Here is a 229,743-nt window from a genome sequence, read left to right as displayed (position 1 = left end):
ATAGCAATAAAAAAAGGTGTGGTCCTAAGACCAGCAGCATTAACAAAGTAGCCTGCTTTCTCCAGGAGTTCTAACCAGAGGAGCCTGGATCATCTAAGAGTCAGCTTACAAAATACATATCATTAATGTGTGTATACTCCACAGATGAGGGTAAGCAATGGAATACCAATTCATTAGGACACAGTTAGAATTTACTAGAAATACAAATTCTTGGGCCTCAACTCATATCTCCTGAATTAGAAGCTCTAGGTTGAGGCCCAGCAACCTGTGTTTTTGCAGGCCCTCCAGGTAATTCCAGGCACCCTGAAGTTTGATAATCCTATTCTAGGGTGAATTGCCTTTCCCAACAGTGACTCCACCCTTGCAATTGAGTAAGGAGAAAATGGGCAAGAGTCTGTTTATTCATGCTCTGCATTCACACAACAAGGCATCATTTCAAACCAACACTCTCAGTAATCCAAACGACCATATCATTTCACATTTCCAACATGAACAGGGCTTACAAGGGAGAATGGAGTATGGAAAACAAATGTCAGCATCCCCTGCCACATTCCCCCTGGGGACTTTGTGTTCCAGCTCCATATGATGGAAGAGCCATGTGACCAGGCTTATCAGAATTTCTGTAGAAGGCTTGGATCTCAGATCAGTTCTACCAATTTTCTATATATGACATCTTTCAAGCTCATAGTAAGTATAAAAGAAAATTAAAGTGAATGCTAGAGAACAGTTGGGATAGCCAAAAGGGAAGATTGAAAATAATGAACCCATTAATAGAAAGAGACATTGTCACCAAACTGCATTCATTGTCCCTGTGAGAGAGGAGGTTTAATGGACTTACTGCATTCCCTTCAATCTCCAGTCTTTTTTGGCACCATCTGATCTATTACTCAATGGCTGTACAACCTTGGTCAATTTACCTAATGCCTTTAAACTTCACTTCGAACCTCGCTTCCTTCACCAATAAAACTTGGATTATAATAGCCCGTATTTATACAGCTGTTAGGATTTCATGAAATAATGCTTCCAAGTGTTTGGCAAAGTGCCTGGCGCTTAGTAAGTGGTCAGTAAATGTAAGCCATCATCATTTTTATTATCCCTTATAGTGGCACTGCCTTGGCCTGGAATCCTTCCTCCATTAGGACTTGTCTAACCTTCAGGGATGCTCTCGTAAAAGATCATCCTTTATACCCTTCTATGTAAAGCGGCATTATCTTAAAGAGCCTGCTTGATTCCAAACGGACAGCTCACCATCAAACCCCAGAACCATGTAACCTTAAACTGACACCAAAGTCCCGTACTTTACATGCTGTGCGCATCACTGAGCTATGCATTCTGAACTAATTCTCCACATGTCTTATAACTGTAGTTACAGGTAGGGACTTACAATGAGTCTTTTACTGAATAAACCTATTTGAGGAGCATCCATATTCTGCATCACTTAAAGTCAGGAATTTCACGAACATTAGGCATTTATCCCATTCTTTTGGCAGCTGGGCCAGTCAGCAGGGAGATCCATTGCCACATGAGTTGCCAGTATTTTCTCGGTGGCCTGTCTTGTTAGGCAGGCTCCTCTTTCTGCAGAATAGCATTCTATATGCTTCCATTATGAAGCTGTGTGCTTAGTTGAAAAGGACTATTCTTGCTTCCATGGGAATCATCTATCCTCTGCCCTGAGTCACAGTATCAAACATATGTTGCTTATGGAAGGGCTTATACCCTTCTAAGAATCTGGAAAAAATACCTCGAAACTTCTGGTAATGTTTTCATCTGAACTTCCTTCAGCTAGTTCTTTAAGGCCCCTTTCACTGGTAGAATAGACAAACACGTCACAGGAAGCCAGACCATTATCCTAAAAAGCTGCCTCTCAGCCACGTTTTCACAGTGGCCTCTATCGGGACACGAATGCCGATGTGTTGGATTGCTGGGCACACATTCTGGAAGCATCCTGAGAGGCTTGTGGCCTTATAAGGAAGCTACCTGCTTTTCCTAGCAGTGTCATCCATTTGGAACAGGATTATCTGGGAGTCAGCTGACAAAATTCATATTCTAAACGTGTATATTCTAAGAGGGGAAGCAATGGAATTGGAATACCAATGTTCGGTTCCTTTTTAGAATTTTTGAAAGTAGTTAATTTAGAAATATTTCTGTTGTTAAACTGTTGCTAAAAATATGTATGTTCCTCCATAAAATCTTTCTATCCATTTGGAAACATTGGAAAAGGGCTATTTTACTTTGTCTGAAAATCTCAGTAGTTTTTTTTCCTAAATGTATTTGTTAAAAATATAAAAACTAATTTCTTCTGATAAGTTTGCAAGAACAGCTGATAGACATTAGGCAAGCAGCAGTATATTTATAAACTTCTTTTCTGTGAAATTGGTAGATGGGATTTGAAATCGCGGTCATGATTTTATAAGTGTAGCCCCAAATGCACTTCTACTTAGATTCACATATCTTGGTATCTTCCTCCCCTCCCCCAGCTTTACTGACATATAATTGACATGTAATATTGTCTAAGTTTAAGGTGTACAACACACTGATTTGATACAATTATATACTGCAAAGTGATTACCACCGTAGCAGTTAGTTAACGCCTCCATCACATGACATAATTACTATTACATTTTTGTGGTGAAAACATTTGAGCTATTCTCTTAGTGACTTTCAAGTATATGATACAGTATTATTAACTATTGTAATCACCATAATAGAATGGTTGTTACCAGGGGCTGGGAAGTAGGGAAATGGGGAAAACGTTGGTCAAAGAGTGCAAACTTCCAGTTAGAAGATAAGTCCTGGGGATTGCATATCTGGATCTTTCTCATAGCAGCCTTAACACCAGGATATCTATTACATTTGTATAAAGAAAAATGTATGTATTGACCTATCCTTAAATAAAAAAGAGCATGTCCTTGGTTTTGTTGGCTCTCATGTTCATCGACGTTGAAGATCAGAGGACTTCAGGTTAAAATTATGAGCAATGAGAAGGTAAAGAGAAATATGTGATGGCATGTTAAGAGCATGAGTGGGTATTGAGTGTGTGTTTCTGTAAGGGGTTTGTAGACACACGTAAAGGATGGTGTCCAACACGGGCATTGGGAAGCTGTCAGTCCTGCTCTTACTACTCACGTGACTAGAGGCCATTCCCTGGACCCACTGGACTCCTGTAGCAGAACACCATCACTAGGCATTTAATGTGCGCAGGCAAGGTTATCCTCCAAAGTCATCATTTGGGAAGCTGTACCATGCATGTCAATGACGTTATCTTTTAGAATTGGAATTTCATCGAGTCCCTTCCATATAAAAAACTAAGTTTCACTTATACTCACAGTCTGCTTTTATATTATGCTGATATTCTTAATATAGTATTATTTTTTATTTTGTTTATATTGTCATATTAACCACTACAGTTATCTACAATATTTCTAGATTTGTATTCAAATGATATTCAATTATTTCTAAAACTCAAATCCAGACTGATAAGAGAAGTCTCCAACTTTCCAGGTAATCGAAAGGATGTGTCAAATTTTTCTAAAACAATTTCGGTGAGCTATAAATAAACACATTATTTTTACGGGCAGAATGTTTGAATAAGCGTCCATAGTTGCAAGGCAGTGATTCTGAAGGATTATGCCTTACTTATATCTTTAAGTTGTTTAAAAATCATGTTATTTTATTTTTTATTTCTCATAACTCATACGTAGCACCATTTAGTATATCTAGATGAATTAGAGCTGGGCTTTAATGATACATGGTTTCTCAAGATGAGTGGAGGTTTCTACCTTATATCAACTATCTAAAGAACAAGCATTTCTATAGGGAGCAGTGCTGTGGTCAGGATTTATTTGCTCCCTAGTTTTAAATATGGGTTTACTCTACCATTCTATTGAAATTTTCTGTTATCTTCTACTACCCTGCCCTCCACAGCTTCTGTTCAAACTCCCTCAAAATGAAATCACAACTCCTGAATGTCCTGCCCTTCCTACGTGCTCATTTCTCGGCCTCTGATGTCCTCCTTCAGGTAGCTGTTCCTCATCCAGCATGTTCTCATAGCAATTTATTATTTATACTTGATCACTGTTCAGTGTGGTTATTTGCCATGTGCTAGTCTTTCTGTGTAGATGGTGAGCTCTTGAAATTCAGAGGCTGCATCATACACATCTGTGCATCCCGGGGCCTCACACAATATCTAGCATATTGTAGCATCTCATCGGTACATGTTGAATGAATTGACATAACTAGTTATCTTGACAATTTGGGGAATTTATGATAAACTTCATTTCATAATAGTCTCAGTTGCTATTGGAGTATGCAGGGCACAACATAAGCCCTCCCCTCAATGGCTTAAGAACATGATGTTTTGGAAAATAATGCCTTCATTTCCCTAATTTGGAGGAACTCTTACGTCACCTCTTGGCATTTTCCATTTCACTTACTATGTTAAGTCCCTGAAGATTTGTATGCTCAGCAGAAAGTTAATAAGCAACTAAGATATATTTGATGTTTGAACCACTTTTGCTAGAATTGCTTCACGTACAACTTAGTAAGCTGTTAATGAAACTTGTGCTTTTTCAGTTCATTTACAGGAGAACATACAAGTGCAAATTGGGGTTCTTATTTGCCTACAGGTTTCAGAGTAGTCAGTTTCATTTATTCATTTAACATTTTTTGAGCACATATATAAGATAAACACTTTGCTAAGTTCAGAGGTTTCAATACTGAAGGTAGAAGCAGTCCCTGGCTTTATGGATATTACACACTAATTCTGAGAAGGTATTTAAGTGCAAGCTTGATATTTATACTACAGGATGACAAGCACAGGTGCAACTTAGTAGCTCTAAAGTGTACCTGATGTGCTTTTGGCAGGGTCTCTCAGGTAAGGGTATACATGAAGCCCAATATATAGATCAGCTAATGCTATTGGGAACCAGTGACTAGATAGTGCTTAAGTGTGAAAGTATAATGGAGTTTCTAGATCAATGGTGTTAATCTCATTTTACATCTTTCTGGCACACTATGTAGTTCTGTGTATTTGTCTATTTTAATGCTTTTTCAATCACAGTGGCTGCACACTACTTACCTTGGATTTGACTCACTATCTGACCTCAAACTCTAACATGTGTGGACAATCATGTACCATTTCAGGAGTATACTTATTAACTCTTGTAAGTTCTTGGTCACAATGCTCAAGTTAAAGGGCATAGTATGCAAAGAAAAATACAAATTTGAGACCTTGAAAGTCAGCCTGTGGATACCTTGTAAATTCTCATAGATATCATTTAATAAGCATTAATGAAATAGAAACTAAAAAGACCATTGAAAATATCAATGAAACTAAGAACTGGCTCTTTGAAAAGATAAATAAAATTGGCAAACCTTTAGCTAGACTCACCATGGAAAATAAAAAGAGGGCTCAAATAAAATCAGAAATTAAAGGAAAATTACAAGTGATACCACAGAAATAGAAAAGATCAAAAGAAAATACTATGAACAATTATTCACCAAAAACAATTGTAAACCTAGAAGAAATGAATGAATTCCTAAAAAATAAAAATAAAAAATAAAAAAAATAAAACTTTCCAAGACTAAAAAAGAAATAGAGAATTGGAATAGAACAATTTTTTAGTAAGGAAATTGAATCAAACAAAAACCTCCCAACAAACAAAAGTCCAGGACAAAATGGTTCTAATTGTAAATTCCAACAAAAATTCAAAGAATAATTAATACTAATTGTTCTCAATTTTTTTCAAAAAATGAGAAAACACTTTGAGACTCACTTTCTAAGGACAGCACTATCCTGACACTAGAAACATAAGGACACTCCAAGGAAAGAAAACCACAGGCCAGTACCCCTGGATGAACATAGATGAAATAATATTCAACAAAATATCAGGCAACTGAATTCAACAATACATTAAAAGGATTATACATCATGATCAAATGGAATTTATCCCAGGAATGCAAGGATGGTGCAACATTTGCAAACCAATCAATGTACACACCACAATAACAAAATGAAAAATAAAAACCATATGATCATCTCAGTAGAATTTGACAAAATTTAACATTCATTCATGATAAAAACTCTCAACTACTGAGTATAGAGGGAACATACTTCAATGTAATTAATAAAGGACATATATGACAAGCCCAAGCTAACATCATAGTAAAAAGCTGAAAGCTTTTCCTCTAAGGTCAGGAACAAAGGACGCACACTGTTGCCATTTTTCTACAACATAGTATTGGAAGTTCTAGTCACAGCAATTAATCAAGATAAAAAAATATATTCAAATAGGAAAGACAGAAAACCATTTGCAGATGATATGATAGTATATATAGAAAACTCTGAAGACTCCATCAAAAAACTCTTAGAATAAAAAAAGTTGCAGGATACGAAATCAATATACAAATTATTTCATTTCTATACACTAAAAATAAAAGCTATTAGAAACAAATTAAAAAAAGAAATATTTACAACTGCATCAACAAGAATAAAATATCTAGGAATAAATTTAACCAAGGAGGTGAAAGACCTGTACACTGAAAACCATAAGACATTAATGAGAAAAATTGAAGATGACACAAATAAATGGAAAGATATTCAATGTTCATGGATTGGAACAATATTGTTAAAATGTCTATACTACTCAAAATAATCTAAAGATTTAATCCAATCCCTATCAAAATACCAGTGGCATTTTTCACAAAAAATAGAACAAATAAGTCTAAAATTTGTATGGGACCAAAAACCTTGAGTAGTCAAAGAAATCTTAAGAAAAAGCTGAAGGTGTCATGCTCCCTGATTTCAAACTATATTACAAAGCTGTAGTAATCAAGAGTATGGTCTCAGAATAAAAACAGATATAAAGATAAGTGTATCAGAATGCTGAGCCTGAAAATAAATTCATATCTATATGGTCAATTAATTCACGACAAAGGAACCAAGAATATACAATGGGGAAATGACAATTGCAATAAATGGTGATGGGAAAACTGGACAGACACATTCAAAAGAATGAAACAGGATCACTATTTTATACCATACACAAAAATGAACTCAAAATGATTAAAGACTTGACGGTAAGACTTTAAACCATAAAACTCATGTAAGAAAACATAAGTAGTTTGCTCCTTGACATCAATCTTGGAAATGATGTTTTGGATATGACACCAAAAGCAAAGAAAACAAAACCAAAAATAAACAAGTGGGCCTACATCAAACTAAAAAGGTTTTGCACAGCAAAGAACACCATCAACAACATGAAAAGACAGCCTACTGAATGGGAGAAGATATCAAATGATAGCTGATAAGGAGTTATCCAAAATATATAAAGAACTCATACAACCCAACAGCAAAAAACAAGCAAATATAAAACAAAAACACAAACCAACAGTTCAATGACATAATGGGCATAGACTTAAACAGACATTTTTCCAAAAAAGACATATAGTTGGACAACAGACCCATGAAAAGTTCCTCAATATCACTCATCAGGGAATCGCAAATCAAAACCACAATGAGATATCACCTCACACCTGTTAGAATGGCTCCTATAAAGAACACAAAATATACCAAGTGTTGATAAGAACTTTGAGAAAAGGAAACTCTTGCACAGTGTTGATGGGAATGTAAATTGGTACAGCCATTATGGAAAACAGTATGGAGTTTCCTCAAAAAATTAAAAAATAGAACTATCATATGATCCAGCAATTCTATTTCTGGGTATTTATCTGAAGGAAACAAGAACACTAATTCAAAATGACATGTGTACCTGCATGTTTATTGCAGCATTATTTACAATAGCCAAGATACACACACACACACCACACAATGGAATGCCATTCAGCCATAAAAATAATGGAATCTTGCCACTTGCAACAACATGGATGGACCTCGAGTACATTATGCTAAATGAAATCAGAAAAAGACATATCATATGATCTCATTTATATGTGGAACCTAAAAAAAATAAAACAAGTATGGGAGAGGCAAATGGTTGAAGGGGCTCAAACTGTACAAACTTCCAGTTATAAAGTTAAAATCTCATAGTATTTAATGAACTGCATGATGAATATAGTTAAAAATACTGTATTGCATATATGAAAGTTTCTAAGACAGTAGACCTTAGACGTCCTCATCAAGAGAAAAACAGTGGTAACTATATATGTTAAGAGATATTAACTAGACTTATAGTAATAATCATTTTGTAAAATATGAATATTTTGTACACTTGAAACTAATATGTTATGTGTCAATTATACATCAATAAAAAAGTATTTTTAAAGTACCTATTGTGTACTTAAAATTGTGTTCGCCTGCAAGTAACGATACAGAAGTACATGGTTGCAGTTATTGTCCCAATGCCCTATGTGGTAAAATGTCTGACTCCATTTTTCATGTGTGACCACTGATAGCATTTAAATCCCCCCACCCTGCCTTACCCTTCTGGGCCACATGTGAGAAAGCTGATAAGAAAGCCCAGGTGCTCCCTCCATTGGTGCTGGTGGGGAGGGTCAAACCATGCCAGGAGCAGCAGCGATATTCAAACCGAGCAGGAGCCCCCACCTTGGCTGTATCCTCTAGCCACAATTACACCCAGGGCCATTTACCCTTTTTTTTTTTTCACAAGCCATTTTCAGATCTGCTTGGATACCTTCCCTGATATTCTCAGATTCGACATGTGAGTAATACATACCCTCATATTCTTTTGGTGTGTGTGGCCTCATCAGTCTCAACATCTGACCTAATTTGGGTCGAGGCTCATCCCATCTATGTGAGTGATCACAACACCCTATAACGCTACCTTTCTGCTTCACCATGATGAAAGCATGTTACCTTTCATCTTTATACCAGTTTCTTCTTGGTCCCAAGATACCTTCTCAGCTACTGTCTTTAAATTCCCATTCAAGGCCAGAAGAAGGGACAATAACAGTCTTGCAGCATCTGTCTCGTTTTAGAAGGAAAGTTATCGTTTTCCCATTGCCATTTACCAGAACTGTGTCATATCACTATACTTAGTTGTTAAAGAATCAGGGAATTCAACCATTTTATTTGAGTATATTGCCACCCCAAACAAAGTCATAACTCGATATATGGAAGTGGGCAAGACTGGATTCTGGATAAGCAAGTACCAGTGTCAGTCAGGCCGTGCTATGTGCCAGAGATGTAACAATGAGTAAAATTGCCAGTGGTCCTTCACATAACTATCCAGTGGGGACACATGGAAATTATCAAGTGTAATAAGTGCTATGAAGGAGCTTATCTTGCTCTAACAGTGTATGGCACAGAGTATGAAGAACTAAGGCGCTAAGTAGTAGAAAAGGAGGGAAAAGACCATTTCATGGGAAGGAAATACCCTGTATAAAGGCCTGTTGGAAGGTGAGGGCTTGATGCACTTGGGAAACTCATAAAAAGCTAGTGTGGCTGAAGTATGGTGAAAAAATGGAAGAATATGGGTGTGTGGACACAAGTTGATTAATAAGGAGCTTATGAATTATAATATGCAAGGAATTAGATGGGCAGCTGCTTGGGAGTATGGTTTTAGATCCTCAATCTTCTTCTACAGCCACATGCTCAGTCTTGAGACACAGAATTCACTCTCCCCATCTATATAGTCATTCAGTAAAAAAGGCAGAAATAAAAATGATTCAATTACTTAACAGGCATTAATTTTGTAATGTCATGAGATGTCATCATTCCAGTGTTTCTCAAACAACACGCAATCCCTTAAGACTAAACAAATATAAGCAAGAGAGAGGTTTATCTTTTCTCCTATTGGCTGGCTGTTAAGGAGCATTTAGAATGAGAACCACAGCTTCTTAAAAACGTTTTAAATTATCTTGAGGTTCTGGTAATGGGGGAAGGAAATAAATGGTCAGTTTCTTCCCCATTGTTGCCCATAAATTTGACATTCTAGTGTTGGTGAGGGGCTGTAGTAACTATAACAAGAGAAAACTGTCTCTTTGGATCTGGCTACTCAGATGTGAGTCAGAGGGTACAAACTGTAAAACATGTCCCATACAACAAATAGGGTTTGGTAACAAACTAGGGATGTTAATTATTTACAATTTAGCCTTCATTACACATGACTTTTTGCTGTCTCTTTTACACTGGGTAATAAACTGATGTGGAAGAATCTAAACTATGCTTAGAGAAGACTAAGGAGAAAAAAAAATCCTATAATTAATTTTACTTGACTTTGTGAAATATTTAGTAGGCTTAGCATTATTCAGGGGTCAACCTAGGAGATAGTTTGTGAGTGATTGGATCATTTTCAAAAGAAAGTGAATTCATGTATTTGAGAAGTTATGTAAGGCCTGATCTATAGAGTCTTAAGTTAGGGTTTTATGTCTTGTTTTCTAGAAACATCATTTAGGAAAATAAACTATGTCTTCAAAGTTCTTTGTGAGCCTCAAAGCACCTAAAACATAGCCCACAAACTGATGTACATTTATTTATTTGATGTTAATTTTGTCAGTATATAGGCCTTTTTCAGGAATGCAGGCATTGTTCTGGACAATAACCTATATCAGAGATTTACAAATCTACAGTTCTTTGTAGAATCATGTCAATGTGAACCAATGGCAAGTACTTAGGATGGAATAAATATGAGTTTTATTGACTCAAGGTGCTTTGCCCCAGCTGTCAGACACAGACCAGACTCCTTAGCTATTCTTCACCCTGAATTCATAAAGAATAGCATTCCCACAGGACAATTGTAATTGGAAGCATATTTTACCCCTATAATGCAAACTCAGGGTCACAACAGGTAACCTGAAAGATTGTTCTACCATATGTTATCCCCAGAAAATATATTCCTCAAATATCATGAGACACAAGGGGCGCAGATTACATAAGTCTTGAGATAAACTTCCCATCACGTCAGTTTACTATGACTGAGTGGTTGGGTTTCAAATGAAGGCAACATGCAATTTAGATTCTGGTATATACAAAGAAAATGAAAATTATGTTATCCACCTGTCTGAGTGCCTGTTACTTTTATGATAAGTTTTATAGTGTGCTTCAAGATATTCAAGGATGGACATAATATATGTTCATATAGTCTGGAAACCAGAGAAAATAAGGCTTTTTATTACAGTATAGTGTATAGTACTATTTATTTTCATAGATAGGCTTTAAAAGAAATCTATTATTAATAACATAATTTCAGTTCTCATAAGAAATATTAATTAACAAAAGCTACTTTCTACATTAAGTATATTTGATATATTTTTGAATGTTGATGTATAATTTATTAAGTATTAAATATAATTTTTAAATTTCACGAGGAAATTAAAAAATTTTAAGCCTTCAAAAATTATAAGCTTTGCCCTGGCCTGTATGCTCAGTGGTTAGAGCATTGGCCCACACACCCAAGGGGCTCGGGGTTCGATTCCCAGTCAAGGGCACCTATGTGGGTTGCAGGTTCGATCCTCAGCCCTGACTAGGGTGTGTTCAGGAAGCAACGAATCGATGTTTCTTTCTCTCTTTCTCTCCCCGCCACTCCTCCCTCCCTTCCACTCTCTAAAAATCAATGGAAAAAATATCCTCAGGTGAGGATTAAAAATTATAAGATTCAAGATATAAGTTTTCAAATCTTATAAAAATATTCCCAAGTCTCTGCTGTATAATTGTCCAAGCATGAATAGTTATCAAGACTAATGATGATGATATAGTGTAAATTAATCATAATGTCTTAATCAGTTTGGGCTGCAATAACAATGCTATAAACTGGATGGCTTATAAACAGAAATTTATTTCTTCCAGTTCTGGAGGCTTAATGTGCCAAATCAGAATGCCAGCATGGTTGGGTTCAGGTGAGACCCATTCCTGGGTTACAGACTTCTGACTTCTGCTGGTATCCTCACCTGGGTAAAAGAAACCTAGAGAGCTCTTTGGGTTCTCTTACAAAGGCACTAATCCCATTCATGGGAGCTCCACCCTCAAGACATAATCTTCCAAAGGCCTCAGCTCACCTCCTAGCATGACATAGGGGGCTAGGATATCAACATACAAATTTTGGGGACACTACAACCATTAAGTCCATAACGCAATATTAAAGTTGAAGTAATAATTGCCTACTGCTTTTCTGTCAAATTCAGGATACCAAGTAAGGAAAGTGCAAATAGGACATGCCACCAAAATGCTTTAATGCTGCCATGATTGATATTAATTTGCAAAGGTATTTGTATAATTCTATATTTAAGTCACTCCCACTTGACTTCCAGCTCCATGAGGGCAGGGCCTTTGCCACATTTCATGGCCACCACAAGAATTGGACATAATAGTGACTCAATATTTCTTGAATTAATAATCTTGCCCTCATTAAAGAAAGCACACTGGAGAACAACCATTGGAAAGCAAGAGCAACTTTGTATGCCAAAATAAATGGCAACCAGAAAACTCTAAAGCTGCCTATCCAATAACCAAGAATGGCTGTAAGGTAAAAACCACTGTGGTGATTCCTTAATTAGGAGGCCCACGACTTAACTGCAATAGTTCTATGTTCATATATAAAAGAATAGCATCTTAAAAAATATAATAGATTTTACTTTAATTCTTCCTTTGGTTTTTCTTTCACACACATATATGTTATCTTCATGCATATAATTTTTATACTTCAGAATTCTGGTTTGACTTCTTTCAGCTATCACGGTTGACCCCTCATTTTATTGGTTTTCTGCACACCTACTGAATCCTACCCCCAGGCTTCAGGCTAATTGCTACCCGTGAGAGAAGATCAGTAGGTCATTTGCAGCTACTTTGGCCCACTGGCAGTTGGTTCCTCAAACAAAGTCAGAGGAAAACTCACTATCAAATTGGGTTTTCTTAACACTGGAGTGGTAATGTGGATCTTTCAGATTCAAATTGGCTTCTTTTATTTAAATATTCATCCTCTCTCCTTACCCAAAGCAGTACAATAAACAGGAATAAAGACTAGATTCAAGGCAGAAAAACTCAGTTCCAATCCTAACTCAGTCCCTTATCAACTGTGTAACCTAGTTCAAATTTCTTAATCTTTCTAAACTTATTATTGTTCATCTATGAGATAAAAAACTTAGCACATACCAAAAAGGGCTCTGATGGGTATTAAGATATATGCCTTAGAGGAATGCTGTGCTAAGAGTAATTACTTAAACAAATGCTGTCTATTTTGATAGACTGTACTGTTATCCCCAGACATGCCCTGGCTTCTCTGGAGGAAAAGCACACCTCCCTGCATCATGGATTCAGGCAGCCATTTGACTTGTTTTGGCCAATAAAGTATAATCAGAAATGACTTGTGTTACTCCTAAATGGACGTTTTAAGACCCAACATATACTTTGTCTTAATCTTTAATTTCCCTCTGGTAATATTCCAGAGAAAAGCTGCTTTGTCTGCCTGGGCATTCCAAGGAAGGCAACAGAGCAGTCAGAGCTTACCTGCAATGAACCTACAGTGTGAGCAAGAAAACACTTTAGTTATTATAATCTGCTGACATTTTGCAGATGTTTCTTTCTATAGAATAACTCAGCCTATCCTGTTTGATGCAAGTAGTATTATAAATAAGGTAGATAATGAAGTTTAAACACAGATATTGGGGAATATAATTATTATAGAAGTGTAAAATCAAGGATACTTTATAAAGGTTAGACGCAAATAAAACAGCTTTCTAGCAGCCATATCTTAAAGGTGAACATATTTAGGTGCTAGATTCAGTGTCCATTATATAAAAATAAATCAGTTACCAGGGGGAATAAACCTACTTCTAGTTCAGAAATCTTAGAGAGCTGTGTCTCATGGACCTTAACAAAAGGGATTGTATTTGACCAGCACCTGGAATCCAATGTGGGGAAATTGCTTGATTTGGGGTCTTCCTCTCTGGTTGCCCTGTTGCAATGATAATTATAATGACTTGCAAAACATCAAGGAGACAGAAACAGCAGTGAGTTGCTACAACTACCAAAGACCGAGTTCAACAGGCCTACAAAGGCATTGTCTTAGAGGTGGTTTTATATTTGGGGTACTCCCTGCTGTATTAGGCCCTCTTGTCTTCTAACTGTAGTAGAAGTCAGATAATATAGGAAATGGGAAGACAGGGAAGCAGGGCCAGTGTGCGATGCCATTTATAGCACCGTGTTCATTTTTTCCCCTTTCTCACTTTCTCTCATCTCATTTCTTTCCTTCTTATTTCCTTTGTCCTCATGTCCTCTTTCCACTTTATTAACTGGAGCTTTTAGTTGAACCATTGTATGTAACAAGAACATAGTGGAAATCTTAAGCCATCAAAATTTGTTTTGTTTTGTTTTCCTTGAATCATGGTTCTCCACAGCTCCCAAACCAGTGAAGCAACATTATTCATTACTCCTGAGAAAGACTGGGTCCAGTCGTAGAACAAAGAAGTCATTGTTGAACTTAGGCTTAAAATTTAGTGCTTTCAAGCACATCAAGAAACAACAGCACTGAAAGCCAGGCTTTGTGTAGAGACAGTGGTGTTTTCTAAACTCTAAAAAGACTTCCTTGTACTTATGATCCAACTCTGGTGGACTTGCGTTGTAAAGCTGTACTAAAAGTTACAGTGTAAAAAATCTGGAGGGTATGCTGCAAGGAAAGCCCACGTTGGATAGGAGCTTCCAGCCTTGGAGGGATGGAGGGAAGACAGAGGCAGAGGCAAGGAGTTCAGCTTTGGTATCCTGTCCCAGCACCTTCCCAGTCACCATCTTACATCGTCCATGGTAGATCTCACTGTGGGTTTGGGACCAGGCCAGAAATGAGGAATAATACAACCATAAGAGTTTGTGAAAAATCCTAGTATAAGAGGCTTTACTTCTTTACTCTCAGCATGTAACTGTGCATTGATTGTTTTGCCAAGTCAGCATGACACTGGAACTCTGGCAGGAAGGAAGCCATGACTGAGGAGGGATTTGAAATTAGCTTCATCAAAATACTGCATATAGAACAATACAGAGAACGTAGCCGACTCTTTAGCTCCCCACAGAAATGCAGGAGGCCGATACCCTCTCTAGAGGGTCAGAAAAGGCCCAGCCTTAGAATTTAAAAACCCACCACACACTGAAGGCTCAAAATTAGAAACCATGACAAGGAACCAAGGTACCCAAAGTATCAGGGGGAACCAAGCACTGTTCACTCTGCTGCAATATAACCAGAGACCAGACAGGTCAGTCCCTCCACAGCAGAGACCAGCAAAGACGCAGAGGGCATCGTGCACACCTAAGCATGCTCTACATTCACCAATATTCTCTCTTAGGGAAGGAGAAGAGCAGAAGAGGTGAGAAGTCCTCCAATTGGAAATTCAAAGTTAAAACAGCTGATTAGTTTTCCTAAAAGACTGAATTCATCTGAATAAGCGTTTGGGTCAGATTTCTTGGCAATTTTATGATATGTTTTGCAGCATCACTGGGGTAATAGAGGCTTTGGCAACCAGACCATGAACAAAGAAACAGGTAAATATTCATTATCTTTGCATATGTACTATATTTTAAGGAAATAATCTAATGTTTTGATCCTTTACTGTTTAAGTTGCTTTGATCCTTACCGACTGGCTGAATATTTATACACAAGTATATAAATTATGTTCTAGTAGTTCTTTTTTCCTCTTGAATTATTCAAAGACCCAAATGCATACTATTTTAGGTTATGACTGGAAAGCAAGATTCTTTTCCCAACACTATTGAGATATAACTAACATGACATTGTGCAAGTTTAAGATGTACAACGAGATGATTTGATATACTTATACATTGAGAAACAATAGCCACAGTAGGTCAGTTAACACCTCCATCACTTCCATCTCTTGACAATATCTCATACCATTGAACATACCCTCTTCCACCTTGAAAACGCCTACCTCTTGCCTTGTCCTTCATCCTTCATTACTTATTAGTTACCCCTTCGCAGTGGCCTTGCTTTCTCACCTTCATCTTTCAGATCACTAAGTATTGCAGCGGCTAATGGGGTTTTTCTCAGTTCTTTTGCCATTTTTTTTGCTAAGTGATTTCTTTCATTTTCATGAGTTTAAATAACATTCATACAGTAATGATTCAGACTAGACTTTATTTGGGGACTCTTCCTTCATACAACAATTGCTGATTAAAAATCTTTGAATGTTTATAGCTGCCTCAAAGTAGAATTGAACCAAAAATTAAAAACAAAAAAAACAAAACAGACATATATTTTCCTTTGCTCCCAATCACCAAATACATTCTCAATTTACTTCAGCGGGGGAAAAAAATCCTGTGTATCTACATTGACGTCTGAATTGTCCTCATGTCCCATATCTTTTATATCAATGTGCCTCATGGGCTTTACACCCAGTATTTATATTCCACATCAGATTATGTTTCACATTCCCACTTAAACAATCCTCATCTCATCTATATTCATACCCCCCCCCCCCCATATAGAGTCAGTCTCTTAATTGGTTTGCCTGTCTCAATTTTTGCCCACTTTCAATCTCTTTTCCAAACAGCAGGCAGACTCTTCTAGAACTTAAGCGATACCATTTTCATCTTGGAAACCCTCTGAAGGATTCCCGTGGCAATTGCAACGCAATGAAGCTCCTTACACTGTTTCCTCCTGCTTAATTCTCAGGCCACGTATTCTATCACTCTCACTCTCTTCACTGTTCTGGCTCCTGAACTTTCTGGTGTTTGAACATAAAAAGCTCAGTCTCATCTTAGGGACTTTGCACTTGTTATTTTTTCCTTTCTGCTTCAAATGGTTTTCCAATGCATGGCTTCTCTCATCTCAACTTTTAGTTCTCAGCTCAAATGTGGTAAATCCTCACTTAATGTCTTTAGATTCTTGGAAACTGACTTTAAGGAAAATGATATACAATAAAACAGGTTTACCATAAGCTCATTGATATAGAAAAAAATTAAGTTCTTATGGTATATTTCTGGTCACAAATACATAACCAAACTTCTAAATAAAGACCCCCAAACACTTCTATTAAACATTGAAAGAAATGTGAGGTATACATACATTTAAGAACAGGTAAGATAAATTATTTTCCAACCTGCTTATCTCAGTTCAGGGTTGCTGGGGGGAGGGGGTGGTGCCTGTCTCAGCAGCTCAGGGTCCAAGGCTAGATCCACCCTGGACAGGACAACCTTCCATGGCAGGGCCACTCACACATGTCTCACACTCGCTCAGACTATGACAATTTAGACATCAGTTCACCTCACATATGCATCTTTGAGATGGGGGAGGAAACTGGAATCCCAGAGAAAATCCGGACACGGGAAAACATACGAATTCCACAATTGAGTTTTCTCATTTACATGATAATAAAACATTAAAATGAAACCTCTGTTATTCAAGGACCTGCTGCAGTACCACCTCCTTTTTGTAATCCTCACCAGAGGATTCCCCCTCCCTCCGCCCCGGTGATTTTTTTGAGAGAGAGTGGAGCGGAGGGAGGAGGGAGAGAGAGAGAAACATTGATGCGACAGCACCCTGATCAGGGCCAGGGATCGAACCTGCAACTGAGGTACAGGCCCTTGACCAGAATTGAACACAGGACTCTGGTCCAAGGGCCAATGCTCTAACCACTGAGCCAAACAGGCCAGGCTTTCATGACCTTCTAATCAAAAAACATTGTTGACTGGTGAACTAAGAGAAGGCATTACTATAAGCAGAACTAAATTCACCTGTGATGTCTCTTTGTCCTTGTGCCGACACCTTAGGAGGTGAGGAATGCACTTATCTTACTTTATGAGGCACTCCCCTCGCAATGCATGGTGAAAGATACTGAGATATGGAGGGCCTAAAGGGGTTGTTCCAAATGTTTCTATGGGCGGTGCCTCTTTACCGCTTTCACTGTATTCACCTTTTTGCCTGTTGCTTACTGATTTCCCCTTTCCTGAGCTTGCATCCATGTTGTCCTTCATGAAACCAGAAAAAAAAAATTTTAACTGGAAAAAAAAAAAGATGGGAAGAGATAAAAGATAAAAAAGGATACCTGTGATGAAAGACATTTACAATATTTTAAGACAATCAGATGAATGTATAAGAGATATATATCTTTTATTACCTAGTTGTGTGTTGGAAGTAAGAACTAAAGCAATGGGAAGAATACGCCATATGATTTGTACAGTAAACAATCCTTGCGCATTTCAAGGTTGGTGCCAGTGCTGCTCGGGACTGCTGGTTCTGCTCACTGCCCATCATCACTTGCTGCCCCACTGGCCTTCCATCAAGGTCCAGTACAAACCTGCTAATGCTGAATTCACCTTTTTGATCCAATCAACCATTTCACGCTGTGAAACCCCTTGAAACTTAACCCCTTAAAACTTATCTCTAAGCTCTTCCTCTATTATTAGAGACAGTAACAGATTTTGTCTTCCTGTTACATATTGTTAAAATCTAATATTTTAGCCTAATTTCTTATTATTTGCGACTAATTTTGATTAATCCAAAGAGAATAGGGCGTCTCTGAAGCTTGCTCATAACAGATATTTACTACTAATGAATTCCCTGTTTATGGGAATTTTATTTCCCATTGTTTCCTTTTATGTATTGTATCATGCTGTTAGCTTCTAAGCATTACCCTCTGTCATTGGTAGTACATCTATTTGGCATCAGGGACCGATGTTCTTTCATTGCTATCTAAGACACATTTACTCCTTCAGCCTTTCTAGAGCTACTAAGGCAGAGGTGCCCAAGCAATAGATGAGTCCCCGAAAGAGCACCTCTAGGTGGATTGCAGTTCCCAGAGAAGAGAAATGCAGGCAGTGACCCCTCCACTACCCACTGTATCCCATAACTTGACTGTTACCCAGAAACCTTCTGTCTTTTCTCCTGCCAATGAATGGCTGATCTCCACGTTCCTGGAAAAAGTTTCACTGAAAGGTAAATGTTCTTGCTGACACAAAGCAACCAGTATTGTTTTCTACTAGACAGGTTTTGTTCATTAATAAATAGGTAATAGTGATCTTGAATTGCTAGAGCTCAAGCACCTGGATAGGCTGAGAAACACTTATTAGGTTTGGGCTATTAAGTTCAAAATAGCCAAATGAAAAGTAGAACTTAAACCCAATTTGATCTGGATTATTTGTTCACGGCCAAGCCATCATTTAATTGATAAGGAAGATAATCTAGACTTTTGTAGCAGAAACTCTTGGCTGCCTTACTCAAGAGCCCTCTCCTGTTTTTCTGTGTAATAGAAATCTGATTTTATTTGGGAATGTACTCTTCTCCCAGGTGATTCAGGGTCAAATCTTAATAGAGTAAGTCGTATTTTATGAAAAGTAAGAAAAGCTTTTCAGCAATCATCCTCTTTAACCCCATTTCAATCCTCTTTATTCCCATTTCAAAACATCTATCCACAGAAAACAAAACAGTAACGTTTATGTTAAAAAGTATTAAACTGTGCATCCAAAGCCAACTTTGGGCTAACAAATAGAGATTTTACTTGAAAGATGGCTGTTTTATATTTATAGTTGTGCTTTTACCTAGGCATAAAATATTCAGAAAACTAATCTAATGATGTCCCAATTGCCACAGGTATAGATTTTGATTATATGATAATATCAAATAATCCATCACACCCAAAATGGATAGTTTTTCCATAGACAAATTAACATGATTATATGCACCAGATGGAAAAATTCCATTATTTTATGAAGCTTTATGACTTTACTATATTAAATGACACTCTTGCCAAAGAAAACTTTAAACCACCGCGTTTTGAAGGCATGTTTTCCTTGTCTTTGTAAAACCAAGTCAGCAGACACACCTGTGTTACAAGCCCCTGACTGAGAATACATTTATTGCAACTCGCTTGTCTGTAGAGGTTTTAGAAACACTCCTTTCACCAGCCTAAGTCTGAGGCGCCAGCGGGGTGGCCTGAATGGACACTGGCGTCTCAAAGGGGCACTTAGGGACCACCCCGAGAAACTCAAGTGGAGGAAGTCGCCGCAGCCCGGATGGCACTCACCCGAGTTCCAAGAGAAGCCGAGCGCGACACAGCCGGCCAGGCGGCCAGGGGCCTGCAGAAGTTGTCCTGCACCGAGGGGGAGTGCCAGCCACCCCCCCAAAGCACCAACGCCGTCACTTTGACCATCAACCCCTTAGACTTTATCCTTTGGTTGTAGAGCTCACACTGTTGACTGTTCTCACAAAATAAAAAGAAGAAATATTTCACTTACTTTTTCCGTTGTTTGCATTCGTCTACACCGCAGGCAGCCATGAAAGGGTTGCACACCGCAGAGCTCTCCAGGGGAACGTAAAAGTAGGAACAGACGCCATCTCCCTTCTGCCTTCAAGCCCTCCCAGGAGGCCTCTTTATTGCCCGCCCCGAGCTCCAGCTGGGGCCACTCAGCGCGGCCGGGTGCCCGGGGACCCCTGCGAGGCCAAGCCTCTGACCGGCCCAGCCAGGCTGCTCTGGAAGGCGCTGGCTCAATGGTTGGATTTTTCCGAGGAAAGGTCACCCTTCATCCAGTGGTTTCCCCCCAGAAATCACTGATGACCCTCTGGTGGTCAACTCACTCTCTCGTCTGGGGAGAGCACGATGGAAGGAAGATGCTGGAAAACTCGAAATGCTGCGGTTGTAGCTCAGGCCTCACTTAGCGGTGCCACAACCACATTTTCCAGCGGACTAAGAGCAGCTCTACACGGATATCCCCCTGGTGTGGGTCCAAATCTGAAATAATTACCATTAGACGCAAATGCGGATAAACTCTGAGTTATCCAAAATGCATGGCTCTAAGAATGTTTGCCTGAGGGAGTCTTCACACAGGCGTGGGGAGTTGTCGGAAAACCACAAGAGGTAATCCAGTAATTCGGGAACTCAAGACTAGCAACAGCTGAGCCATTAGGACTATCAGTCCTGAAGGAAAAGGAGAGGAAATGTCTACAGGAATCCAGAAGCAGAGCTTCGCTGGAAAAGGCCACGGACGAAACAGTGACATTCTGTTAAGGGCAACACCCAGCCCAAGGCGGGCCCTCATGGAGGGACTGAGGCGAATGTATCCCCCCATCTCCTGCCGTTTCTCACCACTGACCGAATGCACGGGAAGCCAGAGGACCGGGGAGGCTCCTGGGATGTCTAAGAGGCAGATAAAGGTGGGAAGAGATCTGAAGATGAGCGACGCTGCCTTTTTGCATTCCCAGTTCACCTCCCTCCTGTCTGAGCCAGTTTCCTAAGCAGCACCATGGTTCACTCATGGCATAAATCAGAAGCCTGTTCTTAATCCCTGCCCCTCCCCCAGTCTTTACAACATCAGTTCTCTGCAAATATGTAATCCTAAATTCCCATCTCTTCTATTTATGAAACATTTATGTTCATTCTGTTTTCTCCTATCACTACCACTTCTCTTCAAAAGACTCTACCGTCACTCCTCCTACCATTTCTTAGCAGCATCTATCATTTTTAGAAACTGCTTTCTTTTTTGTTTTTTCGAATCTGCAAGAAGACTTTATTCAGCACTCTATCTCTGGCACCTAGTGCTGGCACATGCAGTGGCGCAATAAATAAGTGTTGAGCAAGTGAATTAATGCAGGCTTTCAATACTTATATGCTAAACATCACAGTACATTTTTAGGCGGTCTCCTTGCCATCAGTTTTCGCCATCTTCAGTCCACCGTTTACATGTCTGCCAGCGTGCCTTTTCTCATTCATAAATCTGACGATGTCACTTCCTTGTTTAAAATGTTTTTTGGCACTGCTCAGTGGTAGAAGTGAAGCAATCCATTCACTGAACAATTTTTATTGAACATACCCTATGTGTAAAGGAATGGAAATCAGAGATGAGCCAACAGATTCAATCAGAGTGCTTACAATTTGCTGCGAGTAACAATAAAGAAGAATAAATTGTAGGGAAGTGTAGTAATATAAGGTGGCTCTGAGCAAGAGTGCCTGAGCTCTTGGGGGGCAGGGAAGGCTGTTAGAAAGGGGCTTGCAGAGAACAGGAGAGTAAAAGATGAGAGCCATGTCCTGCAGAGGCTCACAAGCCAGGCCTAGAGGGTCTCAACTCCTCCGCCTCATGTTTAAGGACCTTTACTGACTCAGTCCTGAGGACTGTCTTATACGTTTGTTTTACACCCCATATTATTTTAATCTGGGCTCCCTGCTCCAGAAGCAGCTGTTTCAAGTTCTCTAAATGTTTCTTGCTGACCCCTGCTTCTGCTGCCCTGCCTAGGAGACGAGGTTGTTGTGAAGGGAGGCCTGCTCCTTCATGCTCTGAACGCCTCTTCTCTCGTTCAATGCAAACATTTTTCTAAAAGCAACTTGGCTTCTTTCCTCAGTTTCCCAGAGAGGGGTTCATGTTTTCCCAGGCGTTAGCAAGCCTCAGTTTAATGGCGGTTGTGGAGATGGTGATGCCCATGTTCTCTTCACATTGAGTTTAACTGAGAGAGTTGACAGCCACTGGAATACAGTGAACTCCTTGAGGGAGATTTATGACTCACCAATTATTCCTCCTTGTTTTATAAGATAAAGGATGACTTTTTAAATTACTCTGAGTAAACGTAGTTGAATTTAACTTCAAATTTAATTTAATGTAGATAACTTGATCCGAAGTGTAGTGAACAGCAATAGATGATACCAAACAGATATAAAATGTTTGACCTTTAATTGTAAATATGTTACTAATTATTTGTACGGGTGGGTTATTGAATATTTGTGCCTCTGTGCCAGTATAGATTTAAAAAATCTCATTTATTCTCAGCAATGGGCACAACTATGATTGCAGACAGTTCAAAAGCGTATATGTATAAAAAAACTTACTAAACATCTTTTTCACAATTTCTAATCATAACTACTCTGATGTCAAATCCAGCCAAAAGTCACAATATGGAGGCAATATAGAAAGTAACAATTATGATATTACCTTGTTATTGCAGAAGTTCATAGTTAGCATAGGAAAAATTACATTCATAAATAGAATATATTATTATTGAAATATACACTAATTTTTCAGCCAGTGTAGTTGCTTTACAGCTTTATGATTAAGAAATAAAGACATAAAGATAAAAAGTAAAGTTCAACAATATTCAAATTTTAAAAATCCAAAGATATCACTTCCAATTTTTAAGACTAATCTTCTAACCAAGTATATTTAGGAATTTAAAGTCAATGCTAATAATTTAGCTAATGATTTGAAAATAGATAAACAAATAATAAATATACTAGATATTTTATTAGCATTTTTCTTTTGGCATGTTAATGGGAATTTGTAAAAACTGACCAGAAAAAAACCCCAACAAAACCCTGCTAATGTCATATTATGATGCAACTAATTACCATTTTATGGATTCAAATTTATCATGAAATAAATCATGCAGGCTGTAACTTAGGAAAACACTTTTTGTCTTCAAGGGCAATTCTGTAATTCTGTATTAGTGTCATAAAAGATACCACTGTATATTTATACTTAAATATTTTCTTAAGAAAAAATAAATTGAACACATACCATATTATTATACCTTACATTATTATACTTAATGATACGATATCATTAAATCCTTCTTAACATTTTCTTTATTGATGATGAACAGGATGGTCTGTTGACTGGCTAGAAAGACTTGCTTGAGAGGAAGTGGTTGTTAATGATCCGAGGCTCTTAATGGACCATGAGTCCTCCCTCCTGGTATTTGGATTGGTGAAGGATCTCTGGTTTGACTTGATATTCTGAAGGTTCTATATAAAAAAAAAGTAGAACTAAAAGTTAACAATATACCATTTTAAGGATTTTACAAACGTATGTGTGCTTATATTTTTGGATGAATTCTGTGCCTGGATGGGACAATTAATCAACTTCTGAATGTGAAGACCCTACAGTAGAATATTCTATGGTCTTTCTAAGAGATAGCATGCATTTAACTATGATTTCCAAGTAATCATTTTCAAAAGGAAAAGGAGTCCTTTGTTTTCTCAAGTATTTGTGTTTTAAATTATTGGTTTCTCTGCAAATTTCTTTGATGATTTAGGGCTGCTTTAATTCAGCATGAAACAAATGCAAAAGCTTTCATCTTTCCCCGAGAAAGCTGTTCAGGTGGATTAGACCTGACTACCAGGTGAGTGGCATTCAGCCTTCTTTCCTGGAGAAGGGCTTATTTATCTCCAACTGTGGGGCGATGCAGGTTTGGCGGTTAACAATGCTTTTGCTTTGCTTTATTCTTTCTTTCCATGGTGGCTTCTACTTCTATCATTGACTTAACTCTGGGTGTGGACCTTTCAGATTACAGGTAAGGATCAATCTTAAATTATATGAAAAACAATTTGTAACTAAATGTAACATACTCAACAATATGAATGATTTGCTTTAAAATACATAGTAGAGTAAATTAAGATTTTTGTCTGTAACACTCCCATTGGCATCCAGTAAAGGGATATGCCTCTTTATGCAGGGAAGGAAAGAGGTAAGGTTACAGCTGATACACAGGAGTTTTAAATGGCCATCACCTTATTTACCTGTGGAACAACAGAACAACAATAATCTGTAAAATCCCATGGGCCTGTGTGGCAGATATGCACTTGATACATTATATGTGAGGCTAAAAAAATAAAGATTGACAACACTTAAAATGAATTTTTTTGCTAGAAAACCATTTGTGCTTCTCTGAAACAATATGTCTTTGACGGGCTATCTAGGCAGGCCCAGGAACTGAACAGTGCTCTTGAATATTTTAAAGTAAATAAAGGAAAGTTGAATAAATTCCAAATGCTATTTTTCCTCTTGAAGCTGACTAATTATTTAGCCTTTAAACCTACCTTGGAATTTAAGAAATAGCCTCTCATACAAATATGACTTTTAAGGCCTTGGAAGAAAACAGTTTGTTTTGGTACTAGTATTGGTAAGCATCGAATTAAGTGTTTAGAGAAGTTGGATTAAACAAGCGGATATGTTTAGCTGGCATTGCTATTAAAAATAAATATTATTGAATGTCCGTAGGAAAAGCATACACTCTTCATGTGCCTGCCCCTTGGTATTGCCACATTCCTCCCCACTTCAGTCTTTCATTTTATCTGCCTGTTTTTTCAAGGACGTGAAGTCGAGGTTTCTGGAGGAGCAGTCTGCAGGTGCCTGGCAGTGCTCACTCTGTCTCCCTCTGGGAGACGTCCATTGCCTCTGCTGCTCTCTCGGCCTAACCTTACTGCTCCATGTATTTTGTGTTTGTATAACATATACAATGTATATGCACATATATATATATTTCTTCATTAAAATTTATGGTATTCAAATTATATACAAAGATACCCATAGATATAATGAGTTAGCAAATCAACATCACTGATTTTTAAATATGAAGTTATTTTTTTAAATTGAAGTAATCAACTGCATACCACTTTATATCTACTTGTGAATGGTAAATAAGTGGAAGATTTTTAAGCCCTAGACATTGAGAAATCTAGAGATTGCTGTGTCTCTAACCTGCGATCTCACATGCCTGCTGGGGCATTACTGCATTTGAGCCATGAAAGCAACTTCGAAAAAGGATTTGGAAAGAGAGAATTAATGTCAGGCAGAAGTCATGTCTTTCTAATGATACCCTGTGATGCCTCCAATTACACAAGCCTTAATGATTGTATATTAAACATGAATAAAATTCATTAGCATCTAAAAAATTAGAATGAAGAGGACATCTTTAGGTAAATATAAGCTGTATAAAGTACACAGCAGGTCCATTATGTAAGCTGATTAATCCTGCAAGCGAGTTGAAGAGGGAAGGCAGCAACGTTCAATTTGGATTCTGTAAGAAAACCAAGGAAAAGGTTGATAACACTTTAATTGGGGGAACAATACGTATGTGCTTGTAAAATGCAATGTAAAAAATTCCCTTATGATCACATTTCCCCTACGTATGATGACTGAGAGTAACGTTTCCATGGACCCAGCCCACATTAAAAGTTGATTTAGTAGGTCTTAACGGAGAAGCTTTCATTCTCAGGCCCTGTGTGAGCTGTGCCATTGTGAACTGTGCTTTAACAGGGCTGACTCAGCTCCAGCCCTTCCCTTCTGAACTGTATCCAGTTACCTCAGCTTGAACATAACCAAGAGAAGGATTCCACAGGTGACCGTCATGCCCATGACACCATAAATTACTTCTCCTGGAAACAAAAGATTAAAAAAAAATTACTGGATTTCTAGAGAATAAATAATAAAAAATAGTACAGAGGTTTGATTCTTAACTGACCGTTGAAGGGGGAATGAAATCCACTTAGAGTTATTTCCTTTGCATGTTTTCTTTTATGCAGCGCAATGCCTTTGACATTAGACAGAACCGAATAATCTGAAAGAAAATAATGAAAATGCGATTAAAGCCTTTAGAATTAATGCATTATTTTTATCCCATGGGTTGTAATTTGCTTTATATTATAAGGGAGCAATTTATTTCTCTGATACTATTTTAATAAAATATAATAGATAAGGGGTACATTTTTCTTAAATTGTACCAGCTTTTTTTTCACCTTTTAATCAGATAATTTCCTTATAAAAACTTTTTTTCAAAGCATGATTAGAAAAAAGAGTACATTTCATAAGATAGTTATATATACAGACTAGGGGTGAAAAGACGGTAACTTTAGGCTGCCATTGGGATATTGAAAAAGATTCCTTGTTTACGTGAGAGATTATTTCAATGTGCTTTTAATGGTATCTCATTTCCCTAAGATCCAAGGAAAGTCCTGAAACTAATCACTCTGCTCACCTCTCTAATCAGAATTTCAATATCCAGCTCTACTTATTCCCCCTATTCTGTTTCCCTTTTTTAACCCCTTCACAGTTTCTATTATTACCTATCTTTGACTCACTTAAGGGGTCCTTTTGGCCACTCTGTGACCCTAATCTTCATGACATGTTTTGCAAAACACATTTTCACCTCACTTTGCAAAACACAAGGGGAAAAGATGCAATCCTTAAAATAAATTGATAGAGCTATTTTAGGTGACTTTTATGAATAATTTTGAAGTGAAATGACCCCTAGTTTTGAATCAACTGAACATCAATATTGCCAAGCACACCAATAACCCAATAACCAAGTTCTTTGATGATGTTGATCCAGGTGAGTTTTGAGGCATTAAAAAACAACAACGCAAGATAAAGCCCTCACTTGAGGGAGGCTTTGCTGTCATCTGTTATAATTCTTCATGCATTCTGAGACCTGGAAGTCCAAGTATGAGTAGATGGTTTTTTTGCAGAAATGAGTGTATCAAGTAGCAGGACAATATGTCACATGACACCTAGTGACAGTAGGCTCAGAACAGGAGGGGAGATGAGAAAATATACCAACAGTTCCATTTAGTTCTTTCTCTACCCAGGGCTGTTGCTGTTCAGAGGCCAGCTCCTTGGAAACCAAGGTTGGAGGTCTACCTTAGGGACAATTGGTAGAAAGCCCAGGACACAGCCTATTTTAGATTAGTACCCAAACTCTCAGGATGGACCCAGGAGAAGCAGCACAATATAAGTGACAGAAAAGTAACTGAGGACTTTGTAATTAGAAAACTCATTCTCAAGGAGTATAAACTCTAATACAGTTAAGATATTTTTAGTTCAAGACTTTTTTAATCTCTAATTCACATATTGGGTTATCATGTAATATTTATAGAAGTCTGACCTGCTTAGAAATTAAAAAAATCAACCTTTTTTGAATTTAAAGTAATATAGAGCTTGTAAAAATTTTTTCGCTTTTGTGGGTTTAAAATATTGTTATTCACTATAAAGTTGAAATGGAGAAATTGAGCTATTTCAAATCATATCACTTTTATAATGGTGGTACTTTCTGGAAGAATTAATTTTATTCAAATTTTGTATACAGATTTTTAGTGAAATAAGTGATTATAATAAAATATTATATTGAAACCAATTTTGAATGTGAAGGATAAATTATGCTGCTTCTTTTTAATTCAGTGCCATTTTGTGACATTTCAGACAGATTCATGGCCTAAAGGTTAATGTATATAATGTACATTGATTATTCAAATGATGCTACAGTGTTGTTGTTTTTTTTGAAATTCTCTAAGTACATTTGGTCTAGTTTGGTATCATGATTTACCTTTGCATAAGAAAAAAGGTATTATTTTGACAAATTAGACTATCCTTTAGGTGTATAACTGCCTAAAGTAATTATTAAACATTCACCTAGCAAAGTTTAGAAAGAATCATCTCATTCACTAAATTTCACTCACATGGAACTCATTAACAAGCTTATAATAGATCAATGACAGAAATGCTAGCTAATGATCCCAGTGAAAATTTTAAAGTGTCTAGCAATCACTCCACAATCTTCAATATTGCACCCTAGGAGGGTACCGAATATCAGTTAGGGAGATTAATGTTACAGAGGGTTTCTTGGCTACTGAAGCCCATTGGAGATTCTTCCCTGGCCTTTTATAAACAGTGAGGTTTACAGTGTTTTATAACCATGAAATTAAAGTCGGCAGAGTTAATAACCAACCTCAGTCCCACACCATCTGCTATATTTATAGATAAACACTGTCAGTGACTTGTTTATCTTAACTTACTCCCAAGAGGAATTAAACACTATTCTGAACTATACTGTAAAATCCCTGTACATTTGACGGGAAATCAAGATTAATTTCAGCCGTACATTAAGAACAAATTTAAATAGTATTCTCCCCAAATGAGCTACAGAGATGTGATTATTTCTATTCTTTTCTTCCAAAATCCTTGTGCAGGAGTGGCTGATGGAGACTAAAACTCTACTTTGTATAACTTATATGAAATGGCAAATGCAATGTAAACAATGTGGTGGATCACATATAAAATAATGACTTAAAAATAAATGTCAGAATACTTGAAGCAGAAATTAGACATATCATAAACTGCAAATTTGTAAACCTTCAATTAAAATTTTAATTAAAACATAACCTAGAAGGGTCTGCTTAGAAATATTTGATAAAATAAAAATTTTCATGGGATAATTTAAAATTATATATTGTAGCTGGTTTTTGAATTATTGTTGCATCAAGTGACATTGTTAATTTTTTTCTTTCTTTTCATGGTTAAATAAAAGAACGAATACCATGGCAATATCTTGGTGAGAATGAAAATTCAAGGATGACCTCCTTGCATATCCAAGGGTTGGTGCTATTTATTAGCCTTAATATATGAAATTTCTAACTTGGTCAATATTATCTTATCTGAAGGTACACACATTCCCAAATAGAAAATGAGTTTTGAATTATTTCATCTAATAATCAGGAGTGAAAATTTATATATCATGGACTCTTGATCATTGCTGTCTGAAAGCCCCCTTCTAAAATGGATCTCAGAAGCATTGGTATTGGAAAGAAAGAAAATATATAAGCATCTTTAAATTTGAAAAATATGATACATTAGTATTATGATAAACCAAGATATAAGCACAAAGAATGATATAATACCATTGCTTCTAAAACGTATGTTGTAAAACTAAACCCAACTCGATCATACGGTTGCCCTAAACAATCATGATCTGCATCAGTCAGGCATGTTCATTTATTTAGTTCACAAGCTTTGAAGGAAATAAAACCATGTCTTAGGTTTGTTTTCTAGACTATGGCTGAAGGCATGGAAGCACAAAGTTTCAGTTGTGCAAGATGAAGTCCTGGGGGTGGACTGGACACTGTAGCGCCTGTTGTTAGCAGTACTGAACTGTACACTTAAAAACTGGCTGAGAGGGCAGATCTCATGTTCAGTGTTCTTCTCACACACACACAGTAAATAAAGAGGATGGGAGGAAACTTTCGGAGGTGATAAATATGGTTGTGGTCTAGATTACGGTGACGGTTTCATTGTGCATGCTTATCTTCAAACTCATCAAGCTGCGCACAGCAAGTATGTACAGCTTTCTATATGTTAACAAAAACCAAAACCCATGAATGAATAAGTATGCCCTCCAGATCATTTGTCTTGACCTTTTGACCCGAGCCAAAATGCTCAGGGTTAGTAAAGGACTGTCCAGAGGGTCCTGGCTTATGATGGTTTGCCTTAAAATGTTTTGACTTTACGAATGTGCAAAAGTGATCCGTGTTTAGTAGAAACTGAACTCTGAATTTTGATCTTTTCCTGGCCCAGCAACACGCAGTATGATATGCTCCTGACCTGGGCAGTGGCGGCGAGGTTGTTTTGCCCAGTGCTCTGAGCACACTTAAGGTAGGCGGGGCTAAGCTATGATGTTTGGTAGGTTAGGTGTATTAAATGCATTTCCAACTTATGATACTTTCACTTTATGGTGGGTTTGTTGGGACATAACCCCGTCCTAAGTCTAGGAGCATCTATTGGCAAGCCTGGCAACTGCTCTTGACTCTTGGCCGAATGACAGTGTTGGTCACATGTCTAGTAGATTTGTTTGGTGATTATATATAAGCATATATATAACTGCACTAATACAATCTCCCAAATGTTCTACCTTCTCCTTAATAGTTGCTGCAAATAAAGAAATAGTCACTGAATAGCAATGGGGATGCAAATTATGCTATTTCTGATAAAACTAACACTAGATTAGATCAATAAAGTATTATGGTTTTAGAAGGAAATCATTTAAAATCTTTGAATTTAAAAAAACACCACCTGTCACCTATAGCTTTAGGCTCATACAAAACAGATCTAAAGATATTGATAGAAAGTAGGAATAGAAGAATTCCGGTTAGAGTATATATCTATAAATACACAAGTGTATCTTCATAGTAGAGTTACAAAATTGGCAGGCATTTCTTAGATTATCTAATTCAAAATTTCATTGTAATGATCCATTCTGCCTCATTCTTGACAAATAGTCATTGCCATTCCAGGAATGAGCCATTCAATAATACCTTCTACCTTTCTACTAGGACTGATGGTCAGTTCTAGCTAAAATAGAAAATATTTTTCTAGATTAGTCTTTTATGGACTGAAAATGATAAATCTCCTTTCTTGTTTGGTATCACTGCCTAGCTCTCTGGTTGCTTCATGTATGTGTGTGTTGTGGAGAGAGAGGGAGATGGAGAAGGGGGGGAAATCATACTATAACTATACCACATAACACAATGATTTCTAATTATAATATGAATTTTGTTTATCTTAAAATGCCAATTTTGACTCAGTAGGGCTGGGATGAAGTGGGTGATGCTGATGCTGCTGGAAAAATATATATTTGTATATATGTATATTTGTACAATTATATACTTGTACAGATATTTGTATGTATGTCCATAAAATGGAAGAGAGAGATGCATGTACATACTCATATAACACACACAGTGCTTTACTTCTATATATATGGTGGTTAATGCTTTACAAGACACTTTGACAAACACTGTTTAATTTTAGAACTAGCCAAATAGGAGGAATTATTAGCTCAACTTAATAAAGAATCTGAGACTCAGAAGAGTTGTTTTGTCCAAGATCACAGAGTTGATAAGAAGTGGAGCTGTGATCCGCAGCACATTCTCCTCCTATCAATGATATATAAAATATCGCCTAGAAACCACACACAAAAAGCAAAATACGTTTAGCTTTTTTCAATGTGGCAGACAACTAGATTAGAAACTGCACTTGAAAAATAATAGGAACAGGTTGTATTCAATAGTGTTGCACAACAAGAAACACTTAATAGTGGTATCTGATTGCAAATGTTCATGATTATATATGTTTCTGTTGCTGAAATTCACAGTAGAAGAGGTGACATAAAACCTAATTAAGCATCTGAAATGCCTCACATACACTTGCAGGATATTTCAACTTGCACACACCTCTGAAATATGTTCATCATTTTCAATGTAATCAAACAACTAAGCCACTTTAACTTTGAGATTTAACAGAAATATAAGACATGAATGCTGCACTCTTTAAGGTGGGTCATCTTACACTATGATGTCAAAATGAGCATTTTCTCCTCTTACAGATGTAGAGTTAGGAACATATGTAAATCTTTCCAGAGTATTCATCAGGCAAAGGGCAAACAAAGAATAATTCACAAAAGATCAGTGTTACTGTTTAAAAACAGACTTGGCTATATCTTTGGTTACTGTAATCTGTGTCTACATTGGTACAACCTGAGTATTAAATAAAAATAACCCCACTGTTTAAAACTGCCTATGTCTGGAATGAGTTTAATAGAAAAAAATGTATTCCCAAAACTGAAGTCATTTTTACCTTGAATTATATTTTGCAAGCACTTGGAGAGCTGGGAATAAGATAAATGTAAGATAAAAATTGGAATATTTTACACCATATTTTATCAATTTCATAAGTTTATGTTTTCATATATGAAGGTTTTTTAACATAGAATTTTTCCGAAAAAGCATATGTGACAATAACATTAATTGTCTAGATAGCTTTCTGATGTCTCCATTTGGAATGGAATGATTTACTATTGTCTACCCTTTTGGAAATGTGTAAGACTTTAACCCGGCTGGCTTACACAGTTTTTTCAAGGGTGATTAAAAACACCAGGGAAAGGAGAGAGAAATAAAATAAAGGGATACATTTTGGAAAGCCTTCATAGTCACTTGGAATGATAAGACACTTCAGAAACTCTCTTTCTTGTACGTAAATTTGCAAATATTCAGGAAAAAAGCTGAACATGAAAGTATGATATATGTAGTTAATTCTCCTTACAAAGCAACCTTCTTGAGAATTGACACCACATCTATTTAATTTACAGCATAATACGGCTACTGCAATGCCTTGCCCATGCAATTATCTAATGGCCGAAAAGTACATATTAGCAACTTTCACACTTGAAATAGCACATCTGGAACTGTATAGTGACATACACTGTGTAATATATATTATTTACTGGCCTTTCTCATCTTTGGCATCAATGGTTGTCACATCAATTACATAATTTTCACATATTATCACCATTTCTTAAAATATAAATTCAGTGTCTCAGCAGCAATGCACATAGTTTCCCAATCCACACACACAAAAAAAATGTTAAGAGACTTTTTTTCCTGGTCATTAATTCTAAGAGTCTCGTTTGTTTACTGATGGGCAAAGAGTAAGCATCTTCATCATTGGATTAGGAGATATCTAAATGGACACAGTAAATTCAAAGTTTGTTAAAAGAGGCAAAATTTTCTAAACTGTGTCCCATAAAATACTGGTTCTATGGAATTCTTTTAAGTGTTAGACAAATAAAAGATCCCATAAGTGAATGATTTTTAAAATTCTACATTAAACAAAATAAGTTACATACATTTTCTTGCTGCAAGAGTTTTCTAGTTTCTTGTTTTGTTTAGTTTATATATTTTTTTACTCTGATAGAGGGGCATGCTTTACCTAAATTTATTTTCTCCAGGTAATATATCTGGGAATCCATTAAAAAAAATCTTAGAAAACAGGGGTATATGTGGTTGATAGACAAATATTTATATATTTTGGGTGAGCATAAGATATTTATTGAGGATTCTCACCTTAATCAACAGAAAGTCAGAAAATACGATACATGTAGGCATTAATCTGTAACACTTTCCTTTACTAAGCACACATATTCACAAGAACCTGACTACAATTTTTCTTGTTCTCTGTTCCTGGGAGTCAAATTTTTCACCCTGTGGTTTGGGAGATTGCTAACTTCACAAATGCTACTCCTATTGCCCCTTGGGGAGGCTGGCGTGATGCAACATTAATTCTTCGTTTGCTGCCAGTTAATCTTCCATTCTTCAATGTCTTAACTTGTCCTCACGGGATATTGTGAACTTAGAATTTTCCCTCTACTTTGGTGACCTATTCTAGCAGAACTAGAAGGAGTTCATGGATCATTTATACCTAGTCACCTATAAATGTCTCCAGGACCATGCGGCAGAAACCACCCTACTTGGACCCAAATACAGATGTTCCAGTTAAGTAATTACTTCCCACCTCAAAGGTAGCACTATGACAACCAACATGGGGTATATTTGTAGGATAATACATGACCCTGCTCTCATGAAGTTCTCAATTGAGTTTCGGATAAGGGGCCTAATGTGAGTAAAGTGAGGTGGGAATAAATGAGGGAGAACTAGGGAAAAGGGACACATTTGAGGAATGGTGGGAAATAAGGCTGATATTCTGGGTGTCTTGGAAATCAGGTGAAGGAGCTGAGATGTGAGAAGGAGGAAAGCAGGATCCAAGGGGAGCGAGAGCTATCTTTTGCACACAGAAATAACTTGATGAAGGCGCAGCTCGAGAATTAGCCTAGTCATGGTAGACAGGCTGGTTCAGTGGGGAGCTCGAACTAGAAGCTACAGTAAGCAGTTTAGGTGTGAGAAGATGAAAACAAAAATAGGTAGTGGACGCTGGGGCAGAGGACAGAGCAAGTGTAAGGATATATTTAAAACAGAGAGGCTTTTGTTGGACAGCAGAATGGTACAGGCATGTGAATCAAAAATGGATTAAAACTGGCTCTGCCTCACTCCAGCTCTGGCATTTTAGGCCACTCACTGAGACTCTGTTCCCTTATCTTTAAAATGGGATAATGCCTACCAGAAAATGTTAAAAATGAAATACAAATGACAATATAAAAAGAGATTTTGGAACGATGTTTGGCACCAAATAAGTGCTCAATAAATTATGTCATTAATAAATATTATATAGAATTTTATTTGATATTGAATATGCAGAGTTAAAGATAAGTCAGGTTCTTGAGGAAACATGATGTTTTAGAATAGCTTTGGCATGAAAGATGAAAGACTAATAGAGGAGAGAACCACAACGTCCTCCCCCCTTCTCAACCTGTCTTTAGAATCAGAAAGAACTCCACCAGGATCTTAGCTTTGTCATTCATTAGCCTTGGACAAGCTAGTTCAACCTCTGGGTCTCATGGTTCTCATATGGAGAAGGGGAATTAAGATTGATTGCATGATTTTGCACAAGGATTCACTCTTCTTTCACTGTAACGATTATATACCCACCGCCTGATGCCATATGACCTAAAGCACCAATTTTTGTGGGAGTAGTATGTTTACTGCCCCACTGACATCAGGCTTGAACTTGCCTTGAGTTATCAAAAATGTGATCAGCAATGATCTATGTTATGTTCAAGCAAAAGCTTAAGAACAATTTTATTGCATTTTTAAAACTCTCTCCCATAAAAATGGCATATTCCCAATAGTGGTGATGTCTTTAGCCTGAGTCTAGAAATAGGTTGCAGCCCGGCCGGGAGTGGCTCTGTGGTTGAGCTTTGACCTGGGATCCAGGCGATCGGGGTTCAATTCCCGGTCAGGGCACATGCCCGGGTTGCGGGCTCGATCAATGACTCTATCGTCATTGATGTTTCTCTCTCTCTCTCTCCCTCTCCTTTCCTTTCTCTGAAATCAATAAAGATATATTTTTTAAAAAAAGTAGAAATGGGTTGCAGAACCTTAGCCATGTCTAGAAGTGGGTCACCCCTCAGCTGCCTAAAAGGCCCCTGACCTAGAAATCAAGCCTGAAGCTTGGAGAGTGTGGAACTGGGTAACTCAGCAGCAGCAGCCTAACTCAGAGATAATAATGTACCACAAAGGAAAACTGCTGACATACGATAAGTGCTTAATATATATTAGCTCTCTTTCCTTTTCTCTCTTATTTATGTCAACTGAATTGTAGGTAGAGGCCAAGAAGAAAAAAGTGAAAGAAAGTTAAAGGTGAGAAAGTCTCTCTCTTTGGGGAAAGGTGATAGCAATGCTCTCCCCCTTTTGAGGAAAATACTGGGCAGTGGGATACACATTCATTGCTGTCTCTCCTTATAACTGTTAGCTTTAATTCACTTTATTATCAAAAGTAAGTATGAGATGCAACATCATTTTTTCTACTGGGATTTAATTATACCCAATCAATTAGGGCCACATTACTTTTATTCATAAACACCTTTAGGTTGCTTTACAATACAATATATTAGGCCATTGTAAATATGAATTTTCCATGCGTTTTGTCACTTTAAATAAACCCATGAAGGCATAATGAGGATTAGAAACAAAACCTTTAACAGAACAAGTCTTCTGTACCCGAGTTTTCCATTATATTAAACGATGATAATAAATTTTATTGGCTCAATGTGAGGATTAAATGAGACAAAACATAAAATATCTTGTAGAAGATAAACATGCAATAGAAGCTATATTTTTTTTAAGCTAGAAAAGTATATTTGATTGTGGTTGCATGTCAGTATTTTACTATGCAGCATTAAAAATGGAACATTCCTAGGACTTACCCCTATAGGTTTTGATTTAATAGGTCAAGGGATAAGTGGGGGTAAAGTACTGGACATTCATAATTTCACAAAGCTGTCTAGACACTTTCAATGCCTGGGTGTGATGGAGAACCATTGGTAGAGTGTGGAAAATTCATGATGTTGGAGGCGAAAGAGAGAGAAACCAGATTTGAAACCACATTAAAGGCTAATGGAATACAAGTTCTTAATGAGAAAGAGAGAAGAAGAGGTCAGGGACTTCTGTTTAATAGATAAAGGCTTTTGAAAAAAAAAATCAGCAACTGGTAGAGAATAACCAGATGTAGGGATAGTGACTCTTGAGCCAGTTTTACCAATTAGAGAAAAATTTATTTGGATCAGTAAGAGATCTTTCCACTTCAAAATTTTCCTTTCAGCTACCTGGCAGTATTAAAAGAACAAAAACAATTAAAAGCAACAATATTTCCATTGTAGAGGAGGGGTGCTGGAATGGAAGTTTGGGCCAAAGAACAGTGAGGGGAATGGACTGGGTCGAAGCAGCCGTGTAGAAGTGTTGGAAGGCACAATTAGGGTTGTAGACATATGCTTAGTGTACATTTTCAATGTAATAACTACCATATGTACTTTAGACAAAATGCCATTGTAGGTTGCAGGCTGTCTGTTACACCAGGAAGAGGGAGTGAATAGAGATGCAGGTAGTGACTCATGGCTGGCATGGAAACTTAAAACATCAACAGCAGCATCTTCCTACACAGACCCCAGTGACACACAGCAGTATATCACTAAGATAAGTTGCCCTTTGAAGAAAGCCCTGAAATCTGATTTCTATGGTTTCCCACCTTTCATATTGCCTTGACTCTCAACTGAAATGGACATACAATCATGAGCTAGTGAGTTCCGGCCTTTCTGCAGTTGAGTTGTTTTGAAAGTCCCTGTTTTGTACTGACAGTGGCTGTCTGGCCACCTAATGCAGGGGCTAACATAATAATGTACCATCAGTCCCAGAGTTCTGGCAAATGCAAAGCATACTGGGAATTGGGAATTCTGAGTTTCCAGCCTCAGTGGCAACCAAAGGAAGCCTTTCCACTCTAAGCTGGACGCTGGAGGAAGAGAGAGAATGAGGCATCATCTCTGTCACAGAGACACAGTTTCAAAACATCATCAAGCACTCCCTCTACCCCACAGAGCACCCGCTCTGGGCTCTTTTATCTAATTTGAAAACAAATTTCTTTACTGTGATTGGTACCACGGGGGCCAAGTAAATGCTTTCCATAGAGTAATAGGTGAGAAGAATAAAAATTAGGTTGTGCCCATTCTTACGCTTTACTAGATAGCCACGTGATATTAGATCATTCTTAAAACTTTGAGATTGAGAGACTATTTACTGATGTTTGCAACACTGTAAAGCGTTTCCTTGAACCCATGCAAAGAACTCTAGAAGATGGTTTGAGACAATCTGATACTATTGGGAGATAAACAACTGACATTATCAGTGGGTTCTTAACAAACCTCTAATCCTTGTTCACTATCTCATTTTATTTTCTAAGTACCAAATGTTATTTTTTTTTCTAAGGAGTCCCCCCTTTAAAATGATATCCCAGCATGTAGGTGCCAGAGCAATAACTATTAAGTGCCCACATATGGTGTTTTATGGGAATACATCTGATGCTATTATATTGTTGTCACAAGAATACTTGGCTCTTTAAGCCAGGAATACACATGCTCATAATAAATGATTTTTATGACTTCACATACACAATCATGATGCACAGAAAGTATAAAGGGAAGGCTGCTTATTTTATGCAGCTTTGGCACCAACTCCAGCCCCAATTATAGGCAACAAGGGGATTGTATGAAGCCAGTGAAAGCATAAGGGTGGAAAATGGAAAAGATAACACTATGCTTTCACAGACTGAAGCCTATTATTGTTCGAATTGTAACAGTATTGTTTTGTTGTTTTATTTCCTTCCATGATCTTAAATGCTCCTTCCTTCTTTAGTGATTCCAAAATGTGAGTTGTCTCACTCATCAATGGCAAGTCTTTAATCTTTTCTTTTTGGCTCAGAGCGAACAACAAAGGTAGTCATGGATGATTCATACCATCTTTCATGCTCAGTGGCAGACTCTTTCCCCTCCCTTAACAACACCTAAGCCTTTAAGGGTAGAGTTGGGAGAAAGTGAAGGTAGGAGACAGCTGTTCTCCTGTTGTTTCTATTGAGGGTTTGTACATTGCAGTATTTCCAGATTACAGTCGTGTGAAGCATTTTCTGCAAAATAGGAAGCCAAGCCAAATTTGCTGGGTTTCAGGTCTGCAGACAAAATTTAAACCAGCTGGATTTTATTGGGAACTTTTGTGCACAAGTAAACCTAGTGGTGAAACTAAAGCCAGCGTTTGTCTCCATTGGAATGGGCTGCGTCTTTAGGGGATATTCCCCCTCCCCCATGTCTCTTCCCTTGAGGGAGTGTTGAATTTTGAAATGTCCTGGAGAAACCTGCCAGGTTATCCCTTAGAGGGTCTGATTGGAATCTAAGCCAGTGAAGGTGGATGGTGCGACCAGATCAGGTGCCACTCTTCAGAGAGGTAAGAGGAAGCTGGGTTTCTCCCTGAAATCTGATTTAAAATTAACCAAGTTAAAACAGCTAATGATTCCTTATACACAAGTACTTATAAAAACAAAAGCCAACAGACAAAAATATTCACTGAAACTCTTTCACACACACACAGAATAGTGCCTGCTCAAAGTGGCAAATAATGGCCAACTTATTGGTTTTGTATATAGCAAAAGTTCCACATCATATTTTGAGTATGCCTTAAGTGGAAATTTTCATGTCCCTTACTTAAAAATATGCCATTTTATAGATTTAAACATGTAAGTGGTAGAAGCAAAGACACATGCCCTACTATGATTATTTAGTGAGTCTGGGACATGTTACTTATAAAACTATTTAGAATTTGAAAAACAAAGCAATAAAAGGTAATCCAGCAACAGAGAAAAGCCTCTTACCCTCAATCTCAGTTTAGATTTCTGAAAGAATGAATATTTTTCCAAGGGCAATGAAAGAACTGATATAGGCCTTCTTAAAATTTTGGTATAATCATATGAAGGAAAAGTTCTTGGCAGACTACTGGTCTTTTGGCATGAAAAAAAAAAAAATCTACTCCAGAGCTGGCCCTATACACAGTCAGTGTGGAGGTTTGTTGAAAATGTACTGGCCTCGAGTGTATCTTTAGCCACCTAATCTCGTGCCTAATCTCGTGCCAAGCATATTAGGGCACAACTAACATTACAGATAGCCTATTTTTGTTAAATTATTACCAAAATTTAACATGCAAAAAACCTGTGTTCTAGGGTCTAGGGTAGGGGTAACTGATTTCCTATGTACCACCTAGTGTATTTAGAGATCAAACTCATTTCCTAGGCTCTTGCATATCACCCCAGGATATGTTCTTATTGATTTTTTGAGAGAGAGGGGGAGAGAGAAAGACAGCCATTGACTGGTTGCCTCCCTCACTTGCCCCATCTGAGGATGGAACCTGAAACCTAGGTATGTGCCCTGATCGGGAATTGAACCCACAACCTTTTGATGTACGGGGCGATGCTTCAACCTACTGGGCAACCTGACCAGGGCAGGTTTTGTTTTTTTATATTACAACATGTTGTCTTCTGTCAAACACATATTTTCAAGGATTCTTTTATTATACACATACATATTCCCTGGAAGATGTAACATTTAAAATAAATTGGCAATTATAAATTTCAAATCATTAGATGAGAGGAGTACATTATCGTTGTTAAAAATCACAGCTTCTGGTGCCCCAAACTGCCTTGTTTAAATTCTGCATCTATTGCCTTCTGTGTGACCTTGGACAAGTTACTAACTTCTAAGTGTTCCAGTTCCCTCTTTAGGGGGCGGGGGGAGCACCTACTTCATATTCACATATTGCTTGTGAAAATGAAATTAATCAAAACATATAAAATCAATATAATAGTGTTGAACATGTAGCATTCAAGTAAGTCACAGGACTCTGAGTCAACAAAAGACAAGTAAGCTAGCATTCATAGCCAGGGTATAACTCTAAACTGGCAAACAATATCTTTATGTTTTTATTAAACCTTCAATTGAAGGATATGATATCTTATATAGCTTCAGTTTCTTCCATGTTATTATTTTGCAATGTTGAGATGAGTTTGCAAGCAAATCCATTAAAACCTTTCTTGCAGTTTTTCAAATGGTAGGATTATTTTCAGGAATCTGTCCTACTCTTGATACCATTAATATGAATCTGTGTTTTAAAGATCTGCTTCTGGCTTTTAGTCATTCATTCTTTCTGAAGGGTCTCTGAGACAGGTGCTAATATGCTCAAAGAGTCCTAACACCTGATAGTCACTGCTTTCCAAAAGAAGTAGTTTCAAACAAAAGCTAAATGCCCTGAAGAACATCTACAGACTGTGCCTCTCTCTTCTAAAGACTGGTGACTTCCAGGATAGCCCCAACTATACCACCAGAGAGGTTAGACCATTCCTTGTAGTCTAATCTGGTAAGGGAATCTGACTGCTGTCCTTGGGAGGTTAGGCAAACATGGAGGGGGGGGGAATTTAGGGGTTCTGAGATTTTCCTATGTGTGAAGTTCTGATGAGATGCCAACTGCCAAGACAAAATGTTCTTTAAAGTTGCAAAAGTTAGCATGAAAAATAAGATTTGCTCCAATACATTCAGGTTTCATTTCAGAGGTTCAAACAAGTAACCTTATCTAGCTGACCCCCCCCCCCCCCCGCCCTTTGGTTGTCTTTTACCTCTGAGCCTCATTTCAGTTGGTATGGAGCACCCGTTCTGCACTTCTAGCTGGATACTGTGTGTTGCATGATGAAGCTCCAGTGATGACACTGTTTTGTTTTCTGACACCTGACTTTTATCCATCAGATCACTGATTATCCATGTGGACAGTAAAATTGTGGGGACAACTAGAGTTCTCCCAGTGATCCATTTTACTTTTTTCATGTTTATAACATGACAACCTTGGTACTAATGCATCTGGGATATATTAATAATTTATTTATACTTAACAGAAAGCAGACATCACCTCACTATTCTTTAATCAAAACCAGGACCTCTCTTTCTGTTGATTCTGGGGATGTTTTATTGTGTGGGGATAAAGGGGAGGTGATGAGATCTTTTGCTCCACTGACATGGTAAGCAAATTGAAACACATTTAAGAATCATGATTCTGGGGATGGTATCTCTTTTGGTGTTCTGAGACCAATTCCAATGTGTGTGTGTGGGGAGAGGGGGTTCCCCCATAACAAACAATTTTAGAGATACCACCTGGTGTCCTACAATTCAATTCAATCCTGACACTACATACCCAGAGGTAACACCATATTCCACAGGTTAAGGGTTCAGTCCTACAAGACTGCTTCCCCCACACCCCCCAAAACCCCAGTCGCAATGTCAGGTTGTTACTTGTACTTCTGACCAGCTGGCTATAAATCAGTGTTTCCAACAACCCTTCCAACTCAGGATGCCAATTGCATGTCCAAGTTATCTGTACTTCTGACCGACTGGCTATAAATTAGAGGTTTTCATGAACTTCTTCTTGAGTTTGATTAATTTGTTACAATGGCTCACAGAACTCAAAAAAGCATTTTACTTACCAGATCACCAGCTTATTATGAAAGGATATAACTCATGAACAGCCGGACTGAAGAGATGTATAGGGCAAGGTAAGTGAAAAGGGCAAGGAGCTTCTATGTTTTCTCCACGCAAGCCACTCTCCTAGCACCTCCACCTGTTCACCTACCAGAAAGTTCTCTGAACGTATTCGTTTTGGGTTTTTATGGAGGCTTATTACATAGGGATGGTTGATTAAATCATTGCCCATTGATTCAAACTCCAGGCACTCCTCATCCCTGGAGGTTGAGGGGTGGGTACTGAAAATTCCCTCTAATCACTTAGTGGGTCCCCTGGCAACCAACCTCCATTCTTAGGTTACCCAAGAGCTTTCCAAAGGTCACCTAAGAGGTTTCCAAAGAAACCCTTATTCCGGGAAATATAGAAACTCTGTGCCAGAAATAGGGTGGAAAACCAAATATATTTTTCTTTTATAAATCACAATATCTCAAAACAACCAATGTTGAAACTTCTTCAATGAGGCACAGAAGTAGGTGCTTGTAAGAGAACTTTACTAAACTCAGGCTGATTTCAGGAAAGAATCAATGAGTTCTCTAAGCTAGTGGTTCTCAAAGTATGGTATCTGGAAAAACAGTATTTGCAACACCTGGGAACTTGTTAGAAATGCAAATGCCCAAGTTTCACTTCAGACCTGCTCTAAGCCACTATCTCAAGGAGAGCTTTAGGAAATTACAAGAACAAACTTGAACTCTTTTATGACACCAAGACACCTGGTGCCCATAAAAACAGGTTACTAGATTGACACCATGCATCAGATTGATTAGGTAGTTTGATTTCTCAGTAGCAGACAGATATATAAATTATTTGATACATCTTAAAAGGACTTAAGAGGTTATCTAGGGTCTACACTATTCAAAGTGTGATTCCTGGACCAACAGCATTAGCATCACCTGGGAACTCATTAGAAATGCAAATCTCAGGCCCCATTCCATAACCACTATGTCAGAATCTGCATTATTACTGGGAACTACTTTATTATGAAACACATTAAAGTCTAAAACCAGTTGTCCAAGTTCATCTACCCTAACATCATTCAAAAATATATTTAAGAGTCACTCATCCTGAGAAAATATGACACCTTGTGTGTTTCAGAAATGAGTCTGTCTCCGACACTACCTGTATGATATCATAATTATGCAAAAATTAATTTGCATGCTTTTCCAAAATCCCTAAAAACCTCTAGTAATAGTTTCTATTTACTGAATATTACTATGTTCTAGCTATTTCTTTACATAAATTAACTGATATAATCTTTGTACCAGCATTCTGGGTTAAGACTGATTATTATATTTTCTCTTTCAAAAACACAAAATTGAGGCAAAGAGAGTGAGTCACTTGTTTAGTTACTTATGTTGTAGAAGAGAAGAAATTATTTGAATCCAGACATGCTGGTGCCATATTTCGTCCCTAGGGCTTTGATCTCTAATAAAATCTATTAACACTTTCAAACATGGCATCTGATTATTAGAGTAATTGTTGCTGATCATAGTTTTTACCAAATTCGGGAGTGAAGCTGAAGAAGAAGGGAGGAGGAAGAGGCCCTGTTTATATTTTAGGTTTGAAAGCAAATAAAGGTCAAACACATTAATTTATCCCCAAGGCCCAAACCCAAAGAAATATCCAGATCCCTAAGTCTATAAATTAAATAACATAAAAGCAAAAAGTTACAGAATTTACCATGGATCTGAATTTTTACATTGGGTGGTAACTAAATCATTCTAAAGAAATGCATTTTTATTATTATTATTATTCTCTGTATTGCTAACTTATAACACACATGCTTATTCTTTAAAGAATTCAAAAGAGTTTTCGAATAATGAAAAACAAGATCCTAAAGGAATAATCACTAATTTCTAAAAGGAAAAACATACATTTATAAGTGAGTGTCTATGAATTTGATGAACTACAAATTCACCATGGAGCCACTTTAATTCAGAAAATACAGAATGCTGGACTATTTAGAGGCTATGTTATAAATATGAGTACAGAGCAGAGAAATTCTGTTGACTGTTCCTTGGAAAATCAAGAGACTTTTTTAGCACCTGGACTGAATTTGAAGAATACTGGACTTGAATTAAAGTTTTGTGTAGAAACCAAGAAAAAGTCAGTGGTTTTGGCTAGATGAAGTGATTTATTTAAAGTCAAAATTTAACACAAAGCTCCTGGAATACTAACCTGTATGAATTGGCTATAAGGGAAGGTGGCATATGTGTGTGTGTGTGTGTGTGTGTGTGTGTGTGTGTGTGTGTGAGAGAGAGAGAGAGAGAGAGAGAGAGAGAGAGAGAGAGAGAGAGAGAGATATTTTTGCAATGGAAAAGTCTTTTACAATTCACTTAGCTGTTTTATTTATAGTCTATAATCTTCCTTTCTCAGACAGCCAGTGATCAGGTAACAATAAAAATTAAAACAAGAATTTACAAAAGTGAGTTTGAGCCTTTATTAATAAATTTTTGCACAATCTTTAAATTATTTTGCTAAAAATAAGTTAAAATTTTTATGTAGTTTAGAAAAAAATGTATAAAACTATATACTATGCACCTCCATATATATAGATGTATTTAAAGAGCTTTCTCTAAAAATATTCACTAATGGAATGTTATTTTTAAATCAAGACCTTCACTGGGAATAGACATATGAAATGTTGCAAGGGAAGATGAAATGCGGCCAAATAATCTATCCATTGAATGCGGACAAGATAAATAAAACAGTCTTACTAGTAGTCCTGATATCTAAGGTGAGGCCTTAATAAAGAGATGGGAGAGAAATATGGCTATAAAAAGAAATTAAGTGATAGAAATAGGTACTAACCACAAGGGCTCTTTTCTTAAGCTTCTTAAAAGACTATATACATCTTTAGAAATTTTTATATTAACATTTCACAAGAGTAAACTAGTTTTGCAAATCTTTTGGGGACAATCTTCTTTCATCCTTATTATTAACAGATAGAGCTGGCCATATTTTATAGTTTGTTAAGGATATATACACATTTAAGAGCAAATATACATTAGGATCAATTACTTATTTATGTATTGATACCACCCAAGGACCAACTATAAAAGTTTCCTACTACTCAGACTTTTTGAAAGTTGATCTATAAAGAGGAAAATTGTTAGAAAATATAAGGGGCTTGAAATGTTTTTATTAAAGTAGGCAGTAGCAGCTTGGTCTTGTTAATTCCTGATTCCTTTGCTCAAATATTTGAATTGAGAATTCCAGCCTAAGTGGAAACACAAATGAGTGAGGCTCTTAATAGGGAAGTTGTATTATTAGGAAAGTTCTAATAAAGGAAAGAAAAACAATGGTGTTCAGAAGACAGTACTGCTATCAAGATATAATAGACATTGGGGATGCTGGTTCATTCGTTCATTCATTCACTATTTATTGAGTGGCTAATGTGTACCAACTGTTTTTAGGCACTGGGGTAAAGCAGGCCACCTTGAGAGCTGTACAGTATTAACCTTGCCTTTCTCAGCACACACGTTTTTCATTCCCTGAGAGGTGTGAGTGAAAAGAGGCTCTGGGACCTCGGGCCAGTGACTGGGTGTTTCCCACATGTGGATTAGAGCAATGGTTCCCAAGCTTGGTTGAAATCAGAACCACCTGGGGTGGTGTGTGTGTGTGTCTGTGTTTTAATATAGAGTTCTGAGCTCCACGTAGGCCCACTGAATTACAATAACTGAGGTAAGGGCCAAATATATATGTTTTAAACAAACTCTCTAGATATTTCTGAGTGTGAACAGGTTTGAGAACCAAAAATTTAATGTCCATCTTCTCAATATTTTGGGGTTGTCTTTGTGCTCATCAGGTTCTTAATTAAGAATGAAATGATTTTTTCTAATAGAGTTATGGAACCAGCTGGCTTAGTGAGACATTAGAAAAAGAAACCCAAAGGTCTGGTCCTCACTCCAGAACCCAAAACAACTATTTATAAAGACAGGCAATTAAAATGTATAGAACATTTGCTATGTAACAGGCACTTTATATACTTAATCTCATTCACACTCTCTGGATGAATGAGGAGTCTCTGTCATGCTCATATAGGAGAGTTATATCTCAGGCTCCTCGAATTCTGGAACAGGGCTATGCCATCTGCAGTAGAGGACCATTTGCCATTTGGAATATAACTCCTAACATGCTACTGGATATCATCAAATCCACTAAGTCATTGGTTCCCAGAAAAGTGAATAGACTGTATCAGTGCTAACTGTAAATGGGCAGCTGCCACAGAACAAATCCATGGGAGGTGGCTTTAGAGGACAATGGTGAAGGGAAATCCTCCCCACAAGCAGAGCATGAGTAGTACTCTGTTTTTTTTTTAATCCTCAGCTGAGGATATTTTCTTTATTGATAGAAAAAAATATCCCAACTGGGTATCGAATCCACAACCAGGTATGTGCCCTGACTGGGAACAAACCTGCAAACTTTTGGTGTAAGGGACAGGACAGCAATCCAACTAGCTGAGCTACTTGGCCAGAGCTGAGCAGTCAATTGTTCACTTTGTGGGGAAAGAAGAGGATAGAAGTTAAGACTGATGGACAGTAGTAAAGAGAGATGCAAGGAGTAAACTTAGAGGATTGTAGACAAGGGAATCATGTGAAGAAGCATGTGAAAGGAGTCATAGTAATGGCACAAAATAGGCAGATATTTATATTAATGTTAATGCCTAGTTGAGAGTACCCACCAGAGTAGGCCCTTAACAATTAAGTAGATTCGTGATCTACCCAGTGGAGGCCAACCATGCTATGCCATGAGCATGAAGAGAGTAACTATGGTGAAAGGATGGCTCAATGCATGGGTGCCACAGAATGGACTCCCTCTCCCTACAGCTATCCATCAAAGTTCTGCCAATACGGAACGCCACACCTCCCAGCAATAGCAGAGACCTATACTGAACCCTCAATTTGGCAGGTTATGGCAACTGATGATTTCATAATCCTTCCACCCTGAAGAAGGCGATGATGCATTCCCACTGGAATTTATCCCTACTCTGGATGTGAATTTGCCTTTGTTCTGTACCATCAAAATGCGTCCTCAAACGCCTGTTCTATCTTTGTGCAGATGCAAGGTGACAGTGCTTCCCTCTATACCTCCTTCTTCCCTCCCCAGTGCTTCTCTGCCACTGTGGCTGAAATGTACGTTGGGCTCCACTCAGTATTTATGAATACACTATACACAATTTCTAGAGAATCAAGGCTCATGAGGCCACTCCTGAGAGGTGAGAGACAAGATCCAAAGGATAAATGCTTTCCCCTTTCTTCTGCTATGAAGATGGTTCTATGGTGCATTTCTCAAAGCATCTTGGAAGTTCCCAAAAGAGCAAGACAACCCAAAAAGAGCTAGAGTGATAGTCTGAGTCGATTATTCTTGACTGCATGGTGTAGAGTTTTACAATAAAGATATGAGCTCAGGTAGAAACTGGCTGGTTTTCAAGTAGAGATCAAAGAGGTTAAAATGAGGACTCTATAGCCCGGCAGGGTGTGGCTCAGCAGTTGAGCATTGACCTAGGATCCAGGAGATCAAGGTTCAATTCCTGGTCAGGGCACATGCCCAGGTTGCTGGCCTGGGGGCGTGTGGGAGGCAGCTGATCAATGACTCTCTCATCATTGATGTTTCTGTCTCTCTCTCTCCCCCACTTCCTCTCTCTGAAATCAATAAAGATATATATTTTTCAAAAAGCAAGGACTCCATAACACTGAAAATTGACTGCTTCTACATCCCAAATAGTAAGAGACAAGACTGGGTAAGATCTCCAGTTATCAAAGGCCAAGTGTTTCTGAGTTAAACAAATTGACTCAACTATGCAGCAGAAATGAGATTAAGAGTACAACATTTTCACTCAAGTCTATTGTTTAGATTAGTTTAAATCATTAAATTAGAGAGCAGGGTATGGGGGAAATAAGGCAGACTTGGGAAATAAGGCAGATTTGGGAACTAAGTCAAGAAAACACCTTTTTATATGGGTACTTGCAAGTGCAACTGACTAAAAGCAAATAGATTAGAAACCTAACACATTTAAAAAAGATTATATTGCCAAAGAAGCCACCAGTCTGCTTGCAGAAAATGTGTGACTGCTAAACTTCAAAACAACTTTCAATCCCTCAAACTATAAGAGCATCATGTTCCCAAGGAGGGCACACTCCCCCAGGCCCAATTTAGATACGGCTATAAAGGAAGATGGATAGGGGAGAACTCCCAGAGGGAAAATCAGAGCCACAGAAGATGGTCCTTTCCAGTTAGCCAAGAAAATCCACACTGCTAGAGAGGCTTCACAATGCCCGTCAAGCAGCACCTCATTCCTGTGTGCTCTAACTTTCCCACATTTCCTTATTTTGAATGGGAGTTTTTATTGAGGTTATGCTGTCCCTGTTACAATATATAATGTGTGTGTCGGGGGACTGATGTTTGGGGCAGATGGCAGGGAATAACTAATCTCTATAGTTAGTAGGTTGCCTTTTTGCTGCTATATCATCCAAAATCTAATTACAGTCCAGGGACCAAAATGTTTCCAAAAGCCAAAAGAAAATATCAAATAGGTGGGCAGATAACTGTGTCTGAAGCCTAGAAAAGAGGTCTGCCCTAAAGATTGTAAGTGAAAATAAGGGGTAATGATGTTATAGCCATGGCTGATATCTCCTAGGGGCAGCTTATAGAGTTACACTAGTAGAGAGCCTACAGCAGTACCTTAAGCAACACAAATATTAATTGTCCAAATGGATAAGCCTACAAGATAGGTGTAGAAGAAGAAATACGTATAGTATTATTACAAATATGTGTGTATGTGTGTGTCCAGGTGAGGGAGGCTCTGGTTTGTGTGTATATAAGTTATTCAAGGTATGTATGTATTTTTAAAGGTTCAAAGTTAAAAAAAAAAAAAAATGCATATCAACCTTCTGAACATTGACTCTCTAGAGAATGGGATGGGGAAGACTTAATTTATGTTTCTTTCTGTACTCTTTAAAACTTTCAGCTTGTATCTGTCATAATTGTATTGTCATGTCTTCCATTCCCTGTAGGATTTAATTGAGATAGGTAGTCTCTTTTTATTTTTAAAAACAAGTCCTCAAAAAAAAAAAAAAAAAAAGAACTGAATCTTTGTGGGCAGAATGGGGATATTTCCAAATCTCTTTTAGATGACTAGAGTTGGCATTAAAAAGACAGTTCTAAGCAATGTGACTAGAGCACATTCTGGTCAATAAGCTGTGCATCTACCCCTGTGTGCTGAATCCCTGTGTAACAGAGCAACACAGTGGTCATTCTTCAGTTTTTCCATCTCTGTGGCCCTCTCTGTAGTAACCAATGATTCACTCTTCCATTTCTTTCATCTCTCTATCAGCTCTGCCTGCCACAGGCTGGCTCTCTGCTGTAAGACACTGGAAGAAAGTAAGTCTTTGTGGATCCAGAGATTAGTAGTTAAGGGGCAGTTGGTGACTGAATAAACACACTTTGTTCAGGAGGCTCCTTTGACTAAGTCTTGTCCTACAGGGGAGGTGGGCTCTTTGGTGCACTTTCACAGCTTAATTATGCGGCCAGAAGTAAGAGGCAATGCCTGAGAGGGCTTTGGAGCACACTGGGGGGGGGGGGGGGCAGGCTTGCTGTCTACCGTTTCACAGGCAAGACGACATAGTGGGCTACCAGTCAGCCAGCCAGGGTTTAGGATCCTGAGTCTACTGCGCTCTGGGTGTAGAACCCTGAGCAAGACATCTAACCTCTTAGTCTCCTTTATCTCATGTGTAAAACAAAGACAGTAATAGCCTCTAGTTCATGGAATTGTTAAGATTAAGTAAGAAAATGTGACCAGAATTAAGTACTCAAACTTTATAATTATAATTATTAAAAGACTGATTTGGTTACATCCATGTAGATTATTTCCAGATGAATTCAGGCTCCAAGCAAGTGTTCTTCAAACTTCTGAGAGAAACACATTAGTGAGTTATAAAATCCATTTAGTGGGTAGTAGTCAACATTGAAAAGGATTAATGGAATAGAATAACAATAAGTTTTGTTTTTTTAAAAAACGGAAGACATTACATATAAAAAGCTAATGGAAAATTCATTGCTTACTGTGGTCTGAGGTTAAATGAGTTTGAAAAATAATGCTTTAAGCCAAAGAAATGTGCAAACAGAAACCCTTCCCCAATTGTCTTCTCAATTCTGCTTCTTTCAAGTAAAGTGAGCAAAAGCTAAAGGGCTTTGGAAACAGGCCGTAATGACAGATCTTTTTGATAATGCGGGAGCGTGCTGGGGCGATGTGAGAAGTCGGGGGCACTGGTGAGAGAGCCAGTTCGCGCAAACGTGCTGTTGCTGCTTCCCAAGCATATGGGGCAGGGGATAAAGATTTTTAGAACTAGCCAGGCCTCAGGATTTGGTTCTTGTTTTTGTTTGAAACTTTTCCTCTTAATTCAAGTATGGAGACTGTGATGGAAGGCCTTTAAGGTTCCTTTAAGTCTATAAAACTGTCACTTAAAATTCCTGCTTTTAGTAGGTAATGTTTGAGGAGCAAATCTCATAAAGTTTAGTGAGTGAAGAAAGTGAAGTAGTTTTGGATTTTTTCGTTGTTCATACTACTTCAATGTTTATGGATTTTTAAATTCCATTTCTACTGTTTCTCTACAAATAATTTTTGCTCTGTACAGGTTTTAGTATCTAAACGCAATGGAACTAAAATATAACAATAATTAAAAATACAAGAAAGAAAAGCTGGATTAGAGCTAGAATTAGGCTGCTGGGACTGGCATTTGTAGGGAACTTATGCCCAGGAACAGAGTTATCACTAACCTGTAGGATCTACTTCTTTTTTTTTTCCTGACTACCATTTAATATGGAGAAACCACATGTAAATAACCATGATAATGTAATTGTATATATTATTGGTTTACATTATTTTATTTGCTCTTTCCTTCTGTAATGTTATGAGCCATTCATTATAAATCCCTTTAGTTCCAACAGAATTAGCCACCTAATATTAATCAGAGAGCATGATTTTTTAGAAAATATGACTCCTTATATATCATGCTGCGTTTTTCTTCTTTGAATCATGTTTTGATTGAAATATGTCTATAGTGCTAATTATAAAAATTATAGAAATTCCACAGAGAACTCTGTTGGAATCAAAACAATATATTCTGAATTGTATGTCTATTACCTAATATACAACAAATCACAATTTTAATCACATTAGTATCTGTAAAGAAAAATAGAAAAAAAAAATGTGTGTATCTGTAGTTAACTAGATAAATGTATAGGTACAGATGTAGATACATACTTTGCTGTATCTCTCAAATATGTTTCATAAATATAAAGATTTGGTTTGCGATGAAACATCTATTATTTCCTCCCAGGAATGGTGTTGGCAGGTTTGATGTTTCAACTAGGGGCCTAGGGGCCTGAGGATGTTTTGAAATTTGGATGGATGCATGGACTAACTCTTAAGATGGACAATGGTGAGGTCTTGAGTTAGTATATGATCATTTCCTTCAGTACTTTCTCCAAGACTCATAGACAAATCCCTCTCAACCACTTGCTCACTTTAAGACTCTGGACAAATTATTTAAATTCCTAACTCTCAGCTTTCTTCTTTCTAAAACTGATAAATAATAATTTTAGAAAATCCTTTTTCCATCCCATCATTACAGCTAGATTAGCAAACATATTAAAGACCAAGGGGAGAGAAACTAAATGGAAGAGTCAATATGTTATACATAGGTTGGGGCAGCCAGATTATTAAATTAATGATCCCTTGATGAATCCAACTTTGGTATATATATCCTTGTATAGCCTTGTGTAGTGACTCTGACCTTGGCCATGTGACTTGCTTGTCAAATGAGACATGTCTAATGTGACAGAAGCAAACACTTAATAAGTACTTGCCCATTAGGGCTTAGCTTCTGGGAATGCTGCCTTCATTATGAAAGAGTCACAGGGACTACTGCTGAAGAGGTCATGGGGAGAAGAACCATGAGCATTAGCCAACAATGCTTGCTAAACACCATCTTGCACTGTCCAGACTCAGTTGAGCCACCAGATGACTGTAGCTACACGATGACCACAGGTAAGGCCGATCATCGGAAGAGCCACCCAACTGAGCCAAGCCAAGTGTGCAGAACTGTGAGCAAATATATGGTTATTTCAAGTCCCTCAGTTTTTTTGGGAGGGGGTTGTTACTTACAATAAATACATGATACATTCAGTTGTCTAATAGGATAAACCTTTTATGCTGTTGATATTGAAATCAATAAATAATATATAGGAATGACCAATCATATAAGTTAAAAACATGTACCATTTGCAGACAAATGAATAAAGTACCAAATGCACAAAACATAGAAAGCAGATTTTAAAATGGAATCACAAACAAAGTTATCTTTGTGAACAAGTTTTCTGTGCTAGATTACTTCTTTGTTCTGTATAGATAAAAGCAAGAAATATATCTTCTATATAATTTACTGAATATGTATAACTTACTGAAACATGATCTTCTATGAAGCATATGCTGGAAAACCTTACACAAAGGTTCTTCACTTTGTGTAATGCTCCTACAGGTGCACTGCGCTTGAAGGACCGTCCCAAGGGTACCAATGTAGGCTGCTTTGCAGTCATCGCTGCCTGAGCAGGTGAGGTCCCGCTTGCTCAAGGCACTGATGCAAGTCTCATCTTCATGGCACTTTCTAGTCACAGGCTGCCAGCATTTTGACTGAAATGTTCTATAGCGCCTCCTAGAAGGAGTCAAGAAATGGAATTAATCTCTGAATAATATTATTTCTCATTAGCATGAGGTTTTTCCTCATGTAATGAAAGACTGACATAAAACAAAACGCTTCCTAGATGCCAGTAGATACCTGAAAACTAAGTTTGTACGTTTAAACATCCCAACAGAGAATGTGGGAGAAAAAGTAGAGAAACCTTGTGAATTACTTTCCTCTTGTGATGAAAGACAGAGGCTAAGTTTACGATCCCCTGGATGAATTTTCCTTCATTACTAATTTTGTTTCAATGGCTGATGATTTGCAGTCTGAACTACTTGGGAGATTTATTAGCAGTGTTTTTGAAGCAGAATATGGTTTTAGTTGACTAGCAGTTGGCCACTGTTTCACACAAAGTGAGTTTAGATAAGGCTCTTGACCTTTCAAGCCAGTTTTCCCACAGGATAGGAGGCACTATACTATTTCTTAACGTTTCTAAGCGGACCAATTAGAATTTTAAAAATGCTTTGAGCTTCTCAGGCAGCAAGAGCTAATTTAAAGCAAAAATTTATGAGTTTCTTTAATTGCCAAGATAATCCATTAGAACCACATGCATTCATAACTTTTCTGACCATGTATTTGTGCTGTACTAGCTTTGCATAAAAATCTCAATAATGCACAATAATTTTAGTTTTGAAACTTTCACAGTAACATGATATTTCTCTCAGTGGAACCAAGGACATTAATCTTCCTACTTAATATTTATCACCTAAAGTTACTTTTTACCCCTTCTTGACTAGGTCACCATTAAATCTGCATGAAAACTCTGAATACATGACACTGGCCATGAGCTTATTTGTCCACATGGTGCTACTTTGCTTAAATCCATAAACCACATTATTTTCAATAATCTCATATTTTAAGTCATCTTAAAAAAATCAGCTTTTTAATACATTGGCAAAATTAATTCATACCTAAAGAAATATAACACAGTTTTTGAGCATGTAATTTTGAGGCCAGAAAAACAAATATGTTCCTTTAATGCATTTATGGGTTATTCGTAAGATGTTATCTAAATATAAGTATTGACAATATTATCAGTTATGAGTTGAATGAGAATAAATTTGTACCTAGGTGACATTTTTTTTTTTAAAAATGTGTTTTTCTAAGTTTAAGTTTCATGAAGCCCTGGCTGGGTAACTCAGTTGGTTAGACTGTTGTTCCCATAAGCCAAGGTTGAGGGTTTGATCCCCGGTCAAGGTACATACAAGAAGCAACCAATGGGTGCACAGATGGGTGGACCAACAAACTGATGTTTCTCTGTCTCCCTTCCTCTCTCTCTAAAATCAATAAAAAAAGATTAAGTTACATGATTTATCTATAAAAGTAGTTGTAAAATTTGGCAAAGATGATGAATTAATGGATATTTAATTAAATATTAAAAATCATAAAAATACTTTGGTACATAAGTTACCTAAATCATTTTAAAGAAATTTTTAAATATGGAAAAAATTTATATCATAGAAATTTTGTTTTGGGTTTGAAATGTTTTGATGTATAATGTTTTATTTATCCATATGTTCTTGATATTCCACAATTTTCTATTTTGGTTTATTGTTCAAACAAATGATTAAAAGTAATTTCTTAAATGAAGTCAATCATTTTGTTTTTATTTTTGCTATTGATTTCCAGTTACATTGCAAAATGTAAGAGAATGCGGTCTGTGTAACTTTGTGACCTAATATACAGTCAAATTTTATAAATGTTTTATGGCACTTAAAATAAATGTGTATATTGTGAAGTTTTGATTTTAAAAAGTAGTTAGAACACTGCAGTGACAACGAAAATAAGACATCTAGGAATAAACTTAACCAAGGAGCTAAAAGACCTGTACTCAGAACACTATGGGACATGGAAAAAGAAATAAAGGAAGATAAAAACAATGGAAGCATGTACAGTGTTCAAGGTTTGGAAGAATAAACATCAATAAAACCTCTATACTTCCCAAAGCAATCTATAGATTCAACACAATCCCTATCAAAGCACCAATGGCATATTTCACAGATCTAGAACAAATATTCCAAAAATTCATATGGAACCAAAAAAGACCCCGAATAGCTGCAGCAATGTTGAGCAAGAAGAACAAAGTTGGAGGGATCAGAATACCAGATATCAAACTATAGTACAAAGCCTCGGTAATCAAAACAACCTGGTACTGGCATAAAAACAGGCATATAGATCAATGGAACAGGGCAGGGAGCCCCAGGAATCCACCCACACCATTACATTGAATTAATGTTGACAAAGGAGCGCTGGCTTGTGTGGCTCAGTTGGTTGGGCATCGTTTTATGCTCTGAAAGGTTGATGGTTTGATTCCTGATTAGGGCACATGCCTGGGTTACAGGCTCAATCCTTGGTAGGGGGCATGCAGGAGGCAGCCGATTGATGATCCTCTCACACATCCATGTTTCTCTCTCTCTCTCGCTCTCTCACTCTCCCTCTCTCTCTCTAAAAATCAATTTAAAAATCTTTAAAATATATTTGACAAGGGAGGCAAGAGCATACAATGGAGTAAAGACAGTCTCTTCAATAAATGGTATTGGGTAAATTATACAGGTACATGAAAAATAATGAAACTAGAACACCAACTTATACCATAAACAAGAATAAACTCAAAATGGATAAAAGACTTAAATGTAAGTTTCAAAATCATAAAAATCCTAGAAGAAAACATAGGCAGCAAAATCTCGGACATCTCACATAGCAGAATTTTTGTCAATATAGCTCCTATGGTGAGAGAAATGAAGGAAAAAATAAACAAGTGGGACTACATCAAACTAAAAAGCTTCTGCACAGCTTTAGAAACCATCATCAAAATGAAAAGGGAATCCACTGTATGGGAGAACATATTTGCTAATGATACATCTGATAAGGGGTTAATTTCCAAAAATCTATAAAGAACTTATATAACTCAACACCAGAAGGCAAACAATCCAATTTAAAAATAGGCAAAGGACCTGAATAGACGCTTCTCCAAAGAGGACATACAGATGGCCAAGGGACATATGAAAAGATGCTCAACACTAATTATCAGAGAGATGCAAATTAAAACTATAATGAGGCATCACCTCACACCTGCCAGAATGGCTGCCATCAATAAATCAACAAGCAAGTGTTGGCCAGATTGTAGAGAAAAGGGCACCCTAGTGTACTGTTGGGTGGGAGTGCAGACTGAAGCAGCCACTATGGAAAACAGTATGGAGTTTGCTCAAAAAATTAAAAATGGAAGTGCCATTTGACCCTGTGATCCCACTTCTAGGAATATATCTTAAGGATCCTGAAACACTAATCAGAAAGAATATATCCACTCCTATGCTTATAGCAGCATTATTCACAATAGCTAAGATCTGGAAACAGCCCAGGTGCCCATCAGTAGGTGAGTGGATAAAAAAGCTGTGGTTCATTTACACCATGAAATACTATGCAGCTGTAAAGAAGAAGGATCTCTTACTCTTTGCGACAGCATGGAGGGACCTGGAGAGTATTATGCTAAGCAAAATAAGCCAGGCAGAGACAGACAAATATAACATGATATCACTTATATGTGGAATCTAATAAACAAAATAAAGTGATGAACAAAATAGGTGCTGAGGCAAGAATGCTTGGAACAGGCTGACAGATCTCAGAGTGGAGGGGGGTTGGGGAAGAGATTAACCAAAGAACTTCTATACATATATGCATAGCCCATGGAAACAGACAATAGTGTGGTAAAGGCCTGGGGTGGGGCAGGGGCTGGGTTGAGGGGAGCAAAGGGGAGGAAAATGGAGGATATCTATAGTACTGTCAACAATAAGAAAAAGTAGTTAGAATTTTTTCTAAGCAAATGATTTTTTTATTACTTTCTTGAGTTCATAAATGCATTATAAGTTTCTGTATGTTCCTAAACATTTATAATTGGAAAAACATAATCTCACCTTCTAGTGAGTATCTGTATTGGACAAAATTAATTAAAATATAGTCTTTATATTAATTTCTTTTTTTTTTCTTCAAATAAATAAAGGAGTTTCAAAACCTATCATGTATTGAAGAATCTGGAACAGGGACAGAAGCTGTATTTTCAACCCCAAGTGCTCTCCTTTGCCCCATGTACAGGCTTTTCAGCTAATAAAGGAAGTGATAAAGGGCTTAATATTCTCACTGAAGAAATGGTTTTTCTTTTGGAGATTTTTTCCATCTGAATTACATTAATGATAATTTACTATAAATGCTGGAAATCTCCCTAAGGCAAAATTTGCTTGAGAAAATGACAAGATTTGTCTTTCACCTTGACTACTAATATTGTATAATATTTCCATTACTTCTATAAAGTATTCATTCAGGGACTATTTGCACACGGTGAAAATAAATTGAAGACACACAGTCCTTACTCTAAACTAATCTATGAAAGATAGAAATTACATAAGAGAAGACATGTATATGTATGTCAATGAATTATAAAAATTAAGTGAAAATTATTTAAAAATGGAAGAAAACATATAACAATGTTTAAGTGCCTGTTATGTTCCGGACCCTGCACTACTTTAGAGAGGTGGTGAATCCCAGGAGTCCTGGCAGAGTTACCAACAAATGTATCAGTCAACTGGAGAAGGTGTCAATGCCAAGGTGAGTTTATTTTAAGAGTGTATGCTTCAGAATCCATCACAGGACTTCTCAAGGACTGTAACAGTAGATCCAGTGACTTGCCATTAAAATATTTAATAGGTAAGCTTAGATTCATTCTTTGAAGGTTGAATGCAAATATTTTAGGATAATGTGATTGCATATCTAGGGCCCTTGCAGTGGTATCAGGCAAAGCCGGGTGCCCATCTACATAGACATGTAGTATTCTTATAGGGATTGATTTAAACAACAGCAACAGGCATCCCCTGGCTGCTTAAAATTTTGTTAGGTTTCATTGTTAGTATAGGCAGATGATAGATAATTGATAAATGGTAATATTCTATTTGTAATATGAGAAAAATAGTATAATCAAACATTTTTATCATATTTCATTGAATGTAGGAGTTATCATTACTTTATTACAACTGAAATCACTTGTTGGCAATAAGATTATTGTTATAATTTAATAAATGTTTTCTTGTCATTGAGCTTAAGACTCAACCCAAACATGTTAGGGATATTAAAATTGTAAAAAATTTACATCTTCGAATCAATGAAATACAATATTTGACAAAAAAGGAATTTGGGGGATAGAAATGAGTTTGAAAATTCTAAATTGCATTATAAAATATTTTTACCATTAACATTATTTTTAACTCAAGAAAAGTTATTAATAAACCTTAAAATAGCTGATAAATATTTTCATGACAGAATCCTCAAATAAAACTTTAAGAACTTTTGCATCCTATATAAGTTGAAGCAAAAAATATGTCAATGTCCTAGCATTCTCTTCAGATCTTTACCCTTTATCTTATTGAATGTGTGTTATAGGGAGGCATTTGTCTTTTCTGACAAATGTTTACAAGATCTGAAGCAACTTTTTCAAGTTATAATGACAGAGTAAAGGAGTTAAGATAGTCGATAGTTATCTTTTGACAAGACCAGAGAAAGTAGTTCACCAAGAACCAGCCTCTTCAGAAAGTTATCATTAAATCTTTTAGTTAATTTGCTGTGGTTGAAACAAGGTGACACATTGACAGATCTTACCCTGAGCTATCACACACTGAGCTACTTCTCCACACAAATGTTTATCTTGACCTTTAAGTGAATTTGCAGTATATGGAGTTTTATTCATTTAAATAAAATGAAATAAAAAGGCCCTTAATAGAAGGCATCAGGCAAATGAATTAATATAAAGAATTACCCAAAAAAGAAACAAATGAGGAATTTAAAAATTATACAATTTAACACTTGTTGTTAATTCACGCTCCTTCAACATGTGACATCACTATTACAAGTAGTTCGGACTCATCGAATTTATTTAGTATTTTCCTTTTCTCCTCTGTCTTCTTACTCTTGTCCAAGGTGGCCCACTTGATTGCGGATTTTCTACCACACAAAAGATAAATTCATCTTGAATATACACAGAAATGTGTTAATGACCACGGTGAGGAAAAGAAATAGCCATAGAGTTGGATTAGAGTTACGGTTCCCAGGGGTAGTTATCTGCAAAAGTACAGTCTAGTCTCAACTAGCAGCTAGAGTTGAAGTTTTAACAAGTGAGCCAGATCCTTCGTACCTCTGCTCAAACCCCCCAGTACTTCTCCACGTGACTTGGAGTAAAGACCGAAGTTATTGGCGCCCCTCAAGGCCCTGGGTGATCTAGGCCCCACCCCCTGCAGTTAGAGCTCTAACTGCTTCTCCATGGCTCTCCCATTGAACTCTCTGCCCTCGTTGCTTTTTTAACAGGCCACACACATTTGTTCCTCAGAACCAGCTGGCCTGTTTAGTATCTCTTCTTTTGGGTATTTACTGAGAGAGGCTCATTACCTCCCTCACTTCTTCAGCGCTGGTAAATGCCCTCTACTGGGGCCACCCCATTTACATCACTATGCTTTCTGCCCATACACAACCCCCTCCCTTTTTCTGTTTTTCTGCTGAAGTTGTTAATCTCCAGAGCACTCATTACCTTACAATAGAGTAAAATATAATATGCATTTTTCTTATGTATTGCCTGTCTCTCCCACTAAAATATAAGCTCCACAGGGCAGGCATCTTTGTCTCTTGTACACTGAGGCCTAGGTGCCTGATAAAACTTTTTTGCATAAACAAATGACTAACATTATCCCCCTTAGACTCAAAGGTATGACGTTGGGAAGAGTAGTATTGGTGTGCTGGGGGTATCCAAACTGTAGTCAGGCTATTTCTCCTCCCTGATCTTCAGTCTAAGATAGAAAGGATTTATTTTGACGTTTGAAGAATCACCATGTCAAAATTCTATGATATTTAACAGACCTATATGATTATACCAAAAGGCAAATTAAAAGCTGACGTTCAAGACAGGCTTATTACCCTAATTCATTATTCATTACCTAATTTGAATATATAATTTCAATAATGCTATTTTATGGTGACCAAATCCTGACATATTGATTTTTTTTTTAATTCCAAACATGTTCTGCATTTGAATTTCAAAAAAGGATACTACACATGTACCACAGATTCAAAAAATGAATTGTCTGGCTTTGTTTACATCATGTTGGATAATGGTGGGAACTCCAGCTAATGTAATGAGATCAAGTGTTAGGACTGGACTGTAACAAATAAGGTGCCGAAATAAGAAAGTAAGGTATGCGTGTTTTTACTCACCTGCATAATTCATCATTTCGGCAGCTGTGAATTACATTGAGGCAAGTGGGGGGTGGAACTGTGTTCACTGCACATGGCTTGCTGTGAAGAGCTTCTTTGGACTGCTGACAAGGTATATCAGATGGAGCACAGTCACAAAAAGCCAACATCTGGGCAATATTAAAAGGCATATTTTGATAGAAGAACCGTATGGCTGCTTGGCAGTGTTTCACATCACACAGATTTCCATTTGCTGAGCAAGCTTTAAGGTACAGGGCCAACTGTGTATTACAGACCACATCCCCTACACACGTCTCTGCCACTTCCAAACAGGACCGGATCCCTTTCATTCCTGAAAGCAATGACATGCCCAGGTCATGACAATGTAAACATAAAGCTGTCTTTACAGAATCTGCAAAACACAGTGAGACGTCTACGAGCAAAACACAACTTTGGAGCGATGTTCTATTTTGAGCAAACATTTCCTTTCTTTTTAGAGTGACTATGAATTTACTGAGACCCGAGTAGTGGACTATTGGAATCATCCTTCATCTCTACTGGACACGTATTGTGATCCAGAAGAGATGGGAAGTGTGCAGGGCCAAAGCTGAGCTGAAGAAAAAATCCTCGAGTCCAAGTTTCTCAAATGTAAACAATAAATCTTCAGAAATTTCATTTCAGCTGTACAGCTTATGATAAGTTCATTGGCTCAAATCAAAATGATTCTTATTCTGATGCACTTTTCATTTGGGAGGAAAATCTCAACTAAAGGCTCCATATAGTTATTCTAAGATATAAAGATGCTCATATTCTAGAAAACAGAGGCACATGTGAATACCCCTCGCCCCCAACACACACACACATATACACAGAAACAGTTGGCCTGGAACAATTCAATTTATGTGATCAAAATATCCACAAAATTTAACCAAGATCTAGTCTTTGGTTTTCATTGTAAAGTATACCTCAGCATTACAGGAAATAGATGACAAAAGGGCAAATCACTTGCTTTGATACATTAGTGTAAGAAACGCAAAGATATTGTTGCACTTTGTAACATTCAAATATTGAGGAGCATCACACTTTATTTTGTATTGAAACATATTTAAGGCGCCTAGTAACTACATTTTAAATTATATTGCCAGTTTGTAGAATGCTGATCAAAATGATAAATTATAAACATTACCATGAGAGGGAAGAGTAGTTAGATTCCACTTGAATTTATTATCCTCTTTTATGTTATCTAAAAAGAAAACAAAGAGTTTCATTAGTGAGCAGTTCTCTAAATTTAATAGGAGAATGTGGGTTACATTTAGAAATGAAGAATTAAACAAAAATACATACAAGCTCATGTAACACTTCTTTAACCCTTGATACTCAAAATTAGTGAGGAACAGATGAAGAAAAATAAACCCCAGAAATATCGTTCGAGTGAGTTCAACAGCCCTGCTGCGAGGATTCAGTTACTGGAAGGTTTAAACAAATGCTAACGACTAGGCCATGTGCACTGAAGTAAACAAAGAATCTGTCTGGGGAGAAAAAACAGAGGGAATATTGTCGGATCCAGAAAAAAACCTCTTCCCAGTAGGGTCTTAATTAGATTGAAATGCAATTTGAAGACTATTTCCACCTCTCATTATTTTAGCTTCTCAGAGTTCTTGGGAATTACAATTATAGAATTAGAGGATCTTATGGATGGAAGTAAACTCCGTGGTCATGTAATTATTCATTCAGGAAGCATTGGTTGAGTTCCTACTATGTATCAGGTACCATACCAAAGACACGAATCGGCAGTCCCTGCCATGGAGCCTCCACAGCCTGGCAGGAAATACAGACAGAGGTTTCCAGTATCACTCAGAGTAGAGCCAATAGTTTTGAAATGACCTGCAATGCCCTTCATGATCTTGTCCCATTTTTGTTGTTGTTGTTAATTCTCACCTGAAGATATTTTTTTCCATTGATTTTTTAGAGAGAATGGAGGAGAGGAGGGTGGAGGGGGAAGAGAAACATCAGGGTAAGAGGATTGAACCTGCAACCCAGGTACGTTTGACCAGAATCAAACCCGTGACCCTTTGGTACATGGGCGGACGCTCTAACCACTGTGCCCCACTGGCCAGGGCTCTCCCCGGTTTTACATCAGATCTCATCTCCTACACCTCTCTTCCCTGCTCTCTCAACTCTAGCTGTGTTCTCTTTGCTTTTCCTCAACCATCCACCTCAATATTCCCAGCTCAGGACCTTCACAGAACTGTTTCTTCTGCCTTAAACGCTCTTTACCTAGACACCCACTGGACTCATTCCCTTGCCACGTTCAATCTTTACTAAACATCAACTTTTCAAAACAACTTTCTGGCCATCCTAATAAAATTACAAACCACCCACTCAGACCTCTTTTACCCCCTACCTATATTGGTTTTCTCCTTAGCATTTATAGTGTTTAAGATATATGTCTTAAAATCACTTATCCTGTTAATTTCCTCTTTGTCCCCATACTGGATGCTGTGGCTCACTACTTAGATCCCCCGTGATGATCCAGGTACAAACATCCCCAGCTGCTGGGAGTATTTTGGGTGTTGGGTCACACTGGTCCTTTTCCTGGCATTGCCCTCATCCAAAGAAAGTTGTCACACCCAAGATAACAGACTTACCCAAGGGACAGCTCAGATGTAAGGACTAATCCCTTTGAGGGGTTCAAGGATCAGCTCCCTTGCCTCAGTGGGTGTGATATTTCTGAAATGCCACTCCAGATCCAAGTTTGCTGTGGAATCAACTAAGTTCACTACAGCCATTGTATTGCATTTTAGCTTCTCCCTCTACCCAAACCTATTTTCCTGTCTTCCTTTTTGATTTTGTTCCTGAGACCTAAGCCCAGTACATTATCTATGTGCAAACCTCTGTCTCAGAGTTTGCTTCCAGGGGTTTTTGTTTACTGCTTTATCCCATCTTAGAATAGGCCTAGGGCACAGAAGGCGCTCAAAAGAAATATTTATTAACTAAATAAATCATTATCACTTACCGCTTTGATCTATTTTTTAATTTCTAAAATCCTCTAAAAATCAATAAGCTCCTTCTATGGCGGACAGGGAGATTTTGTTTTGTTTTGTTTTCTAATCCTGTTGCACAGGACCTAGCACATTATACATGTCTCATAAGTATTTATTCAATAAATGAATGAATTTAACATTTTGCTAAAACCTTTTAGCATTTGCTTCTTTCTTCATTATCACTTTTAGACATAGTCATAGTGTTCTTTTTAAAATTTTAATTTCCTGGGAGAAACACAGGCAGAAGTGAAAAAGCTGGAATCAGAAATTAAATATTGTTTAGTTAACTCATATTTGTGATTATACTTAATGTTCCTAAATTCTTTTGAATACCAACCGGAAACAATGCCTTGGTTAAATCCATCTTCATAGTCTTCACTGAAGGCTGGAACTTGATTCATTTGAGCAGCCTGTATACAACTGTCTTCAAACAAACTTCTCCAAATTTCCATGCACTCCACTCTCGAAGGGTCGTTGCATTGACAATTCCCCAAGGTCGTTTCCTTCAGACTTTTGCTTAATGCTGCACACAGGTGGCTTCCATCAAGGGTCTTGCATTGTTCCGATTCCCTCCCACAGGTTTTCTTAAAATTCTCATACAACAAAGTGCAATGTTCAGATTCCTGGCAGATTTTTGCTGCTATGACACAGTCCCTTGTTTTTTCAACCATTAGTGATGGATCTTTCTGATGGAGCCATTGTGTGACATTTGACTGTGAAGCCAAACCTGAGGACAGGGCTAATTCTCCTATGAATAAAGTAAAAGAAGTGAAAAAAATTAACCGATGACCTTTGAATATGTTTTCTGAAGAGAAGATAGACACATCTTTTATACATATTCCAACATCTATAACCTTTCAAAAACAATTAAAAAATATTTCCACAGTGCTATGACAACCTTGAATTGTTAAAAATTGAGATATAAAACACTTTTTTCATAGTTTGTATAATCACATAATGGGAATTTTAAAAATATTTGTCCTTCCTTATCATTTACTTTTGTCTTTTCATTATATTTTGATGATGATTGGTGCCTATACTAAAGTGTTTCTCAAACTTTTACATTATTTCCCCGTTAAGCCTTTTTAGAGAGTTTTTTTCATAATTCCCCTACTTTCTTGTGAAAATCTAATTTCACAGGTATTCTGTATATCTATCTAGGAACTACATATATACATATATATATATATATATATATATATATATATTTGTGCTTTATACATAATAAATTTTTAAATGGGCAAAAATTTGAAGAGACACTTTACAAATTATATAGAGAGATGGCATATAGGCCCGTGAAAATATGGTCAGTGTTATTTTTTAAGTACAAATTAAAACCGCAGCATAGGGCCACAAAATATGTAAAAGTATCAGGAAAACTCATGTGCTCTGAGAATGTGGGGCAACTAGTGCTTTTATATACTGATGGTTCTATCAAATTTGAAATATTGTGTGGAATCTTTTTCTAAAAGTTAAACATACACTTTATCATATGGCCCAACAATTCCTTACCCAAGAGAAATTAAAAACTTATATTTATGCAGTTCTTACCTGTGAATATTTATAACAGCTTTATTTATATTTCTGAAAACCTGGAAACAATACAAGTGACTCTTAATGGTTAACCAACCTGTGGTCTCACCAGACACTGGAATTCTACTCCTCAAAAAAGGGAACAAAATTATACATGAACCAATGATGAATCTCAAATAGAAGAAATCAGGCTCCAAAGGCTACATGCTATATACTTCCCTTCACATGAAATTCTGGAAAAGGCAAAATTATGGAACAGAAAATTGTTGAATGAGGTCACCAGGCATGATTGGAGGAGTTGGGCAGTGGGACCACTCAAGACAGATGAGAGGAAAGCTTATCTCTTGTAAGCAGGAGAAGGCTGATTGTGAGAGAAGAGGCCAGAACTCTCGGTATGACAACGGATACATTCGCAAGCTCACCACTTTTCAGAGACGGGACATAGGCACATTGAGGATCTGGAAATCGATTGCTGTAGAACTCTTTGATGTCACATATCCCTTGGTAAATCTGTATCTACCCTTATGGACATATGCAGACAAGTCTGATTACCGCTACTTCAGTGTAATTACAGAAATATGTTACGCACATATGGAAATCTACAACTCACAGAATCTTAAATTGCATGGAGACAATCAAATTATTAAAAAGGTAATAAAATTACATAGATGTGATTAATTTTGAAATTGTACTTTTCTTTTGCATGACTCTAAATATTCCATATAACAATGTATTACCTGATTCATTGATGCATTTTTTCCCAAGCAATTTGTTAGCAGTGCAGTAGAGGTCATCAGTGCATAGACAATCTTTAAGTTGGAAATTGCTTTCCACTAAGGACTGAACGCTCAGGTTACAGCTTGCGGACTCCTTCATCTTGCAGAGGTTTCCTGTATTTCACAGTCAAACATACAGCACTCCAGATATTAATGTGAATATAACTTTACCCAATAATTTTAACATATTAATCTGAATAATTCATTATATTATTATTATTTTATATAATCCTTGCCCAAGGATATGTTTGTTTGTTTTTATTTTAGAGAGAGAAGCATCAACATAAGAGAGAAACATTGATCGGTTGCCTCCCTTAGCCACCCCAGTGGGGGATCCAACCAGCAACCCAGGTATGTGTGCTGACTGGGAATTGAACCCAGAACCCCTTGGTGCATGGACCAATGCTCCAACCAACTGAGCCATCTGGCCAGGTTTGAATAATGCATTATTATAGTAAGATTTTTCTGGGGTTGCTGCACAATATTCATATAAGTAACTTTTTAACAAAAAAAAATATATTTTACTGTTGTTTTTCCCCAATATTTATTTTCTAAAATAAATAACAAATTTTCCATGTTTAAAATAGCTTTGTCAACACTTAGACTGCCAATACTTGGTCTTCACTAATAATCACAGCTGCCCTTATATGACCTGACCAGATGCTCTGTAACCTTAGTTCTTTTGTCAGTTTAGCTATTTCATTAACTATTTTGTCTTAATCTGCTATTTTATTTTACATGTCATTCTAAGATTATAACAAGAGATGTGTAGGTGGCTCTAAAATTATCACGGGAAATGAAGTGGTCTTGACACTTAGAAAGCACTCAATAAACATTATTAAATAATGAGTCTTTCATAATTACTACTAACTCATTTTCTGTTTTAATTTAAAAAGCCATATTCATCCACCTAACAATTGTCTTTCTTGTTTTTTTCTTTGCATTTTTTTCTGAATAAAACTACTTGAGATCATTTTATTTGTGTATTTGAGAATATTTCTATTTCAGCTTCATGCCTGGGATAATTATGCAAACATTGAAATTTGCTGCTATTTGCTTACGGAAATAAACAAACATGCTCTAATTCATGACACACTGAATGTGATATTATAAATTGCCATATAAAATATAACAAGGAGCTTCATCATTAAAACAAATAGATTGTTTTTTGTCATTATCCTCTATTCTCACTTAAAAACACAGGTCACTGTGAGCAAATTATGCCTTTGAAAATCTTTTCCTAAACAGTAATGAGAATGTTTGGATTAGAGAGCTGTGACTTTCTTTGGAGTATGATCAGCCCCTGTACTCTCCCTTCAAGGGCAGGAAAGAGAAGGAAATCTCTCCCCTTCCTCTGCATGCTGTGTAATTCCTGCAGCTCCGCTGGTGAGGACTGTGAGCACTGGCACTGTTAGAATTACAGGTTGCTGCCTCTTAAGCCAACCCACGCCACCTGGCATCTTTTGGGAGGCAGGGGAAGCACACACCAATAGGCGAGAGTTACGAGCTGTATAGAACTTACTCTTGCTGAAATGGATGGAGCTATAAAGTGAGTCATGGGGAATATAGTTGATTAGGTTTTATTGTCTAATAATGTTCATTATACAGGATGATAAAATGATTATGTTAGAATATGATTTTTTGAAAAGTTTTATCATAATATAAGGGCAATGTTCCACTATATAATCAGTTTATCTACTTTTAGTAAATGGAGTCTTCCTATAATGCTCTCACTCAATATTTATTCAGCTACTTGATATATTTAGAACTTTTTTTTCTTTTAAGTAAATAACAGTGACTCCCTGATCTTCACATGCTCTACCCTTTGGGCCTCCCCTCAAATGTTTGGGATGTAGGACAAGTTAAAAATCATAATAGATTTTAACATGTTCTTGATACAGTTTGGTTGCAAAATAGCGTCTATGTGTTGCAAGAAGGTAGAATGCATATTATACACTTAAAAATAAATAATAATGCCTTTGATCATCACAAACATTATTTTTCCCTACTTTATCATCGACATTAATAAGAACATTTTACTTGAAAATTTGTTGTCATGCTTCTGAGAAGCATATGGATAATTGAAACATTATACATAATGAGATAAGTAAAAAAAAAAAAAAAAAAAAGATAGGCTGAAATCTTGCATAACGCTGCCCATGGTGTAAATGCATTAGGACCCTTGAGTGATTTAAGAATACCATTTTATAATTACAATTCACTAATAAACAATTGCAGGGGAATCACTCTAATACCACATTTGAGTAAAGTATTTAGAGCAAAACTAAGTTCCTCAGATAGTGAAATAAAATATCCAATCCTCTTCTTATCTCAGTAAAAGGAAATCATTTGAAGGTACCTGAAACAATCTGTTTTACCTGGAACAGTGCAGGCATCTTCCATGCGTCTCCAGGCCTGCTCGCATCGGGTCGCATCCCTTAGGCACTGCTCTCTCAGGTATGCGCAGTCAGTGTTCTGGGAAGTGGGTTCATTTTCTGAGCACAGCCCCATGGCTTAAATAAGGACAGTCACAGAACAAGAGAAGCAAGTTTGCGATATTACAGTACAGCAGTTACTTACTTCAAATCTAAGTTATTAATGATGAAGAGCATAATTATGGAAAATAAAATGGAATGGAATCATTACAAGCTTGGAATGGATCATAATCTCCCCTCTAGCTTCACATCTGTATTTCTCCTATATAAGATTCTTGAATGAATAATCTGTATTTGCTTTCTTTCTTACTGCCTAATTATTTCTTAACTTATAATTTATTTTTGTGACCATGGCTCCATTGAAACTACTATTTAAAATGTCCTGATGGTTTTCATAACATCAAATTTAATCGTTTTAAGACTTCATCTTGCCTACTTTTATCATTGGGCATTTTTGTCATTTTGTTCTTGAAACTCCCCCTTCCTTTGGTAACACTCTCTTCCACTGCCCTTCTTACTTATTCACTTGATTTTTTTGACCACTCAGAATCCTTCCCAGGATGCTCTTACTCTTCTCTTAATGTATATTTTTAGCTTAGGTTCTGCCCTTATACTTTTCCCATTTTCATTTTACACATTCTCTGTGGTTAATTCCATGTACTCTCATGGTTTTAACTAATATCTCTAGACCAATGGTTCTCAAAGGTATAATTCAATCCCATTATTTTCTACTATTCTAGTTATAGATGCTGTTACCCCCACCAAAATGTTCCAAACACACTTCCAGACTATAATATCTCTAATGTTGTCCTCCTAGTTACACCCCCTGGTGGACCACCCTACTTGATCAGCAATTCCACCATTGACATAGGCACCCAAACTAGAAACCTTGGATTTGTCGTAGATGTCTTTTCTATCCTGAACTTCACTCTCCCATATCCACTCATGCATAATTCATTGACTCTCATTTAGATTATTTGCCCAACTCATTAATCAGTCTGCCTCCAGTTTCATCTATTCAGATAGGTTCTTTACATGACCTAAATTACCTAACACACTATTCTAGTGCTGCCATTTCTCTGCTTCATCCTTTGGATGGTCCCTCATAGCATGACTCTCATATTCTCCAACATGTGCAATCTGGAGGTCCTCAAGCATTTATAGTTTCCCAAATGTTCCATGCTGCCTTGTACCTCTGAGCATTTGCTGTACAGTCACTAGTAGGTGCTCCATTTCTTTTTCCTATGAAATAACCCTGTTTTGTCTTTAAGACTCAATGCAATAATTACCTGTTTTATGGGAATCCCCCCTTAATCCAATAGCCTCTTTTCCTACATCCAAACTGAATTTAACACCCTTCATTTGTTTCACTACAACTTTGGGAGTTCCTCAACTATACTATGATTTAATAAAAGTGTACATTTTTGTGCTTGTCTCCATAACTGGGTTTTAGGGATATGCTGGGCAGGCATTAGACGTAATTCATAATTGTATCCTGTTCATCAAACACAATGATGCATTATAGATATTTAATAAATGAATGTTAACCTACACCAACTTGAATATGTTTATAGATGAGTTATATATAAATAACTGATAATATTCAATTAAAATAACACCTTCTAGGTATTTACAAATTATTTCAGGTAGAGGAGAAAAGTTTTCAACGAGTTTTCTAAAAATATAAAAAAAAGTAGCTGTATCTTAATTAGAGCCAAATTACTTGAATTTTTAAGAAGATGATGTTAATGACTAATCATCTGTGACAATATAGAACTATAGGCTTCAAGTAAACCTTAAAGTCTTTTCTTTATCCTACCTCTTTCCAAATCTCTTCTCATAAGGAGAATCCAAGACAACTGATTAGATCATACATACTACTAGCCGGGTCACAGCATTTGAAGATTAGGGCCATGGGTGTGGCTCGGTCACATTTTTCTTATTCAGGGCTGGATTGGAAATTGACATATCAGCTTTCTCTGTTTTTATGTGGTCATGGATGGCCTCATCTGGCCAACTTCCTATCCTAGGTTAGCAAGCTTAGAGAAAGATAAAGTGAGCTCCTTGGATTCTGGCCCAAGGCTACTTGTTTGAATCCAGCTTGCCAAACACCCTTAAGTAGGGATTTTATGTCAATTTATAAAAAACTGGGAATTTTATTTGCCATTGAGCACTGTCTTGTAATTAGCTCCCTTAAGCAACACATAGGTAATGGTCTCCTGGATATATCAGCAAAATCTCACCGGTACCTCCAATGTAATAATCATTAATGAATTCTACATAGTATCTGTCCAGAATCATTTTCATTTTCTTTCATATTTAACTTTTTAGGTTGAACAATTCACTTGATTGCTTATTTTACGTGAATTTTTACACCTTCCACTCAGATGAAACATTGAATCAACTAGAAAAACCATCTCAATGATTTGGCCCGAACGACCCCAAATATCTCCAGCTTTCCAAAGTCTTATTCATTCCTGACTGTGATTCCTGACTATGTATTTAATCTAGGAATTTTCAAGGAACCTCTTGAAGTGCTCAGTGAAAAACAGGTTCTATTTTAAAATAAATGAGATGGAGAATGTTATATTATATTCACTCTCTTAAAGATATAAAAGGCTCACTATGATATTACATACTCTGTTTTAATAATTCACTATGTCCAATGTTTCTTTGGACTTTCTCACTTCACAATACCTATTTAGATGTTAAACAAGTATTTTGAAGAATGAACTGAAGTAAATACTGGTTAAAACTATCAACTAGTACAATTTCACCCTATGAGTATTGGAAATGATTTCCCTCCTTCATGCAACCTAGTGTTAAGGTTAATCTAGAAGTAAACATTGAAAACAAGAGGCCTCATTGCCCTTTTCAACTGGGGCCACAACGAGGTTGTAATATATTTTGTGTTTTGTTGTATTGCTACCTGATCTGCAAAAGTTAAACTCTTCTAGATTTTTCTTTATAATAAAAAATAGAAATAAGAAATTACTGTTATTAGAAATAAATACAAGAAGCAAAATTTTGGAACACTCAATAACTATTATTTAAACCAAACAGAAACTAAAAATATATTTTTTAAAATTCCTTTTCTTCTTGCCTTAATTTATTTGACTTGATTTACTTTAACTATACTTTTGTGTTCAACATAATTTGGAATAACCTTCTTGGTTTTTCCCCCACAATTATACCTTTATTCATCAATATTTATTTGTGTAGAATAAGCAAAAAATATACTGGCTTTGGTTTAATTAGTGGATTACTAATATTCAGCTATGATCATAAATATCCCTTTTTTCTAAATTCAATTTATAGATTCTACTAAATGCTGGAGAAAATATAATAGCTTCTCCAATAACACATATGTCAAATAGAGCTCATGAAGTCTACTTTAAATAGAACTCCTTTCACCAACATCTTACAATACATTTACACTACCCAATGTAAGAACATATCCATATTTTTATCTCTGGGTCCCAGAAACTGATTGAAATGTTAATCATTTGCTTTGGTGGTATTTTATTCTACTAAATGGCTCCAACTTTTAAAATATTAACACCTTATAATTAGGGAGACTGAATGGTCTAAATTAATCTCATTTTTATTTAATTTCAAAGAAAAATAGATAATAATCTGAAGTTTGTCATCTGATAATTTGTAAATAGACTCTGGAAGGTTTCATTTCTAAAAGGTTCTAGTATATATGTGAGCTTCATAAATCCTAATAAATAACTCAAAGTAATTGGATTATTCTATACAGAAAAACAACACAGGAGCAACCTGAGTAATTGATGCAATTTTCACATTATGTATGCTCCGTAGTTATAAATGAACAAAAGTGTACATCTCTGCAAAAGTAATAATCCATGTTAAAATGTAAAACTGTCATAAATACTTCATATCATAAACCCCTATTAGCTTGATTGACTGTTAAGTTAGATAGGCAACAATTTGGTGCATGAAGAACTGGTAGTGTGAATTCAGATAAACCACTTACCTAGGAAAATGAAGACTATCATCCTGGATGACTTGGGCTGTTCACCTGGAAGAAAGGCAGATGTATTTTCTCCAACCACTAGTAACGGTGCAGAATAAGCCTTCAGCTTCTGCTCTTGCTTCCTAAAAGCATTACAGATTCAAACAAGTCATCTTCCTATGTCACCATTTCCTCACCAATCTTTATGAGCTGTGAACTTTCCTTATTATGTCCAAATTCAATTATTTTGTTCTGAGTGTACTGATCTCAGATATTATGCTTCCAAGAAAGCCCACAAGCCAGATACTAAGAAATGATACATAACCCTGCACATTCATGAAAAAGTATTTTTCCTACAACTAGAACACGAAACGGTGTAAGACTGCCAACTATAATCCCAAATTTTCCTAGACACTTGAGCATGCTCAGTTTCCACTTGATTAATTAGCCTGATTAAGGAAATTTTATGTCATTAGAGAATATGAAAAAATGAGAAAAGGCATCAAAGCAGCCCAGGAAAATGTCTGGGGAATTCAAGATCCACTAGTATCAAACTAGTGCACTTCATCTTTCATGTAAGAAATGTTCTCTACCTGTGCCCCAAACCCCTGTATGCTTAAAGGTTGTGCTGCTTCAGCCAGTTTCTCAAAGCTTCCAACACAGTAACAGTGTAAGAAATGACTCCTCACCATGATGCAGAAATTCTGTTTCACTAGAAATGTAATCATCCACCATGTGCTCATCACTTGACAATCTTTGTTCTCCTAGCTTCAATGTGAGGCATTGCAATTGTCTAAATAAATATAGGGTGGCCCCAAAATATGTATACACACTGTGAATAATTATAAAGGCAGTGTTTATTAAAATGCTTTTCATTTTCAAAACTGAGCTCTTTGCTATTAAAGTGTGCATACGGTTTTTGGAACACCCTATATGTGTCCCCCCAAAATTCATATGTTGAAATCCTAAACCCCCAAGGTGATGGTATGAGTAGACAGAGAGTTTGGGAGAATCTTAAGTTGTGAGTGTGAAACCTTCATGAATTGGATTAGTGCCTTAAAAAAGAGGCTCCAGAGAGATCCCTTGTTCCTTCCACCTTGTGAAGACATAGCAAGAAGGTGCCAGCGATGAACCAGGAAGAGTGCCCTCGTGTGAATGTGACTATGCAGGGGACTTGACATCGAACTCCAGTTTCCAGAACTGTAAGAAATATACTTGTGTTGTTTTATAAGCCTCCTAGTCTATAATATTTTGTTATAGCATAAGTGTAATGCCTGGACTAGAAGGCATTACTTATCTCATCTTACTTTTATTCTGTTCTTCCTCACAAGAACCCAGAACACATCATCTCCCTTGGGGTATCATGAGGCTTCCACCTTTAAACCCCCCTGAGACCTTTTGTGTAATAGATTCTTAGAAATATAAAATGCTGCTTTGACAAGAAATTAGGAAAAGATAGGTGTAGATAATCAACTATTGGGGTGGGGGAGAGCATTTATATGTATACAGCTATACAATGGAAGAGTTGTTGATTGCATTGTTCATGTTTATTTTATACTAGGAGAGAAGTTATATTTCGTTTTGGAATGCATAATAAAAAAACAGTCTCTAGAGTCCAAAAAACCTGAAATTGTAACAGTTTTTCCTCTATAAATGTAGGAAGTTATATATATTTACTCCTCTGTAAAAATGGGCTAATTATATTCATGGTTGCTATAAATATTAAGTATATAGATGGGATTTATATCAGAGAGATCAACAAATGCTAGCTATATTGCACCCACTGAATTAATTATTATTTAACAAAATAATTATGTTTAAGAATTAATCGTTTCTTTTAAAGGTACCGAGTCACTAAGCTTGTACTACAGTTTTATCAAGAAAATTGTGGGTTTTTAAAAACCTTCTCTTCATTGTTGAAGGTATTACAAATGTCCCCCTTTTCCCCCATTGATACCCTCCACCCTGTGCCCCTCCCTCCAGGCCTTTACCCCACTATTGTCTGTGTCCATTGGTTATGCATATATGCCTATAAATTCTTATGTTAACCTCTCCCCACACACCCTCTGAGATTCATCAGTCTGTTCCATGCTTCTATGTCTCTGGATCTATTTTGTTCATTGGTTTATTTTGTTCACTAGATTCCACAGATGAGTAAGATCATGTGACACTTGTCTTTCTCTGACTGGCTTATTTCAATTAGCCTAATACTCTCCATGATGTCTCAAAGGGTAAGGGATCCTTCATTTTTATAGCTGCATAGTATTCCATTGTGTAAATGTCCAAGAAGATGCTTGATATAATTTCAATCTTCTTGAACTTGTAGAGATTTGTTTTGTGTCATAAAGTGTGGTCTATCTTTGAGAATGTCCCATGTGCACCTGAGGAGAATGCTTATTTTGCAGCTTTGGCATACAGTGTTCTGTAAATGTCGATTAAACCAATATGATCTAGTATGTCATTTAGAGACACTATTTCCTTTATTTTTTTGTCTGGAAGATCTATCCAGTAAAGTTAGTGGGGTGTTCAAGTCCCCTACTATGACTGTATTGCTATCCTATTGATCTCCCCTTTAAAGTCCTCCAGAAGTTGTTTTTTCCCCCCAGCCTGCGTGTCTTTTGTTCTGAGGTTGGGCCTCTTGTGGACAGCATATATTTGGGTCTTATTTTCTTATCCATTCAGTTACCCCATGTCTTTTGATTAGGTCATTTAATCCATATATATTTAGGGTTATTACTGATAGGTACTTATCTATAGGTACTTATCTGCCATTTTATTTTTTATGCCTATGTTTCTCATTCTCTCTATGTCAACTCCTTATTACAGCAGTCCCTTTGACATTTCTTGCAGTGCTGGTTTGGTGATGATAAGTTCTTTTAGCCTTTTTTGTCTGGAAAGTTTTTTATTTCACCATCTATTTTGAATGATAGCCTTGCTGGATAGAGTATTCTTGGTTTCAGATCCTTGTTTTGCATTACCTTGAATACTTCATGCAATTCCTTTCTGGCCTGTATAGTGTCTGGTGAGAAATCATCTGACAACCTTATGGGAGCTCTTTTGTAGGTAACAGCTTGCTTTTCTCTTCCTGCCTTTAAGATTCTCCCTTTGTCTTGAAATTTTGGCATTTTAATGATGATGTGCCTGGGCGTGGGCCTCTTTGGGTTCTTCTTGCTTGGGACTCTGTGCCTCCTGAACTTGTGTGACTTTTTCCTTGACCATGTTAGGGAAGTTTTCTGTCATTGTTTCTTCAAACAGGTTCTCTAACCCTTGCTTACTTTCGACCTCTTCTGGCACTCTTATGATGCAAATATTTTTACATTTCATGTTGTCCCACAGCTCCCTTAAACTGTCCTGTTTTTTAATTGTTTTTTTCTTTTTGGTTCTTTGATTGAGTGATTTTTCCTACCCTGTCTTCTAATTCGCTGATCCGATCCTCAGCTTTTTCTAATTTGCTGTTCATTCCTTCCAATGTTTTTTTATTTTTATTTTTACTATGTCATTCTTAATTTCCTTCATAGTTTCTATATCTTTTTCCATGATGTTGAGCATCCTTATGATCAGTATTCTGAACTCTATATCTAACAGATTGCTTATCTCCATTTTGTTTAGCTCTTTTTCTGGAGAATTCTTTTGTTTTTTGACTTGGGGCTTGTTTTTTCCTCCCCACTTTGGCTGCCTGTTTGGATTTGTTTCTATTTATTAGGCAGATCTGCTATTCTATGTGTTAGGTAGATCTTCTAGGACTCCCAGTCTCTTGGATGGTCTCTGGGACAGGCCAATGTTAGACGCTGTTTGTGACTGGCCTTGGGTACCCTGTTTGAAGTTTTCCACACTCCACAGCTTCTGGTTTCCTCTGCTGGGGCTGGGTGTGTTTAGACAGTACCAAGATGTGCACCAAGGTCTGCTTTTCCAAGCCCTGGGTCCAGAAGTAAATAAAGCAAAGACTCAAAGCACCCAGGGGCTGTTATTCAGTCTCTTAATGAGCCCCAGTGTGTAGAAACTCCACAGAATGGGGCAGCTGATTGTTGTCAGTCTCATAAGGAGCCTCAAGGTGTAGAAACTCCATAGAGTGGTGCCAGAGGTTTTCCAGCAGGGTGGGGAAATTGCTTTCCCCCCAGGCAAAAGCTGCTTGGAAGTTAAATATCTGCCTGAGAAAGATGTCCCCTGCTGTATGGGGGAATGATCCAGCACCGGGGTCCAGATGGGTGCCCTCTGAGATCTGTTCCCCCAGCTATCCCCCCTAGATTCTGTTCACACTACTCTAGTCGACTCTGCCTTCCCTCTGTCAGAGCCCAAGGTGGGTGGCTACAAATGAAACTTTGTGCATTGGCTCTTTAAGAGGGTGCCTGCAGTTCCAGCTGCCTCTCCCTGGCAGACAGAAACCCTGCTGCTTTTCACAGTCAGATGTTATATGGGCACCTTTCTCAGTTCTGGAGTTCTGGTGTTCTGGGCTGGGGAGCTCAGCTTGGGATTTCGACTCCAGAGTTCTAAATGGAAACTTCCAACAGCTGAGATATCCCTCTGGACCTTCAGCTGCTGCCTGTGGGAACCCAGCCAGCCTTCTTGTGCCTCTGCACTTCCTACCAGCCTCTCTGTGGTCTCCACTTTTTGTCCTTGGTTATGAGGGTGCTCCCCAGCTCATCTTCAGTTGCAGTTGATCACTCAGGGTGGTTTTTCTACACTTTAGCTGTAATTCCAGTTTGGTCCTGGGAGAGGGTCAATGTAGCTTCCACTCAATCTGCTGCCATCTTGAATCTCTTCTGATAATTGTTCTTTTTGATGTAAGCCAACTAAAAATGGCTTAAGCTAGAGGGGGCGTTGGTGGATCTGTTGCTTCACAGACTGGTTCCTGTACATGGGGGGCAAGGAGAGACCTAAAAGAAGCAGGCCACTCCAGACTGGGATAAAAGGTGTACTATGCAAAGTAACTTGCCTATGATGAGGCTTGTCTTGGGTGACTAAAAAGATTAGTAGATCTCCACACCTAGCTGCAAGAATCTTCAAAGTTCATATAGAAGCCTTACTGGGTTCACTCACACATTCAGTCCAGATAGTCTCAACAATACATTGTTCTCTTGTGGTTAAGTCCTTGAAATGGCTTCCACTGTGGGAAATGTGAGCAGAATGTACATTCCAAGAAGAAGAGGAGGGGGTGAGGAGCCTCTAATTGCTGACGCTTGCTTGAGGGCCAACAAGAAGTCACATCCTCTTCTTGACCTCCTCTAACAGGCTCCCATCTTTGAAGAGTCAGGTGTAGAATTGATTTTAGGCATGTTTTATTTATTTATTTTTTAATATATCTTTATTGATTTCAGAGAGAGGACAGAAGAGGGAGAGAGAGAGAGAGAGGAACATCAATGATGAGAGAGTCATTGATCGAGCCCACAACCCGGGCATGTGCCCTGACCGGGAATCAAACCCCGATCGCTTGGATCCTAGGTTGACGCTTAACCTCTGAGCCACGCCTGGCTGGGAATTTTATGCATGTTTTAAACCTTGTCTTTGAGGCCTGAGGGTTTCTCCTATCCTGTTTCTGAGATACTTTTTCTTCTGTGTTGGCTTTCTTCTCAGGCAGCTTCTTTCCTTCTGTGGAAAAACAGTTGTCAGGCCCTGGGTATACATTCTTCTCTCTTAGAAGCCAGAGCCAAAAGTGTGACTCTTAAAATTCCAGAATTGAGTCACCTGAGTTCTATATGTGTCCTGTGCCCATCAGTCTCACCAATTGAAACTTATCTCACTTGGTGCCCAGCATTACAGATGTAGGTGGAGTTGGCCCTGTTCAAACCACAGGTGCTGATGGTGGGAGAGGAGGGCATCCCCAAGGAAAATCATTTGTGTTAGAAGAAGTATGTGAAAGGATCCTGGGAAGGTGAAAAAAAAAATCATACTCAGTAAAGCAAAGCATCTAAAGGGTGAATTTATGTAGGGCCACCACAAACAAAATAAGCTGATGAAACAAAGGAAAAGAATATCAGAACACAATTTCCTGTTCATGGGAGGAGATATAGTTATGACTTTCTGGAGTACAGTGATATACAGAACCTGAACATATGACACTGGGTGAATGAGGCTAATCTTTGCCAAATAGGTACAGATGTTAAGGTCTATCATTGACAGGCGTAGAAAGCACCTATGGTCATATAGCTGCTTATTCCAAAATAATAATTATCAGCTGTGTCTCTGTCTAAAAATCAGGGATTTTTTAGTATTTCATTGTGCCATCAGCACTCTTTCTCCATATTTTTATAACTACTTTAAAGGTACAATTGTAAAAAGATCTTAAAGGAAATTAACCATATAAAAATATATTTATCAAAATATTTATAAAAACAAATGTGTGAGAAAGTAATATATATGCTACTTTATTACAGGATTAAATATCAAGATCCAGGTGGTCTAAATAATACTGTAATTTCAGTGTAGTGATGACCATAGATGCTAATTTGGGGTAATTTCCACAAATTCATTGTAATATAAAAATATCTATAATTTCTATTGGTGACAAAGACAGCACATAAATTACTGAATTTTAATTGAAGTTTAGTAAAAATGAACACAGTTTCGCCTCAGGCTAATTTACAGAAACCCCAAATTAATAAACCTTATTCTAATGTCAACAAAAAAAGTACTTTCAACTCAATTACTCAAATGACAATGTGGTGATTATGATGGGGAAGGGGGGGAGTGAGTGGAGGTGGAAGAGGGCATAGAGGGGATAAAAGGTGATGAAAAAAACCAAAAATAAACCAGCTATTGAAACAGAACATTTTAGAGGTGAGAAGAAATGATAAAATCATCAGTTCCAATAGTTCACAATGATTATCAGTGTGAGGTTTCAAAGTATGTCTATATTTTGGATGGAACACTATTAATGAATAAACCAAATAGAAGAGAGTTTATTTGGTTGAAATCCAGGTGGGAGGCCCAACCTTTGTTCTTGGCCTTTGCCATCACTATCCACTGCTGCCACTGAGGCATCCAAAGATCCCAGAATTCCTATTCAAAATCCACTGAGCCCATTTGGTTGTTTTAATTTTTTTGCATAAAGAACCCACTCTTATAACAGAGAAGTGAAATGCACAAGACTTCATACCTTCGAAAGATGCTAGGGTTTTTATTCAACAAATGTTTACTAAAAGCCTACTATATCCAAGCCTCTGCAAAAACAAAAATGAGGCATGGCCCCTTGTTTCACAGATCAGATAAAACAGGGTGTAGATGAAAATACATATTAAAAAAAGAGAAAGAGCACAGCTGGGTGTGGCTCAGTGGTTGAGCGTTGTCCTAGGATCCAGGAGATCACAGTTCAATTCCTGGTCAGGGCACTTGCCCAGGTTGCAGGCTTGATCCCCAGTTGGGGGCGTGCAGGAGGCAGCTCATCAATGACTCTCTCATCATTGATGTTTCTATCTCTTCCTCTCCCTCTCCCTTCCTCTCTCTGAAATCAATAAAGATATATTTAAAAAAAAAAAAAAAAAAGAGAGAGAGAGAAAGAAACAATTGTTGAAAAGCAAAAATGACAGCAAATCAGTGAAACATCTATTCAGTAGAAGGCATTTTCTTTTGGAACCAACACAAGAAACTACTTTGAGTTTAATGATATTTGACTTCTCCAACCACCCCTGCATTGACACTATATCTTATATTCGTCTACTTAAAATTCCGTAAGACACTCATCTGGAGGAGAGAAATAAAGTCTAATCAGCCTCAAATCTAGAGTCAACCTAAAATTGACATATCTGCAAAGAATGTATATATATATATATATATATATATATATATATATATATATATATATATATATATATATAGTTAGTTAGATGAGTTCCTTGACTATAAGGCCTCTAAACAAGGTTCTAAGACACTCAGTAATAAAGGAAGACATTATATAGCATTTTGGAAGTAAATAAGAGCTTTTCACTGTCTTTTACTGGAGGGCCTCACTAGAAAAGAAAAATGAGGTCAATGTGATGACATATGTAATCACCTCATCAAGAACTGCCTACTGGTCTCCTCCCTAACAAATAAGTGAGGTGGCCTTGAATGAGGGGACAGGGCAGCCAGGATTGGGAGAAACTTAGAAACAGCCCAGAGGCACAACCCTGGGTTATGTTCTGGGGACTTCAGAAGGACTGATATCACTGAAACTCAGAATGGGTGGGAAAAAACAATAAACAACCATATCATGGGCAGCATTTTATGCCTTCCCAAGAAGTTTATTCACAGAGGATAAGAGAGGAAAAGAGAGGATATTAATGAGTTTTGAAAACAACCAGGTTTGGTGTTTTGAGAAACTTCTTGAGCAATGCTAAGGAAGATGGTTTGGAAACAAAGATAATTACCAGTTATGAGGCTATTTCAGTAGCTTAGGAGAGATGGTAATGGCTGAACTAAGAAGTAGTGACCATGGAAAGGAGCTGGTATATCGAAGGTACTTACAGATCTGATGACTATTTGGGATGGAAGTGGGATGGGGAGGAGGAGTCCAGGATCAGCCCTTTCTTGTGGTTTGTGTAACTTGGTGTTGATTGTTGTTTTTTACTGAGGCATTTGGCTCACAATTCAAAGCTCTTTATACAGTCTAACACTATCCATTGAAGAACGTAAAACTTAGAATGAAACAGCTGTTTCTCTGGTCCGTGTGTCGCTAGGGAGGTGGGATGGCATATCAAAGAGGACCGAAACAGCTCCACGAGACGGCGCTGCTGTGGGTGATCATTGTGGGACAAGGTCTGGCTCTCAGTCTAATAGGACCAAGAATGGATCTGTCCTTTAGGACTTCATTAACATTAAAATAGATCATAGAAATGGAAATCTTAATCATACTGCCAACTTATTCACAAAAAGAAATCGAATTCCTAGCCAGTATGTTTACTTCATGCAGGCATGCCAACAGGGGAAATAAATGAAAGATTTAGATTAAGAAGGATTAGTCCTATAATTAATTCTACATGACTTGAATACTTTATGGCATCAGGTTAGAATGGTCCCCAGATATCACTCTTTACGATAAAGGGATATATGGCACAGTGTTTTTTTCTGTGGGTAAATTAATATACTCAATAAGAGCAGCCCAAGCTGCTCCTTCAGCTGAAATTGGACATCTCTCTTCGTGATTGTGGTTTATTGATTTTATAGTGTAAAGTTCAGTAATCTTTTTTCCAAGCTTTTGAGAAATATTGTAACTCTAACGTACTAATAATATCCTTTGCTTTGACACAAATAATTTAAATATTTATATACGAGAACATCATTTACAACTGGGCTAATCATAAGAGTGAAATGTACGCCTTGGAAAGTTTTCTCAATAAAGAAGCTAATATTCCTATCTGAAAACAGCAGTTCTGTATACTGGCTTTGACTTTCCCTAAAACTTCTATTAGTTGGGTGTAATTTTTAGGAATTTGTGACATCTCTAAAAACAGAATCCAAACCAGCTATTGAAAAATATTTTTAATTCCTTTAAATTTTGTTTTCCTAACTCTGCTTCCCATTTCGTGCTAATACTAGAGTCTACTGCACATTCTAGTCATCATGGTGGAAAGATGTTACATGTCTGCTGATTTGGCAAATTTATTATTCATTGGAGGAGAGTCCACTTATTACCAGATAACCTTAAAGCACCGTGTATTTATATTTAAATTTAATACATATTTTTTCTTTAATTATAAGATATAGTAGCCCTTGAAATGAGGTCATCTACACATGGTGCAGACATTGTCCTCCAGAGACATAAATGACTGGGGTAGGGAAAGCCTTCTGTTGAATTACAGACTGAATGGTTTTTGTAAGATCAATTCTCCCAGGGAAGTATTAGAGAAGGATTTGTACATCCCATGGGAGAGCTGTCTGATAGTAACATATAGGAACATGCTATTGTTAATATTTTGTCAAGGCTATTGGAAACAGATTATACTGTTTAAATTACCCTTCTTTTTCTTTTCAAGGTAACTTTTGTTTCCACATAAAATATTTGGTCCTTAAGTATAGCATTTGGAAAACAACAAATGAAAATATTTATATTTAAATCACTAAGAGATATCCACTACTTATCTTTTGTTGTATTTTCTTTAAATCATTTTACTTATATTTATTACTTTTAGAGCATCCTTATCATATTTATATATACATTTGTACATTAAAATATTGAAACCATCTTTTCTTCCTGGTTGCAAATGTGAGAGGAAAAATAATAATCCTATGACTTATGGATAACTAATGAAAAGTTTGTTTTTTTCCTAGTTTTTTTATATCTACATATATACATAATACATATGTACCCTATATGTCATTTTTGCAAAGCATAGATAGTACATTATTACTCAAAAATTGTAGATGAAAATACTGTGAAAAAAGGGGGTGAAGTTAGTATCTTTTCCAAATTTTCCACTATTTCCATTAAAATTCAACATTTACTTCTTGGATTTAAAACATTCATATTTTTAAAATCAGACTTCCCAAGTCCTAAATGTCAAAACAGAAACCCAAATTTCATGAATAGCACATAAAATAAACATTTGTCCACGTAGTGTCTTTTCTTCCATATGTGGAAATAACTCAGTTGAATTTTGCAAATGTACAAGTAAACCTTTAATCGTTGTTAAAATTTTGGAAAATACAGGCAATTATAAATAAGGGAATAAAAATAATATGTAATTTTACTCCCTGAGATAAACGATACTAAGATTCAATGTACAACTTTTAAATTTTTCTAGGCATATTTATAAATATATGCCCTATATGTTTTAACATTATACTCCACATACTGTTCTATAATTTGGTTTGCTCCCTTAACAGTGCACCACGGACACCTTTTCATGTACATCTGGGGATATTTTAAACTTTTTTAGTCTAATTCATATGTTTATTCAACAAATATTTATTGAGCATTTACTATATTCCAGGTACAGCTCTTTGTTTGGAGATAGGTAATGAAAGAAGCATCACTTCTGCTTTCATGTATTCTCATTGGGATATAGAAGCATAAACAAAATAAAAAATAAATATAATCTATACCAGATATCTTTAAGTCTAAGACGAAGAAAAAAGGAGGGTCAATGATATATGAAATGCCAGAGCTGTGGGCCAAAGAATTACTATTTTATATAGGATAAGTAAGTGAAGGGACAAGACAGGCCACAGAACAAGTGGGCAGAGGGGCCAGGCAGGGGAGGAGCAGTGCAAAGCCTTGAGATAGGTGAGTGCTGGGTGTGTTCACAGTGAGCTCTTAGGCCCCTGTGGCTGAGGTAGAGTAAGCAAAGGGGACAGTGATAGGACAGGGGTCAGAGGGGCTCTGGGGCCAGACCACGTGGGATTTTGTAGGTTTGCAGTAAGGACTTTGATTTTTTTTTTACTTGAATAAAATGGGAAGCCATTGGAAAGTATTGAGGTCAGTAGTAACAGGACTTGATTTACTTTTTAAAAAATGCATCACATTTCACTCATATGTGGAACTTAATGGACAAACTGAACTACCAAGCAAAATATAGACAGACTAATAGATAGAGAGCAGGCAGAGAGCTGTGTGTGTGTGTGTGTGTGTGTGTGTGTGTGTGTGTGGTGGGGGAGGGGGCGGGAGAGTGGAGGAACTGAGCTAAAAAGGAAAAAAGAGAGCTCGTGGACATCTACAACAGTGTGGTGATCAAAGAAGGCATAGAAGGCATAGAAGGGGTAAATGGTAATGGAAAAATAAAATAAATAAAATAGAAACAAATAAAATAAAATGAAAAATAAATGGATCACCATTCCTGCTGTGTGGAGAACAGACTACAGGAAGCGAGGGTGAAAGCAGAAGCCTAGTTGGGAGGCTGGTTCGGGCCGCGGGATGCACTGAAATACAAGAAAGTGGGGAGAAGTGGCCGCTGAAGTGAAAGTAAGTCCATGATCACGGAGCATCCTAGACGCCAAGTAGAGGAGTTGCCAGGAGAAGGGGGTAATCAACTGCTAATAACTCAGGTTCAATGAGAAGGGAGCATGAAGTTAGCAATGTGGAGGTGATTGGTGATGACAATAACAGCATTTGTGAAATGTGGGGCGCAACAGCCTGGGCGCAGTAGATTAAGGATAAAATGGAAGCAGAGGAATTTCTGACAATAGGTATTTCCTCTTTCAAGGAAGTTTGCTGCAGTGAAACAGAACTGGGGAAACGTCTGGGGAGGGATGTGAGGTCAAGGGAGAGATTTGGGAGATATTAAATTATATTTTGCTCTATACCTAACGCACATTTCGTGACTGCGAATAAAATGGAAATGAGTTTCTGGGTCTCAGCTATAGTTTAACTTTGGCTCTTTCCTGTAGCCTTTCTGTCTCTAAATTAGAAGCACCCACCAGAGGTTAGTCCCCCCCCCCGTGGTGTCATTTCTAGCTTTTCTCTCTCATCCATATTCTACATCTGTCTGCTGCTTTACAGGAACTATTAATATGTTATATAATTTTATGCAGATCATCATATCTTCACTTCCCTTTAATTCCTCCCTGAAAAGGACTTTGTTTCTTTAATGGAATCATCATAAGAAGTTTTCCAGCAGCTTTTGTTCTTCCCCTCCCATTACAGATTTCTAAATAAATTCATCATCTCTGTTGATGTAACATTCATTTTCCAACCATATTTTCCTAATAGTTCAATTACTACAAATAGAGCCTGGAATTAATGGTACTTGAACTTGAAGCTGTCCATGTAATCTGACCATTCATTAAGATGTCAGAACAAATTTTTCTTTTAAAATTTTTTTTTTCAATCCTCACCCTAGGATATTTTTTCCATTGCTGTCCAGAGAGAGTGGAAGGGAGAGAGAGAGAGAAACATCCATGTGGGAGAGACAAATCAATTGGTTGCCCCCTGCACCTGCCCCAGATGGGGCCTGGGCATTGAGCCTGCAACTGAGGTACTTGCCCTTGATTGGAATAGAATCCAAGACCCTTCGGTCCATTGGCTGACACTCCAACCACTGAGCCAAACTGGCGAGAGCCAAACTTTTCATTTTGAAAGCCATTCCATTGCTGTTTCCTGCAGGGCACTGTATTATTTTTCTCTTCTTTTACCCCCCCCCCCCCATTTTATCCTACTTTGTATGTTTTTCAATGTCTCCAATTCATTCATTTTGGGGTTTTTTCTACTGCAATGTAAAAATCACCCCAAAACCCAGTTTCTAAAAACAGTAATAACAATTTACTATAGTTTACTCTTTCTGTGGGTCTGGAATCGGGAGTGGCTTGGCTAGTGGTTCTGGCTCAAGACTCTCTTGATACTGAAAAGGGTTATTTCAGAGAAATAATTTTGAGAAGCTCTTTACCACATGACTAGTACCTGAATTGTGATGCCTTGAACACCTGGTACTCCTTAGACATAGTCTTTGTCTCTGTGTAGTTTCTCTACATGGTCTCTTCAGCCTAGTAAATTCAGGATGCTGAGCTTCTTACAATGTCAGTTCAGGGCTCCTGTAGCACTTGTCCCAAGACAAAGCCAGATGGAAGCCAGTATTGCCTTTTGTGAGTTAGGCTCTGAAGCATTTCAACATCACTTTCACTACATTCTATCGGTCCAGGGAATTACAAGGTTCAAGTTAGGAGAGTAATGAGAGAACTGGTATGTATTGGTACAGCAATCTGTGGAAGATTATAGTCTGCCACACCTCCCAAGCGCACCAATCTTCTTCCTTGCCAAATCTTGTTTCTACTTGTAATTATGTTCTTATATTCCAACATAATCCTCAGTTCTTCATGATTTCCTTATTTTCTCATTACTCTCCTAACTTCACTTCCTTGCCTCCCATCCTGAAGTCTATGGTAAGGAATTTCTAAACATTCTTTATTTTCCTCAGATGCCTTCTACTAATGATCCTTAAATACACTAAATATATCAATCCTCAAATCAAATAATCTCTGCCTCCGCACTGCTGAATCATATAGAGAAAATTTCATTATTGTTTGTTGACATTATCATCATTATTGATTTCTGTCCTCAACCAGAGTATTTGGTCCTACCAAGCAGTACTCTTTCTTTACTAGTTAAAAATATTCACCATTCTCTGCATTTTTATACACCAATAATGAACTGTCACAGAAATTAAGTAAACAATGTAATTTACAATTGCATAAAAAAATACCTAGGAATAAATTTAAACCAGACCTGTGCAAAGAAAATTATAAGACATTGAAGAAAGAAATTGAAGAAGATACAAATAAATGGAAGTATGTGCGGCTCATGGATACAAACAATTACCATCATTAAAATGTCCATACTACCCAAAGAAATCTATAGATTCAACACAATTTCTATTGAAATACCAATGACATTTTCCACAGAATTAGAACAAATAATCCAAAAATTTACATGGAACCACAAAAGTCCCCAAATAACCACAGCAATCTTAAGAAAGAAGAACAAAGTCAGAGGTTTCATGCTACCTGATATCAAACTATATTAGAAGGCTACAGTAATCAGAACAGCATGGTACTGGCATAGAAACAGACACTTAGATCAGTAAAACAGAATAGAGAGCCCAGAAATAAACCCATGCCTATATGGTCAATATATGATAAAGGAGGCAAGAACACACAATGGGGTAAAGACAGCCTATTCAATAAATAGTATTGAGAAACTGGGCTGATACATGCAAAAGAAAGAAAAAAAAGAAACTAGACCTCCTTTTTGTACCATATACAAGAATAAACTCAAAATGGATTAAAAACTTAAATGTAAGACTCAAAACCACAAAACTCCTAGAAGAAAACAAAGGCAATAAAATCTCAGACATTTCTTGTAGCAATATTTTTTTCTGATTTATCTCCTTGGGCAAGAAAAGCCAGAGAAAAAATAAACAAAGAGGACTACATCAAACTAAAATGTTTTTGCACAGCAAAGGAAACCATGAACTATGCAAAAGGATAGCCTACTGAGCAGAGGAAGATACTTTTCAATGATACATCCCATAATGGGCTAATATAAAAAATTTGGATAGAACTCATGCAACTCAACACCAAAAAACCAAACAATCCAATGTAAAAATGGGCAGAGGATCTGAATAAACACTTCTCCAAGGAGAACATACTTATGGCCAGTAGACTTATGAAAAGATGCTCAGCCCCACTAATCATCAGAAAGATGCAAATTAAAGCCACACTGAGACATCACCTCACACCTGTCAGAATGGCTCCATCAACAAATCAACAAACAGCAAGTGCTGGCAAGAATGAGGTGGAAAGGGAACCCTTGTGCATTGTTGGCGGGGATACAAATTGGTGCATGCACTGTGGAAAGCATTATGGTGTTACCTCAAAAATTAAAAATCAGACTGCTTTATGATCCAGCAATTTCAGTTCTCATTATATATTTGAAGAAATCCAAAACACTAATTTGAAAGTACATATGCACCCGTATGTTCCTTGCAGCATTATTTACAATAGCTAAGATATGGAAGCAACCTGATTGACCATAAATAGATGAGTGGGTAAAATATTAAGGGTGCATATATACAAGGGAATATTACTCAGCCATAAAAAGAATGAAATCTTATTATTTGTCACAGCATGGATGGACCTAGAAGGTATCATGTTAAGTGACATAAGTCAGACAGAATAAGACAAATACCATATGATTTCACTTATATGTGGAATCTGAAGAACAAAATAAACAAATGAACAAAATAGGAATAGAGACATAAATGTAGAACAGACTGATGGTGCTGGAGGGGAGAGCGATTGCAGAGCTGGGAAAAAAAGGTGAAGGAATTAAGAAGTACAAATTGGTAGTTACAAAATAGTCATGGGATGTAAAGCACAGCATAGGGAATATAGCCAATAATACTGTAATAATATGTATGGTGCCAAGTGGGTGCTTGAAATATCAGGGTGATCACTTTGTAAAGTATGTGACTGTCTAACCACTATGCTGTACACCTGAAACTAATACAAAATAATATTGAATGTCAACTGTAATAAAAACATTACAAAAATCTTCACTTATTTAAACTAACATATATATTCCCCATTCTCAAAGATGGCTTTTGCAAACATTTTCTAAATTTTAGCTTTTCACAACTCTCTCCTATCAGCCAAAACTTTGGTCTTCTTTTAACAGAAATGTTTCTTCTTTTCTGATTTAATACCTCCAACATTTAATTTCTAAAAATCAGATATTACTTTATTTATTTTCCTCTCTTTTAAGAAATATTATGTAATACTCTAATTCTTTTCTTTTTTATAGATATAGCTCTTTTGCATCCATTGGTTTGAAGTGTTCTCTTAAATTTTTGAAATGATAATGTCAGTTAAGGTTTAATTTTCATCTAAATCAAGTATTATTTAAAAGCATGACTCTTAACTTTTTAAGCTAACGTGTATTTAGCACATGCTATATTCCAACAATGGTTCTAAGTGCTTCATATCTAATGACTCATTTGACTCTCAAAAGAGCCCTGTGTTATAGAAACTATTATTATTCCTATACTGTGAGAATTAAACTGAGGTAGAGAGAAGATAAGGGCATTATACTAAGTAAAAACTTTTCAAGTTTTCCACCCCAAAACTAGGCTAACTACAGTTTATGATTCACAACAACTTACACTGCTGTCATTTATACCTAATGTTATTAAATTATTATTGGCTTATATTTCTACCTTCCTAGATTTGTCAAAGTTTTCTGAGCAGCTAAAAAAATACCAATTTAAATATTCCAGCTTCTAAAAATATAATTTATATTATTTTGAGTAGTATACACATGTAGGTTTTAAATACACACACACATATATTTTTAATTGATAAATTACATTCTACAATTAACATATTAACATTGCCTGATAATTTGAATTTTATTATTTCTTATTTTTATACTCTGTATTTTGCTAATACATTCTTTTTTAATTGAGATATAATTGACACATAGTATTGTATATGCTTAAGATGTACAATGTGTTCATTTGATATATATTCTAACACTATTACCACCATAGCATTAGCTAATGCTTCTATCACCTCACATAATTATTATCTGTTTTTTGTGTGAGAATATTTAAGGTCTAGTCTCTCAGCAAATTTGAAGTGTGAAGTACAGTATTGATACTATAATCATTTTGCTGGGCATCAGATTCCAGAACTTGTCTGCTACTTACATGTACACTTTGACCATATTTCCCCAACCTTCCTCCTACCCAGCCCCTGGTTACCACCATTCTCCTCTGTTTCTATGAGTTTGGCTTTTTTAGGTTCCACATGTAAGTAACATCAGACAGTATTTGTCTTTTTCTGTCAGACTTATTTCACTTAGTATAAGGCCCTCAAGTTTCATCCTTGTTGCTGCAAAAGCAGAATGTCTTTTGTTCTAACGGATGGATAACATTCCGTTGTATACATTTATATACCACATGTTCTTTATCCACTCATTATTGGTAGACATTTAGGTTGTTTCCATATTTTGGTTATTTTAAGTAATGCTGCAATGATCATGGGAGTGCAGATAAATGTTCAATATCCTGTTTTAATTTCCTTTGTATATATCACCAGAAGCAGGGTTGCTGGATCCTATGGTAGTTCCATTTTAGTTTTCTGAGGAACCTCCACAGTGTTTTCCATAGTTGCTGCGCCCATTTACATTCCCCCCAGCAGTGCACTAGGGGTCTCTTTTCTTCACATCCCTGCCAACACTTGTTATCTCGCGTCTTCTTGATGATCCTATATCCTAACAGGCGTGAGATTATATCTCATAGTGGTTTTGATTTGCATTTCCCGGATGACTAGTGATATTGAGCATCTTTCCACATACCTGTTGGCTGTTAGGATGTCTTCCTCAGAAAAACGAGCATTCGGTTCCTCTGCCCATTTTTAAATCAGGCTGTTTAGTTTTTAGCTATTGAGATGTGTGAGTCCTTTACAGTTTGTATATTAACCCCTTATCCAATATATGGCTTGCAAATGTTATCTCCCATTCCATAGGTTGCTTTTTCATTTTTTTAATTGTTTCTTTTGCTTTTAAGAAGCCTTTTAGTTTGGTATAATCCACTTTATTTTTTGCTTTTGTTGCTTGTGCTTTTAGTGTTATATCCAGAAAATCATTGTCATGATCAGTGTAGAAGACCTTCTTTCCTCATTTTCTTCTTGAGGTTTTATGATATGAGATCTTACATTTAAGTCTTCAATTCATTTTGAGTTAATTTATGTACGTGATGTAAGACCGGAGTCCCAATTTTATTTTCCTGCCTGTGGTTATTCAGTTTTCCTAACACTATTTGCTGAAAAGATGGTTTCCCTTGTAAAATACTAGTGCATTTTTTGTTCCAGTTATCTATAGGTTTGTCTTCCTGCCAGTACCATACTGTGTTGATTACTATAGCACTGTAATATAGTTTGAAATCAGGAGCTGATGCCTTGCGCTTTTTGTTCTTTCTCAAGATTTCTTTGGCTATTCATGATCTTTTGTGATTTCATACACATTTTAGGATTTTTTTTCTACTTCTGTGAAAAATACTAATGGAAGTTTGATAGCGATTACATTGAATCTACTGATTGCTTTGGATACTATGGACATTTTAACAATAACAGTTGTGACCCATGAACACAATATGCCGTTGGATGTTTGCTGGGTCTTCGTCAGCGTTTCATCAAAGATTTTGAATTTCGGTTGATAGCGGAGTGGCGCCTGGAGAAACAGCAGCCCAGTATAAGCTGTACCATTAAAGAGCCTCTAAGACTTGGACCTGAGACAGGTTTTGATGTGAAACATCAGAGGAGAAAACGTAGCCAGCCCTCTTCTATATATTCAGTAGACACACCAAGACTTTCAAACACACACCCACAAACACACACTCAAAGAGAGAGAGAGAGAAGAGAACCCTCAATGGCCATGCTTGTACTCCAAGACCACTACATGCAGGGTAGCCGCTAGCAGAGCAGGCTGGTAAAGGTTAGTGGCAGGTTCTTGGCTCTAAGAGTAGCAAATTGGAAGTAGAGTTAGGGTACCTGACATATCCCAGAAGGAGGGGGGATTGGTTAGGGGTAAAAGAGAAAGAGGCGGCTCATGAAGTAAACATCTAACTAACTTTGCCTCATTCATAAATACGCACAGTCAGAAAAGAGCATGTTACCAAGGGGAGGACAAGTTCAAAACGTATTTAAAGCACCTCAGCTACTGGGAGAGCATTACCTCTGTTAAAGTGGTTGGGGGAGTGGATCCATTGTAAATAGAATTAAACATTAATGTGACCTCTCTTATTCCACAAATCTTTACATATTAAATCTAATGTTTCTTTTCCAGCCCCATCGACACTGCCTTGGTTTTGGTCCAATCATTATTCTTGAAGATGAAGAGTTCCATAAGATCCTATCTGATATCTGAAATTACAACATCCAACTCTCAAATTCCCAGCTACAGGGCTATTACTATACTCTCCAAAATCAAATCTAATAATATGACTTCTCTGGATACAATTCCCAGATTGTTTCCTGTTACCTAACACAAGTTTCAAATTTCCTCAAATATTATGAAAAGCTTTTTACTATCTGCCCCTTCCCACCCATTTAATACCATTGTCCCCCATTTTTTCTTTAAATTAAGTGCACTTCCTTAAGGGGTCATGCTGTTCCACATGCCTATCCCACTGCGCATCTGTCCTTTCTTCCTAGAATTCTGCCTTTCTTATTTTTGCTTTCAAACTCCAGCAAATCCTTTTTCTTCCAAAGCTACCTTTCTCTAGGCAGAGCTAAAAGTTTCATCCTGCCTAATATCTAGCACCTAAAGATTGATTTTTTAAACTTTGTCTGCATTCTTCCTCACCAATGGGTGAGCTTACTGTGGGCAGGGATTTAGCACTTTTCATCTGTATTTCCATCTCAGTACAATGTTTAGGTAAGTAGTATACGCTCAATATTTTATTTTTCTTTATGGACAATATCTATATTGATCCTAACACTCTTCAGAAATTAATGAAATAAAGTACAATGTTGGATAGGTGTTTTTCGTTTATTGACTTACTCAACAAAGGTTTATTGAGTGTCTGCATCTTAAGTGATACTGTGCTAGTCCCAGCGGTTGGCACACAAATCTTATGAATACAGCCCAGTTCCTTCCTTCAAATAGTTTATATTCTAATAGGGAAAAAATGCCTAAATGAAAAGACCTAAACTACAATTTAGTGAGAAGATAACTGGCACTGCAGGATTCTGAAAGGATATCTAGTAGATTATTGAACTATAATTTTTGAGAGGACTGTTGTTTATGCTTTCTAAAAAATGTTTGTTTTCAGTCTTCAGAAAATCATGACCTGAAACCATAAAACTCCTAGAAGAAAACATAGTAAACTCTTTGACGTTGTTCTTAGCAGTATCTTTTGGATCTATCTCCTTGAGCAAGGGAAACAGAAGAAAAAATAAACAAATGAGATTACTTCAAACTAAAACGTTTTTGCACAATGAAGGAAACTATCAACATAGTGAAAAGATAGTGTACTGAGAGAAAATGTTTGTAAATGATACATCCAATAATGGGTTAACATAAAAAAATTATGAAGGAGTCTTAAAACTCAACACCCAAAAAACAAACAATTCGATTAAAAAATGGACAGAGGATCTGAATAGACATTTTTCCAAAGTGAACATACAGATGGCCAACAGACATGTGAAAAGATGCTCAGCATCATTAATCATCAAGAGAATGCAAATTAAAATCACAGTGAGCCCATCAGTAGATGAGTAGATAAAAAAAACTGTGGAGCATTCACACAAAGGAATACTACCTGGCTATAAAAAAGAAGGAACCCTTACCCTTTGCAACAGCACGTATGGACCTGGAGATTATTATGCTGAGTGAAATAAGCCTGTCAGAGAGAGACAACTATCATATGATCTCACTTATATGTGGAATCCAATGAACAAAATAAACTGACAAACAAAATAGAACCAGAGGCATGGATACACGGAACAGACTGACAGCTGTCAGGGGGAAGGCGAGTAGCGGCGACTGGATAAAAGTAAGTGACTGGCCCGGCGGGCGCGGCTCAGCGGTGGAGCGTCGACCTGGGATCCAGGCGATGGAGGTTCGGTTCCCAGTCAGGGCACATGCCCAGTTGCTGGCTTGATCAATGACTCTCTCATCACTGATGTTTCTATCTCTCTTTCTCTTTCCTTTCCTCTCCCTGAAATCAATAAAGATATATTTAAAAAAAAAAAAAAGAAAGTGACTGGGTTAGCCAAAGTACATATATGCAAAACTCAGACACACACAGCTGTGAGGTGATGGTGAGCGAAGGGGTGGGGATGGGCACATCTGTAATAGTGTCAACAATAAAAATAAAGTTAAAAAATAAATATAAAATGTATTTAACAATAAAAAATATCACAGTGAGATATTACTTCACACCCGTCAGAATAAATTACTTCATCAATAAATCGACAAACAGTAAGTGCTGGTGTGGACTTGGAGAAAATGTTCTTGCACTGTTGTTGCACTGCTATTGGGAATGAAGACTGAAGCTGCTGTGGAGAGCAGTACAGAGTTTCCTCAAAAAATCAAAACTAGATCCATCGATAAATAAGTGAATGAAGAAACAGATCCATCGACATAGAGAATAAGCTGATGGTTTCCAAAGGGGATAGAATGGGGTATGGGGAAAAAAATGTAGATATTAAATCTAACATATACTTAATTGCCCAGAAGTTAGTTTTTTGGGGGAGGAAAAACCCTGAAATGGAAGAAAATTAGATTTATTGCATAGTGCTATGAAAAATAATAACTGAGATGTTCATTAGGATTTGAAACCCATCAATTGGGAAAGCATTTAAATGGATTTGACATTTCAAAAAATCATTTCTGGGAAATATATATATATATATATATGTTTTTAAATATATCTTTATTGATTTCAGAGAGAGGAAGGGGGAGGGAGAGGGAGAGAGAAACATCAGTGATGAGTCATTGATCAGCTGCCTCCTGTGTGCCCCCTACTGGGGACCGAGCTCGAAACCCGGGCATGTGCCCTGACCGGGAACTGAACCATCATCTCCTGGATCCTAGGTCAATGCTCAACTGCTGAGCCAAGCCCGGCTGGGCATCTGGGAAATATTTTTTAAACAAAAATGATGAAAGTGAATTGCCTCATGGTGTAGAGGGTTACCAAATTCTACCTTCAGAGATCTGAGATATGTAAAGCAGGGGTGTGCACTCTTCAGTTGTGACAAGAGCAGGGACAACTTATCCAATCAGCTGTGGAATTTTGAGCAGGCACAATCTCTTCCACAGAATCCACAGTCAGGAAGGCTGAGACCCAAGCTCTGCATTTGTACCTTATTTACATTTTTTGTAAGTTCAAGTCCTTCTTCTCTGTTACAGATTATTAATTTTTTAAAAGAAATAGTTTGCTAAAATATATAAATTTATGTTGTTTTTAAAATTAAATTTATTGGGGTGACATCTGTTAATAGGATCGTATGGTTTCAGGTGTACATTTCTATGTTATAAGATCTGTATATTATACGGTGTGCCTATCTATAGCTAATTTTAGTTCTGCTTAACATTAATCTTTTTACATTTTTCTAGGTATGTTTGTCTTTTGTGCTCTCAAACAGATTTATTTGTGCTTATTTGTTTCAAAAATAATTTAAGTACAGTATAAAAATTAAAATGCCAGGGAATGGAGGCAAGTAGAAAGGAAGAGAGGTAAACAAAGTGAAGCTACATGAGGATTAATCCATACAATGTTGGCCGTGACCTCCTGTATACTTGTTAAGGTGTGAGTGGACGGGTGACAGATTTGCCTCTAATCCTTCTAGCAGGCAATTGGAAAAGGGAGTACAATTTTCTTTTTAAATAGCAAATTGTGCAATGTTCTTAAGATGAAAGCAAGTATTCCTGGACTAAGTCCAGGCAGAAAATTTGTTTTATATACTCCTTGATAAGATACCTTGGAATGCCATGGACAATGTCCTCCACACTCTTCTTAGTGCTCTTCTTGCAATGCTTCTCAGTGAAGGGTGCTATCATCATATCAAAGTACAATAAGACATGCAACGTCCGCATTATTCTGTGCGTGTATGTTTACTGTACTAAGAAGGAAGGAGAGGACGCAGCTCCACTTGGGGATCATGTAAGGATGAATTTTAAAGTAACTGGAGGAAAAAACAGACTGCGTATCCTACAGAAAATTCTCCAAAGGTATTGTTTCCTGTCTTAGGTTTTGATATGGAAATTAAAAGTGTTCTATAAATTCTATTTATCTTCTAATTATCTCCAGTTAGTTTCTAAAAGGCCATTTGGAAGTCTATTTATAGGTTAGTCCCAAGAGATACCATCTGGTGGTGGTAAAGTTTTGCTTTGACTTACAACTTTTTTTGTTATCAAATATTGTCAGTTGAAAATTTGTAACTGGGAGGATAGCCGTGAATCTTGACAAGAGCCTGCAATGCAGTGATGTTAAACAGAAAAGAGCAGAGCCATATAATTTAGCTCTCATGAAACTGGTGTTGGGTTGACATTTTCTGAAAATAAGAAACCTAGCAAGACCAAGGGCTCAAATGAAATGTTGCCTCTTCAAGTCAGAAGTGGGCAGAGAGGCCCATAGACTATAAATATTCTCAAGATATGATAGAGTAGGCTCTAAAACAGAAAAGTGAGCAGTTGACCCCCTAGAGTCCTAGGGAATATATCAATGGTCAATTTCAGCCTAGGTTTGCTAAATCAGAGTCCCCAAGTTTCACCCTAGACCGACTAAAGCAGAGCATTGGAGGTGGTGTCAGAGGATCTGCATTTTTAACAAGAATCTCAGGGGATTCTGAAGCAGAGATGGCTTGGTAGTCTCTGCCATGAAATCCTGGCCACAATAATTTGAGTTTGGAAATAAAGTATCATCAACCATGAAAACTGTTTTTAAATGTCCGAGTAAATCACTCACAGAATGCCAGCTTTAAGCATCACTATGTTGATGCTAAGATCATCTAGTTGAAAAATAAACACAAACTTAACTGGATGAGGTGTCTTGTTGTATGAGTGACCATGATTTACACTAGCTAGAATCTTAGGTCAAGAGCATCAAATTGTACAACTCTTGGTTGGTGGCCTTATTGGGTTATTGGGGTATGCCTATATAAATAATGATGTTTATTTAAAATATTTTATTTAAGGCTCTTTTCGATGGTAGTCATTAGAAAGCTATTTCAATGGTCTGTTTTGAATTCTATGAGCAATGTGACTTTGTCATGTGTGTATAAAATATTGACTATTATTTTGTGCTATATAACAGGGGAAGGTATCATATATCTATCAGATCTAAATACTGTATTAAACCAATTTTTTCAAATATGTGTCATCCCATTGGAAAACCTTGTCAGGGGAACACTTTGGCAGATCCTGACTCTGGAGAAAATACTGTGCCTCAGAACTAATATAAGCATCGCTCTTGGGGCTTACCTGAACTCTTTGAAACAGAGATAGGAGGAGGGTTTTGGTTTCCTGAACTAGTTGCATCCAGGGCTGGCTTTTACCCACATGTAAGTTGTTGATGAGTGATAAGCATGAAAGAATCGCCCACAAGAATACATAGAGTGTTGTTAACTTTTGAACCACAGATTTCTGCTAAGGGACTGATTGTCTTTCTCAGTCTTCTGAACTCCATGATCTTACTCCATTCCAGTATGTGCAAAATAAATCATTATAACAGCACAATTTAGGGTCAAGAAGGTAAAGAGAAGGCCTCTTTCAACAACAGGAGTATAAAAATCATGGAGTATCATTTAAAGTTAAATATTCAGATTCTTTTGATAAAACAAATGAACAAAAACCTGGTTTATAAATGCTCCCTCATAATAATACATCCTAAAAGCCTAGATTAGGTTTTTGCAGAGGAAAGCTGGCTTTTAGAATTGGTCAAATATAGGTATAAGAGAGGATACATACTTTGTAAAGAGAAAGATACAGTTTCCTAATAAATATTTTAATTAAGTCATTTCTTAAAAGCCAAAATGTTTGACAGTGCACATAGAGAATTCTCCTTTTCGAATAGGAAAAATGCAATAGTATTAACTTTATAATTAAATGAACAGAACTCTGCCGTCTTTTCATGATGGCAGAGGATGGGAAGATAAGTTCTATTACTACAGCTCTCAACAGAAGGAATAAAGCCAGCTGCAGATGGATTTGAAATGGTTAAGTTACTATTTTAACAAGATGAATATATAAAAAAATCAATATTAGCTATTCAAGAAAAAAATGAGATGACTTACTCCTGTTCCCAAACACACAAAGTTAAAAGCCAAGGTTAGACAATAAGAAGAGTGGTAAGGGATTTGTAAAATGAAAGCAGGCAAATTTATATGGTCTTAGAGAGAATTTGTAAATAATGAAATTATTTTCAGAACAGCTTCTGATGCAGGAGAAAGAATAATAAGGGCCGACGATGGCTGAGATAGGGGTAAAGAAAGGGCTGTAATTAATGTCACAGCAGACTTTCCACCTGGAGATATGAGTCTCTGGAGTGCAATCCCATAGAAGAGAAGAGAGGCTGGCCTGGCACCTAACTCAATAAGGCTTTTACACCTTGCTCAAAGCATTTATTTTCAGTACTACAGGACAACAGACTCTTGGTTATATGAAAACTATCATGATCTTCATCAGGGCAAAATACTTTTTTAAGTAAATAATGTATGGGAACGAGTGCAATAGCACCTGGTGGTCTTTTTTTTCTCTGGCTGGGGAAGAAGGTAAGTCCAGGATGAGACTAGCGAACTGGGATAAAATAAAAGGGTAAAGAATCCAGCAGTCCCACTGGGGTTGAGAAGGAAAGTTGTAGTGGGAACGTAAGTGTGATATTCAAGGATGGATAAGTGATCGTTGGCTCAGAATAGACTATTAGAGTTTGCATGTCAGAGAAGAACCTGTTGTCATAAGCGATAAGGCGTAAGGTACAGCCCGGGAGCTGCATTATTTAAAGCTGTGAGAGTGGTTTCATGAAGAACAGTGGATGTCAAAGTCTTTCACATTAAGAAGGTCAAGGAAATGTAAAGCTGGATTCTGGGTGCATAATCCGCAGGGACCCAGGGCTGGAGAGTCTGCCTTCAAGCCAGGTGCTAACGTATGTGAGTGAAAGGAAGAGAGATCCAGAGTCGGCAATGCCAGCAGCAGCAGGAGGTCAGTAACGCTAAAGCCCCACAAAGGGGCCAACCCTTATGAATGGAAGGGTGGCCATCTGGGTTTAGGATTGGAGAGGGCAACTGGTGCAACTTCCTAATTTGGTGGTGGTTGGAGAATGGGAATTAGTGTTCTCAACATCTGGCTTAATTTTGGTAAAGTTCAAAAGTATGAGTGGCTTAGGCTCTGAGAATATAGGGCGTTTTGCTCTCAGTGGAAAAGAAATTCCAGAGAGCACATGGAAAGGATTGATAGAAAATGTAACAAAAGAATTAAATGGGGAAAAAATTGCCAAGTGACTATTAATTCAAGAGATATTTATAAAGTAACTTCTATCTGTGGGTCACCAATCTAGAAACTAGAGATATAGCACTAAACAACTTAAAGAAGGTCATGCACCAAGAACCTTAGATTCTTATTGACTATTTACATGAAATTTTGTAGGACATGGGCAGTTTACAGATTTCTCCTTTTCATTTGTTCCAAATTGTTATAACCATAGGAGTGCTAAATAAACAAATATAAAGGAAGGAAAGGAAGGAAAGGGAGGAAGGAAGAAGGAAGGAAGGAAGGAAGGAAGAAAGGAAGGAAGGAAGGAGGGAGGGAGGGAGGGAGGGAGGGAGGGAGGGAATTACCTTAGAGAAAAAGCTGTCTAGAATAGCAGAAATATGGAACCCAGATATTTGTAAACATTGAAGAAAACTAGCCACCAAACTAAAAGGTATAATTTAAGAGAGGTGTAAACTAGCTAAAGAAGAGAGATCTTAAAAATGCTGAGATAGAAACTTAATTTTCATTGTAGGATACTCTCAGACTAAATAGCTGAGTGACATCTATCATCTATCGCAATCACTCAGTTACCTATAGCTCAGTTACACACATAAATGTATACACATATGTATATGGTTGGTAATACTCTAAAATGATCATTTTCCCATTCTTTAATAGATTTTTCTGCATGATCTAGACACAGCTTTATAAACAAGTTCTCCACCTCATTTACCTGAACTATCTAAGGAGAGCTTTTATATCTGAACCCCTGTAGAAGGGAACACCACTTCTTTCTGGAGATGCTCTTGTTAATACATCTGCAATAAATTAAGCTGCATGTTGCCATGTATTGTTAAGGATTTCCCAGTTTCACAAACATTATGTCTGCACCATTCTCCCTTTGGGAAATTACATTAACTCAAATGTTGTGAAATTAATTAGAAATTGCATAATAAACAACAGTTTGTATTTTTTTCAATTGAGGATTATCTTTCTGTTATTGCCTAGAGGCAGGGCCTCTGGATGGAATAGATGTTTATTTCCAAAAGTGGCACAAGCAGTACTTCCTTAGGCATATGTCCCTAGTGACCTGCCATGACCTTGGCCTTAGAATCTCAAAACTGGGATCCCTTCCAAGTTGAGGCAACAAGCTTAGCTGGAGCTTGGAAAAGGAGCTGACCCTGATCCAGAGACCACTGATAAACATAGATATTCTGGGAAGAAAATAAACTGCTTTTTTTTAAAAATGTAAAATTATATATTTTTGAATATAAAAATGTGAAGATTTTTCCTTTTTCCTTGAGCTCTGCTTCATTTGTTTTCAAATAAGCCACTTGCCACAGGAAATAACCACCTAAGGCAATGAGTCAACCTATTGTCTGGGTTGGGCCGAAGGAAGGTCAGGGAGCTCCATAGGGCAAGGCAGGCTCTGGGGGAGGCCAGCCCATGCTTAGCAGCAGCTGAAGAGGGAGAAGCAGGGCCAGGCCAGAGAGATGCTTCAAAAAACTTTTCTTCGATACCCTACTTCCCATTCATGGCCACTGGTCTAGGTGAAGGGGAAGATGGTTATCTTCTCCTCAGGGCTGACTTTGGGAGGATGAGTGGCAAGCATCTAGCCTGTGCTAATGGATTCCTCAAAGTAAAACACCCTCACTACTGAAATAGGGAGTCTTTCTTGGGATGTTTACTGAGAACGTCACTTTGTCTTTGTAAACCACCCCCTCCTCAAATTATATTCCCTAGAAGGAGTCAAGTATTTACCTTGCCCGGGTACTTCAGCTCCATTTTTGATACGAGTTAAAATAAACTGCTGGATAAAAATGAATTTTAAATAAAAAATTTTGGTAGTTGATTCTGTGATGTCTCAGAAGCATTTAGGTAAATGAAAAGCAGAAAATATATATTTTTAAAGTTTATCGTTAAACTTGAAATAGTGCTAAAAGTTTTATATATAATGACCAAGAAAAAATAAATTGCTTAATTTTGTAAATGCTATACTTACTAGTCTAATAATAAATTAAAATCACAAGGTCATCATTTTTCTATGTCTTTTGACTCAGATAAAAGCTCCAAAATGTAATGCTCTATGGACAGTATGTGGTTTTACATAATTTTTATGAAATATTACCGTATTAATCTTAACCATCTTTATTATGGTCCCTGCTCTTGAAACAACATTAAAAACCTTTTATATCATGATTATCCCTGGTTATATAAACTTATTGGGGAAAATATTTGGTTATTAAGTACTGTACCAGAGGGCTTAATTTAATCCTCAACTGCAAAAATTTGACACTAGTTATGAGTGAAAATCCAACTTATCTAATCAACAACAACAAGAATTTTTCATACAATACAGAGGACAGTGTGAATGTAATTATTGAATTCTAAATATGGTTTTTACTTAAAAACTATATAGCAAGCATCTTTCACAGTAGTTGGTGTGCTATCACATTGAATTTGATAAAAAATTCTTCATGAAGACACAGTAAATCAGGCATAAAGAACTTTAAGCGTATAAGATAATTGTTAAACAAGTGACATGTTACACACATGGGATACAACAATTATAGAAATACATTTCATGAAAAACTTAATGACACTCTAACTCCAAAGTTTATAAAGAAAATATAAGATAATAGAAATATGTGGCAACTGGGAGGGAGCTTTTTGTCCCTCTTTAATTGCAGTGGTCTCTAGAAAACAATCCCAATTGAATTTGGGGAGATAACAGTGTTTCCATGCCTTTGCAGTTCATTTCTTGTAGTACATAAGGTAAGAGAATAGACTTATATTAACAGTATTTTCTGTTTACCTATTGTCTCTTAAAAAAAAATCTAACATCTATTCTTTTGCTTCATGCCATTTGAAACTGATTGCACATGACCTAATTGAATGTACTCTTTTTTTGACTTGTAACTTCTAGGAAGTAGAAAAGTCATCTGTTGTATTAACTAGAATTGAAAAGCACTCTAAATTATAATCACTATCCAGATTTTTTTGAAATGCATGTGATTACTATTATGATTTATATCAAGTGAAACATTCTGTTATTACACTGGTATTAAAATAATAATAGCTCTCCTCAGGATTTGTGACCATGGTTTCTTCGGGGGGTTGTCATTCTGATATTCCCGGTTTATGTATATTCAAACTATATTTTAAAGGCACATTTACCTGTATCATCATTACAACAATGTATACTGGGAATGAAATTCAATATCATTGTGCCTAATACTTTTTCAACTAACCCATCAATGATTTGTAAGTTATTTAATATCCAAGAAATGCTCCAAGCCTTGGAGATTTTAGAAGTCATTTTTCTCAGAAACTGAAGTCATATTTTGCCAAAAATAAATAAATTCAACTATGAAACTTCATGGGTTTGTAGAAATTCAGAAATAATGAAATTTAAATGGATTCTATATTTGATAAGATTATTATCTCATTCTATTGATAACAGATTTCAGTAACATTGATGACATTTTACATTAAATCTTTGAAATATAAAAAAAATACATATTCTATGTACAGCATAAAACAGTCACAACACATTCTTTTTATAAGACTTCTTCTCATTTGTGTTATTAGCACATAATGAGGTAAGTAGTTGACCCTTTGTTCCAGATTGGCAGATTTGGGGAACACCTACTTCTTTACCTTGTTCCACGAAGGTAACCATCAAGGGAAGAAGATACAGATCCAGACCTCTTAGCTTAGAAGGATTCCCGTAGGCAAGTGTAGAAAGCAATGTGCACAATCTATTATTCCACTCCCTTGGTTTTTCATAAAAACTGGTGTTTGTTTGCTTTTCCTCCCAGGTAATATTTATCCTTAGAACAAACTTAGCCTTAATAAGTGTAAATAAAATTGGAAACTCGAAAGTTTCTTTGTTAGAAACTCAACTCATCCAGGCAGCCGTAAAGCACATATGGGCTTTAAAATCAGCCTTTTTTCACACTGCACTTGTAGCTCAGGGACAGTTGTTTCATGAACCATAATCTCTTTGGCTGAGCTGACACTGAGTGACATTCAACAATGATACAAAGCCTCTTCTTTCAGACCTCTAACCAGATGACAGCAGGGATGAGAGTGGCCCTTATTGTAGATACCTGTGTGGTAAAATACATCCCACGGGCTGATAAACAGGTGCCAGGTGGTATTGTTCAGAGCACTGGTTCTCAAAGGTGCTTCAGAATCACCTGCAGGGCTTGTTAACACAGATTCCTGAAGCCACCCCCAAAGTTTCTGACTCAGCAGATCTGGGATTGGGCAGAAATTTGCATGTGTCATAAGATCTCAGGTGATGCTGATGCAGGAACCACACTTTGAGGATCACTGATTTAGAGCAAAGGAATTCCGACTTCTGAGTCTGCCCTCGGCAAACAATCACATACCTGCGGCCTCTCTCTCTTTTTCTCTCCCCTTCCTGCTCTCTCTTCCTTTCTCAAGTTCTCTCATTCTTACATGATAAAGAACTAGATATATTAGGGTCTAAAGGATTTAGCTCTTACTCTGAGATATTACTTAGCTATTAAGGCATTTCATCAATATTATCTGAAGTTATCTTAAAGTATTTAAAGTGCTAGCTTCCATCACAAACTGAAAGTTACAACTCTCCGTGCAGCATAAATAAGAAAATCATTCTCAACCATACAAAGGGGAGAAAGAAGAAATTTAAAATACTTTGTTTTCATTGATATTGTTTGCTAACTAGCAACATAATTTCAATAAACCTCATATGCGAGAGCAGCTTTTGCTTTGAGTAGTAAAAAGCACAAGGTAATCCCCAATTCTAAACTATGAAAACGGCTTGTGGATAATTTGGTTGTATTACTACTTCTGAAAGTGATGAGTTGGGTAAAAGCAAGAAAAGAACAAGATAATTTTTACCGCCTCTGAAAATCTTTCTTAAATGTTGTGCCCCATAGCCTCAGTTTCAATAAAATCAGAACACCTGCTACCATCATATGGGAAGAGCAAGTTTTCATGAAAATTTTTTTTTACTTTCAATTTAATGTTGAAGTGAATATTTGAACGATAAAAATTTTGCAGGGAAACAAATCTGAACTACTCAGAGCTTTGAAGCCCAGGGCTTTACATTTGTACAAAATATGCTGCGGTCCTACTCATCCACCCCCTGTAGGGCGAGGGCGAGCCCTTCCGTTAGCCTAAGCACCAGGCTCTCAGCGCAATTCCCTGACATCGACAGTGTCACTGTAACTAAATAGAAACGAAAAAGTGCCAACCTCCCGTGAGGAACAGCCTGCGGCTGCATCGCTGCTCCTGGGCGTGGAATCCGTCCCCGGGCCGCTTCGTGCCCTGCGGCCTCCCCCAGCCTGTCCCCCTCAGCAGACCTGAGCTCTTTTAAAGGCACATTTACGTCCACCCCGCCTCCTTTCCTAGCACCTAGCACAGCTGGTGCTTTCTGGTAGGGGTTTGATAAATGTTTATGGAATTTGAATTAATGCAAAGGTTTACCATCACATTTCCATGGCATTAATCTGTCCAGAGGGTGCTGTCTGGTAGGTGTTTGATAAATGTTTATGGGATTTAAATAAAGGCAAATGTTTACCATCAAATCCTCGTGGCATTGACCTGCGCAATACGGAACCCAGGTGTGATTTAGCAGTCCACTCTCCTTTGCTTTGTCCATTGCATTTTTAATTTAATCCACCAAGGCCAACTACATCGCTTTCACTGGTTAGAAGTGTATAAGAATGTGATTTTATCTTATGCTTAAATGCTGAAGTTTTAGAGATGTAAATTATTATGTATTTGTAATCACTCCAAAATTTTTGTTCTAATACTGCATCTTACTGACCATATGTTGAGATAAGAAATGTTAGCAATGGCAAAGTTACAAACCTGAGAAAATTGTTTTATTGTGTTACTGAGCAATAAAATTCATGAAAAATAAAGTTTAATAGTATTTATTTTTATAGTTTTGAAAGGTAGCTTTTGAGTTATCTAATATAATATGCTATTTTGTAAATAAATATTCTCTCAGATGTCACATCATAATGACAGTCCTTTGTGATTTTTTTAAAACGATGAAGGCAGCTAACATGTCTTTAATTCAGTTAGTAATTGCTATTTCTTTTAGTTGCCAAGAGAAAATTACTGGAGAACTTTTGGTAATTTTCAGCAACCAGTTTAAGTGTGAAATTGAAATAACAATTCGAATTGGAAATACTTAAGCATTTCATTGACACAAATCATATCATACAGGAAGCTGAAAGTGAAAATAGCCTGAAGTGAATTCAGTTGGTTAAACATCTAACACATTTAAATCAAAAGTTGAGAAATTCGTTTAAACCGACTTTTATTTCCAAAGAGCAATAGGTTTCTCTTTTTCAAAAATGGGTCCACAAAGTAATTTTAGCTTCAGATTGTTCAGATAATAAAATTTCTGTGAACAGCATTTAAAAAAAAAAAAAAAAAGAATCGTTTTACTCAGGTATCCTTGTAAATAAATATTCTACCAGTTCTGAAGCAGCCCTGCTCCGTTGGCTGCCGGGAGTGTGCTTATACTGGTGAGCACGACTTGCTCTGAGAGTTTTGATATGTTTTCGAAGTTGCTGACCTGGGTGGTCAGGGACTTTCTGCTCTCGGTGCTCGTCCGCCCCCTGGCGAGCCGGGCCTCCTGGCGGTGCTGGACCCCCAGGCAGCAGCAGGAGAACGCAGCTTTGAATTCCTCTCGAAATTTTCCTGGCAAGCCGGAGAGAAGGAAAGGAAAAAGGATTGTGCGTAAATATGTTTTAACAAATCCTGAGTAGGGTACAAGTGAGTTGCTCCCCTGAGCCAAGCGAACAATGAGGTGCCACATTTTGCAAAGATGGGGAAAATAGGAAAAGGAAATTGCGTTATTGGAAGCTTGGTAGACGCTTGAAACAATGAGGTATTTTCATAAAATAATGAGACGGCTTTTCATATATGATATTTGGAGCCTGTTTTCATTCTTTTTTGAGTCAAACCTTCTATATTGGTGAATGTGGGTTGTTTTTAAGTAGTTAACTGTAATAAAAGTGATCACCAGTAGACGAATGCCCGAGGTATTTAATAATTTCAAAAATGATAAAACTTATGTTGTATACAGCCCAAACGATACAGACATTATCTAATTGCACTCTGAAGAAACTGTTCCACTGAAACAATCAATTGAACAAAATATCTAGAAAAATATCTGAAAATACCTACAAAGCCTCTGAAGTTTTGTAATCTGCACAGGCAGAACCAGACTTAAAACAAAAACAACTTTAGAAGTTACTGCCTTTGAATTACTAACATGAAATTAGAGAGGTAGGAAAATGAAACAATTACCTTTCTAAGGGGAAATGGCAGTGCTGGGAATCATATTTTCTTTGAGCCTCAATGACCAGACTGGGTTATTGAGTGATTAAATGTGAAGATAAAAGTTAAGGGCCGGCACAATAGCAGGGACAGAGGTCCCCAGTGATTACCAGCCGCTTTCTCTGCCTCTCTCTTAACCGCATAATAGCACTTTGATTTGCTCTGTGGCTTCTGCTTCACAAACGCTTCCTCCTACAACCTCCTAATAAGTTTTACCCGCTTAGTGCAAGGCTCGGGGCTTCAGTCACCCACCCCCTTGCCAATTGCTTTCCCAGTGCTTTCTAAGCCACAGCTCTGCACGGCCCCTTCTCCCTCCGAGCAGCACCTGAGCATCTTTTCTGGTTGTCTCAGGTGGAATGTAGTCTTTGTTTTGGAAACGAGAATTGGGTGGGGCAGGGGAAGGCGTGACAAGGGGGAACTGAACACAAAACAATCCTCTCACTCACTCCACCTGATTTTCTGCAAGGTGAAATAAGAGATGTAATACACATAGGGTATACGCAATGTTTATAAAACAAAGTTATCTTTAAAAGCCTATTTTTTTAAATTTTTATAGCCCAGAAGGAATATGAAGTTAAAAATGTACATGCTTTATTAAATGTGCAATAAAATAATTTGCTTATTACTCTATATATAATTAGCATATATTTGGAGGTAGAGATGAAAAAGAAATAGCCGCCCAATTAGAGAATAAGACGATGTAAAGATGAAGGTAATTAAAACACAGTTCTAAAAGTCAATCAGGCAAAATGCTTGTAAATAAAACAATAATTAGTTAAATAATTTTTTATCATTGTATAGATTCATAAACAGGTTATATAAGTTACAGGAGTGTGTGTGTGTGTGTGTGTGTGTGTGATTTAGCTTAGGTGTTATTTAGGAAGAATATCATTTTTTGTGGTCTGTGAGAAATCTTGAGAAAACCCTAAGAGATGTTACCCACAAGATTACTGTAAATAGAAAAGTACCTAAACGTGGAAAGGTTCTAATGCAATCTCCATTCGGCTACATATGTTGGTCAAGGCAATAATGTAGCATGGCTGTTTTATTTTCAGATAAACTTATTTTACATTTTTATAAATTAAACTTAAATGTATGGCAAGCAAGATTCTGTGGTATTCAGTTCTCACAATTTTCACTTTCCTCCTATCGATAGAGGCACTTATAATTTCCATAGATTGAGCATCTGAATTAATCTGAAATATAATCATATTACTTATCAATTGTAGAACACATATGTGAGCAGCGGTTTTAGTTTCTTTTTCCTTAAGTGTCTTTCTCCTAGGACTTGGGGCCCATACACTCCCGTTGATCCCAGACGAAGCAGTTAAGGAGGTGACACAGCTGTGAACACTGTGTCACTGAACAGGCCTGGTCAGGCCAACCCAACAAGGAGTCAAGATATCATCTTATCGAGACATGGCCAGACGGCCAAGAACAAAAGGATGATTTCTGCACACTTCCGGGACTGCACATAGCTGCATTCTGTTCCCAGCCTCAGTTTACCCCATTTCCCTATATAACCCTATCCCTCAGGCCATCCCTTAAGACAGGTTTGGATGCTCGTATGCTCCCCGTCTCCTTGGTTGGCTGGACTTCTCTATAAGCGCCTTATAGGATTCAACCCTGCCTCTGTTGAATTAGACACAGCGACAGGCAGCCTGAACCCCACTGGGGTTTCCCGGCAACACTATTTCCACATATCTTCTAAATCTTATGGGGGAATAATCCCTTTGATAATTTTCTCTGATGGCTTAGGCTACGTGTTCCTGCTCATAAGGGAAAAACCTCAAGACAGATCAGATTGGGGAAAAAAATCTCGTTATATAACATCTAAGCTCTCCACCCAGTTCAAGAGTGTTCAAAACTTCTCTGGTCATTGGTCCCTCACCTTGATTAGAACTGTGGTTTATACAGAAGAAACAGTTGGAAACTTACCACTGAGAAAATTATAAATAATTGGGTTTGCAGCACTATTGGCATACACAAGCCAGTGGGAAAATGTAAACCAGGCATATACAGTCTCTCTGTCTTCTGTGTGAGTAAACATCCCAAATACTCTGTGAGAAAAGAAACGATAACAGGAAATCAATTGTGATTCTGGCGAATGCCTTTTTAATAATTAAAATCAAAATGAAAAAACCCTTGATAGAAGCTGCCTTACCCCTGCTGCATTGACCACTGATAGGTTTATGGCACTAGGGTATGTTTAGAATAACTTCAGCATGTGAACAAAAGCTCTACAGCACAATTAGTAAATCAAAAAGTCAAATCAGGTTAGAGAAGAAGGTCTCCCCTGTAAACAGCAAATGCAATACTACTTCATACAGGTAACTACAGGAGTTACATATCTATCTATCTATCTATCTCCCTTTTTAAATTTGTCTCTAAATACAATTGAGCAGTGTTTGTTAATATTCCATTGTGTGTGTCGTTTAAAAAGCAGTTCTAAATTTTAGTCTTATAGAAACTTCTTTCCATTTTTCTTTTGTGCATTGGTCAAAGTATTAAATTTCTTCAGCTCCGATATTTCCAGGCATGCTGAAATTTGTGTCTGGGACTTCTTTATACCCAGAGAAGAACTGGCTTTCAGTAGGCAAAATTCTGGTAATTTCTTAAAATTCACACATTTTAATGTTTATATTTTTAACTCTGAAAAATATTTCGTTATGATATCCTTAATAGTTATTTTTGAGATTTCTTTCATTTTAAAAAATATCACGTGTATCTAATTCTATTCACTAGCCAACAGAGGGTAACTTTCAACTACTGTACCCAATACATGTATAGGCTAAAGATTACATGTGCTCCCTGTCAGAGTTTCGCCTTTGTATAATTTGTGTACATGATAGAAATGCATTTCCGGAATAAAGTGTTGCTCTGTGGAGCGCTGGAGTTTTGTTAAACTACAATATGGAGTGAAACATGACCAAAGGGAATTAATAATGTTATGACTCTCACAATACAGCTTTGAAATCCTGGTCAAATCAGAACGACTTGAAAAGGTCAGTTTTGGCTAGTCAGGCAAAAAATTAAGTTCCTTGGAAAGGAATTTAGAAACTTATTTGAGAAAGAAAATAAGTATAATATGCAAGGACAAACAAAGAGATACACATTTGAAGAAAATGTGTGTGGTAAAGAGAAAAATTATTTTCAAGGTTATTTATTTTATTTTGCGGAAAAGAGCGGGATGCTCGAAAAATTGAAAATATTTTAAATTAAACATGGACTTTCTCCTTAGAAAGCAATTTCCTTTCCTTGGGAAGGAAGGTATTTAAGTCGGAAGAATAAGAGAAATATTATGGACGAGTAGGTACGTACTTGGAATTAACTGAAGGAAAGTACAAGTGCTGAGAGGCAGAGAATCCAAATGAGCATTCCAGAGAGCAGTAAATCTAATTTTCATTGAATTTAGACTGACTAAAATAAAAGTGCAACAAAGAAAAGAAAAAAGAAAAAGAGAAAACCCATCCAGTTTCACAGCACATTTACAAAGCTCTTAAGGGGCAGAAAATGTCATTTGGCAAAAGACCACAATAAATGTGTAAAAGATTGTTGCGGGCGAGAAAAAAACCAGGGGGAAACTGTGAAAAGATATGGAGAGTCAAGTCTGGCATTTTCTTGCGAGCCAGTACATGTCTCAAGGACCCAGGCGGCTGAAATCTTTTACATTTAAGGCTGTGTCTATAGTAAATAATATTACTAAACAAAATATTACTTTTTCGCCCTTGCAAGAGCCATGGAGCATCCACAAAGGGCCAAGAGGATGGGAAATGCGCACAGCTGAGCCTGCCGCCTTTGGCCCAGGTGCCTCCAGCCAAAGCTCTCTCCAGGGTCCCCAGCTGGGAGGAACGTGACATGGCCTCGGAATCGGGACCGGGGAGAGGCCATCCTACTGTAGCTCTAGGTCTCTTATAAACAGAATTAGCATTACCTTGGGGCAGCCTCTGTGCAGCGGTTCTGATGACTCCCCTAAAGCTGGCTGGCAGCGAGGCCCAGGCGCCCCATTGCCCCCGCCTCGGCTGTGCCGCGGTGGCCAATTGTGCGAACTTAATAGTGTGTCTGCAGTGTAACATATAACATAGTTTCCCTGGCTGAAAATGTTCGTACTTGTTTTTTTATTAATATTCACCCTGCACTTGATTCGATGACTTTAGGGAATGGATTTTCTTTCTTTCTGTTTAAACATTCAGAACACAGCCCGTGTCGTGAGCTCATTTTTTGGTGCATGTGCTCGCAAACGTACTTTTAAGCCTAATTAGGATGCTAACAAAATATTCTTATCTCTTTTTTATCCTTTAGATAGAATTCTGTCACGGTCCCCCCCGTCTCTGAAAACCTTGGGAAACCCATTTGCTCTGATCAAAAGAGAACTCCAAGCTGTAAATAAGTTTGTTGTGTTTTTTTTTCATTAGAAATTTGTTCTGCAATCGGCTTGAAGAGGTCAGGGGAACGTCTGCTTTGCGTCTGCCATGGACGGAGAATCTGCGTGGACAAGGGCATTTCCAGCCTCAGCCCTCTGGAAGGATGTTTGCCTTCCCTGTTGGGAACGACAACACGGTCATCAAGCCTGACAAGCTATCTAGACAGAGGGGTTCGGTGTTTCTCTGGCTTAAAAAAAATAAGTTCTCAAGGAGCAAGAAATGACAGGTGACTTCATTTTCAAATAGCAGGTGAACTTTACCTCTTTAGCACGTTGAGGATGCTAATGGGTAGATAGCAGATTGCAAACACCAAAAGCACCACCATGAGCATGCGGGCTGTTTTCCGTCTGGCTCGGATCTGCTTTATTTCGGCAGCCACTGCGCTGATCCTGGACTTGGTCTGCTGTCCTGGCCCTCGAGGCTGTGGAGCCGGCTGCAGCGGCTTCCATTTCCTCTGAACGACAGATGACGTCCCAGGGATCTGAAAGAAGCGGAGACCCTCTGTTGCTATCTGACTTCGGAAAGTCCCACTTTGGAGAAGTAATTGTACGACACAGTACAGAGAGTGCCCCAGACACCGGTGGTCTGAGAGGTTCGAGGGCCTGTTTCCCCAGAACATTTGCTGAATGGAGCTGTTCTTGAGTAATCCATTCAAGTGCCAAATAGGAATTTGAATGGAAAAAAAAAAATGTGGAAACATCACAATTTTGTCAAGGTCTAAAGAGAGCTGCAAACGGAAAATAGATCTCTTTATAAAAAGAGAAGTTGTATATCCAGACAATGGGATATTATTCAATGCTATAAAGAAATCAGCTATGACGCCATAAAAAAGAGGAACCTTAAATGCGTATTGCTAAGTAAAAGAAACCAACCTAAAAATGCTGCGGAGTATATGATTCCAACTGCATGACACCTTGGGAAAGATAAAACTATGAATACACTGAAAAGGTCAGTGATCACCAGGGGCTGAAGCGGGGAGGGATGACTAGGCAAAGTACAGGAGATTTTTAGGGTAGTGAAAATACTCTGTATGATACCGTAGTGATGGATACATAGTGATGGATCTCTTATGCAATGTGTTTGGATACAGTGTCCAGTCCCATAGAATGTACACCACCAAGAGTGAACCATAAGGTAAAATATAGACTTTGGGTGATTATGATGTGTCAGTGTAGGTTTATCGATTGTAACCACTCTGCTGGGGGACACTGATAACGGGGAAGCTGTGCATAAGCAGAAGTGGGGCAAATGGTAATTCTCCGTAACTTCTACTCAGTTTTGTTCTAAACCAAAAGAGCTCTAAACAAAACAAAAAACAAAATAGAAACAAGCAAACTCTTAATTTAAAAAAAGAGAGAAAAATGAAAACTGGGTTAGAACAGTAAAGGGATAACAACCATATTATCTACTTAGGAATCCTGGTTCAGCTCCAATACCTAAGTTTAAAGAGAAGGAAAATCTGGCAGGTAACTGCAAGTCACCTGAATGGATTTTTTTTATGTATCACTACTGCCACCTGCTGCCAGATGGAGGGATATAACAACCTTTTGCTTTTTACTAGGTTTTCTGCTTCTCAAGTTTGGCCAATGCAAACCTTTGAACGAAGGGAATATGTTGCTTACTACATATTGTTATGAAATTGCTTGAAACCAGTTTTATGGTCTGGCACTTTAACATGCACACAAAAGCACTAAGAATCCCCTGTGGTCTTACATTAACATTTCAAATACCTGGAATTTGTAAAGACAGTTATACAACTTGTACTTTTCCCTTTCTTTTCAAAGTTATTTGATAAAAGCAGGGAGTCCCTCCAAGTATAATATTTTCTTAATTATAAGCTCATGCTGATTGATAGGGTTTAGTGAGCAAAACAATAAAATTCAGCATGTGTAATTTTTCAAAAAGGAAAATGTGCCAGCAAGCACACCACAGGGTCAGTCTTAGTTCTATTAAGATCATTCAGCTGTTGTTTTTATGACTGAGCTGCAAACCCGGACAGATCAATGTGTCCCTGTGGCCTCTCAGAATGGATGTTGGTGGATTCTCTTGCTTTATACATCACAAGATCCATGTCTGTTAGATAATCTCTAATTTGAGAACAGAATTTTACTCTGATGCTCACACGGATGAATTAATATGATGCTCCTTTTGACCATAACTATTCTCTCCCAAAAAGGAGCAAGTGAAGTTAATAAAAACCTGCCCTTAAATAGAAAAAAAATTAGAAAATAATTTCTCTTCTGACTCTATACAGACTGACCTTTTCATATAGTGGTGGCCCCCTCCATCTTCTTACCGTTGGTTGGCAGGAGATAGGAGTTGAGAATCTTTCCTACTCTGTGAGTCTCTTTTTAAATAGACATTAAAAAAAAAATTTGAGTAGAAGCTGCAATGGGAAGTTCCAGAAGACCTTTAGCATGAGTAACCCTATCAATGTCTGCTAAATGGCCTTGAACTGTTTCTAAATGATCTCTGAGAGATCATTTGAACTTTAGCAATTGTATTATGGAGTGCTCCCTTGAAGGAGAGGTTCAACAGTCTGCATCTGATGACTTCTGCAACCATCACAAACAGTTCCCATGAAGAGAATCTGTCACAGGGAGTATGGCTCTGGTCCCAGCAGCCAGGGGAAAAAAAAAAAAAAAAAAGATTTGATAACATCCCCTTTTGTTTCTTGGCTAATTTAAAGGCTTATCATTATCTCTGATCTTTTAAAAGAACTTTCAGTTTTATTGAATTTTTTTGTTTTAGTTTTTAATAAATATGTTTATTTAAGCACAGTTGGCATACAGTATTGTATCCGTTTCAGGCGTACGACATAGTGATTCGACATTTATATGCCTTAACATGTGATCACCACAATAAGTCTAGGATCCAACTGTCACCGTACAGTTATCGCAGAATTGCTGACTATATTCCCCTTCGCCTTTTCCACCCATCCCTCCACCCCCTCCCCTCTGGCAAGCATCAGGTCTGGCAAATCTGGTTTGACTTTTTTAATGTTTATTTCCTTTTGATTGAGTTTATTGGGGTGACACTGGTTAATAAAATTATACAGGTTTCAGGTGCACAATTCCACAACACATCATCTATACACTGTATTGTGTGTTCACCTCCCCAAGTCAAGCCTCCTTCCATCACCATTTATCCCCCCTACACTCTCCTCCCCCCACCCCGCACCCCCACAATCACCACACTGTCTCCCTGCCCGTTTGAATTTTTTATTGTTTTCCTATACTTTATTTGCACTCTAATCTTTATCATTTACTTCATACTCTTTGCTTTAGTTTTCAATTTTTTTTCTATTTCTAATTTCTGAAGGTAGAATCTTATATTATTGATTTGAGATTTTTTTTTAAGATAGCAATTTACAGCTGTAAATTTCCTTCCAAGCACTTCTTTTGCTTCATTTCATAAATTTTGGTAATTGTGTTTTCATTTTCATTCATTTCAAAGTATTTTCTAATTTCTCTTATGATTTCTTCTTTTACCTGTTGGTTATTTAAAAGCTCAGTGTTTAATTTTCATATATTTGTGAATTTCCTAATTTTTTTTCTATGGATTTTTTTGGGTATAATTCCATTGTAATAGAATAATGTACTTTTTACTATTTCAATCATTTTATTAATGTACATTTTTATTATTTCAATCACTTTAAGTGTTTTTAAGCTTACTTTATGGCCTGTCATATGATCTGGGCTGGAGAAGGTTCCATATGCTCTTGGGATGAATACAGCAGTTTCCTGTTTTTTGACAATTATTTCATAGATATTTCTAGGTCTATTTGGTTGATAGTTCTTTAAAGTCTTCTATGCCCTTATTGATCTTCTGACTAGTGTTTCTACCTATTACTGAAAAAGGAGTATTGAAATTTTCAACTATTACTGTTGAATTTTAGTTTCTCCCTTTGATTCTATAGTGTTTGCTTCATGTGTTGTGGGTATCAGCTGTTAAATGCAGATAAATTTACAATTTTTATATTTTCCTGAGAGATTGACTTATCATTGTGAAATGTCCCTCTGTATCTATAGCAGTACTTTTTGTTTAAGTCTCTTTTGTCTAATATTAGTTTGGCTACTCCAGCTTTCCTTTTGGGTACAATATTTTGCATATAACCTATTTGTCTTTGAATATGAGCTGTGTCCCCTATGGATAGCATAAAGTTGAATCACTGTGTTTTGTTTGTTTTGTATATCCTGCTAATCTCTGGAGTGTTATATTCACTTATATTTAATGGGATTATTGAGAAGGTATAATTTACATCTGCCATTTTGCTATTTGTTCTCCCAATATATTATGTCTATTTTGTTCCTTCATTCTTCCATTGCTGCTTTATTTTGTTAAATAGATATTTTCTAATAGATCAATTTAATTATCTTACTGTTTCTTTCTGTTTAGATTAATGCCAACATTTTTCATCTAGTTTTCTTATTATTGTGGTTAAATCTACATAACAAAGCTTATAACTTTGCCCTTTATTAAATAACTAAGACAAAAAATATTCTTCAATTAGAGTTGACATACAATATTATTTTAGTTTCAGGTGTACAACATAGTGATTAGAGATTTATATACCTTACCAAGTGATCATTGTGATAAATCTACTACCCATCTGAAACCATACATAGTTATTACAGTATTATTGACTATATTTCCTATGCTATATTTTTACCCTCATTGCTATTTTTATAACTGGCAATTTATATTTTTTAATCTCTTTCATAATTTTCATTCATCCCCCCAACCTTCCTCCCATCTTGAGACCATCAATTTTTTCTCTGTGTCTATGAGTTTGTTTCTGTTTTGTTTGTTTGTTTTGTTCTTAAGATTCTACTTAACATTGGTCTTAGTAATATTTTGTTTGATATGTCTCCTAAGTCAAAGTCAACAATAGCAAAAGCAAACAAGTGGAACTACATCAAACTAAAAAAGAAACCAATAAAACAAACAACCAACTAAATGGGAGAAGATATTTGTAAATGATATATCTGAAAAGGGATTAATGTCCAAAATATGTAAAGAACTCATATAGCTCAATATATATATTTAAAAAAAACCCCAAAAACAATTGATTAAAAAATGGGCGGAGGACATGAACAGACATTTCTCCAAAGGGGACATGCAGACAGCCAACAGGAATGTGAAAAAATGCTCAACATCACTAATCATCAGGGAAATGCAAGTCAAAGCCACGACAAGATATCACCTCACACCTGTCTGAATGGCTACCACTAATAAGTCAATAAACAGCAAGTGTTGGGGAGGCTGTGGGAGAAAGAGAACCCTTGTGCGTTGTTTGTGAGATTCTAAATTGGTGCAGCCACTACGGAAAACAGTATGGAGGTCCCTTAAAAAATTGAAAATAACTACTGTATGACCCAGCAATTCCACTTCTGGTTACTTATCTGAAGAAATCCAAAACACTAATTCCAAAAGATATATGCATCCCTATGTTCACTGAAGCATTATTTACAGTAGCCAAAATATGAGAGCAATCTAGGTGTCCATCGATAGATGAATGGATAAAGAAGATTTGGTATATATACACAACAGAATACGACTCAGCAATAAAAAAGAACGAAATCTTGCCATTTGCAGCAACATGGATGGACCTAGAGGATATTATGCTAAATGAAATAGGGCAGACAGAGGAAGACAAATACCACCGATTAATGCTAATTTAGTTTCAACAATATGTAAAAACTTTCCTCTGTTTTATTCTCTTTCCTCTGAACTATAATTATCAGCTGAATCTTCAGAGTTTTATAATTATTGCTCCATGCTGTTGTCTTTTAAGTCAACTAGGAGGAGAAAATAATTACAAACAAAAATACATTTATAATCTCTTCTCTATTTGCATACATAGTTACCTTTACTGATGTTCTTTATTTCTATGTGTGGACTTGAGTTATCTCCTTTTGATCGTGCCTTTACAATTACAACTTTATGTCTATTTCGTCACACTAGATGGACTTGTCATCACCTAATATTAATTGGGTAATCTTAAAAGAGTGTTGAAGAATAACCCATGGACACAGACAATAGTGTGGTGAAGGCCTGGGGCAGGGGGTGGGTACCGGGTAGAAGGGGTCAATGGGGAAAAAAAGGGGACATCTGTAATTCTTCCAACAATAAAGATAAATTTTTAAAAAAGAAAAAAAGAATAAAGGGAAGTAGAAGAGATTGATAAAAAAAATTAAGAAGGGAAGGTCTTTCAAAATGGAAGTGAACTTGCAATGTTGAAATTTCGTTTCAGACTCAGATATGTATCCTAGTCCATCTCCATTTCCACACACAGTACCAGACACACAGTAGGTGCTTAATAAACGTTTATGGAATAAATTAACACAAGTCCACATGTTGATTAAGATCAAAATGTTAAAATATATGAGAGCTAGAACTGGAAAGAATGTTGACAGGCACACAGGGCCAAGTAAACCAAGATTAAGCAGGTATTTAAAAAGAGGAATTTTAGAAAAGAGTCTGTAGAATTTCAAGACTAAGTGAGTTCTCTGAGTCACACTGTCAGAGAGAGAATTTAAGCCATCGATTACAGCAAAGCATTGGATAATTCTTTTAATGGGGCTTAAAGATCTTGAGAAAGTTAGACAAGGACACACACTTAGCTCACTAATAATCTTACACTTATTAATTCCAAAGTATGTAACAGAGTCGATGCATCTTTGTGATATGAGCAAATAGGAAAGTTCTCCATGGATGGCTCACTTGATTTAGCCTATGGCACTCCATGCCTTGCAACTCTGTTTATACACATTAACAGTTGGAAACTGAGAACGGTTCAAGCAAAATTCTATATAATCACCCGTTTGGGGTTAATTTACTTTATTGTGGATGCTAAAGTGAACTCAGCTGAACTTGCCACTTGCTATTCTGATATGCTTTGTAAATTTTAGTTTCGCAGCCCAGGCATTTTACTGCAAATTTTCTGAATCATGTGGCTTGTACTAACCAGGACAATCCATCCAAAGAATGTGGATTATTTCTAAACTTGTAATACAATTTTGAACTTATTTTAGAGTTTGAGAAATGGAGAACTATAAGCTTAAACAACAAAGAAATAAATTGGTTGGGGTTTGGTAGTTATCCAATAATTCAACAGACATTCTGGAATACTTTCTACATGTGAGGTACCATGTTCATTGCTGGGGTTGCAATTATAAACAAGACAGATTCAGGTACCTGCAAATCATTTTAAAGTTATGTCAATCTGTAAATAAGTGAATAAAACATAAACATCTATTGTATGTAATGCATCCTAACCAGTAAAAATATAGAACTAGGACCAGGCCGGTGTGTCTCGGCAGTTGGGCATTGACCTATGATCCGAGAGATCGAGTCAATAAAAATATATTAAAATATATATATATATATATATAAAACTAGGAAATGCTCTTAACACTGAACATCTAAATCTAAATCTGTCTAAATCTAAAATATTTTTATTCTTACAGGCTCATTAAATGCTTTTTCTAAGAATATTTTCAAGTTCTAATTTTCTTCTGAACATTTTTTTCTGAGTAACCAGGCAATGGATTCCCCTTGATTTCCTGTATCTAAACATTTTTTAGCACTTATTCTTTTACTCAATTTTTTCTCATAAACTATTTATTGAGCAAAAACTAATATGGGCTAAGCATGTATGAATTGGAAAGATAAGATGAAGGTGAGAGTGTACTGTTTTCAACTTAGTAGAGTAGGGGAGATAGACAAAAAAGACATTATAATGTTATTTAAAAGTGCTACAAAAGAGTACTATTTAAGAAAGTAGTCATATACATTCATTCAACCCATGCTTGTTATTTTAAAAATACAAGCAGAATTATTTAAAAAGGTTGCATAACAGCATTTACTATGCAAATATTTTATTTAAATAATATACTATGCAAATTTTATTTAATGAACACTTTCTATGTGCTAAGCACTTGAATTAATTCATCTACTACGTGTAACAACACTCTGATGTAGATGCTATATAACCGCACTTTAAAGATGATCAGAGCGAGACACAGAAATGGAAGGAACTAACAAAATTCATGTATGGATTAAGTTGTAGAGTGAGGACTTAAACTCATACAGTCTGGGCCTTGAGTCTATGTTATGACTTGTCTGCACCCTCTCATTTCGTTATTCACTCCCAGGCTTCTAAGATCCCCACTGCCCTTTGACTCGCAGGGTCTTTCTGTGAGTAAAGGACACTTCCCTTCTTCACGGTCGAGCTTAACCACATGGCTTGTTTTGACAAATGAAAACTGGGGAGACATCACATATGCTAGTTCGAATTTTAAGAGACATCACATGTTTCTTCCAGCATCCTTGCCTTTTCCCTCAGCCCCAGAATGGCATGTTCCAGGAAGCGCTGTCCTTCAGACTGAGCTGGGGAGTGAGAGGACCAGCGAGCTAGTCCCAGCCCACCCGCCCCAGCGGCGTGGAACAGGAGTGAGACGAGCTGCTGTTGCAAGCCACATGCTTTGGAGGGGGTTGTTTTGTTTTGTTTTATAAGAGTGGAATAACCTAGCAAAAACTGACCAGTGTACCCCAGGCAGGCGGGTCAGTTGGTTCGAGCATCACCCCTACACCAGAAAGGTTGCAGATTCTGTTTCCAGTCAGGGCACACACCTAGGTTGCGGGTTCGATCCTGGTCGGGGGGAGTACGGGAGACAACTGATTGATGTTTCTCTCTCACATCAATGTTTTTCTCTCTCTGTCTCACTTCCTCTCTCTCTAAAATCAATAAAAACATATCCTTGGGTGAGGATTTAAAAAAAAAAAAAAGATTCCTTGTGGCTTCATGGTCAGGTAGAGAGTGATGAGGAAACTATCATTAGGATCTGGAAAATCACCACCTGTGTTTTACGGTAGTACACATTTGTTATTTTAGTTAAAAAAGAAAATTGGGAAACAGAATGCTAATAAGTTTTGCTACTGGTTGCATTTATGAGATCATGAAAGAAAGGACTTCTCTGCAAAAATAGAGGAAAAGAAAAAGTTTGGAATTATGAGACATACAGTGTTGAAAAATGCAACTGTTGCTCATATCCAACCACTAAAAGATGATCTTGAAAATTGCTTTGTATGGCAGGGGTTGAAGAAGAATCACATGAATTGCCCTCAGACAAAAACCAAATAAAAGGTGTGTGAAATTATTTTAATGAATTAAAGTGGCCCAACAAATTCTTTCAGTTGGGTAAAATGTGTCAGAGCAGAGAGACTAAGGGAATGGCTTTTCCCAAGCCAGGTAAGCTCAAAGTCCTGGCAATAAATTTAGAGACAGAGATATACATTTGAAAGTAATGTCATTTTAATATACAATTTATGAATATAAGAGGCTGAGCTGTATCCTTTGTCTCTACCTTTATACACCACTACATGTGTTGGTTGGTGATATCCCACCAATCAAGGTTCAGCTTAAATGCTTCCTGATTTGAAACAGATTCCCCTCCGCTAAGCCTTCCTCTGATTCCCCATACTTATATTTATTAAGGCAACTTTCACTCTGCATCTGACTGTTTCCTTTCTGTAGACAATGAATTCATCAATGAATAGACTTTTAGCTTTTCATCAGATACACATACAAAAAATACAATAAATGTTTGATGAATGAGCAACTGAGTGATTTAACGCATTAACTGGAAAAAGCAACATTATCTAACAAATTTTAGTACTCCCAAATCAACACTATAAACAGTTTCTAAAACACTAAATTCTGCTTGATTCTTCTACTGTTCTAAAAAAAAAAAGTCTTTGAAGTTGGAGATTTAACCCATATAATAAAAATGTATCACATAAATCCCATCAAAAATGTAATGTTCTTTACTTACAGTCTCAGGAAACTTTAATGGAATTTTTATTGGTTATTTTTCATAAAAAGTAAAATTTATAATATCAGTCCTAGACAAAAATCAAGTCAATTAATCATAGAGGTTTAAAATTTAAAGTCATTAAGGCAGTTCATAAAATACATTCCCTAAATATCACTCTAAATAATGCCTGGACATATTGCCATGGCTAGAGCCTTGTTTTAGAAAAATACACAATCCTTTGCTAAGCATACTATGTTGGCTCAATCTACTCTTAAATTTTGTTTTTAAGCACATCCTGAAGAAAAAACAAGGAAATTATTTGAAATATATACCTGTCGGCACCAGAGTTTACGAAATATTTGCAGGTAGGCCAACACCATGAGACACAGTGGTGCCATGTATGTCACCAGAAAGAAACAGATGTGATACATCTTGGGGTAGATTTCACCTGGAATGAAAGTCAAAATAATAAAATCTTATAATTCATAAATATTTTTAAAGGTAACTTTGTCAATGTTCTGCTCTCAAAGTACAGATTTCCCTTCTATATTATTTCACTGGCACATATATGCACAAAAGGGAAAAATAATTTACAATATTGACTATTTCATTTACTCACTTTGTATATGTACTAAATGTGAAGTTGTAATTCCATTTAATGACTTAGAGAGGAATAACAATTAGCTATTTCTTAATTTGTGCTGCCAAAGTCTATCCAGTCAATTGTTCATTTATTGAAAGCCTTTTTTTGTTTTGATTACATGTGGCTAATTAATAAAAACTAAATTGGATTTTCCTATACTTGCATTTACAAGAAGGGACAGGACTCAATCCAAACCCAATTACTAATGCTTTTGCTAAAATAGTAAGATAATGGAAACTCAGTTGATTCCTCCTCCTTAGAATATAACTTTCTTGAGAAATCAGAAGCTATTCCCAGCTGGACCTTCCAATGTGGAAAAATTCAGAAAAATGAATTCAGCAAACATTCAAAATAATTCTTTTTGCTGACTTACAAGAACATATACAAAATTAATCATTAAGTACACTGTGTGTGTGTATATGTATGTATCCATTTACTTTCAATAAGATATTTTTTATGGTTTTTTAAAGCTAATTTTTAAACCGACATGGGTATTGTCCTTTTCACATTCATCTCACTTATTACTAATTAGTATTTGTAGGATTATTGCTATTTCTTACTTATACTTAATTCTATGAACACAAGTGAGAGTTATCACGGATTAGGTATTTATTAAATGATTCATCAATTAATGAATGGCATTAACATTAATTTTTTTTGGCTTTGCTAAAATATATCCATCACTGACTTTTTAGATGATTTAAAGGGTATTTTTCTTACACTAGTATTTGAATATATTACAGTGATCCAGCCACTTTTACTTAAATGTAAAACAAAAACCAGAAAATATCCTACATGGATTTCATGGATATGAAATGCAAAAGTTAGACATAATTCTAACCGAAAGCTAATAAAGCAAAGGTTTTTTTATTCACTTCTAAAAATTACACAAGTTACTTTGACTTTGATATTGGCGATGGGGTTGGTTCCATACTATCACTGAATGATAATCCTAAATATCATTCTGCATTTTATTACTTTCATTACTTCAGAAAGGGCATATAGAAGCCTGGAGACTCAGTTATGCCATCAAATGGGGTGAGGGCAATTTACAGTCAGGGTCAACTAATAATAATTGTGATGGTCATCATACTAACGATAACATTTATTGAACAATCATTCATTTAGTTCTTACTGAATATATATTTTAGACATATCTTTGAGTTGAATAATCTCCACTTGATTTCAGAACCTTATCTTGTAGGGTTGGTTGAGTTTAATATTCGTCTTCTTCTTTCTTCTACAACTCTGTCTTTTTTCTCTGATAGATATTTTTCCCCAGCGTAATCTTCAGAGGAGACAGCAGGGTGCGTGTGCAGTTAGGGGGTCTAAGAGCCCAACGTGGCATTTCGAGCTTCTCTGTGGCCCAAGTGGCTCACACCTAGCTCATCAGTTTCGAGCTCGCTTTCAACTTTATCCGGTAAAACAGGCCAGTTACCAAAAAAAAGTGAGAGAATCCCAGCAGCCTGACTGGAAAATAACAAACAACCTTTGCCTTTGAAGTGCGACGGCCCCAGCAGCACTTGGTGAGCAGTTTCAAACAAGCCAGAGAGTGACTTCAGCACTTGCCAGACACCTACGTGGCTTTGAACTTTTGTTTGTTTTAAAGAAGGTGTCACATGAGCTCCCCACATAAAAATACGGCTTTGAAGCTTACATACCTGCGAAGCCTTGATGTCTGCATCAGGCTAAATTGAGTGAGTGGAGGGAGGTAGATTTTGATAGGCTTTTTTTTTTTAAACTGCAGCTATGGATACCATCACTGTGATAACAGTTTGAAGTTTTAAACAGATGGCAGAGAAAGCTCATTCAGAGGTCAGTATATTTATATAAATACTTGGAAAGGCATGTAATAGGCTGGTAAAGGCATATTATGATAACACCCACACAGAAAAGTTGATTAGCAAAATTATACATTCAGGCTAGGATAGCTGGTTTTAATAAAGAAATTGTTATAGATAATTGGGGTTACATGATAATCTTAAATTCCTCATTTCATGCTTAGAGTCTAAGCTGATTGGAAATCCAGAAACACCATGGAAACTGTCTGTGTTGAAATTGTCTTTGGCCTCTCTCTGCACTTGATGAGCAATGTCTTAAATATATTTTAAAATATTTATCTATAATCTAGAATGTAGCTACATGAAATTTGTTCCACTTAAGGGTAATCTAAATTATAAAACAGCATTTTGAAGATTGACAACCATTAAAAATTGGTGTTTATACTTAACTGATGAATAGGCATATCTGAATAAATTCTTGCATACATATCAAATCGACAAATAAAGAGCAAATGTGGGTATTTATTTCAGCTTTGAAATCAGAGATTAAAGGGTAATATCACTCTGAAATCAATAAAAACATATTTAAAAAAATAAAGGGTAATATCATATATTAGACAAAACTTAATTTCTCTCAGATGAGTTAAAGTCCATTTTTGAGCCAACATGTTAATTTAATTTAATAATCTAAAAACTACAAACATTTTCTCCTGCATGGTACACATATCAGAGATTTAATGGACAAGTAAATTAAAAATAATTTCCCAAATATGTAATTTGAACTGCATTATCAAAGCTTATGGACCCACTAAAGTTTACTTGAATCTTTCATATATTTTATCTTCTCCCTAATAAACATTTTAATGTTCCTTTTAATACACATACATACATATCTATATATTTTCAAAATCTCATAAAAGACCAGATGCCATAATAAATTTGGCTGAAAAGAAGAGACCCATTCTTTTTTTTTTTTCAGACCACTGAAGAACAATATGGCAATAAAATCCAAAAGGAGAGAAATTAAGAGATTTCCAGTGTCCAGAACTATGTCTGACAAATAGTACATGATCATTAAAAATGGGATGATTGAAGGATGAGACAATTATATCACTGAGTGAGTGAAAAAGGAAACATTGCTTTCCTCCCAATAGGATCCATCCGGTGAAACTGCATTTATAAGCCAAGCAATCAAGAAAGTATGGTTGTAATTCTGGAAGAATTTTTAAATTTTAAAAGTGTGAATTGATGTGATTGAAGCAAACAATGAATATATACAAAGACATATTTTAAGATCATTAAAATAAATATTAACGCATTTTATTTGTTTTTAAGTGTTGAGTGTGCCTGCCAAAAGTTATGGTTTGTAGTCTTTTTTGTTTCCCTCAACAAGCCATAGGCAATGATGAATATAATGAGTTCCATAAAATATTGCATCTTTCCGGTAATATTTTCAGTATGACAGAGCTCTCGGTTATTTTGCACAATGGATGAGACAGCACTTTTCAGACTTTCCCAAAGGCAATCTGATAGATATGAATCAAGTGACCGCATTGTTTACTGCCCCGGTTCACACTGTACTATTGGTTGCAAGACAGCCATGATATCACTGTCTGATTTTATAACTACATTATTGACATAACTTAGGATAAAGAGAAGAAACACAGTTCACAACAAATTTTAAAAAACTGTGCTAGACTTTAAAGATGTTTAAACTTTAGAGACTTGACGCTGTAAAATATAATTCCTATGATGTTTTAAGGTTGTAAGTATCAGACATATGTCTGAATTATAACATTTTAAGTTGAACATGGACTTATAAATAGCCTAAATTGACAGAGCTTATGCTATGTAAAAAATATTATAAACTAAATGTCGAATGAGCAAACTAAAAACCTGCTTTGAATTCTTTTATATTCTTCTTGAAAACATTGTGATTAACAATTTTATTTAAGATTTGAAAAGCTAATTTTATAGCTTTTATTGTTTGATTTTGAGGATGACCAAATTCAATTTGGCACCACTTAATTTTAGTCTTTATAATAATTTTAAGCAATAATGGGCTAATATAAAATCACTTTTAAATATTTTTCCTAAATGACTTCTGAAGGCTGAGTTTAGATTTTTAGGCATTCAACAATAATAATTGCTTATAAAAAAATGTCCCTGCTAGGGCTAGATAATAAAAATACTCAAGGTTGAAATGAGTTTTATATATTTATTGCTCAAAGATAATTAGAAGGTGATGTGGCTATTTACTTAATCATAACAACTGTCAAAATTCCCTAGCTTTGTAAACTTTTTGTTAATGAGAATTAATGCTACCTGATTATTCAGGGCAATATAAAAAAGGAAACGTTTATAAAAGCCCACAAACTTCTAAATGAAACTACTAAAATACTTTAGTAAAAACGTTACTGACACATATTGAACAGTAAGAGGGCGTTTTATCTAATTACCATCTCCATAAACTTAAAGAATCCCAACTTTGAGTTGAAAGCTTAGATTTAAATGTACTTGTTTGCTTCACAAAATGTATGGCTCAGTTTCATCATTAATTAAGTAAAGGATTCTAACCAAGAGCTCTTCAGGCTGCTTCCAAACCTAACCCATTGTAAAGCAATTGCGTAAGAGACATATCCCAATAGGTCCCCACCCCACCTTCTATCCAGATACAATCCATTCCCTAGTCTACACAACCCTACATGCCTGAAGCCATCAGTTAGGAGGACCCTCCTCCTTTCTTCTTCCAGTGACAGTGTCCATTGTGTGAATTTTCTTGCTTCTTGGGACGCCCTGTACCTCTTCCCTGTCTGAAGCATTCAGATGCTTCAGTGCTTTGCTGAAATATGAGACCCTCTGTAAACTTTTGTCCAAATGTTAGAAAAGAAGAGCAAATCTCAGCAACAAAAAGGACATTTAATATTTGGGGTAATAGAAGAAGCAAATTGTGAAATTTAGTTATTATGGGACTTCAGATAATGTACAAAATAATCCTAGTTTCTTTTAAATTTTATCTTGCTATAGCGAAAGCATATGCGAAATTTTTTAGTTCCTGACTTTTTTTCTTTTTCTTTTCAGTGTTCCAATAAAAGTATCAGGGTAGGAAATAACATAAATTTAAAAATTCAAATACTTAAAAATATCAGATTCATAAGCAATCCCTTGGGTGTACTGTTTGTCTTTGGATACATCTTTCTAATGAGCATAAATGTACAGCTTTCTAATAAACAAACGCTTTCCTAATGTTTAAATTCCATAATTATGAGCCATTGTTACACACTTATTCAGAAGAAGACAGATTTTTTTTTCTTCAAATTTCATGCAATCATTTTGTAACTAGTGCATGCTATGCTGAAATGCAGGATTTTAAAATTTCCTGTCCTTCTTTGCTGGGTTCAGATCTGTGCCATTACCAGGCATTGATAGAAGTGTTTCCACTGGTGCAGAAAAACCTCAAAGACTGTCACTCAGAATTTTAGACCAAAGGAATATAAACCTCCAAGCTTCTGCTTGTTTGAGTTTAACTTCCTAACACATCAGGGGAAAAAAGGATTCATAAGTCATATAATTCTTAATTATATAATAATTGTGCCAGGGATAAATTTTATCAGTTTAATATGTTATGAGCAGAGACAGCAAGTTTGGATAATTTGACTCAGAGAACAGCATTGGTCCACACACTCAACTCTAGTCATGTTTCCAGGCAGGACATGTGAAGCCCACTGGGGAGCTTGACACGAGGCAAGATAATGCTGTACCATCTTATAAAATGCGCATACTTGGACTCAAATAAATGAGTCCTTTTTGTTTTAGAGCATTTAACAAAAACTAACATAATCAGATCTGAATTGCGGAATAAACTCCCCCTTTCATTCCTTATCTGAAAATTAGATAACAATACATAAAAGGACCAAGCCAGGTGGAGCTATTCTGTGAAACTGCTTTAGGCTTCGACTTGTTTTCATGCTTTTACACAGTACTAACCAATGCCAATGAAGTACACGAGGCCAGCTTTGCAATGGCTCTGCAATTTAAATTTTCAGTTTGCGGCTGTCATAGAAACGTCAGCTCGGGGGCCGAGATGCGCTTACCTCCCCAGCGCTCGTCGCACACTGTAAAGAGGGTGGTTTTGTTGGCCAGCCCGGGGAGCATGGTGCTGCACTCCATGACGATGGCCTGGGGGATCATTATAATGCAGGACACGATCCAGATGATGACGATGCTGTTCCGGGCCCGCTTGGCCGTGCTCTTGAACATCAAAGGGTGACAGATCGCGTACCATCGATCCAAGGCGATGCAGCTCAGTGTGAGGACGGACACTGACACCGACACAGTCTAGAGAAAGAAGGACAGAGTTAAGAGAAGCACCTGGCATTGGATGGATCACTCTTTTTTTTTTTTTTTTTTTTAATATATCTTTATTGATTTCAGAGAGAGGAAAGGAGAGGGAGAGACAGAGATAGAAACATCAATGATGAGAGAGTCATTGATCGAGCCCGCAACCCGGGCATGTGCCCTGACCGGGAATCGAACCCCGATCACCTGGATCCTAGGTCAACGATCAACTGCTGAGCCACGCCCGGCCAGCCAAGGGTGGATCATTGTTAATCTATGTTTACCTTATTAGAAAGCTAGTCACCACAGATAACCACATTTAAAGTTGCTAAAAAACATTTCATGCCATGCTTTACAATTTAAAAAAATCCGTGCAAAAAATCATATTTCTTATTAAACATTAAAAAGGTACCATGAAAACACTGTAAACTTTTTTTATGCCAAATGTTTTAATTTATAACCTCGCAGTCTTTGAGTGATTACTATCATTACATTGTCTTGAAACTTTTCCATTGATAGAGGAAATCTTATCCTCAACTGAAAAAAATAAAACACAAATGTTTAGTCTGAACTGGAAAACTTTTTTTCACGTATAGAGAATAATATGAAATGTCTTTCTTTTAAATTATCATATAGGAATTTGTAATTGCATTTAATTGGCATTTCTGAATTATGGGTATCTCATTTCATATTTTCAAATAACAAAGGCTATTGGTGCATCAGTTCATTTCCAATATGTTGCACCTAAAGAAAGGCAAGAGTTATGTTAAAATAAAATTCTGTATATGGATCTCCTTACCATAATTTGCTCATTGCAGGACAAGCAACTTGCTTCTAAAATTCAAACAAATTCCCCTTGTCCAGGCTTCATTAATTAATAACACCACAAATGACATTCTAACTTGGAAATTTAAGGAACTATTAAAGAAGTATGTTAAGCGTGCCTACACCCACCTGATCAGTTTAGGCAGCTATATTTAATTTATCCCTGTACCGGATGAACCATTGATTCTGATAGTACTCTCAAAATCTCATACTCTTTTCAGTCATGTTTTATTACAAATTTCTATTTATTTTTTAAGTATTTATAGTACAATAGAGAAGACAGATAATTAACTTATTATCTGTCTTCTCTATTGGAACAAAACTCTACAGCAAAAGGAATTGCTACTGTATTTATATTTTTCCACCACCGTGTCCCCAGTATTGGGCAGTGTTTTATGTGCTTAATAAATATATTTTTTTGAATTAAATAGTTCTAAGCCTCAGTCTAAGGTTATAGTGTCCAGTCATCTTTCTCTTTTTCCTTTTCTAGTTGTATCGATTCCATAATATGCAGAAGGGCAAGTCGCTCTGCGTCTTACATCAGGGCCTTCCTGGCCGATGCATTGACTGTAGGAGAGTCTGAGTGAATGGGATCTAAGAGCCAGCACAGCGCAGGAGAAAGGGCTCAGGGTGATCCATCTATTCTCACTCTCCCACCAGCCAGCTGTGCAATGTTGGGTCACTCACATTATTTTAGGCCTAATATGTGTGAGTTGTCATTTTTTTTTCTGTTAAGTGAGTGACATTGACAGGATAAGGTTCTTGCCACTATGATATCTGCTTCTCTCTGGGAAAGTCAGTCTAGTATAGTTGGAGTCAATTATGCAACCAGGTTTTCCGGGCATGAATCCCATCTCACTTAATAAATGTGGGATCCTGGTAAGTTACTTAACCTTTCTATGACTCAGTTTCCTCATCTGTAAAATTGGATGCTAATGGTAGAGAGAATCAGTTGCGATGTGAAATGCCTAGCTCTGGGCTGGCATACAAATGCTATGGGTTTGTGGTTACTTATTATGATTATGGCAACGATAATGATGACTATACCATCAGTTTTCTCTTTCATCCTCAAGCTTGGAATTCTAGCTTTTAATTGGAACACACCACATTTCAGTGAAGAACAGTCATAGAAATCACAAGTAAAACTTAACCTGTGTTAAATTTTCAGAGGTTAATTTCACTTTAAGTATAACCTTAAAGGGCTGAACTCTATCAGAGCAGGCTTAGATTGGTTCATGACTCCTGGGAATTTCTTGATGCTACCTTAGAGTGCATTTAAGCCCCTTTCCCAAACCAGTCCCTTTCTCTTCTCAACATCCATTACTTCCCTGCCAATATGTCAAGCACCCAAAGCCCCTCAATACTATTGCTAATTTAGGGACAGAATTGTTACAGTCCAAAACTGCACCGTTGACCTTTCATAGCTGCTGGGCGAGGGCTATCTTTAGCCAATTGAGAAATTAGGAGTGTTAGATGTTCAACAAGGCTTAGTGGTTTATTATCCATGAATTCTAATCAACGTGGGTGAATGAGCTAGTCATAGCGTGGCTCAAACTACAAAGTCATTTCTAGCATTTCCCTCTACTTTTAGCGAGAATAACCAATTCAAAACAGTTCACTGAAAGACAGTCTTCCAGTGCTCACAGTTGGCCAAAGTGCAGGGCCATCTCTGTTACAGAGCAGTGAGAGAGACTCTGCTGCTATGGCCGATCGAGCAGTAGAATTCACTGAATGGACCCTTGGCAATCAGTGACTTAATATTTACTGTTTGACGATTATACCTATTGCTGTATAATACACACTAGCATTCAACTTACATGATTTTCGGGGGGGGGATATAACATTGCATCTTATCATATGTGATTCTAAATGAAGTTTTATTGCTGCTTTTCACTTCTAGAATTGCCCTTCTGGGTGCCTTTTTCATTTAGATCTTGATATTAGCTCAAATCAGCCAGATCATTAATCACTTGAAAAATGAATCTAGAGGGGATTATGAACGCTGTGAATTAAGTGCAGTGAGATGATGTGAATTTCTTCTGTTGTCAGGTGCTTGGTCTCCCCCCCCGTCCTGTGGGCACCCTGTGGTCAGGGTGAGGTTGGAGACTTTCTTTGGTGAGAATGAGTGTTTTATATTTGCACATAGAAATGACAAAAGGACCTCAGAGATCCATGACAGGCAGAAGTGGAAATTTTGCCTCATCACAGATTTGGATGACAGGCACTAACAGACTGGAAGGTGCGAATGTGGAACTGAGAGTGAAGGAGCCTGTCTGACCACCACGTACCCACCACCCACATCTCTGTTGGCTTTTGTTCTTTTCCTGGCATTTCCTATGCAGAGCCTTTTCTGTACGTACAACAAATAATCACTCTGAAAAAGGAACCAACTGCTTCTGTAAGTGTGAGAAAAAAAAAATATATATATATATATAATTTTCAAGAAATTAATGGTAATTATTCAGCAAATAGCCCAATAAATGTTAATGGCCTAGATTTGTAGAATTATTAAAGATACAGAGATCTCATTTTAATTATTCATCTAAGATTTGTTATATTTGTGAGATTTTAAATATTTTTGAGCATTTGCCAAAGTGTTTATAGAACATCATTCATAAAACTAAAGGTTGTATTGTATTATATTTAGAAGAAAAAGAACCTATAAAATATAGAGAGAATTAGCACATTTTCAAAAGATCTTAAACACAACCAAATAACCTTAAATTTGGCTGGGCAATTTGTAATGTTTTAAAATATTCAGTAGGACATACGTATCACATTAGAGACAAAGCCACCAGTTTCAGAATATTAAAATTAAGAAAAAATACTACTCAGATTTAAATGAATGGCTTATTTACCATTGACATCGTTCATTCCATGTGGGAAAATGCTATGGAAAATGGGCAATAAGTATTGTGAGAATTTGTAGATGCTATTTTTACCAGTGTGTCAATACTTTTGTACATTTACAACTTTCCATCAAGAAATAATGTTGAATGCGGTAACAAATAGATCTAGTCTTTTCCATCTGACTCAGATCTTGTGGCTACTCTGTAGTTGTCTCCTTGGCCTATGGAGAAGAGGGTCAACTGAGGAGTTGATCAGACTGGACACTGTTTATAAAGAAGCAGATTCCATTAGGAGGTAAATGTTCCTTCAATGGTAGGACTTACATCACTCACTGTTTCCCACTGCTTCCAGCCTGTCCTCAGGTGCCAACAGTAGAATCTGGAATACCTAGTCTATTACAGGGGGTCACAGTGCATTAGAGCAGAACCACAGGGTGGTACACCCCTCCCGCATCACCTCACTCTTAACAAGGGAATCTTCTGTCTCATAAAGAGAGCTTGAAATAGTCTCTCTCAGCAAGCAGAAGATTCTGGGCAACTAAAGCCATCTTGGAACTTAACAGGATTCCCTCAATTTCCCCCTGGATAGTTACTGGAACCAAGAGAAATACAAAGCTTGCTGGAAGTACCACAGAGATGGTGAAATATTAGAATCCTCTGCTAGTATGATTTCCCCTGTGTTTACATGAAAACACCAAGAGACCCCATTCTTAATGATTTTTTAATTAGGATATTTTTTTCTCAGTTTCTCCATGTACTATTTCTCTCAAAGAATTTTGCTACAGTTTATTTTTGTAACCTATTCATGATTTTCAGCCAACCGACACAAACCAGCCTCATAGTTAAACTTAATGCTTGCAATGAAACTTATAAATTCCACATACTATTTCTCACTTACTATTCTATCAAGAATCTGATCTAAAAAATGATCGCTCCTCTGTGTAAGAGGTCATTGAAAAACTATTGGGCTATAAATATTTTTTGTAACATTTCTGATTCAAAAGACTAATCAATATACTTTCTATTAATGGGCTACTTGTGGTCTCCCCAACTTTTGTTTTTATCAAGACTTTATTTTATGGAATACTTTTGAGATCACATCAAAATTAAGGAAAAGGTACAGAGATTTTCAATATACCTTCCCCCCCCCACATATGCATAGCCTCCCCTGTTACATCTGTTATAATTGATGAAACAACACTGACACGTCATGATCATACAAAGTCCATAGTTTACTTTAGGGTTCATTCTTGGTGTTGTATATTCTATGGGTTTAAATAAATGTATAACACATATCCACCATTATATATCATCATTGCACTGCCTTAAAAATCTTCTGAATTCTGCCTATTCATCCTTTCCTATCCTTGACAACTCCAGGTCTTTTTACTTTCTCCAGTTTTGCCTCTTCCAGAACGTCATATTATTGGAATGACACAAAATATATATATAGTCTTCTCAGGTTGTCTTCTTTCATTTAGTAATAAGGTTTCTCTTTCTCATTTCATGGCTTTATACCTCATTTCTTTTTAGTGCTGAATGGCATTCTATTGTCTATATGCACCACAGTTTATTTATTCATTCATCTACTTAAGGACATCGTGGTTGCTTCCAAGCTTTGATAATAATAAATACAGGAGTGCAATTGCTGGATCATATAGTGGGACTATGTCTAATTTTGTAACAAAACAGGAAACCATCTTCCAAAGTGGCTGAACAATTGTGCATTTCCACCAGCAGTAACGGATAAGTTACTATTACTCTACATATTCACCAGCATTTGGCATTGTTACTGTTCCAGAATTCAACCATTCTAACAGTTGTGCACTGATATTTCATTGTTCTTGTTTTTTCATTGTTGTTTTAATCTGCATTTTGCTGATGACATATAAAGACAAGCATCTTTACATACGCTTCTTTGCCATCTGAATAGCTTCTTTGGTGTGGCGTTTGTTAAGGTCTTTGGCCCATTTTTCAATTGGGAAGTTTGCTTTAATGAGTTTTAAGAGATCCCTATAATTTTAGATAGCAGTACTTTATTAAGTTTGCCTTTTACAAATATTTTCTCTCAGTCTATAGCTTGTCTTTTCGCTGTCTTGATATTGTCTTTCACAGAACACACATTTTTTTTTTATTTTTAAAATTCAGCTTATCAATTATTTCTTTCAAATATCATGCCTTTGGAGCTGTATCTAAAAAAAATCATCAACATGCCCAAAGGTCATCTAAGTTTTCTCCTATATTATCTTCTAGGAGTTTTAAACTTTTGAGTTTTATATTCAGGCCTATGATACATTTTGAACTACTTTTTGTGAAGCATGTAAGGTCTGTGTCTAGATTATTATTATTTTTTTGCTTGTCAATGTCCAGCTGTTCTAGTTATGCTAAATTTTTATAATTAGGAGCACATTTTTATTTCCTTCAAATACTATGATCACCATTTGGGAGACTAGATGGAATACAGACTGAAGGGTGGGAGACGGACATGGGTCTGGGGTATGGGAACACAAGTAGAGAGTGGTAAGCATTTTACTTACAGCCCAGTTGCTAAAGGGAATCCATGTCTTTGAGTCTTATGGTAGTAGCCACTAACTTAGTAAATTTTTAAAAATTATTTTAGAGCTATCAGAATATCAGTTAGAAAATTACTCTCTGAAGTATTTGTTCTTATCTTCTTATAGGGCAATTAGTCAAAGGAACACTGCTTCCACTACTAAACAATAAAACATCTAATGATGATGACTGATAGTTACTGAGAACATACTATGTTTTTATAAGATCATTTTCCAGAGGGTAATCACTGTGCCAAGTGATTTATATAAATTATGTAAGTAGACCAATAACCATAGGCTATAGCTATAATTAAAATTATTATCCTTTTTAAATAGATGAGTGAGTCACAAAAAGCTTCTGTGTTTGGTTTGATAGCATACAACTGGTGATGGCAGGACAGATATTCCAGACATGGTAGTTTGATTCAGAACCTACACTAAAGCCTCTTTACAGTACTGCTTTGATCACATGCCTCCTAATTTTTTTTGCATGAAGTGAAATCACTTATAAAAACAAATAGCCCTCAATTATTTGAACTGGGAGAAGTTCAACCATTACTTTGTTCATGTTCCTTATTTTATAATCAGAAAAATAGAGATGAAAGAAATAAAAGGTTTATGCTGCATATAACAATGTCTTGAGGATTCTGTTGCTTTATTTTTACCCAGAACTTAATTTCTTTACACATAAATTCTCAAGTATTACTTTTCTTAAGTTTACTGATTCCTTTATTTTCCTTGGTTGCCAATTCCTTGGGCAAGTCTATTTCTTTCTTAGCTAACTAGTTAACATAGCACTATGACTCTAATTGAAAATACTTTTCACTAGCTTTTGTGTTTGAATCAAAAATTTCAGAAACAATTACCTGTAAATAAGGGATCACTTTACAGAGGGACTGTCCAAAGAACCAGGTCTCGGTGATGTCCACAACCAGCGTGGCGGGGAGGCAGGTGATGGTCACGAGCACGTCAGCCAGGGAAAGGTTGACTATGAAGTAGTTGGTCACTGTCCTCATGTGATGGTTCTTCCACACTGCCACACAAACTAATTTGGAAAGAAAAACGAATAGTAATTATTATGGACTGAATTTTTGTATCCTCTCAAAATTCAGATGTTTACATCCAAACCCTCAATGTGATAGTAGGAGGTGGGCCTTTGGGTGGTGATTAGGTTATAAGGGTGGAGCCCTCATGAATGGGATTAGTGCTCTTATCTCTGTCTACTTGTAAAGACATAGCAAAAAGTCTATTGTTTATAAAGTAGGAAGTGGGCCTTCACCAGACCCAAATCTGCCAACCTTGATCTTGGACTTTTCAGCCTCTGGAACTGTGAGAAATAAATTTCTGTTGTTTGTAAGCCATCCAGATTACGGTGTTCTGTTACAGTCGCAAACAGAATAACTCAGTAAACTAAACAAACAAACAAAATAGGTACTAATGAGGAAACATTGTCAAGCTAGTCAATACTTCTATAAAGTCCACAAACAAATATTGAGAAGGAAAGATAATTTAAGGTTGTGCTGTATTTTCATTAAATTGGTCAATCTGTGTGAATGCTGAATATGAACTTAAAATCAGTTCATTTGCCTTGCAAGATAGTTCTCTACGGATCATAGGGCTGCATTTACTTTTATTAGATGTTGAACTGTGATTCCCAGAAGTTAAAGTACAATCTTTGACTCTTTTTTCTGTTCCCCTGGTGCTCAAGAAACATTTACAGAATTGAGATGAATTAGAAGGTAGCTATTTTCAGAGAACTGTAGTGTTTGCCTCATCTATGCCATTTGCCCTTATCTGATCTCAAACTCTGCATCTGGAACTTCAACAGATTAAGAGGCTTAAAATACAAAAGTCAACAATTATTCAGCTTCTATTACTGTCAACTACTGAGTTAGATGGTTCATATACTCAGGTCATTTAATTTGGATCGCAATCCCAAGGGAAGACATCATGACCAACACGAGGTAATTGAGACACTGGGAGTTCATGGTACTTGTCTAAGGACAAGTGGCCTATAAAGCACAGAAGAACTGGGATTAAACGCTAAGCGAAGAGCTGGTCTGTCACTACATTGGTTGCCTTCTTTTGTGAAAATGAAGATGTTACAACAAAGGACATATAAGTTCTAGAAATGCAATCCTTCTTTCTATTACTCTTGACGACCTCTAAACATCACCTTAAATCAAACATACTTTTCAATACTTCCACAGCTGAGCCTTCCTTATTGCCTTTCGGTATGTTCTTATGTTTAAGAGCCGTGCTATCTCACTGAGTTGCTTTTTATGGAAGTCCTTGATTCTGTGCCCTCCGTCTGGTGTATCCAACGGTTACATAATCACGGCTTCGGAATTATATAGGTGCAAGGGCTGCTACCACATTTATTGCTGGTTTGCTTCGCTGAAAGTAACTGCGAGTTTGCCTGGGGTATCATTAACCTGCCAGAGCTGTCTCCCATGCACCCAAATGATGCAGTGATTAGTACCCTTATAGAGTGAAGAAATAAAAGCACATTTTGTTAAGTTTAAGTCACTGAATGATGTTTTTTTTTTTATAATTATGTATCATTTATTGAGAGTTCTATATACTGAAAAATGCTTTTACTAGCTCCCGAAGCTGAAATTACCCTTCAGTCACAAACAGATGCTAATTTCATAAAATACCTGAATTTCTGAGAGTTTAATTTTGAAGAACTTCACATCTTTATCTAACCCCAGCACCGTAGGATGCAAAAACTCCTCTCTCTCTCTCATGCACAAACCCATCCTAGCAGGTGACTGACACATTATCACAGCTTGTTATAAGGAAATTGTCAAAAGCATCATACTGTGGATACTTGGTCAATAAATGGTCCAAATGGTATAATTTTGAATCTACCAAAACAACAAAAAAAAGACCTAAAAATAAATAATAAAAGCAGTTCTAGTTTGTCTCCTAATTCTCCATATTTTGGATGTGCGAAACGGCAGTGATAGAAAGGCAGTGTGAATGCATTCTGTTTAACCAACATGAAAGCAAGTATTTTTACACTTTTACACGACTTACTATGTGCCAGGCACTGCTCTAAGCAATGTAAGTTATTAACTAGTTTAACCCTCATAATACACTATGAAGTGATCACTATTAATAATCCTATTTAACAGGTAGAAAACTGACACTAGAGAACGAAACTTACCGAAAGACAAATAGCTAGTAAGTGCTAGAGCTTAGATTTATTTGCTGTGCGGTGCCGTTATATTATGCCTTTTATCAAAGCAGGAGATGGAAAAGACACTGCCAACATCTGTTTGACAGGCCTTTAGCAGATCATTAGTTGAACTTGCCATTTGCCGCATGAGCCACCTTAGTAAGGTCCTGATCCATCCAGTTTGAACTTTTTAAAACTTTAAATATATCTTTATTGATTTGAGGGAGAGGAAGGGGGAGGGAAAGAGAGAGAGAAACATCAATGATGAGAGTCATTGATCAGCTGCCTCCTGCACACCCCTGACTGGGGATCGAGCCCGCAACCCGGGCACGTGCCCTGACCGGGAATCTAACCGCGATCTCCTGGATCCTAGGTCGACGCTCAACCGCTGAGCCACGCCCAGCAGGGCCAGCTTGAACATTTTTAATACGGAATTCCTAGCTTTCTAAAGACCTTGAGTTCATTTTGTGGCGGCTGTAACGACTAGCGAGTTCCTGTTGATGATGAGTCGGTAACTGCTTCCCTTTTCTTTCTGCTCGTGGGTTCTCCCGAAGGAATAAACCTCATCTATTTTTTTACATCTCACCTCTATTAGTTTCCCAGGGCTCCTGTAGCAGAGTACAACAAATTGGGTCTCTTCAAGTAACAGAAATGTCTTGTCTCACAGCTCTGGAGGCTAGAAGTCCAAAATCAGGGAGTCAGCAGGGCCAAACTCCCTCCGAAGCCCATAGAGAAATTCTTTGACTCTCCCCGAGCCTCTGGCTGTTTGCTGGCAATCTTTGGCTCCATGGACATGCAGCTGCATAACTCCAGTCTCCACCTTCATCACCGCATGGCATTCTTCTGTGTCTCCATCTTCACATGGGTGGCTTCTTATGTGGACACCAGTCCTACTGGTTTAGGCACCCACTCAACTCTAGTATGATTTCACTTTAACTAATTATTTCTAAATAAGATCCCATTCTGAGGTCCAGATTGTTAGCACTTTAACATGTATCCTTGGGGAAGACACAGTTCAACCCATAATTGTCTGTCCTTTGGTTCCTAAAAACTCACATCTTTCCCATATGCAAAATACGTTCATTCGACCTCAACAGTCCCCAAATTTTTAACCCATTTCAATATTGACCCCAAATCCAAATTTTATTTAAATATTATCTAAATCAAGAATAGGTAGGATTTGGGGTATGGTTCTTCCCTGGGGAAAATTCCTCTTCATTTGTGGTCCAGTGACACCTAGAAAACAAGTTTTCTCTCTCCAAACTACAATGGTGGGACAAGCGTAGGTACAGGTTCTCATTCTAAACGTGAGAAATTGGAAGGAAAAAAGGGTCACTGGTCTAAAGCAAGTTTGCAACTCACCAGGGCAAATCCCATTAGTTTTAAAGTTTAGGATTAATTATCTGAGGCTTGGTGCTCTGTTCTCCAAGTCCAGCAGGGTGGTGGCCCTGCCCTCTGGAGCCTGTAGGGACATCCTTCCTTGACTCTTCCTAGCTTCTGGTGGTTTGCCAGCAATCCTTGGTATTCCTTGGCATGAAATCCTTTGGTATTCCTCCACCTTCATCATCACATGATATTCTTGTGTTTCTATCCTCACATAGTCATCTTCTTGAAAAGATACCAGTCCTATTGGTTTAGAAGCCTAACCTACCTCAGCATGACTTCCTCTTAACTAATTATATTTGCAATGACTATTTCCAAATAAGGGTGCATTCTGAGGTTCTGGGGGTTAGAATTTCATCTTATCTTTTTGTAGGACTACAATTCAACCCATAACAGTAGTCATTCAAGTATTTTAAGACCACAGCTATAATGATTCCCCAAGCATTTGCCTACACAGCCTAATATCTCCCAAACTTGCATGTTCAACTGTAGGGTTTTGCATCCCACATCACCCTGATATGTTGTATCCTGAACTTACTCAAGATTTTCAGTAATGGCCTCAAATGAACTATTGGTAGCTGAACACATGTTTCCAAGTGTGACCTAACCAGGGCAGCAAGGAATAGGGCAATTGCTTTGGTCAATATCTCTCTATTAAGACAGCTCGAGGTCATGTTAGCTTTCCTAAATGCCAGGCCATACTTTTTGGGGTTATATATGTGTAAAAATACTAGAAATTGGTTCTCTTGTGTATATGTTTCTTTACTTTTGAATCCTGGGAAGAAAACTGGAAAAAATCTATATAGAACATTACTTGCACAATTGAAGAAAATTGAATTTGAACTCTATGTTAGATAAAATTTTATGTGTCATTTTAAAATATCTTCACATTATGTACATTCAAATATTAAAGACTATAGCCAAGCCTGTTTCCCAAGACTTTACTTCTTTAGGCTAAATCTCACTAGACCCTTCATTCGTAATAGCAGGATTTTCTCTTTTATCACCTTGATCTTTCTATTATGAGAATCCTGTATATTACCAGTAGATATCTCAACATGAGCTATTGAGAACTGCACACAGATCTTGAGGTGCACATTTCCTAAGTTTGTGTTGAGTAAATTTCCCTTTGTTTATTCACTCACCTGTTCAATGCACTAAAGGTGCGAGGTGAACAACGCCTCCTCTTGGTAGTGCATTACATTTGTGCAAAGTTAAAGTCACCGTCTTTTCCTAAACTTTCAGCTTGGACTTTACATTTCTCTGAAGTATAATATCCTTTCTTTTCCTCCTCATTACCTATGTTGGATATCTCCTACCTCTGTAATTTTCTTTCTATTCTTGCTGCCAATATCCGGTCAGAATGTGGTTATGATTAGCTAGAGTGCAGCAATGACCTTCTGATAGCCCATCTTGCACCCTGCCTATCTTTATTCCTATTTTATCCCTTCATACCATTCACTCCAATTACATTAACTTACTCATTTCAACAGGAGCTCTCCTTTTCTTCCTCATTAGATAAAAAAATATCCTCCAATGGCCATTCTACCTACCACTAAGTTCTAGTTGAATTTTCCTCCTACGTCTTGCAATGCTGCCCATAAAATACTCAGAGCTACCATGTAAGTTTGATGTTCTCACTTTGTATCAAACATATTCTATGCCTAGGGCATTGCAAATGTTATTGCTTGGTTTGTAAATGACCCTACTCCATTTAAACCACTTTTTCAACTAATTAAACTCCTCTAAAACTATCTAAAACAAATCAAACAAATAAACAGAAAAGTTTGTTTTACAAAACTTCTCTTCATTAGTCTAACACAATATGGCATCTTTCTTCTTTAAAACCCTACCACAGGTTGGACCTTTCCTGGTCAGGAATCACAATCTAAAATTATTATGAATTATTATGGGTATTTGTATTTTTTCTTATTTTCCTACTGGTATAAAGGCTCTTGATAATTTTAAGCTGGTCTTTCTCTTTCTCTTTCACTTCTTGGTTTTAATAGCTCCCCTTCCCCCCAACACAAACACTGCCTGGAATATATTTAGCAATAAATAAATATTCATGGTGTTGATTTGTTTATAAACTTATATTGGTGTGGTACATTTACCCATGAGCTTCTTTAAAAGGAGAGAAGAGCCCCACTGGCTGAATAAAGCATTTATTTGCATAATTTTTTGAGTAAAGCCTGACAGCTGACAGATATCTTAGTTGCTTGTCAATTACTCTCTTGGCTCACAATCCTCCATATGCTACATTCTGATGAGCTTTGGTAGGTCCCAAGGCATGACACTGGGACTACTTTTGAAATCAGTATCCTGAATGATCGTGATCCACCAACACTAAAGTCCATTTGTAGTGAGTTTACCTGTAGAAATCTGCCCTCATTAACCAGGAACAAGGGAGGGACAGTTGGGAACACAGAGGTGAAAGGACATCACCGAAGGCGAGAATGAGGTCAGTGAAACTCTAGCTCTAGCACAGACTTTATTGAGATGCAGAGATGCCAGGAAGATAAAAATCTGTTCATTCCCTCTCTCTCACCTTGTCATCTAGTTTTACCTACTCTCCTTCTGTAAGGATCTGATGATATTTATCTCCTGTCTTTTCTCCGCAGGACTGACAGATGGAAAAGTGGTTCAAGATATATGAGAACATCTGCAGCTTGTGATGCAAAAAGGGATTTTAACAATAATATGTAGATATAGTCATTAGATACAACCTTGGCTATTTCCCTGTGATTGTATGGGCCAAAGGTTTAACTGACTTTCAAGTGGGAAAAGGAAATATTAGTTTAAAAACACCATCGCCATTTTACTCTGCATTTATAATAAACTTGTTTTTTCTACTTTAATCAGACCCACATATGGAAAAAGTTACTTTCTCTCTCAAATCGATAACTTGTACTTGGAAAAAGTTAAACTAAGACTCTATAAGGTGATATACTGTCAAACTGTTGGTGAAAGCACTGAATTAAAAACATGTAAACTGCACAGGTGAGGTTGTATCTCTTATTAAATGTATACTTATGTCTTAAATGTCAAGTAATAATCGATTTTGTGATATCAAGAGGTAATTATGCATGGTATATTGTGTTACTGAGCATCTTGAAAAGATCTGTTTAAGCATACCCATTTTATTTTAAGCATTTTCAAATTTATTTAATCTTGCAACATTAAAACAAGATTTAGATGTTATACTAAATGAAATAAGCCAGACATAAAAGGACAATGATTGTATGGTTCTACTTATGCTAAGTACTGAGTCAAATTCATTAAGATACAAATTAGAATGTTGGTAGCCAGGGGCTGAGAAAAGGGGACGTGAGGATGTTATTTTTTAAAGTGACCAGAGTTTCAGTTCTACAAAATGAAAAAAGTTCTGGAGATTATAGCGGTGATGGTTGTCCAACAATGTGAGTGTATTTAATGCCATTGAACTGTACCATTAAAAACAGTTAAAATAGTAAATTTTAAGCTATGTATATTTTATCAAAATTAAAAATATCAATTTCAATTAAAAAGGAGGCTATAAAGTGGAAAATAAAATTCCAGACCATAATGATGTCCCTCAATAATCTTAAACACAGAGTGGAAATGCCAAGGAGCACTCTTAATCACCCATTTTATGAATTTTTAAAATTCACAAACAGCTAAAATAGTTAAAGAAAACACTATTTTCAAAAATACCGTAGTTCCACAATATTAATAGCAGTGTTGAAGAAAGTAATTACATGACTTTCATATATAATTGTAATTGTTTATAAAATCAAAGTATTATTTATAGTAGGCTACGATATAATTTAGATATGCCCATAAAAGATTGTCCAGTTTCTTGGATTTTTAAAATTTAACTTACAAATATATGCATATAGGTATGTAAGATAGCTTCTTGATTGTCATTTGTTATATTACACACATATAAAATCATAAACAAACATGTCAGGAAGCAGCTTTAGAAAAATGCTGCAGTTCCACCCTTTGCCACACTGTGTCACCAAAAGCCCTTGAAACTGCTTACCCGGTCACTCCAGACATCAAACTGTGATACTCTTAAAATGTGGAAATGAAGATATATTTTTTTTCAAGAGGGATTTTCTAGACCAAATGAATTTTTAGAAAGGATGAAATGGGCACCGCCTTCTCAACAAAATACAGTTGAATGAGTTAAGGTGAAATGAGACATTGTTTCTAACTAAAAAACAAGTAAAGCAATAGAATACACATGGAAAACAGCCTATACTTAACCCCATGAGAAAACAGGTAGACATGGATCCACCTAGAATCATCACAGGATGTAGACTGAAGCAGCAGCAAGGTTGACCAGTAGTCCTAAAAGGGCATTACAAAGGCATGAAACCCTAAGATTGGTTTTTCCTCTGGTTTTTCTCCATGTCTGCGCCCCCGCCCCTCTGGCATGAGGCCCCTTCCTCCTTCTAGCTCTGCCCCCTCTCTTCCTGGGCCACGCTCGGCCTCCCCCCCTCCACCTCCCGCCTGGCAGGGCCGCCTACAAACCTCTGTCTGCACTCGGAAGGCCAGCAGGCAAAGGGGCCACTTATTATTATTATTATTTTTTAACAAGTCTGACAGATGAAACTTTGCCAAGACCCACATCTATAGTGTGAAATATGCCACCCGAAAGGTTATCTAATACTAACAGAAAGCAAACTTTTTTTAAAAAGTTATTATATATGCATGTGCAGCAATGTGTCTAAAATGCCTTTCAGTTTTTGTTTCCTCCAGAAAATATACAAAAGTCTATAATTTGGCAAATATGTTGTCATCAGCACCTGCTCATTATGTTAATGTAGGCAGGAATTCTCCCAGAGACCAACCGATGTCACTGCGGTGTTGATATCAGCGAGGGGAATAATTAAGACGCCGCAATTAACGGTTCGTCTGGGAAGGGATTTGGGAAAACTATCTCCACGCACACAGATGGGCAGGAGAAGCTGTGCATAGAAGAATGTTATAGAACGGCAACAGGCAGAAGATGATTTATGGAAATCAAGCCCCAAAAAAAAAAAAATTCGTCAGAGAGGAAAACACAGCGAGGAAAGTGGAAAACGAGGCGTGACTTGTCCCCTGTCTGTGACATCTAGTAGCTGCAATTTCATGTCAGTAGAATTTGTTTCTGGAAGAATATTACCTTCCTGGTTGCCCATGTCTTTTTACTCTCTACAGGTGAGTCACTGCAAGTGCTTGCTCCCAGTGCAGCCTCTCAGAATTGCATCTGGGTCCCTACCCCGTCCTCAGAGCTGGCCGGTCCTGGCCCTCGGCCCCTTTGCACCAGTTAAGGCAAAGCAACCGCTTCTCCCTCTGACATTTGACTTCTGTTTATCTTCCCACTTTTTTGTTCTTCCTTGAAGAACTGCGTTTCCTCTTTCGCCTCTTGTCTTGTCCGATGCTCTTTTTTTCTTTATTATTTACTCTCACAACTTCAATTCTCACCTCTAGGAGGCTAATTTCCAAAACGATAACTATATTTTGTTTGCTCTTGCTTTCCAAACCAAAATTTCTAACTACTTTTTTTTTAACCTTCTAGATATTCAATCTTTATTTCACATTCAACTCATGAACCATGAAATGTACTTATACCACGTTAAACCATTGGGATATTGTCCTGCAGGCTATGAAGAATCACTGAGGGATTTGAAGCAAGGGGGTGACAAGGCCTTAATCTTATTTTCCAAAGACGATTTAGGGGGAATGCAGGTATCATATCTACTCTTAAACTGGAAGCAGAGGGACCAATTTTGAGAGTGTTTTATAATTCCAAGGAAATAAGGTGCCGACAAAGGAAAGGGGAAAATGGATGAACTCAAGAAACAATAATGAGGTTGAAATATGAGGCCTCAGTGAGGAATTCAATATGAGGACAAGGGAACGGGTGGCTCCCGGGTATCCTGCTTGGCATTTCGGGGGAAGGTCACGTTGCTCCTGGACCTATGGAGCAAAGGAGAATGAAGTAGCATCATTTGGAAGTAGGATTGAAGATGAGGAACTCCATTTTATGTATGTGAGTTTGAAACACTTGTGAGTTATCCCCCTGTCAATATCAATTTGGCATTTGGATTTATGGGTCTGTATTTCAGGAGATATATTTCAGTTACAGATAAATATTTGGGGTTCGTCAGAATATAGTGATTAAAGCCAGTTTAGTGGATACGATCAACCAGGGTTAGAGTTAGAGTAAGAAGAGAAAAACCTGAATCACGTCTACAAAACTCTGCAATTCCAGCCAAATATTCTTGGTTGGCAAATATTCAAGGGGGGCTAATTTTCCTCTGAAGTGCTAGATATTACCGTTGGTTTTACAGTTACAAAGAAGTTTGCATTTCTGGTAGTGGCAGGTAAGCTTGCTGCAGAACAATCCTCCCACCTAAAACAACCAGAAGCATCACAGGCCTCATTAGGACACGGGAAAGCTGCCAAGGCAGTGAGCCAGAGCTTGAAGGGCCAATGTCCTGGAGAAAAGAATAGGAGACAGATGTTCACCCTTTTTCTTCTCAAAGCTTTTGCCAGTTTGCAAGCAGTGGCTAAGGACTGAGAAGGAAAAGCAGCAGGAGCTGAGAAGTTGAGTAGGAACCTGAGTGGTCTCACCGAACAGAGAGCAACAACTGGAGCTCGGGGCCTGCCCGCTGAGTAAACAGCCTCGGCCTTCACCCGAAACCTCACGGGGCAAACGCCAGCAGAAATGAGCCTGAAGGTGGCCCCCTCTCCGAAACAGGGAAGATCAGCTTCAAGTGCCTTCACTTACTTGACTAGGTTGAGGTTTTCTCTCCCAAAACTGTCTGCCAAAGCAAAGGCAAGTTGCCTATGGAAGAAGATACTCTCTAGAGCATGGAATAATTTCTACATGTTTTCATACAAAATGTCACTTATTCGATAAAAAAAATCATCAGGCATACAAGATGGCGATAGCACATGACAAAAAGTCCATACAAAAAACCAAAAACAAAAAACAGAAAAAGAATATAGCTTTCTGAAATTTTTTAAATAAGTAGACTAAGTTCAAGTAATTATGTAATACTATGTAAAATATTAATAAAGAATTGGAAAAATGTTCAAAGGGAAATTGCAGAACTTACAAATATGTTAACTGGAAATGCAGCAGACGGATTTCACAGTAGATAAAGCTGCCTAATGAAACTATCCAAACTAATCAAACAACATTTAAACTAAAAATACGTGCCGCAGAGTGACAGAAGATAGTTCCAATGTCTTTATTTGACAAAAGGTCAATTTTTATCATTATCTCTTGTAGCTGATGGGCTTTTTTGTGGCTGCTACTGTTCTTGTTTCTTTTAATATACTTGTTATTGAAGTAGCACATGTAGAAAGTATAAACACCGTAAAGATATCACTAGACAAATTATGCAGACAAGTGTTTGTAGACCAAGGAATAGAATGTGATTAGAATACCAGAATCTCTCTTCACATTTTTTCTCTACCAACCTGCACCCTGCGACCAAAAGGAAACCCGTATCTTGACTTATAATACTATAGACTAAGTTTTACCCATGTTTTATTTAACTGGAATCAAAGTGCATATGTGATTTTGTGCCTGATTTCTTTCCCTCACCATTCTGTTTGTGAGGTCATCCATGTTGTATGTGTAGATATGGTTGTATAATTTTCGTTGCTGTATAGTATTTCAGTGTGTGATTAGATTACCATCTATGTACTCTACTATTGATGGACATTTTGGTTGGTTCTAATTCAGGACTACTGTAAGCAAGGCTGTTATCATCATTCTTGTGTTTGCCTTTTGACAGACGCGTGTGGGTTTGTTAGTTATACATCTAAGAGTGCAATTGCTGTCGCAGAGTGTGTATATGACCACCATTACCACATAACTGCCAAAGAGCTCCAAAATGCTGTCGCGGCACCAGATTTTACCCTCACAAACAAAGGCGAGTGCCTCAGTCACTCTACATTTTTGCCAATATTGGGTACTGTCAGTTTTTTTTCATGTTAGATTCAAGTTTAACATTTATATTGTTATTGCCTATTTAGAAATGGAAGAGCCCGTTACTCTCCAGAGCTTTTTTTTTAAAGAATTCTTATTCAGATTTTTATGGGGCAAATTGATGGCTCCTGTAGATATGATTAATTTTAAAATTAATATGACGGTTCCCTGATTTAAATCTGGACTTGTTTTAAAACTTGGTATCCCTCCAATTGTTCTAGCCATTTCTCTCCCCTGTTCCTATAGTAGCTTGTCAACTTTTATATTTTTTACCATCTAATATAGTTTATCTTTCCTAAAATTGTGTCATTTTAAAGAACCTGTATTTTATTTTTTATTTTCTAAAGGCGGGGCCTCTATTCTGAATATAGTAGATGTCCAATAAAAGTATGCTGAGTGATTGCTTGATTGCATAAAATTTGCATGATTAAGGTTTTGATTTTTACATTAGAGAATTTATTGTGACTATTTAATCCTGGAGAGAAAAAAAGAATTCAATATATGTAAATCATAGTAACTACTTCCACTCTGGCACTGTATGTCATTCTGCTCACATACATCCCTGATAGAGTTAGTGTCTGAGAGAGTCTTGAATGAAGACTGAAAACAACCGAATGACCTTTTAGATAATAGAATGTAGAGCACTAAATGTGTTTGCACCTAAGCTAGAGACGGAAGGAAAACCTTTCTGCCGGGGCACAGGTACATTATAATTAGGAAAACTCCAATCTCAGATACAAACCATAATGATTTCTATTTTATAGCAATTTATATTTAATGAACATAAGTGAATCTGCTACATGCTTAACTTTACTAAATAATTTAGATAATATTACACTTACTAGCTCTGAATGTAGTTACAATAGCTGAGTAAGTAAGTGGAAGGAAAGACTATTTCCAAGGCTGTACCTTCTCCCAATATGACTAATTTTAGGCTTGTCCAGGATTATGACATTTGAACAAAGTTTCATAATACTGTATGATGATCCTTTTTTAAAAAGTAGCTAATTAATTCTTTAAATGCACCTTTGTCTCCCAAGTGGCTATATAAAATAGGTCTCACTTTTCTTAGATCACAAAACATTCAATCCTTCAAATCACTGCTAAGAGTCTGGAGTGATATAAAGTATTGTTTTCTGGAAGAAAGAAAGAAAAAAGCCTAGTTTTAAATGATCAACCCATTTGTATTATAAACTTTCTCTTCAAACAAAAATAGATTCTATAGAGGTAAAGATAATATATTTTGGAGTTTAAAAATCCTAACTTAAATTCCAGCTTCAGTATCCTTTAACCTTGGAAAAGTTACTTAACCTCTCTGTGCTTCAGTTTTGACACGTATCAGACTGAGACACCTGTCTGTACCCATCTCCTAGAATTATTTTAATGAACATAACAGAGCTTGCAACATGAATCCACTAAAAATTATATTTTTTAACAGGGTAAAACAATAAGATTCTCCACAAGTTATCTCTGTCATCCAACAACAAAGACTTATAACATTGGCTATTTTTAAAATGTCACTGAAGATTCTGATCTTTATTCAATACTTAAAATTTGACTTGCAATCAGTGTTCGATAAACATTTCATAGTTTTAGGGCTCGCACTGTGAAGGTGAGATGACATCCTTTCAGACAGCATGTCAGAGAAAGTGGGATTCTTTTAAAATTTCAACTCAATGCAAGGAGAGGAAACAAAACAATGAATTCCACCTGGCTCTTCTGGGCAACAAGAGGAACGGCATCAATGGCCGCAGCTGTTCAAATTTCACATCCCACGGATTCAGTGCGAACTCCCAAGGAAATAGGAATTGCGCAGTGAATTCTAATAAGTGAATATGTAAAGATTGTATTAATTAATTGCCCATTAGACTAAGTAATATTCATACCCCAGTGAGTGGGTATGAAAGTGAATTACATGCAAATGAATGTAAATAGTTGCACACTGACAAAGAGGGGATGTTTTTTGAAGCAACTATTAGTATTGTTAAGCTTTTAATTATATGCTGAGGCCAAATGTTTCTGTTAGAATAGATCTTGGAAATAAAAAAAGGAAATAATTTGATATACCAAATTGTGTTTAGGAAAATGGGTTAGGACACATCTGTTCTGTGGAAGATGTTGGACAATTAACAGAGATGGACAAATTAATCACAGTAGGGGGAGCAGGGCGGAGGTGAGGAGATTATGAGTTTCATTTTGGACATTTAAATGTGATGTGCTTAAGTAGCTTACATCAGGAAATGTGCTGTGGTGTATTGAGATTTAGAGCAACAAAATGTATTATTAAAGATAGGGACTTGCCTAGGATGCTAGAGCACTTATTAAAGGCTTGTCAAAATAGCCCATGTTGGCTTGTATTTAGTTTGTCATTTCACCATCCAATAATTTTGCAAGCCTTGACAATCTTTCCCTTTTAATGGGCAAACTCATTGCTTTTTCATCTTTTCTTTTCATATTTTTTGGTCAAATATACTACTTTATGATAATTGAACCTTCCATACTAGAGTCAAAGATTTCTAATTTGAAAAGACACAAAATAGACACTTGTTTTTTTTGTTTTTTTTTTTTTACAAATCTCTGCTTCCTTTCCTTAAAAAACAACAGCAAAACAACCAAGTATTATAGTTTAAATTGGAAATCAACAACCCTGGCACTTTTAGTTTTTAAAGGAGGTGTTGTTGTTGTTTTTTAATTCTGCTGTCCATTAAAGCAAAAAACATGATCCACTGTATAATTTTATAAAGCTATTTTATTCTTGGTTCTCTTCTTAAAAGAAAGTATTGAAATTTTTGTTAGTCAAAGATTAAAAAGTACCCTTAATAGAATATCCAAGTCTATGTCTATCACTAAAAAAATAAGAAATCGCTATCTATAAATTATATGCATGTTTGCTTAGCTCTTGAAATGTGTATAGATGACTAGTATAAGTAGCGTATTGATTGGACTATATTTTCCAGGAAAATGGTGTCTTTTTCTTGGTCTTACTCATACCACATCTCTGAATGACACTTCAGTCTGAACGTGGCTTGGGGAAGAGCCTCAGGGCATGGGAGTTATGGGAAGTATCAATTACCTGGGCTAATCATGGAAAACATTAAATTACCTAATCTTTCTGAGTCACAGCCCTTAATAAAGGATTTTTTACAGAGGTGAAGTAAATTCTCTGTCACTCCAGGCATATATGCTGAAGTTGGGGTGAGGGGTGAGTGGTTGGTTCTGAAGACAGGAAAGTACAGGGGCTACTATGTGGAATGGGGCTCAGTCTCATTGGCTAGAAATGAACTAGGAAAGAAGTCTTTGGAGTGTTGCCTTGGGTAATGACATTCAGATTAGTGACCCACATTTGAGTTTTTGCCTGAATTCTTATTAACTCATTCTTTCAACACAAATTTATTAAAGATATTTTAGTTTTCAACAATAACTTACATGTGTTTTAACAAATGATTGCTCATTTTGTGCAAAACACCAAACTATGTACTGTGGTTTGGATTTTAAAAATCTGTTTCCAAGTATTCATGCATCCATTCATATTAAGTGGGACTTTATATAGTAACTAATACATGCTATTAAGCTAGGCATCGCCGTGCTAGGCGATGCTGAAAGATGTTCTGATGCCATCTCTTCAACACTTCTCCCTCCACATCCTTGGACATATATTCAGGAAAAATAATCTCATTTCTATAACTCATCTTTTTGTTAATTCATATTATACATTTGAAATTTTACTTTCATTCATTTAAATTGATTTCATTTAAATTCATGAATAAACATCATTTCTTTCATTCATATTATACATTTTGAAATTCTTGAAGTTTCTGGATTAGAGGATTATTGCTATTGGTCTATGAACTATATATTTTTAGTAATATGGCTCCAAGGACCCTGTCATCTCAAACTCTTTCTTGTTGCTTTGTTAGTATTATTAGAGATATTAGTGTAAAGTGACACATAAAAACAAACCATTTATTAGATTTATGGTCAGTGGTCAGATTATTGTGGTTTATTATATCTAGATCTATACTACAGAATTTTAAATGGAATGCAGGGACCATGAAAATGTTTCAGTTGTTATGATGTTAAAGAAAGTCATTTTAGAAAAAAGTTAGAGACATTGAATTATTTAATCTAAAAAGGTTTAAGACTACAATGGCACTTATTGTTTTAGAAAGTTGCTTCCACTTGATCCAGCAAGTTGAATGAGACCTCCACAGAAAAGTGGAATGTAGATGAGAGCTCAGGGGCTGTTTGATTGCTGCAAAACATTGGGACAGGTTACTGGAAAATTTTTCGGTTCGCTTAGAATTTTTTGGTTCAGCAGTGCCCTGAAGAAAGCAGTGTGGTGCCAATGAGAAAAAAATGAATATAATGAATATTATGGCCCTGACTTCTCAACAGTCACAGACCGGAAGATGCAGAAAGTCTTACATTTTAATCTACATTTCAAGCTAATGATGCTATGAAGCAGCCTCACATGCTGAATTCACATGCTCAGGGTGGCCAAACCCGACAATATGACATATCGAACTTCTACATTTGGATTTTTGCTTATTAAACTTTCTTCTTTCCAAACTGGAAGTTAAAATCTGTTATTCTCCGGATTTTAACTGCCTTTTATGAATTTCGATGAACAAGTTTCAAACCCTTATTTTCTTCCCAGCCTGCTTGACTTACTTTCCCCTGGTCCTACCATTGCTCATGTTACGACAAAGTCCATGTCCTCCTTCTGCCGTGACCCTGTCACCCATCACTGTCCTGGCAGTCCTCTAGCTGCTTCGCCCGTGGCTTCTGCATTTGTTCTGAGTCTCACCTGCTCCTCCCTCACCACCTGTGTTCATGACAGTGCCCTCGGCCCGAACAAACCCACCCCCCGAATCATCTTTCAGGCTCTCCGGCGCCTAAGTGACCTCCTGTCTCCCAGCTGTCAAGTTACTACTTATTTGGATAAACAATGTTATGACCATCTTTATATTTCTTCTCTGAACCCTCTGTCCAGGATTTTGGTATCTTCATTATCTATACTCCTAAATCATAATTTCACTTTTAGTTCAATTCCACACCTCTTTCCTTTCTCTCCTTCGTTGTTCACAATAGAAATGGACTCATCGTTTTTAATCTCTGCCTCCACTACCATTTTCCTCACCAACTGTAAACAACAGCATCTGCTTTTAAAAAATTGAATTTATCGGGATGACACTGGTTAATAAAATCCTGTATGTTTCAGGTGTACAGTTCTGTAATACATCACCTGTATATCGTATTGTGTGCTCACCACCCAAGTCCAGCCCCTTCCAGCACCATTTGTCCCTGCTTTACCCTCTGGTAATCACTGTAGTGTTGTCTACGTCTGTGAATCTCTTTGTTTTTTCATTTAGTCCCTTCACATTTTTTACCCAGCCCCACAACTCCCTCCCCTAAGAGCATCTACTTTGAGTCAAATACTGCGCACCGTGGAGAAACTAGAGATGATGAAGTCCCTGTGCTCAGAGTAGTGTGGTTCTCATGGGAACAGGGAAACCACTGCAGAAACACAAGGACAGCCAACAGTCAGATATTGGTTCTGTGTGACTGACGAGGCACATTGTACAAGATAACTTTTACTCAGTACCAAGTTCCCCTCTCAAACATGTATCTTAAAACCTGAATGCTTTTTGCGTTATAGAACATGAGAATGGGTTTTTATGCTGTGCACATACAAACACACACAGTCAAGAAATGGGGAAGAGAAACTGGAGTCAGACAGAACTGGATTCTAACTTCGATTCCAATATGTCATAGCTCTGTGACTTTAGTAAACCTATTTTAATGGCCTAAAACTAACAGGGACACTAATTTCTACTCTATGGAGTTAATGTAAAAATTAATTGAAATAATGCATGTTGATATCTCCATGCCTGACTCCCAGTAAACAATCAATAAATATTTGCCAGCTGAGTATCAAGGGCATCACTAGCGTATAACCTTAGCTAGTCGCTTACACCTCTCTTATGCCCTGTCTGTAACACCCGGGTCAAAACAGTACTGACCTCACAGAATGTTCTAAGGGCTAAGTGATGAAATCCAAGTAACAGAACAATGCCTGGCATCTAATGAAATACTCAGTAAATATCAATTTTAAGTGTTCTTGGATTATTCTGATTTTCCCTTGTTTCACATTGACTATATTTTTAAATTTCAATTCTATTCTTTTTGTAAAATAGATGCACTAAATTTGGAATAGAAAATGTTACATTTTTAATGAAAAAAATATTTCAGTAATTCCCACATCCTGTTTTCATGAGTTCTTTTATATTGCAAAAACATCTCCTGGGATTTGATGTCACTCCACAACTCATATAGCTCAGAGACTGAACATAAGTACAGTGAGTATTAATGCCATAAGGATCAATGTTTTCTTTTCTTCGGAGTCCATTCTGAACAAATAGAAAGTACTTTAGGGCCCTTTGATTCATCCTACATTGGAATATGGGTTTAATGAAGCCCATAAAGCCACCTTGGGAAAAACAAAGAGAGTAAGAAAGGAGAAAAATCAAGAAATTAGCCAAAGGACCTCTATGCATAACCCACAGACACGGACATCAGTGTGGGGATGGCCGGGGGGAGGAGGGAGGAGGGCAAAGGGGGAAAATGAGGACATCTGTAATGGTGTCGACACTAAAAATAAAGTTTAAAACAATAAAATAAAATAAAATAAATGGTGTATTTAAAAAGGAATAATGGAGAAGGCACGAGGATCAGTACACTCTAAAGATATATGCATTGGCGAACTTGGATAACTGCTGTTCTTATAAATCTCCCAAGGATTCCATAGCCCAGTGTCCCTGACCTTCAAACACTCTTGTTTACCCCTCCCGTTACACACTGATGCTCAATTAGGAAAGAAGCACAAAGCATCCTAGCCTTTCTCTCAGTGTTGGGGTGGGACCACGTGAAAATAATTTTGTCATTGATAAGCATATGAAGTAGGACTTATGAAACATTTCAAGTACATAGACCCTTATATAAAGCAAAGAATGTCAAAGGTATTTAATAAAAGCTATACTTAAAAGAAGTTATACTTAATAGACATTATATATTAGTTTCTGTTGATTAAAAAATTATTGCAATTTGATTATAGTGAAATCTTTAAACACCTTTTCTGTTTATTAATTACAGCATCATTCCTTGTGCATCTAAAAAATATAAGTATATGTATATGGAATTAAAATACACTGTGTTGGCATTTCCAGGTACTGGAGCATTGCTGAATGAATAAATGGGAGTGACTGAGTATGTTCACATTTTTCTTCTCTGTGCCTTGCACAGGTTATAGAACATATCATAGTAGAACCTTTCAAGAAGCATTTTCAGAGTTATTTGTTTTTCCTACAGAGACCATGCTTAGAACAACTCATGCCTTTGGCTTACCATTTGTAGTGGAGCACTACACCACTACTCCAGATTATGGTCAATAATTCAACTCATAGGAGGTTGGGAGTGAGAATGAGAATATTCTATTTTTATTTTGTTTTTTAAAGAATTCTGGCTAAAACAACAACTGTGGCCATAAATGACCATATGCACTATTTTGTAAAGTCATGTTTCTGTTTGCATAATTCTATAATAAAGCTATAGAAAAAAACACTTATGTGAATATAGACCAATAGTATACACTATAAATAAGTCTCACATTCTAATTTCTAAGCTTTTCATTTACCAATAGTAAGGTTTAGAAACCAAAATTGTTTAAGAAAAATAGTACATTTTAAATTAACTTTAAATTAAGACTAAATAATATAAGATACCTCCAAGTCTGAAAAAAAAAAATACTTTATCATCTAAATAAATGATAAAATTACAAATCTGAAAAAGCTTCAGCAACTGTCTCTAAAATCCGTTGCAGAAAATGAGACGCACCCACTTAGAAATATGTGTTTGTTCAACTATTACTTATGCTCCTCAGGTGGATATCTGGCTTGCAGGCTTACTGCTATTGATGGAGCTAAATGAGCAATTTCCTCCTTATTCATAATGAACAAAATTATTCTAAAATGATCAATTCAGTAAAAGTGAATATGTGGCGTATGTGAATTAAGTGTGATTATGTTTTATGCCAGGTGAACTGTCAGAGAGTTTTTCTTCAGCTTGCTTCACAAGAGCTAGATTTTTAATCGAATCTACAGTTTACCCTAAATTTGGAGAAACTGCACACCATAGGGAAATTTGAAAAACTATAGTATAAAAAATATTGAAGTGATAAAAGATCAATAGGTAACAAGCCTAGAGTTAAGTATAAAACCCAGTGTTAACATAAGTAACAAAAGTAATGACAAATACATAGAAAAAGTTCCTCCTGATTCCAGTCAACTAACAATGATTTTACAAGGATAGTTTTTTTCTAAAAGTTAATTAGGATCAAAGAAAACCAAACAGAGGGAGTTTATCCCATTTACTGGTGTAAAAATCCCTTCAGGAAGTTTCTTTATGATGTTATGTTTTTAATTCATGCTTACAGGATAATCAAAATTCAGGGAAGACATAAAGGAGAATGGAGTAAGGGCCTATTCACCAAGGTAACCAGATGGACTGTTGTCACAAATTAACCAAATCTAACTATTTGGCATCACATAAGTATAGCTGAATAGATTCCAGTTCCTAATGGAGACTTTAACAAAGTGTCAAATATGGTGTCAATAATTTAGGTAAATTAACTAGCAGTTCAAAAAAATAGAAATAAACTAGAAAAAAAAAATGGGTCATTAGAACAAAAAGATACTTTATATATTCTGCTTTAGTAAAAATTCTCTAAAATAACAAAAGAGATATATTGACAAATTAAGTAGACTCTATTTCTTTTCTTTTCTCCTTTTTTTTTTTTTTTTAGCAGTATCTTATGTGAACTCAAATTACTGAAATTGCTGCAAGTACATTTGGCAAATTCTTTAGCAACTGGTTCTTTTTAATTGCGGCAAAAACCACATAGCATAAAATCTCTCGTTTCAATAAAATTTTAATGTGCAGTAGCATCGGAAGCATTGGATACATGCTCTCACTCATTCCTTTCTCAAGGAGAAGCTGGGTGCTGGGGGTTTTCTCAAGCTCCTCCCGCATTAAGCTGGAGGAGGGACTCTGGTGACTACTGATGATCCAAACACTGACATCATCAGCAGCCTCCGCCTGGCCACTTCCCCATCCGTGCTTAGGTTCAGGCAAGACAGACACAATTCCCGTGCACGACCCCCTGAAATCGGAATGTCACGTGCATGTGTCAGCCTTCTTTGGTCCCAGAGAGAAATCAGAGTCAGGGACTTTCCTTCCAATTGCTCTGTGGTCTGCTAGGAGGATGGATTATGGTGAGTGAGTGCCACACATTTTCCTACCAGTTTCAATGTGGCTCATTTCATGTTTGCCTGGGATGCGGGAGCCTCTTAATCGGTTTCTAAATTTCTCACAAAAGGAACTGGTCCACGTACTGTTGCTGAGTTGGTGTCTCTGCTGGGTGAATAAGGGTCTGAGGCTTCCTTCTCTGCCCTCTAGCTGATGTCACCATCCCGTTGCGGGTTCATTTTTAATTCTCCCCAACTTTTTAATAGGTGGAGAGACCCATTGAAAATCATCTACATAACTGTTGTCTGCTTTACATGTTGATAATTTTAGGATGTCACAAGATTGATTGTCACCTTATTGAAACTTGATCTTTACTAAACAGCCAAGCACCCTTGCCCTCCCCAGGGCACCACAGGCAGCCCTTTCATGGCCTTTTTCTCTTCATTCCATTCTACCTTCCCAGGCTCCCCCACACCTCAGGCCTTTACACCCCCCACTAGCACTTTCATATTTCTACCCAAGGCTTGACCTTGTCCTGTTGTTCTTTCCTGTCCACCTTCTCTCCTCCTACCTCTCTTTCCTTTCAGGTACTTTATTTTTCTTCTCTCCCCTGAAAGTCACCCAGCCACAACCTGATCCACACTGAATGGAAACCAAGATTTATAATCACAACGCCAAAAAAATAGCATAGGAAGTTGTCCTCGTCGAACGCACGAGCACCTTGATTGTATCTTTACCGAGACTTTGAAACTAGGTCACCCCTTGTCAGGTACATTTTGATTAGACCCAGGGAAGACTGCATCGTTTATGATGTGTTTATTTGTAGAGAACAGCTTAAACTATAAGCACACTTATTATTTGACAAGAATCCTGTTACATTCTGTCTCAGGTCAGCTGTTCATGAAGTAAAAAGAACCCACTTTCTTTCTTTTCTTCCACTGTGCAGTTTCAGCATGTGATTCTTTCTTCTCAAGTTAGTCATCAGACAATTTAAAAACTTCTACCTCTAATCATGGTATTAGACTTTCTCCAGGCATTAAAGCCAGGAAGAGGGAAAAGAATCTAAAAAAAGGATTTTCTCCTGGTGCTGCTTTTGTTTTCCATTAGAGAGCAATCCTGTTTTGTGTTTTTTGTTTTTATTGATTGACTTTAGAGTGGAGGGGTGCAGAGAGAGAGCGAGAGAAACATCAATTTGTTGTTCCACTTATTGATACATTCATTGGTTGATTCATGTATATGTTTTGACCAGAGGTCAAACCCACAACCTTTGGAGTATTGGGATGATGCTCTAACAACTGAGCTACCTGGCCAGGGCAAGGGGAGCAAATTCTTTATCAAAATCTCCAAAGCCGAATTCCCTTTAAATTCCATTGGCTAGAAGTTATTGACGTGTCCACCTCCATACCATTCTTTGGGAAAGGGAAACAAGACTCATACAGTTGCTTTGGAAAAATCATGATTCATCACTGAGGCTGAACATATTGCCACTTGAACAAAGTTGGGATGCCCATAGTAAGAAAAAGGGTGAAAAGACATGAGTAGGTGTCCCACCATGTCCACCTTAGTGTCATGTCCAACTATGTGTAGCCTTGAGGGGTCAAAATCCTTCCAATCACACTAGAAGCAAACCTCACACCCAGGCGAGGACTCCAACCATGATGAGGTTCTAGGCAGATGCCATATTCATCTTCCATCCTTAGTACTGGCATAGGAATTTATGAACAAATGCATTCAGCATACTCATGGGATGTCAGTAAAGACAGGTATTTCTCTATGTGAGTGTTAATTCATTTAACATGCTGTTCTGTTGTTGAGCCTTACTTATGGAGAGACCCTGTGCTAGACAGAGCACAAGACGATGCTGCTTCTGCTCTAACAGTGCTCAAGGCCCAGCTGTAAGACATCATTGAATCAATAATACCAATAAAATGAGGTGGAGATTGTGACATACAGTCCAGCACACTGTGGGAGTACAAATCTCAGTATCTTGGGAATCACAGGAAGCTTCCCAGAGGAAGTAATGTTCAAACTGTGACCTAAAGGAGTAGTAATTGGCAAGAAACTCTACATCAGGATCGTTATATATGCAAAGGCTCAAAGGTCAGGGGGGAATGATCTGAGGGATATCCATAGGGTGGAGAAAAAAGTTGGAAAGTCATAAAAGTTGGGACCAGACCACGAAGGGATTTTAAAAATACCAAGACTTTGGGATCTTGTTGTCACTCAAGAGCAGATGGGGCCGGGCAACACATAACCCCTAAATTAAATGAAGTAGTGAGCAAAATGGAGATTATGGAGATGGGGGAAAGGCCCATCTTCTTCTATAAACATTTAGGCAATATGTCCTTTCCAGAGCCAAGCAGAGTACTAATTGCAGGTCTTTTAGCAGGGATGTGAATGATAATCATTTTACGCTTTGCAAAATACATGTGAGATCGATGGGCCAGGTCATTTGCTGGCGAAAATTTACTGTAAGTTTAAACATTGTATATATTTTCAATGACCTCATGATCAAATGTAATGCTAGAGAATAAAACAGACTTCATCATACTCTTAAGAAGTAAAAACAATGCCAATAGATGTCCAAAAGGGCTTTTAAATCCAGGACAATGTGGCAAAGTCAGGCTGTACTGGTCAAGGTCTTTTGTTGCATGAAAGAAACCAACTCCAGCTTATGAAAATAAATAGAAATGTGTTATAAAGATACAGCATGTCTTTCAGAACCCAGAGACTTGTTTACTGTATCTGGCCACAGGAAGGGACAGTGATCAGGAAATAGGAAACCATCAGGGCCATTTCTGTATGTCTCATTCTCTGTCCTGTCCTTGCTTAACTATTTTCTTTTTTTTTGCAGTCCCTGTGGGCTGGGTTTCTCAGATCCCCACTGTAAAAGTAGAATATGAGTGCTGGTCTTATTCTTATATAAGTAATGACAGAGATTAGCTACAGCCGCTCAGTCTATGCCATAAATTTAAAGAAGAAAACACCTGAGGGCCCCAGGGCAGATGTCCACCGCTGGTCTATTCAGCGATGGCCAGAGTTATAGTTACAGGGTATGTCTGCTGGCCACCCAGTCCTATGGTTTTGGAGAGAAGGTTCCCTCCCAAAAGGTGTTATTTTGAGGTAGGAATGTACCCAGAAGTTTTATTACAGCACTAACAAAATTAAGATTTTCCTATTCTAATAATTGTGTGATTAATTTGTATTTAATAATTTAAGGTATATAGCCATACTATATTTATTATCATACCTACTGTAAATATAATGAATTTCTAATAATCCTCCTTACCTATGTATTTAATTAAATATCACAGAAGTTATGCTGAGTTAGATAGTTTCCAATGGTATCATTCTGAAAAAGAACCCAAAAGACACTTTCTGGGAAAATTGTTTCATTCAATGAGATATTCTATAATCTTTTCCTAAACAAATCTTCTTGATCAAGAAACTTTTTCAATGATACTTAAATAGCATGGCTAACCGTCTTTTATTATATGATTCCCGAGTATGTGATTTCAGGGAGCCTAGAGATTAAATTATAGCATATCAGTAACATACGGTGAAATACAATTGTTTATACTCCCTTAGAGGCCTCCACTTTAATGGATTTAAAAGACAGTTTGGATCATTTTATCATTCTGTTAACATAGCACAAATGTTAATATGCAAAGAGTTAACTTATAAAAATACATTTATAATAAAAGAATCATGGTAAGCAAAATAAAAATAATTTTTCAACTTGTAAATTTTTTTTCAGTACTTCCCATCTCCTTTCTGAGAGGTTCTGCAGCCACAGTAGCCATATTTGGGCCTTGAGTTAGGTCCCAAAGACATGATTTAAGTGGAAGTGTAATGCAACATAGTCCTTGTATTCTGAGGACTCTGCTTAGCTCCATGTGAGCTTTAGTCAGTAATGCTTTAGCATGCATGTCAATTTAATGCATGGTTATTTCATGTACATAGTTCACCTAAGACTGATGCTGATTCAAATATAGCCCAGCATTGAGTCCATCTGTATACACGTATAAATATGTAATATTGCCAGATTCTATTGCAGATTTAATCTGCAGATCCTGAAATGAATGTCACACACACACAAAGGGAAGAATGACACCAGCTTAAAGTGTGAGGTGCAAATTTATCCATATATATCAGAGCAGAAATCAATGGATGGTATGGAAAACAACTCAATAACTTTCCTGCTCCCTTCAAAACATATATCCCTGAGGATTTAGATGTTGTAATTGGCAATTAAGCAAATTTATGAGTAAGACCTTTTTTTTTTTTTTTTAGTATATCTTTGATTTCAGAGAGAGGAAGGGAGAGGGAGAGAGAGATAGAAACATCAATGATGAGAGTCATTGATCGCCTGCCTCCTGCACGCCCCCTGCTGGGGATCGAGCCCACAACCCCAGGCATGTGTCTTGATGGGGAATCGAACCTTGATCTCCTGGATCCTAGGTTGATGCTCAACCACTGAGCCATGCCTGGCTGGGCGAGTAATACATTCTTAAGTGGAAGTTTACAGATAAAATTCAGAATTCTACCTCTTTTGTTCAACAAAAAAAATAGCTCTTGTTAAAGACTGAATGTCCTGCCTCATTAAGGTAGCAATCCATGGTTGTTCAAAGCTTTTCCAAATAAAAATCTCAAGCCATAAAAATCTCTGATGTCATTAAAGTTCAGCTAGATCCAAGAAAAAGATACTAAGTCAAGAAAGGTTGGCATGGTTTTAAAAGCTAAATTTGTTCTAGGATTACAAAGATTAGAAACCGGTGTGTGTGTGTTTTTCAAGATCTGGAGTTGTAGCAATCCCCCCCCCCCCCCCATAAAAACAGATATATTGGCATTTCAGCAATAGTCTATTGCATGAATTCTCTTGACACCAGATATTTTTAGAGGATAGAAAAAAGTGAGTGGAACTATTTTGACAATTAGAAGAAACTTTATGGGTCACCTTTCTGACCTCCCAGTCAAGGTAAAAATCTTTAGTAAAATATCCCTGTTACAGTGAATTATTTAAACATTTAAAGCATTTAGGAACTGAAGCCATTATTTCAGCCTCTTACATTATTTGCAATAATTCTTAGGACTTCTTTCCTATTGTAAGCTCAAATTTCCTCCCTCTCATTTCCACCCCGTTTTGTCCCTAATACAACCCACAAAAGTGTCCATTTGGTCCTTGTGTTCTACATACTCATAATCTAACTGGACTTTTAAGTTTTTCTAAATGGCAAGTTTAAAAGAAATCACATTCATATTTTTCAGACTTGATATGGAAACCATTGAAAAGAGAGAAAATAACCATTAAACTCATGGAAAACTCAAATCCTTAATTTAATTTCTACATGTAACAGTTCAAAACAAAGAAAGCATTCTGTTTCACATATTACATGTTTTATCTAAAATGCCAAGGAATGCTTTCACAATTGAGTGCTTTTATTTTACAAACTAGGAACACACACCTATAAAATAGATTTTCCTTACCTTTTCAGTAAACCATGTTTATTTATTGATGAATATAAATGTCATCCCTAAATGAAAGGGTTATTTGAGTAATGAGATAATGTGGACATTGTCCACAATCCTCCCATTTTATAGAAAAGCAAACCAAGGCCAAGAAGGTTAGCATACTTCATATGGTCACACATCAATTAGTTTTAAAGACAGGATTATAATGAAGCTCCCGTCTTCTAGATTTTTTTTCATTGCATGATAAATCCTGAACTTAGAAATTGACCCTAACTCGATAATACTCACAGAAAATTATCCCACTCTAATCATTCAATTATTCTTTCCTTCTCTGATGTGATCTTTACAAGAGGAACAGGTCATGTTAAATTTTTTTTGGAAATTAATTAAATGATAAAATCTTTCTGATATATAATAATGCATAGAAGACCTTTCTTATTTTCAATAAATGTCACATATCTTATTATTGCAGCCATTATTTTTGATCTGGTTAGAATGAACCAAGGACATGAACCTTGCTTCCCAGTAGTTGACATTTTCAAAGCATTAGCAGCTTTGCAAATCCTGATAGGTAGATATTATTTCCACCATACTCCTCAGAGTCATTTTTCTTTTACCACAAACCTTATTAATTCTGATTGGCCTCACACAGTTTCCATTACTTCCAGTTTCTGTTTGAAAATTTATATCTTTTCTCATACTTTAGTTTAGCTTATAATATGAACACATAGATAATTTCATAAAAGAAATACAAGGAGGAGATTAAATATTTTTCTTTTAAAGAAGGTGAAGAAAATTCCCAGGTATAATCTCAGTAATTAGGTAATTTTTTTGTTTATAATGATCTTGCAATTTTACACTTTTATAATTATAGCTAGAAGTTCCGATTTTCAAATTGTTTCAAATTTTATAAATTAAAATAAAGATTTTTATTTTTATAAAAATGAATCGGTAATTTGTATAACTATATCCACATACTTGTATTAAAACTGGTTGAGCCATAACTTAGTCCTTTCTACTATCAAAATATCTGAAAATTTCCACAATAATGGCCTTCCTTTAGTTTTATTAGATGCTTCTCAAAGCCATATAAAACACTTATTTCAGCCTCAGTTTTTCAAAAAAAAAAAAAAGAGAGAGAGAATGGCTTCAATAAATGATAAAGATAATAAACATTATTTAACAAATGTAAAAAGATCACAAAGTTTTATAAAAGAAAGTGCAAACGTAATAAGTGCATGAGAAAATCCAGGCTAGGTGAACTATAACAAACATGGATGTGTTGTACCAGGCAGCCAGAGCAAGGATAAAAACATGGATATGAACACGAATGATGATATTTCTCCCACCTAAAAAATAAGCATATGAACCAACCAACAAACCAAAAGCAAGAAATCACTCTAGACGATTCTGCCTTTTAAGCACCTCCCATTTCTTGTTTCTTACTTTAACTGTAAACCTCATTGAAGTTATTGTCTGTATCAGTGATTTTCAACCTTTCTCATCTCATCGCACACATAAACTAATTGCTAAAATTCTGCCACACACCAAAATATATCTTTTTTGCTGATCTGACAAAAAAAAATGTATAATTTTGATTCATTCACACTGGACGGCTATTGTTGTGCTGGCTGTTGCCATTTTTTAATTTGACAAGCTAAGGGAAAGAGGTGCATCCCCACGACTAAACAGTCAGGTATTGCATGTTTTAAAAATTCTTTCAGCCCAGCCCCGGCCAGTGTGGCTCAGTTGGTTGGGCATCGTCCTGTGCACTGAAAGGTTACCAGTTTCATGGTCAGGGCACATGCCCAGGTTGTGGGCTTGATCCCTGGTAGAGGGTGTGCAGGAGGCAGCCAATCAGCGGGTCACTCTCACATCAAGGTTTCTCTTTCTCTCTTCCTCTCCCTTCCTCTCTCTCTAAAAATCAATTTAAAAAATTCTTGAGGCACGCCAGTTGAAAATCACTGATCTCTACCAATATCTCTGATTCCTCTCCTATTATTTTCTCTTGAATCCACTCTATTTATCCTTCCCCTACCTACCTCATTACTACCCCAAAAGCATTCTCCTTAAGGTCATTAATGGTCCTCACAGTGCTAAGCCTCGTGGTCCACTCTCATTCCACACCTCACCTGACTTAGTGCCGTGTGACACAGCTGATAGTACTCTTCTTAAAACAGTTAAATATCTTGGTTCCCTTAGATTTCTTCTGCAGTGGACATTCTTTTCAGTCTCCTCTCATGTTTTGTTGTTTCCCTAACATTTATTAAAATACTCCATATCTCAGTCCTTGGGTGTTTTCTCTTCTTTATCTATGTGCATTAATTAAGTGATCTCATCCAGACTCTTCACTAAATACCAAGTACCTGCTGACATTTCCTTAATATGTAACTTCAACTTGGATTTCTCTATCAAATTCTACTCTCATATATATTCAAGTACCTACTTGGCCTCTCCATTTGGATATCTAATAGACATCTCAAATTCAAATAATTGAAAGTGAAATTTTGATATTCTTGAATTTGAACATTTGATGTCTCCAAATCCAGGCTTCCACTTGCTTAGGGCAACAACTTTGGTGACACCACTGAATTGTCATTCTCTCTCTTTCTCTCTCTCTCTGTCTCTCTCCCATCCTCTCCTTGTTTCTACTCTTGGGCCCAGTCTCAGCTCAGGTTCCCCTGGAAAAAATTTCTAAGAAAAGCATTTGAGCAAATGTAGTTTATCTGGGAAGTGTTCCCCGGAAATACTGTTGCAAAATAGAGATGTGAGGTTGGAAGGGGAGAAAATTAATAAAAATAATGTCGTGGAGCAAGATACCCCTGTCCATAGGTTGATCTTAATTAAGATTGTTGCCCTCATGGTGATACTGTGGGACACCTCAGCCTTCTCCCACCCAGGAGGGAGAGAAAGCTGGCACATTTATCCACCAACTACTATGAGTCATATGTTGACAGTACTTCTGGTCTGTGGTCCATGGTACTTTCATTCCAGTGGAAACTGAGATATAATGAACAAAAGCAGTAAGAAAAATATGTACAGCCCTTATGAGAGGACACAGAAAACACAGAAAAAGCCTTTATGCAAAATGTCACAAAAATAGAAAGTCAGGCTGAAGAGCTAAGCATTGAGCAGATAAGGTAAGGTCAATACAGCATCGGATAGGTGTCCTTGCAGTCTATTTTCAACCAAACAAACAGAATGATCGTGTAAAATGTAAATCACTTCTCTGCTCAAACCTTTCCAAGTGGATTCCCATCTCACTTGGAGAAAAACAAAAAACAAAAAACTTAAGTTCTTACAGTGGCTTACAAGTTTTTATCAGATGTTCCATACGGTCCTCGCCTATATCTCTTTTTCCTACCACTAACTCCTTACTTTTCCTCATATAACCTAAGTGCAACTGTGCATCAGGGCCTTTGCATTAGCTCTTCCCTTTGTTGGGAATGTTCTTTCCTAGAATATCTGCATGGGTTGTTCTCTCCCCTCCTAAGATCTTTGCTCAAAAGCTACCTTCTCGATGAGCTCTTCTCTTCCCATCTAATTGTAAAGTGAACCCATACCCACCAGGCATTCCCTAATTCCTCTCCTATTTTGTGTTTTTTTTAGCATTTAATTTCATCTAAAATTTTAATGCACATATCTACTTCCTGCTTTTGTTCACTGTCTCTCAATTCCCAACAGAAATGAGCTCCACAAGGACAGGGACTATTTCTGTTTGTTCATTTCTCTGTCCCCGGTGCTTCTAGCACAAACTGGCACATAATAGGCCCACAAGGGAAAAGCAAAAACAAAAAACCCAAATCATGAGTAAGTATTGAATACCATTGTTTACTAAGAGATAGAGCAAGTAATCTGAAAAAAAAATAAACCATTTCTCAAGCTTCAACCTATGCATGTTATTTGTCAAATAAGTTTTTATATATACAACAAAGGACAGGTTTCTATCCTGAGAGGAACTTTATGTTATACAGTCATATACAGAGAGAACGTAAAGCTTAAGGCACACAGTTTATCTCTTTGTAGAGGCAATTTTAGAGAGGGATTTTTTATGGTATCCTGACCCAATAATGTTGGTATTGCAATTCTAATTTTGTCATATCAATCAAACATGGAGAACTCTGAACAATGTAAGGTGACTCTTTTTCTAAGCCAGTTGTTTTTGCTTTATTAAGGCAATGGAAATATGTTGAAAACAACTTTGATGTTGAACCAAATAGCACATAGATAAAAGTTGAGCTGCCGAAGTTCAAATTGGGTGTGTGTATAGAGGGTGTTGTCTCTCATACGATTTGCTCCTGCCACACTTTAGACAGGGCTTTATCCAGAAAAAAGTCATTTCATGAAAATAGTTCAGCTTTTGAAGTCAGACATGTTCATATACAGCCAAGATGGTGAAGGCTAGGATTTAGATTGACTCTTTCTTTAGTGGAGGTATCACCTTCAGAAAAAGGAGGCATCCTGCACTTATGGATATTCAAGAAATACTTTCCAAATGAGATTAAATTTTGTGAATGGGCAAAAAGGAGTTAGCAAGAATAAGTGGTGGAAAGAAAAGAAACACATCTACGTAGCTACAAAGTATTATTTTCTGCCTGAATATCAAAAATATAATTTAAAAAAATCTTGTTTTATCCAGATTATCAAAGCTTTTTTTTAAGATTTAATTAACATATTATTTGATTTGAAAAGTTTTCTCTACACTTATTCCCAGATCTGAGAGTCCAGGGGCTCTCATATAACCATGAACTTACGTCTACTGTGAATGCAGGAACTTTTATTTAATCTTTAATATTGTTTTATATCTAGTTCTCTAATATTAGATTCTTAAAATTGTTTCTTAAGTAAATTTATTATTTAGGTCTATGGTCAAAAAACATTTCAAAATCAACAAAAACAGTAGTCATATCATAAATCTGAGTAATATAAGTAGAAGTTAATAGATGTTTCTGGCTCCATTTTCTAGATACTTGCTATAAAATTACAGCTTGTGGATCTAAATAACCTGGTAAAAACTAGAGCTACCCAAAATTTTCTTGAGGTATAGAATATTAAATTAACCTCCAGGCAAGTAGGAGGTGAACAACTCTTAAATTTATGCAAAGTCCTCCTAAGCATTCTATGTATCATTAATGGGTTCATTTATACCCATGAAAAATTAGTTTTGCCTTGGCTTTTCTTTTGCTACTAATAAATCAATGTTGCAAAGCAAGAAAAATAATAATTTATGTATTATGTTTACTATTTAATAATATATAAATGCACAAAAGTCATCTCATTTTTCCCATTATAAATTAGAATTGTGTCCTTGAAATTTTACTTTTAGAATTTTACACACACGTTTTTGAAGTGAACCTACATATATTTTGATCTACCTTTTCCAAGCTTTCTGTTCATGATTGAATAATTAGCACGGCATAAACACAGAGAAAAGAGGACAGCACCTTTCTAAGTCTAAATGGAATTTTACTAATTGCAACATGGATGCAGCTGGATGGAAATTCTTGGGCTACATATGCTTCTCTGCCTAAGGCACAACAGGACAAATGGCACTAAAGAAGACAGAAAAAGTCTAATACATCTGCTCTGTCTGCACCTAATTCCAAGGTATAAAGAGCTTCAATGATCAAGAGAAGATGGTCATCCTCTAAAATTTTAGAAAACTTACCAAACATGTCTACCTTAGTTGTCACTCTCATCAGTTCAACTCTTTCTGTACCCAGACAGCAAGCAACTTGGAGGAGGCAAAGAGCAGGGACATGACGTTCTTATTTATCCAAGTGAAAAATATATAAATGCTACTCAAGCAAGGGAGAATGAAGTAGGATCAATGTTTGCTGAATGATTCAATTTAATCTTTTAGGCTCAACTTTATTTCAAGAATTAGAAAACCATAGCTAATTCTAGTTCAGTTAGAGTATCTCATAATTTGTAGAGAAACGACTTCAATACTAGCCCAGGAAGACTGCCTGATAAATTTCATAAATTTAGGTAGGTTCTCTGCTCATAAACCTGACATTGTGGATTGAATCTAAGAAGAAAAAGTTGCCAACACTCAAGTGGTCAGGAAGGAAAGGTAAAACTCCTCTGAAAAACATGATTGGGGGGCCTGGATATCAGTTCTTAAATTTAAAAATGAATGATGGGATGGGGGAAAGAACTATACATTGGACTGAATACTCAAAAACAGCACATAGTTAAAAATTATTCTAAGAAGCATGAAAACTTGGGGAACACTTTGCTTGAGTTTCCAAAAATGAAGGAGTATGGTGACCTCTCTGGAAGAAGAGTAAGGATTCACGAATGAGCTAAGACGAAAACAGAGAACAAAAGGTAGATGAATTAAAAATAGTACAATGAGACGTGAAATTCAAAGGAAGAATGTAAAAACACACTAAAAGCATTATACTCTGGAATCAACACTGTGCAGAGAAACATTCCAGAATTCAGTAGAAAAAGAGAATGATATAAAACTATGTAAGAGGAGATAATAGAATAGGCCTAGGTACAGTTTAAGAATTATATACACCATTACAAAAATAACGAATGCAGAAAAGAATAAAAATATTTTCTAAAATAAGCCTCAAATCAGATGGAATATATTCATACGAGTTCATGTAATATGAATGATTACCAGGGAGGGAGAAAACATATTACTTCTCCAAGATCAAAAGGAGCAGGTTTGACTGAAATTATTTCTTCACAGCACTAAAGTGCAATGACGTTTGGGCAAACGTGTACAGAATCAGACATTAAAACTTTATTACTAAGGAATTTCATGTCCAATCAATCTTATGTTCACTTGCAAAGCTAATAAAATTACACTGTCTGCCAGGAAAGGGGAATTTGGATCCACAAAACCAGTAAATATATCAAAATCAAGACATCAACCCTGGAAAAACAAAGTATGAAAAACTATACTTGAATAGTGTAACCAATTATATTATTAAGAAAAACAATAAATAATATGTAAATATGCATATAGAATTCAAAGGAAACTGAAAGCTCTTATACAGAATAAGGTCTGTAGAATATATAATATTATGTAAAAAATATTGAGCCTGCAATTGTAGGTAACAAGAGTCAAAATTATACTAAATGTCTTTTCATGAATGGCAAAAATTAAAAATTACTCTATAGGTTTTAATTTTGAGAATAGGATCAAGAAAATTATAAAGAGATATAAGGAATCATGACAAATTAGAAGCAGGGCAAAGGGAGGAAGAGCGATGGGTGGCTTTACTAAACAATTGATAGATTTAAAAACCATTGAAAAATTAAGCGTTCAAGTCCCACTTTCAAAAATCACTAATAAAGATTTTAGGAAATAAGAAAACAAACAGGCACAAAAATTATAGTACAATTGAATTTTTAAAAGGGCATTATAAGGATAGAGAATACATATAGTAAAAGCACCTAGATTCACCTAAAATGTTTTACAAAAGGATCATAAATGATAAATATTTTCAACTTGACTGCTGCAATCAGAGTGGATCTTCCAGGTGGAGAAATCAGATGGCTGGGAATAGTCACCTGGGGTAGCAAGAGGCAGAGCTCAGGTTCCTCAGGCACCAAAGACCAACCCTTAACCACTGCTGTTCTCATTCATGTTCATAGCACAAAATGCAGATTTTTAAAATGTATTCATTCACACCCCACCGGCGTGGCTCAGTGGTTGAGCATCGACCATGAACCAGGAGGTCACGGTTCGACTCCCGGTCAGGGCACAGGCCCGGGTTGTGGGCTCGATCCCAGTAGGGACCGTGCAGGAGGCAGCCAATCAATGACTCTCATCATTGATGTTTCTCTCTCTCCCTCTCCCTTCCTCTCTCTGAAATCAATAAAAACATTTAAAAAAAATATTCATACAAGTCCTGAACACATTGAGAGTGTGCAGTGAATAAATAATGTTATGACAGATTTAGATTGTTGACAAAATCCTTCCCTTATGAATTTTTCATTTCATTCACAGAAACAGAGGAGAAACCTGGAATTTTAATATAATATTTTTCTCACACCATCAATTATAGTGAACATTTTTGCTAGCTTTAAATTATCCCCCAATTATATCTTCTTAATTTTTTTTCCAAAATAAAGCAAATGTAATTTTTTTCAAGTGCACAAAAGAGACACTGAACACTAGTATCCTTAAATGTATGATTGTGTTTTGTATATACCTCCCCATTGCTTTTTAAAATAATGTATCACTAGGAAAAAACCAATCTGATGCATAAACTTGGATATGGGTACTTGGGGTAAATAGCAAAAGAAAGGAGATAACGCTATAGACAAAAAGTAGTATTAAGAGTTAGAAAGAAAATGAAATCATGAGTCAGCTTTTCCTAGCAAACACCTACATTTCCCAAGGGAAGCCACTGTTTACATTCCTGAAAGTATTAAATCTTTTACTTTCTAAACCTCTTTAGTTAAGTAGTCTTCAAATTTTTAAGATGCCGATCCATCCCCAAGTTTGTGACATGTTGCATTAAAATGGTCAAACCCACAATATCCTCATTCCTAAAAATACAAAGTTGGGCTAGACATAATGAAGAAAAATTCTTCCCCAAAATTTGTAGTGGACATTGGTGGTTTTTGCCATCGAGCATCTGTTTCTATTTTGCCTGTTAACAGTAACTTTATTTTTCTTTTGGGGAACTCAAAAGAAAGCCTCCCACTCTTTATATAAATGACTCCAAAGACATTGTTCCCCTCGATTCCTGTCTCTGAGAGTGGGCATCATTCACAGCCGGCCAAGCAGATCATAATTACAATTTAGTCATGATTAGTTAAGAATGGCAATTTGACCCAAGCAAAATAAACTAGGTTCAATCTAAATTAGTCCTGGGATTTAGGCTTAAACCAGAAAAAAAGGAGGACTCTTTTTTTTTTTTTTTTTTAATTGATGAGAGGGAGAGAGAGAGATTTGTCGTTGCAGTTATTTATGCATTGATTCTTGTATGTGCTCTGACCAGGGAATGAATCTACAACCTTGGTGTATAGGGACAGTGCTTTAACCAGCTGAGCTACCCAGCCAGGGCCAAAAAGAGGCTCTTAACCACTGGAATTGGTCCAGGTAAGTTATAGGCCTGGAGTTGTTGGCAGCCACGTTGTCACAGGAAACTTGAAAATGAAGCCAACAGAGAGGAGTCTGGAGTTGGAGGCAGACCAAAGCCTGAGGGCAGTACTGGGACCTTTGAATCCAGGTATTTCTGCATCCAGGCAATCTGAATTTTTCAGGTCCTTGAGCCAGTTACCCCCGACCCTTGTCCCACCTCAAAGTACACATTTACTTAATTTTGTTACACTAGTGTTTTGTGTTTTGTCACTTGCAGCAGAACAAATCCTGGATAATGGACTGGCTCTAAGACCCTGATTCCACAGTGCTATTTTCTGATTCATTATCAAAATGAAGTGAGGAAAGTTGGAAGAGAGTGAAGCAAAGCAGTGATGCTCAGAACACTAGAGGGTGCTAAGATAACTTATGGATCAAGTTTGGAATTATGGTTAAGGCAGGATTTGGGTTAGTAAGAGGTAGGTCTGAAGTTAAAGTTAGGGTTGGAGTTAGAGATAACGTTGGGATTAATATTAAGGTTAGGTTAAGAATTAGGTTTGGGCTTTGTTTTAGAATTAGACATAGATTTAAAAATAGACCTGGGGATGATGTTAGGTTTAGGATTGGAGATAGGTTTGGAATTACTTTAACACTTAAGGCTAGTGTTAAAAATGGGGTTGAGGGTAGTAGTAGAATTAGGGTACAGATAAGGATTGGGGTTAGCTTAGGGTTAGGTTTATTGTTAGGTATGGGATTAGGACTGTAGGTAGGGCTTGAGTTTTGGTTAAGGCTAAATTTTGAGGTAAACTTTGCATTAGGCTTAGGGTTCTATGTAATTTGCAATTAGGGTGGAATTAGAGGTAGGTGTGATTTCTTTGAAAGGGTTAAAGATAGGTTCTGGGTTAGTCATAGGGATAGATTTATAGGTTTATAGATTTGGGGTTAGTGTTAGCATTAGCATAGGAAAAAGGTTTAGGATTATTTTTAGGGTTATAGTTTGAGGCAGAGTTAGATTATAATTATAATTAGAGTTAGGCTTGAGATTAGTTTAGAGTCAGGGTTATAGATTGTGTTAGAGATAGGTTTGGTATCAATATTTGAGTTAGGATTACAAGTAGAATTGAAGTTAGTGTAAGAGCTGGAGTTCAAGATAGGGTTGTGTTTAGTGTTAGACTATCAATTAGAGTTATATTTGGGGCTATATGTAGTGTCAGAATTAGGGTTAGGCGTAGGACTGAAATTTATATTATGGTTGGTGCTTGAGGTAGGTTTGGGGTAGGTTGGAGTTAGAGTTAGAATTAGAGGCAAGTTTGAGGTTAAGATTGTGGTTAGGTTAATTAGTGTAAGGTAGATTTGGGGTAAATATTCAGGTTATGGTTAGAGGCAGAATTACAGACAGGTGTGGGGTTAGTGTTAAGGCTTGCATTAGAGCTATGGCTGGGGTTAGCCTCATGGTTAGATATAGAGATAGGACTGTGGTTAGTTTTAGGATTAAGTTTTAAAGGTAAGGTTGAGTTTAGATTTGCAGTTGATTTTCAGGTCAAAGTTAGAGGATAGTGAGGCTATGGCTATAATCAGAACCAGAGTTCGTTTGGGGGTTACTTTAGGTTAGGGTACAGTTAGGGTTACAGGAAGGATCAGGTTTCTTGTTAGGGTTACGGTATGGTGAGACTTAAGGGTAGACTTAAGGTTGCTGAGGGCGCAACATGCTCTTGACCCGCTCAGTCAGGGCTCTCTGGAGAACCAAGCAGGCCGCAGCCAGGTGTACCAGCTCCATGACTTCTATACAACAATTGCTGGGGAGTGCGAGCTATGTCAAATAATAAAGGAAGTCAGCGTTTCTCACGTTCCTTCCCCATTGTTCCTTTCATTTTCTGTCTTCGTTTTCCTCCTCACCGTGACCTGGATCATGCAGGTTGGTTCCTGTTTTAATCAGCACTCTATGGAACCACCATCCAAATCTAATGAATGTAAACAAATGAAGCTCACACCCCTGGAGAGGGGTGGTCTAACTAGTCCTAGGGATTCCAACAATATCTTTATCTTTCTCTCCACCTCTTATTCCCTCTCTGGAGGCTGGTTTAATTCTCCTATGACAGATGATTTTGTTCTGTGTGGTAAAGGGGAAGGTCCTAGGCATCTCTAGGACCTAATCATCCCAAGTAGCAAAAAAACCCCAACACTAGTTCTTTTGACTTGGATCAGATCAACCTCCCTTTGCCAAGCACTGTGGTTGGGGGACAGGAAATGATTAGGCCCATCTCTCAGTGATTCTAAGCGTCTGGAGTGGGAGTGGTGGGGGCGGGTGGGGGGTAAGCGGTCCTGTGGTTGACATCTTTTCCCTCTCTCTCTTCTACATTTACACGGAACAGCAAAGGGACAATTTCCTGAGAGAAGAGAGAATGTGATGTGTGAAGAAGGGGAGATGTGGTGGTTAGGAAAACAAAAAGCAAACGGTATCTGTAACAGATCCCTAGGCTACAGCGACATTTAGGCATCCTTGGGATGTACAGAATTGTGTTCCTTTTTATATTCTGTACGCTTCTATGCCTGTTTTAGCTATTGTAATTCTCTCTGATTTTAATTTAAGCCATTTCCTCTGGCTTTATCTTGAGTCTGTGCCCAGAACACCTTGAAACAACACTTTGCTCATGACACCTTTACCTAACTACATTTCAAAAGTTTTAAGTCACTGTTCAGGTCATTTCAATAGGCTTTTCATTTTGTTTTATTATTCTGGGTGTGTGTGTGTGTGTGTGTGTGTGTGTGTGTGTGCATATGTTCCCCTCCTGAGGTGTTTAATATTGTGATGTTTCTGTCTTTTAAAAAAGTCAATATCTTATTGATTTTTCATTTTATCTTCATTTACGTATTTTGTTCTATATCGTTACTAGGTACTTTCTTCATTTATTCTTTTCCATTCTTGCCCTTCATTCTGAAAGTTAATGACTTCGTAATTATTATTTTCACAGTGTTTTTGGTGGGAAATTTACTGGAAAACATGACTAGAGGAAACAATGTGTCCCTGTCTGCATTATTAGATTTTAAATATTTTATATGACTCACTCCATCTTTGTTTTTTAATCTAATTTTCATCCTATATGATGATATTTTCATTAAAAGCCATAATTTCTTTTAGTTTTATTGAGATTCAAGAAGCCAACATCTCTTTCATTGAGAAAGCACCAGGTTTAAAGATAAGGAACTACCATTAATATCTCATTGATTTGGTGTTTCAGTGGTCATACTTCCAGGCCACTCAGTGACAAAGATACAATTAAATACCAAAGTTATGGAACTAAGTATTATGAAGCTAAAAAGAACAGAACAGAATTTCCCAAAGTAAAGCTCAAGTTAATTTCTGACTTTATTCATCATGTTTATTATAAAATTAGACTCTAATGTTAATATTAAGTCCTATCATGTTGGTAGTAAAAATAACACATAATTTGAGATCAGTTAGCACCTCAGACATATTTTCTGATTTGAAATTTGAACATGAACATCCATATTTAATTACATATATAAATCATTTTCAAAATTCCACTAAGTAATCAGCATTTCCAGATGACATACTTATTAGTTTTAAAAAGAGAACGGGTTATAATATGAAGAACATGTTTAAAATGAACTCTACTTCATTTACCATTGTTGTTCAAAAATAAAGCATCATGCTCTTTCAAGGGGAAGTCGCATAGTTACTTAACATAAATCAGGGGCGGGCAAAGGTAGGTTTATAGTTGTTCATATGGAAAAAGACAAGCAGGTTATGATTATAATAGTACAGGAATAAACTCTGTGTTTCACATACAACTGTAAATCTACATTTGCCTATGCCTGCATATCCTTCTATTAGAATTTTAAATAAATGAACCAATGTCTCCAAACACATCAGAATCATTGCAAACCTACTGAAAATAAGCAAAACCTAAGCCTTTCCTGTAGTGACAGAAACCCCCATTCTAAGACGTGCAATGTCCTACCCCCCTTCCTTAATGATGTTGTCAATAATAGAAATGTGGGAGACACTGTCCTTGTAACTCAACTATCCATGACCATGGAAAATAAAGGGAATTTAGGCAAATGAAACAAAAACATTTCTAGGCCACTATTTTGAAACCTGTTACGAAATAAATAAAAGTTTACGGGGGCAGACAACCGACTGATGACTTGTTGCCCATTCATGTTCCGTTGCCGAGGAGGTAACAGCTGAGAACCAGCCTGTCCCGAGGCAAAAGGGGAAAAGACAGCCCAGGCCAGAAGGCCAGCGGTACTGGGTCCGTCAGGGGGATGAGCGCTGCAGGCCTGCAGCCTACACTGGCAAAATTAATGATGCTAACTCTAAAGGACTTATTTAAAAAAAAAAAAATCAACTTAAAAGAAAGTCATAATGAAACAGCCAAACTATCACATTTGCTGTGAGATTTGGAGAGAGCGAGACTCCCATCCAGGCTCACAGGGGGACAGGTGGCCGGGATGGGGACAGTGAGGATCCCTCTGCAGGCTGTGGCTGGGCAGAGAGGCGAGTAACCCCAAGGTTTGCCGCTTGGAGGCAAAGGGGCAAAAAATTCTTAAGGACACAGTTTGTTTTCCTTTCTTCTCGTTCTGAGGATACAAAAACCCGAAAGTGGCAAAAGCGTAGCTTGCTCGTGCCCTGCCTCAACAGCACGTTTTCGTTCACCTTTGGCCTGTCCTGCCGTTCGCTCCCTTGACGCCCAGGGCTCCGGTGTTACTGTCCCTTTCTCATTCATTAAGCTAATTTTACACAGTAGATCTTATACTTCAGTACACTTTTTGTATCTATTTAACAGTAGATACCACATTGCGTTTTTCTTTAATATACTGCATTTCTGTCATTTCTGGGGCACCGTTACCTCCTTGAAGAAAGTGATACCTTGCTCGGTTCCTCTTGGTGCCAACGAGAGCGCCTGGCAGTAAACAGGTGCCCAACCAAGAACTGTTTCCTAAGTGAACGAATGAAGGAATGTTCCTTTATTATTCATCGTCCTCTTATACCCAGTCAACAGTAGCAGACCACCCACGTTAGCTTTCTGGAGAACATCAGGATTCAGGCCGCAGCCGCTGACATTTCCCTCAAGAGAATGGCAGGCCATGACCTTCCCGATGAATCAGTCCCTGTGACCTTGTATCATTACCCAGAAACCCTCAGGAAATTTTCTTTACTTTTAAAACCTGAGCACAGATCATGTCTTCTTATTTTCACACAGTGCTAAAAGTAGAACTTGAAGCATTCAATTAGAATGTTGAGTAGAAAAGTGTTCATAAAAGGACAAGCACATATCCTGTCCCTGCGTTAGAGTCAGGGTATGGAGATTAACATATAATACTTGGAGATCTCTTGCAAAAGAGGAAGACAATCAGATTGAGTAGAGAATGAGTTTAAAATGGTTTAGAGATCAATACTTAATCAGTACTCTAAACAAACAAACAGAATAGCTTGGGATCCAGTTGCAGGAAAGTTGAAGATAATGGCTTTCTCGATAAAAGCCAAGGTAGATCCTAAATATTCTTGAAATTAAAATGGAAATTTTAAATTTAAGCAGCTTGAACTACATATAAATGAGAACCAGATTATCTGTAACTAATGCCACTAACTCCTTAAAATACAAGTGAGTATACCTAGGATTTTATGTTTATGTACAACATATATGCATTCTATAGGAAAAATTTAGACTTACGTATTTCAAATCTGAATTATTATAATCCATAATAAAAATGTTTCTTCTCTAACTGACAATAACCAAATATATCTCAAGTCTTATGAATCTTTCACAATATTTTTGTAACACCTAATCTTTGGAAGTAGAATTTTTACAAACTTCAGTATATTGAAGAAAAGGGTAGGTAACCATCTGTCTGCAGTGGGTTTAGATGGAGCTTGCTAGAGTCCTGTTTCCTCCTTGTTTATATACACGGGATTAAGGCTATTTCAGCGAAAAACGGAATTTCTCAAACCTTAGTGTGGACAAGCCCTTGGAGGAGAGGTTTTATTCCTTGTTTTCATTCATATTCATCCAGTATTTTCATATCTTCATTATTGCCAGAAAGTTTTTGAGGTTCTTAGGATTTCACATAATCCTAGTATTTATTCTGTGACTAACAACTCCTCGAATTTATAATTTAATAAATCAGAACTACTAGATCTAAATCAAAGCCAGTCTTACACATGCATTTGGGTGGTCAAACACCTCTTCATAGCAAGCCTCAGACTCCTTCCATGACATAACTCATTAGCTACATTTATTATGCATACAAATATATGTGTAGATTTTGTTTAATGGTTTGAGGGACACAGTAAAAGAAAGTAAATTTTATTTCAGTCCTGAAACAATGACTTCATATAGAAAATCATAAATAAAAAGATGCAAAAAACAACAACTTTGCACTACTAATTCTATTTTTCTCTAGAATTTTTCTAAATCTCTGTATTACTAATTCTGTATGCAGTGAATTCTGCTTGTCATGCCAGAATTCTAAAATGTCCTTTTTTGGTAAAGTTGGGTAACAAACAATGTGTACTGACTACAACAATGATAAGTTGAGCCAATGTGCCCACTGATACCTCTGCTCAAAATGTTATGTAACTATTACTTCAAAGTTGCCACTGGACTTTTGGGATTCTCACACATTTAACCTTTCCTTTGTATTTATCCTTTAACACCTCCTATTGGTCCCTTGGCTGCATTTTCTTGTTTTTCTGCCTAATTCCATTTCAAAGCAGGTCATTTCATCTTCCCTCCTTTGACAGCCCTTCACAGGCACCCTTGAATTTGTGTCAAATGTAAAATCACCTGACTTTCAAACTGGCCTCCAAAACTACAAGACCTAATATAACAGGAAGCTTCCTTTTACCTTTTCTTATGTCAGGGATTCTCATGCTCAGTGTACTGGGGCCCTATTTAAAATGTCAATTCTAGAGTTACTACACCCTAAAATCTGACTCAGTAAGTCAGGCATAGGCCCTGAAATAAAATTTCTACCATGCACCCTAATTTTTTGTTTCTCTGTTTCTTGCATTGCTCAAGGTGATCCGTTTCCCAATTTAAGGAAACGTATCTGTGATGATATCATACAGAAGAAAGCCAAGAGTAAAATAATATGTAAGAAAGAATTTTGTATTCATTACACAGTTCCTCCTATAGTCTTTCATATCCATGGGGAATATGTAAAAAGACATGGACATAAAAGATGACTTTTTATAAATCACAAGTTTACTTTATCTGAGTTGACTTAATAAGGAAATTCCTGACGTTATATTCAAATGCTCACCATACACCTCCCTGAACTATCTCAAAATATATAATTCTTTTTATTCTCTCTCCCTCCCCACTTGAAAACTACTCCTTCACCAGCATCCCATATCTCAATAAATGGCACCAACATCCATTACTTGTCATGACATTGTTGACTCCTCTCTTTTTCTCACACCCGTTTGCAATCCATTAGCAAATCCTGTTGGGCCTAATGTCAAAATAGATCTTGAATGTCACCACTAAAATCTAAGTTTCCTTAGGGCAGAACTTTGCCTGTTTTGTTTAGCTGTTCTGGGCATACAACAGCTATTTTTTGAACCAATGAATTTTAGTGTTGCAAAAAATGGTCTTGCCATTTGATTCAACTATTAACAAATTTATATTTCCTTGTATGCTTTTAATTCCAGAAGACATTGCATAAGGAATTCTCACATAAACTGCAGGGATTGCTTGCATAACCAAAAAGGAAAAAAAATCTCTTGAGTAGCAAACTAATTGTGAGTGGTATGGGGGAAGCAAGACTGACTTCCTACTGAGCAGCTCCACATGTACAGTTCTCTAGTAATTCTAACTCAACTTGCCTTGGCCGAATTCATGTTGACCCCTCTCTTCACAACACTTAATTTTCTTTCTATAGTCTATGTTAAGAAAAAGACAGACAAGACAATAAATATTCTTTCTTTGGACAAAATTGTAGATTAATCAGAAGATTACTTTCTGTTCCCATCAAATCTGTACATTTGACAGGTTGCCAATATCTATCTCCAGAGTATCTTGTATATTTGTTTCATTTTTTTCATATTAGTTCCACTGCTTTGGTTTTACCCTTAAAATCACTTTCCTAAAAAGTCTCAATAGGCTCTGACTGGCTTCCCAGTATCTGGTCTCTTATAACTCACTTCTTACCATTGCCCTAGACTAATCTTCCTTTGGGTGCTCTGATATATCAGAACTTATTTTCAAATAACCCCAGGGATTTTAAACTTTTTACAATGAATCTACCATGATATAACGTAGCAGGTATCTGTGTGGCAGATACCCACAAAATAAAGAAGGCCATAAAAGCAATACAAAGCATCAGAGAAGATTACTTGAGGTCTCTTTTACATGATATTACCCAGAAAAGTTCATGAAAGCCTGAGTTTTACTGGAATTTCCTGAGTGGTATTTTCAGCACAGTTATTTATATATCTGCAAGCAATCATAAATTTACTCTGGCTGCTTCATCAACTTAGGTGTAATGTCTTTTCATCCTTTGGAACTTTTCAAAATTATACTTATGTGCCAACAATACCTCAAATGCTACCTCCTAAGCAAAGGAGTACTTTCTACCCCAAGTCTGATCCAACTTTTATGTTTCCATGTCCCAACACTTAGCATGTATGGCCCTTCAGTAACCCTCATCCTGTAGTCTACTGTCCACATGTTAGTCTCTCCCACAAGATTAGAAATTCTTGTAGGTGAGCACCATGCCTCACTCACTTCTGTGTTTCCTCCACAGAATGTAATAGAACAGATTACACGTTGTGGGTGTTCAAGAAATATTTGCTGAATGAAATAAGAAAAGGAAATAGCTCCAAATTAAATAAGCCCTAGAAAACCTGTGTGTTGGTTCTGTTGCTTTATTTTTTGTGTGCACAGTTTGCTGCTACAGTTGGACTCAATCCTTTGCTTCTCTATGTTGCCTTTATCTACATTTGGATGATAAAGATCTATTTTCATGACTTCAAACCGACCACCGTAGAGACTGCCATTGTTGCTGATTGTGACTGGGCACTCAGAAGTCTCCTGTTTAGCAGGAGAAAAGAATTTGTGCCAGGCTTGACTTTTGCGGCTGCCCCTCTTCCCTGCTCTGTGGCCAGGTAGCTACGATGAGCTGCAGATCACCGGGGCAGCGGTGACTAGTCCCTGAAATTCCAGACCCTGTCAGTTGAGTTTATAAAAGAATGTTCATGAAAAATCTGTTTTCCTTTAATTGCACACATTATATTTTTATGATGCACACTAGCTTAGTTTTACTATCCAAGAAGAAATGGAAATGGAGAACCGAATGCGATATTTAGTGTTCAGAAATGGGAAAGCAACATGCTAATACAGGAAGTTATTCAAACAATGCAACAGCAGCTCTCTGATATTAAATGTCACTCACTACCTGGGAAAAAGAGTGACTAACAGCACAATCACACCATGTTTAACTCAAACGTTGAAGAGTTATGTAATTAAGGCAATAAAACACCTCCAAAAAGCTTAATGTGTAAATTCTACTGTAATTTACTTGATTCACAATAATGAGAAATATTGATAAAATTGGTATAATTAGTCAAGTGTCTTACAATTAGCAATGCCTTTCTTCTCCGGGCAACACAGATACTTTTTAAAAATTTATAATTTGATGAATATTTCAGAAAACTGAGGTCCAGAGCAAGTTGAAATGGTTTATTTTTTTCTGATTTCCCATTAAATGAAGTGTCTAGAACTATTTAGCTATTACTAACACTGCTCTTGTGCTCCATCTGAAAGCATGATTTTTTTCAATTGTCTACACCATCTAGTGTACTTATGACCAGAATTGTCCTGTCACTGGCAATGGGCAGAATGACAAAGGATTCCTAACACCGAGGCTCTGTGGGCATTCCTGAAACACCCGGGGCTCAGAGGAGGATATGTTTGGCCCTTTTTAATACAGAAAGTGTGGAGTCCTGGTAACATTCTGTCTCAGCTCTATACCGCATCTAGGACACAAATGTTTCCTTAGACTTTCATAAAAACATAAAAGAAACAACTAAGAATTACTTTGAAACAAAGAGCAAAGAGAGCTTAAGTAAGAATTTTGTACCTTACATGCTCTCCTCAGTTATTGCAGAAATACATCATGTTATTTGGAAGGATCTTGGTATAACTTCCTTGAGGGGGGAAAAAACCCTGCAGTTTGTAAACCCCACTTGTTTTTCATGACAAGAGCCAAATAGTTTCATGTTAATGTCAAGGGGATTTCAGTGCTGGGGAGAGATTTGCAAATTTTCTCCCAAATCATTACTTTAGTCATTATATAATATTCATTTTGAGGTGTGGTGTTCCTTAAGATAGTGACATAAATTATCACAAACATAATTCAAATTACTGAGATTTTATTTTAATTTTTTATGTCGAAGAAATTTAAAGCCCACAATGCCTTTTTAAAAAAAAACGCATATACTTATAACTAAAGTATTTCTCCTGGTGGAAGTTGACTACTTTAATTCATTTGATAGCTAACTTTTGCTGCATGCCTAGCACTCTTCTAGACACTGAGGATGCACCTGCCCAAAAGAAAAATAAAAGATCTATCCTCATAGAATTTACATGATTCTTAAGGGAGACATAGAAAAAATAACAAATAAACCAAGAGTATAATTTCAAATAGTAATAAGTTCTATGACAAATATAAAGTGGGATGGTATTATAGTACATGAGGGGTTGATGATTCAGACTGGGCCTTCATAGAGGCCTTGTCTGAAGATGTAACCCGTGAACTGAGAAGGAGCCAGCCATGAGAGGGTCAGAGGGGATTAGAAATTGTGAAGGCTCTAAAGCAGGACAACATTGAATCTTTTAAGGGAATTAACTTATTGTACAATGACCAAGAGATCAAGAGGTGTTCCTTCTTATGGGAATGTTAATTCAAGGACTTACTCATCTCTAGTGTATTAATCTTTTTTGCTTCCCTAAAAGCTAGCTCTTTTACTCAAGGGATAGTTGAAAATATCTTTTGACTTTGGGAAAGTCAAGGCCTTATAATCAGTTTTGGCATATTTAAAGTTCCAAAGATAGCTTCTTACTTCTGCATGATAAAACTAGAGTATATGAAAATCCTATAAGCCATATAATGCAATCCCCAACATGTGTGTGTGTGTGTGTGCGCACACACGCACATGTTGGTGTTTATGAGTTTTTAAGTTCTTCCCATTTTCCTCTGAGATAGTTTGGCTTCCTTTCAGTGATTAGTTGCAAAGTTCATTATGCCTGGGGAAAATAAGACACATAAATCTATAAACCAGGGTTCCTGAATTTCAGGAATCTATGAGTCACCATCACCATCTCTGATGACTCTAAAGAACAAGGTCTTTCTAGGCTTCCTGTGTCTAAATGTAAATCAAGCCTAAGCATGTAACTGTCCCAATAATTATGAAGTCCTTTCCTGCACCAGCTAGTGAGATTTGTTAATGTATTTTCTTAAAGCTTTCTAAAACTGGGGAACTTTTATATTAAGTATCTTACTTGGAGAGGTTAAGTTCTAAGCTATTTTATCATCAGGAAAATTTGACTCAGTTTCACCCAGTGAGAAAATGGCCCCATAAGCAGTTAACCACACCTTCTCACTTCTATCCAGAAAGACTAGCACAATCTGTACATTTCAAGAAAGACACATTGGCTTCAAAATGATATTTGTAAGCAATACAGTTCTTTACCAAAGCCAATGACTCATCAAATTCATTATGAATTGATGAAATGAATTATTATAGATAGTGCATTTCTAAACCTATTTCTAGCAATAGAGTGATAACAACAAGGCCCCACATGGTTATCAGCTGTGTCCTTTATAAATTCACTGTAAAGTCACTCAGTAGAAAGAAAAACTCACTGAAAATCTAGGTAAGAATATTATAATATTTAATCCCCATTGTACTCCCATTGTGAACTAGAAATAGCAAATAAAAGTTTTTCTAAAAAAATATGTATTTATATATTTCCAGTTTTAGAACTTTCTATATATATTTTTTTAATTTTTAAAGATAAATTTATTGGCTGTAACACTGGTTAATAACATTATGTAAATTTCAGGTGTTTAACTTTATAATACAATATCTCTATACTCCATTGTATAAAGTTTTTAAGCTAACCACAGTTTTAGAAATTTTGAAGTGTTACCATGTCAACTTGCAGAGAAATGTTCCCTGTAATTCCCTTAAGGATGACCTGGGGTCAATGTGATATCTCCAATGATTATTTGAATGATAAAAATGACATTTAGAATAAATTTTCAAATGAGAATCTTTAGAAAATTGCAAGTAAGTTGGAGGAAGAATTGGCGACTTCATTGGAACATATAAAAAAATTTATTAAATATCTCGAATTCTTCATCTTTTGCATCTCAGTGTGAGGTTAAAAAATGGTCTAAAGGCCAAAATGATGGGTGGCTAGGAGTATAGTAGCTTTCTGAAACCCCCCCAAATAAGTTATTATAAAAATGATTTTAGTAAAATCTGTATAGAGTATTGGAAATATTAATAAAGCCAAGACATGTAAGATTCATGCATACATTTTTCAGGAAAATAACATGAAAAATTAAACAGAAATTTCTTCTAAAATTTAAATATTGGGCAAGACAAAAATGGCAAACGTTTTTCCTATATTTCAGTCTCCTTCCTTTCCCCTTCATTTTAATTTTTCTCTTCATTTTCTCACTTCCTTCTTTCCTCCTTTCCTTCCTTATACAGCATGTAGGGAACCTCATCGAAGTAATGATTCCGAGAATTTCGATTGTCTTTTATTACTGACTCATTTTCCTTGAAGGAGGCTTGATTTAATGAGCCCACACAGGACTCAAGCTCCAGTGTAAACCCTCACGAGTGTCCCTCATTGGGGATTGATTCTTTACGTTACCCCCAGAGTGCTCTCACGGAAATGCAAACCGGTGGCAGCGCTCTCCTTAAAACCTCTGCAGGCCCCCTTGAAACTGCACGGCCAAGGCCGGCCGCGGCCTCCGGGACGGTGCACACGGCCGGGCCCGGGCCGTCTGAGACGCTCCTCTCCTGCAGCTGCACTCCACTCACCCAGCTGCTCAGCACTCCCTTTGTGGCCTGTGTTATTTCACGCATCTTTGACTTTGCTTATGTTGTTTCCTCGGCTTAGAACATCCTTACCCAATTTTCTTTACCTGTGTAACTTGAATTTATGCATTAGAACTCAATGTAGGTGTCAGCCTCTCCTGGATCTTTCCCTAATCGGCCAATTGGAAGGAAGTGCCCTGCATCCTATAACGACCTGCACCCTATAACCATCTGCACCCTATAACCATCTGCACCCTATAACCATCTGCATCCTATAACCACCTGCACCCTATAACCATCTGCATCCTATAACCACCTGCACCCTATAACCACCTGCACCCTATAACCATCTGCATCCTATAACCATCTGCACCCTATAACCATCTGTCCGAGCACTTGCCACATTATATTGAAATAATGTATGAATATGTTTGTCTCTCCAACGAGAGTGTAGGTTCCTTGGTTTCTATTATCTTTGTACCCCAGATTCTTAGCACAGCAATCAACTTAGCAAAGTATCCCAATATTATAAGTTACTTTTATCGATAGAGATTCAAAATGTAGAGGATATACCTATCAGCTTCTCTTAGCCTTATGCCATTAAGTACACGATTCCTCTAAGTTCTCTTGTTCTGAGTCTATGCAAGTCGAAAAAATTTTTAACTGCTGTGTGGTTCCTACGACAGATACAGGGCTCCTTTACACGTTTCAGCCGCTCTTGCAGTTAGGGTGATACAATGTGATTGGTTTTAGCCAAATAATCATGGGTATAATGAACATGTGTAGCTTTTGGGCAAAGGTAGTTAAATGCCAGTATATTTCTTTCTGGTTGGCATTTCTCCTACCATGACAACTTAAGAGACTGTATAAACACATCCCCAAATTCAAAAAAATTAAAACAACAAATGTATTATCTTACAGCTTCTAAAGGGTCAGGAATCTGTGAGAAACTTAGCCAGCTTGTTCTATCTCAGGGCCTGTTATTAAGTTTCAGTCAAGTTGCAACTGCAGTTACCGTAAGACTCAATCTGGCTGAAGGGTTTGCTTTCAAGATCATACGTTGGGTTGTTAGAAGGCCATATTTCCTCTACGGCTGTGGGGTGGATATTTCAATTTCTTACCACAAGGGTTGCTCACAAGGACGCATCTTACTTTCTCTAGAGCAAGAAATCCAAGAGCAAGAGAGAGAGAGAGTGGGGACTCAAGATAGAAGCTGTGATCATTTATAATGTAACCTTGAAAGTGACATACGATCACTCCTGCTATATGGTGTCAGTCACCCAGACCAATCCTGGCACACTGTGGAAAGGAATTACACAAGGGTGTGATGACCAGAAAATGGAGGAACATTGGGAGCCACCTTGAGGCTGGTCACCATGAAGGCCACCTGCAAGGTGGGATGTAAAGCGTGGAGGACACCTGGACCATGAGTTATTGGATGGAGCAGGCTCTCCGACCCGCATGAGATATTAAATAAGCAAGAAATACACTTTTGTGATGCTAAGCCAATGAGAATTCAGGGTCTATTTGCTAGTATGGTACAGACTATTCAAACTAATAAAGCTCTTATAAAGATATGCCTACAGAAGGAGGCTGCGATGACTGAAAGGACTTCAAGTATTCTAGAACTTGTGAGAGTGACTTTTTTTTTTTTTTTTAAAGCTTTTATTGATTTCAGAGGGAGAAAGAGAGGAGAGACAGAGAGAGAGAGAGAAACATCAGTGAGAGAGAGTCGTCGATCGGCTGCCTCCTGCATCAAGCCCACAACCTGAGCATGTTCCCTGACGGGGAATCGAACCATGATCTCCTGGCTCATGGGTTGACGTTCAACCACTGAGCCACACCAGCTGGGCAAGTGACTTCTTGTTTTATACATTAAAACATAGAAACTCTCTTTTATTTTCTTTTTTGCCAAGTGTGTGGAATTGGTTAATGTGTATCTGAATAAAGAATGTTGCCAAAATCAGGTATCAAAGGCATCACAGCTGAAGGCCAGACCAAAGTAGTTAGCTTCCCTTGTCTTGGCCTCTTCTAATACAGAAACCTGGCAAACTTTTCCCGGGCTCACACACAATCCCGTGATATTTCCATGTCCTCAAACTTTTATTTTAAGGTGATTTTAAATCACTTTGAGTACTTGAAAGTTTTTTCTACTAAATAAGACCTACCTGATACAAGTGTTACAAAGAGTAAATGAGACAATATACGTAACAATGTCTTCTGAAGGGTAAAATATTGTATAGATAGTAAAAATTGTTCACATGTTTTTGATATTGAAAGCAAATTACTGAAAAAGACTCAATGTTAATAATCCCAAAATATTTTAAAGAATACAGTGCGTACTTATTCTGAACAGGTTGTTTTTTGTTTATTGGGAAAGTTTTGCTGGCAAGAAACTTAACACTATTTTAAATATATATAAAATCCATTTATTTGGTTAAGAGTTCATCTCTCATTGAAAACAAAGGTGAAATAAACAAATTCATTCCTATAAGTCATCTATTAAAATACTGGTCAGATATGTCATGTATCTCATGTAGCAGCATCTCAAAATGTTCTATTGTCAGTGTCTAAAGGTCATTTCATATCTGGTGTGATGGGTAGTGACTCTGGAGATATGTAACACCATTATACGCTAGGAACAATATTGTGTGATATAAAGATTGATTTAGTCAAATCAAAAGAAGCTTATAATTTCTTAAAAGTTAACATTAATTATATCATAGGAAGAAAAATAAAATGCATTTGTAGTTTTGAAAACTCAAAAAGAAAACTAGATCTTTAGATCATGTGAGATCTTGAATAATAGATACTCTTCAATTATGTCTAAACAGGGCACCTCCAATAACAAAACAATCCTTAGCCACAATTATCTAACATCTATCCAATGAGTCACCCCCTTGACCAGGCAAAAGCATTTTTGGCAGCACCTATTTTACCTTGAAATTTTCTCTTGTGAAGTGACTGTAGCCTGACCTTGATTAGCTTATCAGATGAGCTCACAGCTATAGTCTGTCAGAGAAATGCCACGGCAACATGCCAGGACAGCTCTGTAAACTGTCCAGAGGGCACGCCTCAGTATCGTTTCCACTTTCCTTTCTTCTGTGTTTCTTAATCGGAATTAGAAGCAAAGGAGAGAGACAGGATGAAATAATGGAACACAAGTCGGCCATGGAACCCGATAAATTCGTATTTGAAACCTAGTGCTGCAACTTACTGTACTTACTGTATGATGAAACTTTGAAACTAGTTAAAATAGCTTTTTGAATTCCCCTTTTCTCATTTATAAAAAATGCTAGTAATTTCCTCGGTAAAAGCTTGTTATGAGGTGTCAATGCAATACATACTTTGTAGAGCATGGCATATAGTACTCAATAAATATTCTTTATTTTCCTTTGCAGTTAGAAAAGGAGCTGGAAATGAACACCCTCAGCTTCCTTCATCACATGACATTGACTGGAACCTACTAGTGAGCCATTCCTTACTGGGGCCAACATTACTCGGTGTGGGATATGTCAGAATGCTATAAGAAGAAAGGTGGAAAGATCCTTCATCACTGAAATAATGCCAGTGGTGATACTCCTGAAATTTAAGGAGCTGAGTGAGAATTCAGGGACTTTGGAATGCTAAAATAACTGTAGTACATTAGGATTTGGAAATATATTCTAAAATGTGAAATAATTAAAATCATATAAATATATAAAATGCATATGCATGCTCTAATAAAATGAAGAACAATATAAAACCGGAATACTGCATTTGTGTGTCCGATTGGGCGTCTTTTGCTAACTGGTATTATATTATTATTATTATTATTATTATTATTATTATTATTATTTACACATTTTTATTGATTTCAGAGAGAGGAAAGGAGAGGGAGAGAGAGAGATAGAAATATCAATGATGAGAGAGTCACTGATCGGCTGTAGCCCCCAACCCGGGCATGTGCCCTGACCAGGAATCGAACCCCGATCGCCTGGATCCTAGGTCGATGCTCAACTGCTGAGCCACGGCTGGCTGGGTGCTGGTATTATTTTGATATTTCACTTTACTCATACATTTTTTTTCAAACATAGGAAGACTCCATTATGTTCAAATTATCAGTAGCACGTGTTATTCCATTAGTGTCTGCTCGTGATAAACGTTGCTGTTATCTATGAGACAGACATTGAAAAAATTATCACCGAGATTTTATTCAAGTCAAAACCATGAATTATTTTACACAGTAAAACTAAGTGGTTATAATTTTAGTAAAAACGTAGAGGCACCACTTTCATTCTTATTCAAATAAGCATGTTTCACATTCTGTAACTAAAAACGCACAGGCCTCAAGCTTACTGAGCATGTTAAAATGACCTTTAGCAGTCACTACTCCTGACTCCTTCGGAGTCGTGGGGGAGATAAATGATGTATTGTGCCTAACCTCTCCCGCTTCCTGGGCAGGAAAGGCTGGGCTGACACGCCCACAGAGCTCAGCTGGGCATTAGAAGCAGCAGCAAGGAATGTCCCTCAGGCTTAGGAGCACTGAGAACTTCTAACTCTGCCATTTCCACCTCTGGGACATCAGACTCGCTCTGTACGGAGCAACCCTGTTACAGATACTCCTCCCTTCCCACCTACCCAGCTTAGCTTAACTCTTACTGGGTAAACCCTTGGTGGGCAGTGTGCTTTAACGCAGTGAAATGAGCATATTATTACCCGAGTGTGTGTGTCTGTGTGGGGGGGGTTCTATCTAAGACATTAACAGTGAGAGACCAACCAGCTAGCAATTCAAAGGCTCTGTGAATGGGACCCAGTGCGGGCAAACTGAACCCGTATAAGCGACAGAAACACTTATCTGGTAGGAAGGACTTTCCCAGAGGGGTGGGAAGGCACTGCCAATTACTCAGTATAAAGGCACTAAGCACCTGTGGGGGGGGGGCTGGAATGGAAAATGAGAGTAACATGTGCCAAGTCTATTTTACTAATAGCTGTTAGCAAAATGCTCAATTGAGAAAAAACCTAGATCCATTTTACGAATACCTTTTAGTAAAGTGCTCAATTCAGAAAAAAGCTAGAGCAGAGGCCGTAAAGAGCTGCAGGACCACAGACTGGCCGTGGAGGCAGAAGACGGCTGCAAACCACACTGGGGGGAAGCTTCAACAGTGGGAACGAAGGGATAGACACTGACATTTAGTGTTTACTTTGTGTTGAGGAACAACAACAACAACAACAAAAATATATATATATCTATATACACACACATACATACATACGTACACGGTGAGGCAAAAGTAGGGTTTACAGTTGTAAGCACACAAAACACAGAGTTTATTCTTGTATTATTATTTACTATTATATTATTTTCCACATGAGCAACGGTAGACCTACTCTCGCCCCACCCTACATATGGTATATATACATGCACACCTACTGTGCAGACACATACACACAGACATATGTATGTGTGTGTATACTCCTCTCTCTATATCTATACATATGATATTTTTATATTATATCTTCATCATATTTCTACAAGGTAGGCATTATCACTCTTACTTTTCAACTGGAAAAGCCAGACTTGGAGAGTTTAATAACATGCTAATGGCCACACAAGAAGCAAGAAACACAGCTGGACTCAGGTCATTTGTTGAATGTTCTTAATTTTCATGTGGAAACAACAACAGGAAAAACAGAAGCATTTCGGGTAAAAATTAAGGTATCTTTAATTGCAGAATAGAGGCAGAGAATTGCCCACTTCCTCCAAACGTTTAATGTTTGGACTGACTAGAACCGATCTCTCCATCCAGTTTCAACTCAAAAAAGAAGTAGGAATTACATCAAATATTTTCATTTGAGTGTCCCCAAGAGCCCTCTCTCCCCAAACACATTAATTTTAAAAACTTAATATTGCTCAAAATGTACTGGTCAAATAATTGGATGTATCTACTTGGCTACCATAGAAGATACACATAGAAATAGGTTTTATGGGGCAACATTTTAAAGATACTGGAAAAACACTGCTTCCAAAAAGAACCCTGTCTTGCCTTTCCCCTTAGGACTTAAATTCTATAATTAAATATGAGTGTGACTTTTATTAGAATGCATATACTTATGAAATTCCATGTAGAGTAATATTTGCCTTATTTTAATGAATTTTGTCACATTTTTTCCAGGAAACTGCTTTCCATCTCTGGAAAAAAATCACCTGATAGTGGAAAGTGCATATAATGAAAGAGAGGAACTGTGGAGTAAGGAAAATAATGTTGGATGACCAAGAATTTGTCATTCTGTTACATCACTTTACAGAAGGACACTGTGGCAGAAATGATTTCCAACCGGTACATTATATTTGTAAGTTCAACAGGGTTGAGATTTTCCAAGTAGTCAGTTTCATGCAAGTGAAAATGGTGACTGGGCCTGAAGGGTCAGCGATTACATCTGCTACCTACGCTGTGGTATTTCACCTTCAAACCTAATGTTGCCTCTTTATCCTGCAGAATAATGTGTTTTTTTTTTTGTTTTTTTTTTGTCCTGCCATTCTCGGCATAAAATTACTTATACCAGAGGGGCAAAAAGCAATTCTCAATCTAATCTGTTTTGCAAATTTGACAGTGACATCAAAGAGCAGGAAGTTGTCTGTGAGTAATGACACTGCTCATTTGTTTAAATGTCAAACTTAACCTCATCAACTTTCAGAATATGTCAGTAAAAATGAGTTTCAGTTCAGCCAGAGAGGATTTCAGTGTCATTCAGTGTGAAACAAAATAGCTGTCAGTATCTTGAAAGCAGAGTGCTTTGAGTGAAGCTTTCTTTTTTAAGCTAAATGGAATTGGCCATTTCAGCACTTGAATCTATGGACAGTGCCCCCTTCCTTTAGGTAAGGAAATGAGTTGCCTTACTGTAGAGGTGTTTCCTTCTTGAGATTAAGACACTGCCAGGCTCTCAAGCAGGCACCCCTAAACTATTCAATTAGGATATAAAGATTAAGCATCCTAGGTCCATGCAGAGCCAAAATGAAATAACAGCATAGAGGAGCAAATTTTATCAGAGATTAAGTCTGAAATAAAATCAGAGAAGGGGACTAGTTATGATGTGTAACCATTCCTGCAAAACATGTCAAAATTTTGCTGCAATGGAATAACATTTCTCTATGGATAGGTGTTTGTTGGAGAAAATAACAGAGCCATTAACCCCTTGTGGTAATTCATTAGAATTGAACATAGGTACGGAATCGAATAGGAAGCACATTTAATAGGCTTGCAGATAATCAGGAGTAAGGAGTCCATTCTCTATATGCTTTCTAGCTCTAGTGTGGAATATCAGTGAAGGATTCTGGATATGAGGTCAGACAAAATGGAATTGAATCCGAATCATGTTCCTTAATAAGTCACTTCATTTCTCTAAATCTTGCTCCTTCTGTCAAATGTGGGCTCCTCTGAGGTCTGAGGGGGAGGGTGTATACGAAGGGGTCTGGCGCTCATTAGGTACTCAACAGATTTTCAATCTGGATTAAGTGTTGGCATCACGCAGTGCAATGTTGCTATACTAGTGGTCATGTGTCTTAACAGTTGTAACCCTAAGGATGAATCCCAAGAAGGAAGAAAACAGGAAAGGCACTACTATCAACAGAGGCATCCTCGTAACAAAGGGCCCCGATCATGTGTATTTCCACCTTCAAGGTGCATCCCCAAAAGATTCCCTTAGGTTTACCTTAAAAAAAAAAAAGAAAGAAAGAAAAATAGTCTAAAATAATACAGAAGAGGGAACTAAAGTTCTCACAGGGGTCTTATTTCTCTTATCAAATACCAATCTTCCAACTTTCTCCAGAACGCCTCGCAGCCACTCACTGCAGGCAGCTCTGCCTGCTGAGCTGCCGAGAGACTATGTTGAGTGCCTCCTGCCCAGACTCACACGCGTGGGGAGAGGTTGAGGTTAGTGCTGAAGCCTGGTAAGTTCCTTATCACCCTCCATTGCAGCTACAAATTATTTGCTTTGGACTTCGAAGCCTCCCAGCCTCTCTCCGTACCCCTCTTTCCCCCACCCCCTTTTTTTTAATAACCAAAAGAGCATCTTCTCGGAGCCTCCCCCATCTCCTCCTGTTCCCTTCAGCAGAGATTCCCTCCACACCGCCCTCTACATATGAACCGCCTCCCACTCTCCATTCATCAAGGTACATGCTCGGCCCATTCACAATTCATGTTAAGTCCTCAAGGCCCTCCCAAAGCTCTTTTCAGTGGATCTCCCAGCTGCTCTAATAAACCCCACTGCCACAGCCACCATATCTCCATCGCAGCCACTCCCCAGTCCTCAGGAGTTGTGCAGAGATGGGGAGTGGGGAGGTTTGCATGCAAACCTAGGCGGGGACAAATAGAGCCAGCCTAGCATTAAGCTTGGTCTCGTTTTCCGAGAAAAACAAACAAACAAAACAAAACCAGTTACAAATATTTCCAACGCGTGGCAACAAGCATGTTCGGGGGCGGGAGGGGGGGGGGGATATTGGTCGCGTGTACGGATGAATGAATGTTGAATGAATGGATGAATGGCTGGGGTGTCTTTGGCACTTTTCTCAGATGCCCCTCCTGCTTGCTCCCAGCATGGTCCCTGTGTCATTCAGCTTCAGCGCCTGAGCGCACCCCCAGCCTCGCCTCTGTCTCCACTCCCTGCCCTTTTACTGCCACCCGAGACGGAGCTTAAACCTCGTCGCCAAAGGGCACCCTGCCTCGCCCGCCCCCAAACCCTCAATGACTTCAAAAGCCCAAGCAGCTTGCTGCTCAGAGGCACAGCCTTTCACCCTGCCAGCTTCACGTCTCCCCAGCGCCCCCTGCCCCCTGCCGCACAAAGGATGCCCCTTTCCCCGACTCAGGGGCCACCTGGGACAGCCCCCCGTCGCCGCCCCCCTGCTGGCACTTGTAACCCAGGTGCTCGCGAGGGGAACGCGGTTCCCCGCTTCTCTCCGCAGGAAAAAAAAGGAATCGCCATCCCAGGGCTCGGTCCTGCTTCCTACAATCAGAAAACTTTTTTTCTTTTATTAAATCGAAAACCCCACCCGGAGAGCAGCGACCTCTTTGTTTGCATCCCAGGGGGAGGGAGGCTCGCGGAGCCTTTGCAGCCTCTGGGGCGAAGGGGACGTGGCAGGCCCCCCGGAGGGCGGCCGGGGACCAGGCTCACCCAGGACGTTCCCGATGAGGGCCACCACGAACACGATGATGTAGCCGGCGATCAGGACCCACTCATATTCTTTGGGGTGTAGGTATTCCCTCCACAGGTACCGCAGGAATTCCTCGTCGTCATAGTCGGTGGGGCTCAGAAAGGGCTCTTGAGTTGCATTCAGCTCCGAGGACCAGTTGCGACAAGGGGGTGAGTCGTCCGATTTGGTGCCGGACATCACGGGCTCGAGTCCGGTTCGGCTCAGTGCTGCAGGCTGCTCTTGCCCTGCCCCATGAGCACTGGGCACTGGCGGTGGGAAAGGCGGCGCGGAGAGGCGACAAGGGGGCCCCGAGCAGCGAATGACGTGAAAAGTTGACGAGCCAATGCCTCCGGAGTCCTGCGCTCGGCAACTTCGGCGGCGCCGCGGCTGGCTGTGCGGGGCCGGCTGTGCGGGGCCGGCTGTGCGGGGCTGGCTGTGCGCGGCGGTCTCGCACCGGGAGCGAGGCGCGGGGACTTAGGGACCCGGCGCCGGCGGCTGCAGCAGTGACACCCGAGGAGCCGCCGCCTGGGCTCGGCTGGGCTCAGCTCCCCCTCATTCCAGCACTGAGCCCGCACCGCAGCCGCCTCCCTAGGGGGAGGGCGGGGGGAAAGTAATGAAAACGATGTTTACCTGTTTCTCTCTGGGTCCAATCTCCGGCTTTGCTACTTTCTTTCTCCTGCGCTTCTATAAACCGCACATGGGTAGGTCTGCGGAGGCAGGGTGGACACTGTTGCGTTTCTCTGTAACGTAAACACAGAGGTAATGAGGGGGAGCCGCTGTGTTCCCCGGCAGGACTCCGCAAAAGTCATTTCAGGGAAACATTTTAACGTGCGTTTGGCTTTGCCAGTGTAGCACTTGCTGCATCTTTAAGGCATCCCTTCCTCAAAACTGGGAATGAGACCCTATTGAAGATACAGTTAGAATTTGTATGTGCAACAGCAAGCGTCATGTGAGATGCAGCAGCGGATCCTTAAGGGACACTAAGGGTCTTAAATGTGCTCACAGTTACTGTTGTCAAGCCAAGGAGACGCGCCGGACAGCCGGCCGCAGATTCTCAGCAGGACGGGCGCGGCATAAGCAGAAGTGCTCTCTCGGGGGTGATTACCACGCCCCGCCGGTCATCCTTCTCATGGACTCAGGACTGCTTCCACCTGTCATCCTCTCATTAATTGATTTGGTCTCTAAGGAAAGTATTCGGGGATTTGCCTGAGTCTGAGTTCAGGATCCTTTCATTCTCAATGAGCATGATAGGAACATTGCATTTGAGTGACTATAACCTTGGACTTGGGAAGGACTGTGGAATCATCTAGGCTAAACTTCAGCTTAGTATCGGGCGCCTCCTGATAACACTGCTGATCTGTGTCTACCTAGTTTAGATGTGACCAGCGTAATTTATTACTTCTACCATATGGGACTGCTCTAAAGGTTAGAAAACTGTTCCTTATGTTGAAACAAGGTCTTTAACCAACATTTGTCTTTCTGAGTCTTTTATACCCAATTCAAGATAGTTTGCATCTTGGAACAAATTTTGCACAAATTCATAATAACCATCACAGTCCCCTTCCCTTTCCATGCTCCCTACTCTCACTTTTTCAATTGTTTCCATTGTTTTTCAAATAACACTCTCTCTGCAACCTATGTTTGCTTGGTCTTCCTTGAAACAGTTGTCAATACCTTTCCTAATATGCAGCTAAGAGGAAATACAATAATCTGGCTTGGGTCTTGAGAGTACAAAATGTCTACTATTATTTAGATGCAACCAATGTTCACTGCTAATTATTTTTTAAAAAGTCAGAAGACATTGGAGGGTTCACATGGAGCATTTAGTCACCCCTTTACCCTGACCCCCAATCATAATTCTTCACGTTTGTTTTCTACATTACAGTTTATAAAATTCATTTACATATATTATTTTAAAACTTCTGAGGGGCTATTATCACTCCTGTTCACAAATAAGGAAACAGTTCCCGAAGAAATTACATGATTGACCAGAGGTCAAATGACCACTTGGTGGCAAAACCACCCAGTTCTGATTCCAGCTTGGTGCTTCTACAGATGTCATATTTCTCAAGAATTACTATTGTCATGTTTACTCATTTCCCCCTAGTCAAATATGTTTTTAAGAGAAGGGAATAAATAGGCATTTTAATTTTTTTGACATATATTTACTTAGTGCCCCTGTTCCACTCTGTGACACAAGTTAATTAAAGTTACTACTTTCATGCATTTTACTTTCCAGAGAAGTTAGGAAGAAAGCAAATAAACTAATAAAAACATAAGAAAAACCTCAAAAAGGGATAAGTGCTATGTTGAAAGCCAAACAGGGTCATTTGATGGTGAGTGGAGAAACCCAAAGGCCATATGAGGAATAAATTCAGTTAAAGAGGAGGAAAAAGGTCCTTGTGAAGAGGTGACATACAAATAGGATATCCAACTGATACATGCATATATTAATTTTGTTAATTTGAGGTTTAACCAGATCTTCTTCAATGCTGACCCTACTATCCAAAGCATGAGCCATTTCTCCAGACCTCCAGCCATCAGTAAATTTGACAAGCAGGCTTCCGGCAGCTTCATTCAAGTTCATTGATACAACTCTGCTAACGTTATCCTGTGGTATAGGTGTTCCTCTGACTTATTAATATCTGTATTTTCCTCCCCCATGTACTATTCTTTTCAAAATGGGAAAGTTGCTGCCACTTTAGTGCCAATCTATAATCATTGATGTCTGCAAATCCCGTGCCACTGACTGTTCATCAATACGGACCAGTACGCTATTCACCAGGGACTCGGCGCCCTTAGCTTTCACTCTGTAGCACTTCAACTTGTGTGCACTTCAGTCTGCTCTTTTGAAGTCTTCCATCTGCAATTCATCATCACTCTTTACTCAGAGTGTAAATAAGAAGGCCATTTTCAAGATTCTGTTCTGTTATCTGCTTTATGCTGTGACAAGCCTGGATTTATCTTGATCCCCTGAGTATCCTATTGCCTTCTGTCTGTGATTTAGCAGGTGATTTATTTTAAATGTGTGGTGCCCCAAGGCCATACAAAAATCCCGCTCAAAACTTCAATTTATTATTTGTTTTATCTTCTGCAAGTGCATTAGAGGTGATAACTATTGCAGTACCCATTTCCATGTGATCTCCTCCCTTAGATCCTTTGATGCCTCTTAGGACATTTGAAAAGGACTTTTAGTTCTGTAGATGTTACTATTGTCTTCAGTGTAAACTCTTTCCGCTGGATGTTGGAAAAAGGAGTCAGCTCATTATCACAAGTCAGTAAAGAAAGTTCCAAATTGGTCCTGTGATGACCTCTTAAGGCTGTTACAAGAATTAAGTGAACTGATATTTTTAGAACTGTGTCTCTTATATAGAAAGTGATCTGGAAAATGTTTGCTGAACAAAATGTAAAACTGTGCTCTCGTGGTGTGAATATTATTTGCTATACATATCAATTACTCTGAGTGTTAAAATATTTTTTAAAATGTAGCTCACAATAGTCTGAGTAATTCTGTTTAGCTACCCAGCTTTTTTCTGCCATTTTTATTTTAGCTCTCTCGCTAACCTGAATATATTAAAAATGACAAAGAAAAGGAAAATAACACTCAGCACTATTTTTTTTCTCTCTCTCTCTCTAGCAGTAGTTGGAGTTAGGTTGCTCAGAGACCTCAGATTATATGGGCTGGCCCAGATTTTACATTCTTATGCCTGATGTGATACCATATTTTTTTGCAGCTCTGTAACAACTTTATGGGTCCATTTCAGTAAATATTTCGGAGTATGTTCCATGTGCCCAGGAGTTTAGCTAAGAGCTGGGGCATACAGATCACTAAAATACAGTCCAGCCTCAGGGATCTCACAGCCCACTGGTGAATTAGGTGACAGAATCACTGTGAATTTCTAGGGTAGAGGGATGCACAGTGTCATGGGAATAGGACAAACCACCTAACTCAGTCTGGAGAAAACCAAAATGGATAGCTCCCCTCCAGGGAAAGTCAATCTTGAGCTGACCCCTTGACGCTCAGGAGGAGATTACTAAGTGGTCAGGGGTGGAAGGTGTTCAGGCAGAGCAGCATTGCGTGGAGACTCAGAAGCAGGAGAAGAGATGGTGTGTAGGGGCAAAAGCAAGGGGAAGTGAGCAAGGTCGGGCTTTTGCGACCTCTGGCAGTGCCATGAAGGATGGATCTGAGAAGGGCGAGGCAAAAGATAAGGACTCTAGGTAGCAGGCTAATATAATGCTCCTGCTGGCGGGAGGAAAGTGGCGGTTGTGGGAACTGAGGGGGAACCGAGTATTATTCAAAGGTTTGAATGGGCGTCACTCAGAAGGCAGGCATCTGGTTTTATTACTTGCCCAAGGAAGGCTGACTCCATGGAAAAGGTATGTTTGAAGTTCAGTTTTGTTTCTCTGTATATTTTGAAGAATAAGTTGAAGAAAGAAGCAGAGAGGTGTTCCCCTGTTGACTTTCTGGTTTTTGAAAGGAAGTTGTTATCCTTCCTTCTTATCTGTCAGAATGAAACCAAACTCAAGTCTGAGCACTCTCAGTAAGGACTCTACTGAGATTATTTATTCTCCCCAAAAATGCATTTGTTTTCCTGGAAATTACCTGACATCCCTAGGCCTTAAGTACCGCATTTTCTTATAATACAGCCTTGAGCAAAATCTTTCTGGAAAAGTCCCTGAATCATTGGGGGGGGGGGGGGGGGCGGAAATCTAATTTTCAGATAAAGAAGGAAAGGACTTCTGATAACTTGTTACTATTAGGTGTGACTCTTGCATGGGTTACTGAGAAGGAATAACCTCCTGCCCTAAATATCTCAGATGGACATTAGCAAACTCATCTGTTGCAAATTACTACAAAGCATTTCTATTTATTTTTCTTTCCATCTTCCTTTCACCCTCTTTTAACTATATCTTATTTCAGATAAGGTTGTCTCTGTTCCTTCTTGCCTTCTATCCTGTATTGTAAGGTTTCACATTTTCCCTTCATGGTTCTTTCCTTTAACAATATATGAAACTCCTGCTCTATTTCTATCCCATGGTGAGCATAGACAGGCACCGTTCCTCTCTCACTTGCTTTTTTGTGTATTTTTTCTCTCTCTCAGGAAAAGCATAGATGAGTAGGCAAGTGATTTAATTCAGTAAAGCAAATGCCCTTAGATGTGCACCTAAAAAGGACTGGAGGAGCAAGAAGAGACGTCTACTCTATCAAAGCGGGGTCAAGAAGACTATCCGGAGGATATTATTTAAGCTCCAGACTGGAGAATGAGAGTGGAATTCCGATTATGGAAGGGCTGGGAGACAGTTGGTACCAGACGGAAGCAAGTGACTTGGTGGTGAGACACGAGCAGTCGGCGCTCATTGAGGGCTTGCAGGGGCCAAGCTCTGTGCTGAGCACATTACGAGCATTAACTAAACCGAGACGAAGCGCTGTATTGCCTTTGCAGACGAAGAAGGTGAGACACGGAGAGGTTCACTAGCTGTCCAAGGTCACGGAGCTGGAGAGCGCCAGAGTCCCCGAGCAGAGTTGTCATGATTCAATTCTAGATATATGGTGGGGTGTGTTTTTTGGCATTCTCTATTCTGTTTCCATAGTAACCCCCTCCAAATTAGTATAATCAGTGACTGACTTTATTAGTAGTAATATATTGCAAAGTTTTGATTCTTAAATAGCACATTTGTAGAATTATATAAGTTTCATATATTTAAAACATTTCTATTACATTTTAAGTAATGTCGAAGAGCAGCAGAATGGCAGGTAAAATTTTTATGCTCAAGGTGATGTCTCCCCCAAAACAAACCAGTCTCCTTCTGTTCTCTCAGATGTAAATGTTTTTGCTCATACTCTACACTGAAAGGCATAAATGTGGTCTAACGCATTGTTGTATCGCCAGAGCTCAGGACAGCACTTTGCATGTACCCACCTCTTTATCAGACCTGAGCTAGATTAAAGGGAAGGATTCCTTTCCAAAAACAGAATCTTTTGTGAAAAATTACAAATATGTGTCACCTTGGTTTATATAAGACCACGGAAATTCCTGAATTTATGAATATATTGTTGCTTATTACTAAATCTTTAGCCTAGAAAGAACTTCATCTTTTTGTCTAATATGCTACTCTATTAATTCACTTCCTCCCATAGCCTAAAGGTTCTTCTCCTTTTTAATAATGGCAAGTGGTTAAAATGGAAAAATAATAAGAGAGAGGAGAAAAAGATAAGTTTCAACACAGTCCTAAAGTGCAGACTGTAACTTTGGCGGATGGTTTCCTATTCAAGGCACCCTCCTCTGAGAACGTCATCACCCTGGGCCACCGTGAAGGACGGCCTCCCAAGAAGAGGGGTGCAAGTGCAATACCTGCCTTTCCGAACACCAGCCCCTGGCCCCCGAGATCCTACTTTACCCTTGGGCTTGAGTTCACTGAGATATCCCTATGTTCTTTTCATAAGTGTTATTTTTCCTTGAACTCATTTAACTGAGTTTTCTTCCTTAAAAGTAATAATACTTGGTTGAGATAACAGAAATTTGCTCTTAGTAGTAACGGATGGGTTTAGCATGTAACCATTAAGACACATGATCTGATGCTCCATCTAAAATAAATTATCTATTTTATTGTGTCTCTAAAAGTAACAATTCTATTTTTAAAAACTTTATTATTTTTAGAGTAGTTTTAGGTTCACAGCAAAATTGAGAGGAAAAATACAGAGATTTCCACATATGACCAGCCCCACGCATGCACAGGCTTTTTCATTAACAACCCCCCACCCCACACACAGAGTGGTACATTTGTTACAATTGATAAATCTACACTGACCCATCTAACCATCCAAAGTCCATAGTGTGCATTAGGGTTCACTCTCGGTGTTGCACATTCTCTGGGTTTGGACAAATCTATAGCATGTATCCACCATTATGTTGTTATACAGAGTACAGCAAAATCTCAATCCCTAATTCGGGTGAAGGGGTGTCCGTTAAAGCCACAAGTCCATTACATAATAAAGTAGGTTTTTTGAATGCATGTGTTAAAAAATTGGCAAATTTGTTAGTCTACCTGCTTTTACTTTTGTAGACATGTTTATGTAATTAAAATTAAGTATGTATGAAAAGTTTAATTTCGCAGAAAAGTTATCTATATGCATTACTGTAATTTTTAATTTATACTGAACAGGTTTATTAAATATATGCATTCACCAGTCACCACGAGTAAACAAATGCACATAATTGGGGTGTGGTTTAGTGCACGTGGAACATCAGCTGGCATACATTGAAACTGCTGCAGAAATTTTTTATCCACTCATCTACGGATGGGCACTTGGGCTGTTTCCAGATCTTAGCTATTGTGAATTGCACTCTTATGAACATAGGGGTGTTCACGAGTTCTTTCTGATTAGTGTTTCAGGGCTCTTAGGATATATTCCTAGGAGTGGAATCACTGGGTCAAATGGCAGCTCCATTTTTAGTTTTGAAGGAACCTCCATACTGTTTCCATAGTGGCTGCCCCAGTCTGCACTCCCACCAGCAGTGCACCAGGGCTCCCCTTTCTCAACACCTTCGCCAGCACTTGTTGTTTGTTGACTTGTTGATGGGAGCAATTCTGACTGGTGTGAGGTGATACCTCATTGTGGTTTTAATTTGCATCTCTCTGATGATTAGTGACTCTGAGCATTTTGTCATATGCCTCTTGGCCATCTGTATGTCCTCTTAGATGAGTGGATAAAAAAGCTATGGTACATTTACACCACAGAATACTATGCAGCTGTAAGAAAGAAGGATCTCTTACCCTTTGGGACAGCATGGGTGGAACTGGAGAGTATTATGCTAAATGAAATAAGCCAGCCAGAGAAAGACAAGTACCACATGATCTCACTCATATGTGAAATATAATAAACAAAATAAAGTGATGAATGAAATAGATCCAGAGAAGCATGGAACAGACTAAGGGATCTCAGAGGGAAGGTGGGGTGGGGGAGTGGGTGGGAAGAGATTGATGAAAGAATTTATATGCATATATGCATAATCTATGGACACAGACATTGGTATGGGGAAAGCCTGGGGGTGGGGTGGATGTGGGGTGGAGGGGATCAATGGAGTTAAAAGGGGGGACATCTGTAATACTTTCAACAATAAAGATAAATTTTAAAAAATTTTAAAAAACTGCTGCAGAAAGTCACACCATGTGACCACAGAACCAGTCATCGCTAGTGCTGTGGTGTGATCACGTGCTAATCATTCACTGAACATTGTTTTCCAGTCGTGACCCTTGGGTTTAAATGTGTAGACTATGATTGTAGATATGAAATATTTATGTCAGCAAAATTACTATAGTGTTTTTTCTAACATATGGCCTATTTGCTAAAATTTGTTAAAAAGTAACAGTGAATAATAAAAGTAACCTGTTAATTTAATTATAAACAAATCTTGGTTAAAAGCATTTTAAAATTAACAGGGTGTTTTCACATATGACATACGGACTGGGAATTTTGTCTGTTAAATCCAAAGTTTGCTAAATCAAAGTACACAAAGTGGAGGGTTTACTCTATTCCTCTGTGCTCCACCTATTTTAGCCTTTCCTCTCTCTGAATTTCTGAAACCACTGATCTTTTTACTTTCTCCAAAATTTTGCATTTTAAGGGTGTCATATAATTGGAATCATATACTATGTAGGTTTTGCAGATTGGTTTCTTTCCCTTAGGAATATGGCCTTAAGTTTCCTCCATGTCTTAGCTCATTTCTTTTTTTAGCAGTAGGTAATATTATATTATCTGGATGTACCACAGTTTCTTTGTCCATCTGCTTACTGGAGGGCATCTTCGTTAATTCCAAGTTTTGGCAACCTTGAGAAAAGCTGATGGGAACATTCACATGCAGTTGTTCGTGTGGACATAAGTTTTCAACTCCTTTGGGTAAATACTAAGCAGCAGGATTGCTGGACCATATAGTGGGACTACGTTTAGTTTTAGAAGAAAGTGGCTGTACCGTTTTGTATTCCCACCAGCAGTGAATGAGAATTTCTGTTGTTCCCCATCCTTGCCAGCAGTAGGTGTTATCAGTGTTCTAGAATTCAGCATTCTAATAAGTGTGCCGTGGTGCCTCATTGTTTTAATTTGCACTTCACTGATGACACATGATGTAGAGCATTTTTGTAGATGCTTCTTTGCCATCTGTGTATCTTCTTTGGTGTGGTCTTTGGCCCACTTAAGGTCTTTGGCCCTTTTTAATATCAGGTTTTATGTTGCCTTGTTGTTGAGTTTTAAGAGTTTTTTTTTATTATAATCTTTGAATAACAGTTCTTTAGCAGATGTGTCTTTTGCAGACATTTTCTCCCAGTCTGTGGCTTGTCTTCTCTTTCTCCTGAAATTGCTTTTTGCAGAGCTGAAGTAATTCATTTTAACAAAGTCCAGTCCATCAATTACTTCCTTCATAGATCATGCCTTTGGTGTTGTATCTAAAAAGTCTTAGACATACCTAAGGTCATCTAGATTTTCTGCTGTTATCGTCTAGAAGTTTTACAGTTCTGCATTTGATATTTAGGGCCGTGGAACATTTGAGTTAATTTTTGTAAAGGATGTAAGGCCTTGTCCAGATTCCTGTTTTTCACATATAAATGCCCCATTATTCCAGCCTCAGAGATTATCTTTGGGCAATTGTTTTCCCTCCCCTCCACCTTTGTCATATCTCAGTTGATTATATTTCTGGGGCTCTATTTCTGGGTTTCTATTCTGTCCCGTTGATTTTTGTTTTATCTTTTCTTGTACCAATACCACACTGCCTTGATTACTTTGGTTTTACACAGTAAGTCTATAGCCATTTAACCATTTAAAACCTTTATTTCCTATTGAATGATCTTAGCACCCTTGTTGGAAATCAGTTAACCATAAATGTATGGATTCTCTTTGGGGCTTTCAATTCCATTTCATTGATCTACATTTTTATTCTCATCCCAGTCTAACGATGCTGTGATTACTGTAGCTTTGTGCACACTTTGAAATCAAGAAGTGTGAGCCCACAAATTTGGTTCTTTTTTAATATTGTTCTGGCTACTCAGGATTCCTTGAGGTTCCATGTGAATTTTAGGATCCACTTGGCCACTTCTGAAAAAAGGTGGGCAAAAAGGTGGTTGGAATTTTTAGAGATTTCACTGAATTTGTAGATCAATTTTCACAGTATTGTAATAGTAATAGTATTTAGTCTTCCAATGCAAAAATATGGGATGCCTTTCAATTGAATTTAGGGCTTCTTTAATTACTTTCAACAGTATTTTACATTTTCACATCTATAAAACTTACAAGTCCTTGATTAAACTTATTTCTAAGCATTTTATTCTTTTTAAAAAATTATCTTTATTGAAAGTATTACAGAATCCCCCCTTTTTTTCTCCCACTGACCCCCTCCACCCCACTCCTGCTCCTGCCCAGGCCTCCCCACACCATCTGTCCCTGAGCTATACGTGCACGCATGTAAGTTCCTTGGTTAATCTCTCCCCTTCCCTCTGAAACACGTCAGTCTTTTTTGCATTTATTCTTTCAGATGCTATTGTTAACGGGATTGTTTTGTGAGTTCCATTTTCAGGTTATTCATCGCTAGTGTACAGAAACAAGAATAGTTTTTTCATGTAGATCTCACACACAGAAACGTTGCAGAGCCCATTCCTGGCCCTCGCACATCTGTGTGTGCAGAGTCGCTGGAGTTTCCAGTCTTCAAGTCTACGCCCTCTGCCTGGGGTGTATGGAGAGGACCTCATCGTCTTCCTGACCTGCAGGGGAAATTTGTGGCCTTTCACCACTTAAGCATGACCTGAGCTGCGGACATTCATCGGTGCTCTCCGTCAAACACAGGAAGATTCTTTCTGTTTCTAGTTTGTTGAAGATCTTCATGATGAAAACATCTTGGGCTTTGTCAACTTTGTTTCTACATGTGTTGCTGTTACTGTGGTGTATTAGACTCAGTGATGGAGTTTAACCAATCTTGTCTCCTGGGATAAATCCCACTTGTCCATGGTATATAACCCCTTTACTATATCGCTGGATTCAGTTTGCTAACATTTTGTTAAATATATTGGATATATTTGGATAAAATCTTCATCTACATTCATAAGAGATATGGGTCTGTCATTTTCTTTCTTGTTATATCTTTGTATGGCTTTGATATCAGAGTAACACCAGCTTCATGGAGGGACTCTTAACTTGATTTCAGTTTTATTGGTCTCTCGCTCTTTGAAACTGAGGTAGTCACTCAATAACTTAATGCTTTAGACCCACCTCTGAATATTAACTCCATATAAATTTCGTGAGGGATATAAATGAGATTATGATGTGTCAATCACATTATTTAATAAATAAGAAAATAAAATGTCAATCACAATATTTCTATCAAATGATAAGAAGCATTGGTGTCAGTGTTCAGAATCACGGCCGCCAGTGGAAGGGTAGAATCACCATCTGTACCTTCTTCTTGTCCTTCATCACAGCATCTATAAAGCGAATCCCAATCATTCTAGTTGTGTTACCGTAGCCACATTAATAACAATAATATAACTACAAGATGAGGCAAAAGCAGGTTTGCAGTCTTTGGTATGGAAAATAATAATAAATAATAGTACAAGAATGAGCTCTGTTTTGCGTACTCACATTTGTAACCCTATTTGCATAGTGAGATAACAATAACATGACTACTGCTATATATATTGAATGTATACTGCCCCAAGACCTTGACGTATGTTACTTCATTCTCATAATACCATAACGAAGCTGCTGTTATCTTTCCTCATTTTCTGAGATGGCACCTGAAGTTTGGATAAATTTTCCAAGATCACACAGATCAGAAATCATGGAAAATCAGTTAAGTCTGTGACAGAGCAACACCCACAAAGTGTGTCATTTTCCACTCTCATCCAGGAGTCGCTCTCATGTTTATGTATAATGTTATTCAAATATGCCAAAATTTTATGTATTCCCTGAAATACCAATGGATTTAAATTAAAATAAGTATGAGTCTATCTAATTTTTCTATCGCCTTGAAAAGTAACTTCTTTAAAAGCTGTTTTCTATACACCGAGAATGAACTAATGTTATGCGTGTTGAGAATGTCTAACTACCATCCTCACACACCTCTGCAGTGAATAGTTCTAAGGCCTTTGCAATTCAGACAAAGTGTTTCTGAAATAAAACACTATGCATGTATAGAAAACATTTTCTACCAATGGCCGAATATCTTCCTCTAAAGACAACAAAGCGATTATCTAATTTTTTTTAGATCTCTAGTCCTGATGAGAATTGGGGTGGATTTAGACATCCTTGACTGGTTTTGTGCTAACATGTAAAACATTATTTGAATGCAAATATGGCAATTGAAAGAGACTCAGAATTCTAAAATATTTCTGTTATTTAACTGGAGTTTTTATTTGGTATTTCACATAAAATTAGGGACCAAACTTTGAAATTTAATAGAGGTAAATCAGTAAAATAAAAGAAAACCCAATATGCTTGACAGTAAAACCATAGATTAGTTTAATCCCTTTAAATATATAGCATTAAATGTACATGGCCAATGTGTTCCCAGCAGAATGCAAATGAATTTATTTATTCCTTTACAAAGTGAGTTAATAAGCATGTATGGGTCTTGCACCCTGCACTCTGGCATTGACTCAAGCGGGACATCATGACTGGCAATGTTCCTCAGTGCATTCTCTCAAAGACAGGGTCCTTAATAGATTGCAATCACTATTTTTACTTTTTATATTTTGTGAAACATAGTGCTCAGAATTAAGAAATTTAAAGTTTAGCAAAGTACATCACTGAAGTGTTATAACCTTATCAAATGTTCTAAGTGACTTTCAATTAGAAGTCCTGAGAGACAAGTGCATTTGCCTTGCTTAAAAATGTTTTCCAAACAATTTCTGAAAATAAACATGTTCTATACAGATATAATTAAAGATTGATAGAGATTCAGGACAGGTGAATAGTCCCCTCTCCTAGAATATACTTTCAATCTTTTATATTCATTTTTATCATGAGAATATTTTTTAAATTGCTTATATGGTTGAGACATTGATATCACAACAACAAAGCATGAATGATGGCTGGCACACTTTATTTAAAACTTGTGTTTAAAGCGTTGATGCTTAATTTCTAATTTGTTGTTCATTTAATGATGGCATGTTTGGCTTTGTCAAGATGTTTTGATGTCCTCACTTGACCTTTCTTGTATTTATTCTTGATGAAAAAAGAGCAAAAGCACAGCAAAAATTAATCATAATAGCAATTTCCCTGCCTCACTTCCTACTCTCAGATGTGTACACTTGCATTTGTTGGTAAGATCTTGAAAAATAGTGGCCACATCTGCACACTATATCAGAGAAAAGCCCTTCTGTGTAATATTAAAGCCTGTTGGTCACCCAGACTAGCCTAAATATTAGATGCATTGATGACCTCTTTTGAAATAAAATAAAAATTATGAGCAAGCAGATTTGGACTCTTAGCATTAAAGCACGTTTTTCCCCCTAAAAAGTAAACTCTGTATTTGGTTGAAAGAAAACAAACCAGAACTTTAGAAGAATTACAAACATAAGAAATGGGAGGGAACAAAAAGATTGAACATCTATAATACAGTGAAGTTTTATTTTTATAAGGTCCTCTGGTAATGTTCACATGGGAGTAATCAACTAGATAAATCCCGTAGGTTGTAAGTATTCATGCAAATATTTTTGAATAGAAAGATTAACTTTCTACCAGAAATGGGCATTTGGTTTTCTTATACTTCAAGTTCCTTGTCTATAAAATGGCATTTGAATGAAGTTATTTCTCTAAAGTGGTGGTTCTTAAAACTTGGTGATTCACACACGCATTTAAGTATGTGAAATCCATTCATGAATTTCCAAATCCACAACCCTAGCCCTGTAAAATCTTTGCAATCGGAACCGTCTCACAGATATACCTCCTTTTTTTTTTGTTATAAATTAAGTAGCATCCATAAACTAAAACTACATAGGAGGAGGGAAGTGGCTTCCATCACAACTCAGAGTTAGGTTTCCCGAGTGCCCATTCTGGAGGCTACTCTAGCCCCCTACTTCTGAAACAATTGTTTCTCTCAAGTTCGATGTAAACACTTGGAGAAAAAGACGGTAGATGGAGAGAAGGTAAGGCTGTCAATGCCTGAAAGTAACTTGATATAAGAAGAAATTGTTCCTTTTCCTGTAACTTGCAATCAACAACTATTTGTGTGTGCATGTGTACGTGCAGACTTATGTAATATTTTTTATTAGGCCAAGAGCTTTAATTATTAAATTAACACATATTTCCCTATACATTCTGTACAAAAGAGCCATGATTATCATATTTATTTTCATCACTTATACAGATTTGGGATGAAATTTCATGGATCAGTTCATATTTTATACTTTAATCCCCATATTGATTCATAGGTATACTACAAATATAATAAATGAAAATAACCAAAATAAAGAATTAACTTATTTTGTGAGAAAATAAATATGCAATCATTTTAAATATCTTCTAAACTGATGGTTTCACAAATTTGCTGCCTATTAGAAACATCTGGGAATTTTAAAAATCGCAATGACTGGATAAATCCCATATAAATTAAATAAAAATGTCCTGCAGTGAGAGCCAGACACTAGTATTTTTTTTTAACCAGCAAATATTTTATTTAGGATCTGTATCTGTTTACAATTAAAATGGATCCATCTTTTCTGTTGAGCACATTTGATATATCATATAGCGCTCTCATTCTCTGACTTATCCTAATGTGTCGTCTATTTACGTTCTTGCAAATGGCAGGATGTCTTCCTTTCTCTTGGCTGAAGAATATTCCATCATATCTTTCTTATCCACTTATCTGTTTCCGGGCATTTAGGTTGTTTCCATATCTTGGCTATTGTTAATAATGCTGTAATCAACATGAGAGTCCATATACCTTTTTTCAAAATTTTGTTTTCATTTCCTTTGGGTCTATAACCAGAGGTGAAATTGCTGGACCATACGGTAGGTGTGTTTTTAATTTTTTGAGAAATCTTTACAGTGTTTTTCATAGTAGTTGGACCAATTCACATTCCCACCAATGACACATATGTGTTTCCTCTCGACCACATCCTCAGCTGTACCTGTCAGCTGTTGTCGTTTTGATGACAGCCATTCTTACAGGTAGGACATGCTATCTCATTATGGTTTTGATTTGCATTTTCCGATGATTAGTGACATTGAGTATCTTTTCATGTGTCTGTTGGCCATCTGTATGTCCTCTTTGGAAAAATTTCAATTTAGTTCCTCTGCCCAGTTTTTAATTGGATTGTTTGTTTTCTTTTTATTGACTTGTACAAGTTCCTTATATATTTTGTGTCTTAACCCTTTATCAGATATATAGTTTACAAATATTTTCTCCCCTTGATAAGTTACTTTTCATTTAATTAATTGTTCCTATTGCTGTGCAGAAGCTTTTGAGTTTGATGTAGTCTCAATTTGTTGATTTCTGCTTTTGTAGTTCAGCACTAGCAATTGTTAAAGATTCTCTGGTTATACCAATGCCCAACAAAATTTGGAATCACCGTCCTAAGTCCTCTAAAGTTAAACTGTCTTCCAACAAGCAGCACTGGAATCATCTGGGAGCTCTGAGAAAAGCAGAAACATGGGCCCTACCCTAGACCTACCAAATCAGAGTTTATTATATTATTAGCAATATCTCCAAGTGATTAATATGCATGCTGAAGTTTAAAAAACACTGACTGAAATTTGAAAGATAAATTAACTAAAGTTCCTAAGCAGAATAATACAGAAAATAGTCTGAACAAAAATACTGGCATCAAAATTGTCTGTAACAGTAATCTTAAAGAGAAAAGAAATCTTTATTTTTTTTCACTAACCTTTACCCTAAACTGATACTCTGATTTTATTAATCCAACATCAGGTACTTTATCTGCAAGATTAATTATTCCACCTTCTTTTCAATAAGGCATCTTGCATTTGCCCAAGACTCAATTAGAATTTCTGACCTTAAAATGTCAGTTTTGTTATAGATCTATAATGTGAAAATTAATGTCTGCATGTCTTTTCAGTGTAGTAATAAGAATTCTATAACAATGTGGAGATTTTGCTATTATGTGAATAAATTACTGCTTTTACATTGATGCAAGTATCCTTTTCTGATATTTTATGGCATCTGAACTAAATATCTTATATTGTATAAAGTTACTTTCTGACGTATATATTAAATATATTCCAATTCCATACAAATCACAATTCTTTTCTACTATTCAATCATTTTTAGCTTGGTAATATTTGCTGCTTGCCTACTATCTACTGAAAAAAATTTTTACAGGGAAGTTTTCACAAAATCTGTACAATTAATACCATACACTGTTTATCTTAGGTTTATATAAAGCAAGTATTAACAGATCTAAAGGGAGAAAGACACAGAAATATAATAATAGGAGGGCATTTAAATTCCCTACTTTCCTCACTAGACAGATCTTCCAGACAGAAAATCAGTAAGAAAACATTGGACATAAACAACATGTTAGACTAGGTAGATTTACCAGACATTTACAGACATCCTATCCAAAAACAGCAGAATACATGTATTTCTCAAGTGTACAGGGGAATTTTCTTCAGGATAGATCATATGTTAAGTCACATAAGCCTTGATAAGTTAAAGAAAATAGAAATCATATCAAGCATCTTTTCCAAAGTCAACAGTATGAAACCAGAAATCAAGTACAAGAAGAAAATTGAAATAGTCACAAATACATGATGACTAAGCCACTAAATAATCAGTGGGTCAAAGAAGAAACCAAAAGAAATTTAAAAGTAACTTGATTCAAATGAAAATGAAAATACAACCTACCAAAGCTTTGGGACACATGAAAGCAGTTCTAAGAGGACAGTTCATAGCAACAAATGCCTACATTAAGAAACAAGAAAGATCTGAAGTAAACAATGTGATTTTACACCTCAAGGAACTAGAAAAAGAACAAACGAAGCCCAAGGTTAGTAGAAGGAAGGAAATAACAATAAGATTGAAAATAATAGAGACAAAAAAGACAGTAGAAAAGATCAATAAAACTAAGAGGTATTTTTAAAATAATAAAATATAGAAACCTATATCTAGATTCACTAAAAAAAAAAAAAAAAAAAAAAAAAAAGAAGAGAGAAGACGCAAATAAATAAAATCAAATATAAAAGAGGAAATGTTACAACTAATATTGTAAAAATCCAAAGGATCATAAGAAATAAAAAGGATCACATGAACAACTATACACAAATTGAACAACCTAAAAGACATAAGCTTCTAGAAACATAAAACCTACAAAGGCTGAATCATGAAGAAAGAGACTATCTGAGCAGAACAATTATAAGTAAGAACACTGAATCAGTAACCAAACAACTCCTAACAAATAAAAGTCCAATACTCAATGGTTTCACATGTGAGTCCTGTAAAATATTTAAAGAAGAATTAGTACCAAATGCTTCCAAAAAATAGAAAATAAGGGAACACTTCCAAATTTATTTTAGAAGGCTAATATTGCTGTGATACTGAACCAGAAAAGGGCTCTACAGGAAAAGAAAATTATAGGCCAATATCTGTGATAAATATAGAAAAAGAAAGAGAGAAAAAACCTTAGGTTGGGCAGGCTACAATTTAAGGGGGAAAAATCAGCTTGCCAACTGCAACAGTAGGTAGATGAACAGAGGGCTATTCAACAGAGAAGAGGGGGAAATTTTCCTACCAATGGCTGCTCTTCTATGGAGGGATTGCAATTTATATCATGAATAAAAGATATGACTATTCTGTTTTGAATAAATGGAGAGAGCAGAGAGAGATTGGACATCAGGTTTTCTGTCTGTTTTGTTTTTTCTTTTTCATGGGAAAAAGATAGCATGTTTGGGGAAAGGAAAGTATATTAGTGTGGCTATAATATAAAATGAGAGGAGGTGATGTCAAGGAAGTGAGCAAGAAGGCTGGGCAGGATCGCTTTGAGACCTCACACATCACATCAAGGAGACGGGCCATTTTCCTTGGGCATGTGGAATTGTCAGAGGCTGTAACATGTAAGCAACATCAAGGAGAGTGTTCATTTTAGAAAGAATATTGGATTTTAAAGTGGAAAGTGGAACAGCTTGAGGGGAAAAAAAATCAATGACGACCAAGTAGGGCTTATTACAACAGTCTACATATCAGCATATAAGGACATAAAGTACATCAGTAATCAAAGGAATGGGAAGGAAGCAACACAGTAAAACAGCATTGGAGCAATAAAATCTACAGGACTTAATAACTGGGAAAATAGAAAAGGTAGAGAGATAGGCACCCACTTACACCATACACAAGAGTGAACTCAAAATGGATAAATATAAGTCACAAAAACATAAAAACCCTAGAAGAAAACATAAGCAGTAAAATCTTAGACATCTCTTGCAGCAATATTTTTGCTGATATATTTCTGAGGGCAAGGGTAACTCAGGAAAAGATAAACAAAAGGACTACATCAAGCTAAAAAGCTTTGCAGAAAAAGAAAAACCATCAACAAGATGAAAAGAGAACCCACTGTATGGGAGAACATAGTCACCAATGATATGTCCAACCACTAGACATATGAAAAAAGGCTCAAGCTCACTAATCATCAGAGAGATGCAAATAAAAATCACGAGATATCACCTCACATCTGTCAGATTGGCACCATCAATAAAATCAACAAACAACAAGTGCTGGCGAGGGTGTGGAGAAAGAGGATTCCTTGTGCACGGCTGGTGGGAATGCAGACTGGGGCAGCCACTGTGGAAAACAGTGTGGAGTTTCCTCAAAGCATTACAAATGGAGCTGCTGTTTGACCCAGTGATCCCACTTCTGGGAATATATCCTAAGGAACCTGAAACACCAATCAGAAAGGATATATGCACCCCGATGTTCACAGCAGCACAGTTGACAAAAGCCAAGACCTGGAAACAGCCCAAGTGCCCATCAGTAGATGAGTGGATAAAAAAGCTGTGGGACATTTACACCATGGAATACTACGCGGCTGTAAAAGAGAAGGATCTCTTACCCTGTGAGACAGCATGGAGGGACTTGGAGATTATTATGCTAAGGGAAATAAGCCAGGCAGCGAAAGACAAATACCACATGATCTCACTAATATGTGGAATCTAATGAGCAAAATAAACTGATGACCAAAATGGAACCAGAAGCATGGATATGTTGGACAGCCTGGATGGTGCCAGAGGGGAGAGGTGCGGAGTGACTGGATAAAGAAGGAGAAGGGATTAGCTAAAGAACATATGTGTATACTCCATGGACTTGGACAATAGTTTGGTGAAGTCCAAGGGAGAGGGAGGCATGAGCCGGGGGAGGTGAGCAAGGGGCAGAGAAAAGCCGGACACCTGCAATTATGTCAACATTAAAAGTTTTAATTAAAAAAATTGGTCATGCTTAAAATAATAATAAAGCATGGTCTAGCCACTAGAAGTCATAGTTATTAATGAACACAGATGGCCACTGATGCTGAGTGGCTCATATTACTCAAAATGATGAAAAAGAGACCTGAAAGTAACATCCTGTAGACCAGCGATTTTCAACCAGTGTGACGCAAGAACTTTTAAAATCTGTAATACTTTACTATTTAGTCAGGGGCACTGACTCTTTTCCCTTAGATTGTCAAATAAAAAAAAATTTAAAAAAGGATCTCTTACTCTTACTCTTTGAGACAGCATGTGGAGACCTGGAGAGTATTATGCTGAGCAAAATAAGCCAGGCAGAGAAAGACAAGTATCACATGATCTCACTCATATGTGGAATCTCATGAACAAAATAAACTGATGAACAAAATAGATCCAGAGATATAGAAGCATAAAACAGACTGATGAATCTTAAAGGGAAGGTGGGGGATGAACAGGTGGGTGGGAAGAGATTAACCAAATAATTTATATGCATATATGCATAACCCATGAACACAGACAACAGTGCTGGGAAGGCCTGGGGGGGGGGGGGGGTAGGAGGGGTCAGTGGAGAAAGAAAAGGGACATCTATAATACTTTCAACAATAAAGACAAATTAAAAAAAAAAATGACAACAGCCCAGCTGGGGTGGTTCAGTGGTTGAGCATCAACCCATGAACCAAGAAGTCACTGGTTCGATTCCCAGTCAGGGCACATGCCTGGGTTTCAGGCTCGATTCCCAATAGGGAGCATGCAGAAGACAGCCAATGGATGTTTGTCTCTCATCCACGTTTCTCTCTAACCTTCTCCCCTCCCCCATCTCTAAAATCAATAAAAACATAAAAAAATTTTTTAAAAAGAGATTAACACCATAATTATATAAAAAAAGACAACAGCCAACACAAAAATAGCCATCCCATGTGAATGAATCAAAATTATACTTATTTTGTCAGACTGGCAAAAAATATTATATATTTTTGGTGTGCTACACAATATTAGTAATTAGTTTGTGTGCCTTGAGATGAAAAAGGTTGAAATATCGCTGCTGTAGACCACTTATATTTGAATACGTGGACGAAAATGATTCTGCAGACATTGAGAAAGAGCTGTGATAAAGTGAGAGCAACAGGAGTCACATCACAAATAAATTTTTTAAATGCTGTTATTGATTTTCTAGAGAGAGCGAGCCATCCATGTGAGAAACATAGATCTGCTGCCTCTTGCTCTCCTCCTACTGGGGACCAAGTGGCAACCTGGGCATGTGCTCTGACCAGAATCGAAATGGTGACCTTTTGCAGCATGGGATGAAGCTCAACCAACTGAGCCACGCTGGCCAGGGCACAAATAAATTTTTATAGAACTGAGAAGAAACACATGCCAGTCAAGATCTGTTGCTGTTTCATGCTTCCAAACACGATACATGACTAAGTCATGAGTTCTATTGTTTTATTTTTTATTGTTGACACTATTACAGATGTCTCCCTCCACCCAGCCCCTTCCCCCCTTCCCCTGGCCTTCATCACACAGTTATCTGTGTCCATGAGCTATGCACTTCTTTTTGAAGGGCCTAATAATTGCACAAAACCAATACAAGAGCCTAGATATAACAAAAATTGTTAGTAACTAACACAGTGCTACTTAATTTGGCTTCAATCCGTATCATGGAACAGTTAGAGCGAGGCTGCTAGGCCTGGTGCCAGCCTCCCTGGGTTCATAGCTTGGCTCTACCCACTGTATACGGTGATCCCGAGTACAGTAGTTACTTCCCTCTTAGTCTCATTTCCCTGTGTATTAAGTGTATATCATTGTCACCAACCTCCATACAATTATTGTGCATTACATGAGATGCTAAATGTCAAGCATTTAGAAAAAACTGGCACAAAGCACATTCACTATTATTGTAAACAAAATGTTTCTTTAGCTTGGCTAGGATCCTCCAAGGTTATATCAGTCAAAAATTTCAAATTAAACAAACAAAAAAACCCAAAAAGAAATAGAAAGCCTTTTCTAAGCAAGTCAGTAAGTTTCTGGTAAACCTACAGTATAGAATAAGTTTTATTTTTTAATTTTATTTTTAGCCTTGCATTTGGAAAAGCAGTAGCATTTAAGATAAAAGTGTCAATAGCAGGACCCAAATGGTGGCTCTGTGGGCTCCATTGTATTGAAATAATTACATAAATTGGAGGAAAGCATTTTATTTTGTCTTCTAAGGAAAAAATACAGTAAGATATGGTAGATAAGGGCAGCAGAGTTTCTAAACCACAAATTTGCATTTCTAGAATATACTATAAGTTAAGAGACCCAAACTCATTACAAATATACAGTTCTTTATATATCATACCTCAATAAAGCTGGTTCATTAAAAAAAAAAAAAGAATTTGAGGAATGACTTGTCAATTTATTTAGAACATTCTTTGATTGCTGGTAATTGAAAAATACTGGCAACTGCTATGCTACTAACTTTAAAAAGTTTTTAAAGTGGCACATTTTGCTCAATAGTTTAAATTCCCACTGATTATCTAGAAATAAGTTTTTATGCATAACATTTTACCTGTAATGCAAGGGCATCTTTACCTATCTACCTATCTGCCTATATACCCACCTACCTCCTGACTCTATTTGTAGATTGTGCACAGGTTCTGAGATGTTATGGGAACAGAAGCACGTACATTTCAAAAGTGGTATCTTCTTGCCTCAAAATATTCTGTTGACCAGTTTTGTTTTGTTTTGTTTTAATATACCTTTATTGACTTCAGAGAGAGGAAGGGAGAGGGAGAGAGAGAGTTGAAACATCAATGATGAGAGTCATTGATCGGCTGCCTCCTGCACGCCCCCGACTGGGGATCGAGCCCGCAACCCGGGCATGTGCCCTGACCGGGAATCCAACAGCCATCACCTGGATCCTAGGTCGACGCTCAACTGCTGAGCCACGCCCGGCTGCGATGTTGACCAGTTTTAATAGGCTTGAATCATAGGTGCTTCTTTGATTAGGAAAAATGTGAATGACTCAGAATTACAGGGCTGGTAAAATGCACAGCTGGAAAAGTGTAGCTTATTATTAAACCTTGATGTGTCCATTTTAGCCTGGTGCTACTGCTTTAATTTAAAAAAATGAAAAATCAAACACTTGGAGAACTATGCCAAAAAAATAAAACACACACATTTGTCTTCTACCAAATATCTATGTTTTGAGGTTTTCAAAAGTCCTTGACATCCAGATTTGTGTGCAAGGAAATAAACATGCCACTAATGTCTCCTTTAGAAAATTAAATGGCCAGATGAAATGTACTCTCATAAATGCTAACATTTTTCTTAAAGATGAACAGATTCTCTGTATTAAAATGTTTAAGATTTGGTGAAGATAAATGTCACTATATGATTTACTTTATGCTCTGTTTGACATTCCTTACACCTTGCTTTTACTACTTAATTAACCACGTTGGACTTTTCAGTCTTTTCTTTGATGATTATAATGTAGAACATTTCACCGACAAAAATTTACAATGTATTTCCCCTTTCTTGGTTTTCTGTCTTATAAGTTATGAAGAAAAAATCCTTGGATATATTTTATATGGCCTTGATAGCTTTTACTCTTGTTCTGGCAATGGTTTCTCTCTATCTCATATTTGCAGTCTTCTAAACGTGTATGTATAGCAGTTACCACTAATATGATATCTGTTAAAATCATTTTTATTTCTAGCTTTATTTTCTAACCACTATTTACCTCTGGTTGTTTAGGAATAGATGGTGATCCAAACATCCCATAACTATTTTAAATTTTATATAGAAATTTAAAGAAATAAGCCCTTCTACAGATTTTTTTTTTTTTTTCAAAAGATACATTCTTTAAAATATAAAATTAGTATACGAGGTTTGGCAAAAGTAGGTTTATAGTTGTTCATTTGGAAAATCATACAATAATTAATATGCAATCATACAAGAAGAAACTGTTTCGTGTACTTGCATCTCTAAGTCTACTTCTGCCCCACCGGTGGTGACTAACATTTGAACCACAGGATGGCATATGGACAGAGAATTAAACTGGAATTCAGGACTATTTCCTTCTCCTGACTTCACTTCCTACACTTATGTAATTTGCTTTGCTTTTCCTGTTTTCTCATCTAGAAAATGAGAGGCTTAGCTGTTTCTGGCACTTGTCTTTGTCACAATGCCCATCACTTGATAAGTGACCAATAAGCACTTTTTGAATAAACAAGAATGTATTAAAAAGCTAGTGAGGGAAGGAGCAGGAATTCCAACCCAGTGCAGCCACCCCCTAACAGGACCTCCTTTCCTCTCTGTTCCTAATCTGTGTCAGGGCAGATACACCTGTATCTGATTTAAAATATTAAATCCTTTGTGAGCATACATTCGCAACTATATGAACATACTTTTTCTAGGCAACTATGATTCAGTAGAAAAAAACTGAATGAATATTGAAAGACAAAGGTTAATTATCTGGTTTTACCACCAACTTCTGTGTACATGCTTCAGCTTGTGCCTCTGTATGTTTATGTTTTTTAAAAACAGATAATATATTAAAGGTATTTTATAAAATCTAAATCTCCATGAACAGTAGTTGTGATTGCAAAGAATATTTTGTGGTGCTATCTAAAAAAGGCTTGGTGGGAGGGAAGAGCAACATTTTAAAAATGATTTTCCTTCCCTTCTCCCCTGAAATGAAAGGCTTTTGATTGTAGAGTCATCTCCTGGGAAACCGTGACAAGAAGATCTGAGGGAGGCGAGCTTGGAGAAAGGGCTGAATCTAATTATGAGGAAATAATTAGTCAAATACAGAGGAAAGGACACCCTAATAGATCAGAGCTCTTCAGAAACAGGCTGGAATTCCTTAACCATTCATTTTAACTTTTCTGTAGGCCTTAATATTTTCAATATAGTGAGAGGAAAAAAGGAGAGTGAATAAATAAGATGAAAGGAAGGATGGGGAGATTGGGAGAAATATCCTATAGGTTCTGTCGTCACTCAAAAAAAGGCAATTAGCATAAATTCTTCAAAATCAGGAGCACCGTTTTATGAGCTTTGTTGTTTGTGTGGACAGGAGGGTGGATGCCCAGACAGAGACAGAAGTCAGTTTCTGAAATGCAGCTATCATTTCAATATAGTCAGTGAAATGACCGTGGCTGTTACGATAACAACAGTGACATTTCACAAAGATACTTTTTAAAAGTGACTCCACCAGATTTAAGTATTTCTAATGGTCAATTTTATGCCTCCCAATTTTCAAGGAAAGGCTCCTTTTCTGGAAAAAAACAAAACAAAACAAAAAAGACATTAAATGATCATCTTCAGACTCCCCTTACTTTTCTCGGGGTAATAGGTAGCAAGACTTAATTGTACTTTAGAATAATGTTGGGTTTCTCTTTGACCAGTCTAGAGAAAACAAACAGTTCTTTGCTAAAAATCAAATCGGGACCAATAATCACGCATATTAACCCCCGGCATTTGAAGAGCACCATGCTTTGAAGTCTATGGTTTACCCGGTGCTTTTATTATACATCAGCTCCTTTGATACGGTCACAATGACATATGGAGGGAAAGTCAGGTATCTTTTTATTTCACTGATACACAGAACTTAGAATTTAAAGATTTCAGAACTTCTTAACTTCCCCAAACAGTAGTAAACAAGTAATCAAACAGAGTCACCAAGTTCAGCCGTATCAAAACCAGGCTTCTTGAGTTTCCAGACTTTAGACAATTTTGCATCTTAATCTGCCTCTTAAATCACAGTCATTAATGTCTTTGGTATACGGAGGTGGGCTTCTGGCTTGCCCCAGTCGTCTCCTAACTGGCTTCCCTGCCTGCACCTTAAATCTCTTTAGTCCAGTGTTCAGATTTTGGCCAGGGGAGTCCTTAGAACACAAATTTAGTTGTGCCCCTCTCTCCTGGCCCAAACACTTCAGTGGCTGCCATTATATCTCAAAGTGAACCCAGAACTCTCGTTCCGATCTATGAGGCCCTCCAGGACCTAGCTTCGAGGACCTAGCTTTCACTTCCTCATGCCAAGGTAACCATATTTGCTTCTTTCTCAAATACATCAAGGGCAATCTGACCTTGGGCTTTGGTGTGGAACATTCTCCTTCCAGACACAAATGCAATTTGTGCTTCCAAATTTGCACTTTCCATTCTGTATGGCTGATTGATTCAGGTCTCTGCTTTCACTCAGCTCTGTCTGTCTCTGAAAGGTCCCCATACCCACCCTCCCTTTCCATCCCCTTCCCTGCTGCATTCCCAGAAGCTGGAAGAGTGCCTAGCAAAAAATAAAAATTAAAATTAAAAAAATCTCAAATATATGCTGAATGAATGGACAAATGGACAAATCCAGCTGAGAGGAGAGATACAGCAAGGTTGAGTTTTGCCCATGACAATCTCTCCATATGAAAATATCCTTAAGTGGGCTGGAGATGTGAGTTACTACCTGCTTTTAGAAGCACTTTATTTCTAGAAAATCTCTAACCCTCTGGTTGGTTGGGTAATTTAAAAATGGCACATGTTAAAATTTCAGTTCTAGAAAAAATGTGAAAATGAGAATATTTCAGAAGCAATTAGTTCATATAAAGCAATGTTTATAACCCCAAAACACAGGTTTTCCATATTTGTTCTTCACCCCATTAGCTTGAACTAAAATTCTAGGGCCGCATATTGCTTTGCAACACTGGTCACATCTTTTATTTAGTAAAGGTTTAATTTTAATGAATTATTAGTTTCTTTATTTAAATTACTTATTCATTTGATTCAGTTCACCTCTACAGTTTACATTGCAGGATCCTACCCACATACATTTTATTTAAAAGATTTCGTGTTACTTGATGGAGACAAATATGCGAACTATATCTTCCTTAAAATGGATTAATCTCATCATAGTGATCATGTGGAACATCTTTATAGGTGAATGTTTCAGGACAAAATAACTTTATTTCACCCTTTCAGCATGCTTAAAAACTTAAAGCTTCTTTCTTTCTTTTTTTCCTACATACCTGGGATTTTCACTGATTATGCAAAATAAGATCCAGAAAAAAATGGCTCTAAAAGTGATCACTGCTCCTAGCCATAAAATTTCTTGTACCTGCATAGAGGAAGGAAGAACAGAGTATAGCATGTTTAGAATACCAGCAACAGAACTAAGAGAAAAACTAACTTGAGAATGGAATGTTTCTCTGGCCACATTTTTAACTGTCAGGCCCTGGTTTCCATGTGTCCTAGAATTTATGTATTTATTTCCTCTATATCAAACCAAAAAATTTTGAATAGCCACTAAGTTTTATTTTAGTGCTTTCATTTAAAAAAATCCCATTGGCTTCTCACAATTACCCAGTAAGGCAGGTGTTAATGTTTATATCTTTTTTATATTGAACCAGCCTGAGGCTCAGTGAATGGCACAATCAAGAGCCAAAGCAAGAACATTTGATTGTATAGTTCACCCTTTTTCTATTAAATCATACTGTTCCTTTGATTTCTAAGACATAAAATTGCTCTGGTCATTTACCTAGCTACTCTCTCAAGCTTCCAGAGTGCAAGGCAATACTGAATGATAACCCTTCCTTATAATTGCCCAATACTTCTAGCTACAAAATATAGCACAGCTCTACCTAGCTGAAGTAATATAGATCTTGGGAGTTTCAATGCTTTGCTAACAGGAAAAAATATTAATTAATTAATAAGCACATCTGCTATGTTTATTCTGTCTTTTTAATATATTTTTATTGATATCAGAGAGAGGAAGGGAGAGGGAGAGAGATAGAAACATCAATGATGAGAGAGTCATTGATCAGCTGCCTCCTGATTGCCCCCCACTGGCGATTGAGCCCACAACCCGGACATGTGCCCTGACTGGGAATCGAACCCCAATCTCCTGGATCCTAGGTCGATGCTCAACCACCGAGCTACCCTGTCTGGGTGTATTTATTCTGTTTTGACATTAAGTTGGATCCACCTAGAAGCTCAGTTTCTAAACAAGGATTGCCAGTAATCTCAGGACAATCCAGGCTGTCGTTTCCCAGAGTATAAGGAAGGTTTTCTTTTTTTAATTTTTATTTTATGATTTATTTTTCCCATCACTATTTATCCCCTTTAGGCCCTCTTTCACCTCCTGGCTAGTATACATGATGTGTCTTGAATTTAAATAAAATTTATTCCGTGATTCTATCATTTGTAGAAATCAAAATTAATTGCAGAAAACTCGGGTATGAAAAGTCATTTCAAAATGGTTTTTAATGCTCATTTTCATACCTGTGAATATTATTCACTCAAGGCCACCACAGCACAAACCTTCTCATGCTTACTCACATCCAAATCTCCACCCGTTTTGGGCTCACAGAAGGCTGAGACTTTGTACCATGTGACTATGTCTGAATAACGGCTTGTGAGAAGAAAGGGGGAAGCATTTAACCGCTGGTATGAGACACTTCAGCCCTCTCTCCCTTTGCTGCAGCAACTGAGGAGACATCAAGTTCCAGATGGGTAGCTCCAGGTAGAGAAGCTTCATCTTCGGGGCTCCCCATGTAGAGTAGAATACCCTGCCAAACCATACGGGCCGTATAAGGAGTGAGGAAGGGAGCTTTCTGGAGTAAGCTACTGAGATTTGGGGTAGTTTTGTTACTGCCTATCCTAATTAAAAATCCCAAGGCTATAGTCAAAGGAGCACAGCAACTGGATTCAGAAGGCCTGGATAACGTCCAACTTAATAGCTTTCTTCACTTGGGTAAGTCACTTAAATTTGTTGAGTTCCATATTCTTCCTTTCTAAATTAGAGATGATAAAAATATTTTCTATGTGCTTAAAAGAGTGACTATGAAAATCAAATTGCCTAGTGTAGGTTGAGTCACTCTGCACACTCTGCAATTTATATTCATAAATGTGGTGACATATCTTTGATTACTCTGAAACTGTGACTTCCTGATTATCAACTTTCTCTTGCCAATTTCCTACATTCTATTCCCCTGCAAAAAGTAGGCAGGAAGACCAAAGTTAGAGGGTGAGAGTGAGCAGGATGTCATTCTTTGTTTGCTTGTTTTAATCCATTATTATAATCATACTGTGGCTCTGGTCATTAAAATCAAGATTTCTTAGAATCAGCTATTCCAGGCTCAGGTTCAATTCCATGACATTCAGCACTTTCAAATCTGTCTATATGTTTGACTAGCTTTGAGCACCAGTGAATCAAGGCACTCCCTTATATATATATATAAATATTTTCACACACTGTGGGGTACAAAGTCAACTATATGGGAAGGGAGCATCAGATCACTTCCTATTGTTCTTTGGATTCTTAAACCCAATTGCCCAGTCAAACAAAGAAAAAGTCCAGCAGAACCAGTGCGTACTGACTGTGCATCCCCTTCACTGATTGAATCGACACAGCAATTAACTTTCCAAACTTTGAGCTATGAAATTTGACCAGGTTGTGTCTTTTCAACATTAGGGGTGATGGGGCTAGCATGTGACTCAAGCTCTCCTCCGATAGTCTCCCCATTCGAAAAACGAAGATAGTACGCTCATTAGAAAGAGAATAGAGATAGTGGTGAAAAGTGGGCCTTCTAAAGCTGGGCTGAACTCCAGCTCCACAACTCACTGAGTGACCTCGAGTGTGTAACTTCTTTATGCCTCAGATTTTTTTATTTTTAATGTTGATATAATAACAGCACATAACTTACATAGTTGTTTTGAAAATTAATGAGATAATATATGTAAAGTGTTTAGAATAAGACCCCATGCTATAAGGTTTATTTACTATTGTCTCCTTTTAATCAGCCTCCAAGCTATTCTATCACAAGGAATTGGGTGTTCTAAAAGCTGGGGGGAGTTTGTAAGAGAAGTAAGTTTTTGAGCAACTGTCATAGATATACTGGAGCAAGAGAAGATGAGTCAAGATGCCATTACAAACATTTTATGATTTCATGATCGGCTAGAGGTTTACAGAAATCTTCACTCTTTTGGAACAAGATTTGTGTTTCTTTCCCAAGAACGCCACATTTAAGGGAACCAATTATGGTTTATGTCTAAACTGAAATCTAATTTTCCACAAAATCATCTCTTTGCTTATTTCTTTTAAAAGTATATGTGTTTTGCCTGGGCAGTGTGGCTCAGAGTTTGAGTATCAACCTACGATCTAGGAGATCAAGGTTCGATTCCCAGTCAGGGCACATGCCCGGGTTGTGGGCTCGGGGCCTGCAGGAGGCAGCCGATCAATGACTCTCTCATCATTGATGTTTCTATCTCTCTCTCCCTCTCTCTGAAGTCAATAAAGATATATATATATACATATATATATATATATATATATATATATATAAAGTCTACGTGTTTTCCTGGTTACTCAAACATGAGGCCTCAGTGTCATTATTTTGATTCAGTATAGCTCCCACTTTTAAATCCAATCAGCGGCCAAAACTGGGCAACTATTTTCACTGTAGTCCTTTGCACTCCCTTTCTGTTGCCATTTCACAAATGCAGGCCCTCATCTTCCCACCACCTCATTGCTCGGGGCTTTCTACTGCACTCTGCTACCAGTGAGGCTCACCATACTCCTGCTAGAGCAAATAGAAGAGCTGGTTTTCATTTTTCTTCCAAGGATATAGAGTTCAGAAAATAGCCATCTGAGGTCACTTCTAACACTATAATTGTAATTTAAGAGAGACATCATTAAAGTAATCAAGTGGTAATTTTATTCCTAACATAAGCCACATATGAATTTCAAAGAATAGCAATGCCCCACTTATATAATTGGGGATTAAATGGATGCTCACACACACACACACACACATCTATAAAATGTGGCATTGCACATATATATATAAATACATACATATACTCTTATATATATAACATAATGCTGTTATATAAATAACAGTATATATATGTAAATGTATATATACATATATATACTGTTTTTTTCCTTAGAAACTACAGTGATTTTTAACCAATCGATATCATGAAAATAGATGTTAGTAGTGAGTTCAAGTCAAATAAGATATTCTTGACATTCTGATTACTATGCAATAATTGGAGAAAGCTTTGAAATGAGTATCATACTTTTACTTTGGACATTTATTTCTGACATGATGCACACCCTTTCAAAATGTTGTAAGAGTCTAAGAGCCTCCATAGGTTTGAATAAACACACATATACACATGCTTATGGAAAGAAAGCAAGTGGGAGTAATATTTTTGTCAACCTCAATTTTGTATGCATAAAAATGCATGAGCGAAGGAACTGAAAACATTGGAGCAGAGAGACAGGAAATGTCAAGCTTGATAGGTTATGCCTAGGGAAAAATTTACACTAAAAATAGGTCTTACCATTTAACCTACTAGCGTTAATTAGACTCTATATTCAACAAGAATGTTGTATCTCTTAGTGATTAAATCTAGATTGCTATTAAATCCGTGACTCATTCATGCCAGTTTTTAAAGGTTTGAATATAAATGCACAGCACACTATATTATCCCCTACTCTTGCCCTAAAGTCTCCTGAAACTTAAAATCTATGACCACAATGGATCTGTGTAGGTAAAAAGCTGTTTTCTCCCCCAAAGGGTGACTCATGAAAATCACCCCACCCAAATACAGAGCATTATTCCTCCAGTCTTGTCTTTGTTTGTCCTCATGATTTAGGGGTTGAGCAGAATGGGGGTAAATGAGGGGTAAGTGGAGCTGGTCTTCAGCAGGACTCCATCGTCCCTCCACCATCGCCTTCCTCCCCTCATGCATGAGAACTGCCTCCTCGGTAATAGTGTCCTACTGGAGTACCCATCCCTCAATACCTGTTCATAATTAATTTTCCCACCATCATTTAATTTTAATGTGCTGCACTCCCTTCCCTCTGCTTGCTTCCATGTCCTTGATACCAAATCATGTAATATCTCTATTGTTAACCTACTCCAGGGAGGGAGTGCACGGCATCAATATTCGACTTCCCTGAGCCCACGGCACATATAGACAATCAATAACCACATCCTTTCCCACTTGGTCCTGACATCTTTAGAATTCCCATTATCATGGCACTCCAGATAGTCTTTAGCGATCAATCTGGGCTAAAACCTACTCACTGTTCCCAGGTTACTCATTCTCATTTAAAATATGTGTATTTAAAAAAAAAGAATTCAGGAGACATAATAATGGATCTCCATTTTTATGAGTGTTCCTTATTAAATTAACAAATTGGATATGTGTATGCTGATTTATTATACAGAATCATCCTTATGACAGTCATTGACTTTTTTATATGTTTACTCAAAAATATTATGAAACAAAAATGCTATGGATGGTTGTTAATTTTATTAAAGAGACATCTATCTATGCTTTTAAAAATGCCACAGATGTGCAAGCTATATTATTTAGTCTACAGAAAAAGCTGGCTGAGGGGATGGACTTAAGGCAACATTATTTTCTTTATGCTCCCTCAATGCCCTGTACTTAGCTTGATTAGCACACTTGCCACAATTGTTTTGTAATGCTTCCTTCCCTGTTTCACTGCCTAATTCCTCGGAAGCAGGAGCTCTTCTCTTCTTTTTGCATCCTTAGCACCCTGTACAGAGTTTTTCCACATAATATTTGTGTGACAAATGCTTATAGGATACATACCTAATAAAATTAGTAAGAGATTTTATTTTTTAACAAGTGGCTTTGCATTACTCTGATGTCATGAGATTAATTCTATTCTTAGCACATCCAAAGCATTTTAATTTTTTTATCCTGATGAAATTTTGTATAACTATTTTCAAATTTATATTTTACCTTAAGACAATTCCTCCCTTTTTTTTTTTTGCTTGTTGAAATATTAAATAAACGGACCTATGTGTTAATTTTTTAATAAGTCAATTTAATGTTACTAATTAATTTAAATTGTAAAATTAATATTTAATAGCTATAATTCTTAAAATCACGTAAGTAATTAAATTGGCTTAGGAGGCTATAAAGCTTACTAGTCACACAAGACTGTTAATTTGCAAATATCTTTGAAGGAGTCAGAAACCCATTTTAAACAAATTACATCATCTTTGGGCTCTCTGAGAAACATTTGGAATTTGAATTTTAAAATAAATGTTTTTAAAAATAAATTACATTTCCACTTCTGTTCACAATCCAATTGCATTCCCATAGCAGGAAGAATCTGAAAAGTCAGAATCTTATAAAAGGTGAATTACCATGAACTTATTATCAATAATAATAACAATAATATATGTAAAATCACTCACAGTCTACCCTTAAAAATGTGGATTTATTGACATCAATGTAAATATTTTAATTGCAGAAAATGCTTATGTGAATTAGGTATATTGGAAGTTGTCCCTTAAACTGTGTCATTAATGGTGTGGTATTGCTTTTTTTCAAGTTAACCTCACTCTGTCTGAATCCTCAGCTGAAATCCACAGCTTGGAATTTTATTTTGTGTTTTGAAATTGAGCTAGCACTGGTCCTTTCCAGTTTCTCCGTTAGTGCCACATTGTTAAATCTTGATGGTTATGATTCATGAATCTCAAGGACATTCCTTTTGTACATGAAGATCTGTCCAAGGTAGAGATGTGGTCTTTGAGGAAATAACTGACCTGATATACTAAAACAGAGTATGTTTTAAAATATACAAAATGTCCAAGTGTTTCTCCTGGATGGTAGGATTCCAGGTGATTTTAATTTTTTTCTTTTGGTTTGACAATATTTTCCATATTTGATGAAATGAATATTTATTAATTGTATAAGAAAAATAAAAATTAGTGAATAAACCTGTGGAGATAAAGATGAAACTCATAATAGCACTAAAAATGTACAATCATACTACTGAGTTCTGTACATACTCCATACTTGATGTTCAGTTCAGTTATTTCCTACAAAGTACTAATAGAGTGAATACCTTTTTTTTTTTTAAAAAAAAAGAGTAGTATTTACAAGTTATTTCTGTGTGTCTGTGTATTTTGGTGGTGGATTGATAATTAAAAATACACATACAGCCTGGCTGGGCGTGGCTCAGTGGTTGAGCGTAGACCTAGGATCCAGGTGATCGAGGTTCCATTCCCAGTCAAGGTACATGCCTGGTTGCGGGCTTGATCAATGACCCTGTCATCATTGATGTTTCTATCTCTCTCTCTCCCTTTCCTTTCCTCTCTCTGAAATCAATAAAGATATATTTTTAAAAAATACACATACAGCATATAGAAAAACCCTAAGGTATGAGGTAACACTGGATCTTTAAGGATGAGGCTGGAGATTTAAAGGTTAGGCCATGGTTTATAGACACTGTTAAGAACATTTGCCTTTATTCTAAGAATAATGAGATGTTACTGAAATACTGTAAGCAGAGAGCTGATACAATTAGATTTGCACATTCAAAGTATCATTCTGGCTGCAGCATGGGAAATGAGCAGAAGGCAGAGAGGAGGGGGCGAAGAACAGACACGGCCCAGGTGGTGGATGATGATGGCTTTGAAAGAAATAGAAATGAGTCCAGGAATGTACTGAAGGTGAGATTCACAGAATCCAGTACTGGGATGCTTTTAGCAGATTGAGGAAGAGAAAATGAAAAGAAGATCTAAAGTCTCCTCCAGGTATAAGTGGCTACCTGGTGGTGACACTCATCACAGGGAGACATTGGCTGAAGATTATTGGGAGCAAAGATTACAAATTACATGTTAGCCACACTAAATTTGCTGCCTTTGGGATTCACAAATGAAGAGGGCATGTAGGAGGTTAGCTATAAAGATCCATAACTTAGAAAAAGGCCTTGGATTAGAGATCAAAATTTGTCAGTCACTGGGTACAGATCAGTGCCTTGGACACAAATGAGGGTCAGAGTACTGATAGACAAGGTAAGGGATTAAGCTTTACTTGAGTCTAATTCTGTTTACACCTGAAATGGGTTTTGAAACCTTAGTAAGGTTTATTCAAATGGAGACATGATGGTGTGAAACCCCATTGTAGGTCCAGGAAAATACATGTGGATTGGTGTTACTAAAATACAAGGTGAGAAAAAGGAATTTAAATGTGGGTAAGTGTATTAATCAGTTAAAGAGAACTTGCTTTCAAAGACAACTTGCATGGAAGTCGAAATTCCATGTTACAGGAGACGTGGAAAAATTGAAGAACATTGGCTGAGAAGATGCATAGCTAGATTTGTGTTTGACACAGGACACACTGACTAGAGCCAGGATGATGAAGTTAAGAGCAAAAAGACTGGAATGAGAAAAACCTAAGTGTCTGCTGCACTTGTCTGGACTGGGTGCTGAAAGAAGGGGTCATTGGAATGCAGAGAAGACAGATTGAAAAATATTTAGGAAACTTGCTACTGCACTGGAGGGTACGGTGAGCGAAAAGGAAGAGACTGGCAAGACTTTCAGGTTTCTAGTTTTGACAACTAAGCAGATTATAGTGCCATGTATGGAGGTTGGCATATTGGGGAGGAGATCCCATTTTGGACATGATTTTGAGATGAGTATGGGTACTACAGTTGATATGTGAGTGAGAAAACTTAGGATGTGGTTTGGGCTGGAGAGAAATATCAGTGAGTCATCAGCATATAAGTAATTGTCAAAAATAGGAAAGTTAATGAAATTGCATAACGAAGCAGCAGGTCAAACACAGTTTACTACGGAACATGGATTTTTAAGGGTTAGGCTGAGAAGAGGTGGCCAAAATAAAAACAAGACAAACAAAGATCAGTGTTGCTGAAGAGAACCACGAGAAATGAGGTTGAGAGTGTCAGAGGCTGAGAGAAACCTTGGACCTGAAAGCAAGACGTGTTTGGGAGACTTGTATCTCTTCTCTGTTTTGGATGTTTTCCAATTTCTTTATAATGAACTTACTGTATTAAATCAATAGTAGGAATTTCTAGTATGCTACAGTGATGCAAAGACCCATTATACATTATCCCTCCTGCTGAATACAACTTTAAAATATCTGTAAAAAAACCTTCAAAACACCTACCACCTGGGTAGACTAAAGAGTGAATAAACGCAGGCAGACTGTGGAGGGGAGTCAGAATTTGGAGGAGCGACTGACAATGAGGTAAATTTTTTATTGCCTTGGCTCCTGTGGTTTATTCCAAGGGCAGGTACCAGTCACAGAACGGCAGCACGGCAGCTAAAACCTCAACAGAAACTTCCATTTCTACAGAGAGAAACCAGGAAACAGGCCCCAGTGGATGGAGAGTGTATTGAGAATGATTATGACCAGTTGAATTTCTCTATCATTAAAAAGAACACTTATCTGAGATTCAGGTGACCCAATTCTAATCCCTGATTCACGAATTTAGATCTGTTTGAGTCAATCTCTTTGAGAATTTGTCTGTCCTGTGGGTGGGGGGGGATGACTATCATGACACTTTCCTGTTTAATTTCTCAAAACTGTGATAAGTATCAAATATAGCAATGGACTCAAGAGTGCTTTAAAAGATCATAAATTTGTACTTAACTATAAGTTATTAGTATTAGTCATGTTTGAACTTCTGTTGCTCTATAATCTTTGACATTTTTACAATATGGGCTCGTATTCCAGACATCAGCGTAAGTGTCCAAGTTCAGATAACTGTCATGACTTAGCTTATCTCAGTACATTTAATGCAATTGTTATTTGATCAGCTGACATCATACTGTAAATGTAGTTTTCTCCTTGATTCTATCTATCCTTCATATGCAATTGTAGATGTTCTAGTCTTTGTCTGTCAGATGTGTTATTTAAAGCCCAATGTCTCATGAGCAAGTAAAACTCATTTAGCAATGATGGAAATCTGCTCTCTACGGCCTGTGACTTCACACTTTCCTTTATCCGTGTAACTCTAATTCTGAGAGGTTTTTGACCCAACTTGGAACTCATATCATTTAGACTATTAGTACCTTTCATCATCATGACCTCTGAGTAGTGGTTTCTGAGTCAGTGCCACTAGAATAAGAGCTTGATTTTTTTCTCTTTGGAATAATTACTGTTTTGGATATAATCATTTGTAACCAGATGTCCAGCTCTAATGGAATACATTCGATTTCCTTTTGGATCAAATGTATTCTGGGTATTTCAAAAGAAATAATTTCAATTATAACCACAAATTGGGGGTTCTCTTCTCTCCTCTCTTCTATTGTTTTCCTCTCTTCTCACTTCCCCTCCTGTTCTTTCTCCCTCCCTCCCTCCCTCCCTCCCTCTCCTTCCTTCCTTCCTTCCTTCCCTCCCTCCCTCCCTCTCCTTCCTTCCTTCCTTCCTTCCCTCCCTCCCTCCCTCCCTCCCTCCCTCCCTCCCTCCCTCCTTCCCTCCTTCCCTCCTTCCCTCCTTCCCTCCTTCCCTCCTTCCCTCCTTCCTTCCTTCCTTCCTTCCTTCCTTCCTTCCTTCCTTCCTTCCTTCCTTCCTTCCTTCCTTCCTTCCTTCCTTCCTTCCTTTCTATTCTAGTTATTCTTTCCCCCTAGAGGCCTGATAGCTCCGTTTAATGTTTTAAAATAAAGGACCACCCATTAGAGAATATTTTTTCCTATAACTAAGTCTAAACGTATCAGAGAATTTTCAAAATTATGCAAACTCAAAATTAGGGGAATTTAAAAGGAAAATAATTTGTATTAACGCATTACCTTTAGTCGATATGTACCAGGGAATTTTATAATCTATTCCACCTGTTTCACTGACCTTTTTATAAAAATAAAAGAACCTCTGCATTCAATCAATAGTTTCTGGAAGAGCAAAGTCTCCCAAGCTTTATGTTACTCTGTTTCTCTTCAAAATCAGTAAATTCTATTACCACATCACAAATATATTGACAATATTTTCTGAAAGTTAAAAAAAATGGAAATACATCTTGAGATGAAAAAATTTTAAGTCACTTCAAACTAGAATATTAGTTTGGATTAAAAAAATCTTGAATACCGGAGACATTTGGAAGCTCTATGGAAAATAGGCTTAGATCATTTAATACATCACACACATATACCCCATCAATCACCATAAACCTGAAATAAAAGAGATGTAAAAATTGGAGATGTACATATGTAAATTTGAACTTATGATAATAATTTAGGTCAGTACCTATTATTTATGTTTCTTCCTCCCTTAGTTATTATATTTTTTAGATTAAGCAACAGCTAAAATATTTATAAATTAACTAAATCTACACGTAAACTAGGTTGTGTCAATTACTTCCCGTTTAACAAAGATTATTGAATAATAATAACCCCAACAAAAATGGTAGCTACCATTTTAGAGAATATGCCTAGCATAGTGCTAAACAATTAATCTACTACACACACACACACACACACAATTTCATCAACACAGTAAATTTGATGTTACTATTTTTATGCTGCAAGTAACTAAGCTGAGTTTGGAAACTGATTACATTGCATGATTTTATATAATGACTGTAGCAGTGGTAGAATTTGAATACTGGACTGTCTGGTTCTTCTCTAAAACAAAAATGTACCAACATTATATTAGGAGCTAAGAAAATAGAAATGATGAGCATCCAGATTCTGTGCTCAAGCTATTCACTGAGAAAACTGAGCAGGTAGGTTGAGGACTCGTAAGCCAATAAAATCAGTAGAGGATATATAGATGAATGCAACATAGAAATATTTACATGATGAGGCATAGAACTAGAAGGGAGAAGGGAGCATATTAATATAGTAAACCTTGGATCTGCAGACACTTTTGGAGAATCTCACCCACAGCTCTGCTTTCTGCCATTTAGTTATAGTTTTAAGATCCTGGCTTGCACATATCTAGTTTGTACGGCTATACACCTCTGAGAAGTACAGCACTGTCATTGCAAAATAAGGACCTTGTGGCTGTGCAAGACTTACTGTTCCTCACTCACCTGCTCATTGATCACCACCTTGGATTTGACCCCTGCACTCTATGCTCTGACTGGGATAAGTATCTCCCACTCCCTGTAGAGAGGCCCTGTGTCCCTCTATTACACAATCAGCCCTAATAAAACTATTTTATGGGTCAAAGTGTGAAGATAGCAACTCTCCCTTGCTGGAATGGTGAATGCTCTTCATAATATCACCACTTTACCATTCTCATTTGCAGATTTGGGTAAGTAAATTAAAAATTATTTTAAAGATTTTATTTTATGCACAAAACCAGCTGTATTTTTCTTTTCCATATCAATTTCCTTCTCTTTGTGCAGGGTACATGTGAAAAAGTTGATTGGATTATAAATGTTTGGATAACCTGGCTTGTTGGAATTTAGTGGAAATATTGTCATTTGAGCTGTTGTCAAGTCAAAGTGAACAGAAGC

At 37.1% G+C, this 229,743-nt stretch overlaps 2 protein-coding genes across 2 annotated transcripts; both read right to left on the bottom strand.

Annotated features, from left to right (window-relative positions):
- Positions 1-23,449: 23,449 nt before the first annotated feature.
- Positions 23,450-71,544, bottom strand: GFRAL (GDNF family receptor alpha like). Its single transcript, XM_087817138.1, has 9 exons — positions 71,523-71,544; positions 67,466-67,600; positions 65,049-65,201; positions 60,921-60,977; positions 59,756-60,086; positions 52,230-52,480; positions 26,139-26,234; positions 25,980-26,052; positions 23,450-23,640 (listed from the first exon to the last, which is right to left on the bottom strand). The coding sequence occupies exons 1-9, from the start codon at positions 71,542-71,544 to the stop codon at positions 23,547-23,549; spliced, it is 1,212 nt and encodes a 403-aa protein (XP_087673264.1). The 3' UTR covers positions 23,450-23,546.
- Positions 71,545-103,792: 32,248 nt separating this feature from the next.
- On the bottom strand, positions 103,793-191,296 carry HCRTR2 (hypocretin receptor 2). The gene is made up of 7 exons (XM_016198057.2): positions 191,065-191,296; positions 133,328-133,506; positions 125,992-126,235; positions 119,806-119,921; positions 109,913-110,133; positions 107,167-107,288; positions 103,793-104,586 (listed from the first exon to the last, which is right to left on the bottom strand). The coding sequence occupies exons 1-7, from the start codon at positions 191,279-191,281 to the stop codon at positions 104,357-104,359; spliced, it is 1,329 nt and encodes a 442-aa protein (XP_016053543.1). The 5' UTR covers positions 191,282-191,296; the 3' UTR covers positions 103,793-104,356.
- Positions 191,297-229,743: the final 38,447 nt, after the last annotated feature.

The sequence above is a fragment of the Miniopterus natalensis genome, chromosome 5 (assembly GCF_054644295.1).
Source record: "Miniopterus natalensis isolate mMinNat1 chromosome 5, mMinNat1.hap1, whole genome shotgun sequence".
Taxonomy (NCBI): Eukaryota; Metazoa; Chordata; class Mammalia; order Chiroptera; family Miniopteridae; genus Miniopterus; species Miniopterus natalensis.
The sequence above is the reverse complement of the archived record's forward strand: the minus strand, read 5'-3'. Positions and strand labels throughout refer to the sequence as shown.

Excerpts from the sequence above, each read along its gene's own strand:
- GFRAL (XM_087817138.1), bottom strand. The coding sequence starts at position 71,544 with ATGATAGTCTTCATTTTCCTAG. Across the intron at positions 60,978-65,048 it reads AAAATGCATCAATGAATCAG|ATAACATAAAAGAGGATAAT; the intron begins GTAATACATTGT and ends TTTTCTTTTTAG. Across the intron at positions 52,481-59,755 it reads CGAAATGATGAATTATGCAG|GAGGCGCTATAGAACATTTC; the intron begins GTGAGTAAAAAC and ends GACTCCTTCTAG.
- HCRTR2 (XM_016198057.2), bottom strand. The coding sequence starts at position 191,281 with ATGTCCGGCACCAAATCGGACGACTCACCCCCTTGTCGCAACTGGTCC. Across the intron at positions 126,236-133,327 it reads AAGTGATCCCTTATTTACAG|ACTGTGTCGGTGTCAGTGTC; the intron begins GTAATTGTTTCT and ends TTCTTTCTCTAG. Across the intron at positions 119,922-125,991 it reads GTGCGACGAGCGCTGGGGAG|GTGAAATCTACCCCAAGATG; the intron begins GTAAGCGCATCT and ends CTTTCATTCCAG.